We start from the raw sequence: 288,358 nt of genomic DNA on the forward strand, positions 1-288,358 counted from the left end.
GTGGTAAAGCCGATCTTCAGGTGTATTAGGATGTTGTTGTTGTGGCAGACGAAGGCAAAGCTTGGAAACTAGTATATATATCGCACTTCATTAGTTAAATGCATATGCGAAATTATGTCAGTTAATTGAAACTCCAAACTTTTCCTATAGTCCTGCTTGGTAATCCCATTTTTCAATGTTCACAAATACTATTGTAAGTTTTATTCCTACATCATTAGTAATTGCTCTTCTATATCAGAAAATTTTATTTTAGATTTGATCATTAATTATTGTCTACTAAAGTTTTGACAAGTTGATGGTGGCTTAGAACGCTAAGACGCCGGCAACCTTGACACTCAGTTGTCGGAGACCCAGGTTCGAATCCCAGCCTGGCTCATTCTGAAATTATTTTTTATTTTTGCCTTATTAAGGCGAAGGCCATTTATAGTGATATTTAATTAATTCTCTTTCGAGTTGAGCTGTTAGGCCTTTAGAGATACATTGGTCACTCTTTCATCTCAAGTGGACACTGACCTCCCCGTGGTGTCACCTGGGGAACTGCCTTTAACACCCGTTAAAGGTAGTGAGCTAAAATGTGCCGCGCGTTCACCCATAAGAACGTTAAAAGCTTGGGTTTGGGCGCAGGGTTGGTAACCTACCACTAGAAAAAGCAGCCTACTATGAAAAAAAAAAGAAAAGAAAAACAAATTCCTCAAAAGTTGGCGACCCCCGCAAACGTTTTAAGGACCATGATATGCGAATCTGCACCTGGAATATTCACACTTTTTATAGAGAAGGTGCAGTTTACGCATTGGCAGATGTACTTGAAAAGTACAAGGCCGACATTACTGCCATAGAGGAATGGGAAAGGCGTCACAACAACGCACTATATTAGAGCTGCCATGACATAAAGCATAGGTTTGGTTGCGGATTTGAAGTAGGTCGGAGGTTAAAACTCCTGGTCTCCAGCTTCACACCAGTGAATGAAAGACTTGCTACAATTCGAATAAAAGCAAAGTTCTTCAACATCAGCTATATTTGCGCTCATGCTCCCACTGAAGACAATGACGAACTGACCAATGATAAATTTTATGAGCGCTTAGAAGAAACATATGGCCGTTGTCCTGTCCATGACATTAAAATTATTCTAGGTGATTTTAATGCCAAAATTGGAAAGGAAAATATCTTTGGCCCAACAGTCAGAAATTTCAGTCTCCACAGTGAAACATCTGACAATGGTATGAGGCTGATAGACTTTGCAGCGGCAAAAAACATGGTAGTTAGCAGCACCAGATTTCAACATCTCGACATCCATAAAGGTACCTGGCTGTCTTCAGATCAGAAAACAAGAAATCAAATTGATCACGTTGTGATAGATGGAATACATTCATCGAGCGTGTTGTATGTGCGTTCGTTCAGAGGAGCAAACATAGACTTGGACCACTACCGTGTTGCAGCAAAGGTACGCACCCGGTTAAACGTAGCAAACTCAGTACGAACAGACACAACACCAAAATTAGGCATCGGTAAGGGGTAGTTTACACTATATGTAAATGTCATATGACATGAAATTTTCCATCGTTATATATTCGCTAATATGTGTAATATTGGAGATTTTCCTTACGCAATTTACTCTGTGCGTCCACGCCAGCAAAAATGTAAAAAACTACGTCTCCACATTGCCTCCGTGAGTAAATATGGAATGTTTTTATTTCGTGTCATATGACATTGATAGATAGTGTAAACTACCTCTAAGCTGCAATCTCAACAGATAGCCACAGCATATTCCACTCAACTAGCCCAATTGCTTAATCAAAGCACTCCTCATCCCTATAACATATCAGCGCAATTGCAAAGTATTGCCCACTCCATGCAAACAGCCGCAAAATCCATACTTGGATACCAGAGACCTCCACCAAGGAATCCATGGTATGATCAGGAGTGTCGTGCTGCTACCGAAGAGAAAAATGCTGAATATAGGGCTACTTTACAATCCGTAGCAACGCGTAGCGCACGAGAGAGATATCGGGAGAAAAGGAGAGAGGAGAAACGTCTTTTCCGCAGGAAAAAGAGAGAAATGGAAAAGCGGGAGTGTGAAAAAATCGAGATGTACAGAAGCCAGAATGAAGTACGAAAATTCTACCAAAGAGTGAAACATCAAAATTATGGCTTTGGAACTGTCACATCCTCCTGTAGAGACCAGCAACGTAATCTGGTAACTGATACAGATAGCGTGCTCAGGATATGGAAGGAACTTTTCTCCAATCGGCTGGTATCCAGTAGTAGCGAAGACGATGATATCACAGATCCAATCCCAGAAGATGGTATTGAATGGATACCGCCCAGCCAAGATGGGGTAAAGACAGCAATAAATCGGCTGAAGAATAGTAAGGCAGCAGAAGCCGATGGCTTACCAGCCGAGCTGTTCAAAACCGGAGGCGACACGCTGTATTCATCAGCTAGTTAGCACCATCTGGCAGGAAGAACGAGTACCCGACGATTGGATCCTGAGTAACCTGCGTCCCGCCCACAAGAAGGGATGAAAGACTGTATGCTCCTACTATAGGGGCATAAGTCTACTCCCTATTGCCTACAAGATCGTGTCAGGGACATTCTGCGAACGACTAAAGTTTATGGTCAACGAGATAATTGGATCATACCAATGCGGCTTTAGACCTGGCAAGTCCACCATTGACCAGATATTTACCCTGCGGCAAATCCTGGAGAAGACCCAAGAGATGCAGATCGACACCAACCACCTTTTGGTAGATTATAAAGCAGCCTCCGACAGCCCGCTGCGTTCAAAAGTATTCCAAGCCATGTCTGAATTTGGTATCCCCGCAAAGCTCATTCGGCTTTGCAAAATGACTTTAACTGACACGAGGTCCTCAGTTAAAATTGGAAAGAACCTCTCCGAAGAGTTTGGTACCAAAAGAGGTTTCAGACAAGGAGACAGCCTTTCCTGTGATCTCTTTAACATCCTGCTGGAAAAGGTTATACGAGAGGCAAACGTCAAAAGAAGTGGCACAATATACACCAATAGTCACATGTTACTTGCTTATGCTGATGATATAGACATCATAGGCCGATCAGTAAAAGAAGTAACTGATACCTTTATGAAGGTCGAAGGAGAATCTGCTAAAGTGGGTCTGGCGGTAAACGGTGAAAAGACCATTGAGCTCGGACCGACTGTGGAAGTTGGTTCCTATAGTATTGAGGTAGTAAAAGACTTCGTCTACCTCAGCACCTCCGTAAACACAACAAACGACATCAGTTGTGAAATAAAAAGAAGAATTGTATTGGCCAACAGATGCTACTTTGGTTTAAGTAAGCAGTTTAAAAACAAAGCCACATCTCGTCAAACAAAAATAACGCTCTACAAAACACTGATACTACCCGTGCTGATGTATGGCTCCGAAGCCTGGGTACTTGCGCAAGCAGACATGGCAGTGCTTGGTGTGTTTGAGAGAAAAATTCTTCGAAAGATCTACGGACCAATCTGCGTTGACGGTGAATATCGACGTCGCATGAACCACGAGCTGTATCTGCTATACAACGACATCAGTATAGTTAAACGTATCGAGATGCAGCGATTGCGTTGGCTAGGCCATATCATAAGAATGAGCGATGATGAACCCGCTAAAAAGGCTTATGAATACATGCCACATGGCGGTGCACGCAGAATTGGCAGGCCAAGGAATAGATGACGCAAACAAGTGGATGATGAGATGAAAAGGCGCGGTATTCCAGAGTGCAAAGCAACAAATAGAGAGGAATGGAGATCTCTTCTTAGTTCGGTCTATAGAACAAATGTTCTGTAATGGGCCAGCTAAGTAAGTAAGTAAGTAAGTAAGTAAGTAAATTTGAACCAAATAAGTTGATTCTTCGAGACGGACGGACATGGGTAAATCGACTCCAAATTGTCTGAAATGGATTTTGTCCAAACATACTTGGGGTCTAAAATCATTATTTCGATAATCTCGTTGGCCTAAATGTGTAGGGTAAAAACAAATATTAAAAGAATTTTAGAAATAGTTTTCGGTGATTTTTATCGAATCGATAAATGAAAAAATACCAATATTTAGAGGTACATTACTTTGCTTTTCACATTACATTACTTTTTACTAAAGGTATCACAAAAACTTCAAGACCCCGTACAGCAGCGTAATTTGTAACAATTTTAAAACTTGGGAATCCTTCTTTCATGGTTTGAAAACTTTTCTATCATGATTGCAGAAATTTGTTACATGGAATATAAATGAACTTCTATGCAAGAAAATCGCAACAATAAAAAACCACTTACATGTTAGGCAGTAGTTCAGTTATCTAAACGCTATATTCATGTTGATTTTCGTAGATGGCCGAAATATGTCTCCTACAAATAAAATATAAACCAAATTTGAAGCATTGTGGCGTTTTTTTATTGGGATAGCGTTTGCAATTTTGTTTTTTCAAAATAGTCTGGCGAATATCCACAAACAAGAAACAAGGGAACTGATGAGATCCAGTGGCGTGGATCGAAACTATAGTATTCCCTGCCTTACCCCTTGGCGAACAATGCCAAATCTTTTCCACTAATAAAATAGTTGTTTTAAAATATTAAAACAACAACAATGGGATTAAGCCAGACTATTATAGACCAAATATTTAACTTGGATACTACCGCTAATTATCCAAAATTCTTACCTCGTGTAAAAATTTGTCAATATTAAACTATAACTGCGAACTCTAGCGTGGTTGTGGTTACTATGCACACAATTAAAGTTGTGGAATTTCTGTATATGCTAGGATACTCTGTTATCTGAGAACGTACGTCAACATAATTGGCATCTATGGAAAGGTCGAGAGATCGGATTTCAAAAATAAGTCACGTGGGCGGAATGTGTCTACCAGGAATAAGGATTTTTACTTACTTACTTACTTACTTAGCTGGCCCATTACAGAACATTTGTTCCATAGACCGAACTAAGAAAAGATCTCCAATTCCCTCTGTTAAGTGTTTCGCTTTCTGGAATACCGCGCCTTGTCATCTCTTCATCTACTTGTTTGCGCCATCTATTCTTTGGCCTGCCAAATCTGCGAGCACCGCCATGCGGCCCGAATTTTTACGGCTATTTAGGGGGTTCATCATCGCTCATTCTTTTGATATGGCCTAGCCAACGCAATCGCTGCATATCGATACGTTTATCTACACTGATGTCGTTGTATAGCTGATACAGCTCGTGGTTCATGCGACGTCGATATTCACCGTTAACGCAGATTGGTCTGTAGATCTTTCGAAGAATTTTTCTCTCAAACACGCCAAGCACTGCCTTATCTGTTTGCGCAAGTACCCATGCTTCGGAACCATACATCAGCACGGGTAGTATCAGGGTTTTGTAAAACGTTATTTTTGTTTGACGAGTTGTGGCTTTGTTTTAAAGTGCTTACTTAAGACAAAGTAGCATCTGTTGGCCAATATAATTCTTCTTTTTATTTCACAACTGATGTCGTTTGTTGTGTTTACGGCGGTGCCGAGGTAGACGAAGTCTTTTACTACCTCAAAGTTATAGGAACAAACTTCAACAGTTGCTCCGAGCACAATGGACGCATTGCGAGTCGACACCATCAACTTGGTCTTCTCGCCGTTTACCGGCAGACCCACTTTAGCAGATTCTCCTTCGACCTTCGGAAAGGTATCGGTTACTTTTTTACTGTAAGTAACATGTGGCTATTGGTGTAGATTGTGCCACTTCTTTTGACGTTGGCCTCTCGGATAACCTTTTCTAGCAGGATGTTGAAAAGATCACACGAAAGGCTGTCTCCTTGCCTGAAACCTCTTTTGGTACAAAATTCTTCGGGAAGGTTCTTTCCTATTTTAACTGAAGATCTTGTGTCAGTTAGAGTCATTTTACAGAGCTGAATGAGCTTTGCGGGGATACCAAATTCAGACATGGCTTGGAATACCTTTGAACGTAGCGGGCTGTCGAAGGCTGCTTTATAATCGACAAAAAGGTGGTAGTTGTCGATCTGCATCTGTTGGGTCTTTTCCAGGATTTGCCGCAGGGTAAATATCTGGTCGATGGTGGACTTGCCAGGTCTAAAGCTGCATTAGTAAGGTCCAATTTTTTCGTTGATCATGGACTTTAGTCGTTCGCACAATATCCCTGACACTATCTTGTAGGCGATAGGGAGAAGACTTATGCCCCTACAGTTGGAGCATAGTGTCTTATCTCCTTTCTTATGGTCCCGTCCAGGATACTCAGGTTCAATCGTCGGGTACGCGTTCTTCCTGCCAGATGGAGCTAACTAGCTGATGCATACACCTTATCAGCTTGTCGCCTCCGGTTTTAAACAGCTCGGCTGGTAGGCCATCGGCTCCTGCTGCCTTATTATTCTCCAGCCGGTGGTATACATTCGAAACCATCTTCTGGGATTAGATCTGTGGTATTTTCGTCGACTTCGCTACTATTGGATACCAACAGTTTGAAAAATGCTCTTTCCATATCCTTTGCACACTATATGTATAAGTTACCAAATTACCTTGCTGGACTCCACAGAAGGATGTGCCAGTGCCAAAGCCATCAGTTTGATGTTTCACTCTTTGGTTGAATTTTCGCACTTCATGCTGTCTCCTGTACACCTCGATTTGTTCGCACTCCCGCTTTTCCATCTCTCTCCTTTTCCTGCGGAAAAGACTTTCTCCACTCTCATTTTCTCCCGATACCTCTCTCGTGCTCTACGCTTTGCTTCTGATTGTAAAGTAGCCCTATATGCCGCATTTTTCTCTTCGGTAGCAGCACGGTAGCAATTTGATTTTTTGTTCTTTTATCTGGCGACAGCCAGGTGCCCTTATGAATATCGAAATGCTTAAATCTGGTAGTGCTAACCACCATGTTTTTTGCAGCTGCAATGTCTATTAGCCTCATACCATTGTCAGATGTTTCGCTGTGGAGACTGAATTTCCCGACTGTTGGGCCAAAGATAATCTCCATTCCAATTTTGGCATTAAAATCGCCTAGTATAATTTTAATGTTATGGGCAAGGCAACGGTCATAAGTTTCTTTTAAGCGCTTCCAAAATATATCTTTGGTCTGTTCGTCCTTGTCTTCAGTGGGAGCATGAGCGCAAATGAAGCTGATGTTGAAGAATTTGCTTTTAATCGAATTGCAGCGAGTCTTTCATTCACTGGGGTGAAGCTGAAGACTAGATGTTTTAACCCCCGATCAACTACAAATTCGCAACCAAAGTCATGCTTTGTGTCATGGCAGCTATAATACAGTGCGCCACTTTTAGGTGTTGTTGTGACGTCTTTCCCAATCCATCGAATTTCCTGTATGGAAGGTTACTAACCCGACGCCCAAACCCAAGTTTTTAACGTTCTTATGGGTGAAGGCGCGGTACATCTTAGCTCACTACCGGACACACGGTCGGACAGACGGACTGACACACGTAGATATATCTCTTTATCTCGTCGAGATATGAAAAATGGTATATAACGACGAATATTTCGCCGTGTTACATACATTTTTACCAAAACAAACTGTTAATACCCTTCCCACATTGTGGAGTAGGGTATAAAAACGGCCGAGCCAAATTCGAACTAGGTTGTCCTTTGCTTTTTATTGTTTTTTCCGTAATGACTTAAACCCCGTTTGCACTTAACCGGTTGTCTTTGGCTTTTTATTCTTTTATCGGTAATGACTTAAACCCCGTTTGCAGTTAACCGAATCTAATAAACCCACTGTGTTTTAAATGCCCATTCCAGAGCGCAACGTCAAATAAATCCCCATAAAGAAAGTTAACCCGGCAAAAAGCTCTAATGCAAACGCCGTTTTAAACAAGAAGCCATCCGCTTATATATCAAATCGTTATTTGTTAAGTCCAAAATGTCTTATTATGGAAACGCAAAAAATTTCCTTTCAAAAGCCCAAAAAGCCTTCTTCTAGAAGCCCACGCATGTTCTTTTAGAAGCGCAGAAGGTGCTCTAACAGAATACTAAATTGCCCTATTCTTATATATGTCCATAACTTCTTATTTTAAATAGAAGCCTGGATGGTCCTGCTACAGAAATCAGAAGGCTTTTTTCTAAAAAATTGGAAGGTTTTCTGTTGGAAGCTGTTAAGACATTAGTCGCCAAAACACCGCAAAGTCTCTCATTGTCTTCTTAAAAAAGATTAAATTTTTCATTTAGAAGTTGGTCTCACACAATTCAGGCCTTCTGTAAGATTATTATTAAGCCTTCTGTTTTCAGAAGCTTATTTATTTCTCGAAAAATGCTTTCTTTGAGTAAGTGAGCGATATATGGTACGCTAACATATATACCCCAATAAACCATTGACCTTTTCTTTATAAATACCTTACATACCTTAATTATTTACATAATTTCTTCTCACATCTTGCGAATTTCAATTGTCTTGAGATTTTTATTTCTTTCATTTCTACATACGCTTCGTCTGCTTCTCATACATACATATGTATGTATGTCTGTCTGTACGGATACTCACTCTATTCACAATTTATTGTCAGCGTCTGTATCATTATTGATGGTTAATGTTTTAATATTGGTTCTCGTTGTCATTTTGTTGTCAATTTTTCCCATTATCTGGGGAACAATTTTATTTGTTTAACCCGCAACGATGAATTTAATGACAGTACAATACAAATAATTCAGCTCATCGAGACATCATCAGATACTTGCCATCATTACCATTACCACCGGCGCCGATGACTGCACAGCCACAATTGTTGGTTTAATTTCGTTGTGGAGTTGGAGTGAAAATTGTGCGTAATGTGACAGCATGGAGCCTGTGTCATATTAAGAAAATATTATTTTAATGTAAATTAATGGGTAATTGTTAAACACATTAAGTTATAAGAAAAATAATTTATTTGAATAAATAAAAACGTTATTTTTATAAAAGAGCATCGATAATTGGCCAAATAAACGTGGATTTTTAAAGAATATATTTTCATGGCCAAATAAACGTGGATTTTTAAAGAATATTTTTTCATGGCCAAATAAACGTGGATTTTTAAAGAACATTTTTCATGGCCAAATAAACGTGGATTTTTGAAGACTATGTTTTCATGGCCAAATAAACGTGGATTTTTAAAGAATATTTTTTCATGACCTCACAAACGTGGATTTTTAAAGAATATTTTTTCATGACCTCATAAACGTGGATTTTGAAAGAATATTTTCTGATGCCCAAATAAACGTGGATTTTGAAAGAATATTTTCTGATGCCCAAATAAACGTGGATTTTGAAAGAATATTTTCTGATGCCCAAATAAACGTGGATTCAATTTTTAAAAATATTTTTTCATGGCCAAATAAAAGTGGAATTTTAAAGAATATATTCTCATGGCCAAATAAACGTGGATTTTTGAAGACTATGTTTTCATATTTTTTCATGACCTCATAAACGTGGATTTTGAAAGAATATTTTCTGATGCCCAAATAAACGTGGATTTTGAAAGAATATTTTCTGATGCCCAAATAAACGTGGATTTTTAAAGAATATTTTTAATGGCCAAATAAACGTGGATTTTTAAAGAATATTTTTAATGGCCAAATAAACGTGGATTTTTAAAGAATATTTTTTCATGGCCAAATAAACGTGGATTTTTAAAGAATATTTTTTCATGGCCAAATAAACGTGGATTTTTAAAGAATATTTTTTCATGGCCAAATAAACGTGGATTTTTAAGAATATTTTTACAAGGGCAAATAAACGTGGATTTTTAAAGAATATTTTTTCATGGCCAACTAAACGTGGATTTTTAAAGAATATTTTTTCATGGCCAAATAAACGTGGATTTTTAAACAATATTTTTTCATGGCCAAATAAACGTGGATTTTTAAAGAATATTTTTTCATGGCCAAATAAACGTGGATTTTTAAGAATATTTTTTCATGGCCAAATAAACGTGGATTTTTAAAGAATATTTTTTCATGGCCAAATAAACGTGGATTTTTAAAGAATATTTTTTCATGGCCAAATAAACGTGGATTTTTAAAGAATATTTTTTCATGGCCAAATAAACGTGGATTTTTAAAGAATATTTTTTCATGGCCAAATAAACGTGGATTTTTAAAGAATATTTTTTCATGGCCAAATAAACGTGGATTTTTAAAGAATATTTTTTCATGGCCAAATAAACGTGGATTTTTAAAGAATATTTTTTCATGGCCAAATAAACGTGGATTTTTAAAGAATATTTTTTCATGGCCAAATAAACGTGGATTTTTAAAGAATATTTTTTCATGGCCAAATAAACGTGGATTTTTAAAGAATATTTTTTCATGGCCAAATAAACGTGGATTTTTAAAGAATATTTTTTCATGACCTCATAAACGTGGATTTTTAAAGAATATTTTCTCATGGCCAAATAGACGTGGATTTTTAAAGAATATTTTTTCATGGCCAAATAAACGTGGATTTTTAAAGAATATTTTTTCATGGCCAAATAAACGTGGATTTTTAAAGAATATTTTTTCATGGCCAAATAAACGTGGATTTTTAAAGAATATTTTTTCATGGCCAAATAAACGTGGATTTTTAAAGAATATTTTTTCATGGCCAAATAAACGTGGATTTTTAAAGAATATTTTTTCATGGCCAAATAAACGTGGATTTTTAAAGAATATTTTTTCATGGCCAAATAAACGTGGATTTTTAAAGAATATTTTTTCATGGCCAAATAAACGTGGATTTTTAAAGAATATTTTTTCATGGCCAAATAAACGTGGATTTTTAAAGAATATTTTTTCATGGCCAAATAAACGTGGATTTTTAAAGAATATTTTTAATGGCCAAATAAACGTGGATTTTTAAAGAATATTTTTTCATGGCCAAATAAACGTGGATTTTTAAAGAATATTTTTTCATGGCCAAATAAACGTGGATTTTTAAAGAATATTTTTTCATGGCCAATTTCTTAACTACATATTTTCAAGGACCGCCAGACCATTGACGAAGGCCTCCCAAAACAACTCCACTACCTTCCAATTGAAACATGTAGTGACAACAATTATTGCCCTTAAATCTACAATATTCTTGGAGTGATTAAATACTTCTGTTGACCTGCTGCTACACTGTTGTTGTTGTGGTATAGCATTGTGAATGCGTTTGTTTGTGTATGGGTGTATGTTTGTGTCATCACATAAAATATGTTGAAAGCTCTGTGAAATACAAGTCACAGAGCACCACCACAGTTCGTCTCAATAAATCAGTCCCTTATGTATTTTAAACATTCATTTCAATTTTATTGACTTTTGTACACTACGAGTACTACTATCATTACTATCATTGATTGAAAGTGTAAGCATTTAATGTATTCCCAATGAAATAAGTTAGGAAATTTACTAATGGATATGACAGTAATGGATAAGATAGATAAATTAAAATTCATTTTGAAATATATGTGTAATGTCAATGTTGATGGATATTGGATATGGACAATTGACTGAAGGCGCGATAATGAAATTACAATCATAAATATTTTGACTGGCATTAGTATTTTTATTTTAGAGTTTTCAAAAACATTATACTACCAATACTTATGCATGTAAATGTAAATTAATACCCCAGTTAACAATTTTTTCCGAGGGCTCTGATATCAGATTTTTTCTGAGATTTTCTAAATATTTTTTAGAAATGTGGCCCATTTCTCTAATATTTTCCTAGAATTTTGACCGATTTTCTATAAGTTTATTTTAAGAATCTCTGCTCATTTTCTAAAGAATCTTAAGAATCGTCATTCCGAATTCGTTCCGATTTCTAATGGATTTTCTAAGGGAATTTTTTTCGGTTGATGTCGAAGAACAAAATGACTGGTCATAAAATTAGCATATACAATTTTAAAATTTTTTTAATATAAATGCAACATATAATAATTCAAGCTAGTGTTGATAGCTTCAACATGCTTCTGCACATTGTTCTACTGTTAATCATAAAATGATAACAACAGGCACAATCATTAGAAAGTTTGAAATTAGAATCTTCCATAAGATAGCACATTAAAAGAAAATTGTCTCTGAGTGGGGTTTGTTCTGTACAGTACGACACGTGTTGTGTTAATATCAAAGGCATCAGCGTCAGAATTGTTTCCGATTTTTTTTCAGAAAATCTGAACTTTTCTCCGAATTTTTTCAGAATTTCTTTCCGATTTCGGACGGATTTTCCTAAGAAAATCTAAATTTTTCATCGAATTTTCCAGAATTTTCTTCCGAATTCGGACCGAATTCTGTCAGAAAATCTAAATTTTTCTCCGAATTTTCCAAGAATTTACTTCCGAATACGGACCGAATTCGTCGCGAAACTCCAATATTTTTTAAGAATTTCCTTAGAAAATTCTTTCCGAAATCGGTGACCACGTAAATACAACTTTCGTACCTAATTCGGCATCATTCGGATATTTTTTCAGAAATTCTGTCCGAATTCGAAACGAATTCGGAAAAAATGTTAGCTGCGTACATTTACATGCATAAGTATTGGTAGGAATGTTCGACAATTATACGTTGGTGTTTGTTATTTTTCCACCTTTTCACCTCAGAGCACTAGCCAAGAATCTGTTCCGTTTGCCAAGAATGTGACCTCAACGGTGAGGTGTAATGGATAGAATGGAGGAGTACACTTTCGTGGGTGTTTCGCTCTAAGTCGCTTTGAAAACAACACTAAATATACCAAATTTCCCACCAGAGTCGTGTGAAAACTGAAGACCTAAGAGTAACACGGTGCGCTTTACTTTAAATGGAAGGTGCTTACACCTGCGAAGTGTTTGCGGATTCTGAAACTACAATGTTCATAGATGACAAAAATCAAAAACCAAAAATAGCCCGAGTGATTTTGAAATAAATCGGGATCAATGTTCACATTTCTAAGGCGTAAGCACCTTCCAATTAAAGTTGGATCAGACGCATCGTGGTAATGGAACTTGCACCTGAAGGCACCAGGCTAGTAGGTGAGCAGAAGCGGAAAAGTTGCTAGACTACTTGCTGCTCGTGTTCTAAACGTTGGATAATCAACTATTTTGTGGAAACGTCAGTCTTCAGCACTTGAACTGAAGTTAGGCTTCCCCTGATCATATTGGTAGATGGTGTCCTGACTCTCAGCAATAAGTACCCCAAGATGTTGGGTGTAGCGTTCGCTAGCATGTTTAAGTCGTTCGGGCATGCCACTGTTATTTGTAACTAGATCAGAAGAAGTAGGAAGAAGGTCGTCAAGTCGCTGGCCAGCAGCACTTGGAGTGCTGGTAAATAAAACTTGTTGACCTTTTATAAAGCAATAGCCCGGTCTGTGGTACGCTGTGAGCAATCAATGTAATACGAAAATGCAAGTCCCGATCCACACTAGCGTGAATTTCATTAAAAAATTTCATGAAATTAGGTGTTCTTAAATCGAATTCCCCACTACAGCAATTTTATGATGTAGCTGCTTGGATATTATCGCCATAAGTATCACTACAACAATGTTGTGGACAGGCACACCTTAACCAGGCACGTCACGAGGGGTCTTAAGATCTCTTCGGCTAACTCAATTTTTTACAGAAAACTCCTGTTATTTACTTTAATATTAATTAACTGTATTTGTATAATATTTATTTGGATGTGGAATGCTTTGAGGTTTAATATTATTATTTGGATATAGCATGCCTTGAATTTGAATGTAATTAGAAATTATTTTAATATTTATTTTAAAATTGGAAAAAATAATATATATCTTATATCTTTGTTCCTGGTAGACACATTCCGCCCACAAGAGTTATTTTTGAAGGACGATCTATTGACCTTTCCATAGCTGCCAATTATGTTTATGTAAGTGATCAGATAACAGAGTTACAGCCTAGTATATACAGAAATTCCATAGTTTTGATTGTTTGTGTAGTATCCAGAACCACGCTAGAGTTCGCAGTTATAGTTTAATACTGACACATTTTTACACGAGGTAAGAATTTTGGTCAAGGAAGATGCCAAAAATTTTGGATAATGAGCAGATAGCTCTTAGCGGGTGAACTTTTGTGGGAAAAATATCCAAATTCAATTTTTTGTCTATATTTTATTTCTAGGAGACATATATCGGGAATCTACGAAAATAAACTTGAAAACCAACAAGAATATAGCGGTTAGATAACTCAATTACTGCCTAACATATAAGTGGTTTGTTTATTGTTGTGATTTTCTTGCATAGAACTACATTTACATTCCATGTTACAAAATGTTGCAATCATGATAGAAAAGTTTTCAAATCATGAAAGAATGATTCCCAGGTTTTTAAATTGTTACAAATTACAATGCTGTTCGGGGTCTTGAAGTTTTGTGATACCTTTGGTAAAAAGTATTTTAATAGTACCTCGAAATATTGGTCTTTTTATACCCTCCACCATAGTATGGAGGGTATATTAAGTTTGTTTTTCCGTTTGTAACGCATTGAAATACTCATTTGCGACCCTATAAAGTATATATATTCTTGATCAGGGTAAAATTCTGAGTCGATCTGCGCACGTCCGTCCGTCCGTCCGTCCGTCTGTGGTAATCACTCTAGCATCCACAAAAATGGAGATAAGACGCTGAAATTTTGGGAAAATGCGTCTTTTGTTTGCAGGCAGGTCAAGTTCGATGATGGGCTATATCGGTCCACGTTTTGGTATAGCCCCCATATAACGGTACCCCCCGATTTACGGTATTTTGACGTTTTAAGCTACATTTTCAGACCGATTTAGCTATAATTTGACATTTAGGGTTCCTAAATGTCAATAAACTTATATAACAAAAGTTGTGGACATAGGTCCACGTTTTGGTATAGCCCCCATATAACGGTACCCCCCGATTTACGGTATTTTGACGCTTTTAGCAACATTTTCAGACCGATGTAGCTATAATTTGACATTTAGGGTTCTTAAGTGTCAATAAACTTATATAACAAAAGTTGTGGACATAGGTCCACGTTTTGGTATAGCCCCCATACAACGGTACCCCCCGATTTACCGTATTTTGACGTTTTTAGCTACATTTTCAGACCGATTTAGCTCTAATTTGACAGTTAGGGCTCTTAAGCGTCACTAAACTTATATAACAAAAGTTGTGGACATAGGTCCACGTTTTGGTATAGCCCCCATATAACAGTACCCCCCGATTTACGGTATTTTGACGTTTTTAGCTAAATTTTCAGACCGATTTATCTATAATGTGACATTTAGGGTTCCTAAGTGTCAATAAACTTATATAACAAAAGTTGTGGACATAGATCAATGTTTCGGAATAGGCCCCATATAACGTTGCCGCCCGATTACAGGTATTTTGACGATTTAAGTCACATTTCTATACCGAATTAGCTATAATTTGATATTTAGGGCTCTTAGTGACCAAACAAACTTATATTCGAAAAAATTATGAACATAGGTACATGTTTTGGTATAGCCTCATATAACGGAACCTCCTGATTTTCGGTATTTTGAGATTTTTACCTACAAGTTTTAACCGAATTAGCTGTAATTTGAACATTTGACATTTGAAGTTCTTAGTGGTCACCGCACCTCTCCACCGAAATTGTATGAAATTTTGGGAAATGCGTTGTTTGTTTGCAGGCAGGTCAAGTTCGATGATGGGCTATATCGGTCCACGTTTTGGTATAGCCCCCATATAACGGAACCCTCCGATTTACGGTATTTTGACGTTTTTAGCTACATTTTCAGACCGATGTAGCTATAATTTGACATTTAGGGTTCTTAAATGTCAATAAACTTATATAACAAAACTTGTGGACATAGGTCCACGTTTTGGTATAGCCCCCATATAACGGTGCCCCCCGATATACGGTATTTTGACGTTTTTAGCTACATTTTCAGGTCGATTAAGCTATAATTTGACATTTAGGGTTCTTAAGTGTAAATAAACTTATATAACAAAAGTTGTGGACATAGGTCCACGTTTTGGTATAGCCCCCATATAACGGTACCCCCAATTTATGGCATTTTGACGTTTTTAGTTACCTTTACAGACCGATTTAGCTATAAATTGACATTTAGGGTTCTTAAGTGTCAATAAACATATATAACAAAAGTTGTGGACATAGGTCCATGTTTTGGAATAGCCCCATATAACGTTACCGCCCGATTTCAGGTATTTTGACGTTTAAATTCACATTTCTAGACCGAATTAGCTATAATTTGATATTTAGGTTCTTACTGACCAAAAAACTTATATTCGAAATAATTATGAACGTAGGTCCATGTTTTAGTATAGCCCATATAACGGTACCTCGGTATAACGGATTTCGGTATCCCCATATAAGGGATTTTCGGTATTTTGAGAATTCTACCTACAAGTTTTAACCGAATTATCTGTAATTTGAACACTTGACATTTGAAATTCTTAGGGGTCACCACACCTCTCCACCAAAAATTGTCAAAAAAGGTCGATGTTTTGATAAAGCTCCCATATAAAAGTTCCTCCCGATTTTCAGTAATTTGATGATTTTAGCTACAATATTAAACCGAACTAGCAGTAATATGACATTTGAAGTTCTTAGTGGTCACAACACCTCTCCATAAAAAATTGTCAACAGAGGTTCGGATATAGCTCCCATATAACGGTACCTCCCAATTTTCATTAATTGGCAATTTTAGCTAAAATTTTTAACCGAACTAACTGTAATTTGACATTTGAAGGTGGTAGTGGTCACCACACATCTGCATCAACAATTTTCAACATAGCCCCAATATAACGATACTTCCCGATTTACCCACTTAAAGTTGGGGAGAGGAATGAAAACTAATTATTCCATTTTAGTTCAGAATATATTATGGTGGAGGGTATGAAAAGTTCGGCCCGGCCGAACATAACGCTTTTTTACTTGTTCATTGATCGATTTGATAACATTCGTTTAATATCACTGTGTGTAATTTTTTGTGTCATGGAAAATTAACCGTATTCTGACACCGCAGCGTAATGGAAGACGAAAAATAAGAAGACACGTGTCTCGGCGTTTTTCCCTGTTACTTCGAATTTCGCGGTTATGGGCACCCAAAGACCTGAGGCCTTGATGCCAAAAAGGACCATTTTGTCAGGCTCATATCTTCTAAACCGCTAAGAATTTTGGTTTACTCGTGGATGCAAAGTTGTAGCTCTCATCTTAAAGAATAATAATTGTGAAGACATAAAATCCATTCAACCTTATCTTCAAGGTCAAAATAGTTAAGGTAAAATTTCTGTTATAATTTTTTCTTAGATTTTGGCCTACAGATATCAAACCGATCAAAATTGAATCAAACAACCAACTACAAAAATTTACCTTAGATCTCAATAAACAACTTTCTAGAAAATACGAACCCTGTAGAAATGGTTCTTAAAGGTCAAAATAGCAAAACAAATGCAATTTTTTTAATTTCTTTTATCGGTTTCTGCTCCATAGAAATTAAACCATTCAAAATTCAAGAAAACATTCAACCACAATAATGTAGCGAATATATTAGTATACAACTTTGTGGAACATCAGAGCCCATTATGAACTGTTCTTAAAGGTCAAAATAGGTCAAAAACTTTAGAAAATATACGACTTTTATACTTTTTTCTCCGATTCTGGTCCATAGATACCGAACCGTTCAAAATTCAAGAATACAAGCAACTACAAAAATGTACCTAAGATCTCAGTTAACAACTTTCTTGAACATATGAACATTCTAGGAGCGGCCCTTTAAGCTCAAAATTCGATTAGTTTTACTCATTCTTTCCTGGTCAGGTCCGTAAATATCAAACCTTTCAAATTTTCTAGAGTGTTGAACAGTTTGTTATTTCCAGACCTGAGCATTAACCATAATATAATTGTTAGTGAATTTTGAACATGAAGGACCGTTCCTAGAATGTTCATATGATCTAGGAAGTTGTTAACTGAGATCTTAGGTACATTTTTGTAGTTGCTTGTATTCTTGAATTTTGAACGGTTCGGTATCTATCGGAGAAAAAAGTATAAAAATCGAATATTCGAATATTTTTGCTATTTTGACCTTTAAGAATAGTTCGTAGTGGGCTCTGATGTTCCACAAAGTTGTATACTGATATATTCGCTACATTATTGTGGTTGAATGTTTTCTTGAATTTTGAATGGTTTAATTTCTATGGAGCAGAAACCGATAAAAGAGAATAAAAATTGCATTTGTTTTGCTATTTTGACTTTTAAGAACCATTTCTAAAGGGTTCGTATGTTCTAGAAAGTTCTTTATTGAGATCTAGGATACATTTTTGTAGTTGGTTGTTTGACTCAATTTTGATCGGTTTGATATCCGTAGGCCAAAATCTGAGAAAAAATTATAACGGAAATTTGACCTTAACGATTTTGACCTTGAAGATAAGGTTGAATGGATTTTATGTCTTCACAATTATTATTCTTTAAGATGAGAGCTACAACTTTGCCCCCACGAGTAAACCAAAATTCTTAGCGGTTTAGAAGATATGAGCCTGAGAAAATGGTCCTTTTTGACATCAAGGCCTCAGGTCTTTGGGGGCCCATAACCGCGAAATTCGAAGTAACAGGGAAAAACGCCGAGACACGTGTCTTCTTATTTTTCGTCTTCTATCACGCTGCGGTGTCAGAATGTGGTTAATTTCTTTCGTGTCGCACAGTGTATTTGTTTATACCCTCAACATTTAGGCCAACGATATTATCGAAATAATGATTTTAGACCCCAAGTATATTTGGACGAAATCCATTTCAGACAATTTGGAGTCGATTTACCCATGTCCGTCCGTCTGTCTGGCTGGTGCGCACGATAACTCTCGAAGAATCAATCTTTTTGATTCAAATTTTAGGTCTCGTAAATTTTGTCCAAACTGAGTTTAAGTTCGAAGATGGACCAACCCCTTTCGTTAATTACCGCCACAAAAGTTCAAAATTTTTCGCTAAGACAATTCGGGTGATAGTTCCAGAAGGGATTAACCGAATCGTTCTAAACTAGGGATGTGAAAATATTATTTGGGAAAAGTATAGTTTAACAGCTCTTCTCGAACCGTTTTGAATTTGTTTGAAACATGTTCACCTTGCAGACCCTTTTACGACGGTGCAATTTTTGTTTTTTGGGCAAGTCCATACTTCCTGGAATGACGCCAACTAAACTGACTAGTGCTTATGATAACTCTCGAAGGGAGAAACCAGCTTGGTCTTAGTTTTGTTCATCGTATTATTTCTTAGAGACTTGAATTACGTCCGAAAATGGAGTACATCGGAACACTCCTTCGGGTGCAACTCACACATATTTTGGAAAGCGTGCCGTTTAAGAACTCGTCTCGGATTGTTTCAATTTTTTGTTGTATTTTTTTTTTTTTGTGGTCCTTGTTACGACAGTACAATTTTTTTGGGGGTCAATGTCCATTCGTCTTGGGAAATTTGCCCAAAATTAAAAAAAAACATAGAGACGTTATACGAATTGAGTTTATTTATTTTCTTTGTGTCCGATGCTGAGGGTATATCGCCGTCGGCACAGCAGACTGATACTTTCTAATTTTTTTTAATAATATGTAGCGAAAAAGCCACTATTGGTCATTATAAAATACGGAAAATAATACCTTATGTTTCCAGTAATGACGGCGTATATATGTATGTATGTTCTACATCTGGTATGTTACCATGTATGTCAACTTATGTATGTATGACCGGACAGCTATGTCGCAAACATATAAAAGAAATTCCTTGGAAAATAGCGCCCAGGTGTAGTGGAGTAGGTTATCACATGTTCGGCCCTGTCCGACTATAACCCTTTCTTACTTGTTTGTCCATAGACAACCTCCTCTGATATTCTATTAATAGAAGCCCACAACTCAGTTTCTGTGTATCGGAGACGTCAATAAATCTTCTGCCTATAGAAAATCTTAGCATTCTGTCTGTTGCCTATAGAAGGCCTCAAAATAATTTCTCTCAATAGAAGGTCTGTCCTCTAAAGGTCCTCAGGATCTCAGCTGTCTGTAGAAAACCTCAAAAAGTCTGCTGTATAAAGAATACCTCAAGATACCTCCTATCAATGGAAGAACCTAAAAATGCCTTCTTTTAATGGAAAACAAGTGAGAAAAGGTTGAAGTCGGTACCGGACCGACTATGTGATACCCTACACCACTACCTCTGTGCATAATCTTTTCACTCGAAAACATTTCTTTTAGGGAGATACGAAAGTTTTCACCTATCTGGCTTTTATACCAAATGACTTAAGGCGAACTGAACCAAAATAATTAATATTTAGTTTTATATTTGACTACTATCGACATCACCAACATCAACAGGCTTCTATCTCTGTGAGAAAATGTCGTGAAGATCCGATCAAAATTCCGACCTGTAGTTTGATTGCAGAGAAAGTGGAAAAAAGGGATGCATTGCCGACTATTGCGATATCTCTATTATTTGACCACCTACGCCAACCTACTTTGCATAATTTTAAATATGCGATTTTCTACTTTCTTAGTCAGGCTTTGCTTTTAGAATGTCCCCGACCAAAGGTGTGATATCCGCCATTATTATTAAAATCGCAAAGATGAAAAGTTTGGACCACCTACGACAACCTACGTTACATCGATGTAAAGGTGGTATTTTCTACTTTCATCGCCAGGTTTTGCCTTCTGTATACCCCTTATTGACTCTGAGATATTTGCTTTGGAATAAAATATTGAATTTTTCCCCAAATAAATTTTTTGCTTATTCCGATCCCCAAATATTATCCGACCAGGTTCAAAATCAATAGGCTTCTTCATCTGTGAAACCCCCATTAACCCTCAAATTTTCGTGACGATCCGATCAAAATTGGGACCTGTAGCGGATTTCCAAAAAATAGAAAAATGGGATGTATTACCGACTATTGCGATATCTGCGTTATTTGGTTACCTACGCCGACCTAGTTTGCATCATTGTAAAGACGGGATCTTTTACTTTCATAGCCAGGCTTTGCTTTTGTTTTTCAACAGCTGTATTTTTCGTCATTATAATTAAAATCGCAAAAATGAAAATTGGGGTTTTATTTGCTCCTATTGTTATATCTTCGTTGTTTGATCACCTACGAGCACCTACTTTACACCATTAGAAAGGTGATATTTTCTACTTTCATTGCCAGGTTTTGCTTTTGGTATACCCCGTACAGAAGCTGAGATATTTGCTTTGGCAAAAAATGTTCTCTTTTTACCCACATAAGTTTTTTGCCCATTTCGACCCCTAAATATTATCCGACCATCACCAAAATCAATAGGCTTCTTCCCCTCCGGGACCCCCCCATCAACACCCAAAATTTCGTGACGATCCGATCAAAATTGCGACCTGTAGCGTGATTACAAGGTTTAGATGGACAGACGGACGGACGGACGGACACACATTGCCAGATCGACTCAGCTAGTCAAGACATTCATTTTGGTATATATAAATATGGGTCTATGACCATTATTTCGATGCGTTACAAACTTTTTGGCCAAAACCAACTTATAATACCCTCCCCACATAGTGGTGTAGGGTATAAAAATAAAGAGGGATTTTCTTCGCAGACGATCTTAAGAGACCTTCTGTTAATGGAAGACACTTAACATTTCTTCTGTTGGTGGAAAACTTCAAGAGGTCTTTTGTCTGTAGAAGACCCCAGAAAATGTTCTTTCTATAGAAGACAGCAAGAAGTCTTAAGACCATTGACAACCTCAAGGTGTCGTCTGCTACGGAATATGTCAAGGTTTCTTCTTTCAAGAGGTCTTCTTTTTATAGATGAATTTAAAGAGTTTTCTTTCTATAGAAGTCCTCAAGAAGTCTTCTCTATACAAGAGACCTCAAGAGGTCTTCTGTCTATAGTATAGAAGACCTCAATTGGTCTTCTGTTTATAGAAGACTTAAAGTGGTTATCTGTCTAGCGGAGTCCTCAAAAGGTCTTCTGTCAATAGAAGACCTTCAAAATGTGTTGGGTCAGTAGAGTACCTCAGGAAATTTTCTGTCTATAGAAGACTTCAAGAAGTCTTCTGTCCTCAGAAAGCCTCAAGTGTCCGCTGCCTACATAATATCGCAAGGTTTCTTCTTTCAAGAGGTCTTCTGTCTATAGAAGACCTCAAGCGGTGTTCTGTCTATACTGTTTATATTAGACCTCAAGAAGTCTCAAGAAGATAACGGTACAGCGGCATGTCTAGCCAAATTCGAATCTTTTTATTTTCATTCTTCAATATCATAATTAGCTTGAATATCGTGAAGGGATATCAAGCTGTGTTACGAAAACAATTTAAAAGCAATCCTCTTTTAGCTGTACAAACATTGATAGCACAAACAAAACTTATGTACACAACAAAAACAACAATAAATAAAACGGATATATGGTGCATAACAGAGCTTAAGTAGAAAATCAAGCTAATTAAGCCCTTAATTGCTTATGGTTTTAACCATAAGGTAATAATGATGAAACTGCATACAAAAACACAATGATGCATCATGTGGCTTTAATGGACCCGAGGTAGAAGAAGACAGAAAAAAATACAATACTTCAACAACAACAGTATTGTGTAAAAATTTGAGTAAAAGGGAGCGTAATGAAAAATCTAAATATTAAGGATGTGTACGGACAGTACAGCGTGGATATTTATTTAATAATTTAGGCAATTACATTAAAGTTTGTTTTTAACCGAACACACATTAGACTCCTCAGGTAAAATCCTTTTCTGTGGTATGGATAAGGCGCTTAGCTCCAAAACGGCCTAACCCACATGCCCAAAAAATCAAACTGATCTAACCGGAACTTCTTGAAATAACTACTCAAAAAACTCCATATTGCATTGTAAGCACTAGGTTATAGTACCTGCTTAAATAATGCAATATGGAATTTTTTAGTATTTATTTCGAAAGTTTTCGGTTAGAGGAAGAGGTCGTTTCGGCACTGAGCGCCTCATATAAACTAAATTAGTTCCGTTGGTCAAATGTTGCTTATCATGTTATCTATATATTCTGTGCAGCTTCATTATTTTTCTTTTATCTTCACTTTCTGCAATTGGCTGGGTCTTCTTTCATGGCGTCTTTATAGTCACATGGAAAACAGCATTTCCATTGTTGAGAACATTCATTGAAACGTTATTCGTTTTAATCAGGTTCCACTCTGAACTAACTAATTTGTTTTACCTTCTATGAAAAATACATTTGTTTGTTTTGTTTGTCTCTGTGTGTGTGTGTGTGTGTGTGTGAGCGTGTGCACATAGAGTAAAGTGTGTTCGCACTTAACCTGCCCACAATAACCTTGGACCAAGCTCGGACACATACAAAACGTTATAAGAGTATGTGTGCATATTAATTCACATAATGTTGAAAGTTCAACAGCAAAGAACACAACAACACATTAATGACGATGATGCTGATGATGGCGATGATAAAGAAGAAAAGCAAACGAGTATAACAACAACTGCAGCAGTTAACAATCCACAATATGGCTGTGTGTCTGTGTGTGTGTGAACTAGCGTATCTGATGATGATGATAATGACACACTGTTGTATTGTGAGAGTGACAGTAACACAGGAACACTACCCACAACAGTATTCTCCAACTGACAACAACAAGAACAATTTCATTTGATATAGACTAAGTACCAAAATCACGCACGCACATACACACACAATCTCATGCATACACACACATGTTGTCACATACTGTGTATGTCTATGAGTGTTATAAGGAAGCTAAGGAGAAACGTTAATGCATGAAGCATAGAGAGGATACTCAACAGAGACCATAATGTCAACAGCAGGAATTGCAATGATATTTAGTGACCATAATTTAAGTGAAAACCCATACATGTTAATGTGGTTGGTATACACCGCGGGACTTTACATTGTACATAGATGTGGGATGTGAAGGTAGATGGGATTTGTAGGGATTTAAATGCATAATGTTTTAATGTTTTAAAGTATTTTTTTCCTGGTGAGAACAACACATTTCCGAGAATTTCGCCTAAGAAAAGTTCACTGTAAGTGTTATCGTACCATGTTAAAAACAAACAAGGTGTGATTGTGCCAACTTTAAATGAAATGAGCTTACACCTGAAAAGTTTTTGCGGATTCTAAAACTACAATGTTCCTAGATGAGAAAAATAAATAACAAATAATTAAAAAAATTAAGTATTATGTATAAATGCACTTAAAACTAGAAAATAATTTTTCATGATGGAATCTCTCAAATAAAACGTTTGCCGTTTAATATTGTCACAATCTTTAATTCAAGTGCAAGCGTTTTATTTGAGAGATTCCATCATGTTATTTTTAATTTTTCAGTAATTAAATTTTTTGACCACTGAGAAACTCATAACAAAATTATAGACTATCTGGGCCGAAAATGTAGATAAAATCCTTAAAATACCTGAAATCGGGTGGTACCGCTATATGGAGGCTATACCAAAACCTTGACCTATGTCCAACATTTTTGGTGAGGAAGTTTCTGTACTATTGGAACCCAAACTACCAAATTACAGCCAATTCGGCCAAAAAATTAAGATAAAATCCTTAAAATACTTTAAATCGGGTGGTACCGCTATATGGTGCCTATAAAAAAAATGGACCCATATTGGTTTTTTGTTCCATATTCATGTATTGTCATCCGAATCTGAAAAGTGTGCAAAGTTTTAGTTCAATTGGTCAACTGGAACTGTGTCGAAAATGAGTTAATAGATTTGAACTAAACATACACCAAAGCAAGTTAAATAAAACACTGTAAAAATGGACCCATATTGGTTTTGGTTTCAAATTCATGTATTGTCATCTAAATCTGAAAAGTGTGCAAAGTTTTAGTTCGATTGGTCCACTGCAACTGGTAGAAGATAGAACTACCTTGTATGTCGCTATTAATGCCGCTTATCTGTGCCCCTGGAAGCTTTCTCTTTAAGGGGATACGCTTGTCATATCAAGCGGTGTGTTAACTCCTCCAAATAACGATGTTAGTAGGGACACAATAGACTTTGACGGAGATAACTTTAGATTACTCTCCTGGTGGTTAGCAGGAAATTTAGCACTTATTGTGCAGTCATCTGCAAACCGACATATCTGCTGGTGGAGGTGGGGTATTTGTAATATAGATGATACAAACAAGTAAAAACGGCTTTAAGTTCGGCCGGGCCGAACTTGTTATACCCTCCACCACGAGTGGTATTTAAGTAAAATGGAACAATTAGTTTCCTTTCGTTTATGAAGAAGATTTAATATCAAATTTCAGCAATTTCGGTAAAACAATGTCGTTAACCTTCAAAATACCGAAATTCGGGAGGTACCGTTCTATGGGGGCTATATCAAAACGTCGATCTATACCGACAAATTTCTGGCATAAAGTTTTTAGACTCAAGCAGACTAAATACCAAATTTCCGATATTTCAGTAAGATAATGTGGTTAAAACCTAAAAAATACCGTAAATCAAGAGGTACGCTTCTATGGGAGATATAGGAAAACGTGGACCTATACTGATAATTCATTTCTGGAAAATTTTATAACCTCATTAAAGACTTAATAACAAATTTCAGTCATTTCGGTGGGATATTAACCTCACAGCTTTCACAATTGCGAAAATCGGGAGGTACTGTTCTATGTGAGCCATATCGAAACGTGGACCTATACCGACGAAATTCAGTAGCAAACGGAAAACGGAAAACGTGGACCTATACTGATAATTCATTTCTGGAAAATTTTATAACCTCATTAAAGACTTAATAACAAATTTCAGTCATTTCGGTGGGATATTAACCTCACAGCTTTCACAATTGCGAAAATCGGGAGGTACTGTTCTATGTGAGCCATATCGAAACGTGGACCTATACCGACGAAATTCAGTAGCAAACGGTTTTACTTCCAACGTAGACTAAATACCAAATTTAAGCCATTTCTGTTGTTGTTGTGGCCACAACCCTCAAAACAAGTAAAAAAGTATCAGTCGGCCTTGCCGACAGAGATATAACCTCAGCCTGTGTATGTTGAAATTTTTTTTTCCCAAAATACGTATGTATTTAGAGGGTTTTAAAAATTTTGTGCGTTTGAACCGACAAAAATGTTGATTAGGATTAAAGATCAAAAGTTTTGCTGAGGAGGTACTAAAAGGAATGGATAGACATTGACCATTATGGAAGTGGATCTCCAGCCACAACATATGGTGTCATAGGGGGTCTTTACACTCTTCGGGCTGTGTGCTCAAAAAGTATGGACTTGCCCATAAAAAACTTTTACCATCGTAATTGAGGTAGCCAATACAAGTTGCTTAAACAAAAATCAAAGCGATTCGAGAGATGGCCCTAAACTGAACTTTTCCGAAATTTTGTGTGGGAAGTACCCGAATGAGTGAACCGATTGAGTCCTTATTAGAACCTCATCTAAGTCTGATACATATTTCACGATGGGGAAAGTATGTACCAAATCGGTTACTCCCTTCAAGAGTTATTGTGCGCACAAATTTTCCGAACATTTTCGAACTTTTGTGGGTGAGGTACCGGAAGGAGTGGACCGATATAGTCCATCTTCGAACTTAAACTAAGTTTAGGTAAAATACTACGAAAGCCAAAATTTTAACCGAATTGGTTTATCCGTTCGAAAGTTATCGTGCGCTTCAGCCAGAAAGACAGACGGACGGACATTGCTTAATCGACTCCAAATTGTCTGAAACACATTTCGTCCAAACATACTTAGGGTCAAAAGCCATTATTTCGATGAGGCACATTTTGCCCGTATGAAAGTGTATATACCCTCGTTAGCATAAATGCTGAGGGTATAAAAAACTATAACTTTACATGTTCCAAATTTTAAGTGGGAGACTGAACACCAAATTTCTGTAATTTTGTGTGGATAATGTGGCCAAGACCTTAAAAACCACGGGGGTTATATCAAAACGTGAACCAATAACAACAATTCTCTGTAAAAATATTTCGCAAGACCTGGCGAAGACTAAATACCAAATATCAGCTACATTGGTTGTTTAATGTGGCTAAAACCTTGAAAATACCAAAAATCGGGCGATACCGTTCTATTGGAGCTATATCAAAACGTGGACCTATGTAAATAATTTTTATCAGAAAAGTTTTTTGGTCCATTGGGAATCCTCAATGCAAATTTTCGGCGTATTTGGGCGTGAAAAATATGTAAAATCTTAAAAATTCCGAAAATCGGGAGGTACCGTTATATGGGGTCTATATCAAAACGTGGACCTATGTCCACAATTTTTATCGGAAAAGTTTTTTGTAAAGTGAAAACCCCGCATCTCAAAATTCAACCAATCTGGTTGATAAGTTTAGCTAAAATATTCCAAATACCGAAACATTAAGTACCGTTGCATGGGGATTATCCCAAAACGTGGACCGACCTTCCCAATTTTTTGCGCGACATTGTCAGTGAACTATAAGTATTTATACCAAAATTCATCTGCCAACGTCAACTCCTTTTATATTTGGGCACCGTTTATTTGAACTCGTGACATAGTGCAGCGTTTTTTTGAGGTTATGCGCCATTATCTCGGGACCTATGGACTTGCCCTCGAAAAAAATTACAATGACGTAACTGAGGCCGCACAAACTTCCTGTTACAAAAAATTTCATAACGATTCGTGACTCACGAATCGTGAGGTGTCACTAAACTGCACTTATTTCAATTTTTGTGTGTGAGGTACCTGAAGGAGTGGACCGATAATCCATATTCGAACCTGATGTATGCCTAGAGGTAGTATTACCATATACATACCCTCTTTAGCCTAAAGGCTGAGGGTATAAAAAGGAAATCGGGAGGTACCGTTCTATGGGGGCTATATGAAGACGTGGACCTATACCGACAAATTTCATATGGAAAGTGTTATAACTCAAATGAGGACTAAATACCAAATTTCAGCAATATCGGAGAAATATTGAGGCCACAACCTTCAAAATACCGGAAATCGGGGGGTACTGTTCTATTGGGGTTGTATGGAGGCGTGGACCTATACCGACAAATTTAAAGGGGAAAGTTGAATACCCTTACGAAGACTAAACACCAAATTTCAGCAATTTCAATGGATTATTATGGACATAAACATCAAAATACCGAAAATCGGGTGGTACCGTTCTATGGGGGTTGTATAAAGGCGTGGGCCTGTAACAACAAATTTCTATGGGAAAGTTTTATTACCCAAACGAAAACTAAATTCCAAATTTCAGCCACTTTGGATGAATATTAAGGTCACAAACCTCAAAATACCGAAAATCGGGAGGTACCGTTCTAAGGGGGCTATATGGAGGCGTGGACCTATACCGACAAATTTAAAGGGTAAAGTTGAATACCCCTTACGAAGACTAAACACCAAATTTCAGCCATTTGAATGGATTATTGTAGTCATAAACATCAAAATACCGAAAATCGGTAGGTTCCGGTCTATGGGGGCTATATGAAGGCGTGGGCCCATACCAACAAAATTCTTGGGGAAAAGTTTATACCACCAACGAACACTTAATACCAAATTTCAGACATATCGGTGTGATAATGAAGCTAAAATCTTCAAAATACCGAAAATCGGGTGGTACCGTTCTATGGGGGCTATATCAAAACGTGGACCGATGTAGCCACGCCTCCATTATTTTTAAGTTTTGCCTTTTTAGGGCAAAAGTCTTTATTTCTGAAATTTTTAATTAATTAATTTAATTAATCGATCTATATGGCCTAAGCATGTTGGTTGTTAGCAATCCAACGTTTGACTTCATTAGGAAGATAGAGTTCATGATGTCGGAAATCAGCAGAGAATGTGCGGATCCTTTTGAGTGGTCGTCGCTGATTTCAGCCAATCGCAGTCCTTGTGGTTATATTTGAAAAGCATAGATTGTGCTATGAGCTTTCCCGAAAGCGTGTAGATTTGGAGCAAGTTAGAAATTCTCTTTCAGGAATTAAATTCCATTCCTAAAAAGCATTTCTTACTTCCAATATATGTGGGTTCTAATACCCTAGCTACAGGTGAAAGAAGGGAGATCGGGCTGTACGATTCTCCATTGGTAGCGGATTTGTTGTGTTTTAGAATGGAAATTATGTAAGCCAACTTCCAAATGTCCGGAATTACTAATTGGCGAATTTATAGTTCTGGAACATTGCCAAGTAGCTGAAACCTCTTGCTTCCAATTTCTTTAACAATACCATAGATATGAGTGTGCCGTTGGACTTGATAATAATTCTCCGAACTGCACAAAATGTGGAGGAGATGGGCTGTAAATCCTGCTTAATTCACTGTCATTTCCAGAAGGCCTGTCGCCTTGACCTGTTTTGCAGTGTGGGATGCTCACTAAATAGGTGGCAGAACTATGTGGCACACTTTTTGTTTGAGAACTAGATTCTCTCTTTCTGCGGACAGTTGTTTGCTTCATCCGTCAGCTAGGTCGTTGGTAATTCCCTAGATAGATAATTTGATCTTATTAGACGAATTCTGCCCGCAGGAATGTAGAGCTTTACTGCCTTGAGGATCATGTCTGTTTGCATTATTATAATTCGCGAATGTGCGGAGGTCGGGTTCAATTGGTTTCATGTATCCTGTGAGCAATAAGAATACAGAGTGGATCAGAAATCGGCAAAGACAATTCTGTTCTTTAAGAATATAAGAAAGTCCGGAGAACGTGAACATTCTGTTGTAGGTCTGGTGGAAGCCTCTTCACTGATGGAGGATGATTTCCCACGGATGCAGGATTTATCCATCTATATTGTAATAGGAACACCGTTACTGTCGGCTGGAATTTACTCGTTGCTGATCTCTGACTTTAGGAAAGGGGTCGAAAATGGGGGAAACAGACTATAACTGGATTTCCGTGGGATTATGAATGCGAGGCCACCTACATGATCCCTTACTCTATCTCTCCTGATTATGTCATAATTCCCAAAAAGAAAAGAGGCAACATTTTTGGTCTACATTGTCGTTTGTATAAAGGACATAGGCTGTATGCAACAATTGAGAGGTGCATGAGGAAGAGCGAAGTCAAAAAAAAAATTAACTAAATAGTGAAACATCAAACACAGCAAACTTTTGACAGTTTTGTGGCTCGACTTTGGAGTATATGGGTGCTGCCATCTCGGTGACAATAGGATTGTTGATGTCAGTCCTGAGGTAATCGGGTGTATGCTGTTGGTTTGATGGTTGTTGGGTTGTTGGTGTCGGTTCGATTACAGTCGGTTTGCTGATATCAACTCCGATCGGATCGGTATTCGGACGTGTAGTCGGCTCTGGTTCTGGAGTATTCGGATCTTCCTTTCGATTAGTGGGAATAGTTTATGAACTTTTGAACTTTTGTTGAGTATGGGGAAGATTCCTTAAGGTGGGATGGATATTACTGCGGGTCGAAGGAGATGTAATACTTTTATAGAACGATCACTTTACAACCAACTCAAGATTAAATAAGTAAAAATGAATCAGTTGGCTTTTCCGACAGAGATGTAGCCTCAGCCTATGTGGACAAAATATTACGAACGCCATACCTTAGACCGAATCGGTTGATCAGTTCGAGAGTTATCGTACGCGCAAGCCACTGCACTTGGTGCCATAGGTTTTATACGGCTTTCGGGCCATTTTCACAGGAAGTTTGGACTTGCCCCTGAAAAAATGTAAACCGTCGTAACGGGCAGCGAAGGAGGAGAGAGGTCTTAAGCTGCACTTTTCCGAAATTTTGTGTGGGATATACCCGAAGGAGTGGACATGCATACACCATTTTCGAACCTGATCTATATCTCATAAAAATATTACAATATGCAAAGTATGGACCAGGTCAGTTGCTGCCTACGAGAGTTGTCATACGCCCAATTTTAGCGAAAAGTTTTGAACTTCTGTGGGGGAGGTATCTGAAGGCTTATCGGTTCTAGCGTTATCGTGCGCTCCAGCCACTAAGCATGGTGCCATATGCGTTTTTTACAGCTTTCGGTCCTTTTTTATCAGGAAGTAGGGACTTGCCTCAGAAAAAAAAACTTGTACTGTCGTATATGCCCCCAATACGAACACAAGTTTTTTCAATAAAAATCAAATGGATTGGAGAGGAGGTCTTAAACTGCACTTTTTCAACATTGAAATGAATGAATGGTACCCGAAGGAGTGGAACGATTGAGCCCATAATGGAACCTTACCTATGTCTGGTAGAGATTTCAGGGTGCGAAAAGTATTCGCCAAATCGCAATCTTGAGGGTAGACTTATCGTGCGCTTACTTTTATCGAACATTTTCGAACTTTTGTGGGGGGAGGAACCTGAAGGAGTGGACAGATATGGCCCATCTCTGAACTTAAACTAAGTTTTTTTTGACCAAATCGGTTTATCCGTTGGGGAGTGCGCTCCAGCTAGCCAGACAGATGGACGGCCATCACGGTGCTCTTGAAGCAACTTTAAATGAAATGTGCTTACACCCGGTAAGTTTTTGCTTATTCTGAAACTACAATGTTCATAGATGAGAAAAATCAAAAAAAAAAAAACAAAACAAAATCGCCGGAGCGCTTTTTAAATAAATCGCGATTCAAGTTGAAATTGTAGGGTATACAAATTTCAAGTCAAAATCGGGAGGCTCGATTTTCACCGTAGACATAGGGTCTAGTGGACTTTTTTGCTCAGTTCAATCCCAGGAATCAGAAACGCAAAGGGCCCATTAAGGTTTTCAAATCGCCCCGGCCTAATATACATGTATGTATTTTACAGTTGATGCTTAGACAAAAAAATATATACAAAATATTTTTGAATGTCATTGAACTCTAATCGCACCTAAATTAATATTCATTCTGGAAGTAATAAAAAATATAATTTATTCATGTTATTATCCATTGCTTTGACGCTAAGAATAAATTATTTTTATGTAAATGAGCAACAGTCATGTAAAACAAAAAGATGCGCCTCAGGGTACATAATTAGAGCAAATTTTCAACACCACAATATTTGTTTTAATTTGTCAGTAAGTACATTTCGATGAAATGTGTACTTCTTTTCATTACTTTTTTCTATTATGTATATTAAGGATTTTAATTATTTGGTTTCCATGTAAAAACGAAAAATGATATTATTTGATACTTTTTAGATGCTACAAAACGTCTCTTGTCCAGAAACAAAAGAAAATATATTCATTAAAATACCGCATAATATTCTAGCAATACCACGGCGATGAAATCAAAAAAAGATTTTCTACTCTAAAATAAAATGCTAGAAAACGTTCATTCATAATTTGCATTACAGCTAAGCGTCATAATTACAAACTCATTAAAAAGTTCTATACAATGCCATTTTTTTCTTGTTTATTTCTGTAAATTGTTTCTTCTGTTTGTTTGTTTTTTGTTAATAACCCAAAGTTGGTTATTTTTACGACTGGTTGTGTGTGTGTGTGTTGCGTATAGAAAACCGTCGAAACAATATCTTCCAAGTATTACAGTGTAAAACAATTTAATTCAACAAACAACCCAGCCACCACCCCTCTATTTAAATGTTTCTGATGAAATAAAACAAATGAATTCTAAGTAACAATTTTTTCACTCCTAAATGGACACTTGACCTATCTTTTTCCAAATGTAACAAAATACTTTGCTAACGAAAACAGCAACATAAAATAGGCACGAAATTAAAATAAATGGTAAAGATCAAATTACAAATTTAAATTTTAATTGTAACATTATTATTTTTATAGACATTTTATTACGCATCATGTTGATATTTATTGGACAGCCTTGATGTTTATGGAATATATAAAGAATAAAATAAATATAAAACAAGCAAAAAATTTTCAGTCGGTTTTGCATACACAAATATACCCTCAGACTGTGTGAATTTAAACTTTCACCTATGGACAGATCGAATACCGGCCATGACCATCCCAACCAAAAAATGTGTGGAAATGATGTAGCTTCGTTAAAAATTTCCGAAGGTTTCTCTCTGGCCAATTTTCGAAGACTAAATTTGGACAAAATATGTATTACTAGATCCAAAGTTCGGACCTAATCGTTTAATCTGGTCATGAAATATCCCGTAAACATTTTTTAATTTTGTGTGGTATACGGTTCCAAAGTTGTGGTTGTAGTAAATGTCCACTAGAAAATTTATTTAAAAAATTCATGTTTATTGCTGTGGATGCCCTCCAGAAAATATTTTTAAAAAATCCATGTTTATTGCTGTGGATCAACTCAAGAAAATTTCACTAAAAATCCACGTTTATTGCTGTGGATGAACTCAAGAAAATTTCTTTAAAAAATTCCACGTTTATTGCTATGGATGTCCTCTAAAAATTTTTTTTAAAAAATCCACGTTTATTGTTAAGGATGTCTTCATAAAAATTGCTTTAAAAATCCACGCTTATTGTTAAGGATGTCTTCATAAAAATTGCTTTAAAAATCCACGCTTATTGCTGTGGAAGCCTTCAAGAATTTTTTTTATTCACGTTTATTGCTGTACATGTCATCAATAAAATTTCTTAAAAATTCCACGTTTATTGCTGTGTATGTCAGAATTCTTTAAAAAGTCCACGTTTACTGATGTGGATGTTCTCAAGAAAATTTCTTTAAAAAGTCCACGTTTACTGATGTGGATGTTCTCAAAAAATTTCTTTAAAAAATCCACGTTTATTTATTTAGATGTTTTTTAGAAAATTTTTTTAAAAAATCCGCTTTTATTTCTATGGATGTTCTCAAGAAAATTTCTTTGAAAAATCAACGTTTATTGTTGTTGATGTCCTCAAGAAAATTCCTATGAAAAATCCACGTTTGTTATTGTTGATGTCCTCAAGAAAATGTCTTTAAAAAAAATTTACGTTTATTGCTATGGATGTCCTCTAGAAAATTTCTTTAAAAAAATCTACGCTGATTGCTGCGGATGTCTTCTTGAAAATTTCTTTAAAAAAAATCTACGTTTATTGCTACGGATGTCTTCTTGAAAATTTGTTGCAGTGGATAACCTCTACAAAATGTAATTAAAAAATGCACGTTTATTGCAGTGGATATCCTCTACAAAATGTCTTTAAAATCCACGTTTATTGCTGTGGATGTCCTCAAAACACTTTCCTTAAAAACCACACGTTTATTGCTGTGTATTTCAGAAAATGTCCTTAAAAAATATGTTGCTGTGGATGTCCTTTTGAAAATTTCTTTAAAAAATCTACGTTAATTGACATGGATGCTTTCTAGAAAATTTCTTTACAAATCCACGTTTATTGTTGTGGATGCTCTCTAGAAAATTTCTTCCAAAAAACCACGTTTATTGACGTAGATGCTCTCTAGAAAATTTCTTTAAAAAATCATCGTTTATTCATGTGGGTGTCCTGTAGAATTTTTTTTTTTTTTAAATCCACGTTTTTTGTTGTGGATGTCCTGTAGAACTTTTTTTAATCAACGTTTTTTGTTGTGGATGTCCTTTAGAAACATTTTTAAAAAAATCCACGTTTTTTGTTGTGGATGTCCTTTAGAAAATTTTTTAAAAAATCCACGTTTACTGATGCGGATGTCCTCCAGAAAATTTCTTTAAAAAATCCACGTATATTGCGGTGGATGTCCTTTGAAAATTTCTTTAAAACATTCACATTTATCGATGTGGATGTCTTTTAGAAATTTTCCTTAAAAAATTATTGCTGTAGATGTACTCAAAGAAAAGTATTTAAACCAGTGAGGAAAGGATCAAAGTCGGGCGGGGCCGACTATATGATACCCTACAACACTGTGAATATGTAAAATATAAATCGGAGCTATATCCAGATCTTAACCGATTTTGATATAATTTGGCACATTTATTTCCAGACCGAATTCAGTCACACATTCCAAATATCATTGAAATCGGACTTATATATCGTGTTTGGAGCAGAATTAAAACGAAATCGGCCGAAAATATATATGGGTGCTATATCCAAATCGGAACCGATTTCGATATAATTTGGCACACTTATTTCTAGACCGAATTCAGTCAAACATTTCAAATTTCATCAAAATCGGACGTATATAGCGTGTTTGGTGCAGCAAATACGTGAAATCGAGCGAACATATACATATATCAAGCTTTTTGTAGAAAATTAACTTATGTTGAAACTGAGGTATGGGGTATTGTAACTCGCGATCAGTTTTACTATACCATAACTTTTGACCGCATTTCGGCTAAATAAACTGTTTTAGCCCGATTCACCGAGGGGTTTCTTAAAATAATAATTTGAGCGGAAGCTGTGGTCGTACTAATGTAAAAAATGGGGAAAAAATCGTTGAAATAAACGAGTTTTATTATGTTATTTTCCAATTAGTGGTTTTACAACACAATGTAGAGCTTAATGCTCAAAGGAGAAGTTAAAGAGCACACTTAAGAGTTAAAGTTTATAATGTATGATTTTTTAATATATCCACTGTATCTACCTCAAACGGATGCTGACATTTTGAAACCTGAAAAATGGGGTTTTTTGAATTTTTGCTCTAATCGGGACGCGCAGCTGGATTTCCCTAAAAGCTTATTATTGGATTGTAGTACTAGCGATTTCGCATTTTTTAATGTATAACATGAGGGTGTAGCCCTCACAGGATCACAGTAATATGCGCCTAAACACGAAATTTTTGGTGCGTAAATTTTTCTCAAAAACCTATTTTTTTGGTTTAAAATTTACAAACGTCATTCGATTTCCGTGGAAACCCGCGTAAATTTAGTTTTTTTACGTTCTGAATCTAACAAGCCACGACGCCTAAAAATCCACCCACTAGATCGGCGGATATGATACCCCTCAAATTTCGAAAATTTGCAAAAAATTATTTTGAAAATATCGCATATTAAAACGCATTTTAGATGTGTCAGTTCTACTTAAATAAATAGATCGATACGCGTGTTTAAACTGCGCGAAAACTGATATTTAAAAACTCTCGTAAATCCAGAGATATTATATGATTTTTTCTAAAAATTTAGTGCGATGCTACATCCACGGTTCTTGATGGATCGCATTGAAACGGCATAGAAGGACGTATTTTTTAATGGTGATTATTGAAATCGGATGCGCATAAACTGTAAATGAACTTCGCGGAAATTATGACCATTTTACTGTATTATGCACCCTTAAATGCAGCAGATGCTACATCGTGGCCGCCAAATAGAATTTGACAAACTGTACATCAAATAAAAGGGACTGATTCGCTGTGTTGGAAAATCGGATGCGCATCATGTCATTTTTATAATTACGCGGTTTATATGTGTCTCAAATGTTGTAATATTCAATATAACATTATTTTAACGTTATGCCACAATTGGAATTCCTTGTGATTTAATATAAGGTTTTAATAATATTATCCAATAGGAAAACTATAAACGAAAAATTTGTTACAACGGAATATCATCATTTTTGCGTGAAATTTTGACGAAAATGCCGAAGAACTCAAACATTTTTTCTTCAACCTTTCCTATAAAACCATAAAAAAATAAAATTAGAATAACATGATTTTTATTTTTTGCGTCATATTTTCTTTGTATTTTTGCAAATAACATGAATACTATAGCTCCAAACTTCACGACTTAGGTTTCATTTTATTCCTCACAATGTCTGGATGCTGCTGTAATTTTTATACCCTCCACCATAGTATGGAGGGTATATTAAGTTTGTTTTTCCGTTTGTAACGCATTGAAATACTCATTTGCGACCCTATAAACTATATATTCTTGATCAGGGTAAAATTCTGAGTCGATCTGTGCACGTCCGTCCGTCCGTCTGTGGTAATCACTCTAGCATCCACAAAAATGGAGATAGGACGCTGAAATTTTGGGAAAATGGGTCTTTTGTTTGCAGGCAGGTCAAGTTCGATGATGGGCTATATCGGTCCACGTTTTGGTATAGCCCCCATATAACGGTACCCCCCGATTTACGGTATTTTGACGTTTTTAGCTACATTTTCAGACCGATTGAGCTATAATTTGACATTTAGGGTTCTTAAGTGTCAATAAACTTATATAACAAAAGCTGTGGACATAGGTCCACGTTTTGGTATAGCCCCCATATAACGGTACCCCCCGATTTAAGGTATTTTGACGTTTTTAGCTACATTTTCAGACCGATTTAGCTATAATTTGACATTTAGGGTTCTTAAGTGTCAATAAACTTATAAAACAAAAGTTGTGGACATAGGTCCACGTTTTGGTATAGCCCCCACATAACGGTATCCCCCGATTTACGGTATTTTGACGTTTTTAGCTACATTTTCATACCGATTGAGCTATAATTTGACATTCAGGGTTCTTAATTGTCAATAAACTTATATAACAAAACTTGTGGATATAGGTCCACGTTTTGGTATAGCCCCCATATAACGGTACCCCCCGATTTAAGGTATTTTGACGTTTTTAGCTAAATTTTCAGACCGATTTAGCTATAATTTGACATCTAGGGTTCTTAAGTGTCAATAAAGTTATATAACAAAAGCTGTGGACATAGGTCCACGTTTTGGTATAGCCCCCATATAACGGTACCCCCCGATTTAAGGTATTTTGACGTTTTTAGCTACATTTTCAGACCGATTAAGCTATAATTTGACATTTAGGGTTCTTAAGTGTCAATAAACTTATATAACGAAAGCTGTGGACATAGGTCCACGTTTTCGTAAAGCCCCCATATAACGGTACCCCCCGATTTACGGTATTTTGACGTTTTTAGCTACATTTTCAGACCGATTTAGCTATAATTTGACGTTTAGGGTTCTTAAGTGTCAATAAACTTATAAAACAAAAGTTGCGGACATAGGTCCACGTTTTGGTATAGCCCCCATATAACGGTACCCCCCGATTCACGGTATTTTGACGTTTTTAGCTACATTTTCAGACCGATTTAGCTATAATTTGACATTTAGGGTTCTTAAGTGTCAATAAACTTATATAATAAAAGTTGTGGACATAGGTCCACGTTTTGGTATAGTCCCCCTATAACGGTACCCCCCGCTTTTACGGTATTTTGACGTTTTTAACTATATTTTCAGACCGATTTAGCTATAATTTGACATTTAGGGTTCTTAAGTGTCAATAAACTTATATAACAAACATTGTGGATATAAGTCCACGTTTTGGTATAGCTCCCATATAACGGTACCTCCCGATTTACGGCATTTTGACGTTTTTAGCTACATTTTCAGACCGATTCAATAAACTTATATAACAAAACTAGTGGCGTAGGTCAATGTTTTGGAATAGCCCCCATATAACGTTATTGCCCGATTTCAAGTATTTTGACGTTTTAAGTCACATTTCTTGACCGAATTAGCTATAATTTGATATTTAGGGTTCTTAGTGACCAAAAAACTTATATTCGAAAAAATTATGAACATAGGTCCATGTTTTGGCATAGTCCCATATAACGGTACCTCCCGATTTTCAGTAATTTGATGATTTTAGCTACAATATTAAACCGAACAAGCAGTAATTTGACATTTGAAGTTCTTAGTGGTCACAACACCTCTTCATCAAAAATTGTCAACATAGGTCCATGTTGGGATATATCTCCCATATAACGGTACCTCCCAATTTTCAGTAATTTTGCAATTTTAGCTACAATTTTTAACCGAACTAACTGTAATTTGACATTTGAAGGTTGTAGTGGTCACCACACATCTTCATCAAAAATTGTCAACATAGCCCCAATATAACGATACTTCCTGATTTTCTTCATTTTTACTTCAAATGTTTAACCAACGTAGGTCCATGTTTTGGTATGGCCCCAAAACAAACCTCCCGATTTTCCGTACCTTAGCTTTATTTTTTTGGACGAACTTTCTGTAATGTGGAATTTAAAAGCCAACAAAAATTCTGCAACAAAAATTGTTCATTTAAGTTCATATTTTCGTATAGCCCACATACCTCCGAACTAGCTGTTAATGACTATTGAAGTTCCCACGTTATGTACCGATTTTCGGTATTTTGAGGATTCTAGCTGCAATTTTTAACCGAATTAGGAGTTATTTGACATTAAAGGCTCCCATCAAAAACTGTCAACATAGGTCCATGTTTTTTTTTATTATAACCCCTATATAATGGTACCTCCCAATTTCTAGCCCACCAAAAATTGTCAACATACATAGTTAGATATAGGCACCATAAAAAAGGGCCTCCCGAATGAAGCATTGTATGTACATTATCTGACATTTTAACGTACTTACTTAAAGTTGGGGACAAGAATGAAAACTAATTATTCCATTTTAGTTCAGAATATTTTATGGTGGAGGGTATGAACTTAATGCTTTTTTACTTGTTTTATATATTTTTGTAAGTATAAGCGGTATTGTTTCAAAAATATGTTTGTAAATACGTGAAATTATTTAACAAATTTAATTCTTCGCGAATCCATTGAACATTTTCGAATTTATTTGCATCATCGCAAAGGATGCGAATTCAGTTAATGATAATAGGATATAACAGCTTACTATATTAAGCCGCGATTTTTTTAGAATTTTTTCTAATTAGCATAATTTAAACGGTCATATCTTTTGCGCGCAACGATCAAAGTTGGTAACGAAAACAGATTTGGAATGACGATTTTTTTCTTAATCTATGTACCAAAAATCATAGATGTAGTATCAAAATTTTTTGTTGATTTTTTTGAAATGGAAAAGACGATTTTAGACATTTTACCTGATATTCCTTTCTCATTCTAATGCTTCATACTGTTTTTTTTTTTTTTGTATATAAATCATTTTTGTATATAAATAATTTTTGGAACATATAATACCTCCGAACTTTTTAATAAACTAATTGATAAGCAATAGCTACATGAGAAAACACAACGACTCACGCAGTCGTTTCTATCAGTTTCTGAATAATATGCAATTTTAGAAAAAATGAAATAAGTCATAATGAAATTTGTTCGCAAAGTTTTATATAAAATAAATCCCCAGAATTATGAAATACATCCCCAAAAATTAAAATATAGTTGTTGTTTGGTGTATAAAAATTTTGGGACTTATTTCATTTTCAGTTTGGAGACTTACTTTATTGGGGACTTATTTCGTAACGCCACTTCAACATATCGAAAATCGGGAAGTACGGTTATATGGGGGCTATATGTATACATGGACCTATACCGACAAATTTCAGGTAGAAAACTTTACAGCTAAGACAAAATACCACATTTCACAAAATTCGGCGGGATATTGAGGACACGACCTCCAAAATACGGAAACACAAAATACCAAATTATCACAAAATATCCTAAAGTGACGCGTTATATATATATGGGGAGTTATATTAGGGCTATACCAAAACGTGGAGCTATATAAACAAACTTTAGTAGTAATGTTTTTTAGCCTCTGGAGACACAAAATACCAAATAACAACCAATTCGGTGGTCAAATGGGACAAATATCTTAACAATTCTTTAACACTACGGTAAATAACCAAAAAATAATACGTAGATCAATAACCGGGTACATTTGTACCCATTTAAAAATAACGCTATAACTCGTTGACAAAATGAGATATTTATGTGGGGTTTTTTGCAGATTGGTCTGTAAGGATGCCAGCTATAATTTTAAATCCAAAATTTATGCATATGTGAAGAAAATTTCTAGTAAAAGCACTTGAAATGGTATTTCTTCAAAAAATCGCCTATTATTTGGTTTATATCTTTGGAGTGGGCATTAATTTTTATATGAAACTTAAATTGAAAATAAACTAAGGTGTTTTCCCATCTTTCTACAATTTTATGTGCCCCTACGCACTGTAGGACCTTTGCGGTGGACCAAAAATGTCAGCAACCGCCACTGTTTTACAATTTTGGTTGAATAAGATATCCGACGTAGAGGTCCCAAATATATGTTTGAAGGGCTAAAGGAAGTCGATGATGATAGTGAAATTGACTGTTAAAGTGATATTGATGAAGATAGTGGCACAGTGGCACAGCTAAAGACGGCTCTTTATGGAGAAAAGTCCCTCAACATTTAGTCAAATTCGATTTAGAGGACGCTAATGTCCGATAAAAAAACTGAAATTATGTCAAAAGCAAGTACATTCAAATGTTTCCTAAGCTTAGAAAGGGCCCTTATTATTTGTACGCAACGTAAATAAAAACGTCAATGATACAAACGTATACAACAAACATGAACAGAAATGAAGAAAATGATGAACGTATGTAGAATTCTTGTTGTGAATATCTAATTTTAAATCATTCGATATAAGAGTACAGAATAATAAGCTGCTTTTACTACTCTCCTATCAAAACCAATATTTGTAGGTGCTATTGGAGAGTAGAGAGTTATAACTGTTGTTTTGAGAAGTTTACTATAATTCAAAACAGTAGCGATTGCTAAATTTTGACAGAATATTAGGGGATCCAAAATTTGGACCAAATTGGTTGCCCCATTCAAGTGATATCGTCTTAGCATTTTAGTGACATTTTTAAATATTGGGGAGAAGTACCGGAAGTTGTGGACCGGTATTGCCCCATGAAACTAAGTTTGGATATAATATGACGAAGACCAAATGTTGGACCAAATCGGTTGAACAGTTCGAGAGTTATCGTGATCTCCGACCGCCACATATGGTGACGTAGGCGGCTTTTACACCTTCCGGTTTGTTTTCCCAAGAAATATGGAGGTAGCGAATACAAATCGCTTCAACAAAAATCAAAGTGATTTGAGAGCAGGTCTTAAAGTGAACTTATCAAACATTTTGTGTGAGAGGTACCAGAAGGAGCAGACAAATATACTATATATTCGAACCTGATCTATATCTGGTAGATATATTAGAATGTGCAAAGTATAGATTACATCGGTCACTCCCTTCAAGAGTTATCGTGCGTACAATTTTTCCGAACATTATTGAACTTTTGTGGGGGAGGACAAAATATTACGAATGCCAAATTTTGGACCGAATCGGCAGACCCGTTCGAGGGTTATCTTGAGCTCCAACCACTACACACGGTGTCAAAGGGGCTTTTTGCAACTTTCAATCTATTTTCTCAGGAAGTATGGATTTGCCGCTGATGAAACTTGAACCGTCGTATAGGGGGCAGCAAGTACAAGTTGTTACAACAAAAACCAAAGCGATTCGAGAGCTGCTCCTAAACTGAACTTCTCCGAAATTTTGTGTGGGAGGTACCCGAAGGAGTGGAGCGATTGAGTCCATATTGGAACCTCATCTAAGTCTGGTAGAAATTTCACGATGTGCAAAGATTGGATCAAATCGGTTCCTCCCTTCAAGAGTTATCGTGCGCACAAGTTTTGCGACAATTTTTGAACATTTGTGGGGGAGGTACCTGAAGGAGTGGACCTATATGGCCCATCTTCGAACTTAAATCGAATCTGGACAAAATATTTCGATACCCAAAATTTGAACCGAATCGATTGATCCGTTCGAGAGTTATCGTGCGCACCAGCCAGCCAGACAGACGGACAGACAGACAGACAAACGGACGGACATTGCTAGATCTACTCAAAATTGTCTGAAACGGATATCGTACAAACATACTTGGGGTCTAAAACCATTATTTCGATGAGGCACATTTTTGGTCGTATCAAAGTGTAAATACCCTCTTTAGCCTAAAGGCTGAGGGTATAATTATAGTTGGCATCTTTACAGACCAATCTGCAGAAAACCCCGCATGAATATCTCATTTTTCAACGCGTTATAGCGTTATTTTTAAATGGGTACAAATGTACTCGGTTATTGATCTATGTACTAAAAAATGTAGGGGGGGGGGGGGGGGTATAACATATCTATAAATCGGAGTTATATATAGTTTCTAAACGTGATCCTGAGTAAAAATACCTCCTCTTCATTTACTCCAAGTGTCATGTAAATATCTCTATTATTAAAGATTTGACAGCAATTTTATTTTCAAAAAGGTACATTTGTACCCGGTTATTGACCGTAGGGTTAAAAAATCCATTTTTATTGATGTGGATGTCCTCTAAAAATATCTTTAAAAAATAAATGTTAATTGCTAGGATGTCCTCAAGAAAATTTTTTTAGAAAATCAACGTTAATTGCTAGGATGTCCTCAAGAAAATTTCTTTAAAAAATCCACGTTTATTGCTGTCGATGCCCTCTAGAAAATGTCTTTAAAAATCCACGTTTATTGCTGTGGATGTCCTCTAGAAAATTTCTTTAAAAATCCACTTTTATTGATGTTGATATCCTCCAGAAGATTTCTTAAAAAAAAAAAATCTTTAAAAAAGTATTAGTCGGCTTTGCCGACAGATATATACCCTCAGCCTTTGTATATTGAAACAATTTTTTCTCAAAAAAAACTTATGTATTTAGGGGTTTTTAAAAATTTTGGGCGTTTGCACCGACAAAAATTTTGATTAGGATTAAAGATCAAAATTTGCGGAGGAAATACTAGAAGGAATGGGCCGACATTGACCATTATGGGAGTGGATCTCCAGCCACTACATATGGTGCCTACGGGGTTTTTTACACCCTTCGGGCTGTTTGCTCAAGAAGTATGGACTTGCCCTGAAAAAACTTTTAGCATCGTAAGTGAGGCAGCGAATTCAAGTTGCTTCAACAAAAATCAAAATGTTTCTATATCAGGTCTTAAAGTGAACTTATCCGAAATTTTGTGTGGAAGGTACCGGAAGGAGTATACAAATATAGTCCATATTTGAACCTGATCTATATCTGGTAGATATATTAGGATGTGTAAAGTATGGACCAATTCGGCCACTCCCTTCAAAAGTTACTGTACGAACAATTTTTCCGAACATTTTTGAACTTTTATGAAGGAGTGGAAAGATATAGCTTATCTCCGAACTTAAACTAAGTTTGCACAAAATATTACGAAGGCCACATTTTGGACCGAAACGGCAGATCCGTTTGAGTGTTATGTTACGCTCCAACCACCTCACGAGGTGCCATAGGGGTTTTTTGCAACTTTCATGCAATTTTCTCAGGAAGTATGGACTTGCCCCTAATAAAACTTGTACCGTCGTATGGGGGGCAGTGAATACAAGTTGCTAAAACAAAAATCAAAGCGATTCGAGAGATGGCCCTAAACTAAACATTTTCGAAATTTTGTGTGGGAGGTACCCGAAGTAGTGGACCGATTAAGTCCATATTGAAAGTCTGGTACACATTTCAGGACGTGCAACGTATGGACCAAATCGGTTACTCCCTTCAAGAGTTATCGTGCGCACAAATTTTCCAAACATTTTCGAACTTTTGAGTGGGAGGTACCGGAAGGAGTAGACCGATTTAGCCCATCTTCGAAATTAAACTAAGTTTGGGCAAAATATTACGAAGGTCAAAATTTTAACCGAATTGGTTCATCCGTTCGAGGGTTATCGTGCGCTCCAGCCAGCCAGACAAACAGACAGACAGATGGACGGACATTGCTCAATCGACTCCAAACTGTCTGAAACACATTTCGTCCAAATATACTTGGGGTCTAAAACCATTATTTCGATGAGGCACATTTTGCCCGTATGAAAGTGTATATACCTTCGTTAGCATAAATGCTGAGTGTATAAAGATGCACGCTTATTGGTGCCGATATCGTATAGAAAAATTCTTTAAACAAATTCACGTTTATTGATGCGGATGTCTTCCAGAAAATTTCTTTAAAAAATCTACTTTTATTAATTTTTGTAATCCTCGTTTATTGTTGTGGAAGTCCTTTAGAAGGCTTCTTTAAAAATGCACCTTTATTAATGTGGATGTCCTCTAGAAAACTTCTTTAAACAAATCCACGTTTAATGATGTGGATGTCGTCTAGGAAGTTTCTTTAAAAGGGCCATGTTTTTTAATGTGGATGTCCTCAAGAAAATTACTTTGAAAAATCTACCTTTATTGATGTGGGTGCTCTCTAGAAAATTTCTTTAAAAAATCCACGTTTTTTGTTGTGTATGTCCTCTAGCAAAATTCTTTGAAAACCCCACGTTTATTGATGCGGATGTCCTCTAGAAAATTTCTTAAAAAAATGCACTTTTATTGGTGTGGATGTCCTCCACAAAATTTCTTTAAAACATCAAATTTTTCTGATATGGATTTCTTTTAAAAATCCACGTTTATTGCTGTAGATATCTTCGAGAAAATTTCTTTTAAAAATCCACGATTATTGCTGTGGATGTCCTCGAGAACATTTCTTTAAAAAATCCACGTTTATTGCTGTCGATGTCCTCAATAAATTTTCTTTAAAAATCAACGTTTATTGCTATGGATGTCCCCTAGAAAATTTCCTTGAAAATCCACCTTTATTGTTGTGGATGTCCTCTAGCAAAATTCTTTAAAAAAAACCCCACGTTTATTGATGTGGATGTCACTTAGAAAATTTCTTTAAAAATGCAATTTTATTGGTATGGATGCCCTCCAGAAAATTTCTTTAAAACGTCAAATTTTTCTGATATGGATGTCCTCTAGAATTTTTATTTAAAAAAAATCCATGTTTATTGATGTGCATGCCCCCTAGAAAATTCAAATATAAATTTAACTCAGTTAGTTTATTTATGTATTTCTTTCTTTTTTCAAACAAAATATATAAATGTACATAGGTTGAGTAGTACGTACTTAAAAGAATACGATAAGAATAAATAAATTTAGGTATAATTTTAATAGTATTAATTTAAATTAAAAGAAAACTAACTTAAAATTCTGGAATCACCTAATGTTAACAAAATTTGTTTTTCTTTATTTGTTATTAACTTTAATATTAATTGAATCTAATTGAATTTTTCGTATACGCATTTTGCTTAACTAAATTTATTAAAACAGACAGAGATAATAAATATATAAATCCAATTGCTTCAATTATTCTTAGCTAAGAAGATAAACATAAATACACACATACATACACGGGTATGTATGAATAAAAGTTAAACGAAGAGTATATATATTTACTAACTACATAGAAATCTTATTGATGTATTTACACACACATTCATACATAATACACGGGCATTGAAACTGATTTGTTTGTTTGGTTGTGTGGCTGGTTGTTAGGTTGGTTGGAATCCTTTCGATTCAAAAGAAATATTCAACAGAACAAAAAATAAAATGCTAAGCTGCAATTGAATGCATCACAACTTCCTTTCAATTTAAAAATTACAACGGCACAGGAGTTAAGGCTTGTTGAATCCGCCAATCCGAACACCAGCACCAGCTCCGCCATCACCATCACGACCAACATCCACAATCTTCACAAACATCCGTTGCCCCAACAACCACACCAAGGTATTTTACCACCCGTATTGGAACTAACCGACAGCTTCCGCCTAGTCGAGCGCATACTAAAACTTGCTGATGATTCACGTGATGAGGCTAAACTGTTTGAATTACGATCCGAACATGAGGCCACCGTCTCATGATTGCTATCCTGATGCGAATGACGACTGTGATGCGGGTTGGTGTTGCTAACGATTGATGAACTATGCTGGTGGTGATGATGATTATGATGGCCGTGATGATGGCCGCCATTAGTGCCTCCGCTTACCCCACTACTACGCTGATTCGTATGTGAAACGGTACCCTCTGAATGACGTCTAGAACATTTCGAACGCACCACATTTGCAGCGGCGCATGCAATTTCAGCGGCACTCGCCTTTATGGTATCTTGACTATTTTTTCGCAGTTGTTGATGGTGTATTGTTGCCACCGCATTTGGATAACTATTGCTGTGCGAATGCTGATGATGATGTGGCGATCCATTACCATGCGTAGAACTCGAACGACTATGCTGATGTTGCAAAGGGCTCGTTGGTGTTATCGAAATTGTGGGCGGTTGGGTACTGAAGGGTGAACCCTCATGTTTACGAGAGGAATGTGGCGAATTTGGTGTACTGTGGCTGGTTTGTTTGAAATTTCTTAATGCTGGATTTGGCATAACAGTGGGCAAATCAGAACAGCTACCTGACGTTGATGTCGTCGATGAATTCTGTGTATGTATGGTGCGTACGGTTGTTGGTGTGGACTTTTCACCTGGTGTGCTGGGGCTATCAACAGTAGCAGCAGCACTGTCAGCACAAACAATAGACACTCGTCGCGCTTTGCGTTTTGTTGCTTCTGCTATCTGGAAAAATATTATTAAAATATATATTTAATAAATATTTAAAGCAAAACAGGTTTAAATATTTGCTAAAAGGACAAGCTGAGTAACAAACGTGTATATTTAGCGGAGTAATAGTTATTCTGTAGACAGAAGGCCACTTGAGGTCTTCATAAAACCAACAAACTATTGAGGTCTATAGAAGGTTCTATAGAATGACGATAATTTGAGGTATTTTATAGACAACAGTCCTCTCGAGGTTTTCCATAGACAAATGACCTCCAGGTTTCTTCCGTAAGCAGGTGCCAAATCCAGGTATTGTATAGATTGAGGTTGAGAAGACCCCTTTAGGGCTTTCATAGAGAGAACACTTTTTGAGTTCTTCTATATACAGAAGACCTCTCGAGTTCTTCTATAGAGACAAAACATCTCTTGAGGTCTTATACAAGAAGAGGACCATTTCAATAGACAGGCGGCTTCTCAAGGACTTTCATAGACATGTGATGCCTTCAGGACTTCTACAAATCTCTTGAGAAAGTCAAAAGACAGAAGACTTTTGGAGGGCTTCATTCGACCAATTGAGATTTTCTATATACAGGCCACAATAAGTCTTCCGTAGACAGATTACCACTTCAGGTTTTGTATAGACTTTTTGAGGGTTTCTACAGACAGAAGGCCTCATGAGGTCTTCCAAGGACTTAAGAATTCTCATACAACAAAAAGGATTCTTCTAGAGGTTTCAGAAAAATGGGTGAACAATTCATGTCTTCCATAGACAGAAGAACAATTGAGGTCCACTTCAGGTCTTCTATAGGCATAATACCTCTTTAGGCCTTCATTAAACAGAAGACCTCATTAGGTATTCTAGGAACATAAGACCACTTTAAGACTTCTGTAGACTGGAGACCACTTAACATTGTTCCACAACATCCCATACGGGACAAGGGAGACTTCTCTTATATCAATGAGTGCACCCCGATTCATATTAGCTCAATGATATGGGACCTACTTTTTATCGCCGAGTCCGAACGGCGTGTCTAAAGACACCACTTGTAGAGAAGTTTTTACAAGGCTGAAATACTCAGGAAATGTCGCCAACATTACTGAGGGGTATTTGCCACCGTTGAAAAATATTTGATGTTGCCTGGCCGGGGAATCGAACCACCGACCTTCTGCGTGCAAGGCGGGCGTGCATACCATTGCACCACGGTGGCACCCCTGGAGACCACTTAAGGCCATCAATAGGCTGAAGATCGCTTTAGATCTTCTACATACAGAAAACTGCTTGAAGTCTTCTATAGACAGAGAATTTATCAAGGACTTCCATGGTCAGTTCAGGTCTTCTACTTATAGAATACCCCATGAAATCTTCTCTTATGTAGCCATAAGACCTCAGGAGATGTTATTGTGTGTACGTCTTCTGTGCATAAAAGATCTTAAGAAGTCTTCTTTTCATAGAAGATCTTAAGAGGTCTTCTCTGTATAGAAGACCTCAAGAGACAGACGACTTCAAAATTTCTTCTCTGTATAGAAGACCTCAAAATTTCTTCTCTGCCTAGAAGACCTCAAGGGGTCTTCTCGGTATAGAACACCTCATGAGTCTTCTCTGTGTAGAAGAACTCAGTAGGTCTTCTCTGTATAGGGGACCTGAATAAGTCTTCTCTGTATAGAAGACCTCAAGAGGTATTCTCTGTATAGACGACTTCAAGATTTCTTCTCTGTGTGGAAGACCTCAGTAGGTCTTCTCCGTATGGAAGACCTCAGCAGGTCTTCTCTGTATAGAGAGGTATTCTGTGTGTAGAAGACCTCAAGAGGTCTTCTGTGTATAGAAGACCATAAGAGCTCTTTTGTGTATAGAAGACCTCAATAGGTCTTTTGTGTATAAAATACCTTAAGAGGTGTTCTGTCTTTTCTTGTTAGAAGACCTCGAGGGGTATTCTGAGTATAGAAGACCTCAAGAGGTCTTCTGTGCATAAAGGACTTCAAGATGTCTGCATAGAAGAGCTCTGCTCAGTATGGAAGACCCCAAGTGGTCTTCTCTATATAAAATACCTCAAAAAGTCTTCTCTGTTTAGAAGACCTCAAAAGGTCTTCTTTGTATAGGGGACCTCAAGAAGTCTTCTCTGTATAGAAGATCTCAAGAGTTCCTCTCTGTATAGAAGACCTCAAGAGATCTTCTCTGTATAGAAGACCTCAATAGGCGTTATGTTTATAGAAGACCTCAAAAAGTCTTCTCTCTATAGAAGTCCTTAAGAAGTATTCTCTGTATAGAAGACCTCAAGAAGTCTTCTCTGTATAGAAGACCTAAGAAGGTCTTCGTTTACAGAAGACCTCTAGAGGTCTGTATAGACGAGCTCTTCTCTGTATAGAAGGCCTAAGAGGTCTTCAAGAGGTCTTCTCTCTATGGAAGACTTCAAGAGGTCTTCCCTGTATAGAAGACATCAATAGGTCTTCTTTATGTAGAAGACCTCAATAAGTCTTCTCCGTATAGAAGACCTAAAGACGTCTTCTCTGTATAGAAGACCTCAAGAGATCTTCTCTGTATAGAAGACCTCAAAAAGTCTTCTCTGTATAGAAGACCTCAAGGGTTCCTCTCTGTATAGAAGACCTCAAGGGTTCCTCTCTGTATAGAAGACCTCAGGAGGTCTTGCGCGTATAGAAGACCTCAAGAGGTCTTCTGTACATAAAGGACTTCAAGAAATGTGTATAGAAGAGCTCTTCTCTGTATAGAAGACCACACTAGGTCTTCTCTGTATAGAAGACCTCACTAGGTCTTCTCTGTATAGAAGACCGCACTAGGTCTTCTCTGTATAGAATACCTCAAGACCTCTAGAAGTCTTATCTGTATAGAAGACCTCATGAGTTCCTCTCTGTATAGAAGACATCAAGTTGTCTTATCTGTATTGAACACCTGAAGAGGTATTCTCTGTATAGAACACCTCAAGAGGTCTTCTCTGTATAGAGAGGTCTTCTGTGTATAGAAGACCTCAACAGGTCTCAAGAGATCTTCTCTGTATGGAAGACCTCAAGAGATATTCTCTGTATAGAAGACCTCCAGAGGTCTTCTCTGTATAAAAAGACCTCAAGAGGTCTTCCCTGTATAGAAGACCTCAATAGGTCTTCTCTGTGTAGAAGACCTCAAGAGATCTTCTCTGTATAGAAGACCTCAAGAGATCTTCTTTGTATAGAACACTTAAGAAGTCTTCTTTGTATAGAATACTTCAAGAGATCCTCTCTGTATAGAAGACCTCAGGAGGTCTTCCGTGTATAGAAGACCTCAAGAGGTCTTCTGTGAATAAAGGACTTCAAGAAGTCTTTATAGAAGAGCTCTTCTCTGTATAGAAGGCCTCAAGAGGTCTTCTCTGTATGAACGACTTCAAGAGGTCTTCTCTGTATAGAAGACCTCAAGAAGTCTTCTGTGCATAAATAACTTCAAGAGGTCTGTATAGAAGAGCTCTTCTCTGTACAGAAAATCTCAAGGGTCTTCTCTGTATAGACCTTACGAGGACTTTTGAAAACCTCATGTGGTCTTCTATATGCAGAAAACCTCTTCCATAAAGGCAAAGAGCCAAAATACATGTACTTACCTCCTTTTCTTCCGCTTTACTGATCATATCTCCGCACGCCTCATTTGGACTCTCCAGCAAACAATCGGTATCCAGCGATCTGGTCATATGTGTTGGTTGAGATCGAAATTGGGCTCGTCGGGCAACAGCAGCATTTGCTATGGCAGAATATAATTGGCTTTTATTCGGATGAACGCCACTCAAAATGGGTGAACCACTACCAGTAGTGGGTGAATGCATTGCATTACTTTTATAGGAAACCGACGAACTCCTCTGGATGCCAGCACATTTAATATTTAAAGGTGGCGGATATTGTCTTGCTGGCGGATTAGGTTTGCCAGCAATATTTTGTTGCATGGGCATATTAACATTTGTCACCAAGGGTGACAATGGTAAATGGGATCTGTGACCCATGGGGGTAGCTATGGTGGGAGATGTTTGTGTACCCGTAACAGCTAATCGAGGACCAATTGATGTTGTTACGGTTGCCGTTGATGTTACTACTGCTGTTGTACCGGCAATGGCAGCATTATTTAATCTTTCAAATCCTACATATTTACGATTTTCGGGAAATGGTTGCATTGGATCTGGTATACGTGGTGATGGACTATCGGTGTGTTCTCTTTCCAAAGAGCGGGTTCTTCTCGATGTCCCCGTATTTTCTGAGGCATTTTCTGTTGCATTACTGCTGGATTTAGGCATGGCTTGCCTTATTGTTGGATTGTCACCATCATAACTGAGTAGTAAATTCATTTCCGATCTATATGGCTTAGCGTTTTTATTGCCCTGTTGCACTTCAGCACGTGTGGTCCGGCTGACATTCTCTGTTGATCTTGTCTCCAGATTATCTCGTGATCTTGTTTTTTCTAATTGTATCGCTAAAATATCTTCAGATATTGCCTCAATGTCATTTAGTATGGATTCTAGGTTGGCTGAATCAGTCTGAAAGTGAAGTGGTTAAATTGTTGAAAAATATTTGTAATACATTAGTTGGGTATGGAATTCAGAGATGAATTTAGTCAGAATTATGACATTAAACCAGTTAGTAGGAATTACATGCATTGGTAACAGGGTGGAGAGCGATTAGTATCAGAATAATATATTATAAGTATCTTGGTGAAATAAATGAGGTAAATTAGTTTTTAAGGTCCAGCGGTGTATATTTCTTTAAATAATTCAACTAAGCATTGTTTAGTGTAATTTTGTGATCTTACGGATAAAAGACAGATTTGGATGAACATTTTTCTTATGCCCATTAAATATGTCAAAAACATTCAAGGTATATTTGTCAATTAATATGTCCATGGAATAAAGTAGTACATTCCGACCAAAGGTCGCCAAACTATAAACAAATTTAATTGTTTAAGATTTTTTAATCATCGACGTAGGCAGTGGTCAACTCAGCGGATTAGGGGAGTCTTGCATTAAATACTTTAATGCATATGATCTCTAGTTAGCCGGAAATTAAAATATATTTTTTCTAGGTTCATACCGGACGATAATAAGTAGCCACCAACAGCAGACCCCCTATGTGGATCTTCTATCTTTAGGGAACCACAAAGTTGGATCTTTTATCTATAGAAGACCTATGCCTATCTATAGGGGGCCACTTAAGAAGGTGCCCTATTTATTTCACACCACCTAGCTGAATCTTCTATATATAGCAGACCATCTAGTTGGGTGTTATATATGTAGAATACTACTTAGGTGGGTATCTATCAAAAGAAGACCACTATGGTTGGTTTTCTAGCTAAACAAGTAAAAAAGTATCAGTCGGCTTGGCCGACAGAGATATACCCTCAGCCTGTGTATATTGAAACAATTTTTTTTCCAAAAAACGTATGTATGTATATAGGGGTTTTAAAAATTTTAGGCGTATAAACCGACAAAAAAGTTGATTAGGATTAAAGAGCAAAAGTTTTGCGGAGGAGATAATTAAAGGAATGGATCGACATTGGCCATTATGGAAGTGGATCTCCAGCCACTACATATGGTGCCATAGGGGGCTTTTACACCCTTCGGGCTGTTTGCTCATGAAGTGTGGACTTGCCCCTTTTACCATCGTAATTGAGGCAGCGAATGCAAGTTGCTTCAACAAAAATCAAAGTGATTCGAAAACAGGTCTTAAAATGAACTTATCCGAAATTTTGAGTGGGAGGTACCGGATGGAGTGGACAAATATAGTCCATATTTAAACCTGATCTATATCTGGTAGATATATTAGGATGTGTGAAGTATGGACCAATTCGGCAACTCCCTTCAAGAGTTAACGTACGAATTTTTCCGAACATTTTTGAACTTTTGTGGGGAGGTACCTGAAGGAGTGGACCGATATGGCTTCTCTTCGAACTTAATTTATGTTTGGACAAAATATTACTAAGGCCAAATTTTGGACCATAGGGGTTTTGTGCAACTTTCAGGTTATTTTCTCAGGAAGTATGGACTTGCGCCTGATGAAACTTGTACCGTCGTATGGGGGGCAGTGAATACAAGTTGCTAACACAAAAATCAAAGCGATTCGAGAGCAGGTCCTAAACTGAACTTATACGAAATTTTGTGTGGGAGGTACCCGAAGGAGTGGACCGATTGAGTATATATTGGAACCTCATCTAAGTCTGGTAGACATTTTACGATTTGCAAAGTATGGACCAAATCGGTTACTTCCGTATTGTACGTTTAAATTTTCCGAACATTTTCGAACTTTTGTGGGGGAGGTATCGGAAGGAGTGGAGCGATATAACCATTTTCGAACTTAAACTAAGTTTGGACAAATTATTACGAAAGCCAAATTTTGGACCGAATCGGTTGATCCGTTCGAGAGTTATCGTGCGCTCCAGCCAGCCAGACAGATAGACAGACGGACGGACGGACATTGCTCAATCGACTCCAGATTGTCTGAAACACATTTCGTACAAACATACTTGGGGTCTAAAACCATTATTTCGATGAGGCACATTTTGCCCGTATGAAAGTGTATATACCCTCGTTAGCATAAATGCTGAGGGTATAAAAGACCACTTAGGTTGGTCCCCTATCTGTATAAGACCACTTAGGTGGTTCTTCCATCTAAAGAAAACCACTTAGGTGGTCTACTATACAAAGGAGAAAACATATCTGTAGAAGACCACCTAGGAGGGTTTTCTGTCTATAGAAGACCACATGGGTGGATTTTTTATCTTAAGAAAACGACGAATTGCATTTGAAAGAGAAAAATTTAGATGATAGCGAAGCCGTCCCACATCCGATATGTCTGAGGAACCTTCATTACCAAAGGCGAAACATGTCATATCACATAGTGGTGGGTGTGTGGGTTCGTGTCGTCGGCTTTCCTTTTTCAGATGCATTATTGATCATCAAACTCGATTTCCAATGAGAAATTAATTAAAAATTAATACTAAAAATGGTCTTCGCCTAAAAAGGCAAAACTATCAAATAAAAAGAGTGATCTTTTATCTGTAGAAGACCACTTAGGTGGGTCTTTTATCTATAGAAGACCACTCAGGTAGGTATCCTATCTGTTGACGACCACTTAGGTGGGTTTTATATCTATTGAAGACCACATAGGGGGTCTTCGATCTATTTAAGAATACTTAGGTGTGCCTTCCATTTGTAGAAGACAATATAGGTGGGTCGTCTATGTATAGAAATTGGGTCTTCTATCTATAGAAGGCAATAATGTGGGTCTTCTATTTACTGATGACAACTGAGGCCAGTCTTCTAGTTATAAAATACCACTCAGGTGGGTCTGTTTAAAGAAGTCAACTTAGGTGGATCTTCTATCAGTAGAAGATAACATAGGTTGGCCTTCTATTTATGTAAGACAAGTGAGGTGGGTCTTCTACATATAGAAGACGACTTATGTGGGTCTTCTATCTATAGGAGGCCACTTAGGTGGGACTTCTGTCTATAGTAGACAACTTAGGTGGGACACCTATCTATAGACGACAAATTAGATCTTCTTTATGTAAAAGACAATTTATGTCGGCCTTCCACTTAAGTGGGACCTCTATCGGTGGAAGATAACATAGGCTAGTGTTCTATTTATAGAAGACCAGTTAGGTGGTTCTTCTATATGTATATAAAAGACCACTAAGGCAGGACGTCTGTACGAAGAAGGCCACCTATGTCGGTCCTCTATATAATATACCTGTAGAATACAACTTAGTTCGGTCTTCTATATATTTATAGAATACCACATAGGTGGGTTTTCTATTTATAGAAGATCACTTAGGCAGTAATTTAGGTAGGTGCTCTGTTTCTAGAAGAACAATTAAGTCGATCATTTTTATATAAAAGACCACTTAGGTGGGTCTTCATTATATAGAAGACACTTAGGTGGGTCCTCTGTGTGTAGAAGACACCTTAATGGGGCTTTTTTATATAGAAGTGTACTTAGGTGGGTAGATTGTTTATATGAGACCTTAGGCTGGTCTTCCATCTGCAGAAGACCACCTAGGGGGAGGGAGGGGTTGATATTCTCTCGGGCGGAGACCACTTAGTTGAGTCTTCTGAAAACCTCTTATGTGTGTTTTCTATCTATAGAAGCTCACTTAGATGGTAATTTTATTATAGAGGCCCAATTAGGTTGGTTTTCCGCCTGTGGGGGGCCACCTAAGTAGACCTTATGATATTTGTAAAAGACCACTGAAGTGGGTATTCAATCTATAGAAGACCATTCAGAAGGGTCTATAATCCAAAGAAGTACACGTAGAAGACCAGTTAGGTGGGCCTTTTATCCAATGAAGACCATTTAATTGGGTCGCCTAACTATACAAGGTCTACCATCCAGTTGGGTCTTCTATCTATAGAATACCACTTAGGTTGGTCTCCTGTCAGGAGAAGTTTGGGTATACCGCTAAAAAAGACCGTATAGTAGGATCTACTGTATGTTGATGAAATTGTGGGTTTAGTAATTGCAATCTTTAGAAGACAACTTAGTTGGAAAGTTAATGTGCCCAGCTGTCATTATTTTTATTTTCAGGAAACAAGGAATACCACACGGTCTTACCGGCGTAATGGGAATCACAAGAACTACAAATGGTAAAAATTTTAAAGCGATCCGAGACCAGACCTTCAGCTGCATTTGACAATTCTTTAACCTTTTAACGGGGATGTAAAGGGAGTTGAGCAGGTGTCTCTCTACTCACCAAGAGCAGGTAAAATTCAAATTTTGGTTGGTGCCCGTAGACTTTTAAGATCTTCCGGGCAAATCCCTTTAACCCTCCGTCATGCACATGTTCCGATAGTCACGTACGTAGCGCATGTATCTGGCCAGATATGTATTTCAGTACATTTATTTGAAAAATGTGCTATTTTAGTGATAATATTATATTGTTATCGCGCCAGCCAGATATATATTTTCTCTTTTTTTGTTCTTAGTACATGCTTAACTCGTGTAAAAGATAATTGCTTCGGGTTTCATTGCTTCCCCTTCACAATGTTTCGTAAAATGAACTGTCGAAAGTAGGTTCACACATTTTTTTTTTTTTTTTTGGCACTTAGCTGCAAATGGATATCAAATTTTCGTGGAATCCAAATAGCGATGACAAAACAGGACGAGAAAGATCCTTTCTCAATAAAGTACAGAACTCTTCATACAAACTGAGTGTGTATCTGGTCAGATACATGCGCTACGTATACGATGTATAGATGAAAAAATCTACATAAATTTTGTTTATTGTTTTTTAATGTGTTTTTTCATAAAACGATACCTTACAATATTTGTAGAGGGTACCTGGAGACTCAAGCCCCTAGCTAAATTAGAAATATGTTTAAATCACAGTTGAATTCGTAAAATATCTGTCCAGATACATGTGCATGACGGAGGGTTAATGTTCCCATGGAAATAACTATATTCTTGTAATCAGGATTACATGACGCTACTTAAGGTTAACATTTTTAAACTTTTGTGAGTGAGGCACCAGAACGAGTTGGCGGAAACTTGGCGGGTTGTGGATTCAAAAATTCTTTCTTCTAATACATTCAGATCTTTTTTTTAGAAAAATGCACAAAAACGTCTTATAGTAATTGAAAGGTGTCCTGCAAACAGGTCCCAGTAGTTCTATGTGGAGTCTTTATTTCCATTACATTTCATGACAAACGTGAATATATTTCTTTATTAGTGAATCATTCGCATTCATGCGTGAGAAGCAACATATGGTGATTAAGTGTTCCAGATATCCATACATTCCTCCCACTCGACACAATTTTTTTTACCCATTTGCAGTTGTTTAAATTTAGCCTTGGCGGTCCACTCGTTTTACAAAGGTAACACGTATATTATTTGTTTTACCTTGCTATCTTTGATTCAATAAAATTGTTCCACAATAAATTCTGAGTAATGCAATTCACGGTGCTCTTGAAGCAGCTTTAAATAAAAGGTGCATATACCTGGGAAGTTTTTGCGGATTCTGAAACTACAATGTAGAGGTGATGAGATAGATGAGAAAAATCAAGAAACAAAAAAAAAATCGACGGACGCTATTTAAATAAAACGCGATTCAAGCTGACATTTTTAGGGGTTTTTTAGGTTTTCACGATTCTGCTGGGAAACCGTATGTCATAACGAAATGAAATTAGAGAAAATGTTGTAGCAGTGGATATTTTCTACAAGATTGACTTTTATGACATTGTCGTAGGTTTTACCATTTTTATACCCTCAGCATTTATGCTAACGAGGGTATATGAAGAAAAGACAAAATTTTTTAGTTTTCCATTAAAAAAAGTATTAAAAATTTTTTTTAAGCTACATGAAAGATTTTTGGTACATAGATTGGGAAAAATATCCCATTCTTAAATCTGTTCGAGATACTAATTTTGGTTGTTGCGCGCAAAAGTTATGGCGGTTTCAATTCTGATAAAAAGAAAAAAATCTTTAAAAGACTCTAATCATTATATTGAGAAACTCTCTTAATTAGGGGCTCCCTACATACTATATGTTTACTGAGGTCCCATAACTTTAGTGAAAAAGGTGTAAATTTTCGCGGAAATTAGGAAAGCATTCAAAACAATTGGTAGTTTACAACTTGTTCTAATAAAATTCAAGCTGTTTATGCATCTGAAAAATATATAAAAAATATGTACCTTATCTAAACATCGCGAAGATTCAAATGAAACCAAAACTATACAAATCCGTTTAGCGGTTTGCATATTATAGCAAAAAACAAAAAATATATTCAAATAAATGTTGGGTTCTTTTAAATGGGGTATAATCTTGAAATAAAATTGTATCGGGTAATGTTCATTTTGAAATGCGTGTAAATCGCGAAATCCTCAAAATGGCGTACAGAAATAAGGCCCCAGGAAATAACACCCCAAATTGAAAATGAAAAAAGGCCCCAAACAGGTATATGAAAAACAACAACAAAACTTTTGGGGTCTAATTTCGTCTTTTTGGGACCTTTTTCCATTTAACTGTTGGGGCCAAATTGTCTTCACAACAAGTAAATCGAAAATTTGAAAATCAAATTGGGGTCTAAATAATATTGGGGCCTAATTGAATTTTTCATTAGGGCCTTTTTGCACATGTTTGGGGCCTAAATATATTTTAGTGTTTAACAAAAACAAGAAATTGGGGTGCATTTTCTAATGTTTTTATTAAGATATGATCAAAAAATGGGGTGCAATTTCGAAAACTTTATTAAGAAAAAAGCGAGAAAAATTAAAGTACTCAAAATAACAATAATTTTTAGTAATAATAAGCAAAAGTAAACACTTAGTTCAAAGAATTCAAAAAATTATATGATAAGTAATAATAATTGGTAATAATTATTACTAATGTTGCAGATTTTGACAGTTGTGTGAAGGAAAAGCTGCTGAAAAAATGTTTCAGCAACATTAAGAAAGTAAAAAGGATACACCTATTAACATTGTTTAATTTATATACCTCATCTTCCATTGGGAGCATATTTGTGCATATAGCGTTTTCTTTAAACACCATCCTATTTAAAAATGCTAAGGCATTTATTTTTCCTTTTTACTCTCCAAATCAATTCAAACAAATTAAAAAAAATGGAGAGTAGCTGAAGAAAAATATATTTAAAAAATCGCGCGATTTTTTTAAATTTATTTTTCTTCAGCTACTCTCCACTTTTTCTAATTCTGTTTGATTTTTTAAATTATTTTTTTAAAATATTTTTCTTCAGCTACTTTCCATTTCATTCTAATTCTGTTTGACTTGATTTGGAGATATGGAGTAGTTAAAGTCTGTCTCGGGTTTGTTTGGTTTTTGGTCAGACCGAAATTTGTCCACACCTTTTCGAGCATGAATGCTTCAACTATTTGATGGGGAGTTTTTGGAGCCGGCACAAATTTTTTGCTAACGATGTGATGCAAACTTCTTTGAATTTTGTTAAAATATATACTTTTTGATTCTTGCTGAAAACTATAAAAATATATACATACATATATGTATATAGAAATTGGTACAGAAATACTCACTTATCACAATGTTTCTGAAAAACATTACGAACGGTACTTGATGCCGACGATCCACTTCCCAAAGATTTTGCGATTCCTACGCAATCGTCTTTAATTTTATTTAAAATTTTAATTTTTATCACATTCATAGACGCCTGCTAGTACACTTGAAAATAAGAGCTTGTTTCTAGGTGACTTTAACATGCTACAATCGTAAAAAAGTACAGTCATCAATTAGTTACATATTACAAACTATTGACTGAATATCTTTAAAAATATTTTTTGAAATTACACCCCAAATTTAGGGCTTCATTTACACCCCAAATTTAAGTGAATAAATATTTTGGGGCGTGAATGCATACTTTGGGGCCTAATTGCATTTTCGTTGTTTGGGGTGATAATGCATTTTGCAAATGCACCCAAATTTCAAAAATGCATTTTTGCCCCAATGAAATTTTGGGGCATAATTGCAATACTTTTTTGGGGCCAAATTTCCTAGTTTGGGGCCTTTTTGTATTGGGGCAATTTTTCAAATTGTAAAAACACCCCAAAATTTGGGGTCCATTTTCATTCCCGTTTGGGGCGTTATTTCTTGGGGCTTTATTTCTGTACGCCCTCAAAATCACTTGAAGCGCATGCGGTTTACCAATACAGCGAATTCTTCTCTTTTAATTTGTACATATTTGCCAGGATTTACTTTGGCCGCTAAGATGTAGCATCGTCTGCAGTTTAGTGTGCAACAAACTGTATAACGCTTATAATTTGCACAAAGTGCATACACTTTTTATGCGCATCCGATTTCACTATCGACCGTGAAAAAATACATCGATCTAAACATGTTTCAATAAAATCCATCAAGAACCGTGGATGTAGCATCACACAGTATTTTTTGGATAAATCGGATACAGCTCCCATGCCACTAAATTTTTCAAACCGCTGTTTTCGCACAAACGCGAGTGATGATTCACTTTCTTCATTGAAATGGAAACGATCCACATAAAACGCGAATTAGTCAGCGATATTTTGAAAAACATTTTTCGCAAATTTTTCAATTTTTGCAGTAGCCATTTCCGCCGTTCTAGTAGATGGATTTTTACGATTTGTGATTCATATGATCCGGATCGCCGAAAAACTGAAATATCGCGGGGTACCAGCACACTCAAAACGATATTGTAAATACTGTACCCAAAAAATAGGTTTTTTAGAAAAAATGTCGCACTAAATTTTGGCCTTTGGCAGTAGATTACTCTGCTACTGCGTGGGCTACATATTCAATATACATATCAGATTATGCGAAATCGCGAGTTCTTTAATCCTATAATTGGTTTTTCGAAATATGCGAATGCGCGTCCCAGTTACATAAAAAATACAAAAAACACCCGAAATCCGGCTTCAAAATATCAGCATCCATAAAAGTTGGATGCAGGGGAAATTTTGGAAAGTGATACATTAGAAGTGTAATCTTCATTTTGTATTCTCCTACATTTACTTTGGACAGATGTCCGTCATTTGAATGGTTTAATCAGAAATCGAATAGCAATGTAAAAAACCTGTTTAGCTTCAACGTGTTTTTACCTATGTTTTTTTCCTTTACGCGGTCGTAACTACCACGTAAATTAAATTTTTTTGATAAATTTATGAGCTTTGTACAAAAACATCTAAATTAATCCAGCAATAGTCATAGTTACCGGTAAACTACAATAGTTCGCTTATTATAATAACGCAAACCTTGGCTTCATGGAAACTAAAAAATTTTGACTTTTCCTCATATACATTTTCATACGGGCAAAATGTGCCTCATCGAAATAATGGTTTTAGACCCCCAAGTATGTTTGGACGAAATGTGTTTTAGACATTTTAGAGTCGATTGATCAATGTCCGTCCGTCTGTCTGTCTGGCTGCCTGGAGCGCACGATAACTCTCGAATGGATCAACCGATTCGGCTCAAAATTTGGCTTTCGTAATATTTTGCCCAAACTTAGTTTAAGTTTGAAGATGGGTTATATCGGTCCACTCCTCCACAAAAGTTCAAAAATGTTCGGAATATTTGTGCGCACTATAACTCTTGAAGGGAGTAACCAATTTGGTCCCTACATTATACATCGTGAAATGTCTACAAGACTTAAATGAGGTTCCAATATGGACTCAATTGGTCCATTCCTTCGGGTACCTCCCACACAAAATTTCGGAAAAGTTCAGTTTAGGACCTGCTCTCGAATTGCTTTGATTTTTGTTGTAACAGCTCGTATTCACTGTCCGCCATACGACGGTACAAGCTTCATCCGGGGCAACTCCATACTTCCTGAGCAAATAGCCTGTAGTGGCTGGAGCGCAAGATAAATCTTGAACGGATCTGTCAATTCTGTCCAAAAATTGGCCTTCGTAATATTTTGTCCAAACATAGTTCATGTTCGAAGATAAACCACATCGGACCACTCCTTCAGGTACCTCCCTCACAAAAGTTCAAAAATGTTCGGATAAATTGTGCGCACGATAACTCGTGAAGGGAGTGTCCGATGTAATCCATACTCTGTACATCCTATTATATCTACCAGACATAGATCAGGTTCAAATATGGTGTATATTTGTCTACTCCTTCTGGTACCTCCCACACACAATTTCGGATAAGTTCACTTAAGACCTGCTCTCGAATCATTTTGATTTTTGCTGAAGCCATTTGCATTCGCTACCTCCATTACGACGATGAAAGTTATTTCAGGGGCAAGTCCATATTTCTTGGGAAAACAGCCCGAAAGGTGTAAAAAACCCAATGCCACGATAACTCTCGAACTGTTCAACCGATTTGGTCCAACATTTGGTCTTCGTCATATTTTATCCAAACTTAGTTTCATGGGGCAATACCGGACCGCAACTTCCGGTACTTCTCCCCCAATAAAATGTCACTAAAATGATAGGACGATATCACTTGAATTCGTCAACCAATTTGGTCCAAACTTTGGTTCTCCATATATTCTGTCAAAATTTAGTTTAACTTCTAAAATGGCCCATATCGGTCCTCCCTAAGGGTACCACCTCCACAAAAGTTCAACATTTGTGTCTAAGTGCAATTAATTCTTAATCCAAATTTTTTTCGGCAAGTTCAAATGTTCAAAGGCCAACAAAATTCTGAAGAGACACTAAATACGATCTGCCCGTAGATGAAAGTTTCATTTCACATTGGCTGAGGGTATATCTCTGCCGGCAAAGCCGACTGACGCTTTTTTACTTGTTAAGATATAGAAGTTCAAATTGGGACAATGCACTGACTGTATAGCCTCGTTATAAAACAATGTTATGACTGTTATTTGCTAATTTTACTTTATATATCTCAAAAATGGTACAACCTTGGAAAGAATTACGAAAGCCAATCTTGCAGAGAATTTTCACAGCTACTACATTTTCTTTAGCCCTATTTCGATAGGACTTACGGTTTCCAAGCAAAATCGCGAACACATAACAAAAATACCTAAAACTGGTACAACCTAGGAAAATATTACGAAAGCCAATCTTGTAGAGAACTTTCACAGCTACTACACTTTCCTTAGCCCCATTTCGATAGGACTTACGGTTTCCAAGCAAAATCGCGAAAACCTAAAATAAACCTAAATATGTAAACTTTGACCGCAATTTATTTTAAAAATCCCTCCAGCAAATTTTTTCTCGTTTTTGAATTTTTCTCATCTATTAACATTTGTGTTTTAGAGTCCAAATTTAAAGTTAGTTAAGGAGAACCGTACATGACATTCTTTTATAAGGAGGCGATACAGTCAGTGCATTGTCCCAATTTGAACTTCTATATATCAAAAATGGTAAAACCTACAATAATATCAAGAAAGTCAATCTTGTAGAGAATTTTCACTACTACAACATTTTCTCTAATCTCATTTCGATTTGATTTGCGGTTTCCAAGCAAAGTCGTGAAAACCTAAAAAGCCTAAAAATGTCAGTTTGAATCGAGATTTATTTAAAAAGCGCTCCGGGGATTTTTATACCCTCCACCATATGGAGGGTATAATTAAATTTGTCATTCCGTTTGTAACACATCGAAATATTCGTCGGAGACCCTATAAAGTATATATATTATTGATCAGCATAAAATTCTATGTCGATTCCATGTCCGTCTGTCCGTCCGTCCGTCTGTCTGTCTGTTGAAATCAAGATACAGCTCGCAATTTTAAAGATAGAGAGTCAAAATTTGGTACAGAAGTTTTTATTACTTGCAGGATGGTTGGTATTGAAAATGGGATATATCGGTCCACGTTTTGATATAGCCCCCATAGAACGGTTCCTCCCGATTTTCGGTATTTTTAATGTTTTAGCTTCATTATCCTACCAAAATGGCTGAAATTTGGTACGTAGTCTTCTTTAGGGGTATAAAACTTTCCCCCAGAATTTTGTCGGTATCGGTCTACACCTTCATATAGCTCCCATAGAACGGTACCACCCGATTTTCGGTATTTTGAAGGTTTAAGCTTCATTATCCCACCAAAATGGCTGAAATTTTGTACGTAGTCTTCTTTAGGGGTATAAAACTTTCCCCCAGAATTTTGTCGGTATCGGTCAACACCTTCATATAGCTCCCATAGAACGGTACCACCCGATTTTCGGTATTTTTAAGGTTTTAGCTTCATTATCCTACCAAAATGGCTGAAATTTTGTACGTAGTCTTCTTTAGGGGTATAAAACTTTCCCCCAGAATTTTGTCGGTATCGGTCCACACCTTCATATAGCCCCCAAAGAACGGTACATGCCGATTTTCGGTATTTTGAAGGTTTTAGCTTCATTATCACACCGAAATGGCTGAAATTTGGTACTTAGTCTACGGTGGTGGTATAAAACTTTCCCCCAGAACTTTGTCGGTATTGGTCCATGCCTTCATATAGCCCCCATGGAAAGGTACCTCCCGATTTTTCGTATTTTTAAGGTTGTGTCTTCAATATTCCACCAAAATGGGTGAAATTTGGTATTTAGTCTTCAATGTGATATAAAAGTGTTCGCCAGATATATTTCTGTACAGGTCCACGCTTTCATATTGCCCCATTTCTGAAAAACATTCGTCGGTATAGGTCCACGTTTCGATATAGCCCCCATAGAACGGTACCTGCCGATTTTCGTAATACTGAAGATTGTGACGTCAATATCCAACCGAAATGGCAGAAATTCGTTATTTCGTGTTCCAAGAGTTATAAAATATTCCAGAAGAGTATTATCAGTATATGTCCACGTCTTCCTATATCCCCATAGAAGCTTACGTCTTGATTTTCGGTATTTTTTAAGTTTTAGCCACATTCTCTTACCGAAATATAGGAAATTTGGTATTTAGTCTTCTTTGAGCCTAAAAACTTTCCGTCAGAAATGTGTCGGTATAGATCGACGTTTTGAAATAGCCCCCATAAAATGGTGCCTCACATTGTTTTACCGAAATTGCTGAAATTTAGTATTAAGTCTTCTTCATACACGAAAGGAAACTAATTATTCCATTTTACTTCAATACAACTTGTGGTGGAGGGTATAACAAGTTCGGCCGAACTTAACGCCGTTCTTACTTGTTTTTTTTTTTTTTTTGTTTTTTTAATTTTTCTCTTCTATGAACATTGTAGTTTCAGAATCCGCAAAAAAGAGCACCGTGCAATACTTTCCACATTGCCAATTAAACTTATCCCATCAAAAATAAAATATAATTTGAATTTAATAACCAATACCCCTACGAATATTCATCATTGGATGTGTCAACATGTTTATGCTGGCTACTCTTTTGACTGACACGCATACTTGTTGTTGTTATTGTTGTAAACCTCACCTGGCACACAGAGTCCACAACAAAGCAATTCACTGATGTGGTTATCCGTGTGGAATCTGTTGATTTTGAAAAAGCGTTAACAGATGCACAGCACGATACACTGGGCGGCACAACAATACATGCTGGATTTGGTGTTTCTGTTTTAGTTGTTGTTGTTGTTGACTTGACTGTTGCCATTGCCACCAATGATTCCAATGCCGATGATGTTGGAGTTCGTGTAGTTGTTGCTGTTGGTGACATCAGCAGCTTTTTGGGTGTTGTAATTGTTGACGGACAACACTTAACAATGGATGACATCAAAGGTTGCCGAACAGCGGGTGCAATTATTAAGTTATGACAAACATTTTGTGCGATTGCATAAACGGGGCCATTGGGTTTGATCACGGTAATATTTGGATTTATAAATCTAAAGGAGGCCAATGCGGCTGGCAGGCATGTAACAGGTTCTGTTGTTAGTGGTGTTGTTGTTGTTGTTGCAGCTGTTAAACAGTTGGAGTAGCTGGGCAATAGATTTGGCGTTATTGGTGGTGCTGGTGGTGGTTGTGATGTGGCGGTTATTGTTACTTTTAATGAATTGCATAAAATGTTAGTAGCTAAAAGAGCATTTGTTAGCGTTGTTCTCAAACTTGCCGGAGCAAAGAAACAAAAGGTGGATGTGGTAGTGGTGGCGTTGGCATCACTGATGTTAGTTGAATTGTTGATAGTTGGGTTAGTTGTTAGTCCAAGACCAGCAACACAGTCTTCATTATTAGCATTGGCCTCATGATTGTGCCAACCATGAAACTGATGCTGATACTGAGGTATGTGTTGGTGCGATTGGTGCGAATGCTGGTGATAGTGGTGGTGGTGCTGATGTTGTTCTTGCAAATTAGATTGACATTGCCTTGATTTGCGCCTTTGTCGTGGCGGTGACAAACTTACTTGTGCTGGTGTGGCCATGGATGTAATACGCTGCGGTACCGGTGGCGGTTGTACGCTTGACTTCAGTGGTTGTTTGTAGGGTGTTGCCAGTCCATTGGTCACGTAAATGTCAGGTGGTTCACATTTTTGAAGTTGATGAATGCTGGTAGTGGTGGTGGTGGTGCTGGTATTGCTGGCACCTAAGACTCCATTTGTTGTAAATGAGGGAGCTTTGTTTAAATGTACCGGTACTGAGGCTGGTATTGGTGCTGCCGTCACAACTGCTGGTGGTGGTGGTGGCGGTGGTTGTCGCCTTTGATTAGCCAAGGCGGTGTTCAATTTTAATTTGGGTTTGATGGGTGCAAAGAAATGTTTTGGTTTTTCATTGCCATTGATGCTGTTGCTGGTCGTAGTTGTGGTAATGTTTTGGTTACTATTGGAATTATTTTTGCCACTTGATGTAACGATACTGTTCGCTGCTAAAGATTGTACTGCACATGGACCATTTACCGACATTGTGGTTATGGGAACTGTCTCTATCACTGGAACTTCACCGGTACTATTGACTGTTGTAGTGGATATAACAGACTTGCCACCATTTTTGTCTGTTGTGGCGGCTGGGGGTGGTGGTGTTAGGGTTGTTGTAGGTACAAATGTGGTCAGTGTTTGTGCCGTTGTACGTTTTTGCAAGAGCGGTGATACTGAATTGACCGGGTAATGTTTTTGTATAAAAGGCGATTCCAAATTATAATCCCAACCATTGGTGTGACGTATTACAGTTCTGCCACTTTTCGAGGAGGATGTTCCCGAACTGCTGGCTGTAAAAAAAGAGTTATAATTGAAATAATTGTAATTTTCCGATTTTCAAAACTTACTTAAATTTGAATGCATATGTTGTTGTAAGACATTTTCAAAATATGACAATGGCGGAACTTTAGCCTGTATATCATTTAGCTCATTGGCCACCAATTCTATGGGCGTCAGCGGTGTTAGGGGTCCCACTAAACTGGGCAGTGTTGTCTGTGAACCACTTATACTGGGTGTATAAGCCAACAATTGTCCCGGATTAACATTGGCAACATCACTATTGCTAAGTGTTTCTTCAGATACCACCGATAAATGATCAATACCGGTTAAAATACTTGGCATTGCAGGTTGTGGAGCTGTTACGGGAACACCATCAATTACTGTTAATTTTGTACTATCCGCGGGAGATGGATCATTGGCAGCATCGGCATTAGATGCCATGATTTTCTTTTCACTGCAACACTCATCATTGCATACGATTTCTTCGTTTTCTTGACAACAACAGGAGTCGCAGGAATCAGAGTCCTAAAAAAATTTTTATTACACATATTATTAAAAATTAAAATAAAAAATAAAAAAATTAAAATTGTTTTTTTGTTTTGCATATCCATACCTCACTATTACATTTCGAGTGTCCAATATCACAGGCCCCTTCAGCGCACTGACATGAGCAGCCAGCCTGACTACAGCGCGCTGCCTGCTCTGCCTCAATAAATTTAGTTTTGAATCTCTTGTTGAGGCGATCATATTCATCACGCAGTGACCAGATTTCACGTCGTAAGTGATCATTTTCTTTGCGTAAACGTTTGATATCCGATTGTCCTAAAATGGAATAAGTAAATGTTTAAATTTCTATATAAGGATATGAATTCAATTTAATATAATAAATAATTTAAATTAGATTATCTAAACTAAGATCCTGGATTTTTTGAAGAATATTTGTAAGGAAATCTGAAGCGAATCGTGGATTTTTTTGAGAGTATGTGTTTTATTATTTGATAGATGAATAAAAATAATTTAAAAAATAAGCTACGGTGTTTTATGTATTTATGTTTTATAATTTATTCGTTTAGCATCAAGTAGTATATTTTTCTTCATAATGGAATCTCTCAAATAAAGCGCTTGGCATTTTTTTTTGAGAGATTCCCTCATGAAGAATATACTATTTGATGCTAAGCGAAAAATTATTTTCTAGCTTTTAGTGCATTTATAAATAAAACAATATAGCTTATTTTTTTAAATTATATTTATTTTTAACTTTTTAGTAAATACAATTATTTGACCACTGAGAACCCCATAACCAAATTACAAATTTCAAAAATGTAGGTACAATGTTTAAAATACCTGAAGACTGGTGGTACCGTTATGTAGGGGCTATACAAGAACCTGGACCTATGTCCACATTTTGTATGGGGAAGTGCCTGAACCATTGGGAACTCAAAATGCCAAGCTACAGCCAATTCGTACTAAGAATAAAGATAAAATCTCAAAATACCTGAATTGGGGTGGTGCCCTAATATGTGGTTTTGGTTTCATATTCATGTATTGTTATCCAAATCTGAAAAGTGTGCAAAGTTTAAGTTCGTTTGGTGAACTGTGTTAAAAATGAGTTACTAGATTTCAACTAAACAGACATGAAACAAAACAAGTTAAATAAAACACTCTAAAAATGTGGCCTATTGAAATAATACTTTTAAACGAAATCCGTATCGAAAAAATTGACATAAATTTAGCCCTGCCCGTCGAAACGCTCGGCGTATCATCGGATTTGATCCAAAAACTTCACAACGTAATACTTCATCGATACATATATAGATCAGGTTCGAATAATTACTTTATAGCGGTACCCTACCCAGGGTACCACGCACATACAGTTTACCAGTTTCCGCAAAACAATAATTAGTGAACATGTCTCGGATAGGTTCGAAATTGTTTGCACCAGGTTGTTCTTCGGACGATGCAATTTTTTCCATACTCCCTGAGATAGTGGTAAAAATAAAACAAGTTATTAGAACGATAACTTGCGCAATTTCCGCAATTTTACACATCACCAAATTTCTTCTAAATATACATCAAATTCCGTTAAGGTCTATAGGATCTATATAGGATAACACATTCGGGTTCCTCTCCCACTTACTTACTTAGCTGGCGTTTTACAGAACATTTGTTCCTTAAGCCGAACTAAGACAATACTCGTATCTCCAATCCTCTCTGTTTGCTGCTGTATTTTCCCAAAGTGGGATATGGAGGTTTCTGATGCCGGATTCATCATAACTCAACTATACTGATATCGTTGTATAGTTGATACAGCTCGTTGTTCATAAGACCTCGATATTCGCTGTCAATCAAATTAGTTTTAACGATATTTACTGCCAGACCGACTTGAGCAGATTCCCTTTCGACCTTTGTAAAGGTATCAGTTAAGTCCTTTACTGATCGACACCTGATGTCACTGTCGTCGGCATAAGCAAGTAGCATATGGCTGTTTGTATATATAGTGTTTCACTTCTTTTGACCCCGCATCTCGTAAAACCTTTTCCAGCAGGATGTTAAAGAGATCACACGAAAGGCTGTCTCCTTGTCTGAAACCTCTTTTGGTACCAAACTCTTCGGAGAGGTTCTTTCCTATTTTAACTGAGGACCTCGTGTCAGTTAAAGTCATTTTGCACAGCCGGATGAGCATTGCGGGGATACCAAATTCAGACATGGCTTGGAATACCTTTGAACGCAGCGGGCTGTCGAAGGCTGCTTTATAATCGACAAAAAGGTGGTAGGTGTCGATCTGCATCTCTTGGGTCTTCTCCAGGATTTGCCGCAGGGTAAATATCTGGTCAATGGTGGACTTGCCAGGTCTAAAGCCCCATTGGTATGGTCCAATTATCTCGTTGACCATAGGCTTTAGTCGCTCGCACAATATCCCTGACACGATCTTGTAGGCAATAGGGAGTAGACTTATGCCCCGATAGTTAGAGCATACAGTCTTATCTCCCTTCTTGTGGACGGGGCACAGGATACTCAGGTTCCAATCGTCGGGTACTCGTTCTTCCTGCCAGATGGTGCTAACTAGCTGATGAATACACCTTATCAGCGTGTCGCCTCCGGTTTTGAACAGCTCGGCTGGTAAGCCATCGGCTCCTGCTGCCTTATTATTCTTCAGCCGATTTATTGTTGTCTTTACCTCATCTTGGCTGGGCGGTATACATTCAATACCATCTTCTGGGATTGAGACTGTAGTATCTTCGTCGTCTTCGCTGCTATTGGATACCAACAGTTTTGAAAAATGTTCTTTCCACATCCTGAGTACACAATCTGTATCAGTTACCAAATTACCTTGCTGGTCTCTACAGGAGGATGTGCCTGTACCAAAGCTATCAGTTTGATGCTTGACTCTTTGGTAGAATTTTCGGACTTCATTCTGGCTCCTGTACATCTCGATTTTTTCACACTCCCGCTTTTCTATCTCTCTCTTTTTCCTGGGGAAAAGACGTTTCTCCTCTCTCCTCTTCTCCCTGTATCTCTCTCGTGCGCTACGCGTTGCTACGGATTGTAAAGTAGCCCTATATGCCGCATTTTTCTCTTCGGTGGCAGCACGACACTCCTGATCATACCATGGATTCCTTGGTGCAGGCCTCTGGTATCAAAGTATGGATTTTGCGGCTGTTTGCATGGAGTGGACAATGCTTTGCCATTGCGCTGATATGTTATCGGGATGAGGAGTGCTTTGATTAAGCAATTGGGCTAGTTGAGAGGAATATGCCGTGGCTATCTGTTGTGATTGCAGCTTACCGATGTCTAACTTTCGTGTTGTGTCTGTTCGTACTTTGTTTGCTACGTTTAAGCGGGTGCGTACCTTTGCTGCAACAAGGTAGTGGTCCGAATCAATGTTTGCGCCTCGGAAAGATCGTACATCCAACACGCTCGATGAATGTCTTCCATCTATCTCAACATGATCAATTTGATTTCTTGCTTTCTGATCTGGAGACAGCCAGGTGCCCTTATGAATATCGAGATGATTAAATCTGGTACTGCTAACTACCATGTTTTTTGCAGCTGCAAAGTCTATCAGCCTCATACCATTGTCAGATGTTTCACTGTGGAGGCTGAATTTCCCGACTGTTGGGCCAAAGATATTCTCCTTTCCAATTTTGGCATTAAAATCGCCTAGAATTATTCTAATGTCATGGGCAGGGCAACTGTCATATGTTTCTTCTAAGCGCTCGTAAAATATATCTTTGGTCTGTTCGTCCTTTTCTTCAGTGGGAGCATGTGCGCAAATAAAGCTGATGTTGAAGAATTTAGCTTTTATTCGAATTGCAGCAAGTCTTTCATTCACTGGAGTGAATCTGGATACCACATGTTTTAGTCTCCGACTAACTACAAATCCGCAACCAAACTCATGCTTTACGTCATGGCAGCTATAATACAGTGCGTCACCTTTAGGCGTTGTTGTGACGCCTTTCCCAATCCATCGTATTTCCTGTATGTCAGTAATATCGGCCTTGTACTTTTCAAGTACGTCTGCCAATGTGAAGACTGCACCTTCTCTATAAAGAGTGCGAACATTCCAGGTGCAGATTCGCAGATCATGGTCCTTAAAACGTTTGCGGGGTTCGTCAACTTTAGAGGGGGTTGTTTTTCTTTTCTTTCGTTTTTTCATAGTATGCTGTTTTTTCTAGGGGAGGGTTACTAACCCGACGCCCAAACCCAAGTTTTTAACGTTCTTATGGGAGAACGCGCGGCACATGTTAGCTCACTACCTTTAACGGGTGTTAAAAGCAGTTTCCCAGGTGACACCACGGGGAGGTCAGTGTCCACTTGAGATGAAAGAGCGACCAAGATAAATCCTGGGCTTTGCCATGTTAAAACCGGTCAGGACCGTTGCTTGGTATCTTCCATCCCCTACGTCACCCCTTTCATCTCCCACAAAAGTAAAAAACATTCATGTAAGAGTAGTTCAAAGGTCATTCAAGGATTGTTTGAAAATGTGAATTTGACTAGAACGATATAACTTGACTATGGACAGGGCCATTCTTTCCGACATAACGAACTCAAAGCTCTAAAGATGACTTGTTGGCACGATAACAAATTTACTTATCTGCTTGTTAATAACTCGTCAGACTGAAATTGTGATTCGAGTCATGCTCGTCTAACTCTGGCGTGCCAACTCATTGTGCTACATTTTTGTACCTGAGTGTCTTTTTGCTATAGTCTCTTATATCGGAACTTTCTGATTTCTGGTATTTTGAGGATTTTAGCGACTATCTGTAATTTCATGCGTCTACAACAAAAAAAGTAGTCACAAAACTTCTCCACCATTAATTGTCAACGTAGGTCGATGTTTTGGTATATCCCCCATATAACAATACCTCCCGATTTTCGTTATTGTCAGGATTTTAGCTAAAATTTGTGACCGAACTAGCTGTACTGCGACATTTGAGGTCGCAAGTGACCACACAAATTCTCCACCATATAAAGGTATCTCCCGATCTTCGGTATTTTACAAATTTTAGCTAAATTTGTTGTCCGAACTATCTGTAATTTGACTTTAGAGGTTCCCAGTGGTCACAGAATGTATCCCCCAAAATTTGTCAACATAGGTTCATGGTTTGGTATAGCCCATATAACAATACCTCCTGATTTTCGGTATTTTGTGAATTTTAGCTACTTTTATTGACCGAACTACCTGCACTTTGACATTTGAGATTCTGAAGTGGGCACACAAATTCTCCACTACAAATGTGCAAGATAGGACCATGTTTTAGTATAGCGCCCATATAACGGTGCCTCCTGATCTTCGGTACTTTGAAAATCGGTTGATCGAACTATCTGTATTTTGACATTTGAGATTATCAGTGGTCATAAAATTTCACAACGAAAATTGTCAATATAGGTCTATGTGTTGGAATAGCTCCCATATAACAGTATATCCCGATTTTCGGTATTTTGAAAATGTTAGCTAGATTTGTTATCGAACTTTGCGTAATTTGACATTTGAGGTTCTCAGTGGCAATTTTAAACTCTTTATAGATTAAAAAGCTATATAGTATGTTTAACAAGGCAACGAACTTATACTTTTGTTTAAATAGTATATTTTATTAAAGAAATACCATATAATATAACAAGTGAGCCAAGGCTATAGTCGGGTCGGGGCCGACTATGTGATACCCTACACCACTTCCCCTGTGCATAAGCTTTTGACTGGTAAAATTCAAAATATTAAAATTGGGATAGCTTAGCGCCTTTGCTCTGAATGTCTTCATTAATACAGGTCAATTTTATTGAAACGCGTTTAAGTTCATCGTCAGAATAACTCAAATAAAAAAATGCAAAAGTGGGATGTATGCCAATCATCAACCATCACATTCCGACCCCCGCATAATATCCGACCATTACTAAAATCAATAGGTTTATTCCTCTGTGGGACCCCCATTAACACCCAAAATTTCGTGACGATCCGATCAAAATTGCGACCTGTAGCGTGATTGCAAAGAAATGGAAAAATGGGATGTATTAACGACTATTGCGATATCTCCGTTATTTGGCCACCTACGTCAACCTACTTTGCATCATTGTAAAGATGAGATTTTTTACTTTCATCTTCAGACTTTGTTTTTGGAAGGTTTCCAACCAAAGTTGTCATATTCGTCATTATTATTAAAATCGCAAAAATGAAAAGTTGTGTTCTATTAGCGGCTATTGTGATATCTTCTTTGTTTGACCACCTACAACAACACACTTTACATCGTTGCAAAGGCGATATTTTCTACTTTCATTAGCAGGCTTTGCCTTTAATATACCCCTTGTAGATACGGAGATATTCGCTTTATAATAAAACGTTGACTTTTTCCGCAAATAGGTTTTTTGCCCATTCCGACCCCTGATTATTATCCGACCATCACCAAAATCAATAGGCTTCTTCCCCTCGGGGACCCTCATCAACGTCCAAAATTTGGTGACGATCCGATCAAAATTGCGACCTGTAGCGTGATTACAAGGTTTAGATGGACAGACGGACAGACGGACGGACGGACGGACTGACGGACGGACACACATAGCCAGATCGACTCAGCTCGTCGAGACATTCATTTTGGTATATATAAGTATGGGTCTACGACCATTATTTCGATGCGTTACAAACTTTTTGGGCAAAACCAACTTATAATACCCTCCCCACATAGTGGTGTAGGGTATAAAAATGCTAAAAAAAGGTTCCACATAAGCACAAAATTAGTAAATAAAGCCAATGTTTTCAGGACCGGCTAAACATTTTAACATTTAAATAATAACAAAAACCTTATCACTGTCAGAAATATCATCGCCTCTTGGCCATAAGACTTGGTGCTACTTGTCTGCTTATTTAATTCTTCTTCTGCTGCAATTAACGTTTTATCAGAATGTCCGTATAACATCTAGGAATTGAAAAGAATAAACATGTATAAATAAACAAAATGTCCTTAAATTTGCTTGCATATTACAGCTGTAAGAACATTGGGAAAATCTCGCAATTGTTTTTGCCAAATAACTTATTATTATATCGTGTCCAAATATCAGATGTAAAATGCGTTAGCATTTCCAACGAGACGGGACAATATATTCGTTTGGCTCCACAATCTCCTCTAAAGGTTGCACAAAATGTCTAGTTTTCGAAGTTTCACCACAAATGCCAGCCCACTCAGAATTTGATTTTGATACAGAATTGTCTATTTTCGATATGTTATTGTATTTTCACAAAAACACTTTGGTGCGAACGACGAACATTATTTTGCACTAAACAATTAAGAAAATTAAGATAAATAAGATGTTTTTCTTGGGCTATCAGTTGTCAGTATAAACAATGCTTCTTCTTATTAAGGTAAAAGTATCTGTTGTTGACAACATGTTGACAAAGTGGTGACTTTTTTATCATAATAGTAAACAAAGTGGTGACATGTCGACACATGACCCCATGCTCCCTACAGGGATGTTACAAAATTTCGCAATCATGATAGAAAAGTTTTCAAATCACGAAAGAAGGACTCCCAGGGTGTTAAATTGTTACAAATTACAATGCTGTACGGGGTCTTGAAGTTTTTGGGATACCTTTGGTAAAAAACAATGTAATAGTACCTCGAAATATTGGTCTTTTTCATTGATCGATTCAACAAAAATCACCGAAAACTATTTCTAAAATTCTCTTTTTATTTTAGAAATAATGATTTTAGACCCCAAGTATGTTTGGACGAAATCCATTTCAGACAATTTGGAGTTGGTTTGCCCGTTCTTCTGACTGGCTGGCTGGTGCGCACGGTAACTCTCAAACGATCAATCTATTTGCTTCAAATTTTAGGTCTCGTAAATTTTGTCCAAACTTAGTTTAATTTCGAAGATGGACCATATCGGTCTACCCTTTCCGTTAATTACCCCACAAAAGTTCAAAATGTTTCGCTACGATTATTCGCACGATAGTTGCAGAAGGGACTAACGGAATTGTTCCCAACTAGGGATGTGAAAATATTACTTCCATGCATATATATAAAAAAAATGCATGGAAGTATTTTATTTTTTATTTTAAAAATATTTAATTGTAATAAATATTTTTAAATTAAAGAAAATAAAAAATAAAATACTTCCATGCATATATAAGGTTATATTATGGACTATATAGATCCGTTTTGAATTTGTTTGAAACATTTTCGCCTTGTGGCCCCTTCTATTATGGTCCATTTTTTACTAAACTGCTCGTGCCTAAGACAACCCTCGAAGAGGGAAACCAGTTTGGTCTTAATTTTGTACGTCGTATTATTTCTTAGAGACTTGGATTACGTTCAAGTACGGACTACATCGGAACACTCCTTTGGGTGCTTTCCACACAAATTTTGGAAAGAGTACCGTTTAAGGACTCGGCTAGGATTGTTTAAATTTGTTTGCGTGTTTTTGTCTTTGTGGCCCTTGTTACGACGGTACAATTTTTTTGGGGGTCAAAGTCCATTCTTCTTGGAAAATTGGCCCAAAATTAAAAAAAAAAAACATAGAGACGTATTGAGTTGGAAATTTTGGATCATTGCAAAAGGTATACGTTTAATTAACGGTTATAAGATATAACGGCTTATTATACAAAGCCGCGAACTTTTTAGAATTTTTTCTAATTAATAAAATTAAAACGATATATGACATCTTTTGCGTGCAATCATCAAATTTAGTTACAAAAATGATTTGAAATGACGATAGTTTTCTTAATCTAGATACCAAAAATAATTGATGTAGTATCAAATATTTTTTTATTATTGTTCTGAAGTGGAAAAAATACAATTTTATACCCTAGACAGACGGCAGCGTTAATTTGCATTAACTGCCTTAATTCAAATTAATTCGTGCATTATCCACATTCTTAATGCACAAAATCAAAGGAAATTTAAAATGAATTTAGCAATTTCAATATGGCAATGCTGTTGAAAATCAATTGTCTTTTGTCAAATTTCCATGTTTAAGAAAATAACAAGTAAAAAAGCGCTAAGTTCGGCCGGGCCGAACTTTTCATACCCTCCACCATAAAATATTCTAAACTAAAATGGAATAATTAGTTTTCATTCCTGTCCCCAACTTTAAGTGGGTACGTTAAAATGTCAGATAATGTACATAACATGTTTCATTCGGTGGGCTCTTTTTTATAGTGCCTATATCTAACTATGTATGTTGACAATTTTTGGTGGGTTAGAAATTGGGAGGTGCCGTTATATAGGGGTTATAATAAAACATTTACCTATGTTGACAGTTTTTAATGAGAGCCTTTAATGTCAAATAACTCCTAATCCGGTTAACAATTGTAGCTAGAATCCTCAAAATACCGAAAATCGGTACATAACGTGGGAACTTCAAATGTCATTAACAGCTAGTTCAGAGGTATGTGGGCTATACGAAAATATGAACATAAATGAACAATTTTTGTTGGCTTTTAAATTTCAAATTACAGAAAGTTCGTCCAAAAAATAAAGCTAAGGTACGGAAAATCGGGAGGTTTGTTTTGGGGCTATTCCAAAACATGGACCTACGTTCGGTTAAACATTTTAAGTAAAATCCTCAAAGTACCGAAAATCGGGAAGTATCGTTATATTGGGGCTATGTTGAAAATTGTTGATGCAGATGTTTGGTGACCACTACAACCTTCAAATGTCAAATTACAGTTAGTTCGGTTAAAAATTTTAGCTAAAATTGCCAATTACTGAAAATTGGGAGGTACCGTTATATGGGACCTATATCCGAACGTGGACCTATGTTGACAATTTTTTATGGAGAGGTGTTGTGACCACTAAGATCTTCAAATGTCAACTTACTGCTAGTTCGGTTTAATATTGTAGTTAAAATCATCAAATTACTGAAAATCGGGAGGTACTTTTATATGGGAGCTTTATCAATACATCGACCTTTCTTGACAATTTTTGGTGGAGAGGCGTGGTGACCACTAAGAACTTCAAACGACAAATGTTCAAATTACAGCTAATTCGGTTAAAACTTGTAGGTAAAAATCGCAAAATACGGAAAATCAGGAGGTACCGTAATATGGGGCTATATCAAAACATATACCTATGTTCATAATTTTTTCGAATATAAGTTTTTTGGTCACTAAGAGCCCTAAATATCAAATTATAGCTAATTCGGTCTAGAAATGCGACTTAAATCGTCAAAATACCTGAAATCGGGCGGTAACGTTATATGGGGGCTATTCCAAAACATTGATCTATGTCCACTAGTTTTATTATATTAGTTTATTGACACTTAAGAACCCTTAATGTCAATTTATAGCTAAATCGGTCTGAAAATTTAGCAAAAAACGTCAAAATACCGTAAATCGGGCGCTATACCAAAACGTGGACCTATGTCCACAACTTTTGTTATATAAGTTTATTGACACTTAATAACCCTAAAGGTCACATTATAGATAAATTGCTCTGAAAATCTAGATAAAAACGTCAATATACCGTAAATCGGGGGTACCGTTATATGGGGGCTATACCAAAACGTGGACCTATGTCCACAACTTTTGTTATATAAGCTAAGTGACGCTTAAGAGCCCTAAATGTCAAATTATAGCTAAATCGGTCTGAAAATGTAGCTAAAAACGGCAAAATACCGTAAATCGGGGGGTACCGTTATATGGGGGCTATACCAAAACGTGGAATTATGTCCACAACTTTTGTTATATAAGTTTATTGACACCTAAGAACCCTAAATGTCACATTATAGCTACATCGGTCTGAAAATGTAGCTAAAATCGTCAAAATGCCGTAAATCGAGGGTACCGTTATATGGGGGCTATACCAAAACGTGGACCTATGTCCACAACTTTTGTTATATAAGTTTTTTGACAATTAAGAACCCTAAATGTCAAATTATAGCTAAATCGGTCTGAAAATGTAGCTAAAAACGTCAAAATACCGTAAATCGGGGGGTACCGTTATATGGGGGCTATACCAAAACGTGGAATTATGTCCACAACTTTTGTTATATAAGTTTTTTGACAATTAAGAACCCTAAATGTCAAATTATAGCTAAATCGGTCTGAAAATGTAGCTAAAAACGTCAAAATACCGTAAATCGGGGGGTACCGTTATATGGGGGCTACACCAAAACGTGGACTGATATAGCCCATCATCGAACTTGACCTGCCTGCAAACAAACGACGCATTTTCCCAGCGTCCTATCTCAATTTTTGTGGATGCTAGAGTGATTACCACAGACGGACGGACGTGCACAGATCGTCTCAGAATTTTACCCTGATCAAGAATATATATACTTTATAGGGTCGCAAATGAGTATTTCAATGCGTTACAAACGGAAAAACAAACTTAATATACCCTCCATACTATGGTGGAGGGTATAAAAAGGGAAAGCAAATCAGCAATTTTCGCGTTTCTTCAAAATAAGTAGTGGTCTTTCGCGAGTAGAATAGCAGCTAATCGTTTTTTACGCCTTCTAGCAAATCTCTTTTTCAAATTTTTATTATCACAAAAAATGTCATTACCCACCATACCAATTCTATCAAAAATTGTATCTTCCTCGAATGTTTTTTAAAGTTTTGCAATATTTTTATAATATTAAAAAGACTCAAAAATATCGCGAATAAATTAAATTTATTTTTGCTTCATCGTGGTGAAAATATCAAAGGTAGAAAGTGTATTTGTTTCGCATATTTTGGCGAACTTTTGTAAAGCTTTATGAAATGGTCTGCTGGGTACAAACAAACAACACAAACAGCTGTTTCATAAATGCAGATACTATCGTCTGTCAGGGTGAAAAATTAATTCAAATTAGGACATTTTTAATGCAAATTAACTCTGCCGTCTGTCTAGGGTATTAGACACTTTTCCTGATATCTCAGTAGGCAATGTCGACTGTTACTTCATTATTTGTTTTTATAAAAAATCTCCCATTAAAGCAAAGTGTTTTTTAGTGTTCACTATCACATTCTGCCAATTAATATGGCTTAAATTTCACTTTACAGCTCTTTTGTATTTTAGTCAAATTTTTATTGCGTATTTATTTTCTTCAAAACAAGTGTGATGCATTTTAAATGCTGACTGACTTCGAATATAAAATCTTTCCCCTTTTTTCAAGTACATATTGCCGGTTGATAAATTGAGATGTAAACATTTCAATAGCATAATGAAAATCCTTGAAACATTTAGCATTTCACAATAATAAACAGTATAACAATAACAACAACATGTTCATGAGAAAATTGAAGGAAATTAAGGGCTGCTTTAGTCGAACGATTGTCAATGATGAAATGCAAATTGCAATGCCATTCTTCATTTAATGTTGATGAGCATTTTTTATAACAACAAAAACTTGAAGTACATAAATATGTGTGTATACATGTAATTTTCTTGTTATAAGGGTTTATATGTTTTTCGATGTGCAGTTAGTGTTCAGAAAATAAGTTTGCGATGGCTGGAAAAGGAAAATTTTTTTTATTCCGTCGACAATTTTCAAATTCTTTTCATTTCCATTTTATACGGAAAATCCAAACCATAGACCACAAGCATGGACTCGGACAAGCTTGTACTTAAGGGGTTACTCCTAGTTGTGCAGGCAAAAAAACTCATTTTTCAAGATTTTTTTTCAAATTTTTTTCTAACTGAAAGATCACATCTTAAGCTACGTCTGGAATTTTTGTTGTTGAAAAATATTGACTATGCAATATTAAATTAAATTAAATGTGTAAATATTGGGGTAAATGTGGTAAACCCATTTTTTGTAAAAGCGTTTTGCGGTGCCAACGATAGCTCGAAAACGGATGGGCCTATCTCTGTTTATTTTTGTAGGCGTTTTAAGAACCTAATAATCTTGTCTTAAAGCGAAACAGAATTTTAAAAAAATTGTTTGCTGGCAAAGTCATAATTTCGATTTGAACGAAAAAAATTGCCTATTTTTTGTAAAAAAAATCGAGCAAAAAATTTTTAAAAAAAATCTCTATCGCTTAAATACAAGCTTTTTATGCATATAATAGGCTCACCAAACCATATGAGTATCGGTGAATTCGTTTTCGAGCTATCGTTGGCACCGGTTTCAAAAATGCCATTTCGAGAAAGACGCGTTTAAAGCTTCCACGCTACATACAAATCACAATAAATTGTTCCCTTCCAATGCTCATATCTCAGGCAATTTTGCTCCGATCAGGTTGAAATTGAAGTTGAAAGTTGAAATGCGGCATACTCTATACTACCTGTACTTAAAATAAGCCGATACTATTTTTTTCGATTTTTTGAAAGTGACAAGTAGAGGTAACCCTTAATAAAATGCAAAATTCATCCGACTTATAAAAAAGTAGTTTAATAAAATATTAAAAGAACGAATCTGGGATTACGACTGGCTATTTTAAAAACGAAAAATCTTAACCACAAAACATAACCCGAACTCTATCTAATTTAATAGATATTACATTGAGCAACGTTGTCCCGTGATGTATGATACCCCTAAAGCAATTTTTTTAGGAATTTTGCTATCTTAACGAATGTTAGTATTTAAAATCCTTGAACTTTATATACATTTAATAATTCTTGAAATTTGCAATCGTGGTAATAATAATATTTTCGGTTCATTTAATCACTCTTAAATCCATTCAAATCGCACTCTTTAGACTTACCTCTCTCAACTTCTGCATTAATATTGATGGTACGTAATCTTAATTCTTCATTCTCATAGACCATGCCACGTGATGACTTTCGATCCAATCTGAAATATAATGTGAAACGTCAAAAATAAGTACACTCACATACACATACATTTACAACTGTTAAGTTAATGTTAAGTAAATTAATTTGCCTTCTCCATTTACACTGATTCCAGGGTCTACTATATGACAACATTTATTCTTCATTAATACAAAGCAAAAGTATGCTCAAATAAATACAAATCTTGGTTCCTTCCTAGTGGCAGGAGTGTTGTAAATAAACTAATTTGCTAACTTACTGATCAATGTACAAGAATGTGTTTTTTGTTTCTGCCTTGATTTGCTTCTATTCAACGTCACTGCTCTGAATGTAGCTATTTTTTTATTTTCTTTGTGTTTTTTGTTGTTTTTTTCTCTCAACAATTCCAATAAATTAAAGGTTGTGAATTTTCATCTAGTCGTCATTGTCGCCTTTTTTTAATGCTTTAAATGAAAATTGGGTTGTTTTTTTGTTCAAACATTTCTTTTCTTCTTCCATCTGACACACCGACAAAAAGCCCGTGTGATTTTTTTATAAGGCAATACCGTGTTAGTTTGTTTACAAAAAACAGAAAAAAATCTTAAAAAAATAAATTAATTTTCAACCAAATCCATTTTAAAATATATTCTGAAATGTCGAAATGACAGAGGTGTAGACAAAATTTACGTTTTTCGTTTTTATTAGATTTCAAACTAGCAATTTGGAGGAAAATTGTTGGTCTACTGCTTAAAAAAATCTGTCATAAATATAATGTTTATAGACACTATACAAATATATGTATGTACATATAGATTCATGCAAAGGCCTATAGACTATTGTGATTCACCATGACAACCGCCCTTAATTTGAAGCACACATATTATTTAAGTTTTTTTAGGTGTCAAATGTCAGCCAATTTTAAAATGCATAAATAAAGATTAAAAAGTAATATTCAGGAAATTATTAATGTTTAACCATTTATTAAACATTTGGTAAAACTTTAAGATAATAACTCTTGTAAAAGTTTTCACTAAAAAATTTATTTTTACACTGTCATCCATTACATTATGTTTTTGTTTGTAATATGCAAAAAGGGCTCGATATGTCCTTTTGTGTCCTTATAAGATATAGATGGTTATATACTTTTTCGACGTATTTGTCCTCAATGATATACAATTTAGAAATGTTATTGGTTCGTTGCAAAAACCCTACTTTCATGTTAATTTTAACGCGCTATACCTGAATATTATAAACTTCAGAACAATGTGAAGAAGGAATTATAAGTTTTTTTTTGGCGAAAAAATCATGTTACACCTCAAAATATCAGTCCCAGGCCTCCCTTTGGGATAACGATCTTCATATATAGACGACTCGAAACGATAAATATAGCTATTATCCATTCGTCTGTCACATGTAAATTGTAATAAAACTCCACACAGAAATTATTGAGCGATAGTCACGCAATTTTGACTAAAGGTCTAGTTGTTGTTCCACATGCAGGGTCGGTGTTGGTTACTGTACTGTTAATTATTCGTGTTCGTGACAGCTGGCAGACTTTATATTTTAACTGACTTTGCAACTGCATCAGTGTGAATACTATCCAAGCCTGCCTAATGAGTCCATTAATCTAGGGGTCACCATTTGTACCTTTGGTCCTCTCTCACTCTCTCTTTTTTCCAAATGAATGACAGGGCGATAACACTCAAGCAGCCATTGCAATATATTGGTGGGCTGATGCACTGTTAACATTTTCACCTCCTCAGGCAGATGGTACACTGTTGTCATAAATAGAAACAATGTCTTGAATATTCTGTCACTGTGAAACTCAAATATTTGCATACCCCAGTGGCGCCGAAGGATTTGACATATCGGCCTTTTTGTAGAAAATTTACTTCTGTTGAAACTGAGGTATGGGGTATTGTATCTCGCGAATTGTTGTAATATACCATAACTTTTGAACGCATTTAGGTAAAATAAACTGTTTTAGCACGATTCACCGATGGATTTCTTAAAATTATAATTTGAGCGGAAGCTGTGGTCATATTAATGTAAAACCAGTAAGGAAAGGATCAAAGTCGGGCGGGGCCGACTATATGATACCCTACACCACTGTGAATATGTAAAATATAAATCGGAGCTATATCCAGATCTAAACCGATTTTGATATAATTTGGCACATTTATTTCCAGACCGAATTCAGTCACACATTCCAAATATCATTGAAATCCGACTTATATAGCGTGTTTGGAGCAGCAAATACGTGAAATCGGCCGAAAATATATATGGGAGCTATGTCCAAATCTGAACCGATTTCGATATAATTTGGCACACTTATTTCTATACCAAATTCAGTCAAACATTCCAAATTTCATTAAAATCGGACGTATATAGCGTGATTGGTACATCACATACGAGAAATCGGGCGAACATATATATGGGAGCTATATCCAAATCTGAACCGATTTCGATATAATTTGGCACATTTATTTTTAGACCAAATTCAGTCACACATTCCAAATTTCATCGAAATCGGACATATATAGCGTGTGTGTTACAGAAAATACGTGAAATCGGCCGAAAATATATATGGGGGCTATACCAAAACTTGGACCGATATAGCCCATCTTCGAACTTGATCTTCCGACGGCTAAAAAAATGGTATTCCCCAATTTTCAGCGAAATCGGTCAACAAATGCGACCTGTACGTTGCGAACGGACGGACGGACGGACGGACGGACGGACGGACGGACGGACATGCATAAATCGACTCAGAAAGTGATTCTATGTATATCCCTAGAAGGAACTATGGGTCTATCTCGCTTCCTTTTGTATGTTACATACAAATGCACTAACACATAATACCCCTTACCACATAGTGGTGTAGGGTATAAAAATAGAAAAAAATCGTTGAAGGAAACGAGTTTTTTTTAAGTCAGTTTTCAATTAGTGGCTTTACAATACAATGTAGAGTATAATGTTCAAAGAAGAAGTTAAAGAATACACTTCAGAGATGAAGTTTCTAATGTATGATTTTTTAATATAACCACAGCATCAATCTCAAACGGATGCTTACATTTTGAAGACTGAAAAATTGGGTTTTTTGAATATTTGCTTTAATCGGAACGCGCAACTGTACTCGTTTAAAAACTGATTATGAGATTGTAGTACTCGCGATTACGCATTTTTTGATGTATAACTAGGGCGTGTAGCCTTCAAAGGTTCACAACAATCTCAGCTTAAAGTCGAAATTTTTGTGCGTATTTTTTTTTTAAAAAACCAGTTTTTTGGATTCAAAACTTACAAATGCCTTTCGATTTCAGTGGAAACCCGCGTGAATTTAGTTTTTTTACGTTCTGAATCTAACAAGCCTTTGCGCGTCTAAATCCATCCACTAGATCGGCGGATATGATACCCCTCAAATTTCGAAAATATGCAAAAAATTTTTTTTGAAAATATCGTGTATTTAGACGCGTTTTAGATGTGTGATTCCTACTTAGATAAATAGAGCGAAACGCATATTTAAAATGTGCGAAAACAGATATTGAAAAACGTTCGCGAATCCGGAAATATAATAGATTTTTTCTAAAAACTGAGTGCGATGCTACATCCACGGTTCTTGATGGATCGCATTGAAATGACATAGGATGATGTATTTTTTAATGGTGATCATTGAAATCGGATGCGCATAAAATGCAAATGTACTTCGTGGAAATTATGGGCATTTTACTGATTTTTGCACCCTAACATGCAACTGATGCTACATCGTGGTCGTCAAATGGAATTTCACAAAGTTTATATCAAATAAGAGGGATTGATTCGCTGTTTTGGAAAATCGGATGCGCATCATGTCATTTTCACTATTACGCGGTTTATATGCGTTTCAAATGTTGTAATATTCAATATAACATTATTTTAAATGTTATGCCACAATTGGAATTCCTTGTGATTTAATATAATGTTCTAAAAATATTCGCCAATAGGAAAACTATAAGTGAAAAAGTTGTTTCAACGGAATATCTTCATTATTGCGTGAAATTTGGACGAAAATGACGAAGAACTCAATCATTTTTTCTTCAACATTTCCTATAAAACCATAAAAAAATAAAATTAGAATAACAAAATTTTTATTTTTTTCGTCACATTTTCATTGTATTTTTGCAAATAACACGAATACTATAGCTCCAAACTTCACGACTTAGGTTTCATTTTATTCCTCGCAATGTCTGGATGCTGCTATAATTTTTTTATATATTTTTTTGTAAGTATAAGCGCTATTGTTTCAAAAATATGTTTGTAAATACGTGAAATTATTTAATAAATTTAATTTTTCGCGAATCCATTGAAACTTTTTGAATTTTTTTGCATATTCTCAAAGGGTGCGAATTCAGTTAACGACAATTGGATATAACAGCTTACTATATTAAGCCGCGATTTTTTTAGAATTTTTTCTAATTAGCATAATTAAAACGGTCATATCTTTTGCGCGCAACAATCAAAGTTTGTAACGAAAACAGATTTGGAATGACGATTTTTTTCTTAATCTATGTACCAAAAATCATAGATGTAGTATCAAAATTTTTTTTTGATTTTTTTGAAATGGAAAAGACGATTTTAGACATTTTTGCTGATATATAGTCCATATTCGAACTAGATCTATTTCTTGTAGAAATTTTACGATGTTACTATCTTCGAGAGTTATCGTGGGCATAATTTTAGCGAATAGTGTTGAACTTTTGTGGGGAAGGTACCCGAAAAAGTGGACCGATATGACCCATCTTCAGCCCTAAACTAAGTTTGGACAAAATATTACGAAGGCCACATTTCGGACCCGATCGGTTGATCCGTTCCAGAGTTATCGTGCGTTCAGCCACTACACATTATGGTCGTAGGCGGTTTTTAAAGCTTTCAGGTCTTTTTGTCAGCAAATATGGTTTTGCCCTTGTACATTGTACATTCGTTAAGGGCGCAGATAATATAAGTTGTTGCAAAAAGAATCAAAGCGATTCGAGAGCAGGTCCTAAACTGAACTTTTCCGAAATTTTGTGTAGGAGGTAACCGAAGCAGTGGACAGATAGAGTTCATATTAGAACCTCATCTATGTCTGGTAGAAATTTCACGATATGCAAAGTATGAAACAAATCGTTAACTCCTTTCATTTTCGAACTTTTGTGGGGCGATTTACCTGAAGGAGTGGACAGATATTTTCCATCTTCGAACTTAAACTAAGTTTGAACAAAGTATTAGGAAGGCAAAATTTTGGACCAAATCGGTTTATCCGCCCGAGAGTGCGCTCCAGCCAGCCAGACAGACGGACGGACATGGCTAAATCAACTACAAATTGTCTGAAACGGATTTCGTCCAAACATACTTGGGTCTAAAACCATTATTTCGATGAGGCACATTTTCCCGTATAAAAGTATATACCAATAAACAAACCATAAAACAAGTAAGAAAAGACTACAGTCGGACGGGGCCGACTATCTGATCCCTATTCCACTACTTTTGCATGACCTTTTGGCGGATAAGAATAAATTTTTACACAAGGATACTTTTTCCAGAGACGTGAAATTATATTGTAAAAACAGGTTATGATACAGGCAGCATATAAATAATTGCGTGTACTTTAAATTAAATTTCAAATGGTATGTGCTCAATATATTGGTGGCCATTGTGATCAATACCATATAGACCATATTATTGACATCATTTGCATACAAGACCGACCACATACTTTACGTTGAGGGGTCAAAAGTGCGTCTTTCATATAATTTAGTTCCACAGAACTACAATATACAGTTTGAAATGTTTCACACCAGATGTATAGTTAATTTGACTCATAATATAGCTCATGAGCAATATCTAAAAGTAGGGTCGTCGTTGACGACCTAATTCCATGCGAATTTTTTTTTTTATTTTACCGACATTTGTCGGTAACTCAAAAAATGAGTTGGAGAATCGCACTACTGAAGAAGTATTTAACCTAAAGAAGACTTGAAGAGGATTTTTGTCTATAGAAGGAAGCAAGAGGCCTTCTGTCTTTAGAACACAGTAAGAAGTCTTCTTTATATAGTCGATATTTAGAGATTTTTCAATCCATAGAAGACAATAAAAGGTATTCTCTCTATCGAACACCATAAGAGGTCTTCTGTCTATGAAAGACCATAAGATGTCTTCTGTCTAGAGAAGATCACAAGTAGTCTTTTGTCAACTGAAGACCTCAAGAGGGTTTCTGTCAATAAAAGACCCCAAAAGGTCTTCTGCCTTTGGAATACCTATTGTCGGATTCTCTAACGCATTTTTTGGTAACTGAGAAAAATTGTTAAAAATAAAATGCTTATAATTTCGGTAATAAACGAAATGTTTCGGTAAGTTAGCAACCAAACAAACTTTTATTCTTAATTTTGCGTTTCTTCGATAACCAAAAAAGCATTAGAGAATCCCACTACTGAAGAGGTAATCTGTCTATAGAAGACTTTAAGAGGTTTTCCGTCTATAGACGACCTCTAGAAGCCTTCTGTCTACAGAGGACGTAATGAGGCGACGCACGTTGGGGCAAGATTGAAAAAAAAACGGGTCTAAATTGAAAAATTGAAACACAAATTTTTGATAATCTGTCTTGACAAAATAGCAAATTCGTATGTTGTTTAATTTTCGTGTAGCACAGTGTTAAATTTGAACATATTTTTAAAATTTAAGAAACAGGTGAAAAATATTAATTTTTGCTGCTTTTAAATCGACATAACGCGTAGCGTTTGCTACATAAACTTGGCATTTTCAAAATGGATATTTCAAACAGAGGTAATTCTTAATATTTTAGGAAAAAATTGTACTGAAAAAGTCTTGTACAAATGTGTTTAAAAAAATCGTCAAAATGTGTCCAGATTTTGCATAATTTTGAAATGTATTGGAGTTAGAGATGGGCGCGTGCCTAAAAAATTAGGCACGAACATGCACGAACACGGACCAAAATTTTTATGCACATTCACGCACAAACACGGCGTTTTTCGAGAAGGCACGAACACGCACACTCACGCACGAAATTACAAAAAAAAGATAAATCGATATATGTAGGTGTACATTTATTTGTTCAAAATATATTCATATGGGGTTTTCTGAGTGAAATCGGACACTTTTTCAATATGACATCTTTTATTTTTTGCTGTGGTGATGCTGCTCATCAACAAAACATTTTAGTATATTTTCTGATTTTTCCGACCAACGGCTCCAGAGGTATCGCGCCTTGAAAAAGTCGAATTCTATGAAAACTATATGCAAAGAAATGCTCATAACTTCTTTAATATTGGTCCAATTTGAAAAAAATCTTTTTTTTATAGGTTTTGTTGTATTTAATAAAAAAAGTAGAAAACAATTTGGAACTTATTCGCGATTTCATATTTAAAATCAATTTATAACAATGACCCCTTCGATTTTCTTGATTTTTTGTAGAAAACTACGATCAATTACAAAAATGTTAAGTCCTATTTGGTAGTGGGATTCGAATGATTACTATTTTTTCTTAATTTTTTGAAATATGTCAATATAATTTTTCCGAAAGTTTTGCCTTTTTTTAGGCGAGCTTGATGATCAATAATGCAAGTGAAAAACGAAGGCCGACGATTCGAACCCACAAACCCACCACTGTGTGACATGACATGTTTCGCCTTTGGTAAAGGGTCTTCAGACATATCGGTTGTGGGACGGCTTTGATATCATCTAACTTTTCCTCTTTCAAATGCAATTTGTTTTTTACAAACGCTTAGCGTAGTCTTTGAAATTTGTCTTTTATACCAGGGTGAAATTCTTGTTATTTTACCAAAAAATTTAAAAAATATTTTTTAACATTTGTTTTGTTGTTTTATATATGAATTTATCTTAAACTTGGTAAAACAGAGTTATTTTTAGATTTTGGAAATGGAATGTTCCAGCCGGACAACAAACTAACTAAGCTGATGATTATATGACTGAGCATCCGAGCCAAATAATCTATCAAATATTAAAGAAATTTTTTTGCCAGAAGATTATTATTCAGATACCAAAGAGGATTTGATTATGAAATACGTAATGTTTAAACATATAGCGGACAAAAAAATACTTCATTCAGTAATACCCACTAATGCTGGTACACAAATTCCTAAATAAAACAGCAACACAAATGTAAGTAAATGAAACGTATCATGTTTTTGGTAAAATAAGATCTTTTGAGCAGTAGTATATATAAAATCGTTATCGAATCCCACTACCAAGTAGGACTTAAAATTTTTGTACTTGATCGTAGTTTTATACAAAAAGTGTGCAAGAAAATCATTGTTAAAAATTGATTTTAAATATTAAATCACGAAAATTGCATCTAAGCCAACTGTGCCAAATTTTTTTTCTATTTTTAGGTGATAAAGCACCAAAATATACTAAACAGATTTTTTTTTTCAAATTGGCCCAATATTAAAGAAGTTATGAGTATTTCTTTGAATTCTTTTCATAGAATTCGACCTTTTCAAGGCGCGAAGTCCCTGGAGCCGTTGGTCGAAAAAAATCAGAAAATATACTGAAATGTTTTGTTGATGATCAGCATAACCACAGCAAAAAATAAAGGAAATAAAAAACTTCTTATTGAAAAATTGTCTGATTTCACTCACAAATCCCCATATGTACTTCTAATTTTTCCAATCTTATTTAATTTCTATTCTTATTTATAAACATTATTTTGTCCAAGTTAGAACTCAAAAGTCTTATTGAATATTTCGTTTTGAATATTTCCATATGTGGAAAAATCTCCCGCTCGTTGCTGACCTGACGGGTATAGCCAAAAATTTACTGGCTAATTGTTCTAAATATTTTAGATTAGACTGTTTCCAAAAGTGTAAAACATCAGTCTGGCTAGATACGGTACTCGATAATATGTATCAATTTCTAGCTAATAAAAAAATCGTCTCCTTAGACGGCGGAAATAAAAATGTCCCTATAAGATGTGCCATTGTAGGTACAAATCGTTTAAGAAATGATTGTTTAGTTTTAGCTTTCAAATCTTTCATGAATTGAGTCAATGGTATCAATTGAGCAGATTTTCAAAAGTTTTTTAGACCAAAGGGCAATGATGTGCATAGTATGGTATTTTTCCGAGTTTAGTTTTTCGGAACACTCTTTGAATATTATATGAAAACCCAATATAGGTTCTAGCAAACTTTAAGTCGAATATACGATCCAACTCATTCTTTTGTAATAAAATACTCTTAATCTCATTCTGAACTTGGTATATGCTCCCAAGCAACGTGTTCTTATATCTTGTTTTAACATTTTCGACAATTTGTTGTTAAGCTCCGAGTGTTCTAAATATTTTACAAGGTTCTTTATGCACTCAATCAGTTTTCCCAATTCGGGAAGAGGATGTTTTTCAATAACATCATCCATAACAGATAATACAGTCAGATAAACATCTGATTTACAAAGAGAATATATTGCGTTAACCCTCTGGGTAGTTTTTGTGTTCGCTTCTCTCATGAACAAAACAAATTGCATACAAACATCATCTTTTTATACCCTCCACCATAGGATGGGGGTATATTAAGTTCGTCACTACGTTTGTAACTACTCGAAATAATCATTGTTGACCCCACAAAGTATATATATTTTTGATCAGCGTGCAATTCTACATCGATATAGCCATGTCCGTCCGTCTGTCTGTCCGTCTGTGGAAATCACTCTAGCGTCCGACCGGATTGACGTAGGTTGATGAAATTTTGGGAAAATATGTTATATTTACGTAGGACTTTTGGTATTGAAAGCGGGCTATGTAGGTCCACGCTTTCGTATAGCCCCCATACAAAATGACGCGTTGTCGTTTTAAGGAATTTTTAAGATATTTGGCCCATTTTACCACCGAATTGGTTGTAATTCGGTACTTTGTGTCGTCAGAGGCCAAAAAATATTCCTACCAAAGTTGGGTTATATAGGTCCATGTTTTGGTATAGCCCCCATATAAGGCCCCATATAAAGTACGCGTCATTTTAATATATTTTGAATGTATTAGACCCATTTGACCACAATATCTCCCGATTTTCGATATTTTGAACCATAGAACGGTACCTTCCGAATTTCGGTATTTTGAAGGTTGTGGCCACATTAATCCACCGAAAAGGCTGAAATTTGTGGTGGAGGGTATAAAAAGTTCGGCCCGACCGAACTTAACGCTTTTCTTTCTTGTTTTACTTATACTCTGGCCTCTCCATACAAAACGGCAATAAGTACCACACGGTTTTATATTCTTGTTCGATTTTCGTGTTTTATATGGTCTCTTGCACGACTTCTAAAGGGAGACCAAAAATTTAGCACGATCGTGTCACATAGTGCAGATCGTGCTAAGTCGTGTCGTGCAAAACCGTGTCGAACAAAAAAACACGATCACGCACGGCCAAAAATTTTTTTCGTCACGACACGCACAAACACGGCGTTTTTCGAGAAGGCACGAACACGCACTACTCACGGCACGACACGCGCCCACCTCTAATTGGAGTATAACAAAAAAGAGTGTCGAGAAGGTCATGAGAATTTTTTTGTATTTTTCTCTTGATTGTTGTCTTTGATATTGCGCAAACAAAACTTGCGTCTTGCTTGCGCATTTTGAGTTATGTAAAAAATGGTGGAAATTGCTGTGGGTCAAATATCTTGCATTTTGGGGTTTTTGTCTTCATTTTCCCTGTTATTGTTGTACAGTATGTCGGTTTTGGTTTAATATCTGTGGTCACCCTACATAAAACAATGTGTGCAGGTCCACCATTATGTTATATGATTTATATGAAATGATGACGATGCACGAGGGGTGAAATGGCAAAAAATGGAGAATAATTAAAAAAAAATTTAAGTCGGTTTTTGGTATAACTGTCGTTAAATGGTAATATGGTACAAAATTCTAAGTCTTTAACCAAAATGTCAAGATCAAATATTGTTTACTTCTACAGTTACACTGTGATAAAGCTAATGCATTTTTAATAATTTAAAGAGCACCATAAAAAATTAAATTTTGTTGGTGCATAAAGGGTAATATTTTTTTACGCATCAAAAGTGCCATTTTTAGAATGGAATCGTCAACTTCAGTTAGAAATCTGAGTTTTAGAAAAATATATTTATGGCAAAAGAAGCATATTAAAAAAAAATTTAAAATGTATCCATTTTTCTCTATTTTTGAAAAGTATTTAGAGTTAAAAAAGTAGCGGAATATTTTATATGGAGGTTATTCCAAAACGAAAAAATATAGAGGTGATGTTTGATAGAAATATTTTCAATCCCTTCAAACTGCACAATTCACAATTTGAGCTAGTTTAGTTGCAATATATACATAAAATATTCGAAAACCCCCAAATTTGACTGTACCTCTATATGGGACCTATACCAAAACATTGACCTATATTGACAAATTTTCACACTATAAATTCTTAGGCATTCAGAACTATAAATCCTAATTTGGAGATAAATGTACTAAAAAATGTGGTCAAGATCCTCGAAATACATAAAATCGGGAGATACCCTTGTATGGGAGCTACACTAAAATATTGACCTAACTTAATAATTTTTTGCCAAATATTAGCTTCACCAATAATTTATCATATTAGAAGATTTTAGATTCATCAAATAAGAAATGTAGGCAAAACCGTAAAAACACTTCATATGGTACCCATTATGAGGTACCCATTTATGAGGGCTTCGAATATACCTCTCCAATCCCTCAAATTGCACCAAAACTGTGTTCCGTTATATTGATTGAAGTGGAAACATTCGAAAAATATTAACATTAGATCACCCAAATGCTTCCCTGAATTAATCTCCGTTTTTTGGAATCTTGCCCCAATGTGCGATGGGTATTTTCCCGTTTCTTAGATGGAGAAAATAAACTAAGTCAGATTTGCAGATATCGTACCATCATCCGTATATATTACGATTGTATGCCGTCAGGAGTGTGTGTAATTTCCAATTTTCTGGATATGGTACCCCACCATGGGCAACAACATCTTTCATTGTTATTGAAGACCTTTAAGGGGTTAATAGCTATTATGTTTTTCGGTCGGGAAAACAGCTTCCCATAATGATAAAAGTAGTGCCCCCAGAATATTCGCTACTGGCGACAGACAGGAAGTGAGTCTACACAATTCGTCTCTGATAAGATCCTAGTCTGGATACAGCATGGAGACCACCGGGCTACTAGTACAATTTTGGGGGCTAGCGATAAATTGAGGAAAAATGTCAAATATTCGACTTTTCATGCCATGGTTAGGAAGGCGATAATATTCTTTATCTCTATTATATCTTTCTCTTAAGTTGGGACATGAGTGTAGATAACTTTGCTTCTTTGATAATCCTAGCACTTCTTTCTTTCTATGGAATGGATTTGGAGAAATGTATTTAATTCGACTTACCACAAATGCAATTTGCTGCTTATGTATTCTTTCATTACTGCTCCGTGGCTTTAATACGGCAAAGCCGTGGTGTAACCTTTTGTACTATCTTCAACACCTGTTACCTACCTAACGTGTGCTGAGCGTTCACCTTATAAACGATAAAAACTTGCGTTGGGCGTGATCGTCCTATAAAAACATCCAACTTTGAAAAACAAAGGAATAGCATAATAAATACCTCTAAAATATATGACTTCCGCAAACAACAATGATCTGCGAATCTACCACTGAAATTTTTGAATTCTGTATAGAGAATGTGAAGTTTACGTACTTGCAATGAACAAGGCAATTCTTAATGGCATACTGGTAATACAATGGATAGGGATTTGTAGGTAGTTGGAATTAAAACATCAATTCTCCAGCTTTTGTCCGGTAAATAGATTAAAGATTTGCCACAATTCGGATAAAACTAAATTCTTCAACATCGGTCCTACCTGCTGCTATGTACCAACCGATGACAAGGACGAACAGACAAATAAATATTTTAAGAGTGTTAAAAAAGAAAAAAAAAAACATTTGACAGGTGTCCTTCTAATGACATTAAAAATTATTCTGGTCGATTTCAATGAAAAAATTGGAAAGGTTAATATCTTTGGTCCAACAGCTGGGAAATTCATTCTCCACAATGAAACATCTGACAACGAAATGAGACTGATAGACTTCGCTGCGTCAAAAAAAAAAAAGATTAAACCATCTCAATATTCATAAGGCACATCACTCTCACCAGATTAAAAAAACGTTGCAACAGATGGAACATGTTGCTGATATACGAGAGGCATTAAAAAAGTTTCTGGCCTAGCAGTGTTGCCAGACACCATTTCACATTATTTTGGAAAGTCTGACAGTTTTTAGGCTAAGAGCACTCAGGTCAATTTGACATACGATCATGAGTTATGTTGTTTACAGTGGCCTGATTGAGACACCTCCAAAACATGGTTTTGGAATGCTTTTACATCATCATCTGGCGATTGCTGTTATTTTTCGCGCTCATACGTATAGTTCCGTCTTTTGAAGCTCCGCGATCGTATTATTTTGAAATTTCTTGCACCGTTAAACACGGGATCCAACGAATAAAACCCCATTTTTGCCGCCAAGTGTTCATGCAATATCACATGTTAGATGGTGGAATAAATGCCCAAGGATGCCTCTATCTCACCCAATATAACATGGCGATCTCGCGTTAACCGTTCACGCACGGCTTAATTTATTTTTCTGGAACAACGGCCGTTTTTAAACGACCCTCACGTCATTCGCTTTTAAGCGAGTGTCGGCCTCGATTGAATTCATTAAACCAGTTTTTTATAATGCTATAGGATGGTCTTTTGTCAACATACAAAGATTTAATTTTATCGATGCACTTTTGACGTGATTATTCACGTCGAAAGTTGTGAAAAATGTTCGGACGAAAATATACACAAATAAATTCCTTTGTTTTTGCAAAGTGATTTTTCAAAAGTCACTCAAAGTCACTCTAAACAACTCAACACGTGGTCATACGTCAAATAGTACTAAGAAGGGTTATGCCAAAAATGTAAAAATTTTCAATGCAAGAGTAAAATGTCGTCTGGCAACTATGCGTATGGCCTAGACCAGAAACTTTTTTAGTTTCCCTCGTACTATCGATCCGAGGAGCAAACATCGATTCGTATCACTACTACCTTTTTGCAGCAAAGCTACGTACCCGATTAAACGAAGTAAATAAAATACGAGCAGATACATGGTGGAAGTAAGACAGATAGTCACAATACATTTCACTCAACTTTCCCAATTACATTATGCAAGCATTCCTCATCCCAATAATAAACCAGTGCCGTGGCAAACACGGTGCTCTTGAACCAACATTAAATGAAAGGAGCTTACACCTGGGAAGTTTTTACGGATTCTGAAACTACAATGTTCATAGATGAGAAAAATCAAAAAACAAAAAAATCGCCGGAGAGCTTTTTAAATAAATCGCGGTCAATGTTTACATTTTTAGGTTTTCACGATTTTGCGGGGAAACTGCAAGCCCTATCAAAATAGTAGTAAAAAAAATGTTGTTGCAGTGAAAATTCTCTACAAAATCGTCCTTTATGATATTTTCGTAGGTTTAGGTTTAGGTTTTACCATTTTTGAGATATAGGAGTTCAAATTGGGACAATGCACTGACTGTATCGCCTTCTTATAAAACAATGTACTACTGCAATTTTCCAAGAGCAGCGGGCAAAGTATTGCCAACTCCATACAAATAGTCGCTAAATCCATACATGGATACCGGAGGCCTTCACCAAGGAAATCATGGTATGACCAGGTATATGGTGCCACTACGAAAGAGAAGAGGGAGGCTATCAAGACAAAAGAAGAATGAAACGTGTTTATTTCACAGGAAAAAGAGAAAACTTGCAAAGTCAGAATATTCCACAAGAATGTGAAACATCAAACTAATGACATTGATACTGGCGAATATACCACAAATCCAATTCCGAAGTAAAGTATTGAGTGCATACCGTCAGCCAGGATGAGATAAAACAGAAATATTTTTACTGAAGAATAATAAGGCAGCAAGTGTCAATAGTTTCGGCCGCAGCCAGACGTTGATGTAAAAGCTTGTTAACGCCATTTGGCAAGAAATACGCATACATGATGATTGGAAATGTGAGCAGTTCATGTTCCTTCCACAAAGGAAGTTGCAACCGTGCTCATTATCTTCAATATACAAATCCACTTGTATATAAAAAAAAAGTATGTATTTGTAGTAAAAATAATTTCGTAAAATATTCTGTTAAACAATAAATTTCCCTGTAAAACAGCTGGAAGTTGTGTGGAAACAATTTGTTGAACACATTTTAATATTTACAATTAATTAAAAACAATGTAATTTATTGCATTAAATGTTAATGGCTTACATATTAAAAATATTTCGGAAAAAGCAATGAATTCAATAAGGCATTGACCCCCTATAAAATTATGATACACGGTCGATGTTTCAGCGCCATGGGGTCGTATACATTTATCATCTTTAACAATTTGTACAACGTATTCACCACCACGGAAAATACAACAAATTATGATTGTATAATAATAAACATTACAAATTGAGAAAATTAATAATAACTATTAATAATTATTATAACATAAATTTAAACTAAAACTTATCTTTTTCCCCATAACAAAATAACAAAAGTTGTTCCTCAATATCCGACGGTATACATTTTTAGTGGTCGTAATAATAATAAAAAGCAACATAATTGATATTTAAAAGAAAATAAACAAAGAAAAGAACGGAGATAACATAATTATAGTCCATAATGAAAAATTAAACAACATTTATTAAAACGGTTTGCAGGTGTGAAGAAGAAACACAAAAAAAAACACAATATCAACAAGAGAAGGCATTGAGAAGCAGAAAAAAAAATGAAAAAATAAATAAAGAAAAATTAAAAGAAACACCGACATATTTTCAATGACCAAACAATTTTCACATTGTATACAATACATGTGTGGAATATACAATTACCGGTACCTTAGAAAAATCGCATTGTCTATCCAATACAGTGAGGCTACACCAGAAGAAATAAACAATGGAAATTAAAGAAATAAGAAAAATTTCCCAAATAACATTAAATTACGGAAGTCTTCCAGAGACATAAAACCTGTTGGGACCTTTTATCAGCAGAAAACCTCTTTAGTTCTTCTATAGACAGAAGACCTCTTGAGGTCTTTTAAAGGCAGGAGACTTCTGGAGGTCTTCTACAGCCAGAAGACATCTTGACGTCCTCTATAGACAAAGGACCTTTTGAGGTCTTCTTTATACAGACGACATATTAATCTTCTATAGCCAAAGGAACTCTTGAAATCTTTTGTAGAGAGAAGATTTCTTGAGGTCTTCTATAGACAGAGGACATCTGGAAGTCTTCTCTAGACAGAATAAATCTTGAGTTCTTCTATAGAGAGAAGACCTCTTGAAGTCTTCTATTCTGTGAACAGAATACTTCTTGAGGTCTTTTATAGACATAAGACCTCCTCAAGTTTTCGATAAACAGAAGACTCTTGAGGTACCCTATAGACGGAAGACCTCTTCAAGTTTTTATAAACAGAAGAAGTTTTGAGGACTTCTATAGACAGAAGACCTCTTGAGGTCATCTATAGACAGAAGACCTCTTGAGGTCATCTATAGACAGAAGACCTCTTGAGGTCATCTATAGACAGAAGACCTCTTGAGGTCATCTATAGACAGAAGACCTCTTGAGGTCATCTATAGACAGAAGACCTCTTGAGGTCATCTATAGACAGAAGACCTCTTGAGGTCATCTATAGACAGAAGACCTCTTGAGGTCATCTATAGACAGAAGACCTCTTGAGGTCATCTATAGACAGAAGACCTCTTGAGGTCATCTATAGACAGAAGAACTCTTGAGGTCTTCTATAGACAAAAGACCTCTTGAGGACTTCTATAGACGGAAGACCGCTTGAGGACTTCTATAGACAGAAGACCTCTTGAGGTCTTCTAGAGACAGAATATCTCTTGTGGTTGTCTATAGACAGACGACCTCTTGAGATCTTCTATAGATAGAAGACCTCATTCAGTTTTCTATAAACAGTAGACGTCTTGAGGTATTCTATAGACAGAAGACCTCTTGAGATCTTCTATAGACAGAAGACCTTTTGAGGTCTTCTATTGACAGAAGACCTCTTGAATTCTTCTACTCTATCGACAGAAGACCTCTTGAGTTCTTCTATCAACAGAAGACCTCTTGAGGTCTTCTATAGACAGAAGACCTCCTGAGATCTTCTATATACAGTAGAGCTTTTGAGGTCTTCTATAGACAGAAGACCTCTTGAGGTCTTCTATAGACAAAAGACCTCTTGAGGTCTTCTATAGACAGAAGACCTCTTGAGGTCTTCTATTAACAGAAGACTTCTTGAAGTCTTATATAGACAGAAGACCTCTTGAGCTCTTATATAGACAGAAGACCTCTTGAGGTCTTATATAGACAGAAGACCTCTTGAGATCTTCTATAGGCAGAAGACCTCTTGATGTCTTCTATATACAGTAGACCTTTTGAGGTCTTCTATAGACAGAAAATCTCTTGAGGTCATCTAAGACAAAAGACCTCTTCCGGTTTTCTATAGACAGAAGACCTCTTGAGGTTATCTACGGACGGAAGACCTCTGGAGGTTTTCAATGGACGAAAGACTTCGTGAAGTAGACAGAATACCTCTGGAGGTCTCCTATAGACAGAAGATCTCTTGAGGTATTTTATAGACAGAAGACCTTTTGAGGTCTTCTATTGACAAAAGACCTCTTGAATTCTTCTACTCTATCGACAGAAGACCTCTTGGGCTCTTCTATCAACAGAACACCTCTTGAGATCTTTTATTTACAGAAGACCTCTTGAAGTCTTCTATAGGCAGAAGACCTCTTGAGGTCTTATATAGACAGAAGACCTCTTGAGGTCTTATATAGACAGAAGACCTCTTGAGATCTTCTATAGACAGACGACCTCTTGATGTCTTCTATATACAGTAGACCTCTTGTGGTCTTCTATAGACAGAAGACCTCTTGAGGTCATCTAAGACAGAAGACCTCTTCCGGTTTTCTATAGACAGAAGACCTTTGAGGCAGAAGTCTTCTTGAAGTCTTCTACAGTTAGACGACCTCCTGATAGTTAGGTCTTCTAAAGACAGAAGACTTCTTGAGTTCTTCTATAGACAGAAGAACTTTTGAGGTCTCCTATAGACAGAAGATCTCTTGACGCTTCTATAGACAGAAGAACTCTTAAGGCATTTCATACACAGGAGACCTCTTGAAGTCTTCTATGGGTAGAAGACCTCTTGAAGTCTTCCATAGACAGAGAACCTCTTAAGGTTTTCCAAAGACAGAAGACTTCTTGAGGTCTTCTTTAGAGAGGAGACCCCTTGTTGTCTTCTTTAGACAGAAGACATCTTGACGTCTTCTATAGACAGAAGACCTCTTAAGGCCTTTCATAAACAGGAGACCTCCTGAGTTCTTCCATAGACAGAAGACCTCTTAAAGTCTTCTATAGGCAGAAGACTCTTGATGTCTTCTATAGGCAGAAGATCTCTTAAGGTATTCTAAAAACAGAAGACCTCTTGAAGTCTTCTATAGCTCGATGACCTCTTGACGTCTTCTATAGACAGAAGACCCCTTAAGGCCTTTCATAAACAGGAGACCTCTTGAGTTCTTCCATAGACAGAAAACCTCTTGAGTTCTTCCATAGACAGAAAACCTCTTGAAGTCTTCTGTAGACAGAAGACCTCCTGAGATATTCTGTAGACACAGGACCTCTTAAGGTTTTCCAAAGACAGAAGACTTCTTTAGGTCTTTTTTAGACAGAAGACCCCTTGTTGTTTTCTTTTATCAACAGAAGACCTCTTGAGATCTTTTATTGACAAAAGACCTCTTGAAGTCCTTTCATAGCCAGATGACCTCTTGACGTATTCTATAGACAGAAGACCTGTTAAAGCCTTTCATAGACGGGAGGCCTCTTGAGTTCTTCCATAGGCAAAATACCTTTCTATAGCCAGATGACCTCTTGAAGTCTTCTATAGACTGAAGACCTCTCGAATTCTTCTATGGACAGACGATCTTTTGATGTTCTGCACGATTCGACAAAATTTATTTATTTCCACAGTGTTGTTAAGAAAATATTTAAAATATTTTCTTCAAGTGTAACCTCATAATGTTAAAACAAACATATTTTTAATCGACAAAAAATGCAGCATTAAATAGCGTGAACGCACTCGAAGACCCCAGCAAACTATCACAGAGAATTATGTGTCGCATAATATGCCCACCAATAAAATGCCACATTCTTCGAATAACCCTGAACACTAAATTAAATTTATATCTTCATCAACGCACGCACAAACGCTAAGTATAGAGCGCCCACTGTTCTCATTGCCGCCCAACTGACTGACTGTTGATTTCAAAGTTCGCTACGCTTTCCTTCTTTTTTGTTTATGATTTGAAATGCTAAAAACTACAACACGTACAAATATTTTTACGTGTATTTTTAAGCAATGTTTATTGATAAAATTCGTGACATTTTTTGTGCCGGAACATGTGCTGCAAACGTGGATGGAAGCAAGAACAAGAACAATTTCATATATTCTCTTCAAGGATTTTCTACGAAGAAAAAAACATTCTTTTGCTTCATTGCTTGGTAAATTCCAAATGATAGCGCAAAGTCATTAGGAAGAAATGTGATATTTTGTTACTTAGACAAGGTTTCAGCTTCACGTTTTGTTATTATGTTAATGCTACTTCTGCCAACGCAAGAAAACTAAGGCAAAAGTTCATGGTCTTTTAGATAGTCCGGGTGTAAAATATTGAATATCTGCTAAAACGTGATATACGATGGTATTTATGTATATTTAAATGAACACCAACAACAAATAGCTCCAGATTTGCTGTTGGTAAATGATTAGTTTAGCGGAAATGTTTAACATAAACTAATGTGATCAATTCAATTCAAATGAATATGGAATCGATGGATACTGACCAACCACTTTCATCTGGAGGTAATTGATTGTTGTTTATGTGGTGTTTGATCGTTGTTGTTTTGAAACGATTTTAATTAAATTCTTTTTCAAATGAAATAAGTTGGAACTTTTGTGAAAATTAATTGTATGGCATGTAGGTACAAAGTAAAAAGTGAAGATTAAAGGGCATCGTTTAGTTATTTGGAAAAACTATCTGTGTTAAATTCGTCTGGTCCCAAAAGTCTTTTTTCTTTTGCCGCAAAACACAAGGTCAATTCGGCTTTAGTTCTAAACAGTTACAATTAATTTTGTATTAAAATATTCAGACAAACAAGTGAAACAGTATCAGAGATATACCCTCAGCCTGTGTGAGTTCAAACATTCACCTATGGACGATATAGAAACGAATAGCGGCTACTCAACCAAAATCCTTTTATTTAATAATTATGTATTAGGCGGTTTTCAGATGTTGTGGTCCCTTTTGGGCGTATGAACTTTCCGACAAAAGGATGAAAGCTCGCAAGTGATGCGGAGAAGTTACCTGAAGGAATGGATCAACACACTCCATTTTTGAAGTGTATCTTATTTTAAGAGTCATTTCAGTTGGTCACCGTATAACATAGAGGTTTTGCACCAGTATGTCAGGAAGCATGAACTTGCCTACAAACAGGACCACCAGGAGTAGCATCGGTATAATTTTCCAAAGGATCTTCGAACAGATGTTAAACTGCACTTAAATAAAAATGTTGAACCTTTTTGGGGGCGGTACTCTAAAGAGAATACCTATGTAGGCCATTTTTGAAGTTAAACTACATTTTGACAAAATATTACGAAGGTCAAATTTAGGACCGAATCTCCTGATTCGTTCGAGAGTTATCGTGTGCTCCAGCTAATGCACATTGCAGCATGGGGGTTTTTACATCTTGTGGGCCATTTTCTCAGGAAGTATGGACTTGCCTGTGAAAAAACTTGTGCTGTCGTAATGCTGACAGCGAAAACAAATTGCCACAATAGCAATTAAAGTGATTTGTGAACAGCTGTTTACTACACTTTTCCGAAATGTTGGTATACGAAGTAGTGGACCGATATAGTCCATATTTCAATTATTTATTATTATTGCTTAAGTCTGGAGTATTCCCCCATTGACTGAAGTTCATCATTACTTTCTTCACATAGAGTAATGTTTACAAAACGCACTGACAGCTTGCAAATTTTACTGATCGCTACCAATATCAGGATTTCATCCCGGCGAAGGGATGAAACTACCTGTACTTCCAGATGGCGTTAAACTGGTCTTGTATGCAGACGGCTGCACAGTAATGGCGACTGGTGTCAACATCACAGAGCTAGAGGAGAAGCTAAATAAATAATTACCATAGCCATTCCTGTATTATTCCATTCCTATCATTATTCCTGCAGGGCCGAAACTTGAAACTTTCACCACCGAAGTCCACAGCAACAATCTTCACATCTTGAACTAAAGAAGTAAGGAGGACATTAAACATCAAAATCGGAGACATGACGATTCCAACTGTCCAAAACTCGGGATCCTAACTTCCTTACATTCTCAAACCATGCCGCTGCACTCAAAACGAAGATCCAGAAAAGAAATAGAGTGCTGAAAGTCATCTCAGGCACATCGTAGGGCAAGGACAAGGAGGTGCTGGTGGCGACTTAATAAACCATTAGTCGGTCTGTCCTAATCTATGCAGCCCCTGTTTGGACATTATTAATCAGTGATACGCAGTAGAGACTGTTGCAAGCCACTCAAAACAATGCTATTCGCACCGCAACCGGATGTGTCCAGATGACGAGTGTGGATCATCTGCATCAGGAGGTAAGATCACTGTCCGTGCAGCAACATAACGTGTTGCTCACTGGGCAGTTCCAACTGGCTTGGCATGCAGTCCAGCAAGCTGTAGATGGGTATGACGTCAATAGCGTCCTACAACAACATCATCCAACGATTGCGGATATCGAGCGGTCCCTACCACGGGTCACGAGATCAACTCTTGCACAACTAAGATCTGGTTGGTCTACCATCCTCAATTGATACCAGTCCAGAATTTTACAAGGCGTCGAGAATATTTGCAATACCTGCTCGGCTAATCCCACAGACTTTTGATCTGTGGAGTCGACTAATTGAAGTGGCAACCTTTCTAAATCTCCCGCTCCAAATATCATCTACCCATCCAACTTAATCCTACAATCCCACACATCATTTCTTCCACAAACACACACTAACCCAGTTTGACAATCACAACATTCAATATCCAATTAATATCTTTATGGATTCCAGGGAGAACTATACGAACAGCACAGCCACACTGTTAGAACAACAACAAATTTCAAGTTGCAGCCAATTTCGGGCTATAGGAAAAAATCGGGGGCTATAGGAAAAAATGGAACCATATTGGTTTTGATTTCATATTCATGTATTGTTATCCAATTCGGAAAAGATTGTAAAGTTTTAGTTCGATTGGTCAACTGCAACTGTGTTAAAATTGAGTTACTAGATTTGAACTAAACAGAACTTGTATAAAAATTTCGGAACGATCCTTGAGTTGAGGGCTCCTCAAGGACATAAGCGGAAATTTCAAATGTTTTGAGGTACACAAAGGGTTTTTTTTAGTTTTCACGAGTTTGCTTGGAAACGGAAGGTCCTATCGAAATGGGACTAAAGAAAATGTTGTAGCAGTGATAATTCTCTAGTCCCATTTCGATAGAAAAATTCTTCTTTAGTCCCATTTCGATAGGACTTGATGTTTCCAAAAACCTAAAAATGTGAACTTTGACCGCGATTTATTTAAAAATCCCTAACGAGATTTTTTCTTGTTTTTGGATTTATATCATTGCTGTTTCAGAATCCGCAAAAACTTCCAAGGTGTAAGCGGTTTTCATATAAAGTTAGTTAAAGCACACCGTGCTTGGCATTGTTTTATAAATAGGCGATAGAGTCCGTGCATTGTCCCAATTTGAAGTTCTATATCTCAAAAATGATAAAACCTACGAAAATCAAGTCAATATTGTAGAGAATTTTCACAGCTACAACATTTGCTTTAGTCCCATTTCGATAGGGCTTGCGATTTCAAGTAAAACCGCGAAACCCTAAAAAACCCTAAAGATGTGAAACATGATCGCGATTTATTAAGAAAGTGCACCGATGATTTTTTTTTTTTAATTAATTCTCTTTCGAGTTGAGCTGTTAGGCCTTTTCGGCCTTTTTTTGTCGAGCACCCCGAGAGTGAAAGGGCGAAGAGGAGAGTATTACGTTGCATCAGATCTCTTCCTGCCGAGGATGAACCACCACTGTTTACAATGGATGATGTTGCGAATGCCATCAGGAAAGCTAAATCATCCAAAGCGTTGGGCCCTGATGGAATCTCCATGGTAATGCTGTAGCAGCTGGATGAGCCGAGAGTGGAGTATCTCACTAAAGTTCTCAACTTGTCGCTAGCCACCCTAATTTTTCCCGAAGCCTGGAAAATTGGCAGGGTGTTCCCGCTACGGAAGACAGACAAGGATGCCAGCAAAAATGAATCGTATAGGCCGATGTCGCTTTTGTCGCCCGTAGCAAAGACCTTTGAGGTCTTAGTCCTCCCCAGTATCATGAATAGCTATCAAGTTGCCGCTCATCAGCATGGGTTCTGTAAACAGCACAGCGCTGCACGCCATCTCCAAATATATTTTTCAAGGACTCAACCAGAGACCGCCGTGTGATAGAACAGTGATGATGGCGCTCGACTTATCAAAAGCCTTTGATACAGTCAGGCACTCCACGATGTTTGAGGACATTGAGCTGACAACCCTCCGGCCAAGTTTAAAACGTTGGATAGGCAACTGTATGTGTGGACGCCAGTCCTACGTGGAATTCAGGAACAAGAAGTCCAAACCCTGTAGAGTGAAACAGGGATTTCCCCAAGGTGGGGTAATATTTCCGGAAATGTTTAACCTCTATCTCTCCTGTATTCCGCCCCCTCCAGACGGCATCGTGATCGTAACGTATGCGGATGATTGCATTATCCTGGCGTCAGATACCTTTCCTGATGACATCTGTGAGAGACTGAACTCCTTATTCGCGCGATCTTACCACCTTTTTCCACGCAAGGTATATGCAGATTTCCGCCACAAAATCTACAGCCACTCTGTTTACCACCTGGACAGCGCAGTTTGGAAGAGAATTGAATGTCGTGGTCGACGGTAGCAGAATTCCGACCACAAACTGCCCCAAAAATTTAGGGGTCACATTCGACACTACTTTCAAGCCGTGCGTGCACGCCACAGCTATCTGCGGCAAACCGAAAAGTAGTAACAAGGTCCTCAAGTCCCTAGCCGGCAGCACTTGCGGTGCAGATAAAGAAACCTTGTTGACCACATATAACGCGATAGGTCGGTATGTGGTAGGCTATGCGACTCCTGTTTGGTCCCCGGGATTATGTGATACGAATTGGAAAATAATTGTTACCATGAGAGCCATCCCAATCACCATCTGCTGGCAAGGCCCGACACATCCAGGCATATCAGGAAGGATATTCATGCTCTAGAGAGGGAGGTCTAAGAATATAGATCTATAGATAACTAGATCAACAGGCATATCAAGCAGGTTTAAACAGTATTCACATGGATGCATAAGCAAATATAGTGTGAATAAAGTCCTCGGAGTATATCCCCCATTTATCGCAGCTGAGGAGCGTCAGCTGCAACGAAAAACCAGAGTAGTTTTGGCTCAACTAAGCTCGGGATATTGCAGTCGCCTAAATTCTTATTGGGCGGAGATCGACCTCGCCGTGCAGACATCTGCCCAGTATGCGGCATGAGCCAGCACGACACAAACTCCTTTTCAATTGCCCCGCCAGACCTATTCATCTAACTAAAGTGGATCTGTGGTTACAGCCCATCGAAGCAGCTATTTTCTTGGAACTGGGGATAGACACAGAAAAACGAACATACAAACATAATAATAAACACTGCTACAACAACAATACTTTTTTTACTTGTTTAAAAACGCTTCAGCACTCCATCGAACACAAAATCGTTAGAATTCAAAAAATGTCTTGTTTTGTAAAATGTAAATGAATAGTTTTTATTGACATAAAACCGATCCCATGAATTAACAACAATATTGATTCTTGCTAGTGTTTATCGGATAATGTCAAAAGAACCTAGAAGCGCATACTATGTGTTGAATGCAATAAATAGGGGCGAACCAGATATAAGAACTATTTCTCCTGTGAAACACATTTAATTTTCCATGCAAAAAATTCACATTATTCGTATATACTGTTAGAATAATACACAGTTAGTAATTATGCCTTAACATTTAAAAGTGAGTCAAGAGCATTCACATTTGTGAACATTTTCATTTATTCTTAGCCAAATATTATTGAACCTTGGCCAAGAATTTTTAATATTTCACTGTGGTTACTGACCTTTGGTTATTCGCTATTTTTTTGCGTGTTATCCAAAATGTTGTGCATAATATACAATGCTATCTAGGGATACTTGAAGGCGCCAAGCATTTAATGTTCTTGTAGTAAAAATTATACAAAATTGATATTATCGATCGGGTTTTTGCACATACATCCTCAATTTATCGCCTTAATGATTAATAAGTACGGTCCCAAACGTGTACCACTCTACGTAACTAATCTTGGTATGATTATTTCGCGAATAAAAATTTAGAAAAAAAAAACAGTTCGTTTTTTAATGGGTTTGAATTCAAGGTTCTTCAAAGTCATATTCATCTGTATGAATGCTCCGACTGAAGGGATAAATGAGCAAAACTAACCTTTAAGGAGATTTAAATGTTAAAATTCAGAAGAATAAAATGTATGTTTCTATAACCGACAAGTTCAGTCAAGTTGATTAATATCCGATAATTGCATAAAACTGATATACTAGGGGACTTCATAATGTATGGTAGTGAGCTATACCAGATTTAAACATTTCAACACACAAAAATTTTTTGGCTTTTGTCAAAACTAGAATGTTCATATTTGGGTATACGGATTGCGACCACTTATCGGTTGGGCTATTTTCGTATAACAGCCAAGGTTCTTATCGATCCTAACGTGCCAAAAAGGGGCAGACGGACAGAAGATGGAATGTGGACGTCGACATGAAGCAGATACAACTAATTCGGTGAATGACGGCACATATTGTCTCGTTAACGAGGAATGGCGATGACAAAAAAGCACCACCCCCCCTAAAAATCCATAAGGATTTCTAATAAATATGAGTTAGTCACTTCGGAGAAGAATCGCAAATATTCTTATTAGATACCAAGGATTCCTCATAATATCTCCAAAAAGTCTATTCATAGAAGGTCCTATAACAAACTGGTGTAACTGTGCAGAAGTTCGCATGAAATTGAAAATCAATATGCCTTCTTATTGAAGAAGTGGTTATTTGATTTTTACAGTGTTTTATTTAACTTGCCTTGTTTCATGTCTGTTTAGTTCAAATCTAGTAACTCATTTTTAACACAGTTGCAGTTGACCACTTTTCATTTGGATTTGGATGACAATAAATAATTATGAAACCAAAACCAATATGGCTCCATTTTTTCCTATAGCCCCAATATAACGGTACCACCCGATTTCAGGTATTTTGAGGATTTTATCTTCATTCTTAGCCCGAATTGGCCGAATTGGCGTTCCCAATGGTACAGACACTTCCCCACTAAAAATTGTGGTACCACACAATTTCCGGGATTTCAAAGTTTTTATTTACACTTACGGCTAACATTGCAATGCATTGGTTGTAATTTGTTTATGGGGTTCTGATTGGCCAAAAAAAAATTTATTTACTAAAAAGTTAAAAATAAAAATTAAAACACAAGTAAGAGAGGGTTATAGTAGGACAGGGCCGACCCTGTGATACCCCACTCCACTACACCTGGGCACTATTTTCCAAGGAATTCCTTTTATATGATTTCGACTTATTTTAGCCGTCCGTTCATACATACATGAGTTGATATACACGGAAACATACCAGAGATATAAAACATACATACATATCGTCACCATAAATGCCCGAAGACGTAACCCACATGAAAATCGAAATTCATTTTTTGATGGAATCTGATACATAAAGCTAAAATACATGCTCTGATTTTATAAGTTTTTTGCTCATTTTATAAAGTTTTTTGCTTCTCCTGTAAAGTTTTGGTTTTGTGGGTTACGTCTTCGGGCATTTATGGTGACGATATATACGCCGCCTCTACTGGAAATGTAAGATATAAAGACAAAAAAGTCAATTTACTTGTCTCAGGAACAATGGACTTGCACAAAAAAAAATCCGCCGTCGTAAAAGGGGCCGCAAGGCGAACATTTTCCAAACAAATTCAAAACGGTTCGAGAAGAGCTGTTAAACTATACTTTTCGCAAAGGATTGGGCCGATATAGTCCATATTCGAACCTAATATATGCATAAAAGTAATATTTCCACATCCCTAGTTTGGAACAATTCGGTTAGTCCCTTCTGGAGCAATCGTGCGAATAATTTTGAACTTTTGTGGGGGTAATTAAAGGAAGTGGTAGACCGAAATGGTCCATCTTCTAACTTAAACTAATTTTGGAGACCTAAAATTTGAAACAAATAGGTTGATTCTTGGAGGGTTATCGTGCGCATCAGCCAGCCAGACAGACGGACATGGGTAAATCGACTAAAAATTGTCTGAAATAGATTTCGTCTTAACTCATTGGCCTCAATGTTGAGGGTATAAAAAAATATTAAAAGATTTTAGAAATAGATTTAGATTTAGAAACCTGGGAATCTTTCTTTCATGATTTGAAAACTTTTTTATCATGATTGCGACATTTCGTAACATGGAATGTAAATGTAGTTCTATGCAAGAAAAGCACAACAATAAAAAAAACTCTTATATGTTAGGTAGTAGTTCACTTATCTGTTCCAATGTGAAACCGACCTCCATACCAAATTTCGTGACGATCGGTCCATAACTGCGGCCTAGAGTTTGATTACAATTTATAATGGACAGACGGACGGATACACATCGCTATATCGCTTTATATCGTCGCGATATGAAAAATGGTATATAACATTGGGGGTCTACGACGAATATTTCTTATAATCCCCTTCCCACATTTTGAAGTAGGGTATAATTTAGCTACATTGTTTTATTTATAAAAGCTCTAAAAGCTAGGAAAATATCTTTCGCTTAGCATCGAGTAGTTTCTTCTTCTTTATGATGGAGTCTCTCAAAAAAAGGCTTGCATATAAATTAAAAATGGTGACAAAATTAAACGGCAAACGTTTTATTTGAGAGGCTCCATGATAAAGAAGAATATACTAGTTGATGTTAAGCGAAAATTTTTTTTCTAACTTTTAGAGTATTTATAAATTAAACACTGTAGCTTAATTATACCCTCCACCATATTATGGAGGGTATAATTAAAACATTGAAATATTTATCGGAGACCCTATAAAATATACTACGTATATTCTTGATCAGGGTAAAATTCTAAGACAATTTAACCATGTCCGTCCGTCTGTTGAAATCAAGATACAGCTCGTTATTTTGAAGATAGAAATTTGTAATTTGGCATAGAAGTTTCTACTACTCCTAGGATGTTTGGTATTGTAAATGGACCATATCGGTCCACGTTTTGATGTAGCTCCCATAAAACGGTACCACCCGATTTTCGGTATTTTGACTGTTTTAGCCTAATTATCACACTGAAATGGCTGAAATTTGATACTTAGTCATCGTTGGGGGTATAAAACTGTTCCCCAGATATTTGCCGGTACAGGTCCACGCCTTCATATAGCCCCCATAGAACTGTACCTCCCGATTTCCAATATTTTGAAGGTTATGGCCTTAATCTTCCACAGAAATGGCTGAAATTTGGTATTTAGTATTTGTTGGGGGTATACAACTTTCCCTCAGAAATTTTTCGGTAAGGGTCCACGCCTTCTTATAGCCCCCATCGAACGGTACCTCACGTTTTTCGGTATTTTGAAGGCTGTGGGCACAGAAACCGACCCAAATGGCTGAAATTTGGTATTTATTCTTTGTTGAAGGTAAAAACCTTTCTGACTGAAATTCGTCGGTATAGGTCCACGTTTCGATATAGCCCTTTTTTCGTAATTTTGAAGGTAGTGAGGTCAATATCCCACCGAAACACTAAAATTTGTTATTTAGTCTTCCATGGGGTTATAAAATATTCTAGAAGTGAATTATGAGCATAAGTCAGCGGGTTCCTATATCCCCCATAGAAGCGTACCTCTTGATTTTCGGTATTTTGGAGGAAGGCGACAAATTTTCATAGAAGCCCAGACATTCTTCTTTTAGAAGACCAGAAGGCCAGAGTTTACTGGAAACTGACAACAAAAAAGAAACGCAGAAATAAGAAAGATCTTCTAGTTGAAGGCTATTAAGGCATGGGTACATAAGCTGCTTCGCCTGCTTGCCTGCTTCATTTCTGACATAATAAAATTAAAAGAATAAAGCAAAAAGAGCAACCTAGTTCGAAATTGGCTCGGCTTTCTTTATTCTTTTATTTTTGTTATGTCAGAAATGAAACAGACAAGCAAGGCAAACAGGCGAGGTAGCTTATGTACCCTGGCCTAGGCCTTTAGAATTTCTTATGAAGAATATTCATTCAAACATGTGAAGAATTTGAAAGTGCCACCAAATTTCAGGTACTTTGTTTGTATCTATATTTACGGTCTAAATTCGCTGTTGGCATTTAGGATTCCTAATGATCAAACATTTATCCATCTAAAATTTCGTACATACGATATAGCCTCTATACAACGGCTCCGCCCGATTTAAGGCATTTTGAAGCTCCAATCTAGAACTCCCAGCACCTAGAGTGTGTACACCTAATTGTAAAGAAAGAAAACTATTTATTATACCCTCAGCATTTATGCTAACGAGGGTATATACACTTTCATACGGGCAAAATCTGCTCATCCAAATAATGGTTCTAGACCCCAAGTATGTTTGGACGAAATGTGTTTCAGACAATATGGAGTTGATTGGACAATGTCCGTCCGTCTGTCTGTCTGTCTGGAGCGCACGATAACTATCGAACGGATGAACCGATTCGGTTCAAATTTTGGCTTTCGTAATATTTTACCCAAACTTAGTTTAAGTTCGAAGATGGGCTATATTGGTCCATTCCTTCCGATACCTCTCCCACAAAAGTTCGAAAATGTTGGGAAAATTGTGCGCACGATAACTCTGGAAGGGAGGAACCGATTTGGTCTATACTTTACCCATCGTGAAATGTGTACGAGACTTAGATAAGGTTTTAATATGGACTCAATCGGTTCACACCTTCGAGTACCTCCATACGGCGGTACAAGTTGCATCAGGGGCAAGTCCACACTTTCTGAGAAAATAGCCTGAAAGTTGGAAAAACCCCCTATGACACCGTGTGAGGTGGTTGGAGCGCAAGATAACTCTCGAACGGATCTGCCGATTAGATCCAAAATTTGGCCTTTGTAATATTTTGTCCAAACATAGTTTAAGTTCGCAGATAAGCCATATCGGTCCACTCCTTCAGGTACCTCCCTCACAAAAGTTCAAAAATGTTCGGAAAAAACATTCGTACGGTAACTCTTGAATAGAGTGGCCGAATTGGTCCATACTTTACACATCCTAATATATCTACCAGATATAGATCAGGTTCAAATATGGACTATATTTGTTCACTCCATCCGGTACCTCGCACACAAAATTTCGGATAAGTTCACTTTAAGACCTGCTATCGAATCACTTTGATTTTTGTTGAAGCAACTTGCATTCGCTGCCTCAATTACGATGGTAGAAGTTTTTTCAGGGGCAAGTCCATACTTCTTGAGCAAACAGCCCGAAGAGTGTTAAAACCTCCTAGGGCAACATATGTAGTGGCTGGAGATCCACTTCCATAATGGTCAATGTCGATCCATTCCTTTAAGTATCTCCTCCGCAAAACGTTTGATCTTTAATCCTAATCAACATTTTTGTCGGTTCATACATCCAAAATTTTTAAAACCCCCTAAACACTTATGTTTTTTTGGAAATTTTTTTTTTTTTCAATATACACAGGCTGAGGCTATATCACTGTCAGCAAAGCTGACTGATACTTTTATACTTGTTTTTAGTTTTTTTTTTATTTTATTTTTTTAGTTCATAATATTTTGTGGTGGAGTGTATTAAAAGTTCGGCCCGGTCGAACTTTCTTTTCTAAGTTCTTTTCATGCTAAGTTAAAATTGTTATGAAACTTTTAATGTAATTGGAAAATATTTAGACGAGTTAATAATATGGAATGTGACTAGACGATGGACCTGCTGCTTGTCGATTTCGAATCCCAACGACATATACACGGATCAGCAAATGCAAACAAATAATATGTTTGGGTGTTTGAAACAGTTTCTAACATATGTATGTTTGGATCCAAACACATGTTATGTTCCAAACTGTTGCAAACAAATAATATGTTTGGATCCAAACATATTTTGACCATGGTTTGGAAAACATCCACATGTTGCGTAAATAAAAAATTCGGTTCCTCAGAAAACATAAGTTTGTTAAAAACTCATAATTTTGTTCGCTACCCATCTTAATGTGCCCACATTTTGATTTGTGTTGATTTATTTTTGGCAGCCAAAGAAGGCCATGTGTTAATACCGGGAGTAATTATAAATTATTTTTTATATATTTCCTCTTCAAAAATTTTATTCTTAGGTATAGAAAGAAAAACAGCAAGAAATTCATTCATTATAACTCGAAAAAAATAAATTTCCATTTGGACCATCCACATATTTCGCCACATATTACACTAGTTTATAACATGAATTATAATTAATTTTTGGAAAATATGCGTATCGAACATCGAGACAACAAAATAAAACATACTTGTATGATTTTTCGGATCGTTTACGTTGTTCGGCATTTCCATATTGTTGACGGGTTTGTTTTGAACTTTTCATTTAATTTACACAGATTTAAGGCAGCACTGTTATGTTTTAAACAAATTCCTGTGAAATTAATATTGAAATGCTTTGGGATTTTGTATTTCAAATTCTGCTTTCGTTTTCATTAACGTGCTTATCAATGACTCAGAGGGAATTTTTATTTTTTATTAAAAACTAATTTATTATGTGACAACATTTTATGATGCCGTATTTCATTCACATGCTATCATTTGATATTTGAAATATTTTTATTGGATGCTGGAAGATTGAATATAAATTTAATAATTTCTAGAAATTCATCACATTTTTCACTCGAGTATCAGATATCCGGATATCCTACACTTGTTCACTTGTTTGCTCGTTCGTTCAATTATTATTCACTACTATGTAATTAACTTCCAAAAATTTTGCAATAAATTTCACGAATTCCTTTGCCGTACCGTTAGGAGGACAATTTGTTTATTATTTGAACAGATTTTCTGATTATGTCGTTTTTTTGTATTTTAATATCCGATCAAAATTTCAGGAATTCACTTCGTTCCTTTTTGTTCTCTTTCCACCTCCTGTTCCTCAATATTCCTATTTAAATATTGCTATTGCTATTTTTGTAGCATATTACACGTTAGCCATGGCATCGAGAGACTAAACGCTTGACGAAATATTATTCAACTGACCGACAGACATAAGTACATTATTCTGTAAAGCGTTCTGTTGTTGCGTTCGCGAGAAACAAACACTGATGATGATGGTCGTTATTTTCATTGCCACACGGTCTGGTGGGGTACACTACTACCATCATCCTCATCACCATCAACATGGCTGACGGGACTGAACTAAAGTGGCATCGAACTGATGGGAGACCAAAACAATAATAACAAAAACAGCCAAAATTATCAAAAATTCTCGATTAACAAAAAAAAGAATACAATATTCAAATTTCTCTATTGTGAATAGAGAGGAACAGATCGTTGATGTGTGGTAATTTTTTCCGAGATACACAGAGAAAATGCAAAAAGGAAATGATCGATTCGGATCGTTTCCTTATAGCATTCTAGATACGCACTCCTTGTCTCTTCATAATGCCGCAATATTGTATATCACTTAAAAATCCATGGTACGATAAGGAGTGTCGAGTGCAACCCTGCAGTCAATAGTATTACGTAGCGCCAAGGAAGTAGTATGGAGATCTAGAAAAAGTCAAATACCGAGCACACAACCGAAATATATTTTTTCCAAAATGTCTGTGGCCTTTTTAGGAATTATGATCAAGCCGACTAAAAATACAGACATTTTTGGGGTATTTATCGTAACTGTTTGGACGTATCGAATAAATTCGGATGTTATGCTAATAAATGTTATTTTTTTAAAAAAATGGAAGGACATTTTGGAATTGGATCTAATTTTGAGAGTCATTCCTTTCGATAGTTCTCCTTATAAAAATATATTTTTTAATAAATAAATAATTAATTGTCCTTGAAAGAATAATCGTTAAAAAATCCATGGTCCTAAAAAAATATTTTTAAAAACCATAAAAATATTTTTTAATCCAGGAAACAATTATTAAAAAAATCCACGACAAAAATTGTCTATAAAAAATCCATAAAACAATATTTAAAAAAAAATCACGAACATATTATTTTTAAAAATTCACGGAAATAAATATAAAAAAACAACGACTTATGGTTCCTAAAAACATAATTTTTCAAAATCCACAAATTTTTTAAAATACCACGAAATCCCCAAAAATTTTTTTTTTTAAAAAATCCACACAGTATTTTTTATAAATCCACGAAAAAAATATTTTTTTAAAAAAATCCACGCAGTATTTTTTATAAATCCACGAAAAAAATATTTTTTTAAAAAAAATCCACGCAGTATTTTTTATAAATCCACGAAAAAAATATTTTTTTTTGAAAATCCACTAAACAAATCATTTTTTTAAAAATCTACGAAAAAAAGTATTATTTAAAAAATGCACAAAAATATTTCGTTATTAAAACATCCATAAAAAATTATTTTAAAAAACTCACGATTTAGAGTTCTTGAAAAATATTTTTTTTTATTCACAAAAAAAAAATCTTTAAAAAATCCATTTATTTAAAAAATTGACAAAAATAGTTTTCAAAAATCCACAAAAAAACATTTTTTAGGAAATTCTAGAAACAGATTATCTTATCTATATATATATATATATATATATATATATATATATATATATATATATATATATATATATATATATATATATATATATATATATATATATATATATATATAAATGGTGTAAAAAATGTATAGTAATTCATAAAATAAAATGTATAGTAATTCATTTTTTAGGAAATTCTAGAAACAGATCATCTTATCTATATATATATATATATATAAATGGTGTAAAAAATGTATAGTAATTCATAAAATGAGAACGGCTAGGCCGATTTCTGTAAAATTGTTTGTCAGTTATTCGTATTTTCGAGGAGAAGGTCTTTAGGGAAGAAAATTTTGGAAAATCTCTCTGGAAAAGTCGGAAAATTGGAAAAATCGAAAATTGAGTTTTTGTATGAAATTTTATTCCTTAATAGCGAGACGAAGTTCGCCGGGTCCGCTAGTGTTTTATAAAATATGCGAAAAAAAAATATTCTTTAAAATACACAAAAAAATTATTAAAAAATCAATGAAAACAATTTGTTAACAAACCTACCATGTATGGTACTTGGAAAAATATTTTTCTAAAAAATACACGAAAAAATAATTTTTAAAAAATACACTATTGATGTTTCTTGAAAAATACCACAGAAAAATTACAAAAAAATCAACAAAAAATATTCATTTCTTAAAAATTTCCGAAAAAATATTAATTAAAAAATCCACAAAAAATATTTATTAAAAATCCATAACAAAACTACTTTAACAAAACTATTTTAAATCTACAAATAACGGTTCTTAAACGAAAAAAATTTATAAATGTACATTAAAAACTACACGAAAAAATATTAAAAAATTAAAAAAAAAACAAGTAAGCAAAGGCTATAGTCGGACGTGGCCGACCATTTGATACCCTACACCTCTACCCCCGGGAATTAGCTTTCAGCAAATCAAAATCCCTTTATGGAACAAATAAACTTATTGTAAGAAAAAACTTTGTGGATTTTGCCATCTTATCACATCAAGCTTAAATAGTAATATGTATAATAATTGTTCCACAAACATCCCATAAGGATTCACCAAAATTAATATTTAAAAAAAATGAACGGTAGCGACACCGAGTACAATTTGAAAAGAGCGAAGCGACCCCATGCTGCAATATATCGCACCTGTTCAACAAAAAGGTAGTAACTCAAAATGTCATATTTTTCAGTAGAGACAAAAGCTGTTGATACATAACTAGTTACTCTGAAGACATGAAAAGTGAAATACCGGTATTTTTTGACGAAAAAGTAGACAAAGTAATGTTAGATTTTTACAGTGGGTAGAGTTAATCAATTTCAAATTAAAAAGTTAAAATTTTTAGTTACTACCCCTTTCTTGAACAGGTGCGATATGTTTAAAATCAGAAATCCCATAGAACCGTACCTCCCGATATACGGTATTTTGAAGGTTGTGGCCTCAATATCAAACTGAAATAGCTGACATTTTGTATTCAGTCTTCGTTGGAGGTAAAACAAACTTTCCATATGATATTTGTCGTTATATGTCCACGTCTTCATATAGCTCCCATAACCAGAACCTACCGATTTTCTGTACTTTGAAGGTTATGGTCTCAATATCCCTCCGAATTGGCTAAAAATTGGTATTAAGTCTTCATTGGGGGTATTAAACTTTCCATCTGAAATTTGTCGGTATAGGTCTAGGCGTTCATATATGTAGCTCCCATACAACGAAAGCTCCCCATTTTCGACATTTTGAAGATTGTGGCTCTGGTTACAGATTTCTCTATTTTATTGACTTGTCTGAAGTGAGTTTCAAACTGAAAAACTTACACATAAACATTTTAGAAGATATTATTGAAAAATATGTAGCATACGAAGATATGTGAAATGTAGAAATTTTCCATATGCAAAAATAATATTTGCATATGTATATATTTTTGCATATGTGATACATTTCGATTGGAATTTAATTAGAAGCCAAAAATATGCAAATTTTACAAAAATAGGTGTTGCATAAAATTCCGCTGTCTACATATCATTGAGCTGATATTAATCGGGGTGCTCTCATTGATATGAGAGAAGGCTCCCTTGTCCCTACTGGGATGTTTGTGGAACAATTATATACAGTACATTTTAAGAAATATTCTTAAATTTGAAAATTGGCGTTGTTTAGCAATTTCTGCTACATCTTTAAATTTTGGACAATTGGACAGGTAATATGATAGGGTTCCACGCAATTAGTAAGAACTGGGAATTTGTCTGTCATGATAGAGACAATTTGTAGCATGGGAGAAGATGTGGTTCTCTTCACAAAACTCATTATATCTTAGGTAGTAGGTCCGTTACCAAGCACACATATTATTACAATTTTCATCAGAGGAAAGATCGGTAGTTAATTTTTCATATATAGGCGACTTTGTCGGTATATGGCCCCCAAGGATTCAAATGTGGACCAAAAATAAAATGTTTTTATTTAGCATACAAAAGTAATGGTCCATTGCACCCGCTAAATAATATCAGATCATCTTCAAAAATCGCAGGAATCTTCTTTGACCTAAACCCCTACCTCGTGCAAAATTTCGTGACTATTGATCTATAATTGCGACCTCTAGTATGCTTTTGATTACATTACAAGCAAAACACTGGATATATTAGGCTGTAGCTATGTTATCTGACCATATAAATCCACATAATTGGCATTAATTGAAAGGGTAAGAGTTGTCCTTCCAAATGTTATTTATGTGGGCGGAATGTGTGGTCAAGGAATAAAGATATTACCGGTATATTAAAAATTTTCACAATTTTCACACAAAAGTTGTGGTCCATTTAACCCTCTAAACATCATCCGATCACCATCTCAAATTGCAAGCTTCTTCTTTGTCATATAATCTTACATTATTTAAAATTTCGAGGCGAACGGACTCTGAAATAAATCGAATAAAAATTTTTTTTTTGGTCTATTTCACCCGCTATATATTTATCGATCATCACCAATAAGAATAGGGATCTATTCTGGCCTGAACCCGACCTCCATACAAAATTTCGTGACGATCGGTCCATAATTGCGGCCTGGAGCGTGTTTACAATTTATAATGGACAGACGGACGGACACACATCTCAAAATCGCTTTATCTCGTCGAGATATGAAGATTGGTATACCACATTGGGGGTCTCCGACGAATATTTCGCGGTGTTACATGAATTTTTACCAAAACAAACTTATAATACCCTTTCCACATTGTGGTGTAGGGTATAAAAATCCACGCAGTATTTTTTTAAATCCACAAAAAATATATTTTTAAAAAATTCACGAAAAAAATTATTTTTTAGAAACCCACGAAAAATAAATTGTAAATAATCCACGAAGCAAATTATATTTTAAAATATGTACGAAAAAAGTATTATTTAAAAATTCCACAAAAATAATTATTTATTAAAAAATCCATAAAAAAATTTAAAAAAAAATCCACTTATTAAAAAAATCGGGAAAAATATTTTTCAAAAATCCACTAAAAATATTTTTAAAGAGATTCACAAAACAGATTATTTTATAAAATCTTAGAAAGATTATTCCTTAAAATCCACGAGAAAAATTCTGTATTACAAATCAATGAAATCAATTATTTTAACAAAAACAAACAAATCCACCACTTATGATTCTTTGAAAAGTATTTTTCTAAAAAAATTCAAAAAGAAATTATTTTAAAAAAATCAATTAGAAACATTATTTAAAAAATCCACGAATATCTATTAAAAAATCTATAACAAAATTACTTTAAAAATCCACAAAAAAATTATTTTTAAAAATACATGAAAAAATATTTTTTTTAATACACGAAAAACATTTAAAAAAATCCACTATGTAATTAAAAAATACACGAAAAAAATATTAAAAAAAAAAATCAAAAAAAATATAAATTCACAAAAATTTATTTTGTTTTTAATTCTAAGAAAAAATATATTTGTTTAAATTTCAAATAATTTGAATAAATCAACGAAACTAATTATTTTCTTATAAACATATAGGAAAAATAATATTAATTAAAAAAATCCACGCTTTATGATTCTTGAAAAATATCTTTTAAAAAAACCACAACAAAAATATTTTTAAAAATTCCACTTTTGATGATTCTTGGAGAAATATTTTTTTTTATTTTTAAGTTTTTGCCTTTTTAGGGCGAAGACCATTATTTGTGAAAATTTTTTACACACATGTTCAAAAAAATCAAACTGCTAATAATAATCTAATCAGAACCTCTTTAAATACACACTTAAAATCTTCATATTGCGTTGTATAACACTAGACTATACTACCTGCTAATATGGATTTTTTTAGGATTTATTTCAAAAGGTTCCTGTTAGATCTATATAGCCACTTTGATTTTTTTTTGAGAATGTGGGTTAGGCAGTTTTGGTGCTGAGCGTCTCAATTAATTTATTTATTGATCGAGCTATATGACCTTAAGGTATTCTATTGAAAAATTGATATCTATCGAAGTCCTACACATTGTTTTTTTAAATCCACGAAAAAAATATTTTTTAAAAGTTTCCACAACATTTTGCTAAAAAAAATCTACAAAACAAATATTTAAAAAATATTAAAAAAATCGACGACAAAAATATTATTAAATTTTTTTAAATTGATTCCTAAAAAAATCTTGAAAAAAATGTAATTTAAAAAATCCAAGAAAAAACGATTGATGGTCCTTGAAAAAAATATATATTTTTAAACTCCACGATTGATGGTCCATGAAAAAAAATATTTTTTTTTAATTCCACGATATATATTTCTTTAATTCCACGATTGATGGTCCCTGAAAAAATTGATACTTTTTTATTTCCACTATTGATGGTCCTTGAAAAAAATATATATTTTTAAACTCCACGATTGATGGTTCTTGAAAAAAAAAATATTTTTTTTAATTCCACGATATATATTTCTTTAATTCCACGATTGATGGTCCCTGAAAAAATTGATACTTTTTATTTCCACGATTGATGGTCCTTGAAAAAAATATATACTTTTTATATTTTACGATTGATAGTCCTTGAATAAAATATATTTTTAAATTCCACGATTTATGGTTCTTAAAAAAATAAAGTGATGGCCCTTGAAAAAAGTTTTTAAAAAAATCATCGATTGATTGCTCTTGAAAAAAATATTCTTTATTAAATCCACGAAAAATGGTCCTTAAAATAACATATTTTTTTTTTAAATCCGCTATAGATGGTCCTTGAAAAAAATATTTTAGAAATATCCACGATTGATGGTCTTAAAAAACTTCTTTGAAATTTCCGAAAAAAAAACCTTTTACTAAATTTTGTTTAAAAAATTCCTGATTAAAACTCCTTAGACAATGTGCTTTAAAATTCCTTTCGTTCCTATTGGTGGCTACGGTTACAGAACTCCACTTTCGAAAGAGTTTCAGCAGTCCTAAATTTTTAGAAATTTCAAATTACAATTTAAAACATCCCGTGCTTTTCTCCCAGTGTAATATAGTTTGCCAAAAAACAAAAACCCCGAACATTTCACTAATGTGCCATACGGCATCAACAGTATATGACGGGCGCGCGCTCGCTCTATTTATCGACATGGCGGCAAAGACTAACAACAGCAATAGCAGGGGCTATATTGCGGCTACTAAAATGATTTCCATAAGAAAGCTTCTTACATACATACATAACAAACAAATCATCATTTTTTTGAATGGATTCAACAAATGGTGGGAGACAGAGAAGTGTGTTGTTAGTTGGTTTACGACGCTCACACAGATCATGCAAATGGACAGAGAAACAAACAGAACAAAATGCGAAATACTAAATGAACTTCTTCTGTAGTTGTTGTGGGCTGATGCTGCTGTCATTTTTCAAAAGTGTAATAATGAATGTGCGTTGCGAACGCCTTTTTCTGAAAATACAAATTCCAAAAAAAAAACTTATTGTACTAGTCAAGTAATTCCCCTCCAATTTAAGGCGAAACAAAATACGATTTGTTTGCATGACCCAAAAGGAAAATGACGAAAATATGCAATATATTGATGAATTGTGACACTAAACGACAACACTTTTAGGCGCCAAAAATAATACAAAGTTGATAAATGTTTTCGCGCAGAGAATATAAACAATTTTTAAAATAGTTTTTTGTTTGACGAGATTTAGCTTAAGAAATATATGAACGTGTGCGTTTGTTTTTGAAGAGAAGAGTTTTCAATGAAATTCATAATGTAACTTTGTTGAAAGTTAGATTGTATATCTAAGATTTTATAAGAAACCATGTAAAAAGGATTTGTCGACAGCTAAGTACCCTAAGCCACTGAGAGTACAAAAAAGTAACAGGTGGGTGGACCTAACTGTCTTATATCCTTTATTAAAAAAAAAACAAGTAAGAACGGCGTTAAGTTCGGCCAGGCCGAACTTGCTACACCCTCCAACACAAGTTGTATTGAAGTAAAATGGAACAATTAGTTCCCTTTCGTTTGTGAAGAAGACTAAATACCAAATTTCAGCAAGATCGGTAAACCAATGTGGCTAGCCTTCAAAATACCGAAATTCAGGAGGTATCGTTCAATGGGGGCTATATCGAAACGTCGATCTAAACTACAAATTTCTGGCGGAAAGTTTTTAGACTTAAAGAAGAATAAATACCAAATTTGCGATATTTCGGTAAAACCTTCAAAATACCGGGGGATATAGGAACCCGCTGACCTATTATATTGTGGAATATTAAATAACCACATGGAAGACTAAATGAAAATGTAAATCTTTCGGTGGGATATTGACGTCACAACCTTTAGAATTACGCAAATCGGGAGGTACCGTTCTAGGGGGGCTATATCGAAACGTGGACCTATACCAATGAATTTCAGTCAGAAAGGCTTTTACCTCCAACAAAAACTAAATACCAAATTTCAACCATTTCGGTGGGTTGCTGTGGCCACAACCTTCAAAATACCGAAAATCGGGAGGTACCGTTTTATGGGGGCTATATGAAGGCGTGAACCTATACCGACAAAGTTCTGAAAGAAAGTTGTATACCCCCTACGAAGACTAAGTACCAAATTTCAGCCATTTCGGTGTGATAATGAGGCAAAAACCTTTAAAATATCGAAAATCGGGAGGTACCATTCTATGAAGGCTATACGAGGTGTGGACCCATACCGACAAATTTCACATGAAACCTTCAATACCCCATATGAAGACTAAATACCAAATTTCAGGCATTTCGGTGAAATATGGAACCATTTTTCGTTTCTTGAAAATATATTCGTTAAAAAAATCTATAATTGAAGGTCTCTGAAAAAAATATTCTTAAAAAAATCATTTAATGAAGGCCTTGAAAAATATTGTTTAAAACCCATGATTGATGAATGTCCCTTGAAAAAATTTTTAAAAACCCACGATTGATAAAGCTTAAGAGATTATTTGTTTATTCATAAAAAAACTATTAGCAAAATTTCTCAAAAAAAATTTAATAAAAAATCCCCGAACAAAAATCGACGACTTATGGTTCTCGATTTTTATAAATCTACGATTTTTTTTAATTCCACGATTGATGATTCTTGAACTTTTTTTAAATCACAAGAAAAATATTTAATACAAGTAAGAAAAGGCTATAGTCGGACGGGGCCGACCATGTGATACCCCTGGGAATTAGCTTTCCACATATAAAATTTCTTTATTGGAACAAGTACTTTGTGCATTCTGGTGCCGTATCACACCAAGCTTAATAATAATATAATAATTTTTTCACAAACATCCTAGAAGTGACAAGAGAGACTTCTCTCATATCAACGAGTGAGTGTACCCCGATTCATATTCACTCAATGATATGGGACCCACAGCTTACCTCCGAGTCCGAACGGCGTGTCCTAACACAACACTTGTAGAGAAGTTTTACATGTCTGAAATACTCAGAAAATGTCGCAAACCTGAAGGATACTTGCCTGGCTAGGGAACCGTTTTGAAAAAAGGTGCAATGCGACCAATGCTGCAATGTATGTATAAAAATCCATTTGGACAATTAAAACGTTAGGGCACCATGTAATTTGCAATAATGCAAAAACTGGGAATGGGCAAATATGGTTCTCTACACAAAACCCAGTATATATTAGGCAGTAGGCCCGTTATATATCAGACACGAAGATCAGTAGATCTATTTCCATATGTAGTCTTCTTTGCCGGTACATGTCCTCCAGAAAATAAAATATAGAACATTTTTTTTACCCGCTAAATATTATCAGATCATCATCCAAAATTGTAAGCATCTACTTCGGCCTAAAGTCTTACCTCGTACAAAATTTCGTGATTATTTAGCTATAACTGCGTTGTTCTGGTCGGTTCACTAAAAAGTATCGCTCCGGTAATGTACCACACATGTGTTTTTTTGTGATTTATGAGGAAATATGATTTCTTTTATATGCTTTCTTGGCAAAAAGTATAGTAAGTAAAATACAAGATTATTTAAATGTATCAATTTTTAAAATGAGAAAATTGGCAGGCGCTTAGACATATATAACTTGTAAAAAAGGGTTAAAAAAATACTTGAATTATAAAATCACTTGCATGAACGAATTAAGAATAATGTCAGTATCATGGTGTAAATAAGATGTTTATTTGCGACAAAATCAATTCATATAAAGGTAATATATGCTAGATTAATTTTACATGTTCCAACAAAAAACCACAGTCGGAGCACTAAAAATCGTATTGTTTTGCAGTCCATCCATCTGAAACGGCATTTCTATTACATGTTTGACGTAAACAGCAACCGTCTGTTGAAATCAAGAAACAGCTCGCAATATTTAAGATAGAACTTAATAATTTGTAAAGACGTTTTGATATAGCCCCAGATTTTCGGTATTTTGAAGGTTTCCGCGTCATTATCATAGCGAAATGAACGAAATTTGGTATTAATTCTTCAATGGTGGTATACAACTTTTCTCCCGAAACTTATCAGTACAGGCTCACGTTTTGATATACATAGCCATTACAGAACGGTACCTCCTGATTTTGAAGGTTTTAGCCTCTTATCTTATGGAAATTGCTACCGTCTATGTTTTGATATAGAATGGTACTGTCCGAATTTAGTTGTTTCTAAAGGTTTTAGCCAAATTATCCTACGATGTAGCTGAACATGTCTTTAAAGAATTGTCGGTATAGTTCCTCGGTATTTTGAAGTATTTTACCACATTATCGCACCAGCGCACAGTGGATACACCCATTGGCCAAAAATAAAAAAAAATAAGTCAAAAATTTGGTACAACATCTGGCAAATCTGACAGCTATGACATGGACCTTTTTAAAAATATATATGGTAACATGGGGCGCCTTCGCCACTGGGGCGGGTACGCCATCGCCGATTTTCTCGCAAAATACAAGTGCTAGAAAAAATTCGTTAGAGGCAAAATTGTGAGTTTGATGAAGATCTATCATCTCCCAAAAGTTGGCAGTTGTGTCATAAGTATGATAGCGGACGCACGCGGTTTTGTGTTTTGAGGGTATTGGGAAAAATAATTATGGTACATGCTTTTTGTGATATCTTCTTTACCTTTCGTGATATCAAAAACATATTTTATACCGTTAGAAGACAACTACTGAAGAATAGAAATCCCAATAATTTGCATGAAAAAAAACAATAACATATGTCAATATATTCATATTATGAGATATGTTGGGGGTGGGGCGCCTACGCCATGATAGGGGTGTGGTGGGTTAATGTCAGAAATTTGTCATGTTTAACTTTAATTATTTATGCCATAGATATACCACACTATAATGTGAAGTTAAAATCAAATAGTATCATAAACGTATCTTGTTTTGGTTATATTATGATTTTTGTACCTAAATTCAAGGAACCTATTTCAATTAACCGCTAGAATCTGTTACTGTTTGTGAATTTTAGAATCATTTTTGATTATTCAATAGAAAACATGTTCCTTTTTCGCATAATGTTGATATTTAAGGAAAAAGTATGGTAAATTACAGTTTTAGAGTCCGTTGGAAAATTTTCAATTTCGATGGCGAAGCTGCCCCATGGGTGGGGAGGCTTCGCCACTTTTTAGACATTTTGTAAATTCTCAAAAATAATATTTTAAAAACAAAATTAAAACCACTTATATATCAAAACTTATAGTCAAGATACGCTTATATTTGTACCAAAAATAATATTTGAAAAAACTTTAACGGTGTCGGTATGAGAACATTTTGAACAAAAACGTGGCGAAGGCGCCCCATGTTACCATATATTTTTGTTTCATTCGAATAAGAATAGCTTCCAAAGTCGGAACATTTGACTAATATTTGTTGTTGTGAATACAACCTATATTTTAAGTACAAGTAAATATATTCAAAATATCGCGAAACTAATACGTATAGCAAAATATTATAGTGGATTTTGAAGGAGGAGGTAATAGCTTAATTTTCATTAAAAAATAGTGTTTTAGCGTGTTGTGGTATTCTTAGTAGCTTCATATTTCCTTAGTGTATTTTGTAATGACAATTCGATCATATATTTAAATTTGGCCTAATAGTCCGGTCAAAATAGACATTGAAATAGCAAAAATTCCCACAAAGCTGAATTTTGGTGGAGAGCTAGGGATTGCCATTAGAAGCAACGTCCTAAAAGTCCCCATCGATCCCATGAGTGCAAAAAAAATTATTCGGGGTCAAAGGTCAAAATTTAAGGGTTTTTAGGTTTTCGGATTTATTTTTTGAAAACGGTTGATCTAATCAAAAAGTAACTAAAGTAAATATTGTAGGCAGAAAAATTATCTACAAGTTTGACCCTTAAAATTTTTTTCTTAGAAGGAACCATTCTTGAGATATAGCTGTTCTAAAAAACACATGATTTTTATGCACTTATAAGGGAAATATGCACATATTCAGACGAACCGGCTAAAATAAGCGAAGTAATCGGGTCTGTCCCCCAAAAATATATATATTTTCTTGAAGAGAGAAATTATAGCTATCTTCTAAAAAAAATTTCAACAAAATCGGAGTGTGTTTAGTGGAGTTATTCAATGTTAGAGTCATTTTATGCAAAAATAGCCCATTTAACCCACATGTATAATCGAAAGCCCAACGGGAACGACCCCAACGAAAACTCTCCGTTTTGTCCGAAGGTAGGGATTGTTGCGCTGGATACGGAAATGTATAATTTTCAACGGTTGCGGATCCGGTTCGCCGGTTATTCGACCAGAAAGGCCAAATTTAAAAACCGGATTAGACCCGGTTCTACTGAACCGATTACTGCAAAGTGGATATCGTTTGAAAGCTTACGGAAGTATCTAACACATAGTGTCGTTACTTTAACCGGTTCGCCTCACAATGTACTTACGCGGCTAATTTTTTATTTGACCTTTAGATCGAGATATCTCGAAAATGGTAAGTCTTTTTTAAGAATCATAAAGACCAATCTTGTAGACAATTATTGAATCTACAACTTTTACTTTAGCGGGCTTTTGCTAAGAATTACCGTTTTTGAGAAAAATTAAAAAAACCGAATAATGCCTCCAAAAATGACCTTTGACCCCGAATAACTTGTTTTGCACACATGGGATCGATGGGGACTTTTAGGACGTTGCTTCTAATGGCCAACCCTAGCTCTCCACCAAAATTCAGCTTTGTGGGAATTTTTGCTATTTCCCCCTTATACGCATGTCTATTTTGACCGGACTATAAGGTTTTAGTCATGATGCCCACTAGTGCCCATCTCGAGAATAATTTTCCAAAGTAGGTCATGGGTTTAAGATTATTCAGTATTAAAATCAGACATCTTGTGCCAGACTATAAATGATGGGCCACTGACTAAATCTGCCCTAGAAGAGGGTTTCTATGGATATATTAGCGTATAACTCTGTCATCTGACCACGTACATTAACATAATTGGTATCAGTGGCAAGATGAAGAAATCTTCTTCCAAATTTGTTTTACGTTGGCGTTACGTGCCCTCCAAGAATAACGCTATATTATTATATTATATTAAAAATTTTACAACTTTGACTTTTGACTAAATTGGTTGGATTTTATGTTGTTTTGGAGATTGTTTTGTTTCCCCAAACCTATTTTTGTTCATTTCATTTTGTATTAACAGCATAAAACAATTCTTACCGTATACCTCCTCCAAAGGGAAAAGGGGGGAGAATGTTACGCTCGTGGTTTCTTAAAACACTCTTCGCAGCAGCACAAAGCTGTAACCGGCGCATTGGCGTGATTTTTACACTCTAAATATTTTGGCCACTGTCTCCATGCAAGTGGGTCCTCTGTGCAGCGTGGTTTAAATTTAATACTTAGTCTTCGCTACGGGTATAAAATTTGTCCAAAAGAAATTTTCGGTAGACCACTACTTAGTATAGTCCCCATATAAAGTTACTACACTATTTTCGGTATTTTAAAAGTTTTACCCACATTATGCTACCGAAATTACTAAAATTTGGTATTTAGTATTCGATATGAGAATACAGCATATCTACAAACAATTATGGGCATATATGCAAGTTTTAATGCAGCCCCTTATACGAGATACGCCCAATTTTTTGGAAGATTTTTACCATTTCGAGGACTCTAGCTTATTTTTCATACAGAAAATAGTAGTATTTTTAAAATTAAAGGTTTCAGGAGATCAGAAAGTTTCTCTACGAAAAATGTTAGCTATATTTTAACATATTGGTATTACCCCCATACCACGGTACATCACGATTTTGGTAACATTGAGGGCTTTAGATACATTTTCCCACCAAAATAGTTCTAATTTGTAATTTAGGGTTTCTAACGGTTAAAAAACTCTAAAATCTAATGTTACCGTACTATTACTTTCGTACATCGGGGTTTCAGAATGGAAGATAACCTATACCGCCCGATGTAGTCTTTTCAACGATTTTTTTACTAAAGTGGCTGCAACTCGGTATTTCGAATTCTCAATGGGTAGAAAACCTCCACGCATCAATATAGATTATTATTTTTAATGTGCCTCCTGATTTTACGAATTTTAAATGATGTAAACTAGATCGACCAAAAAAAAAAAAACAACAAAATATGATTGGAACTCTTACCCCCTAATTTTTTCCAGTTGGCCCAAAAACCTTATATATGAAATTTTATGACGATCGCTTAAAGTTAACCCGTGTCACCCGGGCGATCTTTGTTTCCATAGTAATTTGTATGGGGCCAAAGGTGAATTTTCACCAAAATTCTCTAAAACCTGCATTTATGGTCAAATCGATGAAATCCACATGTTTCTCAAAATTTTCAACCGATTTATAAATACATGAATATAACATTTCTATAACACATGAAATCTTGAATTTTGTTTACATGTGTGGTACGTTATTTTCTAGTTATCCGATCAGTTGAACACTACGATTTTTATACCCTCCACCACAGGATGGGGGTATATTAAGTTTGTCACTACGTTTGTGACTATCCAGCAAAAAAAAGTCATTACCAAATAATGACTTTATTCAGTAAATTTTTGCAGTTGTAACTACTTACTAAATGACCGTAAAAGTCATTATTTTAACATGGGGATGTCATAGGGAGGAAGTACTTCCTTAAATGTGTGTTTTAAGTACATATTTAACCACTTACCAGTAGTCAAAAAAAGCTAAAAAGCATATGTTCTATTTTTAGAACAAATGTGGTGAAATTATATTCAAATTCAACATTCCAATTATTTTTTATTTTTATTTCTTCTTTTTCTTTTATTCCGCTTCCTGCCGGTGTCGAACACATGAACTTCTGATTTCTAGCCAAACACACTACACACTAGGCCACTCGTACAAATAGTAAGGGTTGTTTAAAAACATCCATGTATATCAAAATTTCTTCGTAATTTTGTCAACAAAAAACTCCCATGCTGACGGTGAGCTTTGAACACACAAACCTAGGACTTGTAGTCAGACACACTAGCCCTGTGCCACCGTACTTATTCCTTTGTAGGTAAGTAGTAAGTAAGGATGTAACTAGTTATATGTTACCTGTTATATATGTACTGTCTGATAATGCGGAGGGTAATGAGTACGCATTACCTGGTAATGCAGAAAGTAATGACATGTGCCTACCAAATTTTTGCTGGGTACTCGAAATAATCATTGTAGACCCCGCAAAGTATATATATTCTTGAAATAAAATTTGTGGTGGAGGGTATAAAAAGTTCGGCCCGACCGAACTTAACGCTTTTCTTACTTGTTTAATGCTCCGACTGTGATTGCTTTTTACGAGTTGATCTTTGCCGCAAATAAACACGGTAATATTAGCCTTATTTTTATTTATTAATTCATAGTATAAGTTAAATAAATCACCGTCTGGGTTTTATTTGACGTATACGCAAAGGAATTGATATTTGAAATACAATGGTTTTTCATAAATCTAAACATACTATAATGAGCCTTTATTTAAAACTAGCTGACCCGGTCCGCGTTGCTGGCCCGTTGTTTGGGTTCTCCGTGTAAACTTTAGTTATCTATCCAGTATTGATACACCCATAATTAGGCATCCCTCTAGAAACTTCATAATATAAATCAATGTTTTGACATAAATTCCATATAATGGTACCCCCCAAATTTATGATATAAAATCTCTTTTATTATACCCTTCACCATAAATCGACAGTTTAAAGCACTTTGTGACCCACATATCGACGCCTCCAAACAATAGTATGCTAAGTCGACTTAGCATGTTTTCAAGTTCTTTACATTTTTATATTTAACGTCCTTTAACTTAAATACTGTCAAATTTTGGTAATGATCGGACAATCCAAACAGAAGTTATAAGCAAATATTTACTTAGCATAGTACTGAAGGTCAAGGAAATTTCCAAACTTTTAGAGATTGTCCTGCAAAACTCGCTTTTCAGAATTAGCAAACTATTATTTGGAGGTGTCGAACGTCCTTTAACTTAAATTCTGTCTAATTTTGGTAATGATCGGTCAATCCGAACAGAAGTTATAAACAAATATTGACTTAGCATAGTACTGAAGTTCAAAAAAATTTCCAAACTTTGAGAGTTTCTCCTGCAAAACTCACTTTTTAGACTTAGCATACTATTATTTGGAGGTGTCGATATAATGGTCGGTGCACGTCAATTGACATTGCTATATATTGGATTGTTGGTCTCGGTTGGGGTCGTAATTATTACTGCAAAGAATTGTTGGTATAGGTCCACGTTTTGATATAGCTCCCATAGAACGGTACCGCCAGATTTTCGCTATTTTTGAGGATTTAACATCATTATCACACCGAAATGGCTGAAATCTGGTTTTAATATATTTTAAAGAGGAGAGCATAAATATTCGTATCGACCGAAAGACACGCCTTTTTATTTGTGCTCGGTATGTAACAGTAATAGGTTCACGTTTTGATATAGCTCCCATAAAACAGTACCTCCCGATTTTCGATAGTTCAGAGATATAGCCACTGTTCAGTATACGTCTTCGTTTTGGTATAGCTCCCATAGAACGGTGGCGCCTGATTTTCGCTATTTTTGGTGGATTTAACCTCATTCAGCCCGATCGAACGTAACGCCCTTTTTCTTCGCGCTCTATATGCAATAGTGGTAAAATACCCCTCAGCGAAATGTATGTTCCTTCGGGATATGTATGGCAACATTTATATAATTCATAAAAAAATTACTTTTATAAATTGTAGTTGTTGCTATCGAGATTTTGCTGTATTTAAAAAATGTATCTTTACCTAGCTATTCCAAGGACTGAAATCAATGCTCATGAAGTTTCACTTCCCACATTTTGAGATTTTATCCGTAATTATAATATTTTCAAAAATCGAACATAATCGCGGTATTCTGATTCCAATGATGATATTGTATTGTATATCAATAACTTTGTCTGATTTCCAATGGATCTTTCTGGAATTTCGATCTTGTGACATCTCAAGTTATCCGGATTTTACTGTATTCCAAAATGTGGAGTTGATCGCGCTGTCCCACTTATTGTTAGTGTTCAGCGTTTATAGCGTTTTTTAGGCACACTTACAAAATTATGTGTATTATCTGAAATAAAAAATTTGTGTGCAAATTTTGTGATGACCGCGATATTTCACTTTTGGCGATATTTCACTACCGCGAAGACCATTCAGGGTCAAGACTGTAATTACGGTAGTATTGCAAACAATCTGTAAACAATACGTTCAAAAATATCATGGACTTCAGATTTTTAAAAAAAAAAAAATTTTTGAAGGAGAACCTCCGGTCATAAATAGCTCACGACCGCGCTATCCCACTTGTTCAAGCTAGTGTTTATATCATTTTTGTGTCACGCTTACTAAAATTATGTATATTAATTGCAATAATACAGTTTTGAAAACTTTGTGATGACCGCGATCATTCAGGGAAAACAATCTGTAAACAATACGTTCAAAAATATCAAAGATTTCAGATTTTCTTAAAAACATTGTGGGGGAGGACCACCGGTCACTACTCCTAGCCGTATAAAAACAGCTTACGACAGTTCTAATTAATTGAAATAATACATTTTTGAAAATTTTGGGATGACCGCGATTTTCACTTCCGCGACGACAATTCAGGGTCAAGACTGTAATTACCATAGCATTGCAAACAATTTGTAAACAATATATTAAAACGTATCTTGAATTTCGCGGTTTTCTTAAAAAAATTGTGGGGAGGACCACCGGTCACTACACTTAGCGGGATAAAAAAATAAATTACGACCTATTCTCAGACCTAAAAACTCCACATACAAAATTTCATAAGATTTCCCAATCGATTTTTCGGAATTTCTATATAGTGACATCTCAAGTCATCGGGATTTTACTGTATTCCAAAATATGGCGTTGACCGCGTTATCCCACATATTGAAGCCAGTGTTTTAGCGGTTTTGTAGTCACGCTTACTAAAATTAGGTATATTATCTGAAATAATAAATTTTTGAATAATTTGGGATGACCGCGATATTTCAATTCCGCGACGACCATTCAAAAAAATATATAGCCTATTTCCACCACCGGTGTTCCCAGTACATTATCTGAAATTTTCAAGAAAATCTATTCAGCCGTTTTTGAGTCTATTCGGAACATACAAACAAACAAACATACTAACATACACACATTGCCTTTTATATATTAGATAGGGGACACGGCGAACTTCGTCTCGCAGTTTGTTAGGTACACAACTTGATGGCTTTGATTCAAACCTATAATACTATTACTGCTATCACCTTGTTCAATGTCAAATATTTCTTTGTTTTGAACTGTTTAGGACGATCATTGAAGCAGATGCACATTAGATAATTGTACTTTCTACAATTGTCAGTTTGACGAAGAGAGAAGGTACTGAGAGGCAAAGTGTTTTTATTTTCCTCGACTCTCTCTTCTTTAAACCGACAATAGCCTCGAAAAAATTAGGCAGCTGTAAATCGGGACTAAGATATATTTTTAAGCAAATAACACGTTTTGCGATGTAAATAAAAATATTTGGTAGCACAGTTGAAGCAAAATAATATCATAACTCCCCTATTCGTTTCATAATCTATGGTTTTTTGCAATTCTTGTTTTCAACACTGAACACGATATTTCACTCAAGCAATTGAATAAGAAGGAAGGAATGCGATCGTAGGAATTTGAATTTAATGCTGAATATAGTGCTTATTTAAATTTGCGTTTTAATCAATTAACCTATTTTGAGCAGTGGGATCCGATCGTTATCAGGTAACCACCTTCGTCTGCTTTTTTTCTGACTTCTCTGTTTAACGCGATCTCCCGAATTCTGCTTGCATTCCAAGTTCGGAATTAGATGCAATGGCTCTGTTAACACGGACAAATGCGGTATTTGACTGAGACTGTACAATGCAGTACTTGGTACATTGTTTCCGTACCGACTGCGATTACTAAAGCCTCTTTGGTATTTTTTCTATCTAAAAATTTAAACTTGCTTTGTTTAAATAAATATTTATAGAAAACAAATACGATTCTCACAGGCAAAGTGATTAAAAACAGACTGTAACTTTCGGGAATTCGTTGCTAATGACCACATATTCTCTTGTCCGATAGGTACAATAAATTTAAACATTAAATTCGCGAGGTTATAAAGAAAAACAACAAATTGCAATATTGTCAAAGGTGCATTAAATGCTCTGAAATATCGCGATTTGATAACAAATTGGTCCAGAAATATTTGATCTTGATTTAAAATAAGATTAAAACTATAAATAAATTATTACGAAAAGCGTAAATGTCATTATAACAAATAAAATTGAATAATGCTTTACTGAACTTCAATGCATTTGGTGCGGAAACTTTTTCTCGATAGAAAAAGAATGATACCATATATCATTGTAGTTTTTTTCTACACGGCTATGCGGTGGTATTTTTGATATTTGCAAAAAAGTTATAAATCTAGTTTACATATGTATGTATTTGGCCATTTGTAATTGCCTTCCAGCTCTGCGGGAACTAAACTGATTGAGTTCATACTCTTTTTCAGGGGGGATATCATTTTTTAGTATCGTGTTAGGATCTGAATAGTATCAATATATATCTGGTACAGCTTAAATTTTATACCGCATCAATCGGAAGTTGATCTTTCAAAGTGTTTTTACTTACATTTTAAAATACACATATGCCACAACCTCACTCCCAATGATATTACATCGGAGCTCTTGATTTTTCAATTAACCCACCAATTTTGTGGATTTGTACCTTTTTCCTCAAAACTGTGGAAACCACTTTTGTCGTTACCATCTTCATCTTTTCATCGATATCTGACCGAAACCTCCACTAATCTTTACAAACTCAAAACTGAAATAAATGAAAATCGATTTGATTGTGAATAAAAAATTCTATACAACTTTCAAAAACTGACAAAACAGAGGCGTACAATGGACCAAAAAAGTGTCCAAATAAGTGTCAAGGTATACTCCAAACGCGAAGCTCGATAGAAATTTGTGGAAAAATTGACAATATTTTTGCAAATTTTTCGCAAATTTTCGCGGTTTTTTAGGTTTTATCATTTTCTGCCATGAGACCATTCCGAATTGGTGCGAATTGTCAAAATCTGTTCAGCCATTCCCGAGTTATAAGCGTAGTAACTAACATCATCCTTTTTTATATATAGATTAAAAATTTGTCGATCCATAAAAGACTGTTATTATGTTTTTTTTTGAAAAAAAAAAAAAACAATTAAAAGGAACTTCAAAGGTCATAAAACCCCGTCTAAGATTTGCTTATACGAGAAAAAAGCTGGCTGCAAGCCATTCCACAACGGTGGCATCCCGAAACGCTCTCCTTATTTTTATTTATTTTGTCTTAATAAAAACATATCAATGAATATTTTTCACCTCAATACACCAAACATTAAGCGTAAAAAACGTCAATGCTGCATGTCCTGACCAAGCAATTGCAAATACGCACATACATACATATTTATTTTAAGGCAACAACATTATCAGCTCGTAAATCTTAATGTGAACCATACGCAAGTAATTTACTACAAGGCATTTTTCTTATTTTTGCCCCTCAGTTGTTATTCCCACATAATTTTTTGTTTTCTTCGGCAATTTCGGCTGTCATTCAACAAGTATTCGAATTCCGGTCGATGTTATTAATACCTTGTGTCAATTGTCCATGGCTCATAAAAACGCCACAAGTAAAAAATCAATAAAAATGAATCTTCTTTGGCCAAGAGAGAAGAAAACAACAGAAAAAAGTGAAAAGAAAACTTTATAAAATAAATTAAGAATTTTTCAATTTCGAACGTTGTGTTTATTTTTGGTTCCTTTGTGGTTTACCATAATGTGAGGCAACTACTTGTCGTTGATATTTTTTTTTTCGGACAAGTAGTCGACCGGCAATGGCATTACAGTATTATGGGTCAATTTAATGGAGATTTATTTGTTATTGTTTCTACGTTCTTTTTATTTTCGTTTATAAAACATGACGCAGACAGCTGTGTATCATATGATTACTTATGCTGGGTTTTTCTTATTTTGGGATTTTTGTGATTATTATTTATGGATTTTCTATGCGTTGGAAAAAGGAAAGTGTGAAAAGCGTCATATGTTTCGTTCATAAAAAAAAATTTATAATTTTTGTGATAGTAAATAAAATTAATACGTTTATGTAGTAGGTCCGGCGAAGCTCTTTTTTAATGGTCGCAAAAATTAGCAACGACCAATTTGAAATGTCATGTTGGCATTAGTTGGTCTGAATTGAATGAGAATATATGAGCGTAGGCAGTGACAATAATAAATGGAAAAGAATAGTCTTGTTTAGTGTTGGGCAATCTCGTTCATTGAGCGGATCGATCTTTTTCATTCCGTTCACCAAAAAGATCCGGGTCGTTTACTTCGTTCGTTGGCTCTTTTTCAACAATACATTTTACTGTATTATTTTCTTTTGAAGTCGTTCGTTCTTTGTTGCATATGACTCCGTCGTTCTTTTCACCGAATCGTTCTTTTGAAAATGTTCGTTCACGAATGACACAACTGTTGTTTGTGTGCTAATGGGGGTGGTTTTGTTTCTGAACGTAGTGGTGGTGGTTTTGATATGAAAGAACCAGATGAATGAATGATGCAAAAGAAAGATATGACCGATATGTGCTACTGAATGAGGTGAGTTACTGAGCGAGAGTAGCTCTCTGAATCATTGTTTGTTTTGTGTGGAAATTTATGCTGATTGCGCTAACGCAGCGTTTGTTTAGAGTTTGACTGCAAAACCAATGCTGTTAATTTTGTAAGCAGCAATGACTCGTCCATCGGGGATCTTATGAACGATATAAAAGAATGAGCTGGATACGAATCCGTTCGTTCTTTTCACGGAATCGTTCCTTTGAGCCGGTTCGTTCATGAACGACACAACTCTAGTCTTGTTTTGCTTGGTAAAAACAAACTATTGATATACTCTACACAACTGTTGGCGATGGATTTACACGGCTCACTGATTTTTAAATCAGTTGGACAATGCACAGAAGTTCCCAAGGAGAGAAAGAAGAAGAAGAAGAGAATTGTGAATTATAGACGTTTTCAAAGTTTACATAGGAAAGTTACCAAAATTGGCAGGGTAATTTCCACCCATTTCTAGTTTTTTTTTTTTGAAATATTCCAGTTAAGATATCTTGAAATCCTTGCATTTTAGATATACAGTGTCTCGCAATTTTACTGAGGAGGATGTGGAAAATATTTTTATTAAACATTTTAACCCTCATGAGGTTCATCAATGGGGTCTTTTTTGTCCTTTTTTCAAAATCTTTCAAAAAATCTTATAAAATGTGATCATATCAAATCCAAATATCCTACAAAATTCTTTGTCATAACATTTTACTTAGATTTCAGAACACACCAAATCTAAAAATCCTATATAATCGCCAGGAATCTCTATACATGAAAAACACGTTTTAGGGTTAAAAACGGACTTCATCTGAGTTTATTCAAAATTGTCCGACAAAACATAATTCTAGAGAGATGACGTCAAATACAAAAATATTCCTCGTCAAATTCCACTGTGGGTCACCAAAGAAATGAAATGTCTATTTACACTGTATATCATGAAAATATCAGTATCAATTTTGCTGAAAAATATGAAAACATTTCCCAATTTTTTTGATGAAATTTGTTTCCTTCTTTTTCGAGTTGATACGTGAAAGATTTTCGATATTTTGAAGATTGTGGCCACATTAATCCACCGAAATGGCTTAAATTTAGTATTTGGTCTTCATTTGGGGCATTAAACGTTCCATATGAAATATTGTTGGTATAGGTCCACGCCCTTATACAGAACTTACCTCCCGATTTGCGGTGTTTTGAAGGTTGTGGCCTTAATATTCCCCAGAAATGGCTGATATTTGATATTTAGTCTTCGTTGGAGGTATAAAACTTTCTCCCAAAAACTTGTCGGTACCGATCCACGTCTTAGTATAGCCCCCATAGAACGGTACATCCTGATTTTCGGTGTTTTGAAGCTTGTGACCTCAATATCCCACCGAAGTGACTGAAATTTGGTAGTAAGTCTTAGTTAAGGTTATACAACTTTCCACCTGAAATTCATCGGTACAGGTCCGCGTTTTCATATAGCCCCCATAAAACGGTACCTCCTGAGTTTCGGTATTTTGAAGGTTGTGACCTCAATATCCCACCGAAATGACTGAAATTTGGTAGTTACCCCATGTTTTTGTAAAAAACTTTTATGTTCTCACACGAATTGTCAAATTTTGTAGATCGATTTACTCGCCTTAGCACAAATGTGGAACGCTGAAATTTTAATGAGGAATTCTTAACTATATATAGAACGTATCTACGAAGAAGTAGATCTGTATGTCGTCTAGGGGCTGAGCTATGGATGCCCAAATTATTACGAATATAGACGAACGAACAAAAAATAGTTACAAAAACAGGGGGTTAGTCTACGTTAAGGTTATACAACTTTCCACCTGAAATTTGTCGGTATAGGTCAACGCCCTCATATAGCCCCCATAGGACGATATCTCCCAATTTTCGGAATTTTTGAAATTCACTTCAATACAGTTCGTTTTGGAGGGTATAAAAATTCGGTCTGGACAAAATATTACGAATGCCAAATTTTGGACCAAATCGACTCATCCGTTCGAGAGTTTTCATGCGCACTAGCCACCCAGACAGACGGACTGGCATTGCTAAATCGACTCTAAATTGTCTGAAACACATTTCGTCCAAACATGCTTTGGGTCTAAAACCATTATTTCGATGAGACACATTTTGCCCGTATGAAAGTCGTTAGCATAAATGCGTAGGGTATAAATACGTCTAAGTTTTAAATTAATAGCAAATGTGTTGTCATTGATGGTAAAATATCAGAGTTACTGCAAAATGTGCTAAGCTATCTCAATTTTTATATTTTGAATGACAAATGCCTCTGCTTCTATTTGGTGTATTCAATACATGCAACCTGCTAATCAATAAGACCAGCAAAGCTTTCAATCAGTACCAAGTGGATAGTCAAATATAAAATTTATTGTTAATTATTTTGGTTTAGTTGGCCCTAAGTCATTTGATGGGTGGGTGATAAATTGTGTATCTCCCTAAAAGAAATGTTTACCAGTGAAGAGTCGGTGTAGGGTATAATGTTTACTAGAGTAGTTGTGTAGGGTATACCATAGTCAATCCCATCCCGACTATAGCCTTTGCTCATTTGTTTTTATTTTCATTATTGATATCAACAGAACATTTGTCATTTATTATTTGAACAATAAATACAAGTACTCAACAGTATATTGTCGTTTGTACGGATGACTTTTATTATAATATCTTCCAAAAATACTATCAGAACTAACAGAAAATAATTTGAATATTGAATAAGTACTGTTCTGTATAAGAGACTACTTTTGATAAACGTAGGTGTACATGAAAAATCGCTAGAAAAGGTTTAAACAGAAGAACGTCAACCCTAACAATAATTTTATTTCTTAGACATGTAAATTCATTGCCGACTTTTAGGCGGAAATTGATTATTTTAACCAATGGAATTGGTTTAACTAGAATCAGCAAACACGGCTGATGATGACAGGAAGGCGTTTCTATTAATAAACGGATTAGTAGAGTTCAAATACAACAATCACTTAATAAATTACTTAAATTTAAATTAAAGCTTTTTAAATTAAAGCTTTTTATAGAAAATTTGCCACAGCTTTATAGTCAATGAATAGAAGTTTTCCTTTGTTGTAAATTGCCCGTTTGGTATAAAAAATAGCATGCCGTTGGTACAGATGATTTCTTGGATGCTATTGACCATTTCATTATGGTTAATTATAGTTATTTTTATAATTTCTAATATTTAGATTATGAAAACGTAAACGAAATTTTCATTCATCCATTATAATATCCAATACATTTCAACGAAATATCGATTAAGCACGTGTTTTCTTCCAAAAGCTGAATGTAGTGTGGGAAGACAGAAATTGTTGTCTTTCAAAATATTTATAGAAATGTGTTAAATTTTTAAAATATTTTATTTATAAATCTTTCTAATCTGATGATATGCACAATCATAATAATCTCCCTTTCGATGCATACGTATTATAAAATAACAATAGGGTGGATCAGACTATTTTATAAGATTGATATGGAAGAAAATTATTTAAATTAACTATGATCATAATGAGTGGTGTGAACTTTAATCGAGATCATTCAAAAAATCTTTAGATAATTATGGTTTTTATGGTTATTTTTCAATAGGCTGTATTCAATGTTTTATTCAATTGTATTCAGAATTTTTATACCCTACTCCACAACATGGGTAGGGTATTATAACTTTGTTTTGCTAAAAATTCATGTAACACCACGAAATATTCGTCGCAGAGCCCCAATGTTATATACCATTTTGCATATGTCGACGAGACAAAGCGATATAGCGATGTATGTCCCTCTGTCCATTATAAAGTGTAATAATTCGTCTCGAAATTTGGTATGGTTATAGTTTATAGTTTAATACTGGCAAATTATTACACGAGGTAAGAATTTTGGTCAAGGATGATGCCAACAATTTTGCATAATGGGCGGATACTTCTTAGCGGGTCAACTTTTGTGGGGAAAATATCTTAATTAAGTTTTTGGTCTAAATTTTATTTCTAGGAGACATATTTCGGCAATCTACGAAAATAAACTTGAAAATCAACATGAATATAGCGGTTAGATAACTGCACTACTGCATAATATGTAAGTGTTTTTTATTGTTGTGATTTTCTTGCATAGAACTACATTTACATTCCATGTTACAAAATGTCGCAATCATAGATAGAACAATATTTAAATCATTATAGAAGGATTCCCAGATTTTTAAATTGAATGATCTACCCATAATTTGACTTTTGAGGTTCCCTGCGGTTATAAAACTTTTCCACCAACAATTTTAAAGATAGGTAGACACTTTGATATAGCCCCATACGTTGTATCTTTCACCTGGCTGAACACATTTTTATACCCTCAGCATTTATGCTAACGAGGATATATACACTTTCATACGGGCAAAATGTGCCTCATCGAAATAATGGTTTTAGACTCCAAGTATGTTTGGACGAAATGTGTTTCAGACAATTTGGAGTCGATTGAGCAATGTCCGTCCGTCTGACTGTCTGTCTGGCTGGCTGGCTGGAGCGCACGATAACTCTCGAACGGATCAATCGATTCGATCCAAAATTTGGCTTTCGTAATATTTTGTCCAAACTTAGTTTAAGTTCGAAGATGGGTTATATCGGTCCACTACTTCCGGTACCTCCCCCACAAAAGTACGATAACTCTTGAAGGGAAAATCCGATTTGGTCCATACTTTGCACATCGTGAAATTTCTACCAGACTTAGAAGTGGTTTCAATATGGACTCAATTGGGTACCTCCCACACAAAATTTCGGAAAAGTTCAGTTTAGGACCTGATCTCGAATCGCTTTGAATTTTGTTGTAGCAACTTGTATTCTTTACCCCCCATACGACGGTATAAGTTGTATCAGGGGCAAGTCCATACTTCCTGAGAAAATAGCCTGAAAGCTACAAAAAGCCCCTATGACATCTTGTGTAGTGGTTGGAGCGCAAGATAACTCTTAAACGGATCTGTCGATTCGGTCCAAAATGTGACCTTCGTAATATTTTGTGCAAACATAGTTTAAGTTCGAAGATAAGCCGTATCAGTACACTCCTTCAGGTACCTCCCCCACAAAAGTTCAAAAATTTTCGGAAAATTGTGCGCACGACAACTCTTGATGGGAGTGACCGATTAGGTCCATACTTTACACTTCCTAATATACCTGCCAGATATAGGTCAGGTTCGAATATGGACTATATTTGCCCACATCTTCGGGTACCTCCCACACAAAATTTTGAATAAATTCACTTTAAGACCTGCTCTCGAATCATTTTGATTTTTGTTGAAGCAAAGGTTTTCTTACCAAAGGTTTTCTTAATGGTCCTGTTTATAGCGATATTATGTTATTCGTAAAGTAGTGTGATAAAAAAGGCCTATCTATCGATATCCCCGCAAATTTTTGAACTTTAATCCTACCCATACTTTTGTCGGTTCTTACGCCCAAAATTTTGAAAATCCACCTAAATACATACATTGTTTTTGGAAAAAAAGTATTTCAATCCACACAGGCTGAGAGTATATCTCTGTCGGCAAAGCCTACTGATACTTCTTTACTTGTTTAGATTAGATTAGATTATTTAGGCATTTGGGGTATCCATGGTCGAAAAATGTTTCCACCTAAAATTGTGAAAAGAAACTAATTACTCCAGTTTAATTAAGACTATTTTATGGTGGAGTGTATAAAAAGTTTATATTTATAACCAATAGTTTTTATAGTGCTAAAATATTATTTTTCTTGCCTCTGAATGTATCGCTTTTGAAGATAAAAAGTCTTAACCAAAGGGTTAATGGCTTCATTCGCACATGTTGTATATCTGTCTTAATAAAAACATATGTCATCATTCCCTGTCCCCAAAAGATACGACACTATTCTCATAACCAAACATACATATATACATACATATTTATAAACATTTTAAAATATGAGAAGAGAATATTTTATATACAAATTTATTTACCTGTTGTTTAGCTTGAAGTTGGCATGTCGTCTCCGTTCTCGAAGCATTGTCGTGCATTATCATTTCCCATAGTATGAAATTATAAAGAGACCAATTTAAGGGAAAAACAAAAACAAATAATCAAAATAATGGCAAAAGATATGCGGGGGACATTTTTCAACAAAAAATTTGAATAAATAAAATGTTAATACAAAAGACAATATAAAGAGAATAAAATGAAAATCAAGAGAAGAAACAACCAAAGAGATTTTCAAATTATAAATGAGAAAATGAAAAATAAAATTAACAAGAAGAAGAAAAAGACATAAGAAAAAAACACATTTCCATTTGTTAGTTGAATTTATTTTATGAACGTGTAAGTTTATTATTAGTGCTGTTGGTTTATGTTTTGTTTATATTTTGTCGTTGATTGTATTTTGTTGTTGTTGGTGTTTTCTTTTGGGAGATGAACACTTTGTCAGAGTGGTGTCCGAGAGAGGGGTTTGTTTTAAATTGTGTGATTTATTTTTATTTTCATTTGTTTAAATTTAAATATCATGTTTTGCCTTCAAATCTTTTACAAAACATTTCACTGACACTTATTTTCACAACATCTTAAATAGCGATTAATAATGATTTGTATATTTGTTTGTTTTTTGTTCGAGAATAGCGGACGACAACCAATTGCAAACAGATTTTCCATGCGTGTACGCATTTAAACAAGTCATTGAAGTGTATAACGAAAATAAATAAATACATGAGTGATGAAAATTAAATGTGACTGTTATTCGCCTATCAAACTTTTTAGGTGTGCAGAAATTCTATATAGTTTAGATTAGTTTGTTTTGTAGAAAAAAACACAATCAAATATTAATATTAAAAAAACATAATGAATTGCATTGAAACATTATATCTACCACAGATCTCATCAATATGTTACGGTCCACATATATGAGGGCTATATAAAGGAGTTTAAATATAAAACTGGCGACTGTTAACTTTAAGTTCCGATATAGCCGCTAATGTAAATGTGTAACTGATATCTTTACAATGAGAATATGAACCGCAATATATGTACATTGCACATAAGGGTGAACACCAAAAAAAAACTCCTACCTCCCCATGAGGTCCAAGGTGCTGTAAGGGCCGCAATTATGGAAGCTAAATCCGATCCCGATGTTCACAAATTTTTGTACATTTCAGTTTTAAGCCACAACAACCAACTGGTAATATTTTTTTATCGATTGGACCAGTGACCTTTCGTGAATTTTCATGAAAATAAGCATTTGGCACCTGTACAAATTATTGTAAAATAAGAATCACTCGGTTGCCACGGGTTAACGTTAACCTATTGCCATGAAATTTAATACATAAGGTTTAAATGGAATTACATGGAAAAATATGGGAAGTAATGTAGACATTTTCCTTCCAAGTGACCGTTAAAAAAAAAACAGCGAGATTATAGTAGCAACATGCTGCGGCACTTGTCCGTATTGCATGTAGGACGTAATGCCCATATATTTTTGGGACATAGCTGCCAACGGGACATGCGTTCACAATCTTATTTGTCTTATGAAATCGTCGATTGTATATGTGTATGTATTGAGAAAGCATACTAACTGCGAAACGGGTCACATAATGGTAATTGTCAAGGTTCGACTCTTCGTCTTTCCTTTTTCACTTGCAAGAAATATATGTATATATAGCCCATATAAAAAGGTACCGCCCGAATGAAGACATTTTTATATGACCTAGTTTAAACATTTGGGATATCTGTGGCCACAAAACAATTATTCCATTTTAGTAAATGACATTTTATGGTGGAGGGTATTAAAAGATGGGCCCGGCCGAACTTAATTCTTTTTTATACCCTCCACCATAATATGGAGGGTACAATTAAATTTGTGATTCCGTTTGTAACACATCGAAATATTCATCGGAGACCCTATAAAGTATATATATTCTTGATCAGGGTAAAATTCTAAGTCGATATAACCATGCCAATCTGTCCGCCCGCCCGCTGTTGAAATCAATATACAGCTCGAAATTTTTAATAAGAGATGTGTAATTTGGTATAGAAGTTTATATTATTCCTAGGATGTTTGGTATTGCAAATGGGCTATATCGGTTCACCTTATGATATAGCCCTCATAGTATGGTACCTCCCGATTTTCCGTATTTTGAATGTTTTAATATCATTATCAATCCGAAATGGCTGTAATTTGGTATTTAGTCCTCTCTAGGGGTACAAAACTTTTTCCCACAATCTTGTCGGTAAAGGCCCCGCCTTAGTATACCCCTCATAGAACGGTACCTCACTATGTCCGGTATTTTGAAGGTTGTGGTCTCAATATTCTACCGAAATGGTCAAAATTTGGTGATTTGTCTTCTTTTGGGGTATTAAATGTTCCGTATGAAATTTGTCGCCTTACAAAACTTTTACCCAGAATCTTGTCGGTAAAGGCCCACGCCTTAGTATACACCCCATAGAAAGGTACCTCCCAATTACCGGTATTGTGAAGGTTATGGCCTCAATATTCTACCGAAATGGCTAAAATTTGGTGACTTGTCTTCATTTGGATACAGCTCGCAATTTTTAATAAGAGCTGTGTAATTTGGTATAGAAGTTTATATTATTCCTAGGATGTTTGGTATTGCAAATAGACTATATCGGTCCACGTTTTGATATAGCCGCCATAGAACGGTATCACCCGATTTTCGGTATTTTGAAGGTTTTAACCTCATTAATACATTGAAATGGCTGAAATGTTGTTTTCAGTCTTCGTTGGTGGTACAAAACTTTCTCCCAGAAATTTGTCGGTATAGGTTCACGCCTTCATATAGCCCCCATAGAGCGGTACCTTCCGATTTTCGGTATTTTGAAGGTTGTGGCCACAGCAACCCACCGAAATGGCTGAAATTTGGTATTTAGTCTTTGTTGGAGGTAAAAGCCTTTCTGACTGAAATTGGTCGGTATAGATCCACGTTTCGATTTAGCCCCCATAAAACGGTACCTCCCGATTTTCGTAATTATGAAAGTTGTCAATACATCAATATCCCACCGAAAGACTGAAATTTGTTAATTAGTCTTCCATGGGATAATAAAATATTCCAGAAGAGAATTACCAGTATAGGTCCACGGGTTCCTATATCCCCCATAGAAGCGTACATCTTGATTTTCGATATTTTGAAGGGTTTACCGAAATATAGGAAATTTGGCATTTAGTCTTCTTTGAGTCTAGCAACTTCCCGCCAGAAATTTGTGCGTATATATCGATCCATTCTTATAGCCCCCATGTTAAGGTAACGTCCGATTGATGAAATTTTTGATACATTTTTTGACCTACTACAGGCGTTTGGGGTATCCGTTATCAAAAAGCTGTTCCCCTAAAATTGTTGACAGTAGAGTTAACTAATTATTCCATTTTAGTTCAGAATAGGGTAAGTGCACCAGTAGTCGGCACTTTAAGGATTCTCGTATCCTCAGCCGTATGTCATTCCGAGTCTAAATATCCAATCAAATTAAATTTAAGTTGTTATGATTCGTTATTTTGTGTAGTTTTAGATTATATAAACAATTTTTTTGATTATTTCTGTTCAACATGCAAAAAATACAATTTTAGTGAAATACTGCTTTTTCACCAGTAGTCGGCACCATTCCCCAATAGTCGGCATGATATGATCCAGTAGTCGGCATGTTATATTTAAATAAAGAAAAAATGCATACTTTTCATTTTTTCTTAAATATTTGAAAGAACTATAGCTTAAGCATTAGTTATTTATACATTTCTAGTTTATTTGTATACATTTCTATTGATTTTACTTCAAAAAATAAGGGAATTTAAACATATTGTTTAAATAAATTAGTTCGTACCAGTAGTCGGCATCTATTACCCAGTTGTCGGCACCCCACAACGTACGTACTTCAAATCATGGCTAATATTGCTTAAAATCGCTAAAGTTCCTTTCAAATTGAAACTATTTTTTTATTAATTAGCCTTTAAAGTATTTTTTAGTATTTTTATAATTTTTAGCTAAAAGTAATCGATAAAAATCAATGTTTATAACCCCATGCCGACTTCAGGCAAATTTTATATTTTTTTGTCCCTAAAGTCGGCATCAGCAAAAATTGCACAATTATAAATATTTTTTAAAAATTTCTTTTTCTGAAGTGTTCTTTTAACTGTTCTCTACCTATATAACAAAAATGTTGTGGAAAATTTCTTCATTTTAAAATAATTACAGAGCTTATAAGGTTAACATCTCCACAATTTTTTTCTTAAGAAACATGCATTTTCGGTTGTGGTGAAAAACACTCACTGACAAAAACTTAAATTTCGATGTAATAATTGGTCCTAGCTCAATGAAATTTTATATAAAGTTAGCTGACAATATTGTTGAAGAATTTTTAAGATTATTTTCCTATTTTGTTTTCTTAATTTTTAGTTATTTGAGTTCAAATTCAAAAGGTGCCGACTACTGGTACATGCCGACATTAGGTGCACTTACCCTATTTGATGGTTCGGTATGGACAGTAGAAAAATGTAAAATGTTTAGATTTGCTTCTTTTTTTGTGTAACCTGTTCAGAATATATGTATCTCTGTTGACATAGCCGTCTGATAATTATACCCTACTCCACGATGTGGGAAGGGTATTATAAGTTTGTTTTGCTAAAAATGCATGTAACATAGCGAAATTTTCGTCGTAGACCCCCCAATATTATATACCATTTTTCATATCTCGACGAGATAAAGCGGTATAGCGATGTATGTCCGTCCGTGTGTCCGGCTGTCTATTATAAATAGCAATCAAGACCGAACGTCACGAAATTTGGTATGGAGGTCGGATTCACATCAGAATAGATCGCTATTGTTATTGGTGATGATGGTGAAATATTTAGAGAGTAAAATGGACCAAAAACAAAATTTTATGCGAATTTGTATCTGTTCTGTAGGTCGCAATCATAGTCCGATCAGCTCGAACTTTTTAAAAAGGTGTGAGCTTATGACAGAAAAAAACTTGCAATTTTACATGATAACCAGATAGTTTTTACCGGATGAAATGGGCCGAAACTTTTGTGTGAATATTGGAATTTTAATATATATCTTATATCTTTATTCCTGGTAGACACATTCCGCCCACGTGAGTTGTTTTTGAAAGACGATCTCTCGGCCTTTCCATAGATGCCAATTATGTTGATGTACGTGCTCAGATAACAGAGTTACAGCCTAACATATACAGAAATTTCTTAGTTTTAATTGTGTGTATAGTAACCATAACCACTCCAGGGATCGCAGTTATAGTTTAATACTGAACGGGGTCTTGAAGTTTTTGTGATACAATTGGTAAAAGGTAATGTAATAATACCTGTAGTGCGATTCTCTAACTAATTTTTTGAGTTACCGACAAAAATCGGTAAAATTAAAACCCAAAATTATGAATAAAAACAACAAGTAAAAGTTGACAACACTCTTGATTTCGGTAGAACTTTACTACTGATTTTTTATGCGTCGCCAACTTGCACAAAAATATCGTTAATTACCGAAATTATAAGCATTTTAATTATACCGACATTTGTCTGTAACTCAACAAGTAAAAAAGTATCAGTCGGCTTAGCCGACCGAGATATACCCTCAGCCAGTTCAATTTGAAACACTTTATTCCAAAAAATACTTCATACGCACAAACATGTGCATTAGGATTAAAGTTCAAAAGGATTGCGGAAGAGGTATTTAAAGGAATGGACCGACATAGTCCATTATGGAAGTGGATCTTATTTTGGGAATCATATATTTTCGATAGATATCGCGCTCACTAGTCATTTCAGTTGGTCATCGTATAACTTTTACTCCAGTATTCCAGGAAGCATAGACATAGTCCACGGAAAACATAATATCCCTAAGGAGAAAAAAATTTAGACAAAATATTGGGATATCCAAAGTATTTGCTCCGTTCAAGAGATATCGTGCATACCATTTTAGCGACATTCTTTAAATATTGGGGGGAAGTAGCGGAAGTTGTGACCGGTATTACCCATGTTCAAACTGAAACTAAATTTGTACAAAATATGACGAAGGCCAAATACCAAATCGGTCGATCAGTTCGAGAGTTATTGTGCTCTTCAGCTACTACATATGGTGCCATAGGGGTTTTCTACACCTTTCGGGCTGTTTTCTCAAGAACTATGGACTTGCCCATGAAAAAAACTTTTACCGTCGTAATTGAGGCAACGAATGAACGCTGCTTGAACAAAAATCAAAGTGATTTCAGAGCAGGCCTTAAAGTGCACTTATCAGAAATTTTGTGTGGGAGGTACAAGAAGTAGTGGACAAATATAGTCCATATTCGAACCTGATCTGTATCTTGTAGTTATATTAGGTTGTGTAAAGTATGGACCAAATCGGTCACTCCCATCAAGAGTTATAGTGTGCACAATTTTTCCGAACATTTTTGAACTTTTGTGGGGGAGGTACCTGAAGGAGTGGACCGATATGGCTTATCTTCGAACTTAAACTTTTTTTGGATAAAATATTACGAAGACCAAAGTTTAGACCCAATCGGCAGATCCATTCGAGAGTTATCGTGCGCTCAACCACTACACACGGTGTCATAGGGGGTTTTTGCACCTTTCAGGCTATTTTCTCAGGAAGTATAGATTTGCAACTGATGAAACTTGTACCGTCGTATAGGGGGTAGTGAATACAATTTGCTACAGCAAAAATCAAAGCGATTCCAGAGATGGCCCTAAAGTAAACTTTTCCGAAATTTTGTGTGGGTGGTACCCGAAGGAGTGGGTCCATATTGGAACCTCATCTAAGTCTGGTAGAAATTTCACGATGTGTAAAGTATGGACCAAATCGGTTACTCCCTTCAAGAGTTATCGTGCGCACAGATTTTCCGAACATTTTCGAGACTACGCCAACTAAACTAACTAGTGCCTAAGATAACCCTCGAAGGGAGAAACCGGTTTGGTCCTAATTTTGTATGGACCAAATCGGTTACTCCCTTCAAGAGTTATCGTGCGCACAGATTTTCCGAACATTTTCGAGACTACGCCAACTAAACTAACTAGTGCCTAAGATAACCCTCGAAGGGAGAAACCGGTTTGGTCCTAATTTTGTACATCGTATTATTTTGTAGAGACTTGGATAAGGTCCGAATATGGACTACATCGGAACAAATTCTTTCGGGTGCCTCCCACACAAATTTTGGAAAGAGTGTGGTATAAGGACTTGTCTCGGATTGTTTAATTTTTTTGTATTTTTTGTTTCTTTGTGGACCTTGTTACGACGGTACAATTTTTTTGGGGGGTCAAAGCCCACTCTTCTTGGGAAATTGGTCCAACATTAAAAAACCATAGATACGTTATAAGTATTGAGTTTACTTATTTTCTTTGTTTTCGAGGCTGAGGGTATATCTCCTGGCTGACACTTTCTAACTTGTTTTAATAATATGTAGCGAAAAAGCCCCGATTGGTCATTATAAAATACGGAACATAATACCTTACGTTTTCAGTAAAGACTACGTATATATGTATGTATGTTCAATATCTCTGGTATGTTACAATGTATATCAACTTATATATGTACAACCGGACGGCTAAAATATGTCGCATATAAAAGAAATTCCTTGGAAAATATTGCCCAGGTGTAATGGAGTAGGGTATCACATGGTTGGCCCTGCCCGAATATAACCCTCTCTTACTTGTGTTAAACTATAGTATTCCAACACTAAATACTAGAGTTGGGAAGTGCCGGACTAATGTACCTATTTCATCCACCAAAAAAAAAAAAAAAAAAAAAAACAAAAAAAATGATTTTTGCTATGAATCTAATAAGCACATTAATGTATAAATCCATACATGCCAATATGAATAAGTTACATTTCTGCTATAGCAATGACACAGACCTTATATTTTTCAGCAATGCAATATAATATACATTTTATATTTATTCTATGAGAGCCACTGTTTCTTGAAAATCACTTAAAAATATATTCCTTTGTTTCTTCTAGTTGTTATCTTCTTCATTTAATTTTGTAAACTACTTGCCTGAAATTGCATTTGAATATATCATTTTTATTAACCACAACCTCCACATTGCATATATTGTATATTTCAGGTGCAATAAATTATATGCAAAATAATAAATATTTGTTTATTGCAAAAATGTGCAAATTATTTTCGAAATTTTAAATGACCCAGTTGTTTTGTGGAGAAGTGCATAGAAAATTTCTCAAACAAAATATTTCGAAATATTTGGAATATAATATGAACTTACTCAGAATCGTAAAATGAGCTCATAAGGAAATAAGTTGTAACAAAATGTTAAGAATATTCTAGTTCTAAAAATGTATATTGTTTTTATTTTTATTTTAATGTGGTTGTTGGGATGAACAAAATTTGAAAACCCAAACACATCACAACTTCAACGTATATCTTTGTACACTAAATTCACATTATTTTTTCTTAGATTTTTTTTTTTAGCTGTGATTGATTTCTTGATTTGCTGAATTTTATGTATTTTTTTAAATAACACTTCTTAGTTATGCTGTTTATTGATTTTACGCAAATTTAAATAAATGCTAACGGCCATTTTAATCACAAAAATACCACTAAATTAGAATTTGTTCAACTTTCTCGTGCTTATTTTGTTGTGTTCTTCTTGCTGATTTTGTTTTACCCGAATAGCCGCCAAGCAATAGTTCTAATTCAACACGCACGAGACCATCTACTGGACGTTAGTTAGTCATGCAAACAAAAACTTTCGAATATGATGCGCGTTGCAACTTTTGCTATAAGTTTTTTTTTTCGGATTGTTTGTCGTTTTAGGCGGATTTAATTTTGCCTATTTCGTTCTTTTTTATTTTATTTGTAAAATATGTCTGTAATTACGAAAATATACATTTTAGATAGTCGTATAGACAGACGCAGGCACATGTGTATGCTTATTTTATTAGCTTTTTTCATCTTCTCAGTTTTCCATTCGCCTCGTTTAGTATATGTTTAAAGAAATCTGTTGTAAAGCATCGTAGAACATTAATGTGGAAAAAACGCATAACAACACACACAAACTACAACAGCAAAAAACGCAACGGTGGCTGCATATTTCACTGTCTGCTTTTCTATGGTAACGCAATGTTCGACCGAGATGTTGGCAGAATAACGAACGTTCAGCTAAGAAAAACAGCTATGCGTGTAGGCCCGCGAGATGTTGTTGACCAACGAATCAAACTAAACGCCAATCTGTGCCGTGACTGATCTGAACACACAGGAAGAAATACGTTTAGAATTTGCTCTAGAAAATTTATAAAGTCAACAATAAAACAATATGTTTAGACAAAAATTGCTAGAACAAATGTGTGCGTAACAACAGCTTGTTATTGTTGTAGCGTCTACTAAATTTATATGCACAACCGTACACTCACACTCCATATATGTATGTATGTTTGTGTGTATAGCCAAAAATCATACGTCTTTAATTCTGTTTGTGTGCTTTTATTTCATTGATACCAAACAATTGCTGTTTGTAAACGTACCGGTTTAGTGTTGATATACAAATGATAGTATAATAGGGTGCCACAACTTGAATCATTTTTTCAAAATTATTTTTAAGGAGCACTTAAGAGTTGTAATGGAGGAAGTACCACGGAAATGAGCCACGCTCATCGATCCGTTATTTAGATTAATGCCAAAGGCGTAAAGATAAAAAATGTGAATTTGTGAAATGTTTCTCATTGGGTCGCTCAGAGACGCTGTGTTAGCTGGGATTTTATTTAAAGTAATCTTTTCTCACACCTATCTTTAAATCTCGATGATATAAAACAATCAATCGTTTATAAATTATCATCAATCTCAAGGCCCCAATTATGGAGTGATCCTAATAAAATTTAGTGTTCTAAAGACAGAAGAACTCTTGGGGTCTTCTAGGGACAAAAGATTTCTTTAGGCATTCTATTGGCAGAAGACCACTTGATGTCTTCTATTTACAAAAAAAAGAAAGATAATTAAGGTCTTCCATACACAGAATACGTTCTAAGCTCTTTTCAGGACTTCTAGGGTCTTTCATAGAAAGAAGACCTCTAATGGTATTCCATAGACAGAAGACCTCTTAAGGTCTTCCATAGGCAGAACAACTCTTGAGATTTTAAATAAGCAGAAGACCTCTCGATGTCTTATATAGACAGAAGATGGGTCCTATACACGGAAGGCCTGCTAAGGTTTTCTTTAGACAGAAGATCTCTTGAGGTCTTTTACAAACAGAAGACATTTTGTGTTCTTTCAAGACCTCTAGAGGCATTTCATAGACATACGACCTTTTAGGGTATTTCATAGACAGAAGACCACTAGAGGTCAACTATAGACAGAAGACCTGTTAAAATCTACTATTAACATAAGACATCTTGAGGTCTTCTATATACAGAAGACATTTGGAGTTCTTTCAAGACCTGTAAAGGTCTTTCACAGACAAAAACCTCTTGAGGCCTTCATATACAGAAAACATCTTCAGGTCTGCTTATAGGAGTGCTCTGGAGGTCTTCTATAGACAGAAGATCTCTTCTATAGACCAAAGTTCTGTTGATATATTCTTTAGAAATAAGATCTCTTGAGGTGGACAGAAGATCTCTTAATGTCTTCTATATGCCGAAGATCTCTTGAAGTCTTCTATACACAGAAGACATTTTGAGTTCTTCCAAGACTTCTAGGATATTTCATAGACAGACGACCACTTGAGATTTTACAAATGCAGAAGACCTCTTGAGGTCTTCCAAAGGTAGAAGATCACATAATAACTTCTTAACCAAATACTTATTGAGGTCTGCAGTATACAGAAGATCTCTGGTAGTCTTCTATACACAGAAGACATTTTTAAGTTATTCCAAGACCTCTAGACAACTTTCATAGAGAGAAGTCCTGAGATTTTCTATATTCAGAAGTAGTCTTCTATAGACCGCATTCCTATTCAAGTCCTTTATGGACAGAAGATCTCTTGAGGTCTTCTCTAGATAGAAGATCTCTGAAGTCTTCTATATACAGAAGACATTTTAAGTTCCTCCAACACGTCTTGAGGGCTTTCATAGACAAAAGTCTTCATGAGTTTTTCTATAGACAGAAAATACCTTAAGGTCTTCTATAGAAGGACGACTGCTTGGGAAGGCCTATCGAGGTTTTCTGCGAACAGAAGATCTCTTGTGGTCTTCTATAGACAAAAAGTCTCTTAAGGTATTCTATAGAAAAAACACCTCTTGAGGTTTTCCATACACGGCATTTTCCTGAGGCATTTTACAAACAAAAGACCTGTTGAGTCCACTAGAGGTCTTGAGGTCTTCAGTGGACAGAAGCTCTCTTGTAGTCTCCTATACACAGAAGACATTTTAAAGTTATTCCAAGACCTCTAGAGGCCTTTCATAGACAGAAGAGCTGAAGTCTTATATATTCAGAAGTAGTCTTCTATAGACCGAAAACCAATTTAGGACCTCTATGGACAGAAGATCTCTAGAGATCTTCTTTAGTTAGAAGATCTCAGAATTCTTGTATATATAGGAGACATTTTAAGTTCCTCCAAGACATCTAGAGGGCTTTCAAAGACAAAAGACTTCTTGAGATTTTCTATAGACAAAAAATCCCTTAAGGTCTTCTATAGAAGGACGACTGCTTGGGAACGCCTATTGAGGTTTTCTGCGAACAGAATATCTCTTATGGTCTTCTATAGACAAAAAGTCTCTTAAGGTCTTCTATAGAAAAAAAAACACGTCTTGAGGTTTTCCATACACGGCATTAACCTGAGGCCTTTAACAGACAACAGACCGGCATTAACCTGAGGCCTTTTGCAAACAAAAGACCTGTTGAGTCCACTATAGGTCTTAAGGTCTTCAGTGGACAGAAGATCTCTTGTAGTCTTCTATACACAGAAGACATTTTTAAGTTATTCCAAGACCTCTAGAGGCCTTTCATAGACAGAATACCTGAGATTTTCTCTATTCAGAAGTAGTCTTCTATAGACCGATGACCTATTTAGGTCCTATATGGACATAATATCTCTTGAGGTCTACTTTAGTAAGAAGATCTCTGAAGTCTTCTATATACAGGAGACATTTTAGGATCCTCCAAGACATCTAGAGGGCTTTCATAGACAAAAGACTTCTTGAGGTTTTCTATAGACAGAAAATCCCTTAAGGTCTTCTATAGAAGGACGACTGCTTGGAAAGGCCTATTGAGGTTTTCTGCGAACAGATTATCTCTTATGGTCTTCTATAGGCAAAAAGTCTCTCAACGTCTTCTATAGAAAAAAAAACACCACTTTAGGATTTTCATTCACGGCATTTTCCTAAGGCATTTTACAGACAAAAGACCTGTTGAGTCCACTAGAGGTCTTTCAGAGACGGAAGACATCGTAAGGCTTTCTCTAGACAGAAAATCTCTTGATGTCTACTTTAGACAAAATAGCTCTTTAGATCTTCTATATACAGAAGTTCTCATATATGCAGAAGACATACTATAGACAGAAAACCTTTTACATTATCTAGACCTCCAGAAAGTCTCATATGATGTTCTCAAGACAAACAACTTCTTGAAATTTTCTATAGACAGAAAACCTCTCGAATTCTTCTACAGACAGAAGACTGCTTGATGTCGTTGTATAGTCCGAAGGCCTGTAGGGGTCCTTTATAGACAGAAGTTTTCTTGAGGACCTTCTATAGACCGATGGCCTATTGAAGTCCTCTTAGACAGAAGATCTCTTATGTCTTCTATGGACAGAAAATCTCTTGAGGTACTTCATAGGCTGAAGACCTCATGATGTTTTTAGAGATAAAAGACATCTTGGGGTAATCTACAGACCTCTTTTGGTCTACTGTAGACAGAAGATTCCTTAAGGTTTTCTATAGGAAAAAAACCTCTTGACCTCCCTGACAGACTCTAAATAGGTTTTCCCATGAGCAATTTCATACTTCATGAAATAATATACCGAAAGCTTTTAAGTTCTATGGCCACAAACTAAAATTACTGTAGACCATATCTCGATATATCTACCTCAGCAATATTTATTCCAAACTGAAATAACTCCTTCTGTTACTTTTGCGATTAGAGTGGTCAATTTGTGCCAAACTTTGAATAACCTAATACATTTTTATACCCTCAGCATTTATACTAACGAGGGTATACACACTTTCATACGGGCAAAATGTGCCTCATCGAAATAATGGTTTTAGACCCCAAGAATGTTTGGACGAAATCCGTTTCAGACAATTTGGAGTCGATTTAGCAATGTCCGTCCGTCTGTCTGTCTGGCTGTTTGGAGCGCACGATAACTCTCGAACGGATTAACCGATTTGGTCCAAAATTTGGCTGTCGTAATAGTTTGTGCAAACTTAGGTTAAGTTCGAAAAAGGGTCATATCGGTCCACTCCCTCGGTTACCTCCCCCACAAAAGTTCAAAAATGTTCGGAAAAATTGTGCGCACGAAAGGAGTAACCGATTTTGTCCATAGTTTGCACATCGTAAAATTTCTGCCAGGCATAAATGAGGTTTTAATATGGACTCTATCGATCCACTCCTTCGGATACCTCCCACACAAAAATTCGGATAAGTTCAGCCAAAGACCTGCTCTCGAATCGCTTTAATTGTTGTTATATCAAGTTGTATTCGCTGCCCCCATTACGACAAAAGTCTAACAAAATTCATTAAAATGGTACGCACGCCTAACTTGAAATTATCTTCAAATTTAGTTTACCTTCGAAAATGGCCCATATCGGTCTAAGGAGAAGAAGACGGTACCACCCATGTTTTTTAAGTTCTGTTTAGAGTCTGTTTGAAGATCCTTTTGAAATTTATACCGATGCTTCGCCATGTGGTCCTGTTTACAGAGATAATATATTTTTCGTTCAAAATACGTTCAAAAAGTTCACAAAATCTGAACACCCCTAATACATAATTATCGGGAAAAAGGGTTTTTGGTTGCGTAGCCGGTATTCGATTCGATATTGTCAATAGACGAAAGTTCCAATTCACACAGGCTGAGGGTATATCTCCGTCGGCAAAGCCGACTGATACTTTTTTACTTGTTCTACCTTATCTTCATACCATTGTTAAATTATGAATATGGTAGTCAATCTTCGCGAAGTAACATAGAGAAACACAACAAAAGTATCTGAATCAACTGACCATATATGAACTTTTCCAACAATGGATAATATTTTCATGACATTTAATTTTTTAAATAATTCCTGTTTATACTTTGTTTAAGTAAAAAATTTAATGCCAAATATTGCTCCCAGTGTATATTTCTAATCATTTGACCACTTTAAAATATCCATCAAAACCATCGAAATCCACTTCAAACTAAACACGATGCTGAATTAATAATTTTTCTTGTTTAAGAGTGTGTCAGATTTTGTACGTTTGACTGGTCATATTTTTGAAGTGTCAAAAAGAAAAAAAGAAAAGTGATTTTCACTTTTCTTTTTTAACAAATTATGGCCGGCGAGTGTGTTTGAAAAATATTTTAATGTCTGTGACCGCAAAATTAAAAAAAATAAAAACAACAACAACGAACTGAAATGCCCTCCCGCCAAAATATTTGTCTATCACAAAGGCAAACAAAAAGGCACACGATGACATGCCTTTCTGTTACTTTTGCGATTAGAGTGGTCAATTTGTGCCAAACTTTGAATAACCTAATACATTTTTATACCCTCAGCATTTATACTAACGAGGGTATACACACTTTCATACGGGCAAAATGTGCCTCATCGAAATAATGGTTTTAGACCCCAAGAATGTTTGGACGAAATCCGTTTCAGACAATTTGGAGTCGATTTAGCAATGTCCGTCCGTCTGTCTGTCTGGCTGTTTGGAGCGCACGATAACTCTCGAACGGATTAACCGATTTGGTCCAAAATTTGGCTGTCGTAATAGTTTGTGCAAACTTAGGTTAAGTTCGAAAAAGGGTCATATCGGTCCACTCCCTCGGTTACCTCCCCCACAAAAGTTCAAAAATGTTCGGAAAAATTGTGCGCACGAAAGGAGTAACCGATTTTGTCCATAGTTTGCACATCGTAAAATTTCTGCCAGGCTTAAATGAGGTTTTAATATGGACTCTATCGATCCACTCCTTCGGATACCTCCCACACAAAAATTCGGATAAGTTCAGCCAAAGACCTGCTCTCGAATCGCTTTAATTGTTGTTATATCAAGTTGTATTCGCTGCCCCCATTACGACAAAAGTCTAACAAAATTCATTAAAATGGTACGCACGCCTAACTTGAAATTATCTTCAAATTTAGTTTACCTTCGAAAATGGCCCATATCGGTCTAAGGAGAAGAAGACGGTACCACCCATGTTTTTTAAGTTCTGTTTAGAGTCTGTTTGAAGATCCTTTTGAAATTTATACCGATGCTTCGCCATGTGGTCCTGTTTACAGAGATAATATATTTTTCGTTCAAAATACGTTCAAAAAGTTCACAAAATCTGAACACCCCTAATACATAATTATCGGGAAAAAGGGTTTTTGGTTGCGTAGCCGGTATTCGATTCGATATTGTCAATAGACGAAAGTTCCAATTCACACAGGCTGAGGGTATATCTCCGTCGGCAAAGCCGACTGATACTTTTTTACTTGTTCTACCTTATCTTCATACCATTGTTAAATTATGAATATGGTAGTCAATCTTCGCGAAGTAACATAGAGAAACACAACAAAAGTATCTGAATCAACTGACCATATATGAACTTTTCCAACAATGGATAATATTTTCATGACATTTAATTTTTTAAATAATTCCTGTTTATACTTTGTTTAAGTAAAAAATTTAATGCCAAATATTGCTCCCAGTGTATATTTCTAATCATTTGACCACTTTAAAATATCCATCAAAACCATCGAAATCCACTTCAAACTAAACACGATGCTGAATTAATAATTTTTCTTGTTTAAGAGTGTGTCAGATTTTGTACGTTTGACTGGTCATATTTTTGAAGTGTCAAAAAGAAAAAAAGAAAAGTGATTTTCACTTTTCTTTTTTAACAAATTATGGCCGGCGAGTGTGTTTGAAAAATATTTTAATGTCTGTGACCGCAAAATTAAAAAAAATAAAAACAACAACAACGAACTGAAATGCCCTCCCGCCAAAATATTTGTCTATCACAAAGGCAAACAAAAAGGCACACGATGACATGCCTTTATGTTAAATTTGAAAAAAAAAACAATATTTTTAATCTAAACTTTTAAATTAAATTTAGTGAAAAAGAAAAAAATATGTGGGAGTAGTTTCTTTGTGAATGAATATTATCGATTTCACAAATTAATGATTTACGATTAAATGAAATGCCGCCAATCATAAAATAAGCATAAATTGATGCTGTGTGTTTGTATATTTTGTTAAATAGATGAAGAGAAAGCAAACAAATTTCAAATATATTTTTAGTATTGTTTATGTGTACCACTAGGCGTATGACTGATAAATAATGTAATTAAATAGAGATATTCGTTTGGTTCTATTTTTACTTGAAATTTATAGTAACACAATGTAGAAATAAAAGTCTAAAGGATTATTGACTTACTTATTTTAATATCAAAATTCCTATACTCAATTATAACAATAATTATTGTACAGATACCTGAAGTAAAAGCTGAAACATTTTCAACTTCTGATTCTATATTCAATTTTATATTATTTAACGTGAAAGCTGTTCTACTTTTGGCTACGAGAAATTCAATCTCAGAAATTCTGTAGAATTATGAGTAGATTTAATTTTCGGCGTGAAATAATAGAAAATATGTCTGAAGAATATATCCGTTTGCTAAATAATGAATGCTAAATATACCTTAGCTGACATGAAAAATTTGTAGTTAGGTCTCAGACCAATATTTCAAGTTGTTGTATTTTGTAATGACAGAATTAACACACGCTCTTCTATCCAATTTGTAGAACAAGTTAAGAAATTAAATTAGTAATTAATATTTCAAAATTGTGTATTTTTTTCGCTTCGCAAAATTAAGTATTCTTTAACGGTTCATAAGTCTATCACCATGAGCACAACATCTCATCAGGCGTGTGCCAGCGCATAAATTTTTTCATGCCATATATAATTTTGTTAACATTCGTTGTTTTTTATGTTTCCGCAATTTTTCTGTCAGAGGGACCAACAAGTGTGTCAAGCTAATTTTTTTTTATTAATTTAAATGTCATAGCGGAGAGATGTTAAAATGTGTTAATAAACATATTCCATATGCCTTGAAGAGACATCATGTTAATTAGTACATGAGGTATACATTTCATTGGAATTTTTAAGGCTGTAAGTCGGACGTAAAAAAATTTTGTCGATGACTAAAAACTTTTCAAAAATAGTTTGACAAAGAAAGGTGTCCTAACCAAGGATACTATATAACCGTTTTCTCAAGGGAAATCGAGACTAACAATATTCTATTCTTGGGAAAATTTATTAAATAATTTTTAAAGAGTTGGTGAGGATTTTTTTCTATATGGCTCATCAAGGTAATTTCCAATTTTTAAAAATGGAAAAAATATTAATGTAGTGCAATGTAGACTAGTTCTTTCACGGCATGGTTTGATGCCATAAATCGGAATCGTAACAAGTAAAAAAGTATCAGTCGGCTTTGCCGACAGAGATATATCCTCAGCCTGTATATATTGAAACATTTTTTTTAAACGTATGTATTTAGGGGTTTTTAAACATTTTGGGCGTTTGAACCGACAAAAATTTTGATAAGGATTAAAGATCAATAGTTTTGCGGAGGAGATACTAAAAGGAATGGATCGACATTGGCCGTTATGGAAGTGGATCTCCAGCCACAACATATGGTGCCATAGAGGGTTTTTACACTATACGGGCTGTTTGCTCAAGAAGTATGGACTTGCCTCTAAAAAACTTTTACCATCGTAATTGAGGCAGCGAATGCAAGCTGCTTCAACAACAATCAAAGTGATTCGATATCAGGCCTTAAAGTGAACTTATCCGAAATTTTGTGTGGGAGGTACCGGATGGAGTGGACAAATATAGTCCATATTTGAACCTGATATATGTCTGGTAGATATATTAGGATGTGTAAGATATAGGCCAATTCGGCCACTCCTTTCAAGAGTTACCGTACGAAAATTTTTTCCGAACATTTTTGAACTTTTGTAGGGGAGGTAACTGAAGGAGTGGACCGATATGGCTTATCTTCAAACTTAAACTATGTTTGGGCAAAATATTACTAAGGCCATATTTTGGACCGAATCGGCAGATCCGTTCGAGAGTTATCTTGCGCTCCAACCACCTCACACGGTGTCATAGGGGTTTTTTGCGACTTTCATGCTATTTTCTCAGGAAGTATGGACTTGCCCCTGATAAAACTTGTACCGTTGTATGGAGGGCAGTGAATGCAAGTTGCTAAAACAAAAATCAAAGCGATTCGAGAGATGGCCCTAAACTGAACTTTTCCGAAATTTTGTGTGGGAGGTACCCGATGGAGTGGACCAATTGAGACCATATTGGAACCTCATATTACTCTGGTAGTAAGTTTTCCCTATACGAAGTATGGACCAAATCGGTCACTCCCTTCAAGAGTTATCTTGCGCACCAACTTTCCGAACATTTTCGAACTTTTGTGGGGGAGGTACCGGAAGGAGTGGACCGATGTAGCTCATCTTCGAACTTAACCTAAGTTTGGGCAAAATATTACGAAAGCCAAAATTTGAACCGAATCGGTTCATCCGTTCGAGAGTTATCGTGCGCTCCAGCCAGCAGGACAGACAGACAGACGGACGGACGGACATGGCTAGATCGACTCAAAATTGTCTGAAACACATTTCGTCCAAACATACTTGGGGTCTAAAACCGTTATTTCGATGAGGCACATTTCCATCGTATCAAAGTGTATATGAGGAAAAGTCAAAATTTTTTAGTTTCCATGAAGCCAAGGTTTGCACTATTATAATACGCGAACTATTGTAGTTTACCAATAACTATGACTATTGCTGGATTATTTTAGATGTTTTTGTACAAAGCTCAAAAATTTAGCAAAAAAAATTAATTTACGTGGTAGTTACGACCGCGTAAAGGAAAAAACATAGGGAAAATACGTTGAAGCGAAACCGTTTTTTTACATTGCTATTCGATTTCTGATTAAACCATTCAAATGACGGACATCTGTCCAAAGTAAAAGTAGGAGAATACAAAATGAAGATTACACTTCTAATGTATCACTTTCCAAAATTTCCACTGCATCCACCTTTTATGGATGCTGACATTTTGAAGCCGGATTTCAGGTGTTTTTTGTATTTTTTATGTAACTGGGACGCGCATTCGGATATTTCGAAAAACCAATTATAGGATTAAAGAACTCGCGATTTCGCATAATCTGATATGTATATTGGGTATCTAGCCCACACAGCAGCAGAGTAATCTACTGCCAAAGGCCAAAATTTAGTGCGATATTTTTTCTAAAAAACCTATTTTTCGGGTACAGTATTTACAATATCGTTTTGAGTGTGCTGGTACCCCGCGATATTTTAGTTTTTCGGCGATCCGGATCATATGAATCACAGATCGTAAAAATCTATCTACTAGAACGGCAGAAATGGCTACTGCAAAAATTGAAAAATTTGCGAAAAATGTTTTTCAAAATATCGCTGACTAATTCGCGTTTTATGTGGATCGTTTCCATTTCAATGAAGAAAGTGAATCATCACTCGCGTTTGTGCGAAAACAGCGGTTTGAAAAATTTAGTGGCATGGGAGCTGTATCCGATTTATCCAAAAAATACTGTGTGATGCTACATCTACGGTTCTTGATGGATTTTATTGAAATATGTTTAGATCGATGTATTTTTTCACGGTTGATAGTGAAATCGGATGCGCATAAAAAGTGTATGCACATTGTGCAAAATATAAGCGTAATACAGTTTGTTGCACACCTAACTGCAGACGATGCTACATCTTAGCGCCCAAGGTAAATCCCGGCAAATGTGTACAAATTAAAAGAGAAGAATTCGCTGTATTGGTAAACCGCATGCGCATCAAGTGATTTTGAGGATTTCGCGATTTACACGCATTTCAAAATGAACATTACCCGATACAATTTTATTTCAAGATTATACCCCATTTAAAGGAACCCAACATTTATTTGAACGATACCCATATCTTCCGCTAGATGTTAGCGTGTTTTCGAGAAGTGATTAGAATAAAAAATGTGATTTATTGCGTGGAATTCAACTAAAATAGAAGAAAAACTCCGACCTATTTTTCTTACATTTTGTTCAACTAACTCACAAAATAAATTTTAATAAATATTTTCTCTAACAAAAATTTTATAAATTTCCTCAATATATTTTTGGTTTTTTGCTATAATATGCAAACCGCTAAACGGATTTGTATAGTTTTGGTTTCATTTGAATCTTCGCGATGTTTAGATTACGTACATATTTCTTATATATTTTTCAGATGCATAAACAGCTTGAATTTTATTAGAACAAGTTGAAAACTACCAATTGTTTTGAATGCTTTCCTAATTTCCGCGAAAATTTACAACTTTTTCACTAAAGTTATGGGACCTCAGTAAACATATAGTATGTAGAGAGCCCCTAATTAAGAGAGTTTCTCAGTATAATGATTCGAGTCTTTAAAAGATTTTTTTCTTTTTATCAGAATTGAAACCGCCATAACTTTTGCGCGCAACAACCAAAATTAGTATCTCGAACAGATTTAAGAATGGGATTTTTTCGCCAATCTATGCACCAAAAATCTTTCATGTAGCTTAAAAAAAATTTTTTAAATTTTTTTTTATGGAAAACTAAAAAATTTTGTCTTTTCTTCATATACCCTCCTTAGCCTAAAGGCTGAGGGTATAAAAATGGCAATTCATCTAAAAATTGACGTCACATTTTAACAATATCCGGGCGCAATTCAATCTGAATCGTGATATATAGTGAACCTCCATTTCGATGGGATAATGGAAAAATTCCAAACATGGACCCATATCCACAACTTGACCCATGTCCACATGTAGGTACCCTAATTGCCAAATTACAGCTTATACGGTCTGAAAATGCAACTAGAAACTATAAAATATCTTAAATCGGGCGGTACTGTTTAATGGGGAATATTCCAAAACATAGATTTATGACCACAATTTTTGGTTAATAAATTTTTTGACCCTAAGGAACCCTAAATTCTAAATTATAGCTAATTCGGTCTTAAAATATAGTTAAAAACGTCAAAATATCTGGAATCGGGAGGTACCGTTATATAGGGACTATACCAAGAGTGTCATTACCACAGACAGACGGATGGGCGGAACGACATGCATAGATTAACTCAGAATTTTAACCTTATCAAGAATATATGGAGAATGAAAAAAAAGAAGGAACCCACTATATGTTTTATACCCTACACCACAATGCATTGTGCATGCGCCCAACCACAAAAATCAAAAAATTCATGACACCGGTTATAAAATTCAAACAAGTAAGAAAAGTCTATAGTCGGACGGAGCCGACCATGGGATACCCTATACCACTATCCCTGGACAATCGCTCTCCACGGAACTTCTTTTCAATGATTGTGAAAATTTAATTATCAAATATCAGAGATGTAATGTATAATACTTATGACCAAAACCAAAAAGTTATCTAGCATGACAAAGACATTTTTGTAGCAGGAAAGGAAAATTTAGTTCACACAAACTAAAATGTAATGAAACCCACTTATATAGTACTACTACTTCTGTTGTTTAACCGCTACGTTATTGACATTTTTACCAATTTCACACAAAAGTTTCAGTCCATTTAACCCGCTAAGTATTATCTGATCTTCACGTGGGTTGGTTTCTTCATCATAAACTCAAACTTTGTTTGAAATTTTGCGGGTTATTATTTCGTCCTACAGAGCCGCTACAAAATTGGTTAAAATTTTGTTTTTGGTCCATTTCATTCCCTGAACATTTCACGATCATCAGCAAAAACTTATCATTTCTATTCTGGCCCGAACCCAACCTCCTTAAAAAATTCGTTACAATCGGTCCATAATTGCTGCCTTAAGCTTGTTTACAATTTTTAATGGACGGACACACATCGCTAAGTCGCTTTATCTCGTCGAGATATGAATTTCGGCATGCCAAATAAGGGGTCTAGGACGAATATTTCGTGGTGTTACATAAACTTTTGGAGAGACAATATGTAGCATGGAATGAAAATGTGGTTCTCTACACAGAACCCTAATATATACGCTGTAGGCCCGTTATCTAGCAAACACTTTATTGCAATTTACATCAGAGGAAAGGTCAGTAGTTTTTCCATGTGTAGGCTACTTTGCGAAATATATATGTCCTCAAGGAATTAAAATATCGACCAAAAATAAAATTTTTATATTTTTCATACAAAAGTAATGGTCCATTTCATCCGCTAAAGAATATCAGATCATCATTCAAAATTGTAGGCATCTTTTTCGACCTATACTCTTACCCGATGCAAAATTTCGTGACTATTGATGTATAATTGCGACTTCTAGCGAGTTTATTATTACACTACAAACAAATAACGGAATATATTAGGCTGTAACTCTGTTATCTGATCATGCACACCAACATAATTGGCATCAATTGAAAGGTCAAGCGTTCCACTTTCAAGTATATCTCACTTGTCCGGAATGTCACTTCCAGGAATTAAGATAAAAGCTGTATATTAAAATTTTTCACAATTTTCACACAAAAGTTTTGGTCCATTTAACCCTCTAAATATTATCCGATCGCCATCTCAAATTACAAGCTTCTCCTTTGTGATATACTCTTTAATTGTTCCACAAACATCCCATAAGGGACAAGGGAGACTTCTCTCATATCAATGAGTGCACCCCGAGTCATATTAGCTCAATGATATGGGACCTACAGTTTATCGCCGAGTCCGAACGGCGTGTCTAAGACACCACTTTTGTAGAGAAGTTTTACATGGCTGAAATACTCAGGAAATGTCGCCAACATTACTGAGGGGTATTTTGCCACCGTTGAAAAGTGTTTTGATGTTGCTGGCCGGGGAATCGAACCCACGACCTTATGTGTGCAAGGCGGGTGTGCATACCATTGCACCACGGTGACACCCGTGGAATTACGCGTTGATCCGACTATTATTGAGACCTGCAGAGCCGCTAGAAAATTGAATAAATATTATGTTTTTGGTCCATTTCACCCGCTAAATATTTCACGATCATCACCAATAAGAATAGGGATCTATTCTGATCTGAACCCGACCTCCATATAGGGTATAAAAATAAATTCAATATAATGTTTTTCGTGCTATTAGCGATTTCTATGGTCATGGTAACTTAGTGCTGTAATGAAAACTCGCGAATGAAAAAGATTTGGGGGTATTCACTTTAATAAATAACTTATTTTATTTTTGGGACATCCTACTGAGAACCAAAAATACATTATTACAAGAAATTCTGCAGGCAAATGTGGTTAGATATTATTAAGTACCAAAAAAAGGATGGTAACCCTATATGGAGGATGTGTTCAAAAATGGACCGATATGACATTTCTTTATAAGATGGTGTTCTGAAGTCTGAGTTCATTGTAAGAACATATTCGCTTAGAATATTTGGTTGACATCTGCCTAAATAAATCGATATAAAAATCATATAGGGAGTATACCAGCCTCACGAAATTTTGGACCTAGAACCCCAACAATAATTCCAGTTCGATATGATGCCATGTAAATGCCACCACTGTGCACTGGACGTTTAAACGCCACAAAAAGGGTTGCAAAAATTGACGAAAAACTCGAGTATTTTCGCATATTTTTGTAGTTTAGTGCATTTTGTTATAGTATTGTCTGTTATCTATCATTCCACGCTTATAAAGCTTCATATGGTCCATGCATTTTTAGGCAATTGGCCTAAAACGCAAGCAATTCAGAAAAATCGATTTTTTTTTATATTTCTTTTTTGATAAAAAATTTAAATATGCGTTAAAAATTTAATCATAAATGTTACATTCACATAAAGTCAGGGATTTGTTAGGAATATAGTAAGAGTATTTTCTCCATAAAAAACCAAGGGATTGTCATGTAAGAATACACAGATATTACCCTTCCAAGTTTTTTATCATTTTTAAAAGAAGGCCTGATTACAGGAAAACTTTTCGTTTTAGAGAAAAAAATTATTTTGTTAAAAAATACTTAAAAAGCCTCACGCAAAAAAATCTCGGCGCTAAGTGGTTTAAGTACCTAATGATCTTCTCCCTAAACGAGTGAATTTGAAAAATACACATTTTTTAACAAGTAAGAGAGGGCTATATTCGGACGGGCCGACCATGTGATACCCTACACCACTAACCCTTCGTAATAGTTTTCCATTTTATATGATTGCGACATATATTGACCATCCGGCCAAACATACATAAATCGACATACATACATACATAATAACATACCAGAGATATAGCGTCATTACTGGATATGTTAGATGGTAGTTTCCTTATTTTACAATGGAGAGACAGATTGATTCTTCAAAAAATTAATATTTATATTAAGAAAAAATATCAAAAGACCTTAAAAAAAATAGCTTACGGCGGTTTTACTGCCAAAATCATTGGCATCTTCCGGAGTTGTTGCCATTCGAGAGCGGGTCCTAAACTGAACTTTTCCTAAATTTTGTGTGGGAGGTACCCGAAGGAGTTGACCGATTGAGTCCATATTGTAACCTCATCTAAGTCTGGTACACATTTCACTATGTGCAACGTATAGACCACCCTTCAACAGTTATCGTGCGCACAATTTTTCCCAACATTTTCGAACTTTTGTGGGAGAGGTATGGATATGGTCCATCTTCGAACTTAAACTAAGTTTGGACAAAATATTACGATACCCAAATTTGGTGCAAATTGGTTGATCCGTTCGAGAGTTATCATGCGCACCAGCCAGCTAGACAGACAGACGGACGGACATTTCTAAATCCAAATTGTCTGAAAGGGATTTCGTCTAAACATATTTCGATGAGGCACATTTTGCCCGTATGAAAGTGTATATGGCGAAAACCAAAAATGTTTTACAATCGATGAATCCGAGTTTCAACCATTCAGAATTCGCGAACTGTTAACATAGTCTATATAGTATGATTGAAATTCTTTAAAATTAAGTGTTTTAGGAGGAGCTTTGGCAACCACCAAGCGAAACGGTCCGTAGGGTAATTGGTTGAATGTGTGTTGTGGTATAACGCTAGAATTCATTTTTCAATACAAGACTCCTTAGGCCATGTTAGCTCGATTAATCCATAAATAATAAACTTTCACAAATAATTGGCCTTCGTCCTAAAAAGACAATAATAAATAAAAATTCACAGCAGAGCGCGGCTGCCCCGGCTGAGGTTTGAACCTGGGTCCTCTCCAACAAATAGACAATGTTGTCGAGGTCCTAGCGCTCTAGGCCACAGCCTATCTATCTATCATAACTACTGAAAAAGTAGGCATTGCAATTCATGAAGGAAAACCCCCTTTGATTGTACATGTGTATGTATTGAGAAATTGATTTCTAGACAAGACACTAGGGTGACTTGATAAAGAAAAAGACTTCAATAAAATACTTCATATTTACAAATTTGTAAAAATGTGTGTATAAATAGAAGTTATCAAAATCAGCCTTTGTCTTCTAGCCATTAATTAACATTCAAAATACCCCTGACGAGCTTTGGCAACCACCAAGCGAAACGGTCCGTAGGGTAATTGGTTGAATGTGTGCTGTGGTATAACGCTAGAATTCATTTTTCAATACAAGACTCCTTAGGCCATGTTAGCTCGATTAATCCATAAATAGGAAATCCATAACATCGACCATTAAAATTAATTTACTTGGAAGCTGTGTTGGCATCAATGTAGAAAAATAGGTAAAAATGAGTTGAAGCCAACAAGTTTTTTTATGCTCCCTTCAGATTTCTGACTTAACGTTACATTTTATAGACATATGCTCAAAGATAGACTCAAAGAATACTTCATGGGCAATATGATACTAGTGTATCATTTTTCGATATATCCACTGCATCCACCTAAAATTGATGCTTACATTTTGAAGCCAAAATTTCGGTTTTTTTTAAGTTTCTTTAATAATTCGGACGCGCAACCAGATATTATTTAAAAATCATAATAGGATTACACTATGCAACACTGAAAATGCAAACAACTTTTAGTATGCATTTTATGAAAGTACATATTTAGACTACAAAAACCCTAGTAGGGTTTTGTCCTGTCAGATCCAGTTCGGATTTTATGGCCTCATCTAAACCGGGCTAAACCTATACTTTTTTGCATTTATCTCAAAAACGAATAGGAATTTGGCCTTGCTGTCTTTAGCAATGTTGTAGCCATAAGCTAGTAGAACTTATCTTTTGAAAAAACCACATGAGAAAAACTCCATCTATAAAATATAGAAAATTTTACATAATTTCTGAAATTCTGGTCAGTATCGGCTAAACTGTTGGGAGTTGAACCTAGTAACCTGTTGCAAAAATCTTCCAAATAAAGTTCTCAACAATTCTTTAGAACATTCTGAAACTCTAAAATGCTTACTTCACGTTGTTTCAGCGGTATTTTGCATCATACCTTTTATTACACGTATTTCGAACACAGTTCACACCAAGAGTTTATTCTTGCATTTCGGATTTCACTACATTATTGATATTTTTATTAAATCGTCGTTGAGAAATGTACTGAAAACAACGACATAGAGATATTTTTCAACAATGACATGTTCTGAAGAGTTGTGTATTGCGTTCCAGGAAATATTTTTGCAAAAGAAAATATTCAGAAAAAATTAACGGTTTTGGAGATACGGTGCGAAATGTATAAAAATTGTGGAATTTTTGCATATATTTTGAAATTTGAGGCAATAAATGTAGTTTTTCGAGTTCATTATTTCCCCAAATATGTTAATCTTGTCCTTTTCTACAAATTTGCTTCAGAGGTCAGAAGAAGATTCGCATTGGTTTCAGAGATATAGCCCCGAATTTCTTTAAAAAGTCAATATTTAACCATGTTTAGATGGGGCCATAAAATCCGAGCTGGATCCGACACAACAAAACCCAACTTAAGTTTTTTGTCGTTTGGTTCTGTACTCTCAAAAAATCTACAGTTCGATTTGTTTGCACAAGATCACCTTAAAAATGTTGCACAGTGTTATAGAACTCGTGATTTTACGTCGTTTAATGCATATCTCATAAGTGTGCTCCTAACAGCATCCTAGTAATTGGAGTCTAAAGGCCAATATTTAATGCGTGAATTTTTTTAAAAAACCTATTTTTACAGTGTTTTATTTAACTTGCCTTGGTGTGTGTTTAGTTCAAATCTGGTAACTCATTTTTAACACGGTTGTAGTTAACCAATCGAACTAAAACTTTGCACACTTCTCAGATTTGAATGACAATACACGAATATGAAATCAAAACCAATATTGGTCCATTTTTACACTGTTTTACAGTGTTTTATCTAATTTGCTTTTCAAATCTGGTAACTCATTTTTCCCATAGTTGCAGTTTACCAATCGAACTTAAAATTTGCACACTTTTTAGATTTTGATGACAATACATGAATATGAAATCAAAACTAATATTGGTCCATTCTTACAGTGTTTTTACGGTGTCTAACTTGACCCCCTTTTCAAATCTGGTAATCACGGTTGCAGTTGACCAATCGAACTAAAACTTTGCACACTTTTCAGATTTAGATGACAATACATGAATATGAAACCAAAACAAATATGGGTCCATTGTTTCCTATAGCCCCCATATAACGGTACCACCCGATTTCCGGTATTTTGCTTATCAAATCTGGTAACTCGTTTTTTACGCAGTTGCAGGAGACCAATCGTACTTAAACTTTGCACACTTTTCAGATTTGGATGACAATACATGAATATGAAATCAAAACTAATATTGGTCCATTCTTACAGTGTTATTACGGTGTCTAACTTGACCCCCTTTTAAAATCTGGTAACTGATTTTTAGCACGGTTGCAGTTGACCAATCGAACTAACACTGCACATTTTTCAGATTTAGATGACAATACATGAATATGAAACCAAAACCAATATGGGTCCATTTTTTCCTATAGCCTCCATATAACGGTACCACCCGACTTCTGGTATTTTGAGGATTTTGTCTTCATTTTTAGCCCGAATTTGCTGTAACTTGGCATTTGGAGTTCTCAATAGTCCAGGAACTTCCCCACTAAAAATTGTGGACGTAGGTCAAGGTTTAATATAGCATCCATATAACTGTACCACCCAATTTCAAGAATTTTAATCTACATTTTCTGCTCAAATGGACTGTAATTCGGCATTTGGGGATCTCAGTGGTCAAAAATTGTATTTACTAAAAAGCTAAAAATAATTTAAAAAAATTAAGTTTCAGTGTTTTATTTAGAAATGCACTTAAAACTAAAAAATAATTTGTCATTTAGCCTCAATAAATATATTCTTTCTCATGATAGAATCTCTCAAATAAAACGCTTGCCGTTTAATTTTGCCACCATTCATAATTTAAATGCAAGCGTTTTATTTGAGAGATTCTATCATGAGAAAGAATATATTTGTTGAGGCTAAGCGACAAATTATTTTTTAGTTTTAAGTGCATTTCTAAATAAAACACTGAAACTTAATTTTTTTAAATTATTTTTTTTTGCGTTTGAAATTTATAAGTGTCATTCAATTTCCTTTGTACCCCGCGTGAATTTAGTTTTTTTACGCGACGGATCTAATGAGACCTTCCGCGATCGAATCCATCTACGAAAACCGCGGATATAGATACCTTGGAAATACGAAAATCGGGAAAAATATATTTTGACAAATTGGCGTATTAAACAGCGATTTTCTTAAAAATTTTTTACATAAATGGAATCATTTATACGCGATTATAATATGTGCAAAAAGGCGTGTCATAAATTACAGAGATTCGCTAGTAATATAGGTTTTTACCAAAAATAGAATGTGGAGGCACATCCGCGGTTCTTGAAGAATCTATTTGAAATATGTGTATATAGACGTATTTTTGATGGGTGCTACTGAAACAGGCTTTTTAATTTTCACATTTTTTGAATGATTGTTATTTCAATATTACTCTTAATTTCCTATCCTTATAAGTTATCACAGTAAGCAAATAAGCTTCCACGATGGTAAACCATATTTCTTGATGAAGTTTTAGCGTACACATTAATTATTGTATGGGATTTTAGCGAAATAGTTGCAGAACTCCCAAATATTTTTTTTCCTAATTTTTCGAATCAAACCAAAAAATATATATGCAACAATATTTTCCAACAATAAGGTTTTCTCTTTTGTTGTTGCTATAATATGCAATTTATGTACCCAATCTCTATAAATTTGGTATCATATTTTTCTACGCATTGTATAGATTCCGGATATATTTTTTAAATTATTTTTTGAGGATTTGTACGGACTCTGGGACAGGATAATTTGAATTTACATAATTTTGTTCTTATTATTTGTTGATTTTCCGCGAAAATAATAATAAATGTAATAAATATTTAAACCTCTACGAATAGATATGGAATGCTGTTAACGATTTATGCATACATTTTCTCATAACAAATATAAGATATTTTTAAATATTTTTTCTTTATATGAGAATAAAAACCGCTATAACTTTTGCGCGCATCGTCCAATTTTGTGAACGCGAACAGATTTGAAACCAGAATTTTTTTCTTAACCTCTATGCCAAAAATTGTGGATGTGCTAATTTTTTTAATTTTTTTCAAATGGAATTGCAAAGGATTTTTGGTTTTTGCCATATACATTCGTTAGCATAAGTTCTGAGGGTATAAAAAACTTTTACCATTGTAATAGAGGCCTTGAGTGCAGCCTGTTGCAATAACAACCAAAACTATTCGAGAGGAGATCCTAACCGGCACTTTTCTGAAACTTGGTGTGGGAGGTATCCGAATGAGTTGACATATATAGTCTATAGTTTATAGCCCTATCGAAGACGAAACGCCAAATTTCAGTCATATCGAAAATCGGGTGGTCCTATTATATGGGGTCTATATGAGGCGCTCAGCGCCAAATGGGGCTAATCCACATGTTTAAAAATATCAAACTAACTATTAAGATTTAGCCGGAACCTTTTGAAATAAATACTAAAAAACTCCATATTGCATTGTTTTGCAGGTAGTATAACTTAGTGTTATACAATGCAATAGCGAGTTTTTTTAGTATGAATTTATTTCAAAGGGCTCTGAATAGATTTTATAATAGCCTGTTTGATTTTTTAACATGTTTGGGTTTGGCATTTGGCGCTGACCATATCATATTTAAACTGTATGAATATTTTGCACCCCAAATTTCTGTCAGTTCGGTTGGATACAGCTGCTAAAATCGTCAAGTACCGAAAAATCGGAGCGTAGGGTCATATAAACACTGAATTTTCCCTCCTTTGGGGAATGTTTTGCATTTTGGCACAAGTATTTACAAACACCAGAATTCACCGAAATAATGAGCTCGAAACCTTAGTTGAACTATTTATTTGTTGTTGTTATTTTCATATGCGTAGTATTATTAGATGCTATTGATGTTTTCTATCATTTCAAAAAATCTCAATTAATCAGTTGTTTTTATCATTAGTTAAGATAAAAAAGGCAATGAACAAGATATTAAAAAAATACAAAACACATTTCATTAATTTTTGCCATATTGCTTTGCCACAATTGAAATAATTGAAATTAATTTTTGCCGCTGGTGGTGAATTTTGTTTTTTAATTTAAATTTCAATTGGCCACATAATGTTTTGTCAATTAGTTTTTGGGGTTTGAATCGTTTTTTTTTTTTTTGTTTCTTATTTAATCATTTTTATCATTACGCACATAGATATTTATTCACACATGTTTGTATGTGTGTATAATTTCAATTCATTTAATGGAAATTCTTGGTATGTATTTAACGGTACTTTACGTTGAAAATGTTGTGTATGTGATTAAAAAAACGTCAATAACAAGATTATCATTTTCTGATAATGAATATTATGTATAAAATGGGATATTGACGGTCATGTCGAAAACTTGAAAATAATGAGAATGTTTAAGAATATTCTTAATAGAATGTAAGACCTAGTTTTTGGTATCGTTTATTTGGACCACTTTATTTACAGCACAATTTTAAAGTACCCTATCGTTACCCTTTTCGATAAAAAACCTTTTAAAAATTATTGTAATCAAATTTCTGAAAAGCTGTACATGTTCATGGGGATTATTTGAAATTAATACAATCATTTGTATTCCCATTTATGTTTTAGACCTGTAGAAGCTGTGCACGTTGATCAGGATTAATATCTATTAATTTTTTTCAACATTTCATTTTAATAAATTATTTTTTATAATACAATTAATAACATCGTTTTTGCTCACCTGTATTTCTAACGAAAACTCACTAACAACACATTTAATTTTCATCATCGCTGTGAATTTTTATAGAATTATTGTTTTATTTTTTTAATTTTTATTATTCTTGTTCATTTTTGTGCGGATTTAAAAGCAAAACAGGATATTTGTTTAATTAATCATACCTTATGTAAATATTTATTGTACTGTTGAACTGCATACATTTGTTTTTATTAATAAATATTGTGTGTTTATATAATAATTTTTCATATATATATTTTTTTTTTTTTGCTTTAACAAAATAGTGAATATTAATAGTTTGCATCACACCCGGGCCACCACCAACTAACTGCGATACAAACGATTAATACACAGCGTGAATAAAGTTCACGTGTCATGACGATGATGATTCAACAAAATGCCTGCAGGTTAATAATCCATTTAATTACATTACGCTTTTCAATAGATATTTTCTTTATTGCCAATAACTCGATTAAAAGTATTCTGAAATGTTTCGCTGTTGGATATATGGTAGTCGTGGCTGTGTCAATGAAATGTTGACTTTTGTTTATGATCGATCGGTTTTATGTTTGAAAATGTGCAATTTATTGAAAATAACATTTGTAATTACTAATTGGTTGATATGAAATCAATTTAATGTGAACTTTAATAACACTGTGCAACACTGGAAATGCAAACAACTTCTAATGGGCATTTTCTGAAAGTACATATTGAGACTACAAAAACCATAATTGGGTTTTGTGTTCTTAGATCGGGTTTAGATTTTATGGCCTCATCTAAACCGACCTAAAATGAGCCTTTTTTCCAGTGATCGGACCTTTATCTCCGAAACTAATAAAAATTTTGCTTTGCAGTCTTCAGCAATATTGTAGCCCTAAAGTAGTAGAACTTATGTGTCAAACAGATGAACTAGGAAAAGCTACATCTAGCGCTTCAAACTCGTTAAAACATAGAAAAGTTTACATAATTTCTGAAATTCTGGTCAGTAACAACTGAACTGTTGGAAGTTGAAACAAGTGACCATTCTAAAAATTTTCCAAACAATGTGGCCATCAATTCTTCAGAACATTCTGAAACTCTAAAATTTTTATTTCACGTTGTTTAAGGGGTATTTCATAACATACCTTTTACAAAACTTATTTCAAACAATGTTCACACAGGCTGTTTATTCTCATGTTGGGGATTTCAATGAATTATTGAAATATTTACCAAATTGTTGTTGAAAAATTCGCTATAAACAAGGCGATAGAGGCATTTTACAACAATATAATGTTCTGAAGAGTTGTGTATTATATTCCAGAGAATATTTTCCCAAAAGGTAACGTTAAGAAGAATTTGACATTTTTCGAGATACGCTGCGAAATATACACAAATTATAGAATTTTTACATATATTATAAAATTTGAGGCAATAAATGCAGTTTTTCGAGTTCACTATTCCTCCAAATATTTTCTTCTTGCTCTTATCTACAAGTTTGCTGCAGATGTCAAAACAAGATTCGTATTGGTTTCAGAGATACAGCCCCGATTTGTTTTAAAAATTCGATTTTTAATCATGTTTAGATGAGGCCATAAAAACCGAACCCGATCTAAGAAAACAAAACCCAAATATGGTTTTTGCCTATTGGTCCTCTACTTTCATAAAATTCTGGAAAGAAGTTGTTTGCACGCGATTGGCTCAAAAATGTTGCACAGTGTAATTTTTCCATAAAAATTTTTTGAATTAAAAAAGTCGATTTAAATTATGAAATTCTAAAAAATTCACAAATTAAAAATACAGGACTTAACAAAGAATAAAACAGTAGGGAAAGGATCAAAGTCGGGCGGACGGACTGTATGATATGCACATCACCAAAATTTCAATATAATGTAGTGAATTTTTTTCTAGACCATCGTCTGCCACAAAAAAACAACATCCTAATATGCCTGAAGATCGGCCTAACCACCCGTGAAACGTAGCATAATGGTTAATTGCGTGGGACTTCGGTAGACTCCTAATTTGTCAATGTATCTCTTAGGTCTAAACAGCTCAACTCGAAAGAGAATTAACTAATTCCGTCAGATTTTCCAAATTTCATCAAAATGTTTGTTCATTTTTGTGTTTGGCACATCAAATACATGAAATCGGACAAACCGGAACTGCCTTCAAAATAATTTGCCATATTTATTTCTAGTCCAAATTCCGTCAAATTGGGCAAATATATATATGTATATATGGGAGCTACATACATATATCCAAATCTGAACCGTTCTCAAAATAAGTTCATGAGCTTACTTCAACGACAATTTCCATCACATATTATAAATTTCACCAATATTAGACAGACATAGTGTGTTTGGTGCGTCAAATACCTCAAATCGACGGATAATATGTATGAGAGCTATATCCAAATATGAAACGATTTCGATATAATTTGGCAAACTTATTTCCATTTATTTCTATAGAAAAAAGATTTCAATTTTGTTTTTTCAAAATAGTCTGGCTTAATCCCATTGTTGTTGTTTTAATATTTTAAAACAACTATTTTATTAGTGGAAAAGATTTGGCATTGTTCGCCAAGGGGTAAGGCAGGGAATACTATAGTTTCGATCCACGCCACTGGATCTCATCAGTTCCCTTGTTTCTTGTTTGTGGATATTCTCCACCGAAGTTATTTTTCAATAACTTCTTCAACAAGAAACTTTTTATACCCAAACATCAATCGTCAGCTCGAAGTATAAAGGTAAGCAAAGAAAAAAGTTCAATGAGAAGTTTTTCCTTGGCAACCTCATACAACTCCGACGAAAGTGTCTGCGAAACAATTCAAACCTCTTCCACTTGTATGTGTCGTCGAATTTTGACGAATGTTTGAATTGTTTCGCAGACACTTTCGTCGGAGTTGTATGAGGTTGCCAAGGAAAAACTTCTCATTGAACTTTTTTCTTTGCTTGCCTTTATACTTCGAGCTGACGATTGATGTTTGGGTATAAAAAGTTTCTTGTTGAAGAAGTTATTGAAAAATAACTTCGGTGGAGAATATCCACAAACAAGAAACAAGGGAACTGATGAGATCCAGTGGCGTGGATCGAAACTATAGTATTCCCTGCCTTACCCCTTGGCGAACAATGCCAAATCTTTTCCACTAATAAAATAGTTGTTTTAAAATATTAAAACAACAACAATGGGATTAAGCCAGACTATTTTGAAAAAACAAAATTGCAAACGCTATCCCAATAAAAAAACGCCACAATGCTTCAAATTGAAGACACTGGCACGAAGTGTGTTGTTTTTGCTGTAAAGCAGACCAACCAAATTTTGGTGTGTGCATTCGTCAAAATTCGACGACACATACAAGTGGAAGAGGTTTGAATTGTTTCGCAGACACTTTCGTCGGAGTTGTATGAGGTTGCCAAGGAAAAACTTCTCATTGAACTTTTTTCTTTGCTTACCTTTATACTTCGAGCTGACGATTGATGTTTGGGTATAAAAAGTTTCTTGTTGAAGAAGTTATTGAAAAATAACCTGTGGAGAATATCCACAAACAAGAAACAAGGGAACTGATGAGATCCAGTGGCGTGGATCGAAACTATAGTATTCCCTGCCTTACCCCTTGGCGAACAATGCCAAATCTTTTCCACTAATAAAATAGTTGTTTTAAAATATTAAAACAACAACAATGGGATTAAGCCAGACTATTTTGAAAAAAACAAAATTGCAAACGCTATCCCAATAAAAAAACGCCACAATGCTTCAAAAAGAAAAAAGATTTCCTGATGTCTTCTCCTCTTGAGGTCTTCTATAGGCAGAACACCTATTGATGTTTTTTTTTTTTAACAAACATCATCTTGATCCGATATAATACAGGCATAACGTCTGTGTCATACTTATGTGTTCCATACGCCATTTTTGACATTTTGAGATAAATGTACCTTACAAGGTTTTGAATCATGCTCTTTCAGATTGTTTGGTCGGTTTTTCTCAATCTCCTATAGTTTCTCGCTACGTAAGGGAGGTGGAACACAATTGACAAAAAGTTGGTTTGGTAAAATGTGATATATCGTGTTCCATGTGAATCAAACTGCCAAAAACACGAAAAAATAACACATGGAACAAATCAGAAACTTTTTGCAATTAAGAAAATTGGCCATAACTTCTAGACAATAACAGATATCTGACTAAAATCAACTTCTGATATATTCTTCCAGTTTAGTTAGTTAGAATTGTGCTCTTAAAGTATTGACTTTTTGCACCACTTTTAGACTGTATAGAATCAAACATTAACTTGAGTTTTTAACTTTTTGCCTTTTTTAGGTGCGAAGGCCATTATTTGTGAGATTTTAATTAATTTAATTAATCGAGCTTTATGGCCTAAGGAGATTACATTGAAAAATTGATATCTAGCGAAGTCCTACACACACATCAACCACTATGCGACGATCGTTTCGTTAGCTGGTTAGGCTACCATCCTCAGGCATATTAGATGTTGTTGTTGCTAGACAATTTTCGCCATTTGGAAGCCCTATTTATACATCCAAGATTGCAAATATGCATTTGTGAATTTCAAATTGAAGCTTTTTATTTCCAAATACGAATTATTTGTCCCCCTTCTATTCCAGAAATCGATTTTTCAATATTACATTCATGTTACAGCCAATGGGTTTTTTTCCATCGTAGACTGTATATGTCTTTCACATCGAAAGATTTATTGAGTGGATTATGGTTGAGAACGCTAAGACGTCAGCAACATTGTCAGTTAGTTTGCGACCCAGGTCCGAATCCCAGCCGGGCTCAGCTGAATTTTTTATTTTTAAGTTTTTGCCTTTTTAAGGGGCTAGTTATTCTCGAATCAGGCAAATGGCGTATGGAATACTTAAGCATGACACCGACGATAAGTCCTCTTGAATTTTTCTACGGACAGAAGACCTTTTGAGACCTATTTCTATACAATAATGACCTATTCGGGTTTTTATAGACAGAAGACCTCTTAAAGTTCTTGCCTAGATAGAAGACCAGATTCTTTCATAGACCGAATACCTCTTAAGTTCTTCTGTGGAGAGAAGACCTCTTGAGGTATTCATTAAAGGGAAGACCTCATTAGTTCTTCTATAGACATACGATTTCCTGACCTTTTGATGAATTCTTGTGGTTTTCTGTAGACAGAAGATCTGTAAAAGTCTTCTACAGTCAATATACCTCTTGAGGACTTTTACAGACAGAAGACTCATTGTAGTCTTCCGTAGTCAGAAAACTACATGGAGTCGTCTATGGGAAGATGTATTCTATAGACAAAATAACTCTTGAGGTTTTCTATAGACCAAAGACCTCTTGGGGTCTTCTACAGACCAAAGACCACTTAAGGTTTTCTATAGGCGGACGAACACTCTACAGGCAGATAACTCATAAAGCGTTCTATAAACAGAAGACCTCTCGGAGTCTTCTTTAGAAAAGAGGCATTGTGAAGTATTCTATAGACAGAAGACATTTGAATTCTACTACAGACAGAAGATCTTAAGAGATAATTGACAGCATAATACTACTTGAGGTAATCTTTACACAGAATATTACTTTAAGTCTTCTATAAGCGAAAGACATCCTATTGTATTCTGTTGACGGAATAACTCTTGAGCTTTGCTATATACCGAAGAACTCTCAAGGTCTTCTGTACACAGAGTAGCTCTTAGCGACGCTAAACACAGAAGACTTCTTGAGTTCTTCCATAAACAAATACCTTTTAAGGCCTTCTATACAATGAAAACCTCTTGGGGTTTTCTAGGCTATAAAGACCTATTGTGGTATTTTATAGACAGAAGATCCCATAAGGTCCTTCCATAATAGAATACCTTTTTTACGTCTTCTTTAGACTTTAAGATAGAATACGACACAGACAACCTCGACGGGTACAATCGAGTGCTTCGGATGCTGATAAGATGGAACATTTTCAAAATAATTATGAAAAACATCAAAATTTCTTATAAAAACCTTGATGTTTTCTTCAATAAACTGGGTTTTCCGCGAACAAATCTGCCGTTCAAAGGTTTGGAAATATGCTTCAGATGTGGAGGAAGATAATCTGATACGAAAGCAACCGTTATTTGAATACACTGAGAGAAATTTTAGTACTTTTTACACAACATACGAAACGTAAAACCCCAATTTCCATGACTGTGTTTTCCCGCGAAAACGGGGCTTTTACATTAGCGAGTTCAGCTAAAAAAACTTAAACTACTAATTTGTAAAATCCGGTATGGAGAGCATAACCTGGTCCATTTATATTGGAGCATAACTCTTTTGAAAACAGTCGCGGACACCGAAATAAGAACACATGTAAAATTCAAAGTCCAGAGGACAAGAGAAGACCCCTTGTAGTCTTCTATAGAGAGAAGACCTCTTGATGTTTTCTATAGAGAGTAGACCTCTTGAGGTCATCTATAGAGAAAAACCACATGAGGTCTTCCATAGAGAGAAGACCTCTTGAGGTCTATAGAGAGAAGACCACTTGAGGTCTTTGATACACAAGACATCTTGAGGTCACCTATAGCCAGATGGTCTCTTGAGATCTTCTACAGTTAGATGATATTTTGAGTATTCTTTTAGTCTTCTCTATACAGATGAGCTATTGAGGTCTTCTGTAGCCATATGAGCTCTTGAAGTCTTCCAAAGCAATATAACCCCTTGCGGTCGTATACATCCAGAAGACCTCTTGAGGTCTCCTACAGACAGAAGATCTCTTGATATCCTCTATAAACAGAAGACATCTTGATATTTTCTACAGACAGAAGATCTCTTGACGTCTTCTAGAAACAGAAGATCTCTTGATGTTTTCTACAGACAGAAGATCTCTTGAGATCTTCTATAGAGAGAAGACCTCTTGGGGTCTTCTATAGAGAGAAGACCTTTTGAGACAGAAGATCACTTGATATCTTCTTCATGTCTTCTATAGAGAAAAGACCTCTTGAGGTCTCCTATAGAGAGAAGACCTCTTGAGGTCTCCTAAAGAGAGAAGAACTATTGAGGTTTCTTAATGAGAGAAGACCACTTGAAATCTCCCATAGAGAGAAGACCTCTTGAGGTCTTCTATAGAGGGAAGAACTCTTGAGGTCTTCTATAGACAGAAGATCTCCTGATATCCTCTATGGATAGAAGACCTCTTGAAGTCTTCTATAGATAGTAGACTTTTTGAGGTCTTCTATAAACAGAAGATCTCTTGATATCTTCTATAGACACAAGACCTCTTGATATCTTCTATAGACATAAGACCTCTCGAGGTCTTGAGGTTTTCTATAGAGACAAGACCTCTTGAGATCTTCTATAGTGAGAAGACCTTTTGAGGTCTTCTATAGAGAGAAGAACTCTTGAGGTCTTCTATAGAGAGAAGACCTCTTGAGGTATTCTATAAAGAGAAGACCTCTTGAGGTCTTCTATATAGAGAAGACCTCTTGAGGTCTTCTATAGAGAGAAGACCTCTTGAGGTCTTCTATAGAGAGAAGACCTCTTGAGGTCTTCTATAGAGAGAAGACCTCTTGAGGTCTTCTATAGGGAGAAGACCTCTTGAGGTCTTCTACGGACAGAAGACCTAAGAAGAAGACGTGTTGTGGACCCTCTTGATGTCTTCTAAATACAGAAGACCTCTTGAGGTCTTCAATTGCCAGTTGGCCTCTTGAGATCTTCCACAGCCATATGACCTCTTGGGGTCCTTTATAGGAATACGACATCGTGACGTTTTCTCTAGCAAGATGACCTCTTGAGGTCATTTCCTGAGGCATTCTATACACAGAAGACCTCTTGAGGTCTTCAAGACTTCTTGAAGTATTTTATAGTCAGAAGAGCTCTTGACGCCTTTCATAAATAGAATACCTCTCTAGGTATTCTATCTTGTATACCGCTACTATAGGCAGATAGCCCCTTGGATTATTCTATAGGTATATTACGACTTGAGGTTTTCTATAGACAGAAAATCTCCAAAAGGTTGTTTGTGTACAGAAGACTTCTCAAAGTCTGCTTTAGACAGAAGACCACTTGAGTCCTTTTTACGCCTTCTATATACAAAATACCTCTTTTTAAACACTTTTTGAATATTTTGCTTCCAGAAAGTCATAGTTGGTCTAGTGGGACCCCCGAAATAAATTTCTGTGTACGTTAGTGCCTCTTAATGATTTCTATAGACCCTGGATCTCTTGAGGTTTTTTTGTACACAGAAAGTGGGACCCCCGAAATAAATTTCTGTGTACGTTAGTGCCTCTTAATGATGTCTATAGACTCTCGATCTCTTGAGGTTTTCTGTGCACAGAAAATCTCATTAAGACTCTTGTAGTATATGGAAAATATCAAACAGTTTTCTGGTTTGTATAAAAAAAAAACTCAGGAGATCTTCTGCTGATAAAACGCACGCCATAAGCGTGTCTACAGAACACCTTAAGAGGCGTCTATAGAAGAAGTACAGTTTAAAGGTTCTGTTTATACTAAAGACCTCGAGACCTCAAGCCCAAAGATATCCTATAAAATTGTATTTGTGTACACTCGCTTATGTGTTGGAATTTCCTTAGTTACTATAGTGAATGGGGACTTACCGCCCATAATCGCCAGTATAAGCTTCTATGTTAACAGAAAATTATGAGGGATCTATTTAATATACACAGTGGATCAGAAAGGGCTTATGCAATATAATATTAAAATTCCTCAGCGTAATATTGCCTAACATTTGCTGATTATTTTCAATCTTGTTAAACTAGACTATAAAAAGGAGGTCCAATATGTTTGAAGTAAATATAGAACTGTAGGCCTATTCTCTAAATTTTTAACAAATCCGACTTGTCGATAAAGTTTCAAAAACTTTCAATTTTGAATGTATTCTTAAATAAAACATACACACAAACCAAAAGCAAATCCAATATTGAACATTTTTGTCGAATTTTAAATTTCGACAATTTTGGTGTTGTTTTCATAACGACATTTTTAACAAAAGTTGTAAAATATGTTTACACATGGTATAAGTAAAGAGGTAGATTTAAATGAAAAAAATTTATAGAACCCTTGTTTTTATTGAATTCCTAAAACTTCAAAATAAAAGCAACAAGTGGGTTTGTTTACAATCCATTTTTTGAGTATTTTATAAAAGACGCGAAAAATGAATGAAGAGTTAAGTTTTCTCCACATAATCGAGTTGTGAATATGATAAACTGATTGTTTCAATGCAAATCTCACCAATTTCTTCCATACAAATGGTCTAAAAACAATTTTAAAAATCATTGAATTCGATTGTTTTTAAAATTGTTTGGTATATTATTCAAACACCACACACACATACACAGTTTGTCTATATTGTTTTGAAGTTTTAGGCATACTCGAATGAAAAAATTTAAATTGACATAAAGCTTTGGCTAACCTTTCTTATTAAACCATGTGTTTACAGAAAAAAGTTTATCGAAAAAATAATCGATATATCGATATAAAATAACCATATCGACTGTTAAAAAGTTAGAGAATAGGCCCACTGGACTGCATTCTAGATCACATGTCCTATATGGAAATAGTTTCATTTAATCACATGCTCTCATGAAATTTTTTCGAATCTATCAACCACTGTTCACCATAATGTTTACCTTAATTTTATGGATGGATGATTGTAAACTGTTGTAACTGTTTAATAGATCCATAAAAACCCATAATGTTTATGCCAAAAAATTTAATGCAAATATTTCATTTTATTTCGTCTAGATAGGCGGGTAAACAATATGGCAAAGTAGCCGATAAGATATACGAATATATTGGCAAAACTATCGATCGTTTAATAGTCGTGTTTAGATGTTGGGATAATAAAGCTACACAGTATTAGGAAAATATACACAGTTGTGAATACTGTGAGTCGTCACATAGGACGATAATGATGACTTTTAACATGAATCATAATCTGCAGCAAATACTACCATCTCCAGCAGGGATGGGTGCATTGACAGAAAATAAAATTGTTTGCAGATAACTTCATGTATCCTGGTAACTTATCATTCGTTTTATATGGCGCCCAATTAATTCCCATTTTTTAAGGAAAGAAAAATATACCAAGAAGACTTTATAAAACAATTTTGAACTTTTTCAATTGGTGAACAATATTAATGGGATTTTATTAGCAGGACAATATACCCCATATGCTAGGGCCATGAATTTGTTGCAATCTTTATTCACTCTTTTAAATTTAGCTTAAAAAGTATTTTAATTTTTCTGAATTTCTACGAAGAGCATTGTGTATTTTTCTCCTAGCCAAGCATTAACCCCAATAAGCCACAAAATAAATAAAAACAAAGCAAATTGCAGTTCAACAGCACAACAAATATTTGTTATTAGTTGTTTTTCCTCTCTCTGTCTTTCTCATTTTTAGGAAAATATAACATTAAGAAACTTACTTGCTTTCGATGTTGCCGATAATCCTCTTAAATGTTGAGATTTACGATTGGATGAAGATCTAAAACGATTTCTGGCTCCAGTGCTGGTAGATGCTGTGCGTGAAATACGATGATTATTGTCACTTAATTCACCATTGCTGTCACCGCTCAAAAATGAATTATTGATTAGATTGTCATCAAATGTGAAGCCATCCATCCAATACATGACATGGTATTTTTTTGCCTCGTATTAGTAAATTTCCAAGAAACACTTGAACACTAAAACTGGGTAAGAGTAAAGCACACACAATTGCACACAATAATTGGCTTTGATTTGATTTGAATTTTCTTTTTTTTCTTTTATTTGATTTCCTTTTCTTAATTGTGAAATAATTTTGTTTGATTGATACGTCAAAAACAACAATTTCCTTTGTCAATTTTTTGTTTCACTTTTTTATGGAATGGTATTGATTTTTTCCTCTTAATCACATTTTTACAGGCCTATTTTTGTGATATTTTTCTTTTATATGCAGATTTTTTTGTTCTCTTTCGTGTATTTGATTTTTTTAAGCCGACCGATTTTCTTGTTGTATTAATTTACGCGTTTTCAGCGCGGCCATAACAAACTGAAAGATGATGTTTTGCTTTCAACGGCATACTGCCTCAATGAAATAGAAACACGAACCACAGAAAAAAAAATCAATTTCTCAAATAAACCATCTAGAATAAGAATAACAACAGCAATAACAACAAAAAAGTAACACAAAATAAAACGTGGAAAAAAACAACATAGCCAACGATTTCGATAATTCCTATCGATCGATTTGTGTGCTATACAAAAACACAGCCAATATTACAGTCAGACACAAGTAAAACCTACATATCCAACTGCACACACACACAAACAAATATATCAAATAATCAAACCGTACCGTACATGAATCAACAATTTTTCGTTCGATGACGTTACTTTTGCTTGCTTATGGACAGATGAAGATGAATTGCTGACACGGTGTGTTGGAATTGATGCAAACGACGTTAGCCAAATATTTATACAAAAAGTTGCAATAGACATCCTTGTTAACTTTGGTTAATCAAAGAAAATGTCAATCAAAACTGATCTTTAACATAGTCATGGCATTGCCACTTTGGTTAGTACTTAAAGTCTACAGTAAAAATTCAAAGGAATTTTAAAAATGATTCTCTTTGTAATTCTTAAAGTCAATAAGTAAACAAGTAACAATTAAAAAAGCGCTAAGTTCGGCCCGGCTGAACTTTTTATACCCTCCACCATAAAATATTCTGAACTAAAGCGGAATAATTATTTTCTTTCCTAACCACTAATACCTAACTAAGGTAAAAAATATAAAAAATGTATTCAATTGGTCGAGAACCTTATATGGGGCTATATCAAAGTGTCGGCCTATGTTTTTGGTGGAAAGTTTTGTGACCACTGGGAACCTCAAATGTCGAATTGCAGATACTAGGGTCAAAAACTGTAGGTAAAATCCAAAAACCGAAAATCGGGAGGTAACGATGGACTTATGTTGACAGTTTTTCGCGTTACAGATAGTTCGGTCAAAAATACCGAAAATGGGGAGGCACCGTTTAATGGGGGCTATACAAAATATGGACCTATGTTTAAAATGTATATAGGGGGCTAAACAAAAACATGGTCATATGTTGACAGTTTTTGGTGGAGATGTTGTGTGACCACTGGGAACCTCAAATGTCGACTTACAAATAGTTCTGTCGAAAATTGAAAATACCGAAAATCGAGAGGAACTGTTATATGGGGGCTATACCAAAGCATGTACTTATATTGACAGTTTTTGGTGGATGTGTTTTCTGACCACTGGGAAACTTTAAATTACAGGTAGTTCGGTCGTAGAATGTAGCTACAATTCTCAAAATACCGAAAATCGGGAGTTACCGTTATATGGGGCAGTTCCAAAACATGGACCTATGTTTACAATTATTGGAGGAGATTTTTTGTGGCTACTGGGAACCTCAAATATTAAATTACTGGTATTTGGGTTAGAATTGTAGCGAAAATCCTCAAACTACCGAAAATCGGGAGGTATTGCTATATGGGGACCTATGTTGACAGTTTTCAGTGGAGACGTTTTGTGATCACTAGGAACCCCCACTTTTAAATTACAGGTAATTCGGTTAAAAATTGTATATAAAATCCCCAACATACCGAAAATTGGGTGGTACTGTTATATGGGGGCTATACCAAAAAGTGGTCCGATATAGCCCACCCTCAAACTTGACCTGCCTATGGAAAAAAGACACTCAATTATTGCGAATGCTAGAGTGATTACAACATACGGACAGACGGGCATGGCAAGATCGTCTTAGAAGTCTATCCTGATTAAGAATATATATACTTTATATGGTCGCAAATGATTACTTCGATGTGTTACAAACAGAAAAACAAACGTAATGTACCCTCCATAATATGGTATAAAAAGTTCATCTGAGCCGAACTTTTTATACCCTCAACCACTAAATATTTTGTACTATATTTAAATAATTAGTTTTCTTTAATTATAGGTGGGGATACCGTATAATCTCGATACTGTGGACACCACATGTTTCGGCGGTGACCGGAGTTCGAATTGTCCGGATTGCCGAGTAATAACAAATACATATAATTTTGTACTCTTAAATCATTAAGGGGTTACCTCTACTTGTCACTTTAAAAAAATCGAAAAAATATTATTAGCTTATTTTGAAGAACAGGTAGTTTAGAGTATGCCGCAAAAAATTTCAACACGATCGGAGCACGATATGAGCATTGGAAGGGAACAATTTATTGTGGTTTGTATGTAGCGTGGAAACTTGAAACGCGTGTTTCTCGAAATGTCATTTTTTAAGTCGGTGTCAACGATAGCTCGAAAACGAATTGACCGATCTTCATATAGTTTGGTGAGCTTATTATATACATAAAAAGCTTGTCTTTAAGCGAGACAGATTTTTATACCCTCAGCATTTATGATAACGAGGGTATATACACTTTCATAATGGTATATACCCGAAATAATGGTTTTAGACCCCATGTATGTTTGGACGAAATGTGTTTCAGACAATTTGGAGTCGATTTAGCAATGTACGTCCGTCTGTCTGTATGTCTGGCTGGCTAGTGCGCACGATAACTCTCGAACGGATGAACCGATTTGGTCCAAAATTTGGCTATCGCAATATTTTGTCCAAACTTAGTTTAAGTTCCCCCACAAAAGTTCAAAAATGTTCGGAAAATTTGTGCGCACGATATCTCTTGAAGGGAATAACCGATTCGGTCCATACTTTGCACATCGTGAAATTTCTACCAAACTTAGATGAGGTTCCAATATGGACTCAATCGGTCCACAAATTTTCGGAAAAGTTCAGTTTAGGACCTGCTCTCGAATCGTTTTGATTTTTGTTGTAACAACTTGTATTCACGGCCCCCCATACGGTTTCATACAAGTTTCATCATCAGGGGCAAGAACATACTTCCTGAGAAAATAGCCTGAAAATTTCAAAAAACCCCTATGACCCCGTGTGTAGTGGCCCGAGCGCAATTACTCTCGAACGGATCTGCCGATTCGGTCCAAAATTTGACCTTCATAATATTGTGTCCAAACTTAGTTTAAGTCCGATTATAAGTCATATCGGACCACTCCTTCAGGTACCTCCCCCACAAAAGTTCAAAAATGTTCTGAAAAATTGTCTGGTGTGGTCCTGTTTAGTGGGCGCGATATCTATCGAAAGATATGACTTCCAAAATAAAGTCCACTTGCAGAATGGACTATTTCGGTCTATTACTTCAAGTACCTCCTCGATTATTTCAAGTACCTCCTCCTCAGCAACACTTTTGAACTATAATCCGAATCCACATTTTTCTCGACAAGTTTAAATGCCCAAAAAGGGCCACAAAATCCTGAAAATATACTAATTCGGTTTGTCGTAAATAGGCTGAGGGTATATCTCTGTCGGCAAGGTCGTCTGATACTTTTGTACTTGTTTTTTAAAGATTTTGCCCGCATTTTGGACAAAAATCTGTCCATTTTTTCGTTAAAATTAGAAATTTTGATTTTGACAGCTCACAATTATTTTGTTAAATCGATTTTTAAAGTTCTGTTTCACTTAAAGACAAGATTATTAGGTTCTTAAATCGCCCACAAAAATGTACGAAGATCGACCCATCCGTTTTCAAGCTATCGTTGGCACCGCAAAACGCTTTTATAAAAAAGTGTTTCGCAGGTAGACATTTCCCACAAGACTAAGTAATTTTTTTCAACAACAACAATTCCAGAAGCAGTTCAAGATGTGCTCTTCCAGGTACAAAAAATATCTACCTAAAATATTGGTAGTTTCTTTGACAAAAAAATCATGAAAAATGAGTTTTTTGGCCAGCACAACTAGGGGTAACCCATTAATAATGCACTTTTACTAGATAATCACCTGACATATAAAATAAACAAATTCATATTAAGCATATATTATGTTTGCGACCATTTTATGCCCTGGTGCAAATTCCCTGGCTACAAAATTTACTTTTTATATTCCTCCAGCTTAATTTAGGTGATACTTGCTGATTATTTCGTCATCTGAAACTTTTCTACAACTGGTGAATATTTATTCATAGTTTTTTAAGGATATAAACTTCGTAGCCCAAGTACTATTCTGTACTATATTTTCCTTGTCCATGGGACATGAGCTTCTTATAACAAAAAAGATATATTGTTTTATATAAAAGATATATCTTACGAATAAAACAAAATGTAATTTAAATTCTTAGTTACTGGTAATTTTGAATTCCAAAGAATGAAAATAAAAGGGGACATGCTACTTTGTTTTAAATTTATAGAAATTCCTATATAAGGACCGTGTTTAGCTATAAATCCCAATTAAAAATAACCTATTAATCTAGGTAAAATATCCTTGGAATACATTACATGCTAACAAGACACTTTCTCACTAATCGGAGGTCTATAGAACTAACTCTTTAGATGAAAGGACCAAACAACATCGATTTATCACGGAACTAGGCTACCCAAACCTAGGTTTTAAATACTGCTGCTTGTCATAGCCAGTTATCAATGGTTGAACGATAGGAAAAGCATTTGGCAGATTCATATAGTTATTTCCATATTGGTTGCATAACTGAGTTGACAGTGACTATCTAGTCGAGATTTGGACCGAAAGCTTTGAAAAACTTAAATTTTCTTATTTATGCACCTGTTAAGAACGAAAACGTCAATGAAGTACGAGGAGCACTAAAAATATTCTGGCCTACACAAGACGCATTGTCGCCAGGCGTCATTTGAAATTTTTTTTTTTTTTTTGGCAAATTTGACAGTTTTTATCCTAAGCATACTCAGGATAGTGTGAAATACGACCATGTGTTGGGTTGTTTACAGTGCACAGTGTCCGATTTTCCGAAAAACCTGGCCAAAACTCTAAAAATCAATGGATTTTGACCAAACCTTTGCTTCTTATGTTTTTCGGGCCGCTGGTTACATTTTTGATACTATTTAACCCTCAGGCGCTCATTTAAGGGGTCTTTTTGGTCCCTCCTCCTATAAAATGTAATCTTATCGGATCAAAATATTCTACAAATTTGTTCGCCATCAGTTTTTACTATGGCTCCTAGAATACACCAAAACTCTATACCTTACCTAAACCCCAGAAATATGCAAAATTATAAACACATTTTAGGGTTAAGGGCGTACTTCATGTGCGTTTTGGCAAAATTGTCATACAAAGCATCATTTTAGAAGAATGCCGTCAAAGACAAAAATGTTCTCTGCTAAATTTCACTATAAGTTACCAAAGAAAAGAAATCTCTATTTGTATTACATACGAGTACTAAGAAAATATCGGTATTAATTTTGCCAAAAAACCAAGAAACTAAAATGGGGTTGCAATCTTCCACCATTTCTACAGTTTTGGAAATATTTGAGTTAAGATCACTTGGAATCCTAGCACTTTAGGTGTATTGTATTTGGCAACTTTACTGACAAGAATGAGAGGAATATTTTTCTTAAAAAAACAAATCTTTAAAATCTCCTGTAACATGTGATCGGATCAGACCAAAATATTCTAGAAATTTGTTTGCCATAAAATTTTACAATAGGTCTTAGAATATACCAAAACTCCAAATTATACCCAAACGCCAAAAAGTGACCCTATACCATATTCTGACATTCTGAATGAAAGAAAATCTGTACATACCTGCAAGACAAAATATCACTTGAAAACAAAAAGTGCAAATATGCGCAGGATGTTTCGTTGGAAATTGGTAAAAAACCCTTCCTTTTTTATGAAATGATAACCCAGCAAACCAAATGTCGGATGTCCGACACGTCTGAACAATTTCGGAAGCAACGTCGTTCGGATTTCGTTCCGATTTCTAAACGATTTTTCGAAGCGGAAATAGTTCAGATTTTGTATCGATTTCGTTCCGATTTCGGAACGAATGTCGGAAAGAAATTTCCTTTCCGAATTTCTCAAGGATTTTCTTCAGATTTCGTTACGAAATCGGATCGAAATCGATACGATGTCGCTCGGACATTTCGTTCCGAAATTATGTCAACCACTTCATACAACTTTCGTTAAGATATCGTTACGATTTCGGATCAGACATCGGACGTATCGTCCGAATTTTGTTCCGATTTCGTTAAGATGTCGGTACGATTGGTTTGCTGGGAAATTACACGGCCCAACTCGATATTACTCACAACTATTTTCATAATTTATTGTGAAAATTGATCTTGAAAAAAATTAACAAGTACGAACATCAATTATTAAAGAACGCACAATTCATTGGCGTCACTGAGCATCTTAAATACGTTTCACATACCTTTCATTACAATTACAAAAAGAAAATATTTAATAACCGTTGTTTATTTTGCATATTATCATAGATTTATAAACAACTTAAATATTGAAAAAAAAAACAAATTCCAAATAGGGTCACTTCGACCTGCATTTATTTATACCCACTTATTAAACAAGAAATGTATATATTTTTTCATAACTACACGCACTGGGATCCTATAAACAATATCTGACCCTTTTTAGTGTAAATTGATAAACAATTTTTTCGATTTTTGGCCAAGTTTTTTGGAAAATCGGACACTGTGCAGTGGCTTGATTGAGACACCTCCAAAACATAGTTTTTGAACACTTTTCAGCATCTACTGGCGACGAAAATCGTTAACCACGCCTTTTTTCTTAATGTGTTGGAATATGACGAAGTCATTATATCCCCAGTCAGAGCTGTAAGCGCATGGCCCATAAATTCCACGTTTTGTCCGATCAAACAGGCGCTGGTTTGAATCGATGTGTGAGAGCTCGCATTGTCATGATGCATAATGATTCGTCTTCTCTTGTTCGTTTTTCGAACTTCTCAGCAGACTTCAAGTAAAACAATTGTGGTGTTCCACTCAGAATTAACCGTCCTAAATTTCCTAGCCGTATAGTCGCCACACGGTCAGTTTTGCCGAAGAAACACCCGACCATTTGCTTCGAAGGTCTTCTTAAATGAACACTTTTCGTTGGATTCTGCTCGCTCTCGAAGACCCTTGTCTGGTTTCGAGCTCTTAAGCATTGTCCCAAGATTCGTCGACTGTGACGATTATATACATGTCGTTTGAAGCACCGAGATTGTTTTTATTCACAATTTCTTTGCACTAATCCACAAGAGTCATTTTTTGACCGATTGTCCAATTTTACTGGATAAAATCAAATGTTAGTTGGTGCATGGATGCCTCTATCTCACGGTATATAACATGACGATCCTGCGTTATCCGTTCACGAACGGCCTTATTTTTTTTCTGGCACAAGTCCGATTTTAGGCGACTCTCACGACCTTGGTTTTTTGCGGGTGTCGGCCACTACTGAATTCAGTAAACCAGTTTTTAATCATTGTGATATAGGATATCCCCTTATCGGCATACGAAGAAGATTTTTAGTGCCCCTCGTAAGAATGTAATGCTGTAGATAGGAACACATATTAATGTCCGGATTATCGAGGTAAGAAAAATATGTGATGTCCGGATTACCGCGTTGTCCGGATTAACGAGTGTCCGGATTATCGGGACTATACTGTATTATATGACCACGGATACCACAAATACCTAAATTAAGTGTGTACCTTTGCTGACAATTTTTGATGGAGAAATTTTATGGCCACTGGGAACGTCAAATATCAAATAACAACTACTTCCGTCAAAAAATGTAGATATCATCCTGAAAATACCAAAAATCGAGAGGTACCAAAACATTGACTTCTGTTAACAATTTGTGGTGGTCACTGGGACACAATTGACCACAAGGAATCCTAAATGCCAAATTACAGCTAATTCGGTCTGCAATATTTACTAAAATCCTAGGGAGGTACCGTTATACGGGAGTTATACCAAAACAATGACCTATGTTGACAGTATTTGGTGGAACAGTCTTGTAGCCATTGGGAATATGAAATTATAGGTAGTTCGATCAAAAAATGCAACTAAATTCCTCAGAATACCGAAAATCGGGAGGTACTGTTATATGGGGGCTATACCAAACCATAGTGATTGCAGTAGACGGATATGTCCAAATCCACACAGGATTGTATCCTCATTAATATGGTCGCAAATTATTATATCAATGCGTTATAATCCCAAAACGTTGACCTATATGCACACTTTTTCGTGAAGAAATATTTTAACCTCTCTGAACCCTAATTGCCAAATTATAGCAAATTTCGGTGAAAACATGCAGCTAAAATTCAAATTACCTGAAATCGGGTGACACCGTTAGATGAGGACTAGTCCAAAACATGTACCTAAATAAAAAAAGACTATAAAAACTTCAAAATACTTAAAATTCGGCTGTACCGTTACATGGTGGCTATAACAAAACATGGCCCCATCTTCAAATTTGACCTGCTTGCAAACAAAGAAGCATCTGTGAAACTTTTAGCGTCCTTCCTTACCTGATCAAGATCCTCCCAGAATTTTATTTTAATTTATACCGATCGCCTTTGGAGTAATAAAAACTTCAGCAGCAAACTTTCACCTGATTTCGAAAGATAGACAGATGGATGGAAAGACGTACGAATATTTCGACGTATTTGAAACGGAATGATAACGTTAATATACCCTCCATCTTATGGTGGATGTTTGGGATTGATTTAGTCATGCCCGTCCGCCTGTCTGACTCTCAAACTGATCAACAAATTTTATGCATGCATTGCACCTCGTGATATTTTACTTAGTTGAAGTTCGAAAATGGGTCATATAGGTTCTCTCCTTCGGGAGGGACCCGATTTCATCCAAACATTGCACATTTTAATATTTCTTTCAGAAACAGATCAGGGTCCTAATTACGACATTCGATTCGATAGAGTATTTGCTCGTGAATAAAAAAATCAAACTATGAAAACCTATTCGCGCCACCAACTAAGGTAGATGCGTTAGCAATTTGTCAAAAAGTTTTACAAAAATAAATCATTTCGAAAAATTTTTTGGCACAGCTTCATTCCGAAATTATTACGAAAAGTATTACACTGTGCAATATTTTTAAGGTGATCTTGTGCAAACAATTCGAACTGAGGATTTTTTGAAATTACATACCCAAACGACAAGAAACCCTAGTTGGGTTTTATTGGTTAAATATTGAGTTTTTAAAGAAATTCGGGGATATATCTCTGAAACCAATGCGAATCTTCTTCTGACCTCGGAAGCAAATTTGTAGATAAGGACAAGAATAAAATATTTGGAGAAATAATGAACTAGAAAAACTACATTTATTGCCTCAGATTTCAAAATATATCCAAAAATCCACAATTTTTATACATTTCGCACCGTATCTCTAAAACCGTTAATTTTTTCTGAACATGTTCTGTTCGAAAAATATTCCCTACTACACTACACAACTCTTCAGAACATTTCATTGTTGTAAAATGCCTCTATGCCGTTGTTTTCAGTACATTTTTCAACAACGATTTAATAAAAATTCCAATAATGTAGTGAAATACGTAATGCGAGAATAAAGTATTGGTGTGAACTGTGTTTGAAATACGTGTTGTAAAAGATATGATGGGGTGCCACCGTGGTGCAATGGTATGCACACCCGCCTTGCACGCTAAAGGTCGTGGGTTCGATTCCCCGGCCAGGCAACATCAAAAATTTCAACGGTGGCAAAATACCCTTCAGTAATGTTGGCTACATTTCCTGAGTATCTCAGCCATGAAAAACTTCTGTACAAGTGGTGTCCTAGGGCACGCCGTTCGGACTCGGCAAAAAACAGTAGGTCCTTATCATTGAGCTAATATGAATCGGGGTATACTCATTGATCTGAGAGAAAATACCGCTGAAACAACATGAAGTAAGCGACAAATGAACAAAAAACTATGTTGGTGGCCGACAGCAGTCAAAACGATGGTCGTTTGTTTGCCGGCTCTACCTTCGGATACCACCTACCTCGCATAAGTGTAGTTAATGGATGTTCGAGGATCTTTTTGAAATTTTTACCAAATATACTCATTGCACAGTGGTCAAAAACAAAAAAAATTAATGTCAAAATTTTGGTACAACATCTGGCAACTTTGACAGCTATTACATGGGCCTTTTTATAAATAAATAAATTTTTGTTTCATTCGAACGCGATCTTCTTAAGAATAGCTTCAAAAGTCGGAACATTTGACTAATATTTTTTGTTGTGAGTACAACCTATATTTTAAGTGCAAGTAAATATATTCAAAATATCGGGAAACTAATACGTATAGCAAAATATTATAGTGGATTTTGAAGGAGGGGATAATAACTTAATTTTCATTAAAATGTTTTTTAAGCGTGTTGTGGAATTCTAGTTAGCTGCATATTTTCTTAGTGTATTTCGTAATGCCAATTTGATCATATACTTAAATTTGAACTAAGGGTTTAGTCATGATGCCCACCAGTGCCCACCTCGGAAATAATTTTCCAAAGTAGGTCACGGGTTCAAGATTATTCAGTATTAAAATCAGTTGCCATCTAGTGCCAAACTATAAATGGTGGGTCGCTGACTAAAGTTGCCCTAGAATAGGATAAGATGTTACCGATTTTTGTCGGTAACTTAAAAAATGAGCTAGAGAATGGCACTATTGGTTTCTGGATGTATAATCTAGAGATAGACAAGAAGTCTTGCATATGTTCAGATGTTTGAATCTGTTGTTGCTCACTACAGGTTTTTCATGTGGAAAGCTTTTATTCAGTAACTCACTGAAGTCCGAGTGCGAATAAAGCCCTTTTTGTATTAGCATAGGTTCGCAACAGATGTTAGGTGCTTTAATGCCTACTGCCTTCAACTTATCCACTAGGTGGAAGAAAACACTCAAATAGATGCGTGTGCAAAGAAACACTCTGATCGAGAATTTCTTTGGCACTACCTAAACTCGAGCAACTTCACTTGCAAACAAAGGTAGGTAGTGCCAAAGAAACTCTCGATCAGAGTGTTTCTTTGCACACGCATCTATTTGAGCGGGCAATTGACACTTGGGTATAAAAAGTTTCTTGTTGAAAAACAAGAAACAAGGGAACTGATGAAGATCTGTGGCGAGATCTGAAACTATAGCCTTCCCTGCCTTACCCCTTGGTAAACATCGCCAATTTTTTCCCACTAATAAATTATAGTTGTTTTAATAAAATGTTAAAACAACGACTATGGGATTAGCCCTGACTATTTTGAAAAACAAAATAGAAGTCGTCATCCCAAATAAAAAACGCCAACCCTCTTAAAATAAAACTGTGTAATTTTTGTATATACTAGGCTGTAACACTGTTATCTGAGCACGTACATCAATATAATTGACAGCTATAGAAAGGTCGAGGATGGCCGAAATGTGTCTACCAGGAACAAAGATATAAGATATATATCAAAATGTTGTTCAATTTTCACACAAAAGTTTCGGACTATTTCACCAGCTAAAAACTTTCTGATCATCATATAAACTTGCAAACTTCTTATCTGTCATAAGCTCACATCTTATTTAAAATTTCGCGCTGATCGGACTATGATTGCGACATTCAGAGCAGATACAAATTCGGATAAAAATACTGTTTTTGGTCCATTTCTTCCCTAAATATTTTACGATCATCACCAATAACAATAGCGGTCTATTCTGATGTGAAACCGACCTCCATCGAAATTTCGTGACGATCGGTCCATAATTACGGCCTGGAGTTTGATTACAATTTATAATGTACAGACGGACGAACACACATCGCTATATCGCTTTATATCGTCGAGATATGAAAAATGGTATATAACATCGGGGGTCTACAACGAATATTATATATATTAGAATTGCTGAATGTATACATCCCGCCGAGAAATAGCTGTATCCCTGATTATAGGCCTGACATTAGCCCGCTCTTGCAAGGTCATAATCGTCTGGTCCTGGGGGATTTTAATGCGCATCATGAGATGTGGCATTCGGCCCTCGGAAACGACCAGAGAGGTACACGGTCAATGAGGACGTCCCTACCAGAATTAGAGGAGAGTGTCACAGTTCGCCTGACATAACCATCGTGTCACCTGGTCAAAATGACAAATGACGTTACCTGGCAACCCGTCATTTTCCTTGGATCAGACCATCTCCCCATAATTGTCTCCATTAGCAGACCGCCGTACGTTCGTCAATCATAAAAAAGCTGATTGGCCGAGTTTCAGACAGTTCACCAATCACCGCTTCAGAGAATTGCCCAATCCTTCTGATGTTCGGGTAGCGGAAAGGACGTTCCGGGACATCATCACTGCTGCAGCCGCTCGCCATATCCCTGCTGGTCGAATACACGAAGTAAGACCAAATTTCCCAGCAGAGGCGACGGGATTAGCAAATGAGCGTGATGAGTTTCGTCGTATCAACCCCACTGACCCCAGAGTCAGGGAGCTGACACTGGAAGTTAACAGGCTGGTCGGCGAGCATAAGCGGAACAAATGGTTAAATCATCTGAAGAGCTGCAACATTGGAGCCGGTATAGGTGAATTGTGGGCAACGGTTAAGTCACTCTCGAACCCCGGAAGAAGCGAAGATAGGACCTCAGTCACGTTTGGCGACGTTACGTTGACTGACCCGAAGAGGTGCGCAAGTAATTTCAATCGACAGTTTGTCGAGCATCCCGAGAGTGACAGGGCGAAGAGAAGAGTATTACGTCGCATTAGATCTCTTCCTGTCGAGGATAAACCACCACAATTTACAATGGATGATGTTGCCAATGCCATCAGGAACGCTAAATCATCCAAAGCGTTGGGCCCTGATGGAATCTCAATGGTAATGTTGAAGCAGCTGGAAGAGCCGGGAGTCGAGTATCTCACCAAAGTCTTCAACTTGTCGCTAGCCACCCTCGTCGTTCCCGAAGTCTGGAAAATGGGCAGGGTGGTCCCACTACGGAAGCCAGGCAAGGATGCCAGCAAAAGTGAATCGTACAGACCGCTTTTGTCCCCAGTATCAGAAATAGCTATCAAGTTGCCAATCATCAGCATGGATTCCGTAAGCAGCACAGCACGACAACAGCGCTGCACGCCATTACCATATATCTGTAAGGGACTCAACCAGAGACGACCGTGCGATAGAACAGTGATGGTGGCCCTTGACTTATCAAAAGCCTTTGATACAGTCAGTCATTCCACGCTGTTTGAGGCCATTGAGAAGACATCCCTCCGGCCAAGCTTGAAACGTTGGATAGTCAACTATATGTGTGGATGCCAGTCGTGCGTGGAATTCAGGAATAAGAAGTCCAAACCCCGCAGAGTGAAACAGGGGGTTCCCCAAGGTGGGGTGATATCTCCGGAACTGTTTAACCTCTACCTCTCCTGTATTCCACCCCCTCCAGACGGCATTGAGATCGTGACGTATGCGGATGATTGCACGATCCTGACGTCGGGTACCTATCCTGATGACATCTGTGAGAGACTGAACAACTATTTAACCGATCTTACCACCTTTTTCCATTCGAGGAATATGTAGATTTCCACCACAAGATCTACAGCCACTCTGTTCACCACATGGACAGCGCAGTTTGGACGTGCGTTGAATGTCGTGGTCGACGGTAGCAGAATTCCGACCACAAACTGCCCTAAAATTTTAGGGGTCACATTCGACACTACATTCACGTCGTGCGCACACGCCACAGCTATCTGCGACAAGTTGAAAAGTAGGAACAAGGTCCTCAAGTCCCTGGCCGGCAGCACTTGGGGTGCAGATAAAGAACTGGAAAAAGATTCAAACTTGCCAGAATGCCGCCCTGAGAACAGCGACAGGGTGCCTCCTCAAATCTTCAGTGGACCATCTACATGAGGAGGCAACAATTCTTCCTGTAAAACAACACAATGAGATGCTTTCGTTGCAGCACCTGCTTGGATGTTATCGTGTGAGCCATCCCAATCACTATCTTGTGGGTAGGCCCGGCCCATTCAGGAGGTTCAGGAAGGATATCCATGCTCTAGAGGGAGAGGTCGAACGATACAGGAGAGAACCCCTAGATCAACAAGCATATAAAGCAGGATTGAATAGTATTCACAAGGACGCAGTTGCCATGGCCTTAAGCAATTATAGTGTGAATAAAATACTCGGAGTACATCCTTCTTCTATCGCAGCTGAGGAGCGTCAGCTGCCACGACAAACCATCGAGCCAGAGCCAGATTGAACAGAGGAACGAACATATAAACATAATAACAAGTAAAAAGTCGTTAAGTTCGGCTAGGCCGAACTTTTTATACCCTCCACCATAAAATAGTGTTAATTAAAATGGAATAATTAGGGGCCTTTCACAATTATAGGTGGAACAAATTTTCGACAATGGATAGACTCCTACTGCCTCCCACTATTGCTTAAATTACACTGTGAACACAAATGTTGGGGCAGAGATAACTCCTTTTAGAGATGAAAGCCCTTGGTGTGTGTATATTAAAAACCCCGAAGGACAGATGCGCCGTGAGTCGAACTTCAGCGTTATGGCGTGATAAAGTTTTTGCAAGAGATCCTGTAAGCCATCATGAATTAGCATTATATCTTTGTTTGTTGTTTTTGTAGAGCACTTAAGCAACAGTGAACAAAGATATAACGCTAATTCCTGATGGCGCCATAACGCGGAAGTTCGACTCACGGCGGATCTGTCCTTCGGGGTTCATAATATACTCACCAAGGCCTTTCTTCCCCAAGAGGAATTTTCCGTGCCCCAGACTTTCACCTCCATTTTGTTGCACAGTGTTATCTAATCTAATCTAATCTAAAAAAATGTGTTCAGCTAGGTGAAAGGTACCACCTACGGGGCAATATCAAAAAGTCAACCTATCTTTAAATTTTTTTACAGAAAAGATTTATAGCTGCAGGGAACTTCAAGAGTCAAATTGAGGGTAGTTTCATCAAAACAATGTAGACCCTCATGTTGACGAATTTTAGCGAACAAATTTCGTGACCACTGAAAATTCCCGAAAATCGGGAGGTACAGTTATATGGGGGGATATACCAAAAAAAATTTTTTGACTAGACAAAATTGTAGCTAAATTCTCAAAATACCGATCATTACAGCTAGTTCGGTTAAAAATTGCAGTTAAAATTCTCAAAACATGGACCTATGTTGACGATGTTTGGTGGAGATGTTTCATGACCACTGAAAACTTTAAATGGCAAATTACAGCTAGTTCGGTTAAAAATTGTAGCTAAAATTCTCAAAATACTGAAAATCGGGAGGTACCGTTATATGGGGGCTATACCAAAACATGGACCTATGTTGACAATGTTTGGTGGAGATGTTTCATGACCACTGAGAACCTCAAATGGCAAATTACAGCTAGTTCGGTTAAAAATTGTAGCTAAAATTCTCAAAATACCGAAAATCGGGAGGTACGGTTATAAGGGGGCTATACCAAAACATGGACCTATGTTGATGATGTTTAGTGGAGATGTTTCATGACCACTGAGAACCTCATATGTCAAATTGCAGATAGTTCGGTTACGAATTGTGGCTAAAATTCTCCAAATACCGAAAATCGGGAGGTACCGATATATGGGAGCTATACCAAAACATGGACCTATGTTGACGATGTTTCGTGGAGATGTTTCATGACCATTGAGAACCTCAGATGTCAAATTGCAGATAGTTCGGAAAAAAATTGTGACTGAAATTCTCAAAATACCGAAAATCGGGAGGTACCGTTATATGGGGACTATACCAAAACATGGACCTATGCCCATATCCTTTGGGATATAAGTTTGTTGATCACTAGGAACCCTAAGTGCCAAATTATAGCTAATTCGGTCTGCAAATGTGGCGAAGAACGTCAAAATACCTCAAATCCGGAGGTACCGTTATATGGGGGCTATACCAAAAAGTGGACCGATATAGCCCATCTTCGAACTTTACCTGCCTATGGAAAAAAGACCTTCGGGTGCAAAATTTCAGCACTCTATCTCAATTATTGCGGACGCTAGAGTGATTACAACAGACGGACAGACGGACATGGCTAGATCGTCTTAGAATTTTATCCTGATCAAGAATATATATACTTTATAGGGTCGCAAATGATTAGTTCGATGTGTTACAAACGGAATGACAAACTTAATATACCCTCCATACTATGGTGGAGGGTATAAAAACACTGTTACAACAACAACAACAACAACGAATATTTCGCGATGTTTAATACCCTTCCCACATTGTGGAGTAGGGTATAATTATAGTCCCTTCCTAGAATGAATTTTGATGCATGAAAAGTGGTTTAGAGAACCACATTGTGGCCCCCGTCACGACTATAGCCTGCAAGTACTAGTTTTTTGGGCATAACACACTCATATTTTCTTCTCCATATTGTTGTGTAGGGTATAAATATTGCGTGTGAAACGCAATATAATAAACATACTATCCATTATTTTTCTGTTTCACTGTGTCAATTGGAACTTTCTTTGAGATTATCGGTGTTGTTTCCATTGTTTGTTTTGTTTTCACTCCAGTGTATGTATAGTTTTCTATTTCAATTATTGGTTCATGTAGGCAGACAGAATTAACGAGAATATTTTGTTTTGCTTTGTGTTTTAGTTGTTATTTTCATTCGTCTGTACATAGCATATTCTAATTTCCAATAGGGCTTTTATACCACCAGGATTGGTTTGTTGTTAGTTGGTTAGTTAGTTCAATAGTCTAGTTTTGTTTTGTGAATTCATACAATTCAATTTGTTAGCAACATGTTCAATGTTTTTTTGTTAACTATTTCCTGTGTGCTATGTTTACTTTTTAGATGTTTTTTTTTTTTGTTTTCTTTTTTACAAATATGGCTTTAGTTTCATGTTAGGGGTTTACTTTATATGTACTAACATTCTGATATTGTAAGTAAACCAAAATAAAAGAAAAAAATTTACCGGTTTTTAATTTCCACAAAAATGTGCCTATCTTTAAAAGTAAATTATACGTTGTTTCCTTTTAACCTAATTTTGTGGTTGCATTTCTGATAAAAATATGTACGTGTGCACTAAGCGAAAATTTAGAATCCATTGAACTTTTAATATTTTTCGATTTTTCTTAAATTTCCAATTAATAAATCAATGACCTTTTTTTCCAAATATAATTACTTCCAAACATTAATAAAAAATCTTTTCAAGGAATACCAAGGCAATGTTATTGCCCCATTTTTTCCACATTTAGGACAAAGTACATTGTTCAGCAAACACACAATCACGTATTTATTGTGGCGTAGAAAATGTTTTCCAACAACAATTAGCCAGTCATTCACTGGAGAAATTGTGTTTATTTTACTAACGTTTGGTTTATATGTATGTATGTAGGTGCAAGTGTAAATTTGCAAATTATTTAGACGTATACGTCATTAATTTAAAAAGTGTACACTTGGCTACAAATATTTGTACGTTTATGAAGAGACCGATGTACGAATTTATTCTTTTCTACAAGAGATAATAAGACTAAATTATGATGAGAGATTGGATCTAATATACGATTTACTTTCTGAAGTCTGATCAAAACAATAACTGTCAGTTTAATTTTTTTTCTGTTATGTTGGCACATTTCTCTTGCGAGTTGAGCTGTTATGACCTAAAATGTACGTTTCAATGTAGGAGTCTACCGAATTCCGACACATCATCCAACCATTGTGCTACGTTTCACGGGTGGTTAAATCCGATCATCAGGCATATGAGGAATTTGTTTTTGTGGCAGACGAAGGCTAAGCTTAGTAACTAGTATATATATGCAATTCATTTTTATAAATGCAAATGTGAAATTTTGTTAGTTAATTGAAAATCCAAACTTCTCCTATAGTCCAACTTGGTAAACTCATGTTTCAATGTTCGCAAATACTATGGTAAGTTTTATTCCTACGTCATTTGTATTTGCTCTTTTATATCTGAAAATTTTTGATCATCAATTATTGTCTACTAAAGTTTTGACAAGTTGGTGGTGGCTTAGACGCTAAAACGCGGCAACCTTGACACTCGGTTGTCGGGGACCCAGGTTCGAATCCCAGCCTGGCTCATGCTGAAATTATTTTTATACCCTCCACCTTAGTATGGAGGGTATATTAAGTTTGTAACGCATTGAAATATTTATTTCTGACCCTATAAAGTGTATATATTCTTGATCAGGATAAAAATCTTAGTCGATATAGCCATGTACGTCTGTTGTAATCACTCTAGCGTCACAATAATTAAGCTAGAGCTCTGTATTTTTGTACCCGAGTGTCTTTTCTCCATGGGCAGGTCAAGTTCGAAGATGGGCTATATTGACCCACATTTTGGTATAGCCCACATATAACGGTACCTCCCGAGTTTCGGTATTTTGAGTATTTTAACTATAATATTTAACCGAACTAGCTGTAACTTGATATTTGATGTTCTCGGTGGTCACGAAACTTCTCCACTAAAAATCGCCATGTTTTGGTATAGCCCCCATATAACGGTACCTCCCGATTTTCGGTAGGATAAGAAGTGTGGAAATACAAATAATGTATTTTGCACCATGATAACGCTCTAGATCACACATCGATGCAAAACAAATCGATCACAAAACAAAACAGTTATCATGTTATCAACCACAGTATTCACCGAAGTTGGGCCCGCTAACTTAAGTGGACACTGACCTCCACGTGGTGTCACCTGGGGAGCTGCCTTTAACATCTATTAAAGGTAGTGAGCTAACATGTGCCGCGCGTTCACCCATAAGAACGTTAAAAACATGGGTTTGGGCGCCGGGTTAGTAACCCTCCCCTAGAAAAAGCAACCTTCTATGAAAAAACGAAAGAAAACAAAAACAAACCCCTCTAAAGTGGACGAACCCCGCAAACGTTTTAATGACCATGATCTGCGAATCTGCACCTGGAATGTTCGCACTCTTTATAGAGAAGGTGCAGTTTAGGCATTGGCAAATGTACTTGAAAAGTACAAGGCCGACGTTAGGAAATACGATGGATTGGGAAAGGCGTCACAACAACACCTAAAGGTGACACACTGAATTATAGCTGCCATGACACAAAGCATGATTTGTACTTGGTCGGAGGTTAAAACATCTGGTCTCCAGCTTCACCCCAGTGAATGAAAGACGCGCTGCAATTCGATTAAAAGCAACATCAGCTCATGCTCCTACTGAAGACAAGGACGAACAGACCAAAGCTATATATTACAAGCGCTTAGAAGAAACTTATGACCTTTGCCCTGCCATGACATTAAAATTATTCTAACATCTGACAATGGTATGAGGCTGATCGACTTTGCAGCTGCAAAAAACATGGTAGTTAGCAGTACCAGAGTTAAGCATCTCGATATTCATAAGGGCACATGGCTGTCTCCCGATCAAAGAACAAGTAATCAAATTGATCATGATGTGATAGATGGAAGACATTCATCGAACGTGTTGGATGTACATTCGTTCCGAGGAGCAAACATAGATTCGAACCACTACCTTGTTGTAGCAAACGTACGTACTCGTCTAAACGTTGCAAATAAAGCACGAACAGATACAACGCGGAAGTTGGACATCGGTAAGCTGCAAACACAACAGATAGCCACAGCATATTTCACTCAATTAGCCCAATTGCTTAATGAAAGCACTCCTCGTCCCGATAACATATCAGCACAATGGCAAAATATTGCCCACTCCATGCAAACAGCCGCAAAATCCATACTTGGATACCAGAGACCTCCACCAAGGAATCCATGGTATGACCAGGAGTGTCGTGCTGCTACCGAAGAGAAAAATGCGGCATATAGGGCTACTCCACAATCAGTAGCAACGTAGTGCACGAGACAGCTATCGGGAGAAAAGTAGAGAGGAGAAACGTCTTTTCCGCAGGAAAAAGAGAGATATGGAAAGACGAGATGTACAGGAGCCAGAATGAAGTCCGAAAGTTCTACCAAAGAGTGAAATATAAAACTGATGACTTTGGTACAGGCACATCCTCCTGTAGAGAACAGCAAGGTAATTTGGTAACTGATACAGATAGTGTGCTCAGGATATGAAAGGAACATTTCTCCAAACTGTTGGTATCCGATAGTAGCGAAGACGGCGAAGATACCACAGATCCAATCCCAGACGATGGAATTGACTGTATACCGCCCAGGAAAGATGAGGTAAAGACAGCAATAAGCGGCTGTAGAATATTAAGGCAGCAGGAGCCGATGGCTTACCAGCCGAGCTGTTCAAAACGGGAGGCGACACGCTGATAAGGTGTATTCATCAGCTAGTTAGCACCATCTGGCAGGAAGAACGAGTACTCGACAAAGCAGCCTTCGACAGCCCCCTACGTTCAAAGGTATTCCAAGCCATGTCTGAATTTGGTATCCCTGCAAATCTCATCCGGCTTTGTAGAATGACATTAACTGATACTCGATCGTCAGTTAAAATAGGAAAGAACCTCTCCGAAGAGTTTGGTACCAAAAGAGGTTTCAGACAAGGTGATGGCCTCTCGTGTGATCTTTTCAACATTCTGCTGGAAAAGGTTATACGAGATTAGAAAATGAAAAGAAGTGGCACAATATATACAAACAGCCATATGTTACCTGCTTATGCCAATGACATTGACATCATAGGTCGATCAGTAAAGGAAATAACTGATACCTGCTAAAGTAGGTCTGGCGGTAAACGGCGAGAAGACAAAGTTAATGTGTCGTCGCGCAATGTGTCCATAGAGATCGAGGCAACTGTTGACGTTGGTTCCTATAATTTTGAGGACTTCGTCTACCTCGGCACCGCCGTAAACACAACCAACAAGATCAGTTGTGAACTAAGAAGAAGAATAGTGTTGGCCAAAAGACGCTACTTCGGGCTGAGTAAACAGTTTAGAAATAAAGCCACATCTCCTCAAACAAAAACAACGCTTTACAAAACACTGATAATACCCGTGCTGATGTATGGTTCAGAAGCCTGGGTACTTGCGCAAGCAGACAAGGCAGTGCTTGGTGTGTTTGAGAGAAAAATTCTTCGAAAGATCTATGGACCAATCTGCGTTGACGGTGAATATCGAAGTCGTATGAACCACGAGCTGTATCTGCTATACAACGACATCAGTATAGATAAACGTATCGAGATGCAACGATCGCCATAAGCTTTCCTACCACAATCTTCTCCTTCGTAATGATGTAGAGATAGGGGTCTAAAGTTTAAAATGGTAGCTCTAAATCAACAAGTCAATCAGGCAGACTGAATCAGCCTCGCAAGCAGTACAAACATATAGTGTATGCCGTATGCCCATATCCATCGTCGCAGAAGATCGCCAAGGCAAACGTAATTGTTTTCAGCACAGTTATGATCCGGACGGTGCAGCCGTCTTAATTTGTATATTGTGTACTGGGAGCACACACCATATTCATTAGCAGCCAAGTAAGGTTGCAGAATTTTAAACTATAGATACAGAACCAGATAGCTAAAATTATACAGGAATGGACGTTCTCGTGGTGCTTCAAAAACACCAAATAGAAATACTCTCTTGAAGTCCTCTGTAGATAAAAGACTTCTTGAGGTCTTTTATGGACAGTAGACCTCTTGAAGTGTTCTATAGCCAGAAGACCTTTTCAAGTCTTCCATAGCCAGAAGACCCCTTGATGTCATCTATAGACAGGAGACCCCTTAAAGTGTTCTGTAGACAGAATACCTCCTGACGTATTCTATAGGCAGAAGACTTCTTGAGATGTCTAAAGTAACGTTATGATGTCTCCTATGACCTCTTAATGCCATTTATAAACAGATGATCTCTTTCGACCTTTTAAAGACAGAAGACCTCTTGATATGTTCCAAACACAAAAGATCTTTTAAAATTATTAAGGTGTCTAGAGAAACCTTAATAGGTCTCATAGGACTTCCTAATGTCCTTTATAGACAGATGATTTCTTTAGATTTTCTAAAGGCAGAAGACCTCTTTAGATGCTCTACATTCAAAAGACCTTTCGAAACCTTTTATAGACAGAATACTTCCTAAGTTCTTACATATAAGGTCTTCTTTATACAAAAGATATGTTGAGGTTTTCAGGTCTTCTATAGCTAGAATAACACTTGAGAAATGCTAAAGATGGAAAACGTATTGTGGTATTCTATATACAAAAGACGTTTTACGAACTTCTATAGGCCGAAGACCACCTGAAGTCTTTTGTGGACGCAAAACCTCATATGAAATGCTATAAACAGAAGATATCTTTATATTCGCTAAGGCAGAAGATCTCTTAAAGTCTTCTATATACTAAAGAAATTATACTATTAATATGTTATATTCTATAGACTGCTTGAGTCTTCTGTAGATATAAGACTTTTTGATGTTTTTTAGACAGAATACAGCTTTTAGAACACTTTTCCAGGCCTTTTATAAACAGAAGACTACTTCAGCTCTTCAGAATACCTCTTCGGCTCTTCTTTAGATATATTACCTCTTGTGGTCTCTTTTAGATACAAAAACTCTTGAGGTATTTTATAGACACAAGACCGCTTGAGGTATCTAATATGTAGAAAGAATACTATTTCAGGTCTACTATAGACAAAAGACCTCTTCACGTCTTCTGTAGACAGGATTCCTTTTGAGGTTTTCTTTATGCATAATATCTCTTAATCTGTCTAAAGAAACTTTAAGAGGTCTCTTAGGACCTCTTAATGTATTTCATAAACATTAGATCTCTTTAGACCTCCTAAAAGCAGGGGACGAACTATAGACAAAAAACTCATGAAATATTTTATAGACAGAAGACCTCTGGATCTCTTGATGTTTTTTAGACAGAAGACCGCTTGGGGTCTATTGATTTTGACATTTGTTATCACTCTATCTCCTCCCGCATTTCGAGAAATTTAGCTATATTATTTGACCGAACTACCTGTAGTTTGTCATTGAAAGTTCCCAATAGTCACAGTACTTTTCAACCAAAAATTTTCAACATAGGTCCATGTTTTGGTATAGCCCCCATATACAATTATCTCCTGATTTTACGAATTTTGAGGATTTTTGTTACATTTTTCAATCGAACTATTGGTAATTTGACATTTGAGGTTCCCAGTGGCCGCAAAACTTCTCCACCAAAAATTGGTAACATAGTCCCACATTTAACGGTACCTCCGGATTTTAGGTATTTTGAGAATTTAACTACAAAAATCATCAACATAGGTCCATATTTTGGTACATCCGCCACATAGCGGTACCTACCGATTTTTGGAATTTTGAGAATTTAAGCTACATTGTTTGACCGAATTACCTCTAGTTTGTTATTTTTAAGGTCCCAATAGTCACAGTACTTTTCAACCAAAAATTGTCAACATAGGTCCATGTTTTGGTATAGCCCCCATATACAATTATCTCCCGATTTTACGGATTTTGAGGTATTTTGTTACATATTTCCATCGAACTATTGGTAATTTTACATATTAGGTTCCCAGTGGTCGCAAAACTTCTCCACAAAAATTGGTCACATAGTCCGATACATACATTTAACATTTAACGGATTTTAGATATTTAGATAATCAGAGGTTTCCTGCTGTAAAGAGGCTTTCCCACCAAGGATTGCCAACATAGGTCCATGTTTTAAAGCGTCCCTATTACGATACCTCCCGATTTTAGGGATTTTGAGAATTTTATCTACATTTTGGTATTTGATGTTCCCAGTGGTTGCAAACCTTCTCCATCAAAATTGTCAACATAGGTCCATATCTTGCCATAGTCCCCATATAACGGTACCTCCCTATTTTAGGTAGTCGTCACAAAACTTTTCCAACAAAATGTTATACAGAGATCAATGTTTTGCTATAGATACCATATAACGGCACCTCAGGATTTAAGGTATTTTGAGGATTTTAGCAGTATTTTTTTTTTTGTCCAAAATAGCTGTAATTTGATTTTTAAAGTTCCCAGTGATGACAAAGCTTCCCCAATAAAAATTGTCAACTTATGCCCATATATTTATATAGCCCTAATATAACGATACTCCCGATTTTCGGTATTTGGAGGATGTTAGTTACATTTATTGGCCGAATTATATGTTATTTGACATTTGAAGTTTCCAGTGGTCACAAAACTACTCAAACAAAAATTGTTTACATCGGTCCACGTTTTGTATAGTCCAATAAAACGGTTTATTTACATTGACATTTTAGTTTTATCCATATAAATTCAGAATAGTTCATGGTACAAAAAGTTGTATTGCCGAATACTCCAGCTTAGCTTTGCGGAATTTCAGCAGAAGTTATATACATATATATTAAAAAAATTTCTGGTCTTTATGTTGGTCGCAAATATGTCACCAAAAGTGGGGATATAGAAAAAGAATTTTAGCTACACCAATCTCCTGTTTTTGGATTTTTATTTCCATAACCGATATGCCTATTTCTGTAGCACATTTATTTTATTGAGAAATATTGCCTTTTATCCGCCGAAATAGCCTTTTCTTACTTGTTTTTATTGTCATGAATTGAAGATAAGATATTCAAACAATTTATTCGAACTTAAATGCATTCTCTAATGTCCATAGCTTTTATCTAAAAGATTGTTTTTATCTTTGCAGGCATGCGCAGTTCACTCTCTTCCGGACACATTCCAATTTATCACTTTAAAAATGCAAATTCCATGTTAGTTTACACAATTCAACGCCTGTTTGCATTTTTTGCTATAATTTCCAGCACACCTGTCATCACCTAGTCATAAAGCAATAACGCTAGCGGTGGTGTGTACTAGCATTTAGTAAGCTTTGTCTGGCCGACCGGGGATTTTGCTGCTACTTTTGTTGTTAATGTTTTCTACGAATGCTAAATACTTTTGCTTTTAATATTATTTTCTGTTGAAGTATTGTTTTCTTGTATTTGCATTTTCAACACGTTCGCTTCACTGTATCGAGGCTTACGTTCACTGACCACAAAATTGCACGAAAAAAAAAACAATGATAATGCAAAAAATAGGCAAATAAGTAAATTGCATTCCTTTGCACAAAAATATAGGTGGAATTGGTGATGATGAACCACATAAGGTGGTATTTTTTATGCACTTTTAATATTTTGAGGAATTTATTGAAAGCATTTATATTAAATATTTAAATATGTTTTCTTAACTTTAATAATTTGGTTAATTAACCTGTATTAAATTTGTTTTAAAATTCATTCAACACTTTGGACAAATACCCTTTGTTAAAATTTCATTATTATTGCTGATTTTTATAAATATTCTTAAAATCACTTGAAAGGCTTTTTTTCAAACATGGTGCCGCATTCACAATAAATATCCGTTTAAATTACACAGGAAACGTAAAATATGTTATTGGAATGTTGTTTACAAAAATTTAAAAATTATTCGATTGTATTTATTATTTTTTCCAATTTTTGGTATTCATTGCACAATACAAGTATTCTCGGAATATTTTAATTCAATTTTTCTCCTTTTTTATATAAAACATTTAATTGTATTTTTTTTTTCAATCATGGAATTTTATATTGATCTGTTATTTTTTCCGCTTAAAACATATTTCGCCTAAACCTTTTTTTAATTTATTTTTAATGAAAAAAAATCCACTTTATTTTAGACTTTTTTTGTTTGTATTCCTGTTGACACATAAGCTGCTTTGTAAACTCTATTCATTTGAATTTACCATCAAAAACAGAATATCCAAAATGTGGCGGCGACACATTCATTGAATTTGCCTCTTCGAACTAAATTTGCACTTCCGTAACGGCGCGTTTTATTGCATCAAACAACAACAGCAGCACTGTGTCACACCCTTCATCGATATAATCATGTTAATCGGTACTCTGGAAACTACTACTACACACACTCGGTATGATAATGGAAAAAGTGTGGCGGCGACCACAGATGACAAACCCACAGCAATAACAACAACGACAACATCAACCACGTCATCAATGGGCGAAACAAAAACATAAGAACTCTATGATGGAAAAAAAAGAAATTAGAAAAAATCCGTTTCAAATTTCCTCGCACAAATAACAAAAACAACACGTACTAACAAGCTACACTGCACTTGGTGTTCGCTTTTCGTTTTTTTCTCTCGCCCATATAACGAACGTTTTATAAACAACTTGTCCCACTGAATGAATGCAGGCAAATAACTTTAAACAGCTGAGCCCACCAATACTAGCCGTAATAATATGCATATGCTCATGATGACGACGATGATGATGGACTCTTGTTTGCCGTATCCGATATTACCATGCATCTAATAACATACTCAGTTAGCCAGCAAAATACACACACTAACTTGTCATTGGAGCATTCCCAAGCAGTTGCATACAACATACATGTGCATACAGACATAGCCACATGTTTACTTGAGACTTTGCTGCATTCACACTCTGCCAACACATTTATACATACTGACGTCGTCGTCATCATCACTTAAACTAAACAATCTATAATTGTATACAAATAAACACACTATAACACATATACTAGCTAACGCACCCGCACACACATTGGCATATGTATAGAAATGAATGGACAGACGATAATTGTGGATGCAGTTTTGTCTTATGGGCCTCAATCTGTCCATATGTTTTATATCTGTCGCTTACATACCAATTTTAGTTAAGAGGAAGGTATAACAAATTTAGTAAAACGTTTTTTATAGTTTTTTTTTTAGCTTAGTTTAAGTTCGAAGATGCGTTTTATCGGTCCACTCCTTCCGGTACCTCCCCCACAAAACTTCGAAAACATTCGGAAAATTTGTGAGCACTATAAGTCTTGAAGAGAGTAACCGATTTGGTCCATCGCGAAATTTCTACCAGACTTAGATGAGGTTCTAGTATGGACTTAATCGGTCCACTCCTTCGGGTACCTCCCACACAAAATTTCGGAGAAGTTCAGTTTAGGACCTGCTCTCTAATTGCTTTGATTTTTGTTTTAACAACTGGTATTCACTGCCACTCTTACGACGCTACATGTCTCATTAGGGGCAAGTCCATACTTCCTGAGAAAATAACCAGAAATATGCAAAAAAAAAGCACCCCTATGACACCGTGTGTAGTGGTTGGAGCACAAGATAACTCTCGAACGGATCAACCGATTTGGTCCAAAATTTCGCCTTCTTAATATTGGCCAAACATAGTTTAAGATCGAACGTAAGCAATATCGGTCCACTCCTTCAGGTACGTCCCCCACAAAAGTTCAAAAATGTTCGAAAAAATTGTTTGCACGATAACTCTTGAAGGGAGTGACCGATTTGGCCCATACACTACACATCCTAATATATCTACCAGATATAGATCAGGTTCGAATATGGACTTTGTTTGTCCACTCCTTCGGGTACATATCACACAAAATTACGGATAAGTTCACACAAAGACCTGCTCTCGAATCACTTTGATTTTTGTTGAAGCAACTTGCCTTCGCTGCCTCAATTACGACGGTAAAAGTTTTTTTCAGAGGCAAGTCCATACTTTTTGAGAAAACCTCCTGTACACCTGGCTGAAGAGCACGATAACTCTCTAAGTAACCAATTTGGTCTAAAATTTGGCCTTCCTCATATCTTGTCGGTTCGGAGATAGGCAACTTCCGGTACTTCCCCCGAATATTTAAAAAAAATGTCACTTAAATGGTATGCACGATATATCTTGAACAAATTTGGTCCTAATATTTTGTCAAAATTTAGTTTAACTTCTAAAATGGAGGTACCTTAAGATCTGTTCGAAGATCCTTTGGAAATGTATACCGATGCTGTTCATTGTTGTCCTGCTTACAGCGGTATTATGTTTTCCGTGGACAAGTCCATGCTTCCTGGCATACTGTTCCAAAAGTTATACGATGACCCACTGAAATGACTTGTGGGTGCGATATCAATCGAAAGTATATGACTGCCAAAATAAGATCCATTTCCATAATGGACTATGTCGGTTCATTCCTTTAAGTACCTCCTCTGCAACCCTTTTGAACTTTATTCCTAATCCATATTTTGGTCGGCAAGTTCAAATGTCCAAAAAGGGCACAAAATAATGAAAAGGCCATAAATACATTCGATCTGAACGTAGATGAAAGTTTCAATTCACACAGGTTGAGGGTATATATCTGTCGGCAAAGCCGACTGATACTTTTTAACTTGTTTATTTGCGGTTTCCTTAGAAAGGAGCATACGTAGAATTATGTTAATTTGGAGCTCAATCGCTCAAAACAGGATCTTGTCAATTTTTGCAAAGAAATGTGTATAAATAAAAAACGAATGTCATTCGTTGATAGATACATCAGTTGAAAACGGCTGGACAAATTTGGATAATTCTTTTTTTGAAATGTTCGTCGTAACCCAACTTAGGTTTTTATGGAAAGAAAATTTTACCGCGCCCACTTTTTTCAATCTTAATATTTTCTACAAAAACTACTGGACTGAAAGTCCATACTTCCTGAGGCGACGCCAACTAAACTGACTAGTGCCTAATATAACCCTCATAGGGAGAAAGCGGTTTGGTCTTAATTTTGTACATCGTATCTTTCTTAGAGACTTGGATTCCTTCTGAATATGGACTACATCGGAACACTCCTTCGGGTGCCTCCCACACAAATTTTGGAAAGAGTGCAGTTTAACGACTCGTCTCGGATTGTTTCAATTCAATTTATTATTATAATTAATTATTATTATTAATTAATTATATTTGTCATTCCATTTGTAAAACATCGATATATTTGTCGGAGACCCTATAAAGCATATATATTCGTGGTCAGCATAAAATTCTAAGTCCATATAACAATGTCCGTCTGTCTGTTAAAATCATAGAAGTTTACATTACTCCTAGGATGTTTCGTATTGAAATTTCTGTCTTTTGGGGGTTGTTGCCTCAATATTACAAATATTACACCGAAATGGCTGATATTTGGTATTCACAACTTTCCACCTGAAATTATTCGGTATAGGTCAGAGTGTTCATATAGCCTCCATAGAACGGTACCTCTCGATTTTCGGTATTTTGAAGGCTGAATTTATCAGCATTCTTACTTGTTTTTATATATAACAAGTAAAACAGTATCAGTCAGCTTTGCCGACAGAGATATACCCTCAGCCTGTGTAAAATGAAACACTTTTTTTCACACAAATCTTATGTATTTAGGGGGTTTCAAAATTTTGGCCCTACTTAACAGGAGGTCAAAACTTAATAGTGAAAATAAGAATTTACTTTACAAATGTGTTATAAGACCAATTATGGCATATGCATCGCCGGTATGGTCTAAAGCCGCAAAAACGCATATAAAGAAAATGCAAATCATTCAAAACAAATGCCTAAAAATGATAAATAATAAACCTTGTGGATATCCAACTGTTGAACTACATAATGTAACTGGTTATGAATTGTACGCTATTTTTTTTAAATAGACAAAATGAAAATTTTTTCAACAAAGTCAGAAACTCTTCTTATGAAATAATTAGAGATTGTTTAGAATTTTTGTAAATTAACATAAATCAGAAATTACCAAACTGAACATTAATTGAATTAAAGCAGCATATTTCCATAATATACTATTTTAGTCTCTTAAATTTTCATATCGACACCTCCAAATAATAGTATGCTAAGTCTAAAAAGTGAGTTTTGCAGGAGAAGCTCTCAAAGTTTGGAAATTTTTTTGAACTTCAGTACTATGCTAAGTCAATATTTGTTTATAACTTCTGTTCGGATTGTCCGATCATTACCAAAATTTGACAGAATTTAAGTTAAAGGACGTTAAATGTAAAAATGTAAAGAACTTGAAAACATGCTTAGTCGACTAAGTCGAATTTAAGTTAAAGGACGTTCGACACCTCCAAATAATAGTTTGCTAATTCTGAAAAGTGAGTTTTGCAGGACAAGCTCTAAAAGTTTGGAAATTTCTTTGACCTTCAGTACTATGCTAAGTAAATATTTGTTTATAACTTCTGTTCGGATTGTCCGATCATTACCAAAATTTGACAGAATTTAAGTTAAAGGACGTTAAATATAAAAATGTAAAGAACTTGAAAACATGCTAAGTCGACTTAGCATACTATTGTTTGGAGGCGTCGATATTATGTTTGAACTATCCTTTTGTTAATTCAATTAAGGTTTTTTCCCCTTTTTACCTATAAATCTGATATACTGTATTATAAATGTAAATCTTAATCATATAATGAAAGTTTTATTTGTTGTATTATCTTAAGATAAATCCCATTAAATTTAAGAAATCATTGTACAAATATTGTAAATTTTCTGGAAGAATAAATTAATTGTATTGAATTGAAAATTTTGGTCGTTTGAACCGACACAAATGTTGATTAGGATTAAAGTTCGAAAATTTTGCGGAGAAGGTACTTAAAGGAATGGACCGACATAAACCATGGAGTTACCATAGGGGGTTTCTACACCCTTCGGACTGTTTTCTTTGAAGTATGGACTTGCACCTGAAACAACTTTTACCATCGTAATTGAGGCAGCGAATGTAAGTTGCTTCAACAAAAATCAAAGTGATATGGCCGATATGGCTTATCTATGAACTTAAACTAAGTTTGGAAACAATATTACGAAGGCGAAATTTTGGACGGAATCGGCATATCCGTTCGAGAATTATCTTGCGCTTCTACCCATAAACATGGTGTCGTAGGGTTTTTTAACTTTCAGGCTATTTTCTCAGGGAGTATGGACTCGCCTCTGAGGAAACTTGTACCTTCCTATAGGAGACAGTGAATACAAGATGTTACAACCAATGAACGTAAACAAACAAAACGATTCCCGTACCAATCACACAAAGCCACAAACTTTTCAGCTTCTCTGAATCGTTTCATTCTCACAACCAAAACAAAAACACAAACTTTTCAACGTAAAAAGATAGAAACCGTACGATTGCTGAATTGTAACTTCGGCTATGCTTTGCTGAGTTGTTTCATTCACCACCGAAACAAAAAGTATTTTTGGGAAACGTTTGCCGTGCGTTATGGTCAATGACACACTCAGGCACACACACACATACATGTGATTGCTGAACAACCCTATAAACTAGCATCAACATACCACAGTGAATATTTGATTAACCACCAAACGTTTTTGATTTATTCACATGTGTTTAGTACTAGTTAGTTTTCTATCTGCTCTTGTGGAGTTGAGTACTTTTCGCTTTTCGTTTTGTCCGCACTCACGAATGTAAACAAAACGAGACTAAACAGCGAACTCCGTCAGCGTGGGTTATGTTTCGTTACGTATTGTTCCCATGGAAAATACGAAACGAAACTTTTAGAAATGTTATTTAAAGTATTTTTACGTACGCTGGTTACAACTAAAACCAAGGCGATTCGAGAGCAGGTATTAAACTGAACTTTTCCGAAATTGTATTTGGGAGGAACTCGAAGGAGTTTACCGATTCAGTCCATATTGGATCCTCATCTAAGTCTGGTAGAAATTTCATAATGTCCAATGTATGGACCAAATCGGTCACTCCCATCAAGAGTTATCGTATGCACAATTTTTCCGAACATTTTTGAACTTTTATGTGGGAGGTACCTAAAGGAGTGAACGATATGACTTATCTTCGAACTTAAACTAAGTTTGCACAAAATATTACAAATTGTGGACCGAATCGGCAGATCCGTTCGAGAGTTATTTTGCGCTCCAACCACTACACACGGTGTCATAGGTCTTTTTTATACCTTTCAGGCTATTTTCTCAGGAAATATGGACTTGCCAAAACGATTCGTAAACAGGTCCTAAACTGAACTTTACCGAAATTTTGTGTGGAAGTACCCGAAGGAGTGAACCGAGTCTCGACATTGTCAGTGAACTATAAGTATTTATACCAAAATTCATCTGGCAACGCCAACTCCTTTTATATTTGGCCACCGTTTATTTGAACTCGCGACATATTGCAGCGTTTTTGAGGTTATGCGCCATTATCTCGGGAACTATGGACTTGCCCTCAAAAAAATTACAATGACTTAACGGGGGCCGCACGAACATCCTGTTACAAAAAATTTCATAACGATTCATGGGGTGTCACTAAACTGCACTTATTTAAAATTTTGTGTGGGAGGTACCTGAAGGAGTGGACCGATGTAATCCATATTTGAACCTGATGTATGCTTGGAGGTAGTATTGCCATGTGCAAAGGTTGGTTAGATTCGGTTACTCCCTTCGAGAGTTATCGTGCGCACAAGTTTTGCGACAATTTTTGAACATTTGTGGGGGAGGTACCTGAAGGATTGGACCTATATGGCCCATCTTCGAACTTAAATCATCGTGCGAACCAGCCAGACAGACATACGGACGGACGGACGGACATTGCTAGATCTACTCAAAATTGTCTGAAACGGATATCGTACAAACATACTTGGGGTCAAACACCATTATTTCGATAAGGCACATTTTTGGTCGTATCAGAGTGTAGGCTAGCTTAGGTTAGGTTGATAAGAGGGGTGATCACCACATGCCCATGTGGACATACACTTAAGCCATAAGTAGGCCTGTTGTGCGCTCTAATTTTGGGTTATGGAGGATTATCTTTTTTTTGACTTAGTCAAAGATCTCTGTCCTATTTACATAGTCTCTGATCTTTTTGAACTCGATTGTCCTAATTTGGTCGAGTCCTGGTATAATTTCATTCCCTAGTAACTGGGTTCTCAGATTTGTGAAGGCTTGACAATGGCAGAGGTAATGTTCCAACGTTTCGTCGTCCTCTCCGCATGCTCTGCATTCACTGTTTTCTGCACAACCTATTTTGTGCAGATGCGATTTTAGACCTAGGTGACCTGTAAGGATTCCTGTCAGTCTACTAATATCTTTTTTAATTAGTAAAAGTAATTCTTTTGTTTTGTCCTGGTCTGGGTTTCCCCATAGGATTTTTGTGTTTTTTCCCTTCTCTTCACTACTCCAGAGGGATACATGTGCATTTTTTGCCCATGTCTTTAGTTCTAGTCGCGTAGCTTTAAACGGCTTAGCGTTTTCTAGACTTACCGTGGGTTGCTCCTTGGCTTGTTTTGCCAAGGAGTTTGCTATTTCATTACCCCTAATCCCGGTATGCCCTGGTACCCATATAATGTTTACCTTACCGTGTTGGGAGTAATTATTTATAGATTTAATACATTCCAAGACAGTTCTAGATTTCACTGTCTTGGTTGATATAGCTCTAATGGCTGCTTTGCTATCCGTAAGAATATTTACAGTGGTAGGCCTTGTGTGAGTATCAAACCAAAGCAGACACTCTGTTATCGCCCAGAGTTCCTCCTGCAGGATCATGTTATGATCCGGCAGACGGAGGGAGATTTCCGTTTCCGGTTCCATTATATAAAGACCCAGTCCGGTTCTCCCCCCTAGCACAGCCCCATCCGTAAACCCACAGCTTCCAGCGGGAATCTGTGCTAGAGCTCCCCCGATCCACATGTCTCTGTCAGGTATTGACACTTCACACAAGGCTACTTCACTAGTTTCAGGTATACGGTCCGATACTACCTGATTTATAGATTCACCCGTTGTGACCTTTAATATGTTTTGGTGGTATGTTTGGTGGCTCTTTTCGATCCACTCGCTCATCGACTTTAGCCTTGCAGCTGTGATGGCTGCCTCATACCTTACCTGAATATCTATTGGGTGTACAAACAAAATTGTTTCTAGAGCCCTAGTCGGTGTGGTACTCATTGCTCCGCTAATGCTTAGGCAGAATATTCTTTGGACCTTTTGCAATATTTCCACATTGCATTTTTTGTCCATGGCTGTCCACCATACCACAGACGCGTACGTTAGAATTGGTCTAATTACGCTTCTGTATAGCCAGTGTATCATCCTAGGATTGAACCCCCATTTTGAGCCTATCGCCCTTCTGCAGGTTGACCAACATATTTGGGCCTTGTTAGCCCTTTCTTGTATATGGTCTTTCCATTTAAGTTTCCTATCCAGAATTACTCCTAGATATTTAACTGTACAGGAGATATTTATTGTCTTATCTAGAAAAACTGGTCCCTCGTAGTGTCCCATTTTCGTTTTTCTAGTGAATAGACATAATTCTGTTTTTTCCGGGTTGACGTTCAGACCTTTCGGCCTGGCCCAGTTAAAAGCAATTTTTAGAGCCGTTTCTGCTCTTCGACAGAGTTGATTCGGATTCTTTCCCCTCAGAAGTATTATAACGTCGTCTGCGTAGCAGACTGGGTAAAATCCTTCTTCGGTTAGTGTCCTCAAGAGACTGTTTATGGTGGTAACCCACAACAGAGGTGAAAGTATCCCTCCCTGTGGCGTTTCTTGTCCAACTTTGTCTCTTATTTTCACGTCGTATAGCCCGCAGCTTATCCATCTATTCCTTAGCATGTGGTTTATCCAGTTCCTTAAGGCCCTGTCTACCTGAAACTCGTCTAAGAGGTGGATAAGTGTCTCGGTGCTTACGTTATTGAAAGCGCCTTCGATGTCGATGCATACAGCAAGTGTGTACATTTTCATTTCGAAGGTTCTTTCTATATGGTGTACTACCTCATGCAATGCGGTTTCCACTGATCTGCCTTTAACGTATGCATGTTGTTTGAATTTAAGCATATCGTTGGGGATCTTACTCTTTATCATGGTGTCGACTGTCCGTTCCATTGTTTTGAGTAAGAATGAAGTTAAACTTATCGGTCGATAAGATTTTGGTGTTGCATAACTTGCCTTGCCAGGTTTGGGTATAAAGACTACCCTTGCCTCCTGCCAGGCTATAGGAGTGTATGCAAGTTTTAAGCATGCATTGAAGATCCCGACCAGTTTGGACGCAATAAAGTCCACTTCCCTCTGTAGTAAAGTCGGCTGCTTTATATGGTGAAAAGCTTAAAATGGCTTGTTGGACCATTAAGCTGTCGATCTTTGGTGCCTCTTCCGATGAGTTAATACATTCCGTCGATGCCTCAGTGTTAACTATGGTATTCTGCGGGAAGTGCGTTTTCTTCAGAAGGCCTAGAGTTTCTTCTGTTGTTTCAATCCTTTTTCCATTTCCATCGACTAATTGCTCGGTCTGTGTATGGGCTTTAGATAGAAACTTTTTAATCTTTGAAACGTCATTTACACTATCCACCTGTTCGCAGAAAAGCTTCCAGGAGTTTCGTTTGGCGTTTCTTGCTATTTTGTTGTATTCCTTTAATTTTGCCTGATAGTTGTCCCAGAATACAGCTGCTTTTTTACTCCTTGCCTGGTTTTTCGTAGGCGGATTTCCTCTCTCGAAGGGGACAACTTTCCTCGAAAGACTTTACTAGTGCCTCAGTTAACTTTAGGACATCTCTCTCTATGTCCTCCTTACTTAGGATAACCCAATAACCTTCCGAAACAAATCCAAAACAAATTGGACAAAGTTCGGAAAACGAGTAAAAGAAAGACTTGGGCAACCAGATGAGGAATATCTGGTTGCCCAAGTCTTTCTTTTACTCGTTTTCCGAACTTTGTCCAATTTGTTTTGGATTTGTTTCGGAAGGTTATCGGGTTAGGCGATGGCCTAGCTTTTTTAAATCTAATATACTTATGGTCTGAGAAGGAGTGTTCCTCCAGGACCCTCCACTCGTGTACCTCGTTTATTAAATTTTCTGAACATATCGTTATATCTAGTACTTCCTCCCTAATTCTATTAACAAAGGTTGGCGTATTCCCGGTGTTAAGTGTAATCAGGTCGTTAGTATTTAAGTAATCTATAAGGACTTGACCCCTTTTGTTAATGTTAGTACTACCCCACGAGATGTGGTGAGAGTTAGCATCGCTATCTACTAATACTTCGTTACCTGTTTGCTTTATCCTTCTCACCAGTTGCTGCAATTCCGACGAAGGTGGTAATGTCGGGAAGTCGAACGGCAGGTATAAAGATGCTAGGTATATGTTACCATTCCCCTGCTTCAATATTGTGACGTCCGACGATGACAACTCTGGAGAAAAAAGAAAGCATAAGTTTTTGTGGCATATAATGCAGGTCCTCGGTCGGGATCCCGTATTTGCGTAAAAAAGTTGATAATTTATATGGTTAAGTCCAGAAACCTTGTTTTTTATGGTCCAAGGTTCTTGGATTAAACCAATATGTATATTACCTTTAGTTATTTTGTCCATCAGGGCTAGTGTTGCCGTTTCGCTCCGATGGAGGTTGATCTGGATGACCTCAATCATTGGTCCTCCAGTAGTTTGGCTTCTTGGGAGTCGCTAATTTCGTCTGCTCCTCCCTCCTGTAAGCCTTTTGGTAGGTTGACCTCTTGGTTGTTTGGTTTGGCAATCTCCTCCTCACCAACTCTTGCCTTTCCAATTTTGAAGAAGTTCGAGACGAAGAATGCCTTGCCCTTGGTTTTGACGAGCCCAGCTAGCGAGAGATCGTCGATCCTCATCACAAGGAGAGTGCCGTCTTCCTTCTCCTCCCTGTGGAATACCTCCCATTTTTCCACCTTTAGGGCCTCGTTTTGTACGCCAAAGACCTCGAGCATGCGCTCCGTCTCGAGCTTGCAGCCGTACCCCTTGACGTACACCGATGCTTTGGTTAGATGAGGAATTTCGTCTTTCCTCACCAGTTTTAGTCTGCCACCTTCCCATGGAGTTGCTATACTGCTGACTACCTCCCCGAGAGCTGCAGAGTTTGCGTGTGAGTCCAGGTGGTACAATAGGAGGTCCCCCCTTGGCTCACAGCAGTTTATTTTTATTGAGACTCGTCCTTGCAGGATTTGTTCCAATATTTTATCGTTGATCGATTTCTCGATCTCCGATAAGTACTCTTTGTGTAGCCTTTCAGATCCTTTACTAGTATCGACTACTGCGTAGCACAGCTCGTCCTTGTAGTATCTATTGGCTACTTTGGCGTAAGTCGATGGCGGCTCCGTTCCGGTTTCAGCGTCCATCTTCCTCTTCTGGGTGAAGGTAGGCTTCTTTACTGAGTCCTTGGCCACCGCAGAAGATTCCGACGTCGCGCTCACCTTCTTTTTGTCAGAATTCGCCTCTTCAGTATCATTTGAAGGATACTTTTGGCAGTCTCCTTGGCTTTTGTCCTGACGAGGTTTGTCCTGGGCAATTGAAGGTGGGAAGCTCTTTCTCTTCTTACTGGGTTTTGCCACGTTCTGCTCCTCAGGAGACCTTGTCCTCTTCGCCGCTTCCGAAGAAGTGGAGGAACTGTCTGTGGTAACCTTTGAAGCAGCCAGCTGTTGTTTCTTCTTTAGTTTAGCCTGGTTCCTCTTATATTTCTTCCTTTGGGCCCAAGACCACTGCACTCTTTTCGTCAAGAGCTTAGCGATGCTTTCGCTCACTTCCTCTACCATCTTGTGGACTTCCTCTTTCATGGGTTTTTCCACAACGGTGGTGTTCGTTTTGCCGCAGCTATCGGACTCGGAATCAGGGTCGCTACCATCATCAGATAGTTGGGTCAAGTTAATCCTCCCCCTGTGCTCCCCTTTACCCTCCTCCGTTTTTACACTAGGTTGTATGGTTGTAACATTACCTTCGACCACAGATGCCAAGGCACCCACATCTATGGGAGATTGCTCACGATCGCATGATATCGACGGGGTGTGACTCGTAGGCAGATCACTGGTCCCGCCGGCACTGGGTTTATTAGGCCCTGCACCGTAACTTGTTCTTCCTTTTTTCCTTCCATATTTGTTTATTGTTTTAGGGGAACACCCCCATAGTCAGTTTTTTGTCCGCGGGAAACTCAAGGTTTCCAGAGGTGGATAATCCCACCCCTCTGCCCCAGACCCACCATGCAATAGGTATTGGACAGAGTGGTACGACCATCCTCCTCCCCCTATCCGCCAGTGGGGACGCGCCCGGTAGGAGAACTAACAAACTCCCGTGGGTATCAGAGTGTAAATACCCTCTTCAGCCTAAAGGCTGAGGGTATAAAAATAATTTATATACAGTGACTGTCACTGAAAATGATGCAACTTGAAATGACAAATGTAAACGTTGATAACTTGGAAACCAGTTGAGATTTTTTAAAAATTCAAAAAACAATTTTGTAGGCTGAAAAGCTGTCTTTAAGATGGTATACAAAAATATTCCGTTTACAGTACCGTTATACTTCAATTTCTCGGGAAAACAAAAAATTGGCATTTTTAAAGTGAGCATTAAAATGATGCACCACAATAATCGATTATTAATTTAGAAGTTTTTCGCTTTTTATGCCATTTTAGCAATCAGAATGGTGAAATAATTGGTTCCCTATAGTTTTTAGTAGTTTTGTCATAGATTCGAACAGAAAGAATGATGTTACTGACGTAATTTTGGCATGGTCGTAATTTGTGTCCCTTTGTAGGCAATTTGGGTAGAATTTTCTAGTTTTTGAACTTATTTTCCAGAAAATTATTATGAAAAATCCTTATGATTATGAAAAATCCTTATGTCCAGAATACGTACAAACAATCTAATGACATATGGAAAGTCATGTATTAGCCCGGGTTGTCCTATATTATACTAGTCATTAACAGCGTTGACCTGATAGAAACGAAAATCTAGGTATAGAAAAAAATTTTTTTGCACGGTTATTTGAAAATAGTTTTTAGAAACATTGTTAACAATTTCGTGATCATGTTTGCTTTTACAAAAACTAAAATTTGTTGCCATTTAAGCCAAACAATACTACTCCCTTTGACGAGTTTCATAGTATCACTCCAGTTCTTTTTTTGCTGCAGATTTTTTTAAGCCATGCCGTATTTTTGCGGGCATTATGTGGCACAAAATTCATAGTTAAGATGAAAATCAGCATATCTGGTGTAAAATTGATATTTTACTTGTGAAAGAAGCCGACACACACCATAGTTTAAATAAATAAACTATCGCTATCTAAACGCTTCGTAAGAGGTATTATTGTTTGGGCTTGAATGGCAACAAAGCGTGTTAGAATTTTTGTTTTTGAATAAAAGCAAACATGGTCATAACATTGCTAGCAATTTTTTTGAAAACCATTTTCACAGAAAAGTCTAAAAAAAATTGTTCTATGCCCTGAGAGGCAAAACTCCAGTGCATTGCTGTTAAAGATTAGTATAATATAGGGCCAGCCGGGCTAATACAGGACTTTCTATATATCATTAGATTGTCTGTACATACTTTGGACATACCCCTTAATGATTTTTCATAGCCATTTTTAGTAAATAACTTCAAAAACTGGAAATTGCTAGCCAAATTGCCTACACAGATACTCTAATTACGACCATGCCAAAATTACGTCAAGAACGTCATTCTTTCTATCGGAATCAACGACAAAACTACTGAAAGGGATAGGGAACCAATTATTCCAACATTTTGATTACTAAAATGGCATAAAAATCGAAAAATTTGGAAATTATGTTTCTATTATTATGGTGCATCATTTTTAATGCTCACTTTAAAAATGTCCATTTTTGTTTTCCCGTACTGCAAGCGGAATATTTGTGTATGCCATCATAAAGACAACTTTTCAGCCTACAAAATTGCTTTTTAAATTTTAAAAAAATCTCAACTCGTTTCCAAGTTATTAACGTTTACATTTTTTATTTCAGGTTGCATCGTTTTCGGTGACAGTCACTGTATATAAAAAAATTGTAAATCGGTCTAAAGCTGTGTTTGCAAATGCAATTGCTAGGGTGGATAATGCTTCCATGTGATCCAATGTCAGAAAATACTTGTTACCCCTCCTCGTAATTTTTATACCCTCCACCATAGGATGGGGGTATATTAAGTTTGTCACTACGTTTGTAACTACTCGAAATAATCATTGTAGACCCCACAAAGTATATATATTCTTGATCAGCGTGCAATTCTACATCGATATAGCCATGTCCGTCCGTCTGTCCGTCTGTCCGTCTGTGGAAATCACTCTAGCGTCCGAACGGATTGACGTAGGTTGATGAAATTTTGGGAAAATATGTTATATTTACGTAGGACTTTTGGTATTGAAAGCGGGCTATGTAGGTCCACGCTTTCGTATAGCCCCCATACAAAATGACGCGTGACGCGTCGTCGTTTTAAGGAATTTTTAAGATATTTGGCCCATTTTACCACCAAATTGGTTGTAATTTGGTACTTTGTGTCTCCAGGGGCCACAAAATATTCCTACCAAAGTTGGGTTATATAGGTCCACGTTTTGGTATAGCCCCCATATAAGGCCCAATATAAAGTACGCGTCATTTTAATATATTTTGAATGTATTAGACCCATTTGACCACAGAATCGGTTGTAACTTTGTATTTTGTGTCTCCAGAGGCCACAAAATATTCCTACCAAAGTTGGGTTATATAGGTCCACGTTTTGGTATAGCCCCCATATAAGGCCCCATATAAAGTACGCGTCATTTTAATATATTTTGAATGTATTAGACCCATTTGACCAAAGAATCGGTTGTAACTTTGTATTTTGTGTTTCCAGAGGCTAAGAAACATTTCTACCATAAAATGTTTATATAGGTCCACGTGTTGATATAGCCCCCATAATACAATATATCCCGATTTTCGACATTTTGAACGTTTTAGCCTCATTATCACACCGATATGGCTGAAATTTGGTATTTAGTCTTCTTTAGGCGTATAAAACTTTCCCCCAGAAATTTGTAGGTATAGGTCCACGCCATCATATAGCCCCCATGGAACGGTACCTTCCGAATTTCGGTATTTTAAAGGTTGTGGCCACATTAATCCACCAAAACGGCTGAAATTTGTGGTGGAGGGTATAAAAAGTTCGGCCCGACCGAACTTAACGCTTTTCTTACTTGTTTACACTAATGTGTTGATAATGTTATTGCGTTTTGTTGTTGTCGTTGTTGTATCTGTATTACATTGGTGTCTAGTGCCAAACCCGATAATCACTTACATCCATCGATAACCATAGAGTCAGTTTACATCACATTTTTATTCTCAACGTATCAATGCATTATTTTTCTGCTACTTATTTTCTTTCTCTGTCATCTTCTTATATATTTCTCCTCTTTAGTACTTTTATCATTTTGGCTTCTTGCCTTTACATTGTTGTTGCATTAAGCATTTTATTTGGTATTTTTGTTTTGGCGCTTTCTTCTTGGAATTTTAAACATTTGGAAGGGCTGGCTGGCTAGTATAGCCGTGCCGTGTTTAGTGTTATATTGGATGGTAGCTGAGTCAGTTTGTCTGTCCATACTTTTGGCCGCCCATTAATATGTCTGTCCATCATCTTGTTAGTGGAAAATAATAGAACGGGGTGTTTGGTTTTCAAAGTAAAATTACAATGGCTATACTTTTGCATTATCTACAGACAGATTTGCGGTGTTGTGCAGTGCATTCAACACGAAGGGATAAAGGAATCCATAAATGTGTGTGAGCGTGTGTGTGTGCGTGTGATTTAGTATCTGCGTATCACATTGATATGACTGTTGTAAATAACCTCGAAAATAGATTATTGAGTTATGTGGTCTTTATGGCGTGTTCTCTTCTTCTTCATCGTCGTCTTTGCCATGCAAATTATGTGAGTGATAATGGTGTGGTGGAGAGATAGAAAAAAACACATATTCATACACATTTTTTTGGCATCACACACATTCTCTTGTAATGAATGCATCATCGATTTTATTGATGAGCTTCGTCGGTCTGCCTTTCTGCACGTTGTTGATTACAATGGTTGCGTTTGAGGGGCCGAGAGATGTAGACCGTTCCATTATTGGCTGCCAGTAAATGTGTGAGACGGTGATTGTAATTAACTTGCTAATTAATGACTATTTTGAGTTTGATGAGTGAAGAGAGGAAAATAATGAGTGGAGTTCAAACCACCAAATTAGGTTGTGGGTAGTTAAGCTATATGGACAGGTAATTTTTAATCGCTGCCCCTCCGAATTATTTTTAAGATTATAATTTAATGAATGGAAAAAATGTAAATACTTAATAATTGATATGATAAAGGTGATGAGATAATTCAATTTTTTACTTGAAAGAGTGGACCGGTAGGTCTCACCTTCGAACTTGAACTAAGTTTGGTCAAAATATTGCGAAAGTCCAGTCACTACATATGTTGCCATAGGCGGTTTTTACATCTTTCGGACCATTTTCTCCGGATTTATGGAATTGCCCCTAAAAAAGGTGTACCGCCGTATAGAGAGGAGCGAATACAAGTTGTTGCAGAATCAAATTGATTTGAGAACAGCCCTTAAACTGTGTTTCTTCCGAAATTTTACCTGAAGGATTGGTCGGATTTTGCCCATCTTCGAACTTAAACTAATTTGGGACAACCATTATCTCGATGAGGCACATTTTGCCCATATGAAAGAGTCGTCTTTCGTTATACTAAATGTATAATTAATACGTCATAGAAACGCCCTTGCAGTAGTACTCCTTCTTCGTTCTTTAGTCAATACATTTTTGTAAGAGCAGATTACTAACCAATGCATCTCCGAGTGACACCTTGAGGCAATCCCACAGATCTATGCCGGTTCTATGCACCGGATTGACTCGGGGGAATCTTCGCCCAATTATTTGTTTGGGTATTTTTTCACCATGGGAGCGGGAATTTACCACTGAATGCCTGCTCCGAGCTCTTTTAGTCTATGCCGGGATGGAGATAAATCCCGGGCCATGGTCTTTTCCATTTCTTAGATCCGCATCCACCACATACAAGTATCGGTAGATGTAATGCATGAAGGATATATATGCACATGTGGGGGTACTCCTTAGTAGCACCCAGGATTACTGCCATAAGGCATCATTCCTGCAATTCATTTGCAACGGTCTCCGCAATAAGGTCAGCGAAATTGTGGATTTTCTGAGTCGGAAAAATTTTATGGTCGCCACGATCCAGGGAGCAAAGCTCACCGTCACCTGTAGCTTGATATATTGCGATGATTGCATAGTTGTGCGTATGGATTGCACAGAAACGGAGAATGAAGGCTTGCCTTTCTAATAAACCAGTCTGACCAATATCGAACTATCTCGTTTGAGGTAGACCTTAGCGAACCATATATACAATTTATGGGGTTAGCAGTAAAGTGTGGTAACCCCGAGGAAGAGCTGTTTAATGTGTACATACCGCCGATGAATAGCTGTGCCTTGCGTTATACTCCTGACATTATTACCCTTTTCGAAGCAATAACCGTCTGGTGCTAGGGGACTTCAATGCCTGTCATAACCTTCTCATTTCGTCGTAGGTAATGACCAGAGAGGTACAGCGCTGGCCGAACAAATTGATAGCTCCACGTTCTGGACGGTGAATGAAGACGTTCCTATGGGGATAGGAGAAGATAGTCACAGCTCGCCAGATATCACCGTTGTGTCACCAGATAAATGACGTATCCTGGCAACCATCATTTCATTTCATTTCCCTTGGCTAAGACCACATTCCTATCATCACTTCCGTAAATAGACCACACGACTTAATTACCTCTGAACGCCGTATTTTTCTCTACCATGGTAAAGCTTATTGACAATTGTTCAGAGATTTTACCAGTCACCGCTGCAGAGAGCTGTCCATTTCCGGGATTCTCGGGTAGCTCAGACAACTTTTACATACCTACTGGTCGAATACCCAAAATCAGGCAGAATTTTCCAGCAGAGGCGACGGGACTAACAAATGAGCGTTATGAACTTCGTCGTACGATCTCTGAAGATCCAAGAGTTAGAGAACTTACTCTTGAAGTCAAAAGGATAGTAGGCCAACATAAGCAGAACAAGTGACTAGACCACCCTAAGCAATGCAACGGGCAACGGTTAAATTGCTCACGAATCCGGAAAAGAAGGATGATGGATCGACTGTTACTTTCAATGAGGTGCCATAAAAAAGAATTCACTCCAGACATGTTTGAAACGTTGGATAATGTATTAGCTTAACTACCCACAACCTAATCTGAATAGCATTGGCGTAAGCCACAGGTCCAAAGGTACAAACGAGAACCCCTAGATCAACGATCAGACAGGCATGGATAGCATTCCCATTGATGCAGTCGCGCGGGCTGTAGAGATATACATTGTGAATGTCGTACGTGGGGATCACCACCCATTCATCGAATCAGAAGAACGTCAGCTGCCAAGGCAAACAAGACTGGTTTTACCCCGAATTAATTCGAACGAACATAGTTGTGTTGATACAACAACAACTACAACAACCTTGTGATTGTCAGTGTCCACTTGTGGTGATCTAGGTCCCAAGACAAGTTAAGGATATAGGGTGTCCAAAACCGAAACCGGTTAACCGGTTAACCGGTTTTGAGTTATAAAACCGAAACCGGTTTTCGCCAAAAACGTCATTTTCGGTTAACCGAAAAAACCGGTTATTTGTGTCGGTTAACCGGTTTTAAAAAAAGTAGTAATATTTTTAAAATTTCACTACAATTGTATTCTTGAAAGTAAACTAAACTTAACTAACAAAAGGTACGGCTCAATATAAATGTCAGATACCTTTAAACATGAAAATATTTTGTGTAAAATGGCACAACTCCAATATAGTTCAAAAAAACTGCGTATACGTAATATCACACGGTTGTTTGAATGACGTTATTCATACGTTTTTGAATTATTACAGTAAACTAAGAACTTGTCGAATTTAAGGTTGTAAAGGGTAACGATAACAAAGTACATTCTGATTCCGGCACGATAATTTGAGGTTCTCAATCGTATATTTGTAAGGGCTTTTACTATTCTTAGAGCACAATTTCTGACTTATGTTTGCTGTCTCCACTTTAAGGTTGAATGTTAAATAACAAGGATATTATCAGATAATTATATAATAACGAATTAGTTATACTTAATTTACCCCTTGCCGCACATTTTTAATCAAATATTTATCAATTATGAGCAATTTTGTACCTATTTTACAAAACCGGTTTAAACCGGTTAACCGGTTTTGAAAATTTTTGAAAACCGAAAACCGGTTTTTGAAAAAACTGAAAATTTCGGTTAACCGAAAACCGTTTTGTTTGCAAAAACCGGTTTTTTGGACACCCTATAAGGATAATTATAAACTAGAATTTTTTCGAACTATTTAGAATTTGTAACCTCTCGAATAATAGCTTCGTATGTTTTGTTATATACAATACAACCCAATCTTTATAAATAAAAATCTAATGTCGTTTACTGGTAATTGCATCAGTTGAGAACGGCTGGACCGATTTGGACAATTCTTTATTTGAAATGTTGGTCATAACTAGACAGCGGAATCCTATGCAAATGCATATATGGTTAGGATGGTCGTAGAGAAAATCTGATTAGTCGGAAACTCGTTTTATCACAAAATAAAACGAATTAGGCCTAGAAATGTTTGCATATTTTGTATATCGTGAATATTTTGACATATTTGCATAAAATGAGCATATGCAAAACCATATGCAAAAATATATACAAGGATTTGTGGTCTAAAAATCCCACCGAAGTGGCTGAAATGTGGTATTAAGTCTTCGTTAGGGGTATGAAACTTAACACCTGAAATTTGTCCGCATGTGTCCACGTCTTCATATAGCCCCAATAGAACGGTACCTCCCGATTTCCGATATTTCGAAGGTTGTGGCCTCAACATCACACTTAAATGGCTGACATTTTGTATAAAGTCTTCGTTGGGAGTATAAAACTTTCCACTTGAAATTTGTCTTCATATAGCGCCCATAGAATGGTACCTCCGGATTTCTGGTATTTAGAAGGTTGTGGCCTCAATATCCCGCCAAAATGGCTGAAATTTGGTATTAGGTCTTTCTTGGGGGTAAACAACTTTCCCTTCGGGCTATATAAAGCCCTGAAGGCTCCCGATTTTCGTTATTTTGATGGTTGAGGCTGTAATAATACATTTCTCTATTTTATTAAGATAATAGGACCACGACCACTTTTACGTCCACTTTTCCAATTTTAATCTTTTCTACAAAAACTACTGAAGCAATTTTCCTGAAATTGTCAGGGCATGTACAGGGTTGGCCCCCAGCAAAATAAGGCTACATATTTTGTTGAATTTCCGAAAGAAAAGGGTACTTCCCCATAACCTTATTTTTTAAAAATGTTATATCTTTATAAATATAAATCAAATGTCGTTCGTTGGTAATTGCATCAATTAAGAACGGTTAAACCGATTTGGATAATTCTTTTTTTTAATGTTCGTCATAGCCCAACTTCGGGTAGGATACATATTTTGTTGAATTTCAGAAGGGGCGGGATACTTCCCCGAAACCCTATTTTCTCAAAATGCTATATGTTTATAAATAAAAATCAAGTGTCGTTCGTTGGTAATTGCATCAGTTGAGAACGGCTGGACCGAGTAGGATATTTTTTTAAATGTTCGTCATAGCGCAACTTGGGTTTGTATGGAAAGAAAAATTGACCACACCCAATTTTTTAATATATTTTATCTACAAAACTAGTAAACCGATTTTGAAAGTTTTAGGGAATGTACAGGAATGGCCCCCAGTGAAAATAGGCTGCATATTTTCTTGAATAATTAAAAAACGCTACATATGAAACAATAACGAATATATTGCTTTGAAAATTTAAAAATTAATCTAAAGACCCGACTACGCCTGCTTTTTTAAATATGTTATATCTACAAAACTACTTAACCAATTTCCATGAAATTTGCAGCAAGTGCACAAGTTGCCATGGTAATGTATTTTTTGTGAATTTCGGAGTTGTTGGGGTACCTTCCTCAGGAGGTTTCCTGTAGCGCTCATGTAACGGCGGCTGCCGTTTTTTTTTTAATCGATTTTGCTGCCAATTGGTATATTGAGACTTAAGCGGATAGAAAACTTATATACAAAATATTTAAATGTTATAGACACATTTTCCAACGTATTTGATAGTATTTTGGCATTTTATGTTCTTCGTAGATAGAAAACCTCTGTGCGAAATATTAGCAACGTAGGTTCGCGTTTTGGTATAGCCACCATACGACGGGTTCCCTCATATTAGGTATTTTAAGTGTTAAAAACCAAAAATTGCAGCTGAGTTTTATGCAAATGTAAATTTAAAGATGTTAGCGAATAAAAAACCTCCTCACACGAAAACTGTCAACACAGAAGAAAAACTGTCAAGAAGAGAGGAGAAACGTCTTTTCGGCAGAAAAAATAAAGAAATGGAAAAGCGTGAATGTAAGGAACTCGAGTTGTACAGAAGTCAAAATGAAGCCAGAAAATTCTATCAAAAAGTGAAACACCAAATTTATGGCTATGTAACATGCACATTCTCCTGTAGGGACGAGCATGGGAACCTGGTAGCAGATACAGGGAGTGTACTTAACGTATGAAAGGAGCATTTTTCCAAGCTATTGGTAACAAACGATAGCGATGAGGAGGAGGTCTCCACACTAATTCCAGATGACGGAATCGAATGTATACCGCCCAGTCATAGTGAGGTTATGACGGCAATAAGTCGATTAAAAAATAACAAAGCAGAAGGAGCTGACGGGCTACCAGCAGAGCTCTTCAAGACAGGTGGCGAGAAGCTGATGAGGTGTATGCATCAGCTCGCTATCAAGATATGGCAGGAAGAACGCATGACCGACGACTGGAATTTGAGCATCTTATGCCCCGTACATAAGATGGGAGATAAAACAGTGTGCGCTAATTATAGAGGCAAAAGTCTGCTCCCCATCGCTTACAAGGTAACAGCCAGCCTATTGTGCGAACGATTAAAGGCAAAGGTCAATGAGATAGTAGGACCATATCAATGCGGTTTAAACCTGGCAAGTCAACCATTGACCAGATCTTCACTTTACGGGAGATTCTGGAGAAGACTCAAGAAAAGTAAACCCACACATATCATCTTTCTGTCGATTACAAGGCTGTTTTTGACAGCCCTCTGCGTACAAAGGTGTTTGAAGCCATGTCGGGGTTTGGTATATCCGCAAAGCTGATACGACTCTGCAAGATGACATTATCGGGCACGCGTTCATCAGTTAAAATAGGGAAGAACCGCTCTGAAGAGTTTGTCACCAAACGAGGTTTTAAACAAGGAGATGCAGAAGCGAATAGAAATGGCACTATCTACAACAAAAACCACATGCTTCTCGCAAATGCCGACAACATCGACATCATAGGTCGCTCGGAACAAGTTGTACGGAATATTTTTGTAAGAGTTGAAGAAGAATCTGCCAGGGATGGCAGCAAATGGCGATAAAACAAAATTGATGGTGTCGACGCGTAATACATCATCTGAATTCGGTCCAACTGTGGAAGTTGGAAAATACAACTTTGAGGTAGTTAGCGACTTCATCTATCTCGGCACTGTCACAAACAGAGCAAACAGCATCAGTTCTGAAATAAGGAGACGTATAACATTGGCAAATAGATGCAACTTTGGGCTAAGTAAGCAGTTTAGAAACAAAGCCACCTCTCGAGAAACCAAAATCACACTTTACCAACACTGATACTACATGTGCTAATGTATGGCTCCGAAGCATGGGTACTTGCGCAGTTCTTGGTGTGTTCGAGAGAAAAATCGTCCGCAAGATATACGGACCAGTCTCCGTCGGCGGTGAATATCGACGTCTAATGAACCACGAGCTATACCAGATATTTACTGACATCGACATAATTAAACGTATTGAGCTGCAACGATTGCGTTGGCTTGGTCATGTTATAAGAATTAACGACGATACCCCCGCAAAAAGGCGTATGCACATGAGCCGCAAGGCGGTAAACAAAAAGCTGGAAAGATTAGGTGAAATGTGACATCGAAGCTCTTGGTATTCCCTCAAACTGGGAAGATATTGCAAGAAATCGGGGGAGGTGGAAATCAATCCTTAGTTCGGCTTATGGGACAAATGTTCTGTGCGCAAGCAGAGACACCTAAGTAAGTATCCGAAGACTGCGCGTTTCTATATCTGCTTAATAGCTTTGAGAACAGAGGAGACCCTAATCTTTCAGATTATATATATCTTAACACGGGAGTGTACGGGACTTACTTTTGAAATGTGCACGGAAAATAAAAAAAATAATGTTGAAATCTTAAAAAAAACACTTCTTTTCGATTAAAACTGCACCAAAACAATAAGAAATTTTTGCATTTTTTAAAAGAGTAAAATATCATAATTGTTTTTTAAAATATTAAGAAAAATAAGTAATGGCATACCGACTTACCATTTGTCCGTTACTCTCCATTTTTTTATAATGAATCGAAAATATAATTATTAGAAAAATAAATATGAAACAATAGTGCAATTTTAAGCTCATTTTTAAGTCGTTTCGCGGAGTAAATCGCCAAACTGAGAATATGCCATTTGCAGTGGAGTACTTAGCTTACGAATTCAATAAAAATTTAATTAATTTTATGTAATTTCAAAATTCATTAAAATTCTACTAAACTTCCCATTTTTCGCATTGTGCCTCGGTGGTTGCGCCTCCGATCAAATGATTTAATGGCACCCGAAGACCCGATCACTTTGTAAGTACGTTATATTTTGAAAACTAACGGACCGATTTTCATGAAATTTTCATGAATTTCAGAAAATTTGGAGTCGATTTAGTCATGTCCGTCCGTCTGTCTGGTTGGTGCGCACGATAACTCTCGAACGGATCAACCGATTCGAACCAAAATTTGGGTATCGTAATATTTTGTGCAAACTTAGTTTAAGTTCGAAGATGGGTCATATCGGTCCACTTTTTCCGGTACATCCCCCACAAAAGTTAAAAATTTTTCTGTAAAATGGTGTGAACTCTCGAAGGTAGCAATAGATTTGGTGCAAACTTTGCACATCGTATTATTTCTCCCAGATACAGATCGGGTTCGAATATGGACTATATCGGTCCACCCCTTCGGGTACCTCCCACACAAAAATCGGACAAGGTGAAGTTAAAGAGCTCCTCTCGCATCGTTTTGACTCTTGTTTTCAGTAGGTTGTTCTAGGCCTCATTTACAACGGTACAATTTTTGCGGAGTAAGTCAATACTTCCTAAGATAATGGCCCAAAAGCTCCAAAAACCAGCAGGATTAGTCTATTGTGCAAGATAACTCTAAAACGTTTTCAAAATTTTATTTCAAACTTAGTTCAAGGTAATTTAATATTTCGAGTCCTTTATGAAGAAGTGTTGTTAATAACTTACATATTTTAAAGCAAACTCGTGATACAAAATCAATATATTTTATATACGGCATAATTATTGTGTTTGGTTTGATTTAGTTTTTTTTTTTCAGTTGCTGAGGGTATTTCTGCGTCTAACTACTACTTTCTTACTTGTTTTCATATAAATGCAACTGTCATTGATGTGAAATTGCCCCGCAATGTAATGGACAAGTCTCTCATTGGCGTGTAATTAACACATCAACAAGGCACATGTGTAGAATCGATCCACCATCAATACATTACATCTTTGTGTAGTCATTCTAGTAAAATGGCTGGATGGTTGGCTAGCTAGCTGGCTGAATGGCTGGATGCTTGGCATTGCTTCTCATCAACGACCCTGAGTGGAGTGCAACGCGTTGTTAGTTGTTTTTGATTTTTTTCTTTCACTCCCCTGTAGTCTACCGTTAAAGATACATGTTGAAAGGATTATCTATCATGATGATGATGATGATGATGAGAAAATATGGAGCGTAAAAATAAAGAAAAACGCGATACATGCTTTGTGTGTAAAGATGAAACCTTCAACGTTAGATGTATTAAAAAAAAAGCAAGAATTGATTTTCTTTTTTTTTTTTTGCTTTATGAAATACTTAGCTACATGGTGATGATTATATAAACGGATGAAAGTCAAGATAATGTATGAGACATGTCTGTAGTAAAGATTTATGGGTATCAATCTTCGGAAATCTTTGCAAAATCATCTCAATGGAGATTAAATGAATGTTTAAAAATAATGAACTTATGTGTAATCTTTGATTTGATTGCAAGACAGAGATGATGGTGGGAGAAAAGTGCAAAGGTTAATGCTACTAAGTTTAGGATGGATGTACTCTAAATTTAGAATAAATATAAATACAATTTATGTAATATATTATGTAATTTATTTATTATGAAACAAGTAAGCAAAGGCTATAGTCGGACGGGGCCGACCATGTGATACCCTACACCACAACCTGTAGAAATTAGCTATGTGCAACCGCCCTGCACGCTGAATGTACGGGTTCGATTCCCATCAAATTGTCAAAGGTGGCAAAATACCCCTTAGTAATTTTGGCGATATTTCCTGAGTATTTCAGCCATGAGCAATTTCTCTACTCTAAAATTATTCATATTCAATTACACAGCAAAGAAGATAGTACATATAAGTCAGCTGCGCTAACGGTGATATACTCTCACCCTCTGCCGTATAAAGATATATTTATTTTGTAACACGAGTAATATGGGGCTATACCAAATCAATTTTAGTAAGCCAACTTCTGAGTTTTGGAAAAGTTTGAGAATTATTTTAATTTGTAATTTTTGTTGGAGCCGCCAAGGGTTTTTTTGAACTTCTGGACTATTATCTCAGGAAGTATGACTTACCCTGGAAAAGGGGCCAGAATAGGTAACGTGAAAAGAACCTTCTTAAAAAAATTATTAAATAGATCCGATACGGGTCCTCAAACTGCACTTTTCCCAAATTTTGTGTGGGAGGTACTCGAAGGACGTACCGATATAGTCCATATTTCAACCTGACACATGACTAGATGAAATAATGCGATGTGTAAAGTTTCGACCAATCAGAAAATCCCAGTTATCGTGCACACCATTTTTCGAAAACAATTTTGAACTTTTTTGGGGGAGGTGTGGACCTAGCCTACATTCGAACTTAAACAAAGTTTGAAAAAAATATTACGATGTATAAAATTTGGTTCTAATCGGTAGATCCGTTATAATAGTTATAAATAGTTATAAATAGACTCCAAATTGTCTGAAACGAATTTCGTCCAAACATACTTGGGGTCTAAAACCAATATTTCGATGAGACACATCTTTGGTCGTATTTTGTTTGTATCCCCTTTACCCTAAATCCTGAGGTATAAAATAGGTGGCGAGGCGACCCCATGTTGAAAATTTCGCTGTCATGATAGAGACAATTTGTAGCATGGGTGGAAATTGTGGTTCTCTACACAAAACCCCTTATATATTAGGCAGAAGGCCCGTTATCTAGCAGACACATTATTGCAATTTGCAACAGGGGAAAGGTCAGTAGTTATTATTCCATATGTAGGCTACTTTGCCGGTATATGCCCTCCAGGAATTAAAAAATGGACCAAAATTAAAATTTGTATATTTTTTATACAAAAGTAATGGTCTATGATGCCCGCTAAATAATATCAGATCATCATGCTAAATTATAGGCATTTTCTTCCACCTAAACTCTTACCTCGTTCAAAATTTCGTGATTACTGAGTTTATTAAAAATTTTCACAATTTTCACACAAAAGTTGTGGTCCATTTAACCCTCTAAATATTATCTGATCGCCATCTCAAATTGCAAACTTCTTCTTTGTCGTATACTCTTACCTTATTTAAAATTTCGAGGCTATCGGACTATTATTGCGACCTACAGAGCTGCTACAAAATCGGATAAAAATTATGTTTTTGGTCCATTTCATCCGCTAAATATTTCACGATCATCACCAATTAAAATAGCGATCTATTCTGATGTCAAACCGACCTCCATACAAAATTTCGTGACGATCGGTCCATAATTGCGGCCTGGAGTTTGATTACAATTTATAATGGACAGACGGACACACATCTCAAAATCGCTTTATCTCGCCGAGATATGAAGATTGGTATACCACATTGGGGGTCTCCGACGAATATTTCGCGGTGTTACATGAATTTTTCCCAAAACAAACTTATAATACCCTTTCCACATAGTGGTGTAGGGTATAAAAATGGTAAAATTAAAACATAATATATGGTAACATGGGGCGCCTTCGCCACGTTTTTTTTCAAAATGTTCTCATATCGACATCATTAAAGTTTTTCCAAATATTATTTTTGGTAAGAATATTAGCATATCTTGACTATAAGTTTTGATATATAAATGATTATAATTTTGCTTTTAAAATATTATTTTTGAGAATTTACAAAATGTCTAAAAGGTGGCGAAGCCTCCCCACCCATGGGGTAGCTTCGCCATCGACATAGGACATATATCAACGGACTCTAAAACTGGAATTTACCATACTTCCTCCTCATATATCAACATTATGCATAAAAGGAACATGTTTTCTATTTAATAATCAAAAATTATTCTAAAATTTACAAAAAGAAACATATTTTAGCCGTTAATTGAAGTAGGTACCTTGAATTAAGGCATAAAAATGAAAATTTTGCCAAATTAGATAGGTTTAGCACAATATTTGATTTTAACTTCACATTATAGCGTGGTATATCAATAGCATAAACAATTTAAGTTAAACCTGACATATTTCTCACAATAACCCACAACAACCCTATCATGGCGTAGCCGCCCCACCACCTACATAGTTCATAATATGAATATATTGACATTTGTAATTACTTTTGTCATGCAAATTATTTGGATTTATATTCTTCAGTAGTTGTCTATTAACGGTATAAAATATAATTTTGATATCACAAAAGGTATACAAGATATCACAAAATATACCTACCATGAATATTTTTCGCAATACCCCAAAAACATGAAACCGCGTGCATCAGCAATCATATATTTGATAGAATTGCCAATTATTGGGAGGTGAAAGATCTTCGTTAAACTCACAATTTTCCTTTTAACGGCATTTCTCTAGCAGTTATAGTTATCAAGAAAATCGGCGCTGGCGAAGGCGCCCCAGTGGCGAAGCCGCCCCATGTTACCATATATATTAATATTTTTTTTGGTGACTATCTATCACACTTACATAAATTTGGCCACATGATGGTATGTGTTATATGTAGCCATATTAAGCATACGTACCAAATAACTAAGCAACTAACAAGTGTAACACGTATACGCCACCGTTTATAGTAGTTATTCAAAGAACTACATGAGTATTCTTATTAAGCCTAAAATTATGCTATACATTTTACATCTACCTCACTATATTTTCGTTTAAATGTAAAACAGTTTTATTTAATGTTTTTTTATACCACTTGCTCTTTCTTGGCAACAAAACTTTTCACCACTTGTAGCTTCTTTTCATGAGCAAAACAAATTGTATTGTATTTCATTCTCTTGGTTGTTGTTAGTTTCCACACTCACCTTTTTCTCCCCACAATTGCCATAGTTGTGCAAGTAATACTGATTTATTAGTATTAACAACAAATTTCGTTACAGATTTTTCACCTAACAAAGTTTTACGTAGTAATTGTTCGTTTTTTACTTTGGTTTGTTTTGTTTGGTCTGTTTACACCATAAATTCATGGTTGAATGCCATGTTCGCTTGCAATTTTAACGTGTTATTAAACAACCGAAAAAAACCCAAAGTGGAAAGAACTGCAATTATCAACAGGTGCTGCATGATAGTGTGGCGTGTTACAAAGTCATTTCCTGACACTATTGAGTGGTTACAATTTATGAGTATTTGTTTTTGAACAACGCCAATGAATACATATTATGGGATGGAGGGCATTTGCTGGTCGGAGTTGAAAAGTTTCAGGTGAAAGAAGAAAAAAAATCGTAAAGAGAAAAAAGAACAACAAAGATTTTGAAGCAAGTTTAATTGTTACGAAGTTTGCCTAAGGTAATAAAAAATTGAGGCAGTATCAGTTTTGTTAGATTTTAAGTCAGTAACGGGGAAATTTAAGTCGAAATTTGAAGACGATAAAAACTAGGTGGTCCCTTATAAGGCGGCTGACCCGGTCCGCGTTGCTGGTCCGTGTTTTGGGTTTTCCGTGTAAACATTTATAATCTATCTAAATATTTATCCATCTACACCTTTTTCAGATGTAATTCGAATCATTTTAGTTGTAATTGTAGAATTCCATTTGTAATTCGTCACATTTTATCTGTAATTCGAAAATTCCATATGTAATTCGAAACATTTCAATTGTAATATAAATTATCAAGCAATCGGGAATACTCTACTCAAGCAATCGAAAATAAATTATTACATTTGTAATTTGAATTATTATATTTGTAACCCGAATATTTACAGTTTTAATTCGAAACATTTCATTTGTAATTCGAAAAACTAAATATAAAATCAATGCAACCAAGTTTTTTATTTTTCAAAAAAGTAGAGAAGTAAAGACTGGAAGAAATGCATTTTCCAAAAACATATGCTAATAGTTCCACATTTTGGTTTCAGAAAGCTACACAACTCAATGGAATTGATAACAGCAATGTCAATCGCTTTTGATTCCCATTTTTTCGCACAGAAAACATAAACGTTGTGTTTTGTGGCTAAAATTTGTTTCTTCACTATTTTTTATTTTTTATTTAATAAAAAAATAAAAGTCAACGCCGTAAAATTTGTGTTTTAACGTTTTTCTTGTCAATATTCCAATGAGTAACAGTTTTCGTTTAACATATTTTACTGTTAATTTTTAACAATTGACTTTTCCTATCTTAAAATATTGGCGTCTTTGTATTTTTTATTTTGTTTCGAATATCAAGTGGAACTATTCGAATTAATAATACGAATTTATCCTTTGGAGGCATAAAATATTTCTACACAGAATTATTGGTTTAGTTCCAATTCCTGATATAGCTACCGTAGAACAGTACCTCCCGACTATAGATATTTTGGAGGTTTTAGTTTCATTATCCTACCGAAATGGCTATCATTTGGTATTTAGTCTTCTTTGTTGGTACAAAACCTTCCCGCATGGAATATTTCCTAAAGGTATAGGTTTTATATATAGCTTCCAAAGAACGGTACTTCCCGATTTTCGGTATTTTCGAGGTTATATCCATATTATTCAACCGAAATGGAGTATTTTGTATTTAATTCCCTTCGACGTATAAAATAGTTTGGCAGAGAATTGTCGGTATAGGCCTACGTTTTGATATAGCCCCCATAGAACGATACCTCTCGATTTTTGGGAATTTTGAAGGTCTTAACAACATTATCCAAACGAAATGACAAAAGTTCGGCCCTGTTGAACTTAACGCCGATTTTACATGTTGTTAACAAAGTACTGTTTCATTGAACACTTTTCTATTTTATTCTCCTAAACATAAAACATTCAGTAATTCATAAAAAACGACCTTTAAATTCAAGTTGGAATTATCGACGTGGTCTTGATCAAGTTATTCCAAACAATAAATTCAGTGTTCAGGGCCTTTTTTGGTCCCACGTACTAAATTAGGAATCTTTTCTGAAATTATAAAATTTTAAAAAATCGGATGCGATCGCGAATTTCTACTACCAAAACACTAACCGCGACGACCTTTTAGGGTAAATACAGTAATTATCATAGTATTGCAAACAAAATTTAACAATACGCTCAGAAATATATATGATTTCACATTTTCTTAAACAATGTTGTGGGAGAGGTACCCTGGTCACTCCACTGACCAGTATAAAAATATATAAAAACCTATTCTAAGACCTACTGGTCAATGGAGTGACCATGGTACCTCCCCCACAACATTTTTGTAAGAAAATGTGAAATCAAACATATGTATTTCTGAACGTATTGTTAAATTTTGTTTGCAATAATATGTACGTTTTAGCTACAATTTTGTGCTAAGGGTTACTTATCCACAAAAAATGTGGATAATTCCATGTTATGGAATAGCCTCATTTGACGGTACCATCTGGTTAAAGGTATTTTGACGGGTTTAGCTCTTTTTAGACCGAATTAGCTATAATTTGGCATTTAGGGTTCCCATCCGCCAGAGAACTTATATACAAACAAGTAAAAGAAGGCTATAGTCGGGCCGACCATGTAGTACCCTACACCTCTTCCTCTGGGCACTATATTTCCCTGAAATTTATTTTATGTGATTCTTATTTTCTGGGTGCCACCGTCGTGCAATGGTATGCACACCCGCCTTGCACGCTGAAGGTCGTGGGTTCGATTCCCCGGCCAGTCAACATCAACATTTTCAACGGTGGCAAAATACTCCTCAGTAATGTTGGCGACATTTCCTGAGTATTTCAGCCATGTAAAACTTCTCTACAAAGTGGTGTCTTAAGACACCCCGTTCGGACTCGGCGATAAACAGTAGGTCCCATATCATTGAGCTAATATGAATCGGGGTACACCCATTGATATGAGAGAAGTCTCCCTTGTCCCGTATGGGATGTTAGTGGAACAATTATTATGATTCTTATTTTCTTTATATTATAATGGACAGAGGACCGTTTTTTTCTAAAAAGAAATAAAATTCGTATTGGGAAAATAAAAAATTACCAAATGCATTAAAACTTCAATTCATTGATTTTTACCGAACACTGTGCCCCTGAACTAACTTTAAGGGAAAGGTGCTTACACCTGTGAAGTTTTTGCGGATTCCGAAGCTACAATTATCATAGATGAAAAAATCAAAAAAACAAAAAAAAATCGCTGGAGGACGATTTTGCTTGGATATGGGACTAAGAAATGTTGTAGCAGTGAAAATTCTCCATTTTTGAGATATAGAAGTTTAAATTGGGACAATGAATCTATCGCCTCCATATAAAACAATGTCATGCACTGTGCGCTTCAACTAACTTTAAATGAAAACCGCTTACATCTGGGAAGTTTTTGCGGATTCTGAAACAGTAATGCTTATAGAAGAGAAAAATCCAAAAACAAGAAAAAAATCTCCTGAGGAATTTTAAAATAAATCGTGGTCAAAGTTCACATTTTTAGGTTTCCAAGCAAAATCGTGAAAAGCTAAGAAACCCCAAAAATGTAAACTTTGACCGCGATTTATTTAAAAAGCCCTCCGGCTATCTTTATTTTTTTATTTTTTTCATCTTTCAGCATATGCAAAAACTACCCAGGTGCAAGCATCTTTCATTTAAAGTTAGTTCAGGCGCAACATGCGAATGGATCATTGAAAAAAATATTTCAAGGTATTACCAAAAAAATCAAAACCTCGCACAGTGTTGTAATTTGCACAAAAAAGGGCATTTTGTAGCATGGAAATATAGTTTTTTATAAATATAGTTTTTTACAGACAAACCAAAACGATAAAGGAACCTTCTTATGTATATATTAGACAGTAGTTATGTTATCATACCCTTATATAAGTGTTGGTTTTCAAGTCTCACGTTCCTAATTTTTCGGAATATGCCTCACAGTTTAAATGTAAATATGCACCAAAAATTATAGTTAGCTATTTTTTATTTACTATTTGTATGTAAGTCAAGCTTAATCTCATATTTGTTGTTTTCAAATTTAAAAACAACAAGTTTAAAGAGGGATGTAGCTAAAATTGATTACTTTTGGGGATGGCAGAGAAGACTAGTTTCGTCCAACGCCACTTGGACTTGGACTTTGTATGGAAACAAAGAACCCTTCCCCAATTTTATGACGACTTGAGCTCAATAATAAGTGTGACTGATGAATTCGTTTAAATGCGAATTCAACCGAAACACCTAAAAACCAAATAACTACTCCCACTGTCATGTGTCTCCACATTGCAGAGAATGCACATAACTATTATGATAGTTGTTGAAAAGTCAAGAGTTCATCTTCTGATAACTTACGCGTGTCTTGAACATATATTCCAGGAGTAAAAAAGTTACCAATTTTCAAGTAAATTTAATCCGCTAAATATTATCTGATTATCAAGTTAAATTGCAAGCTTTTTCTTTTTCGTAGACCCAAACCTGTAATGGCGTTGTCTGATTATTTGATTTTTTTTTTGATATTCTTCCTTTTAATAAATATATATGTATATGTATATATAAACAAAACTTTACGTCCCATAAATTTGTGTAAATTTATGGTACAATTCATTAGAGTGATGATTATTAACAGAAATATAAAATATTTCGTCATAACATAAAATATTTCGTCAGTTTTGTCCTACACTGTGAATGTACGGAAGATAATATACAAGCGAGTTTGTTTTATTCGTAGTACCGAACGGAACGAGGGGAAGCAATAACAGTACAGAATAAGTGAGGAAGTAATAAGGAAACAAAAAAACACAGGCCCTCTGCTTCGTTATTACGTTTCACATTTTCAGTCTTCCTTTACCATTCAGTCTGCCTACGATTGATTGATATTTTTGCTAATCTGTTTTAATTGTGATCAAAAATCTTTTGAAGGTTTTGTAAATAAATTGCTAGAAACAATAATCGGATAGTGGATTAAAAAATGTATATAAATATAGATATTTTCCTAAATTTTATTATAGATCCGGGTTTTTTAAAGTGAACCGGGTTTAAATACAAAGACTTATTCTTAATTGAGAAGCTCATAAATGGCAACTACGCTCTAATAAATTAAGTTCAGTTATCGGTCTGAATGTCAAACAAAACGCTTACTACTGCGTGAAGCCAACTTCAATTCTTCCTATTTGCGGGCGACTTTTGAAGAGTTAATAAGTGGAAATTTCCTTTTTAAAAAATCATAAAAATCTTTGAAATCCATTAACTTGTAATTAAAGTGTGATTCCAAAAAAATATATACATAATTTGTCAAAGGTAATAACAAATAATTACGATTTTTACGTGAGCAGTGATAAAGAAAATATTCCTTTAATACAGAAAAATCATTCATTTTCGGAAATTTCACCCCAAACCAATTTCTGGATTTTGATCACATTTTTCCTGGAGATACGCTACCCGCAGGGTACGCGTATACTCGCCAATTTCCTCGATTTCATCTCTTTAATTAAAAAAAAAATATCATCAATCAAACGGTAAGACTAAATGAAATAAACACAAATAAATATAGTGATTAACACGTGATTCGTACAGGTTGTTCGACAACACAAAAACCAGCTTGAAACATTGTTTGTTCAGTGAAAAAGCCACCAACAGAAACGATACCGCAACTGAACCTAAAACTTCCCCAAATAATGCATCTTCCGCCTTTTAATCCACACATATTTCTCCATGGATTCAACAATTTGGAAGACTCTGATTTCAGACAAGTAAAAATGTGTCTCATTGTGCCTTCGCATTAAATCAAGAAACTTCCAATTCGAACAATTCAGACTAACATTGCGTTTTTATCCAAACTGAATCGTCAATAGCTGAAAAAAATTAACAACAAGGAATGAAAGTTAAAATTGGAGTCTTAAGCTAGAGGTTATTTCGACATGTTACAAAGATGCAGTTGCTGGCTATTTAAAAAAAAAACAAACTTTCTTTGATGAGTGGTTGCAAAATCCTGTCATTATAAATTACTGAACTTGGAAGGTTTGAAAACAACAACCAGCTTGACTGAGGTCACCAGTTAATATCCTATGCGAACCATATAAAGAATAATTTTGGGATCCAGCTACAGTCATCTAGAAGGCCATACACACATGACCACCATAAGCCAAAATTAACCCATGATATTTGAATTTGCTGGCGGATTAGACAAAGCAGCTGGCTACATACTTCTACGACTAATACCCAAATCGTATCAAAAAAATAGAGTTTAAGTATAATGAATTTAATTTCTTACTATACAAATGATTTTCTTTATTAGTCTAAATTAGTTACCATTACCCATAGGTACATTTAAATCAATGCAAAATCATTGCTAATTTCTTCACTATAATACTAGCATCATCGTAATCATCATCAGCAGCAAAAACAATAACAATAACCACTCCAAGTATACGGAAGGCCTTCTCGGAATTTGGGATGTGGGTAAGTCGTTGTAATGTATTTTATTGTTGTTAATATCTTTGCATTGATTTACTTCCATGTGGATGGTAGACTATGAGAGAGCGTTTTTTTACCTATCAGATAGGATCCACAAATCCTATTTTTTTTTTTGTCATTCATTGAGAAGATCGATATTACAATTCATTCATAATTTTACGTTTCTCTCATAATCTATCGTCACCCATATCAGTTATCATTTCTCTTGAAGTACTTGTTGTTGCATTTATTTACTGAGCTCTAATTCTTGTTAACCCCTTAAGGGTCCATAATATTTGCGTGATAATGTTAAAAGCTTCATTTGATATACATCTATTATGTGAATACTCTTAATACATCAGGTTTAATTAACCTTACCCAAAGCGATATTTTTCTAAATTATTATATGAATATGAATTTAAGGAATAAATATTTCAATATGAATAACTAAATCTTTTCATAAAGTTTTCTTGCAAGGCTCGCGAAGTAGAGGTAAATGTTAGGGGTTCTATTACTATAATCAATGCCAAATAGGACGAAGGTTGGTGAGGGTAATGAGGTGTCTCTGAAACCATCTAAAGAGATTTCATAACTATGTTTTCAATCGATACCCACCATATCTATTTTCTAGTTCTACTTACGATTATATTGGGGTATATTGTGTACGTATAATCAGACCAGTCCATATAATTTTCAATGTCATTAAAACCGGGAGTCTATAATAAATGTATTGTAGTGGCAAAAATGATTTATCTGATGCAAGGCCAGACTCTCCCCACCCGGCTGACCGCTAGTCTTTCAATGGCTCCCACTGTCTTGTATATCAGATAAGTTTAAAGGTGAACTCATCATGGAAGATATTCCATCAAAATACACCCATTCCCAGACGGGACATTACAATAATTGGCGCCCAACGTGGGGCGAAGATACCGATGTCTTTTGCCTCTAAAAATGTTTTTACTTCTTTAATTTATCTATAGTTTAAATTTCAAAACTTCCCATAGTTTATTGGTTCTTTTGAAGCTGAGAATATCCTGTACGAATACTTTTCAAAAATTAATTGGATTTTTAGATGCTTGAGGTTTACAAGATCGAGTATACTAACCTTTAATATTTTGAAAATACTTTCTGCAGCATATGACCAGTTCGATTTAATCTATAAACTATGTTTGCCTATGCCTCTATTCTAAAGTTTCCTTCTAGGATTTCGTTATCAGCACCTATTGATTAGTTTTGGAATTTCTTTATTTTGGCGAAGTCCGAAGTAGCGACCTATAATCAATAGAGAGGGTACGATATATGCAAAATAAGCTGGTTTATTCAAAATTGAAGCTTTTGATAGGGAATTAGGTACCATAGTCCAGTATTTTATTCAGGTGTCAATTGAAAACATATTTTTACTCTACTTCCTGAAAAGCCAAGCAAGAAAACTTTTACAATAATGAATTTTCATATCATCTTTGACAAATACTATACAAATACAAATACTATATCCTTTATATCCTTCAAAAAAACTATATTTTTCAAATACTCTGACATAAATAAGAATTCGTGATGTCTCTAGAAAGAACACCTCCCAATTCGTTGCCGTCACTTGCGGTACCGGAAGAGGTTAGCATTGCTCCCTCTGCTTGTCAATATTGTAATGAAACGATGAATGAAGGTGAGGAATGCCTCATTATAAGTGATTGTTCCCATCCGTTTCATCGGAGTTGCATTGAAAACTGTCTTTCCACTACTTCAGAATGTCCGGTCTGTCATAGGGCATGTCAGCTAAATGAACTTAAAAAACTTATAATAGTCCCAAAACCCGCTCCTCAATATAAACCAAATCCCAGTAGAGGTAGGGGTGCTTTTGCCAAGCAATACCAAACCCGTAGTACATCAAAAAGCCAACAGAATGCCTCAAATGCCAATGTTAGCTCTTACCCAGAAAGTTTTCTATCACCCTTTAAGAGTGCACAAAATCAAATACAAGAACTGCCTTTTATACATACACCTCCACCCAAGCATTCTGTTCCCGCTGAAAGCTCTGTTTCTATTGATTATGGTGAGATAAACAGAATGATAGAGATGAGTGTAACTAAAATAATCCAGGGCATGGACTTACAACCTAAAAACACTAAGAAAAATAAAAATAATACTAATTCCGAAAACACGTCTGCGCAGAATAATAGCAAATCTCGCAATACCAATAATAACTCAAATTCACAAAATTCGTCAACCCAGAATAATGTCAAATCCATAAATCCCAATTTGGTAGATATCAATACTCAATATAATGTCAATAACAGGACTGATTTTCCGAACAGCCGGAACAGTAACAATAACTTGTTTCAAAATCCATTCTTTATTTCAAATATGCCATGCGATAAAATTACGTCAATCATTCAGAACTGGAACCTAAAATTTGACGGTTCTTCAACAGGTCTCAATGTTGACGAATTTTTATACCGTGTTAGATCCTTAACACAAGACAACTTTCAAGGTGACTTCAGTATCATCTGTAAAAACCTTCATATTCTTTTGGTTGGTAAAGCTAGAGAATGGTTCTGGCGATACCATAAGAAGGTTACGACTGTCGTGTGGGAGGACTTCTGTAATGAAATTCGTAGTCAATATAAAGAGTTCAAATCGCCGTTTGATATTAAGGACGAAATTCGAGGTCGAAAACAAAAGGTTGGCGAATCTTTTGACTCCTTTTTAGATGCCATAACAGCTATGATGGATAGGTTACCACAACCAATTCCTGACTATGAACTAGTCGAGATACTCACTAGAAATTTGCGACCAGACGTTAGACAAGAGTTACTCTATGTACAAATAAATTCGTTATCACATCTTCGCAAGCTTGTTCAGATGCGTGAACATTTTTTGAACGACGAATATGTTCGTCGATCTTTGGCTATTCGTAACCCGAATGTTCAACATATGCCACGACGTAACGTATCTGAAATTGAAGCAATTGATGATGAACCCGGTAGCAATATTGAGGATTCTGACAAATTTGTAGATGCGTTTCACAAAACTGATAATATGACCTGTTGGAATTGCGATGGCCTCGGTCATCACTGGCATGATTGTATGGCAGAACGCACCATATTTTGTTATGGTTGTGGGTTAAAAGAAACCTACAAACCAAATTGCCCTAAATGTAGTGTGAAGAAATCAACATTTTCAAAAAACTTCAAACCTCTCGGTCCGACAAAGGACCAACTGTAAAATCAACACCAATATCAGAAATTCTTTCCGACAATTTATCAATATTACCCCAACATGACATTTCCACTCCACACTCTGATATTCAACCTAGAGCCATATTAAAACGTGTCGATTTATCTGATCTACCCAACACTGAGGATACTTCAAAAATTTTGTATCCCCGCCTTCCATACCATCGACGATGGGAACTTTACCTACAAAAACGAGATCAAATTTTTAATATTAATTCTATTTCAACGCCCAAAAAGACAAAGCGGTCCACTTTACGTTTACGAAAATACTATAAAATGAGAAAGGTTTGCAACAATATGCGCATATCCACAATCGTATCTAATCCAGATGACATGAGATTTTATGCCAATGTTTCTTTTCTTGATTTTCATGGTCTCCTGGACACAGGAGCGAACGTCAGTTGCGTTGGTGGAGAACTCGCTACCAACGACTTCTCATGTTTTCCTAACTTTTTTAAATGTAAAACGCACGTTAAAACTGCTGATGGTAAAATTCAGCACGTAAGGGGTTGGATTGATACCAACATATCATTCAGAGGGAAGACAGAAACCATTCGGTTATTTATTATACCGTCGATCGCGCAAAAACTTATACTCGGTATAGACTTTTGGCGAGCTTTTAATCTTTTACCTAACCTTGTACATTCTTCGGACATAATGAGTTCCAATTCTTCCAAACAACCTGTATCGTTTCCCAAATGTGACTCCTTAAACATAGATTCTGATCCTGATAATAATTTGTTTCCTCTTTCTGAACAACAGCGAAAACAATTAGACTCAATAGTCAATCTTTTTCCCAATTTTCAAACACAGGGTCTAGGCAGGACTTCCCTTATTAGGCATGCAATAGATGTTGGTGACGTCACCCCTATTAAACAGAGGTTCTACCTAGTTTCTCCTGCGGTAGAGAAACTCATGTTTAAAGAAATAGACCGCATGTTAGAACTAGGGGTGATCGAACCTTCATCTTCTGCATGGAGTTCACCCATGAGGTTGGTGATAAAACCTAATAAGGTTAGGTTGTGTCTAGATGCCAGAAAACTTAATTCGGTAACTAAAAAAGATGCCTACCTGCTGCCAAATATTGAGGGAATTTTCGCCAGGCTTCCAAAGGCCAATATAATATCCAAATTGGATCTTAAGGATGCCTTCTGGCAAATTCCCTTGGAAGATAAATCGAAGGAATTGACAGCTTTCACCATACCAGGCAGACCATTGTACCAATTTTTGGTAATGCCATTCGGGCTCTGCAATGCACCCCAAACAATGTGTCGCCTTATGGATGAAATTATACCGGCGGATTTAAGGCACTGCGTCTTTGGTTATCTTGATGACCTTGTTGTTGTTTCAGACGATTTTCATACCCACTTGGAAGTTCTCGCAAGAATCTCTTCACAATTTCGCAAAGCGAATCTGACACTAAACGTGTCAAAAAGCAATTTTTGCGTGACAAAGGTCAATTATCTCGGTTATGTTTTGGGAAATGGGGGCATAACAACAGACCCCGAGAAGATATCTTCTATTACCAACTGGCCCATCCCGAAAACTCTAAAACAAGTTAGAGGATTTCTGGGATTAGCTGGATGGTATAGACGATTCATACAGAATTTTTCGTCCGAAGTTTCGCCAATAACTGACGTATTGTCTATGAAAAAGAAGTTTATTTGGTCACAACAAGCCCAAAAAGCTTTTGATAAGATTAAGTCCTTGTTAACCTCTGCACCCATCTTGACGAACCCTGACTTCTCCAAGAAGTTTTATCTGCATTGCGATGCAAGCGATACAGGCATAGGGGCTGTCCTAGTTCAACTGGATGAGGATGGGGAAGAAAAACCCATAGCTTTTATGAGTAAAAAGCTTAACTCAGCACAACGAAACTACAGCGTCACCGAGCGTGAATGCTTGGCCGCTGTAGAAGCAATAAAAAAGTTCCGTTGTTATCTTGAACTTCAAGATTTTGAAGTGATAACGGATCATTCAAGCCTCCTGTGGCTTATGAAGCAACCAGACCTCAGCGGTAGGTTAGCTAGGTGGGTTTTTAAACTCCAACCTTATAAATTCTCCATAAGCCACAGGAAAGGTCGAGAAAACGTTGTTCCGGATGCGTTATCCCGAATACCAGAATTTAATATCTCGTCCTTAGGAGCTTCTGAACCCGATATTGACTTGGCCTCTGACTGTTTTCAGGATAACGATTACAAAGATCGGAAAGAAAAGGTTTTGAATAACACCGGTAAATTTCCCGATATTAAAATCGTGGATAAATATGTCTACTATCGTACCGATCACTACTCCGGCGATGAAGATCAAGAGGTGAATAGTTGGAAGTTGTGGATACCTCTTAGACTTCGCCAAGACGTTATTAGAAGAGCTCATGATGTCCCTACATCCGCCCATGGAGGTATGTTTAAGACTATAGACTTGATTAGAAGGAACTTCTATTGGCCGGGGCTTGTGCGTGACGTAAGAGATTATGTTCGCCGTTGTGAAGTTTGTAAATGTACTAAAGCTCCCAATAAGATACTAAAACCCCCAATGGGAAAACAAATCATCTCTATACGTCCGTTCCAACGTCTGTACATAGACATTTTAGGTCCATATCCACGGAGCAAAGCAGGTTATATTGGAATCCTTATAGTACTAGACCACCTCACTAAGTTCCATTGGCTTTGCCCGTTAAAAAAGTTCACGTCCTCATGTATTCAAAACTTCCTTTTGAAGGACATTTTCCATACCTATGGCATTCCAGAAACCATTGTCAGTGACAACGGAAGCCAGTTTCGAGCTAATGAGCTAAATGCTTTCTTCACCTCGCACGGCATAAAACATACTTATACAGCTTTGTACTCGCCTCAGGCCAACGCCTCTGAGAGGGTTAATAGATCCCTTATAGCTGGAATCAGGGCATATCTAAAAAATGACCACCGTCAGTGGGATGAACGATTAACCTACATTAGCTGTGCACTTCGCAACTCGTGTCATCAGGCAATTCAATGTTCTCCATACCATGCAGTCTTTGGTTTTGACATGGTAACCCATGGCTCATCTTATGACCTAATGCGAACGTTTTCCCTTTTGGACGAGCCATCAGTTAAACTGTCTCGAGATGATCAGCTACAATTGATCAGGACGAATTTGCGAAGATGCATTACAGAAGCGTTTAATAAAAATGAAAATCAGTACAACTTGCGGGTTAGATACGAAGTCTTCAATGTCGGCGATATAGTTTTCAGGAGGAATTTTGCTCAGAGCAATTTAGAACGTGGATTCAACGCCAAACTGTCGCCGGTGTTTATAAAATGTCGAGTAAGAGAAAAGTTAGGAAGTCATTACTACATTCTGGAAGACCTTGACGGGAAACTAGCAGGGACCTTCCACGCAAAAGATATCAGGAAATAACGCCTTTTTCCTCCTAATTCTCGTTCACAGTTTGAACAGAATTATGCGGTTTGTAATGGCGTTGTCTGATTATTTGATTTTTTTTTTGATATTCTTCCTTTTAATAAATATATATGTATATGTATATATAAACAAAACTTTACGTCCCATAAATTTGTGTAAATTTATGGTACAATTCATTAGAGTGATGATTATTAACAGAAATATAAAATATTTCGTCATAACATAAAATATTTCGTCAGTTTTGTCCTACACTGTGAATGTACGGAAGATAATATACAAGCGAGTTTGTTTTATTCGTAGTACCGAACGGAACGAGGGGAAGCAATAACAGTACAGAATAAGTGAGGAAGTAATAAGGAAACAAAAAAACACAGGCCCTCTGCTTCGTTATTACGTTTCACATTTTCAGTCTTCCTTTACCATTCAGTCTGCCTACGATTGATTGATATTTTTGCTAATCTGTTTTAATTGTGATCAAAAATCTTTTGAAGGTTTTGTAAATAAATTGCTAGAAACAATAATCGGATAGTGGATTAAAAAATGTATATAAATATAGATATTTTCCTAAATTTTATTATAGATCCGGGTTTTTTAAAGTGAACCGGGTTTAAATACAAAGACTTATTCTTAATTGAGAAGCTCATAAATGGCAACTACGCTCTAATAAATTAAGTTCAGTTATCGGTCTGAATGTCAAACAAAACGCTTACTACTGCGTGAAGCCAACTTCAATTCTTCCTATTTGCGGGCGACTTTTGAAGAGTTAATAAGTGGAAATTTCCTTTTTAAAAAATCATAAAAATCTTTGAAATCCATTAACTTGTAATTAAAGTGTGATTCCAAAAAAATATATACATAATTTGTCAAAGGTAATAACAAATAATTACGATTTTTACGTGAGCAGTGATAAAGAAAATATTCCTTTAATACAGAAAAATCATTCATTTTCGGAAATTTCACCCCAAACCAATTTCTGGATTTTGATCACATTTTTCCTGGAGATACGCTACCCGCAGGGTACGCGTATACTCGCCAATTTCCTCGATTTCATCTCTTTAATTAAAAAAAAAAATATCATCAATCAAACGGTAAGACTAAATGAAATAAACACAAATAAATATAGTGATTAACACGTGATTCGTACAGGTTGTTCGACAACACAAAAACCAGCTTGAAACATTGTTTGTTCAGTGAAAAAGCCACCAACAGAAACGATACCGCAACTGAACCTAAAACTTCCCCAAATAATGCATCTTCCGCCTTTTAATCCACACATATTTCTCCATGGATTCAACAATTTGGAAGACTCTGATTTCAGACAAGTAAAAATGTGTCTCATTGTGCCTTCGCATTAAATCAAGAAACTTCCAATTCGAACAATTCAGACTAACATTGCGTTTTTATCCAAACTGAATCGTCAATAGCTGAAAAAAATTAACAACAAGGAATGAAAGTTAAAATTGGAGTCTTAAGCTAGAGGTTATTTCGACATGTTACAAAGATGCAGTTGCTGGCTATTTAAAAAAAAACAAACTTTCTTTGATGAGTGGTTGCAAAATCCTGTCATTATAAATTACTGAACTTGGAAGGTTTGAAAACAACAACCAGCTTGACTGAGGTCACCAGTTAATATCCTATGCGAACCATATAAAGAATAATTTTGGGATCCAGCTACAGTCATCTAGAAGGCCATACACACATGACCACCATAAGCCAAAATTAACCCATGATATTTGAATTTGCTGGCGGATTAGACAAAGCAGCTGGCTACATACTTCTACGACTAATACCCAAATCGTATCAAAAAAATAGAGTTTAAGTATAATGAATTTAATTTCTTACTATACAAATGATTTTCTTTATTAGTCTAAATTAGTTACCATTACCCATAGGTACATTTAAATCAATGCAAAATCATTGCTAATTTCTTCACTATAATACTAGCATCATCGTAATCATCATCAGCAGCAAAAACAATAACAATAACCACTCCAAGTATACGGAAGGCCTTCTCGGAATTTGGGATGTGGGTAAGTCGTTGTAATGTATTTTATTGTTGTTAATATCTTTGCATTGATTTACTTCCATGTGGATGGTAGACTATGAGAGAGCGTTTTTTTACCTATCAGATAGGATCCACAAATCCTATTTTTTTTTTTGTCATTCATTGAGAAGATCGATATTACAATTCATTCATAATTTTACGTTTCTCTCATAATCTATCGTCACCCATATCAGTTATCATTTCTCTTGAAGTACTTGTTGTTGCATTTATTTACTGAGCTCTAATTCTTGTTAACCCCTTAAGGGTCCATAATATTTGCGTGATAATGTTATAAGCTTCATTTGATATACATCTATTATGTGAATACTCTTAATACATCAGGTTTAATTAACCTTACCCAAAGCGATATTTTTCTAAATTATTATATGAATATGAATTTAAGGAATAAATATTTCAATATGAATAACTAAATCTTTTCATAAAGTTTTCTTGCAAGGCTCGCGAAGTAGAGGTAAATGTTAGGGGTTCTATTACTATAATCAATGCCAAATAGGACGAAGGTTGGTGAGGGTAATGAGGTGTCTCTGAAACCATCTAAAGAGATTTCATAACTATGTTTTCAATCGATACCCACCATATCTATTTTCTAGTTCTACTTACGATTATATTGGGGTATATTGTGTACGTATAATCAGACCAGTCCATATAATTTTCAATGTCATTAAAACCGGGAGTCTATAATAAATGTATTGTAGTGGCAAAAATGATTTATCTGATGCAAGGCCAGACTCACCCCACCCGGCTGACCGCTAGTCTTTCAATGGCTCCCACTGTCTTGTATATCAGATAAGTTTAAAGGTGAACTCATCATGGAAGATATTCCATCAAAATACACCCATTCCCAGACGGGACATTACAAACCCCACGTACAAATCGCGACCTTAAGAGTCGCTAGAAAATTGGATAAAAACTTTGTTTTTGGTCAATTTCGCCCCCTAAATATTACAAGATCATCGCAAAAACATACAAACCCGTTAATTACTATCCGATCATTATCCAAAATTAATGGCATCTTCTTTAACCAAAACCTTACCGCGTGAAAAAATTTGTCTGTATTAAACTATAACTGTTCACTCTAGCGTGGTTGTATATACACTGCCCACAATTAAAACTGTCCCTTTATTAAATAGGCTGCAACTCTGTTATCTGACCACGTACATCAACATAATTGGCATCAATGGAAAGGTCGAGAGATCGTATTTCAAATGTAACTCACGTGGGCGGATTGAAGTCTTCTATACACAACAGAAAAAACTTGGAATCATCTGACAAAGTAAAATTATTTCGGGTCTTCTATAGACAATGACGAAATTCTTGAAGAATTCCATATACAGAAGATCTCTTAAAAACAGGCAACAGAAGACCTCCTGTGGGCTTCCGTCGAAAATAGACAACATAATTTTTGGGTTCTTCTTCAGTAAATAAAATACCCTTTGGGTACTTCTCGGGACTCTTGAAGATTCCTTGAGATCTTGTCCTGACAACGGAAGTCCTTTACGGAATACTATATACAAAAGAAATGGATTTAATGTCATCCATAGACAACTGTAGACCTCTTGAGGTCTTTTTTACACAACGGAGGACTGGTTGAGGTCTTTCATAGAAACAATACCGCTTGGAGACTTCTATAGGCAGAACACCTCGTGAAGTCTTTATAAAAAATTTCCCACTTTAGATAACATAAAACCTCTTGAGGACTACGGTAGGCAACATAAAACCCCTTTGAGGTAGACTTTGGACAACATAATACCTCCAAAGACATAAAAAGACATCTTGGTTTATTCTATAGACAAAAGAAAAAGTCTTGAGGCATTTAAAGACAACAGGATATTGCCTGGAGACTTTTTTAGATAGAAGACCTGTTGAATTCTTTAGACAACAGACATCATACTACCCCGTGAGGGCTTCTATAGGCAACAGATGACCTCCTGAGATTTTCTGTATGCAAAAGAATACCATGGCGTCTCATATATACATCAGGAAAAGTGTTGGGGTCTTATACAGACAACAGAGAACCTCATGGGGACTTGTACAAATTAAAAATAATAAAAAACAAGAAAGAACGGCATTAAGTTCGGCAGGCTAAACTCTTCCCCCACCTCTATGATTATTCCCGAAAGTATTAGAATATGTTGAATAGAGAAAATCACTTTCTTTTAAACAAGTTTTAATACCAATGAAACATCCATGTTTTCTCGCAATATAAAAATTTGGACGATTTGGAGGTATCTTCATATTGGGAATATACCAAAAGATTAACCTATATTGATAATTTTCTATTCATTTAGAATCCGAAATACCCGTACCTTTAAGATTGTACCTTCCAATCTGGGAACCCACAATACCTCTTAAATGAGAGCTACATATATCAAAACTTTTGTATATATCGATCGTTCTCAGGGGGCACGTGTTGTACTTCCAACGAAGACTAAAAAACAAATTCAAGCCATTTGGGTTAGATAATGTGGCTAACACCTTAACAATATCGAAAAATGTGAAGTATTCTATGGTGACTGCATCAAAGCGTGGACCTATACTGAAAACTTTCTAGGGGACATTTTTGAAGCCAAAATGAACATTAAATGTGGACCTATATGATAATTCTGTTCTGGAATATTTTATAAACCCATCGAAGAATAAATACAAAATCTCATCCATTTTGGTTTGACAATGACACTTAAAACTACAAAATACCGAAAATTGGGAGGGACCATATTAGGGGGGGCTATATGATGTCATGGACCGATACCGGCAAATTTCTGGTGGAAAGTTTTATACTCTCAACGAAGACTAGATACCAAATTTAATTAATTAAGATGCGATAATGAGGGCTTCAAAATACTGAAAATAGGTAGGTACCATTCTATGGGGCCTATATGAAGTCGTGGACCTATATAATATTGTAATATTGCCAAATTACCCTGAGTATTTCAGCCTATATAAAAGTTCTCTACATGTGGTGTCTTAAGACAAGCTGCTTGGGACTGACAATAAAAAATAGGTCCCATATCATTGAGCTAATATAAATTTGGATACACTCATTGATACACTTTCTATTTACTAACTAGTGCCATCAGCAACCTTTCACATAAAAAACTCTTGTGATAAGTGCATTCCATTTGATCTTACCGTTATATAAAACACTTTACGAAAATTGCTTAACATTACATTTGGTTGTTATGTATATTTACTATACGTAAACGAATTTACTTGGCGTGAAATCAATGCAACTACTTTAACTAAAAAGTCAAGGGATTTCAACCGATTTTGATTGGTATATCAAATTTCCACTTGTTGTGTGTGCACTCACACAACAAAATAACCTCTCAACTGACTGCATTAAGAACGATGGAGAAGAAAAGAAGAAGAGAAAAAAAAACAGTTTATGCTAACCCCAAACGTATACTTTTCACATAAGCGAAAACATACACGTTTATGTGGATAAGATACATACAACTACACATACAAGTGTGCATTACAACACACACGTATGTAAGTAGTTTCATTGTAGTATGTGTTATATACTAGGATGCTAACTTCCAAAGGTCATAACTGGAATAACAACTACTTTTTAGGGGTCAGTTCTTTTTGCCAGACCGAAAAAGATTTTTATTATTAAACGATTTTTTTAGCAAATCAGATATATGAATATACTGATTTCTAGAGGGCTTCACAATTCAGTTTATTTTTATACCCTTCACCACTATGTGGAAAGGGTATTATAAGTTTGTTTTGTTTTTGTAACACCGCGAACTATTCGTTGGAGACCCCAAATATGGTATACCAATCTTCATATCTCGGCGAGATAAAGCGATTTTGAGATGTGTGTCCGTCTGTCCGTCCGTCCCTCCGTCCGTATGCCCATTATAAATTGTAATCAAACTCCAGGCCGCAATTATGTACCGATCGTCACGAAATTTTACATGGAGGTCGGGTTCAGACCAGAATAGACACCTATTGTTATTGGTAATGATCGTGAAATGGGCGGGTGAAATGGACCAAAAAAATAATGTTTATCCAATTTTTTACCGGCTCTATTGGTCGCAATAATCAGGGCTTCGGAGTCGAGCCATTTTTCCTTCTCCAGGCAAATTTTTCACGACTCCGAAGTCGACTCCGAGAGTAATTCTCTATACCACTGAAAATGAATAAAACATGCATAATTTTTACCTGTTTCCTACATATATCTAGACCATATATATGAAAAGTAACAGCAGAAACAATAGATTTAACAGACAGCATACACTGTTCATAAAAATTTTACCGCTTTTATAAGAGTTTCTGAAGTAGACAGGCTTTGTACAGGAATAGGAGATATTAGAACAAAATCTTATTTGGATTGTTTAATAAAAATGCCAAAACTTGTAAATTTATGTAAGTGTAATCCAGATCATAAGCATTACATGAGGTAAGCAATTAAAGACCAGGTCTTAAACTGGATATTATTCAAATGTTGGTAGTACCAGTAGGTATTTTCATAGAAATAGTTCTGATATATTGGTCAACATGAAATTGAGTAAGATTTCTTATAGAAGACCACAAGGTCGTTCATAGTAGTCCAATGGGCCCTCTCATAGAAGAAAAGAACACAAGACCAGCAGGACTTCCAGCAGGCTTGTAGGACTTCTATAAAAGAACAAATAAGTCAAAGCAACTGAGACAAATAGTAAGAAGGGGTCGATCATGTGATATCCTACACCACTACTACCTGTCATTTTCTTTCCACGAAATGTTTTGAGTTTAAATTATATTAAAAAGTATATTTTAAATGCTTTATACTTCTATGTTAGGACTACATATTGATCCCAATATATTGCCCACATAATATCATTGTTATATAGGAAGATACATAATGAAATCTAATAAAGGACACGCGGTCAAAATGAACCACTTTAATAATATCTAATATTAATGTTGGTACTAATAATCATTTGACAGTCATACTTTCAATACTTTCGAGTCGACTGCCTGCCATACAATACATGTTACAGATCCTTATTGAAAGAAAAATATATTATGGGCCTAAATTTTGGAACTTCAATAAGGTACCTGGAAACTTTACATAATATTTTAAGCACATGCTCTAGCTTGCTAACAGGTAAAGTCAACTATGTACGTAGGATTGGATAGTAATCTTTTACATAACGTTGTGATCCATAAATAAATAAAATAATAAAAACTTTTAACAACAATGGCAAGACCACTAGCAACCTGTCAAATCTATTTGTTTATCTATTTTTATCTATTTCCTTATTTCTTAATATCGTTGCTATATGGATAATACTCAAGTTTTCTAACCAAAAGTCGTCCTATGAATTGTTCAATAGCAACAAAATCGAGGTTTCATTAAATTTGTTCACTTTGACTGTGACCTCTTTGAAATGTGCCGAACTTTTTTTCACGACTCCGACTCCAGACTCCGGCTCCGAAACCCTGGCAATAACACTGTGCAACACGAAAATTATTAACCATATTCTGACACCACAGTGTGATAGAACACCAAACATGAGAAGACACGTGTCTCGCCGTTTTTCCCTATCTCATCAACTTTCGCGGTTATAGGCCTCCAAAGGTTTGAGGCTTTGATGTAGAAAGGCTCATTTAGTCAGGACTATATCTTCCCAACTGTTAGGAAATTTGAATTTATCTCGGAGGCAAAGTTGTAGCTCTTGTCTTAAAGAACAAAAATTGTGAACACATATAATCCATCAAGCTTCATCTGCAAGGTCAAAATCGCCAGGGTCAAATTTCTTTTAAAAATTTTCCCAAGATTTGTTATACAGCTTTCAAACCGATCAAAATTGGAGCAAACAGCCAATTAGAAAAATGTACCTTAGATCTTAGTAAACAACTTTCTGGAACATACGAACTCTGTAGAAACGGATCTTAATGGTCAAAATACCAAAACAATTGCGATTTTTATCCTCTTTTCTAGGATTCCGCTTCATAGTTATAAAACCGTTTAAAATTCAAGAAAAAAGAACCAACCACAATAGTGTAGCAAAGGCATCAATAAACAACTTTCTGGAACATGCGAAATGTCTATGAACGGTTCTTAATGGTATAAATAGCAAAAATCTTTTGAAAATATCCAATTTTTATAATTTTTTCTCGGACTCTGGTCCAAAGATACGCAACCGCCCAAAAAATAAGGATACCGTCAACCACAAAAATGTACCTAAGATTTCAATAAACAACTTTTTAGAACATATGAAGATTCTAGGAAGGATTCTTAGGGCTGAAATTCACGAACAATTAAATTTTTTTAACATTCCCCCTGCTCAGGTTTGGAAATAACAAACTGTTAAAAACTCAAGGAAATTTTAAAGGTTTGTTATTTACAGACCTGAACAGGAAAGAATGATCTAAAATAATTTAATTTTGAACTTGAAGAATCGTTCCTAGAATCTTCATTTGTTCTAGAAACTTGTTTGTTGCAATCTGAGGTACATTTTTGTAGTTGACGTAGTAGTTTTGGGCGGTTGCGTATCTTTGGACCAGAAAAAAGTATACAAATTAGATATTTTCAAAAGATTTTTGCTATTTTTACCATTAAGAACCGTTCATAGACATGTCGCATATTCCCGAAAGTTGTTTATTGAAGCCTTTGCTACACTATTGTGGTTGATTGTTTTCTTGAATTTTGAACGGTTTAATATCTATGGAGCAGAAGCCAAGAAAAGAGGATAAAAATCGCAATTGTTTTGCTATTTTGATCATTAAGATCCGTTTCTACAGAGTTCGTATGTTCTAGAAAGTTGTTTACTAAGATCTAAGGTACATTTTTCTATTGGTTGTTTGCTCCAATTTTGATCGGTTTGAAAGCTCTATAACAAATCTTGGGAAAATTTTTAAAAGAAATTTGACCCTGGCGATTTTGACCTTGCAGATGAAGCTTGATGGATTATATGTGTTCACAATTTTTGTTCTTTAAGACAAGAGCTACAACTTTGCCTCCGAGATAAATTCAAATTTCCTAACGGTTTGGAAGTTATATTCCTGACTAAATGACCCTTTGTACATCAAAGCATCAAACCTTTGGAAGCCTATAACCGCGAAAGTTGATGATATAGGGAAAAACGGCGAGACACGTGTCTTCTCATTTTTGGTGTTCTATCACACTGTGGTGTCAGAATATGGTTAATAAAACATGACTTAAAAAATTACACACAGTGTAATAGTACGATCGCCTCGAAATTTTAAATAAGGTAAGAGTATATAACAAAGAAAAAGCTTGCAATTTGAGATGGTGATCAGGTAATATTTAGAGTGTTAAATGGACCACAACTTTTGTGTGAAAATTGTGAAAATGTTTAATATACAGTTTATATCTTTATTTCTGGAAGACGCATTCCAGGTAAGTAAGCTATACTGGGAAAAGGAACTCTTGAAATTCCTATCCATGCAAATTGTGTTGATGTACATGGTCAGATAACAGAGTTACAGCCTTATATATCCAGTTATTTGTTTGTAGTGTAATCGTAAACACGCTAGGGATCGCAATTGTAGCGAAATAGTCACGGAATTTTGCACGAGGTAAGAGTTTTATTTTTCGTCCATATTTGAATTCTTGGAGGGTAAAGTAGCCTACATATGGAAAAAGATAACGGGCCTGCTGCCTTATATATAATGGGTTTTGTGTAGAAACCACATTTTCCTCCCATGCTACAAATTGTCCCAATCAAGACAGAGAAAGTTTTTTATACATATATTGCAACATGGGGTCGCTTCGCCACCTTTTTTATACCCTCCACCATAATATGGAGGGTATAATTAAATTTTTCATTCCGTTTGTTACACATCGAAATATTCATCGCAGACCCTATAAAGTATATATATTCTTGATCAGCGTAAAATTCTAAGTCGATATAATCATGTCCGTCTGTCCGTCCGTTCGTCTGTAGAAATCAAGATACAGCTTGCAATTTTTAAGATAGAGCTTTGAAATTTGGTATAGAAGTTTCCATTACTCCTAGGATGTTTGATATTGCAAATGGGCTACATCGGTCTACGTTTTGATATACCCCCCATAGAACGGTACCACCCGATTTTCGGTATTTTTAAGGTTTAAGCTTCAATATCACACCGAAATGGCTGAATTTTGGTATAAAGTGTTCGTTGGTGGTATAAAACTTTAACCCAGAATTTTGTTGGTATGGATCCACGTCTTCATATAGCCCCCGTAGAAGGTACATCCCGAGTTTCGGTATTTTGAAGGCTGTGGTCTCAATATTACTCCGAAATGGCTGAAATTTGGTATTTAGTACTCATTTGAGTTATAAAACTTTCCATATGAAATTTGTCGGTATACGTCCACTTTTCGATATAGCCCCCATAGAACGGTACCTCCCGATTTTCATAATTGTGGACGATGTGACGTTAATATCCCACCGAAATGACTGAAATTTGTTATTTAGTCTTTCATGGGGTTATAAAATATTCCAGAAAAGAATTATCAGTTTAGGTCCAAGTCTTCTTATATCAAGCATAGAAGCGTACCTCGTGATTTACGGTCTTTTTTAGGTTTTAACCACATTTTCCTACTGAAATATCGTAAATTTGGTACTTAGTCTTCTTTGAGTCTAAAACTTTACGCCAGCAATTTGTCGGTATAGATCGACGTTTTGATATAGCCCCCATAGATTTTCAGTATTTTGAAGGGTATGGCCACAATATTCCATTGAAATGGATTAAATTTGGTATTTAGTCTTCGTTAGGAGTATTCAACTTTCCACTCTAAATTTGTCGGTATAGGTCCAGCCTCCAGATAGCCCCCTTAGAACGGTACCTCCCGGCTTTCGGTATTTTGAAGGTTGTGACCTCAATATTCATCAAAAGTGGCTGAAGTTTGGTATTTAGTCTTCGTTCGGGTAATAACACTTTCCCACAGAAATTTGTTGGTACAGGCCCACGCCTTAATACAGCCCCCATAGAACGGTACCACCCGGCTTTCGGTATTTTGAAGGTTGTGACCTCAATATTCATCAAAAGTGGCTGAAATTTGGTACGTAGCCTTCGTTGGGAATATAAAATCAGTCCCCAGAATTTTGTTGGTATGGGTCCATGCCTTCAAATAGCCCCAAAGAATGGTACCTCCCGATTTCCGGAATTTTGAAGGTTGTAGCCTCAGTATTTCTCCGATATTGCTGAAATTTGGTATTTAGTCCTCATTTGAGTTATAAAGATTTCCATATGAAATTTGTCGGTATAGGTCCACGCCGATTTTCCTTTTTTGAGGGTTGTGGCCACAACAACAAACAGAAATGGCAGAGATTTTGTATTTACTCTACGTTGGAAGTAAAACCCTTTCCGACTGAATTTCGTCGGTATAGGTCCACTTTTCGATATAGCCCCCATAGAACGGTACCTCCCGATTTTCATAATTGTGAAGGAAGTGACGTTAATATCCCACCGAAATGACTGAACTTTGTTATTTAGTCTTTCATGGGGTTATAAAATGTTCCAGAAAAGAATTATCAGTATAGGTCCACGTCTTCCTATATTGCCCATAGAAGCGAACCTCGTAATTTACGGTATTTTTTAGGTTTTAACCACAAAATCCCACTGAAATATCGTAAATTTGGTACTTAGTCTTCTCTGTGTCTCAAAACGTTACGCCAGAAATTTGTCGGTATTGATCGACGTTTTGATATAGCCCCCATAGAACGGTACCTCCCGAATTTCCGTATTTTGAAGGTTAGCCATATTGTTTTACCGAAATTGCTGAAATTTGGTATTGAGTCTTTTTCATAAACGAAAGGAAACTAATTGTTCCATTTTACTTTAATACCACTACTGGTGGAGGGTATAACAAGTTCGGCCCGGCCGAACTTAATGCCGTTCTTACTCGTTTCTAAATGTTCTCGTTGTCACTACCGTTAATCTTTTTTGAAGTATTAATTTTGGTGGAGGCAAAGGCAACCAATTTTAATAAAATCTATCAAGATCCGTGGATGTACACTCACAACCAATTTTTGGGATAAATCGGATACAGCTTCCATACCGCTAAACCTTTTAAAACTCTGTTTCCGCAAAAACGCGAGCGGTGTGTCGGTTTCCTTACGGAAAAAGAAACGACCTACAGAAAACGAAAAAATTTTTTAAAAACATTATCCGCAATGTTTTTAATTTTTGCTGTAGCCGTTTCCGCCGTTCTAGTGGATAGATTTCCCCGATCTATGATTTATATGATCCGGAACTAAAATATTGTGGTGTACCAGCACTCTCAAATGAATATTGTAAATCATGTATCCAAAATAGTTTTTTTTAGAAAAAAATTTGCACTAAATGTTGGCTTTGGCAGTAAATTACTGTAATGCGCGTCCCAGTGAAATCAAAAATAGAAACAAAAACACCAAAAATCAAAATGTCAGCATTATTTAAAGGTAGATGCAGTGTAAATTTTGAAAAGTGATACGTTAGAAGTGGAATCTCTACTTTGTATTCTTCTACTTTTACTTTGGACAGATGTCTTTCATTTGAATAGTTTAACCAGTAATCGAATAGCAACGTAAAAAACCTCGTTACCTTTAAAGTGTTCTTACCAATTTTTATTTATTTACGCGATCATAACTTCCACGCAAATTAATTTTTTGTCAAAATTTTGAGCTTTATTCAAAAACACTTAATTTTATCAAGCAATAGTCATAGTTACTTGTAAACTCTAATAGTTCGCGTATTATAATAGTGCAAACCTTGGCCATAAGTAAATATTACAGACCGACTTCTGAATGGTCAGATGCTTTGCAGTTTTTAAACTTCGTCAAAATATTTCAGTTGCACACTTATGCATTGTTCCTCCAAAATGCAACTAAATGCATCAGAAATAAAAATGATGTAAATATTTTGTTCATTGTTTTTGTTAGTTTGCATTTGCAGAATGTGAGCTATTTTGTGTTTCCTCAGGTACTAAATTTTAGTGAAATTCCAATTTTAGTGGACTAGAACTTTTACGACACAATATGGAAGAATGTCTCGTATTCACAAAGGTTGCCTCAGAGTGCTATCTTGCAGCCCATATATACTTTTGGAACATACAACCAAAATTCTCCAAAATCTTGTGATTTTCCTTGAATTTATGAAACGTTATCACAGTATGGACAGAATTTAGTTGGGACTCAGTTGTGTCAGTCTGATGGAATTTCAGTGAACACTTGCACTTTTTTTCTGATGGCTCGATTTTTCAGCAAACTGATTTATGGTCACAACAATTAACCAACTTCTAAAATAAGCACGTCATAGAATATGAAATTTACATTGAACAGTGACATTTTAAAAATAACCATAATTTTATAGAGCGAAAAAAACCGATGGTTAGCATGTGTGCAAAAATTTAAAATTTCCATTGAAAAAATCGTGATTTCGCCTATTTCGTGTTACAATATGATTTGGTTTGGTTAGTTGTTGGCATATTAATTTTTTATATTGTTAATTTTTTCGTTCATGTTAACGAAACTGACAAATGTTCTATGTTGAGTTTTCCGTTACTGTGTCCTATGTACATGACGTTTAGTTGAAAATATATTTTTCTTTTCCTCTATGGCCAGCCGACAAATCAACAGGACCATGTTGTAAAAATTCATTTGCATATATATCGAATATATTTTGCTATGTAAAAAATCAACATACATTCATGCTTGTTTCATTTGAACAGGGAATAACGAAAAAAAAAACAAAAATGTTTAATAAATTGTCCTTTTCACACAAATATGAATCACGCATGCATGGAAGTAACTTTTTCAGTGGCTTTTAATAAAATGTTCACAAAATTTAAGGAGATTTAAAGAAAATTGCCACACAGCAGTGTAGTTAAACTCCACACTCTTCAGGTCTTCTAAAGACAGAAAAAAATCTTGAGACCTTCTATATATAGACAGAAGACCTATTGAGGTCTTCTATATAGACAAAGGAACTCTTGAGGTCTTTATATATGGACAGAATACCTCTTGAGGTATTCTATAAACATTAGTGTGAGGTCTTCTATATATATAGAAAATTTCTTAATAATAGACCTCTTGAGGTCTTTTATCTACATATAGAAGACCTCTTGACGTCTTCAACATAGACAGAAGGCCTCTTGACGTCTCCTCTTGAGGTCTTCTATATGGACACAAAACCTCTTGAGCTCTTCTTTTTATACAGAACACCTCTTGAGGTTTTCTTTGTGGACAGAAGAGTTCTAGAGGTATTCTATATAGAAAAAAAGATAACTCTTGAACTCTTATATATAGCCAGAAGTCATCTCGAGGCTATATATATAGACTGAAGACCTCTTGAGTTCTTCTATATTGTCAGAAGGTCTCAAGAGGCTTCTTATTCAGAAGGAAGACCCTTGAGTTTTTTATATAGCATTTCCAAATTAAATGAAACCGTTTCCAAATTGAATGAAACTTTTTCCAAATTGAATGAAACCTTTTCCAAATTAAATGAAACCTGTTCCAAATTAAATGAAACCTTTTCCAAATTAAATGAAACCTTTTCCAAATGAAATGAAACCTTTTCCAAATCAAATGAAACCTTTTCCAAATCAAATGAAACCTTTATCAAATTGAATGAAACTTTTATTTTTATTAAAAGAAAAAAAGCCAGAATATTTTGAAAAGAGAAAGAAATAAGAAATTATATGGGTTTTCAACGATTTTTTACTTAAATTCTAATCTTAAGTAATGACATAAAAATGTAACTCCCTGCATGTTTTGCTTCCTTGAACTTAAACATTTCATAATTTGTGGGTATCAATTAAGGTTATAGCGAAATAATCCTATAGAGAGAATTTAGGTTTATAAAATTCCTAATAACACTGTGACACAAAATGGAGGTGAAAATCTGGGACAGAGATAATTCGTTTTGGGGATGAAAGCCCTTAGGGAGTATATAAAGAATCCCGAAGGACATATACGCCATGAGTCGAAGTTCCGAGTTATGGCCTGATTAAATTTCTGCTGAAGACCATGTAAGGCATCTGAAATAAACGTTATATCTTTGTTAACTATTGTTTTAGCTTATTTATGAGATTCCTTGTCTTCACTCAAATCGAATGAGGATTATTTTCGTAGAACATATCGACATTCTAACTCGCTTCCTTCAATGTCTTTTTCGTCCTTATTTTTAGACCGACCATCATTGACAACTAATCGATTTTGTCGCGTCTTCACCAAAAACTTAATCACGCCATAACTCGGAACATCGACTCACGGCGGATCTGTCCTTCGCGATTCTTAATATACTCACCAAGGGCTTTCATCACCAAAAGGAATTATCTCTGCCCCAAAATTTCGGTTCACAGTGTAATAACAGGGGCTAATTGTAGTACCTAATGAAGTGGTTCACGATTTGCTGCTTGGGGAATTCTCAATGGACCTTTGAAATTTTGAATGCCATATTCAGCAATGTTGAACCCAATAGTAAAGGTATTTTCAAAAATAAAATTGTGTACCAGAGTGGTACACGCGATTAGACATTAAATCGTAATATCGTTGACGGGATTGAGCATAGTAACCAACAGCTCAATAATATGTCCATTGAAAATACCATAAGCAGCAAATCGTGAACCACTTCATTAGGTAATACAATTAGGTCCTGTTATTATTAGCAATTTTTTAACCCTTAATTCTATCTTTAGCATTATTTCGCTATAACCTTAATTGATGCCCAAAAATTATAAAATGTTTAAGTTCAAGGAAGCAAAATATGCAGCGAGTTACACTTTTATGTCATTACTTAAGATTAGAATTTAAGTAAAAAATTGTTGAAAACCTATATAATTTTTTATTTCTTTCTCTTTTGAAAATATTCTGGCTTTTTTTCTTTCAATAAAAATAAAGGTTTCATTCAATTTGGAAAAGGTTTCATTTGATTTGGAAAAGGTTTCATTTGATTTGGAAAAGGTTTCATTTGATTTGGAAAAGGTTTCATTTAATTTGGAAAAGGTTTCATTTAATTTGGAAAAGGTTTCATTCAATTTGGAAAAGGTTTCATTCAATTTGGAAAAGGTTTCATTCAATTTGGAAAAGGTTTCATTTAATTTGGAAATGCTATATAGACAGAAGACCTTTTCGGGTCAGGTCTTCTTTATAGACAAAAGACCTAATGAGGTCTTCTACGAAGACAGAATACTTCTTGAGGTCTTACATAGAGCCAGAAGACCTATTGCGGTATTCTATATAGAAAAAATAACTCTTGAACACTTCCATATAGACAGAAAACATCTCAAGGCCATCTTTATACAGACTGAAGACCTCTTCACTTTTTCTATATAGACTGAAACCCTCAAGATGTTTTCTATATAGACAGAAGATCTATTGAGGTCTTCTATATAGACAAACGACCTCTTGAGGTCGTCTATATACACAGAAAAATCCTTGAGGTCTTTTATAGACAGAATACTTCCTGAGGTCTTCTACTGACAAAGTGACCTTCTAAAATATTCTATAGTCAGAAGACCTCTTGAGATCTTCTATAGACGGAAGACCTCTTGAAGTCGTTTATAGACAGAAGACCTCTTGAGTTCTTCTATTGACAAAATGAGCTTTTTAGTCCTACTATAGAAAGAAATCCGTTGGGTGGCGTAGGGTTGGAAAATGGCAAGGAACGGTCCTGACCGGCTTTAACATGGCAAAGCCCAGGATTTATCTTGGTCCCTCTTTCATCTCAAGTGGACACTGACCTCCCCGTGGTGTCACCTGGGGAACTGCCTTTAACATCAGTTAAAGGTAGTGAGCTAACATGTGCCGCGCTTTCACCCATGAGAACGTTAAAAACTTGGTTTATGTTTACCTGTTAAGGCGATGATGATCATATGTTTTAATTTTGTTATTTTTCTCTTTCGAGACGAGCTGATTCATCAAAAGGTTTTTGTAAATGAAAAAGATTGTCTGAGAAATTGTCATCACAAACCACTACACTACATGTTTCGCACTTTGGTGAGAAGCGCTCATCAGGTGTATTTTGTGCGGCAACTGACTATGTCTCTACCCTAAATTTTTCCTTCTATATATACTGAATTTATTGCAAACTTGCAATTAGGAATTCAATACACCGGATTTTTTTAAGGCAGATGGCATTGCCAACTCTAACAATCTTATTCATTTACGAGTTTTTTGCAGGGCGGACTTTAATTCCACAATGCTGCAATTGTCTCCCCCATGTGGGTTTGGACGTCGGGTTAGCAACCCCCTCAAAAAAAAAAAAACAGCCTGCTATGCGAAAGAAAAGAAAAACAAACCCCTCTAAAGTTGACGAACTTCGCAAACGTTGTAACGATCATGATCTGCGAATCTGCACCTGGAATGTTCGCACTCTTTATAGAGAAGGTGCAGTTTACGCATTGGCATAACTGCCATACAGGAAATACGATGGAACGGGAAAGGCGTCACAACAACACCTAAAGGTGACGCTCTGTATTATAGCTGCCATGACACAAAGCATGAGTTTGGTTGCGGATTTGTAGTTGGTCGGAGGTTAAAACATCTGGTCACCAGCTTCACCCCAGTGAATGAAATAATCGCTGCAATTCGATTAAAAGCAAAATTCTTCAACATCAGCTTTATTTGCACTCATGCTACCACTGAAGACAAGGACGAACAGACCAAAGATATATTTTACGAGCGCTTAGAAAAAACGTATGACCGTTGCCCTGCCCATGACATTAAAATTATACTAGGCGATTTTAATGCCAAAGTTGGAAAGGAGAATTTCTTTGCCCCAACAGTCGGGAAATTTAGTCTCCATAGTGAAACATCTGACAATGGTATGAGGTTGATAGACTTTGCAGCTGCAAGAAACATGGTAGTTATCAGTACCAGATTTAAGCATCTCGATATTCATAAGGGCACCTGGCTGTCGACAGATCAAAGAACAAGAAATCAAATTGATCACGTTGTGATAGATGGAAGACACGCATCAAGCGTGTTGGATGTGCGTTCGTTCCGAGGAGCAAACATAGAATCGGACCACTACCTTGCTGCAGCAAAGGTAAGTACCAGATTAAGCTTATCAAACGTAGCAAAATTGCGAACAGACACAACACGGAAGTTGGACATCGGTAAGCTGCAATCACAACTGATAGCCACAGCATATTTCACTCAACTGGACCAACTGCTTAATCAAAGCACTCCTCATCCCGATAACATATCAGCACAATGGCAAAATATTGTCCACTCTATGCTAACAGCCGCAAAATCAGTACCTGGAGAACAGAGACCTCCACCAAGAAATCCCCGGCATGACCAGGAGTGTCGTGCTGTTACCGAAGAGAAAAATGCGGCATATAGTGCTACTTTACAATCAGTAGCAACGCGTAGCGCACGAGAGAGGTATCGGCAGAAAATGAGGGAGGAGAAACGTCTTTTCCGCAGGAAAAAGAGGGAGATGGAAAAGCGGGAGTGTGAACAAATAGAGAGAACGAAGGCCGAATATTCTACCAAAGAGTGAAGCATCAAACTGATGGCTTTGGTACAGGCATATCCTCCTGTAGAGACCAACAAGGTAATTTGGTAGCTGATACAGATAGTGTGCTAAGGATGTGGAAAGAGCATTTTTCCAAACTGTTGGTATCCAATAGTAGCGAAGTCAACGAAGATACCACAGATCCAATCCCAGAAGATGGTACTGAATATATACCACCCTGCCAAGATGAGGTAAAGACAGCAATAAACCGGCTGAAGAATAATAAGACAGCAGGAGTTGATGGCCTACCATCCGAGCTGTTTAAAACCGGAGGCGACACGCTGATAAGGTGTATGCATCAGCTAGTTAGCTCCATCTGGCAGGAAGAACGCGTACCCGACGATTGGAACCTGAACATCCTGTGTCCCGTCCATAAGAAAGGAGATAAGACTTTATGTTCCAACTATAGGGGCATAAGTCTTCTCCCCATCGCCTACAAGATAGTGTCAGGGATATTGTGCTAATGACTAAAGTCCATGGTCAACGAAATAATTGGACCATACCAATGCGGCTTTAGACCTGGCAAGTCCACCATTGACCAGATATTTACAATGCGGCAAATCCTGGAGAAGACCTAAGGGATGCAGATCGACACCTACCACCTTTTTGTCGATTATAAAGCAGCCATCGAGAGCCCGCTAGGTTCAAAGGTACTCCAAGCCATGTCTGAATTTGGTATCCCGCAAAGTTCATTCGGCTTTGTAGAATGACTCTAACTGACACAAGATCTTCAGTTAAAATAGGAAAGAACCTCTGCGAAGAGTTTTGTACCAAAAGAGGTTTCAGGCAACCTCTTTTCAACATCCTGCTAGAAAAGGTTATACGAGAGGCAATCATCAAAAGAAGTGGCATAATCTACACCAATATCCACATGTAACTTGCTTTTGCTGATGATATAGACATCATGGGGCGATCAGTAAAATAAGTAACAGATAGCTTTATGAAGGTCGAAGGAGAATCTGCTAAAGTATGTCTGGCGGTAAACGGCGAGAAGACCAAGTTGATAGTGTCGACGCTCACTGCATCCATTGAGATCGGACCAACTGTTGAAGTTGATTCCTATAATTTTGAGGTAATATACCTCTGCACCGCCGTAAACACAACAAACGACATCAGTTGTGAAATAAAAGGAAGAATTGTATTGGCCAACAATCTGCGTTAACGGCGAATGTCGACGTCGTATAAACCACGAGCTGTATCTGCTATACAACGACATCAGTATATATATAGTTAAACGTATCGAGATGCAACGATTGCTCTGGCTGGGCCATCTCATAAGAATGAGCGATGATGAAGCCGCTAAAAAGGCGTATAAATATGAGCCGCTTGGCGGTGCACGCAGAATTGGCAGACCAAAGAATAGATGGCGTAAACAAGAGGATGAAGAGATGACAAGGCGCGGTATTCCAGAAAGCGAAGCACTAAACAGAGAGAATTGGAGATCTTAGTTCGGTCTATGGAACAAATGTTTTGTAATGGGCCAGCTAAGTAAGAAAGTAAGGAGGTAGAGAGAAACCCTTTTGTCTTCTACGGACAGAAGATCTGCAGAGGTCTGCAATGGACAGAAGATCTCCAAAGACCTTCTATAGGCAGCGACCTCTTGATGTCTTCTGTCGACAGAAAACCTATAAAGAACTGAGGAGGACGTCTATATATATATATATATATATATATATATATATATATACAGAAGGTTTCTTAAGGTCTTCTATATAAGCATGGATTTTTTGAGGTCTCCTATAGACAAAAGACCTCTTGAGGTCTTCTAAAGACAAAACACATCTTGATATTTTCTATAAATAGAAGACCACTTAAGGTTTTCTATTGACAAAGTGACCTCCTGAAGTCTTCTATAGTAAGAAGAACTTTTGCGATCGTTTATAGACAGAAAACCTTTTGAGGTCGTTTATAGAAAGATGACGTCTTGCGGTCTTCTATAGACAAAGTGAGCTCTTAAGCCCTACTATAGAAAGAAAATCTCTTGAAGTATTCTACCTCTTGAAATCTTTCCTAGACATAAAACTCCTTACGATCTTCCATAGACAGAAGACTTATTGAAGCTGTTTATATAGAGAAAAAAGCTGATAAATCTGCTGTAAAGTTCTAAGTTCTGTTGAAAAGTTCTATAGAGATAGGAACACGTGAAGTGTTTTATGAATACAATCCCTTTCAGTCCATCAATATACAGACTTATCTTCAGAAGACCTCACGAGGATGACTTCTGTAGACATAAATCCTTTTAAAGTGTTTCTCTTGAGTTTTTCAATTTACAGAAACCTTTTTGAGGTTGATGTATTCTTGTAGACAGAAGTCCTCGTGAGGTCCTCTAAAATCTGACCTCTTAGGACTTTAGACTAGATTCTATAGATCTTCAAAGGAACTTCTCTTAGAGAACAATTCTTTATAGGGGACCTCTTGAGGTGTTCTATAGTGCGAATACCTCCTATTTACATCCATTTGCAGAAGAACTATTGAAGTTTTATTCAAGCAGAATACCTCGAGATGTCTACTATAATCAGAAGTCCTCTTACCAGACGCCCTATTGAAGTCTTCTGTCGATGTTTTGTCTTGACTTTTTCTATGGACAGAATAGGAAAATTGCTTGAGGTCTCCGATAACATGAGGAATCTTGAGGTTTCCTAAAAGTCGAAGACCTCCTGACATCTTCTAAGAGCAAACAGACGATCTATTGATGTCTTGTCTGAACGGAAGACCTTTTGAGATCTTCCATAGACAGAGGTATTCTAAAGACAGAAGACTTTTTGAGCGCTTCTTTATATAAAATACCAATTGACGACTTCTTAAAACAGAAAATCTCTTGAGGTTCGTCATTGGTAGTCGTTTTTTGAGATCTGTCATAGATTGAGGGTCTTTTGTAGACAGAATATTATACGAGGGTCACTCGAAAACCTTCTGACCTAGGTATCTTGCAACTTGACATTTTTTTGGAAACTTTTAAAGTTTTTAGTCTAAGAGTTATCAGGTCAGTTTGACATATGACCATGTGTTGGGTTGTTTACAGAGACTTAAAAAAAAAAACTTTGAAAAAAAAAAATTGAATTTACTCATGAAAATTTTCTTCAGATAACTTTTCATAATTTTCGACTTGGATAATCACGACAAGAGTGCTGCGATCAAACTAAATCTTTGTATGTCGATGAAGGACCATCTTATAGGACTATAAAAAACTGGTTCAATGAATTCAATCCTGAGGAATTTTAAACCCGAACAGGAGAAGACGAATCGTTCTGCATTATGACAATGCGAGCTTTTACACATCGATTCAAACCAACGCCTGTTTGAACGGACAAAACGTGAAATTGATGGGTCATGCGCCATACAGCCCTGACTGGAGATCCAATGGCATCATTTTATTGCAGCACATCAAGAAAAAAAGCCTGGTCAACGATTTTCGTCGACAGAAGATGCTGTCAAATCGTTGAAAAAACCATGTTTTGGAGGTGTCTCAACTAAGCCACTGAAAACAACCCAACAGATGGTCGCATGTCAAACTGTCCTGAGTACGCTTAAGCCAAAAACTGTCAAACTTTATAAAAAAAATTCTCATATGACACCTGGCGACACTGCGTGTTGCCTATGCCAGAAGGTTTTCGAGTGACCCTCGTAAGAGGTTGACTACAGGTGATGTTCTGGTTTAAACCCGAACTCCAATCAAAGCTTCAGGACTATCGGTCCTTAAATATGTCATAGAGTTTATTTACAATTTGTAATAGACCTGCAGACAGACGGAAAAGCATGTATGTATTTTTTGATCAATTTGAAATGTGAAAATTTCTATGCCATAAATTGCGTCTGGACCCCCTCTCTACAGTGTGGTGTAGGGCACAGATATAAGAGATCCATCTATGTTTTAAAAAAAACTTATAAATTGTTTTTTTTTTAATTATTGTTTATTCGCCTGGCATTTTTTTACCATGCTTGCTCAGTGTGTGTGCGCAAACCTCCTACCCTAGCTCAAGGGCTTTTTCCATCCTAATGTGAATTAAATTCTATTAATATAAACTACATAACCATTTCTATTTATCTACATAATATTAGCAAATAAACAATTTTTATGACTACTTTTAGTGCTATTCCAGTGAATGTAATTCAACATTTATCCCACGCAATCTACAACTTCAATTGATAACCAAACACAGCACAGAACACAGCGCACAAAAACAAAATGTATAAAGAAATCGAAGGAAGAGAAAGAAAGAAAAAAACTATTACGAATATAAACGCTTTTATGCTTTTACAGCAAATCCAATTTATTTGTCAGTCAATAGTGCGTCAATCAGTCGAAAGAAGTGTAGTCTTCTTTTGTGTCAGTCCAACATTCCAACTCAACCTTACCACATCCCTCCCACCCGACTCTTTTAAATCCCGGTTACAAAAGCAAGCAAATGAATCGGCAAGCAAATATCTGGGCGTTGTACATTCAAATACATGATGATGCAGGATATGTTTGCTATTCTTTGGGATTCTTGGGATCTGCGTGCCTGCGGATTTCATTGATTGTATCACTTGTTGCAAGACCCAAACAAGCAAGCAAGCATGCTACCAAACAACCAACCACTACTACAACAAAATGTAATGAATAAATCAAATATATAAAATGGGAAATTTTCTCATTTGTCGAGTGGAGAATAAAGTTGGTGTTGTTGTTGTTTGGTATTAAGCTCGGTTATTCATTCATTGAATAGGGTGTTCAATTTAACGCATTTGTTTGAAACGGGGACATTCTGGAAATAACGAAAGAGATTAAATAGGTTTAAAAGGTTAAACAGAAATGGCGTTTTTGACCCTAGAAATTGATATTTGAATAATTATGTTGTTTTTAAAGAAAGTAGGATTCACGCTACGCCGTGTTGTAAGCTGACCTGCGAAAAAATATTAATTTCATGTCAAGAATTAACTCCGAAGATTGTTCATACAAAAATAACAACTTCTGATAGGGTAATTCCATATTTCTACAAATAATTGCTACATATTTTCTATTACCCCTGCTGAAAACTATAAAAAATTGTACTAGCCGAACTTCTTTTCATTTTCTGCAACCTCCTTCATAATATGGAAGGCATACTTAAAATTGTCATTCCGTTTGTAACACATCGAAATATTAGTTTATTGTCCGGTTGGTACAATAATTGCTAAACCATGTTAAAAATCGAAAAATTACGAAGTTTTTAAGATGTTTAAGACAAAATTCCCAAATTTAACTACAGAACAAATGTTAATTATACCCTATACCACAATGTGGAAAAGGGTATTATAAGTTTGTTTTGGTAAAAATTCATGTAACACCGCGAAATATTCGTCGGAGACCCCCAATGTGGTATACCAATCTTCATATCTCGACGAGATAAAGCGATTTTGAGATGTGTGTCCGTCCGTCAGTCCGTCCGTCCGTCCGTCCGTCTGTCCATTATAAATTGTAAACACGCTCCAGGCCGCAATTATGGACCGATCGTCACGAAATTTTGTATGGAGGTCGGGTTCAGATCAGAATAGATCCCTATTCTTATTGGCGATGATCGTGAAATATTTAGCGGGTGAAATGGACCAAAAACATAATATTTATCCAATTTTCTAGCGGCTCTGTACGTCTCAATAATAGTCCGATCAACGCGTAATTTTAAATAAGGTAAGAGTATATCACAAAGGAGTAGCTTGCAATTTGAGATGGCGATCGGATAACATTTAGAGGGTTAAATGGACCAAAACTTTTGTGTGAAAATTGTGAAAATTTTTAATATACAGCTTATATCTTAATTCCTGGAAGTGACATTCCGGACAAGTGAGATATACTTGAAAGTGGAACGCTTGACCTTTCACTTGATGCCAATTATGTTGGTGTACATGATCAGATAACAGAGTTATAGCTTAATATATTCCGTTATTTGTTTGTAGTGAAATAATAAACTCGCTAGAAGTCGCAATTATACATCAATAGTCACGAAATTTTGCACCGGGTAAGAGTATAGGTCGAAAAAGATGCCTACAATTTTGAATGATGATCTGATATTCTTTAGCGGGTGAAATGGACCACTACTTTTGTATGAAAAATATAAAAATTTTATTTTTGGTCGATATTTGAATTCCTTGAGGACATATATATTTCGCAAAGTAGCCTACATATGGAAAAAACTACTGACCTTTCCTCTGATGTAAATTGCAATAAAGTGTTTGCTAGATAACGGGCCTACTGCCTAATATATAATGGGTTCTGTGTAGAGAACCACATTTTTATCCCATGCTACATATTGTCTCTCCAAAAGTTTATGTAACACCACGAAATAATCGTCCTAGACCCCTTATTTGGTATGCCAAAATTCATATCTCGACTAGATAAAGCGATTTAGAGATGTGTGTCCGTCCATTAAAAATTGTAAACAAGCTTAAGGCCGCAATTATGGACCGATTGTAACGATTTTTTTAAGGAGGTTGGGTTCGGTCCAGAATGGAAATGATTAGTTTTAGGTGATGATCGTGAAATGTTCAGGGGATGAAATGGACCATAAACAAAATTTTAACCAATTTTGTGGCGGCTCTGTAGGTCAAAATAATAACCCGCAAAATTTAAACAAAGTTTGAGTTTATGATAAAGAAGAAGCGTGCAAACCAACGTGAAGATCAGATAATACTTAGCGGTTTAATGGACTGAAACTTTTGTGTGAAATTGGTAAAAATTTCAATAACGTAGCGGTTAAACAACGAAAGTAGTAGTACTACATAAGTGGGTTTCATTACATTTTAGTTTGTGTGAACTAAATTTTCCTTTCCTGCTACAAAAATGTCTTTGTCATGCTAGATAACTTTTTGGTTTTGGTCATAAGTATTATACATTACATCTCTGATATTTGATAATTAAATTTTCAGAATCATTGAAAAGAAGTTCCGTGGAGAGCGATTGTCCAGGGACAGTGGTATAGGGTATCCCATGGTCGGCTCCGTCCGACTATAGACTTTTCTTACTTGTTTTTTTTTTTAATTTTGGCAAAATAACAAATGTCTAACACTTCAGTGCCCACCGCCAATGCACTTGTATTAAACAAACATTTTATTGAAAAATTTCAAGTTAGGCTATAGTCGGACGGGGCCGACCGTGTGATACCCTATACCACCACCCCTGGGAGCAAATCAAAATTCCTTTTTGGAACAAATAAACTTATTGTATGAAGTACCTTTGTGGATTCTGTCACCTTATCACATCAAGCTTAAATAATAATATAATAATTGTTCCACAAACATCCCAGAAGGGACTGGGAGAGCACCCCGATTCATATAAGCTCAATGATATGGGACCTACTGTTTATCGACGAGGCCGAACGGTGTGTTCTAAGACACCACCAGTAGAGAAGTTTTACATGACTAATGCTTTGCTACCGTTGAAAATGTGATGTGTAGATAATCCAGGTCAGGCCACATCAAATTTTCAACGGTGGCAAAATACCCTCAGTCATGTTGGCGACATTTCCTGAGTATTTCAGCAATTCTCGAAAGGTGGTGTCTTAGGACACGCCGTTCGGACTCAGTGATAAACAGAAGGTCCCATAAATCGGGGTGCACTCATTGATATTAGACAAGGCTCTCTTGTCCCTACTGGGATATTTGTGGAACAATTATATTTTATACATTTCTAATAAATATTTCTAAATTGGAACAATTATATTTTATACATTTCTAATAAATATTTCTAAATTGGAAAATTGACATTATTTAGTCCCTTCTGCTACATATTTAAATTTTCTTTCAATATCAGGTTTCTCTTTGGAATACACCTAATACGATGGATGCACGAAAACTACCTGGCCTAGGCAATATTGCGTATTGCCAGGCGCCATTTGAAAATTTTTGTTGGAAAGTTTGACAGTTTGTAGCCTTGACCTACTCAGGACAGTTTGTCGTACGACCATGTTATTTGTTGTTTACAGTGACTTGAAAAAATCACTTGGCAAAAAAAATCGAATTTAGTTGTGAACATTTTCGTCCAAGAATTTTTCACAACTTTCGACGTGGATAATCACCGCAAGAGTGTATCGATCAAATTAAATCTTTGTATGTCGATAAAGGACCATCCTATAGGACTATGAAAAACTGGTTTAATGAATTCAACCGTGGTCGACACTCGGCAAAAAACGAAGGTCGTGAGGGTCGCCCAAAATCGGTCGTTGTGCCAGAACAAAAAATATGCCGTGATAATGCGAGATCGCCAAGTTAAAACCGTTAGATAGAGGCATCCTTGGGCATTTCTTCCACCAACTAACATTTGATATTGCATAAACACCAGTAAAATTTGACAAAATTTCAAAGAAATTGTGCATAAAATCGATCACGTTGCTTCAAACGACGTTTTTAAGATCGCCATAGACCACGAATCTATGCTTAGGAACCTGAAATAAAGCAGGAATCGGCCGTTTGGGTCTTCGAAAGCGAACCAAATCAAACGAAGGTGGTTCATGTAAGAAGCAATTTGAAGCAAAAGGTTGCCTGTTTCTTCAGAAAAACTGACCTGTGGCGATTATACGGCTTGAGAAATATAGGACGGTTAGTTCTGAGTGGTACACTGTAATTTGTTTACCTGATATCTCCTGAGAAATTCGAAAAACAAACAAGAGAAGACAAATCGTTCTGTACGAGGGCAGTTCGGAAACTTCTTAGCCTAGCACAAAAAGCGCGGTATAAACAGAAAAAAGTTAAGTGTTTTGGAAATTTCCATCTCTGATATGAACACATGTTAAATTTTGTTTCGATCTGGCAACTCCTTCATATAGAAACAGGTGTTCAAAAAAGACGCATCCGCAATTTTTTTACAATGGAAAATTAGAAATGTGCTTTCATTAAATATTTACATAAAAAAGGTTTATCGGGACAAGAAATTCATAATGATATGGTGAATGTGTTAGGTGAAAGTGCTCCTTCATATGCAACAGTAAAAAATTGGGTTGCTGAATTTAAACGTGGTCGTACAAGCATTGAAGATGAACCACGTAGTGGACGTCCAAAAACAGCAACAACAACAGAAATTGTAGCCAAAGTGCATGATATGGTATTCAATGATCGACGAATAAAAGTGCGTGAAATTGCTAATATCATGGGCATCTCAAATGATCGAGTCCATTTAATTTTGCATGAAGAACTACAGATGAAAAAGCTTTCTGCAAGATGGGTGCCGTATTTGTTAACAGTCGATCAAAAACGCATAAGAATGAACATTTCTCAAGCTTGTTTGGATCGTTTTAAGCGAAATAAAATGGATTTTAAGCGTCGTTTCATAACTGTTGATGAGACATGGATCCACCACTATAATCCAGAGACAAAAGAACAATCCAAATAATGGACTGAAGCTGGAGGAAGTGCCCCAAAGAAGGCAAAAACAATTCAATCGGCTGGTAAGGTACGTTATGGCAACGGTTTTTTGGGACTTCAAAGGTATTTTATTGATTGACTATCTGCAAAAGGGTAAAACAATAAATTCAGAGTACTATTGCAACCTTTTGGATCAATTAAATGTACAAATTCGAGAAAAACGTCCTGGCTTAAACACAAACCAGTAAGGAAAGGATCAAAGTCGGGCGGGGCCTACTATATGATACCCTACACCACTGTGAATATGTAAAATATAAATCGGAGCTATATCCAGATCTTAGCCGATTTTGATATAACTTGGCACATTTATTTCTAGACCGAATTCAGTCACACATTCCAAATATCATTGAAATCGGACTTATATATCGTGTTTGGAGCACAAAATACACGAAATCGGCCGAAAATATATATGGTTGCTATATCCAAATCTGAACCGATTTCGAAATAATTTGGCACATTTATTTCTAGACTGAATTCAGTCACACATTCCAAATTTCATCGAAATCGGAAATATATAGCGTGTTTGGTACAGAAAATACGTGAAATCGGCCGAAAATATATATGGGAGCTATATCCAAATCTGAACTGATGTCTATATAATTTGGCACATTTATTTCTAGACTGAATTCGGTCACACATTCCAAATTTCATCGAAATCGGAAAAATATAGCGTGTTTGGTACATAAAATACGTGAAATCGGCCGAAAATATATATGGGAGCTATATCCAAATCGGAACCGATTTCGATATAATTTGGCTCATTTATTTCTAGACTGAATTCAGTCACACATTCCAAATTTCATTGAAATCGGACATATATAGCGTGTGTGGTACAGGAAATACGTGGAATCGGCCGAAAATATATGGGAGCTATATCCAAATCCGGACCGATTTCAATATAATTTTGCACACTTATTTGTAGACAAAATTCAGTCACACATTCAAAGTTTCATCAAAATTGGACGTATATAGCGTGTTTGGTGCAGCAAATACGTGAAATCGGGCGAAAATATATATGGGAGCTATATCCAAATCTGAACCGATTTTCACCAAAAGCAATAGCGTTCTTCCTATGGCTAAAAAAATTGTAGTCCCCAATTTTCAGCTGAATCGGACAAAAAATGCGACCTGTATGTTGCGAACAAAAATACATGGACAGACGGACAGACAGACAGACAGACGGACGGACGGACACGCATAAATCGACACAGAAAGTGATTATATGTATATCCCCAAAAGGAACTGTGGGTCTATTTCGTTTCCTTTTGTATGTTACATACAAATGCACAAAGACATAATACCCCTTACCACTGTGTGGTGTAGGGTATAAAAATAATTATTCATCAAGACAACGCACCAGTGCACAAGAGTGTTTTAACAATGGCTAAAATCAACGAATTAAAGTACGAGTTGCTTGACCACCCACCTTATTCTCCTGATTTAGCTCCAAGTGACTTTTACTTGTTCCCAAATCTAAAAAAAATCATTGCTGACAAGCGTTTTACCTCAAATTAAGATGCAATTACAGTTGTAAACCACTATTTTGAAGACCTTGAGGAAAACTATTTTAATCAAGGGATAGAATTGCTAGAAAAGCGTTGGACTAAGTGTATTGAAGTTTCAGGAGATTATATTGAAAAATAAAAATATTTTTGAAAAACTAACTATTCTCTTTCATTGAGAGGCTAAGAAGTTTCCGAACCACCCTCGTATCTTGACACTGTGGGCTCTCACACTTCATTTGATTGCAGCACATCAGAAAAAAAGGAGTGGTCAACGATTTTTGTTGCCTGAAGATGCTGTAAAAGCGTTCAAAAACCATGTTTTGGAGGTGTCTCAATCGGAGTGGAAAAAGGGATTTAACAATTGGTTTGAGCGCATGGAAAGGACACTTAAACCGTTTTTGATGGTAGATATTAGCGTTTTCATTGTTAGGCCAGACAGTTATCGTTCAGCCCTTGTATAAATAAATATACATATAAGCCCGACATAACACACCGAGTACATTTTGAAAAAAGGTGGCAAAGCTACCCCATGCTGCAATATATGTATAGAAAATCCAATTGGACAATTAATACGCTAGGACTCCACGTAATTTGCATGATAGAGATAATTTGTAGAATAACAATGTGCAACATTTTTAAGGTAATATTGTGCAAACAATTCGAACTGAGGATTTTTTGAAAGTACAGACTCAAACGACAAGGAACCCTAGTTTGGTTTTGTTGTGTCAAATCCAGCTCGGATTTTATGGCCCCATCTAAACATGGTTAAATATTAAATGATAAACTCGAAAAACTACATTTATTGCCTCAAATTTCACAATATATGCAAAAATTCCACAATTTTTATACATTTCGCACCGTATATCCAAAACCGTTAATTTTTTCTGAATATTTTATTTTGGAAAAATATTCCCTGGAATGTAATACACAAAAATGTCAATAATGTAGTGAAATCCGAAATGCGCGAATAAACTGTTGGTGTGAACTGTGTTTGAAATACGTGTTGTAAAATATATGATGCAAAATACTGCTGAAACAACATGAAGTAAGCATTTTAGAGTTTCAGAATGTTCTCTAAAGAATTGTTGAGAACTTTATTTGGGAGATTTTTGAAAAAGGTTACTTGGTTCAACTCCCAATAGTTTAGCCGATACTGACCAGAACTTCAGCAATTATGTAAAATTGTCTATATTTTATCGATGTTCATGCCCTAGATGGATTTTTTTCTTATGTGTTTTTTTTTTTTCAAAATATAAGTTCTACTAGTTTAGGGCTACCACATTGCTAAAAACAGCAAGGCCAAATTCCTATTCGTTTCTGAGATAAAGGCCTGATAAATGCAAAAAAGTGTAGAATTAGCCCGGTTTAGATGAGGCCATAAAATCCGAACTGGATCTGACAGGACAAAACCATACTAGGGTTTTTGTAGTCTAAATATATACTTTCAAAAAATGCATACTAGAAGTTGTTTGCATTTTCAGTGTTGTATAGTGTAATAGGAAGATGTGGTTGTCTACACAAAACCTATTATTTAATAGGCAGTAGGCCGTTATTTAGCAGACATATTATTGCAATTTTCATCAGGGGAAAGGTCAGTAGTTCTTTTTCCATATGTCGGCTACTTTGGCGGTATATGCCCTCCAAGAATTCAAACATGGACGAAAAATAAAATTGTTATATTTTTCATACAATAGTATTGGTCCATTTCACCTGCTAAATAATACATATCATCATCCAGAATTGTAGGCATCTTCTTCGACCTAAACTCTTACCTCATGCAAAATTTCGTGACTATTGCGCTACAATTGCGACGTATAGCGTCTTTATAATGACACTACAAACAAATATCTGGATATATTAGGCTTTAACTCTGTTATCTGACCATGACCATGTACTCGAACACAATTGACATTAATAGAAAGATCAAGAGTTCCCTTTCCCAGTATAGCTTACTTACCAGGAATGTGTCTTCCAGAAATAAAGTGGTGTAGGGTATAAGTAGTAATTATTCGAATCTCACTACCAAAAAGGTCTTAAAATTTTTGTAATTAATCGTAGTTTAATACAACAAAATTTCAAGAAAATTGAAGAGTACAATCATTTATAACAAGTTAGCAAAGTCTACAGTCGGACGGGGCCGACCATGTGATACCCTACACCACAACCTCTAGGAATTAGCTATGTGCAACCGCCTTGTACCCTGAATGCCCGGTTTCGATGCCCAGGCCTGGCCACATAAAATTTTCAACGGTGGCAAAATACCCCTTTGTAATGTTGGCGATATATCCTGAGTATTTCAGCAGTGAAAAACTTCTATACAAGTGTCAACTTAGGACATGCCATTCGGATTCGGCAATAAAAACTAAGTCACATATCAATGATCTAATATAAATCCATTGATATAACAGAAATATATAAAGAGTTCATTGTGGTTATATATTGTGATATCAACATATATTTTATACCTGTAGAAATAACTAATATTGAATAGAAATTCAAATAATTTGCATGCAAACAAATTTATAAATCCCAAAATTATTCATATTCAATTTCACACCAAAGAAGATGGTATAAGTCAGCTGCGCTAACGGTGATATAACCTCAAATTTTGAACTTTTGTGGGGGAGGTGCCCGAAGGAGTAAACCGATATAGCCCATATTCGAAATTAAACTATGTTTGGGCAAGATATTACGAAGTGTATAGTGCGCACCAGCCAGCTAGACAGTAAGAGAGACAGATGAACGGATAGGGCTAAATCGACTCCAAATTGTCTGAAACGAATTTCGTCGAAATATACTTGGGGTCTAAAACCATTATTTCGATGAGGCACTTCTTTGTTCGTATTTTGTATATATTCCCTTTACCCTAAAGGCCGAGATAATAAAATAGTTGACGAAGCGACCAAATGCTGCAATATTTGTATGAAAAATCCAATTGGACAACTGAACTGAAAAATTCCCTGTCATGATAGATACAATATGTAGCATGGGAGGAAATTGTGGTTCTCTACACAAAACCAATTATATATTAGGCAGTAGGCCCGTTATCTAGAACACACATTATTGCAATTTGCATCAGGGGAAATGTCAGTAGTTATTTTTCCATATGTAAGCTAGTTTGCCGGTATATGCCCTCCAGGAATTAAAGTATGGACCAAAAATAAAATTTGTATATATTTCATTCAAAAGCAATGGTTTATGTCACCCGCTAAATAATATCAAATCATCATGCAAAATTATAGGCATTATCTTCAACCTAAACTCTATTGAGCTGTAATTGCGACCTCTAGCGTGTTTATGATAACACTACAAACAAAAAACTGGATATATTAGACTGTGACTCTGTTATCTGACCACGTACATCAACAAAATTGACATCAATAGAAAGGTCAAGCGTTTCTCTTCCAAGTATTGCTTACTTGCCCGGAATGTCTCTTCCAGAAAAAAAGATATAAGCTGTATATTAATAAAACTTTTCACAATTTTCACACAAAAGTTGTGGTCCATTTAGCCCTCTAAATATTATCTGATCGTCATCTCAAATTGCACGCTTCTTCTTCGTCACATACTCTTACCTTACTTAAAATTTCGAGGCGATCGGACTATTATTGCGACCTACAGGGCAGCTACAAAATCGGATAAAAATTATGTTTTTGGTCCATTTCACCCGCTAAATATTTCACGATCATCACCAATTAATATAGCGATCTATTCTGATGTGAAACCGACCTCCATACCAAATTTCGTGACGATCGGTTTATAATTGCGGCCTGGAGTTTGATTACAATTTATAATGGACAGACGGACACACGGACGGACGGACGGACGGACACACATCTCAAAATCGCTTTATCTCGCCGAGATATGAAGATTGGTATACCACATTGGGGGTCTCCGACGAATATTTCGCGGTGTTACATGAATTTTTACCAAAACAAACTTATGATACCCTTTCCACATTGTGGTGTAGGGTATAAAAATTGATTTTAAATATAAAATCTCGAAAATTGCATCCAAGCCCACTGGTCATTTTTTTCTAAATGAAATCAAAAACCCCATTTGGAAAAATTGTCCGATTTCACACCGAAATACCCACATGTATACTTGAGCAGCATAAAATTCGAATTCGGTATAAGCATGTCCGTCTGCCCGCCCACCCGTCAGTGTGTCTATTGAAATCAAGAAACAGCTCACAATATTTAAGATAGAGCTTTATAATTTGTTTATTTTACTCCTACGATGTTTGGTTTTGAAAACAGGCCATATCGTTTGAAATAGGCCCCATAGAACGTAGTTATTTTGAAGGGTATGTCCTCAATATCCCAGAGAAATGGCTGACATTTTGTATTTAGTTTTCGTTGGGGGAATAAAACTTTGGACCAAAAATGTGTCTGTGTAGGTCCACGTCTTAATATAGCCCACATACGAGGGTGGTTCGGAAACTTCTTAGCGTATCAATGAAAGAGAATAGTTAGTTTTTCAAAAATATTTTTATTTTTCAATATAATCTCCTGAAACTTCAATACACTTAGTCCAACGCTTTTCTAGCAATTCTATCCCTTGATTAAAATAGTTTTCCTCAAGGTCTTCAAACTAGTGGTTTACAGCTGTAATTGCATCTTCATTTGAGGTAAAACGCTTGCCAGCAAGGAATTTTTTTATGATTTGGGAACAAGTAAAAGTCCCTGGGAGCTTAATCAGGAGAATAAGGTGGGTGGTCAAGCAACTCGTACTTTAATTCGTTGATTTTAGCCATTGTTAAAACACTCTTGTGCGCTGGTGCGTTGTCTTGATGAAAAATTATTTTTTGTGTTGTAAGCCAGGACGTTTTTCTCGAATTTGTACATTTAATTGATCCAAAAGGTTGCAATAGTACTCTGAATTTATTGTTTTACCCTTTTGCAGATAGTCAATCAATAAAATACCTTTGAAGTCCCAAAAAACCGTTGCCATAACCTTGAGTTGTTTTTGCCTTCTTTGGGGCACTTCCTCCAGCTTCAGTCCATTGTTTGGATTGTTCTTTTGTCTCTGGAGTATAGTGGTGGATCCATGTCTCATCAACAGTTATGAAACGACGCTTAAAATCCATTTTATTTCGCTTAAAACGATCCAAACAAGCTTGAGATATGTCATTCTTATGCGTTTTTTATCAACTGTTAACAAATGCGGCACCCATCTTGCAGAAAGCTTTTTCATCTGTAGTTCTTCATGCAAAATTAAATGGACTCGATCAATTGAGATGCCCATGATATTAGCAATTTCACGCACTTTTATTCGTCGATCATTTAATACCATATCAATGCACTTTGGCTACAATTTCTGTTGTTGTTGCTGCTGTTTTTGGACATCCACTACGTGGTTCATCTTCAATGCTTGTACGACCACGTTTAAATTCAGCAACCCAATTGTTGCATATGAAGGAACACCTTCACCTAACACATTCACCATATCATTATGAATTTCTTGTCCCGATAAACCTTTTTATGTAAATATTTAATGACAGCACGCATTTCTAATTTTTTCCATTGTAAACAAAATTGCGGATGCGTCTTTTTTGAACACCTGTTTCTATATGAAGGAGTTGCCAGATCGAAACAAAATTTAACATGTGTTCATAACAGAGATGGAAGTTTCCAAAACACTTAACTTTTTTCTGTTTATACCGCACTCTTTGTGCTAGGCTAAGAAGTTTCCGAACTGCCCTTGTAGAACCTTCAGATTTTCAGCATTTTGAAGGTTGTAGCCTCAACATCTCGACGAAATGGCTGAAATTTCATATTTAGTCTTCGATCGGCGTATGGAATAGGTCCAACATAGCCACTAGAGTACTTACCTTTCGACCAGAAATTTGTCGGTATAGGTTCACTTCGGTTTATAGCCGCGATAGGACGGTACATCCCTATTTTCGATATTTTGAAGGCTGTGGCCTCAATATCCCACCGAAATGGCTAAAATTTGGTATTTAATAATCGTTGTGGGAATAAAACAATACACTTGAATTTTGTCGGTGTAGGATCACGTCTTCATATAGCCCCCATGGAAGGGTACCTCACGATTTTCGGTATTTTGAAGGTTGCGTCGCAATGGCTGACATTTGGTATTTAGTCTTCGTAGGAGGTATACAAAAGTTCACCTAAAATATATACCCACTGAAAATTTGTCGGTATAGGTCTTCATATAGCCCTCATAGAAAGGTCCCTCCCGATATTCGGTATTTTGAAGGTTTTAGCGTCATCATCAATTTGGTATTAAGTCTTCGATGGGGATATGACACATTCCAGAAGAGAGTTGTTGGTTTATGTCACTTTTCATATAGCATCTATTGAACGGTACCTCCCGATTTTTGGTATTTTGGAAGTTGTGACCTCAACGTTGCACCGAAATGGCTGACATTTTTTGTTGTTGTAGCAACGCAAATATGTTCGTTTTTGTATTATTTTAGTTATCAGGTTTTGGTTCCTCCGTATCCGGACTCAAAAATTCTGTAACATGGACTGGTTGTGTCCATAAAGAATCAGGAGACAGGTGTGTAGGGGTAGCTGCTCAGCTAAACAAGTGAGGCGTTCGCGTGGTCCTACTCCACATGCCATGCATGTGTTGGGTATCGTGGCATCAATTCGGGGCCATGGTTTTTGCCGGGCAAAAAGTTCTCGCGTTTGCCTTGGCAGATGGCGTTCTTCTGCTGCGATGGATGCGGGTGGTCCCCAAGCACATCATTCACACTGTGTCTATGTACTGCCTGCGCGACTGCATCAGTGTGAAAGCTATCCAAGCTATCCAAGCCTGGCTGCTTGGTCTAGAGCTTGTCGTTTATAACTTTGGACTGAGATAACACCCAAGCAGGCACTGCATCGATAACATCATGTTGTGTCACAAAGAGGCACCCTGTTGCAGTCCTCAGGGCGGCATTTTGCCACGTTTGAATATTCTTCCACAGAGTAGCGCTAGTATTTGCATACCACGCTGGCACCGCATAGCTTAAACCCAGACAGGCCTCTTGCTTTGTAAGAGGTCAACAAGTTTTCTCTGTCAGCACCCCAAGTGTTGCCGGCCAGCGACTTCGAGACCTTGTTCCTACTTCTGATCTTATCGCAAATATCTGTGGCTTGCGAGGACGACTTAAATATGTATGGCTAACGATAGGTTGACGACCGCGGTCACCAGTTGCTTAAGCGTGACTATTGATATTTCGTGCGGGTCCAACGCTTTGGATCTTTTCGCGTTTCGGATGAGGTCTTCAACATCGCTAACCGTAGATTGTGGTGGTACCTTATTGGCTGCGAGGTGCTCTTCTTATACGACGTACCATACTTCTCTTTGCCCTTTACCTCTCGGGTTTCTCCATATATTACCAGCTAAAATAACACGTGAAGTTCTTGTGGTCAGTTACTGTCACGCCGTCGAAAGTAACAGCCGTTGTGTTCTCCTTCTTTCCGGGATTTGTAAGTGTTTTAACCGTTACCCGCAATTTACTTAATCCTGTACCAATGTTGCATTGCTTCAGGCGGTTAGCCACATTTTCCGCTTATGTTCACCTACTAGCCTATTAACATCAAGTGTATGTTCTCTAATTCTTGGATCTTCAGGGTTCGTACGACGAAGCTCATCACGTTCATTTTCTAGCCCCATCGCCTCTGCTGGGAAATTTGGTCTGATTTCAGGTATCCGACCAGCAGGTATGTAGCAATTCGTAAAATTGTAAATATTGGTCCATGCTTAGGAAAGAACCACTACTTCTTGACGTGGAGGAAAATGTTAGTACTTTCATAAACGAAAGGAAACTAATTATTCATCTTTACTTCAATACAGTTCGTGGTAGAGGGTATAAAAAGTTCGGTCCGGCCGAACTTAATGCTTTTTTACTTGTTTGTTTGTTTATATGTAAGTATGTATGCGCCAATACATTTAACAAAAAATAAATATAATTATCTCCCACTTCTTTAAAGATCGTAAATTATATGAAATGAAAAAAAAAAATGCTGCACGAAGGCTTCGTAAAATGCAATTTCTACTGGTTACAACACCAACAAAAAAGTAATGCCATCAATGATGCGACAAGGAAACAAAATGAAAAAAAATAAAACGCAAACAAATGAAAAACATATGATGTCTTTAACGTAATGTAGGAGGAGAAGGTGGAGACGGAGGAGCCTGAAAAATACATGATTGGCAAAAACATGAAAAACTTGTAAATGGAAATTGTCGACAAACAAGTAATCTTAATTGCAATTACGCAAGCTTAAGGAACAGCAACTGCAACAACTGCAGTGTCGTTTACCAACTGTTCTACATTGCGAAAGCAACACACCAACGTCTCACTGCGATCTCTCCCTCTCTGCCGCTCTCTATTAACCATTAAGCATGGCAGTAGTAGTAATGCATCATGGTAAACGTTTGCTACTCTACTTCTCTGCGAAATACCTTCAAGCAGATTCATCCTTACAAGAGCATGTCATTCATTGAGAAATGCCTTACGTGCTACATGGCCAAAGAATAATATAATCCAAAGTCAATGCCACTGAAGGGCTGTTCGAGATGTTATTTAAAAAGGAAAAAAAACAACAACTGTTTAAAGAAACAAATGAAAAACATACATCTGCTGTATTTAAAGGATAATTAAAAAGAATGATGTGTTTAAGGCATTAATTTACACATGTATGTTATATAAAGAACTGAATGAAAGCAAACTGTATT

The 288,358-nt window shown here is 36.0% G+C and overlaps 1 protein-coding gene across 10 annotated transcripts; it reads right to left on the reverse strand.

Moving 5' to 3' along the window:
- Positions 1–45,277: 45,277 nt before the first annotated feature.
- On the reverse strand, positions 45,278–208,958 carry LOC141397482 (uncharacterized). Of its 10 annotated transcripts, none has more exons than XM_073973807.1 (9): positions 208,818–208,958; positions 182,768–183,466; positions 141,024–141,060; positions 80,447–80,535; positions 66,938–67,146; positions 66,393–66,849; positions 64,618–66,335; positions 50,421–51,341; positions 45,278–46,857 (listed from the first exon to the last, which is right to left on the reverse strand). In XM_073973807.1, the coding sequence occupies exons 2-9, from the start codon at positions 182,970–182,972 to the stop codon at positions 45,988–45,990; spliced, it is 4,506 nt and encodes a 1,501-aa protein (XP_073829908.1). In that variant the 5' UTR covers positions 182,973–183,466; positions 208,818–208,958; the 3' UTR covers positions 45,278–45,987. The 10 variants fall into 10 exon arrangements, with proteins under 10 accessions (XP_073829908.1, XP_073829949.1, XP_073829919.1 ...); XM_073973848.1 differs by having other exon boundaries at positions 182,768–183,031; positions 208,818–208,936; XM_073973818.1 differs by having other exon boundaries at positions 182,768–183,404; positions 208,818–208,936.
- Between the last annotated feature and the right edge of the window lie 79,400 nt (positions 208,959–288,358).

This window comes from Musca autumnalis, unplaced genomic scaffold (genome assembly GCF_047663935.1).
Source record: "Musca autumnalis isolate F117 unplaced genomic scaffold, ASM4766393v1 scaffold_1, whole genome shotgun sequence".
Classification (NCBI taxonomy): Eukaryota; Metazoa; Arthropoda; class Insecta; order Diptera; family Muscidae; genus Musca; species Musca autumnalis.

What these genes read in the sequence shown, in the direction of transcription:
- LOC141397482 (XM_073973807.1), bottom strand. Translation starts at nt 182,972, where the DNA reads ATGTATTGGATGGATGGCTTCACATTTGATGACAATCTAATCAATAAT. An exon ending in TAATGCAGAAGTTGAGAGAG is followed by an intron (nt 67,147 to 80,446) that starts GTAAGTCTAAAG and finishes ATTCCATTTTAG; the next exon opens with GACAATCGGATATCAAACGT. An exon ending in ACATATGCATTCAAATTTAA is followed by an intron (nt 66,336 to 66,392) that starts GTAAGTTTTGAA and finishes CTTTTTTTACAG; the next exon opens with CCAGCAGTTCGGGAACATCC.